The 288,358-nt window shown below is 42.9% G+C and overlaps 2 protein-coding genes and 2 long non-coding RNA genes across 4 annotated transcripts in view; 3 read left to right on the forward strand and 1 right to left on the reverse strand.

Annotated features, from left to right (window-relative positions):
* Window positions 1-6,148: 6,148 nt before the first annotated feature.
* On the forward strand, window positions 6,149-150,889 carry LOC115469873 (inactive phospholipase C-like protein 2). Its single transcript, XM_030202623.1, is given in 8 exon segments — window positions 6,149-6,377; window positions 7,357-7,865; window positions 26,812-26,821; window positions 26,824-29,294; window positions 110,398-110,601; window positions 120,210-120,285; window positions 127,070-127,179; window positions 149,965-150,889. Coding segments are annotated over 7 exon segments (3,315 nt in total). The 5' UTR covers window positions 6,149-6,377; window positions 7,357-7,595; the 3' UTR covers window positions 150,139-150,889.
* Window positions 103,452-104,736, forward strand: LOC115469881. The gene is made up of 2 exons (XR_003942081.1): window positions 103,452-104,332; window positions 104,407-104,736. It is a non-coding gene; the product is annotated as an uncharacterized LOC115469881 (long non-coding RNA).
* Window positions 107,423-108,707, forward strand: LOC115469888. The gene is made up of 2 exons (XR_003942082.1): window positions 107,423-108,303; window positions 108,378-108,707. It is a non-coding gene; the product is annotated as an uncharacterized LOC115469888 (long non-coding RNA).
* Window positions 150,890-270,334: 119,445 nt separating the features above from the next.
* The window catches only part of TBC1D5 (TBC1 domain family member 5), a 1,081,936-nt gene continuing 1,063,912 nt past the window's right edge, over window positions 270,335-288,358 (reverse strand). Inside the window, 1 exon segment of the mRNA XM_030202651.1 lies at window positions 270,335-272,148. Coding sequence (XP_030058511.1) covers window positions 271,867-272,148 — 282 coding nt within the window. The 3' untranslated portion in view covers window positions 270,335-271,866.

Consider the following 288,358-nt stretch of genomic DNA (forward strand, 5'->3'; position numbering starts at 1 on the left):
AACCACCTTCTCAGCTGTGTCTCATTTGAGTTGGAGCTCGTTCTCCCAACCCAGTTTAATGCCTAAGGTTCAGCTCAGTTGGGGTACCTTTAAGGCATCTGTTCTATGGAGCTGAGGTATATCTCACAGGTCTCTGAGATCCCTACCACCCCTCCCCCCAACCAGACAATTGGACCACCAACATGTCCTATGGAAGTCAGCTTGTTCTGATTTATTTCAGTGCTCTGGTGTTTGTTCCTTATTAACTTCTCACTGATAACTGGCTTGGCTTTTTCTCATAGCAGGAATCACTGACAGGAGCCTTTGTTCTTCCAGTTTCTATAAGCAGTGAAATGTTCTATGTGACTATCAATAAGCAGCAAATATTTCTTTGACTCTTATGTGGAGGATTAACTACTCTTGTTTCTTTGTGACATTAAAATTTTCTCTGTCTTCCAGATTGAGGAAAATTTCTGTCCACTGGTGTTTGTTTATTTCAAATGTTTCCTGGCTGTTTGCTTCACAGTAAGCAGATCCAGACATTTATTAGTTCTCAAGTAAAACAATAATAATAATATTAATAATTTACCCCTTACTAGACATGTGCTCCTACTCTCTGGTTCATTGCTGTATGTTGCAATTTGATTTAATTTTGTAATTTCTGGTGCAGTCACCTTAATGTTTACAATAGCTGCCTGAATAGTAGATAGATTCTACTACTTTTTCTCTCTGTTTAATTTAAATACCAATTAGGCTAAGTCTGTTCTTATGTGCAGTAGTCAATCATTAATTGCAGTTAACTGTATTTAGTTTTTCCTGTATGGAGTTCCAAAGATGTAACTGTTCTTTTCTTCAGCCATCTGGCTATATTTTGGTATAAATAGGCAAACTTGCTTTTTTTTTTCTCCTATCACCTGTATTATTAAAAAAAAAAAAAAAAATCCTATCTGGTCAAAGCTGTACAATGCAACTCTTGGCTGTGTTCTACCAAACTGAATGGGTGCGCTCTGTTTCAACATGAGTTACTCATTTGGCTTGCCGGATTCAGGATAGTTGAATTAGTTTTTTCACTTACAGAAATAGTGCAGTCAAAGAAGTTTGGGGCCCTTCAGAGCTGGCCCAGTTTCACAGTTTTTCCATTCAACTGTGGTTCACCTCCACATATAGTGCACAGTTCTTTCTATATCTTCCTGGGCTTCTCAGCCCCTGTTTGTGTGGTTGTCCACCTGGGTTGCAGATTGCACCAAGTACCTGGGTTGCACAGTTGTTCAGTGGCACTGGTATTGAACAGTGGTGACATCCAGCTGGGTTGCATGATGGCAGCAACCACCTGGGTTGCACACTTGCACTGGTATTGCATAGTAACTGCACCCACTGATATTGCACAGTGGTGACATCCAACTGTGTTGCATAATGGCAGCAACCATCTTGGTTGCACAGTGGCAGCAGCCACCTGTATTATACAATGAGAGCACTCTTCTGTGTTGCTCCACTGTAGCACCAACCACCTGTACTGCACAATGGCAGCACTCCTCTGGGTTCCTCCCCGCAGCACCAACCACTTGTATTCAGGGCTGCTTTTACTAATGGGCAAAGGGGGCAGCTGCCCCGGGCCCCCTGCATATAGGGGGCTCAGCTGCCCTGTTGCACATTGGTAAATTTGTCCTTGAGTCCGAGTATGTTTCTCTTCCTTCTCTGTTCTGTCCAAGTCCTGCATCTCTCTTCTTCCACCTGCTCTCTCCCATCCTGCGGTTGGCATACTTCTCTGGCACCGGCAATTAAGAAAGTCAACCTTCTACTGGCATCGGGGCTTCTCAGATGTTTCCTGCCTACTCTGCTGCAACTTCCTGTTTTCCACGTAGGCGGGACATATCTGAGAAGAGGCCCTGATGCCGGTAGAAGATTTACTTTTTTAATCGCCGGTGTCAGAGAAATATGATGACCGGAGGTTGGGAGAGAAGGGTGGAAGGAAGAGAGAGATGCAGGGCGGGAGAAACTGAACAAGTAAGGCCATAAAAAATAAATGCAGGAAGTTCAGGGACATACAGGGTCGATGGTGGAGAGGGAGAGCAGGGAGGTTTGATTAATTAAATCTCCTTGAGCGAGAGGGTAGGGACAGTGCAATGCAGAGCAGAGACAGTGCTGGAAAGGAGGGAGTACACTACTGGAAAAGGGGGAGATGGGGACAATACTGAAAAAGAGGGGGAAGATAGGGACAATAATTGAAAGGAGGGGGAGATGGGGACACTACAGAAAAGAAGGGAGGAGATGGGGACACTACTGAAAAGGAAGGGGAGATGGGGATACTACTGGAAAGGAGGAAGGAAATGGAGAGACTACTGGAAAGAAGGGGGGGAGATGGGGCCACTACTGGAAAGGAAGGGGGAGATCGGGAATTAGGAACACTACTGGAAAGGAGCAGGAGATGGGGACACTACTGGAAAGGTGGGGGGTGCATTGTCAGTGTCAATGCGCTCAGGGGCTCTGGTCGGTGGCTGAGTCTCAATGGACGATCAATCATTTGGATCTTTGGACGGTGCGCCTGGCTCTTCAGGCGTCCACCTACCTTGTGGAGGAGGCACCGGTTCAGGTTTTCTCGGACAACATGACAGCAATGGCTTATGTCAACTGCTAGGGGGGCACTCACAACACTGCTCTGGCTCAGGAGGCGGACTTACTTCTGCAGTGGGCAGAGTGTCATCTGTCTCAGCTCTCATCAGCCCCACATAGCGGGAGCGGAGAATGTGACAGCCAACTTCCTAAGTCAGCACAATGTGGACCTGGGGGAATGGGAGCTCTTGGAGGAGGCCGTTTACTTGCTCACATGGAAGTGGGAGGTTCCAGTGATGGACCTTATGGTGACCCACTGCAATGCGAAGGCCCCCAGGTTTTTCAGCAGGAGAAGGGACTTTGGATCAGAAGGCATCGACACCCTGCTTCATCCATGGCCAGAGTCCATCCTCCTCTACATCTTTCCCCCATGGCCGCTGATCAGGTGAGTTCTTCGCTGTGTTCGTTACTATTAGGGCAGGGTGCTGTTGATTTCACCAGACTGGCCTTGGCAGCCAAGGTACACTCTGGGGATACTGTGTCAGAATCCTGTGATCATGGAGGATCCTTCCCCCTTTGGTCTTATGGCCTGACTCTTGAGTGATCTCTGCAACACAACAAAACTAAAGAACATAATGGACATAACACAACTCTTCCGTTGCACGATTCCCTAGTGTGGCTGTGCCACCTGAACTTTATCTTACAACAACATTTGTATTTGTTTACACCGGAGTCTGTAACGCCTCTCCGGTACTATGTAAGCCACATTGAGCCTACAAATAGGTGGGAAAATGTGGGATATAAATGTAACAAATAAAAAGAATGAGCCAGGGTGGATAAACAATATAATTAAATCATCATTCTTCAGTCAGGTGAAGTTCTACAGTGATTTCCAAGTGTTTAAGCAAACGTCAGATTTTGCTTTGAAGCTTTCAGAAACCAGGAGATGTGGCTATAGCCCAGTCAAGATTCTCACAACAAATCTGGGTTAGCAATGACATCCAATCCAGGCTCAGTCATTAGGAATCCAGGTGTGAGATGTTATTACTGAGATAAGGCATTTATTTGCACATAACCTTGCAGAAATGTCTCCTTCCTCCTTTCTCATTGCTAACCTTGTGGTCTCTGTTCATTACAGCTGTTGGTTTGGACTCTGACCTTATTTTTTCTCAAAACACTTTGCTCTTGTTTATCTGATTGTTAACAATCAGAGAAAACATTTAAACTTATAGAAACTATAGAAAGTGAATGTATCAGGCTGCAAAATTTTGGAATCCTTACGATTAGATGTAAAATTAGAATATTCTTATCTCAGATTTCAGAATCTTCCTAAAATATAAATGTGAATTTTATTTTTAATCTTAAACTTACATTTTATTATTATTTTTATAGGGATTTATTAATCGCCTTTATGAAGAGACTCATCCAAAGCAGTGTACAGCATGTTTTTTCTTTTAAATTTATTTTTATTGTAATCCACACTAAACTTTCTGGTAAGATGAGGACTATAGGTCCCTTATATTGTATTGTAAAGTCTTCTGAATTTGATAAAATACAGAATGTCTAAAAGAGTAAAGAAATGAGAATAACAAAAGAAGAAAGAATTCCAAAGATTAGGATCATTGGCTTTTTAGGAGTGTATCCATGGGATTTGCACACATTGGGGGAAATTCAGTAAAAGTTAGGTGCTGGGAAGATCTGCACTAAACTAGTATTTTGGAAAGAGTGCTCTGCACAGAGTGTCCTTTGAAGAATAATAGCTTGGGGTCCTTTTACTAAGCGGTATGTTTTAGGGAGACAACTGAGCCCATTTACACAGCTTCCTCTGCTGTCCTCGTTTTCTATGTAAACTGTTACTAATCCAAAATCAGATTTTTTTTTGTCCAGAAGACCATATCCTACACATGCTAGCAAACAAGATCCTTCATCACAGTATTTCAACATTGTTTACTTTTTTTTTTCTCTGACTATAGAACTTTGAGATACTTAGGATACAATCATTGCATTGTATCTGAAGTTTCATTACCAGTTCTCATCTTTTTGGGCCATAAAAATGGAAGAGTGCATCTTTAAAAGCTCTACAGCTGCTTATTCGGTTGGAAACATGTCTGCAAATTTTTAGGGGCCCTTGTACCAAACAGCACAAAAATCTGGCCTTTGTATGCCCTTATGCGGGTCATTCCTGCACTAAGGTCATTTTTACTGCTGGGGTAAAATTTCCAATTTTCCTATTTTTCCTAGTAATAGACACAATCCCCTACTGCCACCTATTTTGTAGGCAGTAAGGACTCCACGCTAAACCTGCACTAATTGGTTAGTGCGTGGCAATGCATACACGCAATCTGATTAGTGCAGAACATGCCCACTCTCTTCCCCCAGTTCTAAAAATATTTTTTAGCGCATGAGCAGCGTACACACATCCCGAAATTTCCAAGAGACACCTCAGAGCACCCTGCAGTAAGCCATTTTATCGCTAAGGTAAGGACGCATTAGTGCTTACTGCAGCTTTGCAAAAGTGGCTCCCAAAAGTATGTCAGGATTGCAAGAATCTATCCTAAGTTTAGAAAAAGGACTTAACAGAAATCAGTCTTAGTCACATCATTATTCCATAACTTGTAACACATTCCTCTTTTTTATTCACACTCCCTGGCAACATATTGATTCTGTACACCACTTCCATAGCTTGTAGGCCAGTGGTTTCCAAACCTGATCCTGGAGGCACCCCAGGTTTTCAGGACACCCAACAATGAATATTCATGAGAGACATTTGCAAAAAGTGGAGGCAGTGCATGCAAATCTTTCTCATGAATATTCATTATGGATATCCTGGAAACCAGACTGGCTGGGGTGGCTTGACGAAGAAGGGCAACCTTCGAAAGCTAATCAAGAAATGTATTAAAGTTATGTCCAATAAAAAAGGTATCATCTTATTTTCTTTTCCATGTTTTATTTTGTTTGATTTCTATTGATAGACCAGGTCTGGGAACCTCTGTTGTGGGCGATATAGTACATTAGATAGCTATACCGAGTCAGACCAAAAGTCCATCTAGCCCTGTGTCCTGCTTCCAACAGTGACCAATCCAGGTCACAAAAAGCTGAGCCTCTTAACTTGCTTCTGCCCCACAAACCAAAACTAACTAACCCATCTCTCTACCTTAGTTCTAGCAGCGTGGTTTTCACTGAAATCTGGATCCACCCAGAATAAGGAGGGAATAAAGTGCCCCATTCACCAATCACACTATACATGACGGTTCTAACATTCTAACCTCCTCCTGAAGTGTTCCTCTACCCCGTAGAGCCGTAGTTTATGAGCGTGAAGAAACGCTGGCTACGTATCTTTTAGACCGTGTGCTATGCGTAGCGGGGGTAGGTTAAATCAAGGAGGTTTGATTGAGAACCTAATCTCCTTGGGTTAAATGAGGCGAGAGAAAGGATAATGAAAAGGAAGGCGGGTAACTGTTGCCTGGCGCGAGCGATCCGGCAGGCACAGCCAATGAGCGTGGGGCTACGGGATGTGATTGACGTTGACGGTCGCACTTTGCTTTTGGGCCGGCGCCTGGTTGGTATAGTTTTCTGCCCCTCCCCCGGTCTCCCTTTGGTGTTCGCACTTCTTTCTTGATTCGGGGCCCCGCCTAGGAAAGGGGGCGGAAGCGGTGTGTTGCTACATGTCTGACTGACTAACTAATCTCAAAGAGGAAAGTGATCAAGTGGCACTGGCTAGTGGTAATCTTTGCAGTGATCCTGTTCCGTGAATTGGGTGAGAGGATTCAGCAACACGATCAAGCAGCGGTAGGCGGAGGCTATGAGGCTGGACTCGAGTAGTGAAACAGAAAGAGTGTGAGAAGAAGGTAAACATTTCAGATGCAGCTTCGCTAGAGACAGGGAAGGTTACACACGACTCCCCCTTCCTCTCCTTTAGCGCCAGGTCAGTACCATGATTCGCGCGGGTGCGCTACTCCCCACCAGTGGAAGGGGGCGCTCTGCTGTGGTTGCAGCTGTGTCGCCAGTTCTTTTTGTTATTGTTGCTGTTGTTGGAACAGCGCTGCAGTATTTTGCGGGCATGTGTGTGTGTACTGTAACTGTACCTTTGTGAGTGTGAGAGAGCGAGCTTGCTACTAATAGGGATACGTGATAATTTGGGAGCTCTGTGATTATATGTATGTATTCAGGTTTCCTATTATTTATTCAGGTTTACTAACCCCCCCCCCCTGCCCCCAAGAACGCTGAATGGTGTGCAAAAAAAAAATATCACACAATAGAAGCAACCACTAACGTGTCAGACTTAAGTAATGCTGAACGACTTGCTTGTTGAATTGTGCGTGCGAGATGTTGCAACAGGAAGAAATATTGTATACATTTCTGTTTTAGTTTCATGTCAATATAGGTAGGAAATTTGTATTAGAGCTTCCTAAATGTATTTAGGGTTTTTAATGTTAAATTTTGTTCTTTTAGCTGGTGCGCGAGAAGGCAGAATAACGGTTTCTAATATTGCAAACGGGGTAAAGAATGCAAATCTGATTGCATGCTGCAGTTGTATTTGGCGAATTCAGCAGCTGGTAGTGCTTTTTGGTGTTTGCCCAATGTTTTTATCTCTTGTGCACCTTGACGTTCTTAGAAATATTTGAAACTTCAAAATAAAACAAGTTATATTGCATTTTTTCTTTTGACACAGGCAAGGTCAAGTATTGGCCGGTCACAGGGAGAACTGTCGGTAACCATTTAAAGATACCCTAGCTGTCCATGTGCTAGTTAATGATGTTGCGGTGCTTTCTTTTCAAGGGAGTCATCAGTGTGTCTGTTTCTCTTTTTTTTTTTTTTTGTCTCCAGGTCTTTCAAGCCAGGACTTAAATCGGCGACGCTCTGGTAACGCTGCCTTTCACCTTTGGAAGCCTTTGAACCGGTTGGGTACATCAGAACGGTCTAAGGGGCAAGCTTGCACGGTTTTATTTTCTATTTCTCAATCTTGCAATCCAAGCAGCAGAAACGGTAAAAAAGGAGGAAGAAGTGGAGGAGGAGGAAGAGGAAGAGGCGGTCGGTGACGGCTCTAATTTGTTGATCCGAGACGGATGGCTCAGTTTGGCAAAGGGGAAAACGGCAGTGGCGTGCCCATTTCCCCGTCCCTTGCCCAGGGGAAGGTGGCATTCAAAGCAGGAGACGGAGAAGGCGGAGGCGGTGGATTGAGAAGCATGTGTGACAGAGGGGTGTCCAACGGAGACTGCGCGGGCCTAGGAGCCGGGGAGGAAATGGTGTTGGTGGCACCCTGCAGCCCGGGAGCGGAGAAGGCATCCGTGGGGGAAATCAAGCCCAGCATCCCCCGAAGGAGCAGCATCATAAAGGTAGCGTTTTTACTGTTTTTTTTTCTCTCCTTCTAATAAGGGTTGCCTCGGGTTTAATCTTTGAAGGGAGATATGGGGCAGGGGTCCCATACGTTCCTGATTTAGGCTGTTTAAGAGTTGGTTATAATTTGCATGGATTTGGGCAGCCGGGAGAACATAAATGAGAAATAAATTTGTTTTCAGACATTGCCTATACAATTTGTTCTACTTTATGTAATCACTCTATGCTAAAATAACCTTCAGCAACAAAATTAAATTATAGAGCCCTAACCCCATATAAAATATGCTGCCCTGTAAGCATACAAAATGTCACCTCTTACCAAACCTTTGACTCAAAAGCTTTGTTATTGGTCTACCTCCTTTGATGAGCTTCTAAAAAAAGTCAGTTCCTTTGAACAAGAGCACACTGCAGTAAAGAACCAAGAACCAGCCCTGCTACCTTCTGTGCAAAAAAGACGAAATAACCAAACATCTATCTGTCAGCTACAGTTTTCAGGTCACGTCTGTGCACCAACTAAGCCAGGGCAAAGAACAACAATAAACAATACTCAAAAGGTCAATTCTGAGTTGAAGGCAAAGTGTTAAATACATATTATGAAGCACTGGCAGATCTTAAATTCTGCATAGACTTTTTTTCTACAATGGTTTTACAAAAATTATATAACAAAACTGTTGAAAGAAAAATTCATAAATTAATTTACATGCTAGTAAATGTAAGTAGTTTAAATATTATTTTCTTTTTTATTGTGTTTAATCAGTAGGTTTTTTTTTTTTTCTTGTAGTTGGCTGATCAGCCAATATTAAACATATTTGGAAGAATTACATTAGTTCATTGACAGTACTTAATGCAGGGCATTGGTATAGGTATAGAAACAAACAACAACATGAAGCAAATCAGTATGTACTAAGAGGTCCTTTTACTAAGGCACACTAACAGATTTAGAGCACGGTAAATTCTAAGATGCCCATTATATTCCTATGGTTGTCTTTATCATTTAGCGTGCGCTGAATCAGTTTAGCGTGCCTTTAGTAAAAGGACTCCTCCTATGAGCTAGGCCGTATCTCATTTCATTTAAAGGAATCTGGTAAAACCTATTAAATAGGTCATAATAGTGAAAATAAATAACTGGTAAAGAGAATTTTTAGTCTAAGTGATATTCACTGCTAGAACTGCAGAGCAAATCATTGTTCATATCTCACTGTAATAAGATAGTATTGTCTGTTGTGTGTGTGAGGCAATTGTGAAATTGTTTTTCACTATTTTATTTGGCTCAGCAGCAGGTTTTTTTTCACTGTAGTAATAGCGTATTCTTCAAACTGTTGAATATTCTGTTTCCTCATGATTAAAAAAATATTTTTTATGACATAATTTGTTTTTGTAGTAGAATGGCTAGAAGGAAACAAGTTTTCCTTACATTGGTGTTCTAGTCAGGTTTTCAGCAGGTAGTTAGGTTGCTTATGACTCCATCTGTGTCTTTTTCAGTAGGATTGGGGAACTAATCATGTTTACTGGCTACTTAATACTTGGAGGCATTTATCTAGGAAGATAACTTCTTTTACATTTGATTTCAACGTTTCTTTTTCTCCACCATGGGAGAGAAGCAGTCCAGCAGCTTCAAATTTTGTCCCAAAGGTCATAGGAGCCAGCTCTGTGGGTGTTTAAGCACCCCCAATATTGAGCAAAGTCTTTGACTGTGTTCAGGGAGAGGTGATTTCTGTTGTGTTTAGCACCCCCAATAATTTTGAAAAGTTGGCTCCTATGCCAAAGGTACACCAAAGATGCTCATTAACAACCTTCTTAAAGTGTGCTCTGCGTGGTGAGGGTAGTTAAGAATGACGGTTAATGGTACTAGGATATCAACACCTTTCCTGATTGAGGGGAGAAAAAGGAGTGGGAAAGAAATACAAGAACTTTAAAATAATGGGGGTGGGGAGGAGGTTTGATAAAATGTTTTGGTTTTCTTTTTACGTTCCTACTACGGTACAGGTGAAATTTGCTGGGCCAGCTCAACCATTAGGCAAGACTAGACATTAAGTAGCTTCTGAGGGGCTTGCTTCAAAGAGAAGTTGACGTCAAAGTAAAACAATAGATCCTGACAGCCAAACAAACTCAAAGAACCAACAGCACACACTTTCCACCGCAGGGAGAGTTGGCACAGGTATACACACAAAGTAAAGTTCAAAAGTATAAGTGGCAATTCTATAAATTGGTGCCTCAGTTTAGGCGCCCCAGTGCTGTATGCTTAGTGTCCATTCCATAATGGCATCTTGGCACCAAGATTCTGTTATTGAATACTGGTGTAAGTTGGCATTGGCATACCCATGTTTAGGCATGCTTTCTTATGCCATGTCAGTGGTAGGCATAAGCTGATGTGCCAAGTTTTATAGTATTTTATAAATATAAACTACTCGCATTCCTAGGGAGACATGCCTGTGGTCCACCCATACTCTGCCTACATGTACGACGTCACCTTGCAGTTAAGCACTATGACACTTTAGGCATTATCTTAGAATAGGTGGTTATGTGTCAATTAATGGATGGTGTTGGGATGATCATGATTGAGTTTAATTATCAGTGTTATGCAGGGGGGCAGGCCTAAGGCTGATGATTTGCTTAGGGTGACCAATACCTCTGCAATAGCCACGGTAATCTAAACATTCTTTAACTCCCTTTTTTTTTCTTGGTTCACACGTTGTAGTGCTCAAACCTACATACAGCATGTTTTTCAATATGTGGAACTAGGCACATTTCCTGAAGAAAACTTTTTTCATTACATGCAAATAAAATATGACAAAACATGCATATCCTTGACACTGCTGAGTACCATTAAACTTATGCATGTGCTTCTACCTGCTTATAGTCTAGGTAATTTTAAAAGAAGCCATTTCTCAGCATAAACCTGTGTGTAAATGACTTTTAAAATTACCAGTGCCATTCCAAGGGCTGTGTGAGCAGTGCAGTTACACAGGGTGAAAGAGAGAGAAGAACACAAAAATCACTCCCCGTCCATTATCTCCCCTGCAGTGGTTGCAGTGCAGTGGGTAGGAAGAGGGCTCGATTCCAGCTTGGAACTCTCCTGAAAATTACTTTCTCCTTGAACTGGTAAAGGCATTGATGACATAACATTATTCTTAACTTCACTATAACCTCCTTGAGAGCTTTTCTCCTAATAGTGCTTGTGTACTAAAATACGAACATGCAGTTGGTATATATTGTGATAAGAGGAATAAATAGAAAAAATGTTGCTTTAGTTTACCTAAGGGGAGAAGAGAAGTTTTCTTATGTGGCATCACTGGTTGATCAAAATGCCTTTTTTTTTTTTTTTTTTTTTTTTGCACCAGAAAGCTAGTGCTTCTTTTACTTTTTCTTTATTCATTAATCATATTTGGTATTCTCAGACTGGGTGACGTCCACAGCAGCCCCCTCCAACCGGAAAAAACTTCTCGCGGGAGGCCCCGCGCATGCGTGGTCATCTTCCCGCCCTTGCGCTCCCACTCAGTTTTTTTGTTTTCCGCGCTTGGAGAGAGACTGCTTTGCGTCCCTCTCCGTTGTCAGCCTCGGAAACCGGTTGCGGCCTAATCCGCTTTTTCTTTGTTTAGTAGCGCCGTTCGTGCCTTTTTTCTTCTTCTCGTTATTAAAAAAAAAAAAAAAAAAGAGGTCCCCCCTTTTCTTCTTTTTCGTTCCTTTCCTGTCGCGGCCTTGTGGCTGCGCGTTCGTGTTTTTCCCTCATGGCCCTTTTTGCCACCACCATTGACGATTTTGACCTCGCCGCCGTGATTTTTCTGTCGATGACATCGAGGATACCCAGCGGTTTCAAAAAGTGTGGTCGGTGGTGCGGCCAGCAGATCTCGCTCTCCGATACCCACACTTGGTGCCTTCAGTGCCTCGGGCCTGAACATAATCCCAAAGCATGTAACTTGTGTCTCGGCTTGAAAAAGCGGACACAAGTAGTGCGGAAAGCTCAACAGGACCGAATTTTTTGAGCTTGCACTGGCCCTTCGGCGTCGACATCGACAGCATCGGCACCGGATGCGTCGACTTCGGCTCCAGACATGGCATCGACCTTAGGAGCTTAGGTACCACTGGCCCGACGACCATCTTTCGCTGGGAGCAGCGAGCAGCCGAGTGGGCCTCCACCTGCCTCGGCGGTTCCTGCTGGGCAGGGCCATCGGGACCGACCCCTTTCAGACCCGACCCCGAGGAGGCGTGGGGATTCCACGTCCTCCTCGTTGGTACCGCGGAGCGCTGAGGACGTGCATGAAAGGAAGTTGGCTAAGAAGCATTGTCATCGGTCGCCCCCTTCGCACGGTACCGGGAGCTCCGGGGCGTCGAGAGACGGCACCCGATAAGTGTCGACGCCGGGAGGACTGCTCCCCTTCTGGCCCCGTGCAGATTCTAGCACCAACTCCTACACCGCCCCCTCAGTCTTCCCCGACAGAGACTTTGGACGAGCGCCTCCGAGTCCTCCTTCCAGGTATCCTGGAAGGGCTGCTGCGCCAATCTCTTCCCCCCGGCACCGTTGATGGAAGCGCCGGCTGGCTCTGGCCCTGTGATGCGGTCGTCGACACCGGTACCGCTTGCGGCACTGGTCTCGGCCGCCACTCGGGTAGAATCCCCGTCGACGTCGATTGAGGGAGCTTCGTCCCCGCTGACGCAGGAGTCCACTTCTCGACACCATCATCGAGGACGTGGCTCCTCTGAGTCGAGACGGGCCCGGTTTAGGACAGAAGTCAGAGAGCTCATGTCCGACACCAAGGAGGAGGCCTCGTGGGGGGAGGAGGAGGAGGACCCCAGGTATTTCTCGTCTGAGGAGTTTTGTGGTCTCCCCTCTGACCCCACTCCTTCACCGGAGAAGAAGCTCTCGCCACCTGAGAGCCTCTCCTTTGCCTCTTTTGTTAGGGACATGTCTGTGAGCATTCCCTTTCCCGTGGTTACAGTGGACGAGCGAGGGCTGAGATGCTCGAGGTCCTCAACTATCCATCTCTACCTAGAGAGTCTTCCACAGTACCGTTGCACAATGTCCTGAAGGAGACGCTGCTTCGGAACTGGGTGAAGCCTTTATCTAATCTCACCATCCCGAAGAAGGCGGAGTCCCAGTATAGAGTCCACACTGACCCGGAGTTGATGAGGACTCAGTTGTCTCATGACTAGGTGGTCGTGGATTCTGCTCTCAAGAGAGCCAAGAGTTTGAGGGATACCGCCTCGGCGCCCCCGGGGTGTGAGTCTCGCACTCTGGACTCTTTTGGGAGGAAGGCCTATCATTCCTCCATGCTCGTGACCAAGATCCAGTCTTACCAGCTCTACACGAGCATCCACATGCAGAATAATGTGCGGCAACTGGCGGAGCTGGTTGACAAGCTCCCGCCGGAGCAGGCCAGGCCTTTTCAGGAGGTGGTCAGGCAGCTGAAAGCGTGTCGCCAATTCCTGTCCAGGGGTATTTATGACACTTGTGATGTTGCATCCAGAGCCGCTGTCCAAGGTATAGTGATGCGCAGACTCTCATGGCTGCGCACCTCTGACCTGGACAATCAGACCCAGCAGTGGCTGGCGGATGTCCCTTGCCGGGGGGATAATATTTTTGGTGAGAAGGTCGAGCAGTTGGTCGAACAGCTTCACCAGCGGGAAACCGCCCTCGACAACCTTTCCCCCACCGGGCGCCTTCAGCACCTACCTCTTCAGGTAGGCGATTTTTCAGGGGAAAGAAGACTGCTTCTTACACTTACGTCAAGCGTAGGTACAATCCTCCTTCCCGACAGCCTTCCCAGGCTCAGCCCCAGCGCGCTCGTTCGCATCAACAGCGTGCGACCAAGCAGGCCCCTGCGGCTCCCCAGCAAAAGCAAGGGACAGGTTTTTGACTGGATCCAGGGGAGCATAGTCGCCATACAAGTGCCTGTGCCGGACGATCTGCCAGCCGGGGGGGAGGTTAAAATTTTTTCACCAAAGGTGGCCTCTCATGACCTCTGACCAGTGGGTTCTCCAAATAGTGCGGTGCGGGTACGCCCTCAATTTGACCTCCATTCAACAAATTGCCCGCCGGGAGCTCAGTCCTTCAGCTCCCACCACAGGCAGGTACTTGCAGAGGAACTCTCCGCCCTTCTCAGCGCCAATGCGGTTGAGCCCGTGCCACCCGGGCAGGAGTGGCAGGGATTTTATTCCAGGTACTTCCTTGTGGAAAAGAAAACAGGGGGGATGCGCCCCATCCTAGAGCTGAGAGGCCTGAACAAATATCTGGTCCGAGAAAAGTTCAGGATGCTTTCCTTGGGCACCCTTCTCCCCATGATTCAGAAAGACGATTGGCTATGCTCCCTGGATTTAAAGGATGCTTATACCCACATCACGATACTGCCAGCTCACAGGCAGTATCTGCGAGTCCGTCTGGGGACACAGTATTTCCAGTATTGTGTGCTGCCCTTTGGGCTCGCCTCCGCGCCACGGGTGTTCACGAAGTGCCTAGTGGTGGTGGTGGTGGTGGCGGTGTTACGCAAGCTGGGGGTGCATATGTTCCCTTATCTCGACGATTGGCTGGTGAAGAGCACCTCGGAGGCAGGAGCTCTACAGTCTATGCAGAGGACTGTCTGACTTCTAGAGCTAATGGGGTTTGTGATAAATTACCCAAAGTCCCACCTACGCCCAGACCAGTCACTCGAATTCATTGGAGCCCTGCTGAATTCACAGATGGCTCATGCCTATCTTCCCAAGGCGAGGGCGCAGACACTTCTATCCCTCGCCTCCCGGGCCAGAACATCCCAGCAGATCACAGCTCGGCAGATGTTGAGACTCCTGGGCCATATGGCCTCTACAGTCCATGTGACTCCCATGGCACGTCTTCACATGAGACCAGCTCAATGGACCCTAGCTTCCCAGTGGTACCAGGCTACGGAGAATCTAGAGGATGCAATCCGCCTGCCCGCCAGCTTTCGCACTTCACTCTGCTGGTGGACGATTGGCTCCAATTTGATCTTGGGATGCCCATTCCAAATTCCTCAGCCGCAAAAGGTGCTGACGACGGATGCATCCCTCCTGGGGTGGGGAGCCCATGTCGATGGGCTTCACACTCAAGGACTGTGGTCCCTCCAGGAATCTGGTCTGCAGATCAACCTCCTGGAGTTGAGAGCGGTGTGGAACGCGCTCAAGGCTATCAGAGATCGGCTGTCCTTCCAAGTTATCCAAATTCGGACAGGCAACCAGGTTGCGATGTACTACATCAACAAGCAGGGGGGCACCGGATCTCGCCCCCTGTGTCAGGAAGCCGTCGGGATTTGGTGCTGGGCTTGCCAGCATGGCATGCTTCTCCAAGCCACATACCTGGCAGGCGTAAACAACTGTCTGGCCGACAGACTGAGCAGACTCATGCAACAGTGATAGAGAATGGGGGAAGAGGAGAGGTGGAGGTGACTTGGTTGAGAACTCAAGGTTAATCTTGTGAACTTTATCATGGAAGTACTCAGCCAGAGTCTGGGGAGAAAGTGAAGGGGGGGGGGGGTCGGAGGTGAAGGCACTTTTGAGGAGAGAGTTCAGTGTTGCAAAGAGACGTCAAGGGTTTGAGCCAAGAGAATTTGTCAGCTGAATGTAGTAGTCCTGTCAAAGAGCTGACTGGAAGGAGGTCAGCAAGAATTTGAAATGTATGAAGTTAATATGTGCATGGGATTACAGCCAAAGGCGTTTGGCAGATCGGGCACAGGAACTTAGATAGTGGATTCTAGAGGTCAGCCAAGGCTGGGGTTTGATACGCTTTACAGAGTGGGGAATGGGTGGAATGAGAGTATCCAGAGCAGAGGAGAGAATAGTATTATAGGAAGAGACAGCCTTATTGACTTACTTGGTTAACATAGTGGTTGAGAACAGATTTGAAACACTGGAGGAGAGAGTAGAAAAGTCAACAGCCTGAAGATTCTTAAATGTATTGGTGGAAATTGGATGGGACTGGGGGGGGGGGGGGGGAAGGGTGTTTAAGTGTGAAAGTTATCAGATAATGGTCAGAGAGGGGAAGAGCGGAGGCATAGAAACTGGAGAGTGGACAGATTGAGAAGAAAATAAGATCAAGACAGTGGCCATTCTGGTGAGTTAGGGGTAGTGTATCACAATTGAAGATTGAAAGAGAATGTTAAAGTGAGAAACTGAGAAGAATAAGAGGCAGAGAGGGATCATTAGCATGAATGTTAAAATCCCCATGAATGAGGGAAGTAGATGAAGGTTCAAGAAAGAAGACAAGCCAGGAGTCAACATCAGTGAAAAAGGAAGAAAAGGGACTCATCAGGGGGTCGATAAATGACTGCTAAGGGAGGCAGAGGAGTGAATAGACAGATGGCATGGACTTCAAAGGAAGAAAATTAGTGAGACTGAGGTGGAAGAAGAGGTTGAAATTGGCCATGGAGGCTACTCCCCCTCTTGTCAATCTGGCAAAGGAGTATGGGAGAAAAGGTAATCTCCATGATAAAGGGCTTCAGCTGAAGCAGAGTCTTCAGGGCAAAGCCAAGTCTCAGGGCAAGCAGATGGAGAGTATGAGAGAGAAAGAGGTCGTGGATGTAGGAAAGCTTGTTGCAGACAGAGCAGGCATTCCACAGAGCACATGAAAATGGCAGAGAAGAAGGGGAGAGCAGAGGAACAGAAACTAGATTGGAGACATTGTGGTGTAACCTGCACGAATAGGATGAGAGCTGATGTGGAGGACCAGGATTTGGATTGATATCCCCAACGGAGAGCAGGAGAAAGAGAGTACATAGAAGAGTAGGAGAGACATGATGATGCGACGAAGACGAGATGTACTCAGACAGAATGGAGATAGTTGAATGAAAGGGAGGAAATGTTAAAGGTTGAGGACTGAGAAGAAGGGAGATCACAAAAAGTGTGGTGAGATGATGAAAGCAGAAGGTGGGCAATGTGTTCCTGAGGTATACAGTTGTTTCAGATAGAGAAAGAGATTGGTTAGGGACAGTACCAAGAAGAGAAATTGTACTGGAGCCATTGGGAATAGCAGAGAGAAAATACAAACTGTAGAGAAAATATTTAGGTATGCAGCACCTGAAGCAGAGACCCTGGGTGGTTCGGGATGGACCTGGGAGTCACCCCGGAGAAGGCTGGGAGAATATGCAGATGGCTGCAAGTCTTCCACAGCACCTGGAAGGCAGCTGGTGGAAGCGCTAGGCACTTGGAGCAGAGGTCCAGGGTGGATTGGGGTGGACCTGAGAGTCACCCCTTAGAAAGCTGGGAGGATATGCAGATGGGCTGTAATCATACAAGCTGAGTTGTCCCTTAACTTTTGAAGTGTCTGCCCACAATGAGTGGAATTGGATTAAAAGCATAAAGGTATAAGTGCATCCACTTTGATACACAAGTGACTTGGCCTATGGGAGCAATATATTTATTTATTTATTTGTGGTACATTTATACCCCACATTTTCCCACTAGAGCGGGCACAATGTGGCTTACAGTGTTACAGAAGGTTACAAAGCAATGAGGGCAATGACCTGGCAAGTCAGAAAGATGGGAAAGAACAGGAGGATTATACAAAGATGCATGAATAGATTGAAGTAGTAAATGAGTATAGACAATTAGTGATAGTCGGGGATTAAGCGTTAATTGGTAGGATAAGCTTTCTCGAATAAAAATGTTTTCAATGATTTCTTGAATAGCTGGTGATCTTCAATCTTCTTTAGATGCCTTGGTAGAATATTCCAGGACTTTGGGCTGACGTAGGAGAAAGATGAAGAAAAAAGCAGTTTGTATTTAACTGATTTGCAGCTTGGATAGTGTAGATTAAGGTAGGATCGAGCAGTTACCGAAGAATTTCTGGATGGCAGATCAATTAAATGTAGCATGTAAGCAGGGGCTTCTCCATAAATTATCTTGTGAGTCAATGAGCAGATTATGAAGGTCACACGGTCTAAAATGGGGAGCCAGTGTAGGTTAAAACGAAGAGGCCGTGCATAATCAAAGCGTGATTTGCCTAATATTAGCCTTGCAGCTGTGTTTTGAGCAGTCTGGAGCTTTTTCAGAATGAAATTTCTGCAGCCTGCATAAATTCCACTGCAGTAGTCAATATGTGATAGAACCAACCAGTGAGTAAGGGTTCGGAAGAGCTCCCTTGTGAGGAATTGCCTGAGACGCCTCAATCTCCACATGGAATGGAACATTCTTTTTGTGATGAGTTTAGCTTAGCTGTCCAGTAGCAAGTGATTATCCAACAAGACACCAAGGATTTTCAGACTTTGTGAGATTGGAAGAGTGAAATCCTTGGTGAGGAGTGAAGTCGGGATAACCTTATTGTGCTGGGACAAAAGGATTAGACATTGCATTTTCTCTTTATTGAGTTTGAACTGAAACGCTGTAGCCCAAGAATCCACGACGGAAAAACTAGCAGCTATTGTGTCGGAAATTTCAAGTAGTGTGGATTTGAAAGGGATATAGATGGTCACGTCGTCCGCATAGATGAATGGGTTGAGACCAAGAGCAGATAAGGTTTTTGCAAGAGGTATCAGCATGATGTTGAAAAGAGTAGGGGAAAGGGAAGAGCTTTGAGGTACTCCATAAGAAGCTTTCCACGGTGTAGAGATGATAGATTTGGATTTGACACTGTATGTTCTCATTGACAGCCCTTAATCCAATTAAACAGGTTACCAACTATACCAAATGTATCCCAACGGGTGAAGGAGGAGATTATGATCCACCATGTCAAACGCACTGGACATATCAAATTGAAGAAGTAACACTTTGTTCCCAGTTGATATTAATTGTTTAAAGTTCGCCAGGAGGGTAACTAATACTGTTTCCGTACTGTACTGTGAACGGAAGCCCATTTGTGAGCTAGGCAACACTTAGTATTTTTCTCTGTAGTTCCATCTCTGAAATAATTCTAGTTTAGTGAGTACTCTTTGAGATCCAACTGATGGCTGAGTTAGTCACTAACTGATTTTGATTTTCTGACAAATAGAAAGCTATTATAAAAGTGTTCATTTGAGTGTTATTTCATAAATACACAGAGGCATATTTTCAAAGCACTTAGATTTCCATAGGTTACTATGGGGCTCATTTTCAGAGCACTTAGAGCTAGATGCACAAAGGTCCCGTTAAGAATCCATCTGCATTTCCAAATCAGTAAAAATTTACCGATTTAGAAACACAGAGGGATTCACAAAGAGAATCACATGCAAATGAGCTGCTCCTTCCTTTTGCGACCCAGCTCATTTGCATGCGATATGGGGGAAGCTAGTCAGTGAGTTGAGCATGTGCAGAACAGTCGCTATGCGTGGCTGCTCTGCGCATGCTACAGACGGCTTTCATACACGCAGTTAAGCTGCGTATATGAAAGCAGTAGATGGAGCCTTTTTTTTGTGTGTGTGTGCAAGCAAGCACAAAAGCGCTTTTTTTTTTTTTTTGATGGACAGACTTGTGTTAGGGCTCCCTGCCTTCCTGCTGCTGGGAAAAAGTGGAAAAAGCCTAGAATATGCTCGTTGCTGCTCTTGGTTCTGGGCTCTGAGGAATCAGCATCAAGGCTTGGTTCCACCCCCAGCTGTTCCTGCTGCTTCTATTGGCCGGCTGACATCCTGGAACGCCCATCTCCCTGAAGATGGACTCTCATTGGCTGGCTGCTGTCCCAACTCCTCCTCCCTGCAGGGCTTCCCTGATGACATCACTCTAGAGCTGTGAGCTGATTGGATCCGAACTTCCTGGTGTCCCCCTGCAGTATTGAGTGGGCGGGACATCCCAGGCTGACACTGTCCAATTGGTTTTGCCCCTCTTTGTTGTGCTACTATGCATGGGGGATGCAGTTTCCAGCCGAGGCTGTTTGACCCTTGTCTTCCTTGCATTTTTGGTGTCACTATTACTTTTATGCTTTACATTTACTGCCCCCCTCCTCCATTTCTTGCCAGTAAAATGTCATTTGAGAAAAGAATCATGGCACGGCTTTCATACACACAAAGAAGCTGCTTGTAAGCCGGTGTACTTTTTTTTTTTTTTTGTGCTCCATCTTCCTGCCTTGTTTCTCCCCTTCTCCTACTTGCGATAATGAAGAACTGGCAGGTCCAGACCTCCCGTTAAAATTTCCACCTGTAAAGGTACAGACTGCTTTAGTGCATGGGGTCGAAAACAGTAGTGCATCGCATTGCATGTACGTTATATTAGTAATTAGCTCATTATAATAGCTTTGCATTCTGTTTTCGTTACCTGCTACCGTGACAAGAAAATAGCTCAGAGAACCCTTTTGTGCATGTCCTGGTTTACTATTTGCGTGCTAAACCGGTTAGAACTAGTTTAAAAACCACGTTGCTGGCTCGTTAAGTTTAGTGCATCTGGCCCTTAGACTTACAAAGTTACTATGGAACTTTGTAAGTCTAAGTGCTTTGAAAACGAGCCCCATAGTAACTCAATAAGTCTAATTGCTTTGAAAATGAGCCTCAATTCTTCTTTGTATAACTTGCAAGATCCCAAACATCATAAAATACTGCAACCTGGTTGCTCGTTTGAACCTGTAAAATTGAGTTGGACAGAATGAATCACTTTCAACTTGAGATAGTTGATGTGAAAACTTAATTCTGTTGCAGACATTGTACCTTGAGTTTGCAGTTGATTGAGATGGACTTCCCATCCTAGACTGGATGCATCTGTTGTTAAGACTGAAGTTGAAGTATGATGGTCATTTTTCTCTGAGTAAATTCTGAGGAGTCACCCACCACTACATTGCACTTACAATTTGCTCTGTAATAGATACCAGAGATTTGAGTGTCTGTGAAATTCTGAAACCATTGCTTCTTTGAAATTGCCATTGTAACTTCTACATGTGTGAATGAGCTATGAGTACTTACATATTAGGCCACTTGGCTGCAATTATATAGCAGCAAGGAATTTTATGAAGTTTTTTGAGATCTCTTTGAGATGTTTTGAACTAAAGTTATTTAATGTTTCTGCTGTTTGTTTTTTGTTAAGACATATATGTATCATCCCTCTGAATAGGAAGGAAGACTGATTTCTCCTTGTTTATTAGGACCCCTAGTGCTGTAAGAAGTTGGACTGGTCTGTGTAATGAAATTAGCCAATCATCCAGGTGTGGTAAAACTGCTATCCATTCTCTGTGTAGTTGGTCTGCGTCTACTGCTACTGCTACACACTTTAAGAAAACCCTTGGAGCTGATGAGAGACCAAAGGTTAGGCCTTTCAATTGGAATTGTAGCTATAACAAGTATTTTCCCCAGATGTGCCAGCTTACATACACTGTTTAATCGAAAGCAACCTCAGTAGCTCCTGAGTATGATCAAATCGGAAGAAACAGCCTTAGAACCCACCTTTACTCTAGTTCAGTTTTCTCAGTGATAGGTTTCACAGGGTGATCACTGGTATAAAAAAACCTCCGCAAAGGATCATCAAAACTCTGTGCTTTGCTGTGTTGTGCTCGTAACCCCCCCCCCCCCCCCCCAAAGTGTGACTTATATATTTAAACCTTAGCTTTCAATCAAAAGTGCTTGGCTATAGACTTCACCATCGAATTGTGGCCAAACATTCGCCCATTGACTTTCAAGGTATGTTAGTCCATTCAGCTCTTCTTCACTCCTAATATTTCAACGTCACAGGGTTCATGAAGTGATATAGAGGCTCATTTTCAAAACACACCTCCTTACAAAATTGCATGTGCTTTGAAAATGAGCACCATTGTCTGTAGCCATGTTTGATGATGATCAGTACTTGTTTGTCTTTTTTTTTTCCCCCCAGTTCCACAAAAAGAGGGTCAGGTAACCACCTACTAGAATACTAGCATGGTCAAAAACAAAAATAGGTCCTGCTTTGGCCTGATGAAACGTAGGCTTTTGTGGTTTCCCATCTCTTGACTTTAGAAATTGGTGATATTGTTGAGGTCTATGAGGTGTTGTATATTGATAGAAAGATATCTGGTTACACCTGTATTGGTGAAAGGGGTTTTGTAAGTCTGATACTCTTGCTTACAGGAAAAATATCTACCCTGGTCAAAATTGTCAGCAGTTAAAGGCTTAATTGTTTATTCAAGGACCATTGCAACACTATCTCTTGAACTTTTTCTCTGAAGGGGTTTTCAATTGTACAGGGTTCATTAGCTATACGCTTGTGGCCAAGCCAGTCGCCTTGTTGATATGGCCATAAATGCCCCATTTTTCTCAGTATTGTATGCATCATAGCCGGAGCAAATTAAGTATTTGGCATATTTCTCCAAATCATCCAGTGAAAAATTATGTTGGTGAATTTCTGCTTTAGAAGTTGAATGAATATATGCCTGCATTTTTTTTTCTCTGAGGTTTTAGAGATACTGAGTCAACATGAACCGATGTGCAGCAATTCTAGCATTTCGCATTGAGTTCTAATAAACTCTCATACCAATGTAATTAGTAATTTTCCTTCTTTCCCTGGGGGAGTATTGGAATAATTCTTTAAATTTCTAAATATTCTTAGTGCCAGTTCTGCTGTAACAGCTTGATGGGGCAGCTGAATATTTCCATGCAGGTTGCACTTAATTCTGTTCCAGGCTCTTTGTAGCTGGTTTAGAAGTGAGTTAGCCATGGTATTTGTATTTGTCCATGCGTATCAAGTAAAACTTCACATAAAGGCAATGTTCTCAGTGCTCCCCAAAAATGTAATTCTTGGGTATGGCTTATCCTGTGTTTGCAAAGTTAACTTCCCAGAGATCTTTTGAAATAATTTGGGATATGCTGTATCTTTTGATGGCTTTGGAGGTGAAGGGTCAGAAGGAATTCCTGGAAAGCCTGCAATATCTGGAATTGGTGAAGGAGATATTTGTGATTCTCTGAAATTATACTTGAAGAACTGGAATCCAAATCCAAATATTGAGTAGGGTAAAGTTGATCTTGTGCCTCTAAATGATTGGACTCCACTGATCCATAATGCTCTTCAAGGAACTTCTTCCAAAGTTCAGCAAGTACAGGATAAGGCTGAGAAGGAAGACATGTGACAAAGCTGGAGCTGAATAAAGGTGCAGAGGAGATGGGCTGATCTTTTCCAAAATGTCTTGAGGAAATGAATGTTTTGACATTAGGCCAACCTTCCCTCTTGACACTGTTGGTGCCAAGCAGTTGAACTCATTTCATTGCCATTTCAAAGAGGATTGAAGGAAGAACCAGCTCTTCCTCCTCCTCAAAGCTGGTAAATCACCTTCAGAGCTAGGGGTATTCCCCATGCTTTGTTTCTGTGCTAGGGAATTGCTCCCTCTTAGTCTGCTTCAGTTTGTGTCAGAGTGATGGAGTCAATTGTTATACTGATGCAACTTGCCTTTTTAGTGGCTTCAGATTTATTTAAGCAGTAGAGGTGCTTTTAAGATGTAAGTATGTGTACTTCTTTAACTTGAACTCACGGGTTTTGGTGATCAGACGACATACAGTGGACATAAAAATCATGTGTGTCCATTGTAGACATTTCATTGTCACAGGATGGGCAAAGTGTGAATCCAAGTTTCAGTTACAGCATTGCAAAGCTAATTAAAAGTAATGAGATCACAGAAAATAAGTATTAATGACAGAGAAACAGTACACGACTGAGGTTTATAGTAACAAGGGGGAAAGATTTTAAGGGAAGGTTTTTTTCTGTTTGTTTTTTGTACCTGGGGGCATCTTCCGGGGCTCCTGGGGCACCTTGGGCTGGCGGCGTAAGGAGGAGGAGGTCCGGGGTTGCTCAGGCCTGAATTTGGGCCAGCTCTTATGGCCGGGGCGGGTCGTCTGTTCTGGGGCGGCGGATTTGGCTGCTCCTGGGTGTTGCGGCTGCATTGGGGCCGTTCTGGTGCTGTTGGCAGGCCGCTCAGGTGAGGATGCCGGTCTTCCGCGGATCCGGGGGTGTCCAGGGTGTTTGGGGGGGGGGGACCTAGAGGGAGAGCGGCAATGTCTGAACCGAGGCTTGCCACCCGGGCGAAACAGCAGGTCAGCAAGGAGAGGTGCTGCAGGAGGCAGTGTCAGCGGTTCTGGGCGCCCGGGGACGGTTGGGCACGTCCCTGTGCGGGGGCGCGGTGAACTGGGGTCCATTCTCGGGGCCGGTTTGGTGCCGGTTAGCAGGCGTTGCCGGGGTTTTCGGTCCTGTCTTAATGCCGGTTGTGGCCGGCGGTGGGGCTTTGGGGAGGCTGGGGAAGTTCGGGGCCGCCCTGATCGGCGGGCATTTTGGGCACTCTCGCGGGTGTCCTTGGGCCAGTGCAGGCTGTGGTGGTTCAGTAGGTTTTTGGGCGTCCAGATGGGCGGAGCAGAGCCGGAGTGTTTTGGTGGCTGGAGGCGTTGCGTGTGCATTCATGTGCGAATTGGTTTTCAACCTGGGAACTCCTGTAGGCCTCACAGAGGCCTGGAGCTCAATTTTTGAACCGGAGTTCCAGTAATTTGATGGTTTTTGGGGCCGTTTTTGTTTGGGCTCCGTTTAAAAAAACAGAATTCCGGGACCGGATCCAGTGGTGGTCATCGCGAAAGGGGAAAATTAGGAACAAGGTAAGGTGTCTTTTGGCCCCAAATTTTAATTGGTTTGTTTTTAAATTGTGAAAGTTGGGTTTTTGATTTTTAAAAATTAAGGGGTTAATGGAATTTGAATTTGGTGTGTGGATTTGGGTTCGGGGGATTTTTTGGAATTTTTATGGCAGGTTAGATTTAGAATTTAAATATTTTTAATGGGTGTTGTGGAAGGGGGGCTTAAAAAAGGGGTTCTTTAAGGGTTAAATGTTTAAATTCGACGGGGTAGGTTCAGAAGAGGTTGATTGAATTTTTGATATTGGTTCTAATTTAATTTGGGATTTTTAAAGGGGTTTTGTGGAAGGAAATGGTAGGGCGGACATTAAAAGTCCAGATTGACACTGACACTGTTGGGGAAACTGTGGGGTACAAATGAGATAATAAATGAAATAAAAGTAGTGATTTTTGAAACCTAAAATCATAATTCGGTAGTGGGTAAGGGATTTAATTGGTGGGAAAAATTTGGGGTAATTAGGGATAAGTTTGAATGGGGTTTTTTGAGTAATTTAGTTTCCCCATAATTTCCTATGGAAAAAATAAAAGAAAAATGGAGATTTCAGTTGGGCTGTGCAGAATTCTGTGGGACAGAAAAAAATGGAATTCTAAAAGTGACTTTTCATTGGCTGGGATGCTTCAGGTGAGCAAGCCAAGGTTCCGTTACCTGGGCAACGGCGCTGTGGGCAGTTGCCAGATGGAGCTGCAGCTGGGAAAGAGAGAGGATGCGAGAAGCTGGATGTCAGTGTCTGTGTGATTGAGAAATTAGGATTTCTTTCTCCTTGAGGGGTGGGAAAGAGTTTAAAATAGCAGGGAATAATTTAAAGTAGGACCATAGTGGGTGTCCCTGCGCGGTTGGTAATTATTTTATGTCTGAAAACAAAAAGGAGGGGGGGGGGTAGCCTGCTGGGTAATTGTGATTGAAGTGTGGTAGGGGCGAAAGGAAAGAACGTGGTGTAAGTGAACCAGATAAAAATTAACTACTTTGATGGTAAAAGTGTGACACTGAGGTGGATAAAAAGAAGATCAGTGTCCAATCTATAGCAGTAAAAAGGGTCACAGGTTCAAATGGTACAATGTTTAGTAAACAGGTATGCTGAGAGAGTGGCTGCAAATGGAACTGAGTGAAAGAGTTGCAGGACCACTCCTTAGAGTAGGGTCACAATAGAATAGCATAGGTTTTGCAAGAGAGAGGAATTTACTTATATTTTGTTTTAGCTAATACCTAACCACAGTTTTGATATCATAAAATGTAATGTCACCAGATTGAGAGCATTTCACTAAGATAGGGAGAAAGGGTTTTGCCTCCCATTTTAGTTGATTTAGAAAGGTTTAGGTGGAAGAAGAAGAATACAGAAGACAGCGCATCTCGAAGGCTGGGCCCCCATGCAAGCAAGCAAGCAAGCCAGGAGTCACGCTTCCTCAGCTAAGTGGCATTTGCCCCACAATAGTCAATAGAGACTGAAGCGGGTAGTGAATCACATACTGAAAATAAAAGTGGTTTCACAGAGAGAAAGAGAGAAAAGAAAATATACTTACCGGGTTGTTGATCCGAGCTGGGAATTGCCTGAGAAAAGCTGAGGTTCTTTAAAACAAAAAGTTGTTGACAAAGAATCAAAATCCTTTATAGGGTCAAAATAAACAAAGTTGCAGAGGTTTTAAATTTGTGAAAGTAAATGAAAATACACGAGATAGGGACAGTTACTTATCTGATGGAGATGAAGGGTTGAGTTGAATCCTGTGGAGAAGAGTAGGAGGTTAAATGAGAGTCGCAACATGTTAAACCTTGCATTATTATACTCTTGAGTATTGTTAGTTAAAGTTTAGAAACGTTGTTCATTCACTGTTCAGTTATACATGCTGATAAAATGCAGAGGTTAGTACTGGATATATGTATAGGGTAAAGTATTAAAACATTAAATGTTCTCTAACTAACTGAAGAGTGAACTGGTGTGCTTCATCAAAATCTGAGAAAAATCCTTACATTTAGATTATTTTCCTCTCTTGTCCTTCGAAGGCACGAGACGAGGTTAGTGTATTTTGTCCCCTCTCCACACCGGGGTGCTGGTTCCTGGGAGCCATGACTACTAACAACGGGCGGACCAGAACCCAGTGCTTAGCAGACATTATACCCCGAGTGGGGAAGGGGTACATTATCACGGATAAATGACTGCAGTTCACAGTTAATGCCAGTAGCTAGCATGGGACCTCGTTTACAAGTGTAGACTTTCTTTAACTTTGTTGTACTTTGGTTACCATCATGTGATGCCAACACCATCTATATAGCTGCATAGATCTTAGCTGTCCATGGAAAAATGCTGTAACTAAAATGCAATCCCAAGTTTAGGGAGAACTGTGTTAATTGCTGGGTCTTATCATTATTACTCTGGTCATGTTAGCATAATGATCTATGTTTTAAAATTTTTATTCTAAAAGACTTTTCTCAGTTTATATAAACAAGACTTAGCTAAATTGTTTTTCCTTTTGTTTTCAGGATGGCACCAAACAAAACGAGAACGAAAGAAAACTGTATCTTTTAGTAGCATGCCAACAGAAAAGAAGATCAGCAGTGCAAGTGACTGTATTAATTCAATGGTTGAAGGTTCTGAACTGAAAAAAGTGCGATCTAATTCCAGAGTTTATCATAGATACTTCCTTTTAGATGCTGATATGCAGTCACTTCGATGGGAACCTTCAAAAAAGGATTCTGAAAAAGCAAAAATTGATATTAAATCAGTTAAAGAAGTACGAACTGGAAAAAACACAGATATTTTTCGCAGCAATGGAATTTTTGATCAGATATCTGAAGACTGTGCTTTTTCTATTATATATGGCGAGAACTATGAATCACTAGATCTTGTTGCTCATTCTGCAGATGTGGCCAATGTTTGGGTTACAGGTTTACGATACCTGATTTCTTATGGAAAGCATACTCTGGATATGATAGAAAGTTGCCAGGACAACATGAGGACTTCATGGATTTCGCAAATGTTCAGTGTGACTGATGAAAATAATTTGGGACACATAGCCTTATATAGAGCTGTACAGTTAATGAAAGGCTTGAATCCTGGTTTAAAACATAATAAAGTTGAGCTAAAATTCAAAGAATTGCATAAATCTAAAGATAAAGTTGGCAGTGCAGTTACAGAAGAGGAGTTTAATGAAGTTTTTCATGAGCTCTGTACTAGACCAGAGATATATTTCTTGTTGGTCCAATTTTCAAGCAATAAGGAATTTTTAGATGCTAAGGATCTTATGATGTTTTTAGAAGCAGAACAGGGTATGGCACATGTCACTGAAGAGATAAGTCTTGATATTATCCACAAATATGAGCCATCAAAAGAAGGCCAAGAAAAGGGCTGTCTTTCCCTAGATGGTTTTACTAATTACTTAATTTCATCAGATTGTTCCATATTTGATCCAGAACATAAAATGGTTTGTCAGGACATGAAACAGCCTTTATCACACTATTATATAAATGCATCTCACAATACTTACCTGATAGAAGACCAGTTCCGAGGCCCATCTGATATCACAGGATATATCCGTGCACTTAAAATGGGTTGCCGGAGTGTTGAGTTGGATGTATGGGATGGTCCAGACAATGAACCTGTAATTTACACTGGCCATACTATGACATCACAAATAGTCTTCCGCAGTGTGATTGATATTATTAACAAATATGCATTTTTTGCTTCAGAGTTTCCATTGATTTTATGTTTAGAAAATCACTGTTCAGTTAAACAACAGAAAGTTATGGTTCAGCATATGAAGAAAATTTTAGGAGATAAGCTATATACAACGCCTCCAAACATTGAAGACACCTATCTGCCTTCTCCTGAATTTCTAAAAAGGAAAATATTACTTAAAGCAAAAAAACTTCCTGCAACTTGCGGACTAGAGGGGGATGTTACAGATGAAGATGAAGGGCTAGAAATGTCACAAAAAATGGGGAAAGATAGCGGTGACCAACCAAATGTAATTGTAGTGAAACAAATTCAACTTTGCAAAGAGCTTTCAGACTTGGTAGGCATTTGTAAATCAGTTCAGTTCACAGAATTTCAAGTTTCATTTCAGAATCAGAAATACTGGGAAATGTGTTCATTTAATGAAGTGGTTGCTAGTAAATATGCCAATGAAAACCCAGGGGACTTTGTAAATTATAACAAACGTTATCTTGCCAGGGTTTTTCCCAGTCCTATGAGGATTGACTCGAGTAACATGAATCCTCAGGATTTTTGGAAATGTGGCTGCCAGATAGTGGCAATGAACTTTCAGACACCTGGATTAATGATGGACCTTAATATTGGTTGGTTTCGACAGAATGGTAATTGTGGCTATGTTCTTCGACCTGCCATCATGCGAGAAGAAGTGTCATTCTTTAGTGCAAATACAAAAGATTCTGTCCCTGGTGTTTCACCTCAGCTTCTCCACATTAAGATCATTAGTGGGCAAAACTTTCCTAAACCCAAGGGCTCTGGAGCCAAAGGTGATGTTGTGGACCCTTATGTGTATGTAGAGATTCATGGAATACCTGCAGATTGTGCAGAACAAAGGACAAAAACAGTACATCAAAATGGAGAGAATCCTATGTTTGATGAAAGTTTTGAATTTCAAATAAACTTACCTGAGTTAGCCATGGTACGATTTGTGGTGCTAGATGATGATTACATTGGGGATGAATTTATTGGGCAATACACAATTCCTTTTGAGTGTTTACAGACAGGTTATCGCCATGTTCCATTGCAGTCTTTAACAGGAGACATTTTAGCACATGCTTTTTTGTTTGTACATGTGGCTATTACTAACAGAAAAGGTGGAGGCAAGCCTCATAAGCGTGGCCTTTCAGTGAGAAAAGGAAAGAAGTCCAGGGATTATGCCTCTTTGAGAACATTGTGGATTAAAACTATAGACGAAGTGTTTAAGAATGCCATCCAGCCTATAAGGGAAGCTACAGATGTACGAGAAAATATGCAGGTATGTGTTTTAAAAGATAAAATGCCAAGTTTAATTTTCTGCTGTATTGATTGCAGTTGGTATACATTTGGAGAGTTCTATTCCTAATTTTAGCTGATAAATACAGATTGGGGGTTTTAATAGTATGGAGGGGAGGGGCTTTTTTTTTTTTGTTCTTTCTTTAGAGCAATATTTGGAATATGTCTGCATTAATGTACTATCTGATCACTTGCACTGAGTAACTTACAATACTTTGTGTGTGTTTGTTTTGCACTACATTAATATAAGGTATTTTAAGGGCATAGGGTGATTAAGCAGATTTGGAACTGCAATAATATTGTGTAAGCAAAAGATACTTTGTGTATGTTTGTTTTGCACTACATTAATATAAGGTATTTTAAGGGCATAGGGTGATTAAGCAGATTTGGAACTGCAATAATATTGTGTAAGCAAAAGATAAGTGTAAGTCATAGTTGTACTTGTTGTAGGAGTTGGAGTACAGTAAAGGTCTTGCTGTATTTACCTGTAGCTGTGAGTGTTCTTTTTGAATGTATTTGATTTGCAGCTTAAGATATGTTTGATTAACACACATTGAATACACTAAGTTCTACTTTTATGCAATATCCTCAGAGATCAAAATCACTATATTTGCTTTTTACAGAATCATGGCTATTAGATACAAATATTGTTTTACATCATTGATGGCTAATTATGACTCTTTTGTCTGAAGGGCAGGAGAAGGGGTCCGGTTATATCTAGCAAAAAAAAAAAAAAAATATCTAAGAAAAAAGATTTCTTGCTCTTCAGTTAAAAGAACATGGAGATGTTTTATACTGTGGAGGCATTGTTGGTAGGTAATACATATGCTGATTTTTGTTTGATTTATTGTTCAACTTGTGTAAATGAGGGTTTAATCTCAAAACTTGTAAGTGGCTTAATGAGTACAAGGAATAGTTCAGGTACAGGCCTTGACAAATTCCTTTTTCAATCACTCCTCCAGTCACTCATTACCCCAACCAAAGTCAAGAACAAAGGAGGGAAGGGCCTTCTCCCTTTGGGGGCCTAATTTACAACTGTTTTTCCCAGTCTCTTTCCATCAGAAAAGCAAGCCTAGTAAACTAGGCTCCTAATGCACCACTGCACAGCGCTGCCAGAGCCGTTTCACCAGGCATGCTGTCAGCAGCAAGCCAGTGCCCCTTGATAACTAAACCAAAGAAATAATTTTTGGTTAAGCTGTTAAGAGTAGCATAGGATCTCCAGCAGTCTCTCTCCTTCTCTTTCTCTTTCATCACTACTGTCCTGCCCCTCTTTGTCACCCCTTTTTCTCTCATCCCCATCCCTTCTCCTTTCTCATATTTCAGCCTTCCTATCCTGTCCGCCTTCATTGTCCTCCTCTTATCTCTTCAACCTTCCTTCTCAAGCCTTCTGTTTCATTTCTCTCATTCCCTCTGTCGTCTTCCACAATCTCACGCTTCCTAGTCCTCCGTAACTCATTGGGCAGGTTCTAGGAGGGGCAGGACTTTCTTCCTTCATTTCTTATAGCTACCTTGTGCGATTAGTTTTGTTTTTCTTTTCCCCCTTTTTTCCCTTTTATTTATTCTTTTCTTCCATTTCTCTCCTTTTTATGCTTGACATTTCAGTTTCTCCTTCTAGTCTTTGCTTTTTCTGTTCATTTTTCCTCTTTCTCCACTTACTGTTTTTTTTTTTTCTTCCCTTCTTTGTCTTTCCTTTTCCCTTTTCTTTCATACTCCTTTTTTCTCTTTTAAAGAATACTCCCTCCTTTTGCTGTCGTAATCATTGGTGGATTGACCCAAAGTACTGGGTGGGGTCGGGGTGATTTTTTTTTCCTGGTTTCCTTGTGCTTCAACCCAGCCTGCAGGAAAAAAAAAGAAACTAAAAACAAACAAAATAAAAGGGGGGGGGGGGGGGGAGTTTAGTGCTTGTGAACTGCTCCAGCAGGACTGAAGTCTTTGTTCTCCTCCTGCCACCTTTTCAGCACAAACTTCCTGTACTGATAACAGGGAATCAGAGCCCATGCATTTTATTAGCATTTTATTTGCATTTTTTTGCTACCTCTGGTGGCATTGTGGCCAGTTTTCAGTTTTTGAGACTTCCGGCAACATTCGGTCCACCGGGGTATTCTTCAGTTCCTGATAGGGCAGTCTGCCTCTGGGCCTAATGTTCTCCTGTTCTTGTTTAGCTGCTGCCAAAACAGGTCTTCCTGTTCACGGTGTGACACAGCTGAAGATTGTCATGTGGTGCAGCAGCTCTGGAGCTGGTCATATAATCTCAAGTCTTCTGAGACTTGAAACCACAAGAGTAGCAGAGAGTTTTGCATCATGTGGCTAAAACTTGAGCTGAGGTATGCTGTGCAAAGGACTATCTGTTTGATGGTGCAATTAAAGAACATATAAAATAAACTATAAGAAGAACACAAAATCCTAGGCTCCAGGATACAGTTTCTAGGCACCATAGTGATCTGGTGCCCAGGATTTGTCAAACCCTGTATTAGTGGTATTTAGGAATTTTCATTTGCATTTATTGAACACTCCGTTGAATATTGCTACTGATGGCTATAACAGCATGGCAGCTTTGGATTTTCATTAGATTTGATGAGTAGGTGAATTTACAAAGAGGCAGATTTTGGATTTTTCTTCCCTCAAAATAGAATTTGTCTGGTGTAATTTCTTCTTTATCTATATCTCTAGTCCCACGGACTGCCCATTTTATGTTAAGTTTTAATTATTTATTCATCTTTAAAAAAGGATTTATGTTACATGTGGAATTTTAGTAAATTTGCAAGAGATTTTGGTTCAAAGTTAACAAAAAAACAACCAACCGTAACTTGATTTTTCTGAGCCAGAAAATAACATTCATCTATAGTCATCCACTACACAGAAAGTGGTTGATTCCTCAGTTGCAGTTCACATTAATCAGAAAGTACATGATTCTTCTTGATTTAATGAAATTTCAAAAAGTGTGATTTTTGTTAGGCTGAAAGGCATTGGTGGTTGTTTACAGTGTGGGCTTGAGAAAATGGCCTTTGACTTGATTATAGCTGAGTAACATTAGCTTATTGATTCAGTGCTTTTACATGTAAGATGCAAACAACTGTATATTGGCCTTTTGAGCTGTTTGCTTTGGTTCAGTGTCTAACCTGGTGTTCTGTTGTCCCTAATGACTATTGTGGACCCTGTGTCAATTGGTTCTTCATTTGTTCAAAAAGTTGAAGGTTTGCAGCTACAATGGAGGAATGAAGTATGTATTCCTGGGACATCTAGTGTGATGGCACCATTTCTGTTATCTGTATTTCATACTATGGGTGTTGACTCAATGTGTAAATTAATTAAAGGTTTCTTTATCATCTGGGGTGTACCAACCTGGATAAGTGGGTGTTATACCTTCTTACCAGCAGATGGACTTAGAGAAAAACTAGTCTCTTCCAGTGAACTCACCAGTTTTAAGGGTTGGCGCTTGATAGAAAACTGCAGCAGATGGAAGGTTGTTTAGGCTGGTGCTCCTGCTCACTGGGCTAGCTTTCAGCTCTGCAGGAAGAAGTTGGTGAAGGACATGGTTGAGGCTTGGCCTCTCCATCTCTTGGATCTCAAGAACAGGGTTCCCAGTGCACACCTTTGTCTTGCTGTCATCTAATAGGCATAGGCTGTTGTAGAGCAGTCTGCTGCTGTGAGTGCTGACAGACCCTTAAGCAGAGTTCCTTTCAGGGCCCTTGGTGGTGCTGGAGGTCCCAGGCCTGTCCTAGATGGTTCCAGTAGGGGGCAGACTGGCTCTCTTCTGCCATGAGTGGGCCTGCTTCACCTCAGATCAGTGGGTGCTAGTGGTGGTCAAGCGGGGTTATTTCCTGGAATTGGATCGATCTGACCCTGACACCCTTCATGGTGTCTCGCTATAGCTCATAGTAAAAGTGCTAGGATGTTACTCATATGCTACAAAGCATCTCATCAACCTGGGGGTGGTGGAGCCCATTTAGGCGGTGGAGCAGGCTTGGAATGTATATTTTGTGGTACCAAAGAAAGGAGGTTCCTTTCATTCCATCCTGGACTTCAAAGGGGTGAATGCTTGACCTGGGTGCAGCATTTCCAGATGGAGATACTCCACTCTGTGATCGTCTCTGTTCAGGGCGAGTTCTTGCCCTCCTTAGACATCACAGAGGCATACCTGCACATTCCCATTGGGGACCGTCACAAGAGGTATCTCCACTTTTGTATACTGGGGTATCATCATCAGTTTCATGCCCTTCAATTTGGGCTGGCTATTGCACCCTGCACTTTTTCCAAGATGGTGGTGGTGTACTTAAAGTACCAGGAATTCAGGTCCATCTTTATCTGGAAGATTGGTGAGTCGAGCCAGCTCGATGTTAGAGGCCACCTTGGTGACCTCTCAGGTCATTTTCCCTATTCAAGACTGTGGGCTGGGTTGTATTACCTTAATTGTGCCATTATTCCTTCCCAAAGTCAGGAGATGGGAGTCTGGTTTGACATGGCCTGAGGGATGATTGGGCGGCCAAGCTTATAATAAGCTTATTTAGTGCTTTGAGAACAAAGATGATATGATTGCATTTAAGAGGACCAAGAACTTAAGACATATTAGCACCATCTGCCTTTCAGATTTCACGTAAAATAGATACAGTCTGGAGTAATTTTCCATGTCTAAATTGCTCAGTTTGTCACATTAATCAAAAACCAAAATGTTTTGTTCATCCCCTGACTAGAGACAGATACGAACTCCGACAGTATTCAAACTGTAAAACCACACATGTCATCTGCGTAGTTGTTTGCCCATGTAAGCTACTTTATATTGGAAAAACAAAAAGGTTACTAAAGTGTATAATTGAACATCGTAGCGCCATAAAAAGAAATATATCTGAGAAACCATTGGTAGAACACATGGAATATAAAGGGCATATATTTGATGAACTGAGATTCACAGTATTGTGCAAGATAGTGCCCCATTGGAGAGGAGATATAGATAGGATTTTATTGCAAGAGGAGCAGAAAATTAAATCATTTTTAACTACGTCACTGTAACACCTAAAGGGTTTAACCAGGAATCAGATTTTTATGTATCCTTTGTGAACACTGAAAAGGAGTTCTTTTCAATAAATGATTATGTATCTCTGTCATTCTTATATTTTGGTTATTTCATATGGTTTGGATTATTTTAACTTAAATTTATTGCATTCAGTTTTAATTATTTATTGACTTGTTTATTTATATGTTCTTATTTCCATTCATATTGTATCAATGTTAGTCTTTATATATTTTTATACAAATTAGATGAAGGTATTGAATGTTTATATGATCATTTAAAGCAAAGCCAACCCTTTGCAACATCAATTGAGCCTATCATGAAACAATTATTTCTTTCACTGCATGATGATTTTTGTATCACTGAAATGCATAAAAATGGCTGCTAGAGAGCATTGGTATTTTTGAGAATCAAATCGCGATTAGAAGTGCAAAACACAGCGTTTTCGGAGAAAAATGAGCATTTCCAGGTAGGCACACAGTGCTTCATTGATTTTCATCCTTAATTTGCCATTTTAAAGCGATTGTTTTTCCTGTGTTTTTCGCTGGTTTTAGGTATTTTGAATGTGTGGTATTGAGTGCTCCTTAGTTTAGGATTTTATTATTTAAGCAGTTTTTATTTGGTTTGGGTTTTTTTTATAACACATCTTGGATTGATGAAGTGTATTTTAAGTAATTTTGCTGTTAGGTTGACTTTTGACCCAACAGGAAATAAAAGCAATTGTAGTAAAAGAGAAACAGATTCCCTGTGTCATTCTGTATGATGAAATTGCTGTTTCTCACTAAGAAGAGGTGCTACGCTGTAAGTATTACACAATTTCTTTTAAAACTGATTTAAGGTAATTTGAGAATAATCTGATACACTTATTGTATCCCTTAGGCAGTTGGATTTGTTTTTAACTATTTGGGGAAAGTTGTTCCTATTCCCCAGTAGGTATGTGCTCCCTTTCAGTGTCAATCTCTCTGTTTGTTAAGAATGTACACTCTAATTGCTATGGTTTATAAAGATACTGTATATCACATAGACACTGCACCATAGTGATAGAGTGAATATGATATGACTATAAAGTGCTCACATATGTATTAACTAAGTTTGTTTTACACTATCACTGTAATAATGTCTGTCCCATTATACATGTTTTTTTTTTTCAATTGAGCTAGTTGGATGTTTTTATTAAGATTAATTGTGTTGTTTAATATAATTTTTGATATTTATATTATATGGTTCAAGTATTGGTTTTTATGATTTCTGTGATTTTAAGGAGACTGTTTGAATATTAGTTTCTACTACTCTAGTACTAAGTACTATTCATGGTATCCAAGTATGATCTTCTTGGTGCTGTCTGGTGCTCCCCTTGAGTCATTGAGGGCAGCTACAATTAAGGACCTTACTTTGAATGCTGTGTTTCTCATGACGATTACTTTGGCCAGAAGAGTTTCTGAGCTTCAGACTCTGTCTTGTTGGGACCCGTATCTTTCCTTCTTGGAGGATTTGATATCCATTTGCATGGTTCTCTCCTTTCTTCCTAAAGTCATTTCATTTTTCCATGTACACCAGGAGGTGTGTTTGCCTTCCTTTGTGGATGAGGGTTCCAGTGCCTTAGCTTGGAGTCTGCATAAGCTGGATGCTCGCAGTACGTTGCTATGCTATTTGAAGGAGACAAATGAGTGTTGTGTTTCTGATCATCTTTTTGTACTGGCCCACAGACCTTGGAAGGGTCAGGCAGCTTCCAAGGCCTCTATTTCTAGTTGGGTCAAGGAGGCTGTTGAGGCCACTTAAATTTGTAGGAACCAGGGGAATCCACCCACATTGAAGGCACACTTGACAGAGGCTCAGGTGACCTCCCGGGCGGAAGCTTGGGTTGTCTCTCCAGAAGAAACTTGCTGGGTGGCAACGTGGTCTTCGCTTCATTCCTTTGCAAAATATCACAGGCTAGACATGGTGGCCAGAACCTCCTTGGACTGTGGCAGAGCTGCCATTTGGGGAGCCTTGTCTTCCCCCTCTCTGTAATTCTGCTTGGGTACACCCCATTCAGCCAGGATGGTATGGCCCCAAATGTAAAGGAAGTGTCACTTAGTCAAGGTACTATTCTGGGACCTGCCCTCAGAAGACTAAGGCCCGAGCTCTCAGGGTGCTCTGCTCTTTCCCATTCAGTAAAAGAAATTAAAAAAAAATAGAGTGAGAATGAATCAAATCTGCAAATGCAGGGTAGTGAGGTCCACAGATGTGGCGATGCTCGCTAATCTTTACAGCTGCAGTGGTTATAGGGCATGGGTGTACTTTATAAGGGATTTTCTGCTGCTTTGGCAGTTGCTTACTGGAGTTTTCCACAGAGCACTACCCTTATATTGCTGAGTTTGCAGGACAAGATTAGTTTTTCTCTATCTCCATCTGCTGATAGGATTGGGTAACACATTCTTGTTCAGAACAGTGTAGCCTGATTAAAGGAGTGAAAATGAACGCATAATTTCATTTTCATAGATATAAATCCCACATAATAGAAGCTAGGAAAGTTCATCATACAACACTGATAAACATATTTCTGATTATAATGTTTAAAACTGTGAGAACATTTGTCAGACTAAAAATTTAGTTGATCCTTCCATTTCATCAGCTGTACATACAACACTGGTACGTGCTATATTTTTTCTTTCAGAACTTCTGTTAGGATAAAGGGTAATTCTGAGGCCGAGATATAATGTACGCAGACAGTTTCTGGTATATCTGCAGATAATCTTTGGGAGGATTTTCTTCCCTTGGATATAACAGTGGTTCAGAAGCTACTAAAGAGATTTTTAAAATCTTATTGTGATCTAGATGAATGTCCTTCTTACATATTGGACACTGCTCCTCCATTCTTCATAGTGGCGCTACTTATTATTCTGAAATAAATGTTTGTGGTGAATTTTTGGACTTAATGGGTTGCATATTGTTAATCACAGTTTTCAGGAGTTCTCCCCCCCCCCCCCCCCCCGTGTACTCACAAATTACAGATTAATAGCCAATATTCCCATTTTTACAAAAATTGCAGAGAAAATTGTAACCCAACAGTTGGAAGACTATTTGGAGTTTCATAATATTCTTTCTGAAACATAGGTTTTCACTCAGGATTTAGCACAGAAACACTGCTTGGCTTACTGAGATAAAAAAGTTTATTGTCAAAACGTCTTCAGACTTTGCTTCTTCAGTTAGATTTGTCATTGGCATTTTGCCTTGTTGATCATTTGGTGATTTGCAGTATATCAAATGTAATAAAATAAACGATAGAGTGAAAATGGTATTACCCGGGGGAGGGAGGTGGTGGTATCGAGTTAGTTTGAAGGGTTTCTGTGAAACAGGTCCTAAGGGTAAAATTGGGTAGTAGGATTTCTGACCCCTGGAAGATAGTATGGAGTGCCACAGGGGTTACCTCTGTCTCCTATACTTTTTAATGTCTTAGGGCTTATTTTACAAAGCCGCGCTAGCGATTCCCGTGTGGCAAATTAGAGGAAGCCCATAGGAACTGAATGTGCTTCCGCTTATTTGCCACAATGAGAATCGGTAGCACGGCTTTGTAAAAGAGGCCCTTAATTTCTACTCTTGAAAAGCAAATTCACTCTTTAGGAATAAGTGTCTATACCTATACCTAAGCTGATATTACTCTGCTTATTCAGTTTCTTTTGTGCTTAGATAAGGTCATGACTTCAACTCTGTTTTGAAAGGGTAAAACAGTCGGCTAACCAATATTGTCTTCCTTTGGATACACTTATGATTCAAAATAAGAAATTTATTGTGGAGATTTAGGAGTGGTTCAAGATTCTAATTTATCTGTGGTATCTCAACTAATGTGGTTTGAAAAGTGCTTCTTAAGGCAATTGAAAACATATAAAAAAATGTTGTAATTATTTTAAAATCCATCATTCAAAAGATACTATCACCGTTAGATTATTGCAACTTAATTTTGCTTGGTTGCTCACTTTAAAAAATTGATTACAGATTCTCAGAATACAGTGGTAAGGTTGATATGTACTGCGTATCAGTTTGATAGAGCAACTTCTGCAGGGCTGGCTTAAGAATTGGACTAAAGGTGAGGCAGTGGCTCAGAGCGCCAGCAATAAAAGTATCAAAATCTCTACCCTCTGATTTCACCTGGTCTAATGGTTAGACCTTCTTTTCCTTTCCTCCTTGTTGACTTAATCTACAAGCCCATTTTTTTCAAAATGCTCACTATGATATTTAAAATCTGTAGTTTAGCTCCAGGCTATTCAAGATGTTTTGTGTTGCTGCCCTCCTCAAATAGGTCTAAATGTACAAAAATTCCTCTGTCATCTTTTTTCCATCTGTGAAATCTTTGAGATTTAAGAGAATTTACATGTTCACATTTTCTTATCGAACAGTAATGTGCTGGAATGCTTTCCTTCTTGATATTGGATCAGAAATACATTAATAAGTTTTAGGAAGAAATTGAAAACGTTTTTGTTTAAGAAATGTATGAAATGATGGGCACTATGATCTAATCTACTATTATTGTATTACTAGTAAAAAAGGCCCGTTTCTGACCCAAATGAAACGGGCGCTAGCAAGGTTTTCTTCATTGAGCAGTTGCCTGTGAGGTGCGATGCCCCCCCTCCCGGCACCTTCCCACCCACGGCGATGCATCTGGCCGCAGCCATCCGACCCACCGTGCCCATCGCACCCACCTTCGCGTTGGTTTGGCGGCGGGGGACCCGGAACCCTGCCACCACAAGTCCTGTGTGCTGAGTACGGCGTCATCGTCGGCATTGGTAGCTGTGCAGGGCGGAGTTCTGTGCGTCTGACGTCCTGCAAGTGCAGGACGTCAGACGCACAGAAGCCCTGCCTCCACAGGCTAGGAACGCCGAAGATGACGCCGTAGTGAGCAGACAGGGCTTGTGCTGGCAGGGTTTCGGGTCCTCCACCGGCAAAGCAACGCAAAGGTGGGTGTCTCAGGAGGGGGTTGTTGCGGGGGGGGGGGGGGTGCTGGAGGTCCTTGTGTTGAGCTGCAGCTTTAGGGGGGGGGTCAACCGTTTGTTTAGGTGATTTTTTTTTCCTGCCCTCGACGTCATGACGTTTGACACGAGGGCGGGGCACGGGTCTGTGGGGTGGCTTCACCACCATGAATCCACGAACCGTTCTGGGAGACTGACTGACTTCAGTGACGTCAGTGTCCTCAGAACGTTGAGGTTGCTTTTTATTATAGTAGATGACCATAAAAGTACTGTAAGATCTGCTAGGGTTGCCTAGTTATCTGCACAGAACTGTTTGGCTTGTAGTAGAATATGAGCTGAATAATGTAGTCCGCTTTGTTGAACCCACAGAAAGGTGGTATATCAAATCCATGACCCTTTATTGTATGTTACAGTGAATCAATGTAGGTATACTGTACCTGTTGGAGCTGCTTCTCCCATAGAAATGTATTGGGGCATTTTTGGAGGGAGTTCATTTCTCTTCTGTCCCACACCGCCACACTTTCTCTACATATAATCTTTGTCCTAGTAAATATAAGGTATATTTACTCTGTTTATATTTACCAGTACTTTAGATCCAGGACAAAAAATGATAAATTTGATTTCAACTCCACAGCCCTGGTGGTGAGGGGCAGAAGAGAAATGAACGCCAAAATGCCCCAGTACATTTCTATGGGAGAAGCAGCTCCAACAGGTACAGTATACCTACATTGATTCACTGTAACATACAATAAAGGGTAAAGGGTCATGGATTTGATATACCACCTTTCTGTGGGTACAACCAAAGCGGATTTCATTATTCAATGGAGTGGAGGAGTGGCCTAGTGGTTAGGGTGGTGGACTTTGGTCCTGAGGAACTGAGTTCAATTCCCACTTCAGGCACAGGCAGCTCCTTGTGACTCTGGACAAGTCACTTAACCCTCCATTGCCCCATGTAAGCCGCATTGAGCCTGCCATGAGTGGGAAAGCACAGGGTACAAATGTAACAAAAACAAGCCAAACAGTTATGTGCAGATTTATTAAGGTATATTTTATATTTACCAGCACTTCAGCTCCAGAACAAAAAATTTAAAATCTAATATCCAGTAGGAGTTGGACAGTAGAAAAATAGGTGAGTCTGAGTTGGAGTCAAATGTTTGATGTACTGACTCCACATCCACAGTTTGACATATTGGCAGTGTACTGTAGATTGTTCTGTTCTTCTTTTTAAGTTAAGTGACTTAGGTATCTCTGGAACAGTATATAGATGGTTTGATCAAGTCTTAAAAAATAGGATTTATAGTGTTAAGGGAAGGACGATCCCTGGATGTGGAGTTTCACAGGGCTGTCTGCTTTCTTTATCTGTTATATGTGTTTGAACTTTCTGGGTGGTTATTTTTTGTGTACTGTTCTGCGCAGATGATATATTTGTTTTGGGCTCTGCTTTACCTAGCTGGGACAGTACTTTACATTCTATTAAATATTACATCTCTCTGATAAGTGGGCTACGAGTCACCTTTTGAAATTAAACAGAAGACAAAGCTACTTTGGTTTGGAGCTATAGCTAAAATACCAAACACAATTATTACTTTATCTTCAGGAGAGGTGCTGAAAATTGATGATCATTCCAGGGTGTTGGGTGTGATTTTGGATTCGACTTTAGCTTTTGAGAAACAGATAAAAGTCCTCAGTAGGAGGTTTTTCTTTAAGCTTCATCAATGAAAGATGACTTTATGACAATAGCTCAAGGCAGTTTTGTTATCACAGTTGGTTTATTGTAATTCACTTTATTCTTGAGTTTCAGTGAAGCAAAGTGCAGTTGATGCAGAACACAGCTATCAGATTGATTAGTGGGATTAGTTGCTTTGATAGTGTTTATCAAGATTTTCATTGGCTTATGATTAGTAAACAGATCGACTTTAAGATTCTTGGGTTCGAACTCTGAGGGTTTAATTGAGCTTATAACCTTTCCATCTGTAGAGAAAACCTTGGGCTTCCTACGAACACTGAAGCTGGGTTTTCCCTCAAAGAATTTTAGGTTTAAATCCATCTTAGAAGCGTCTTTTCCATTCTTTGGTGTCAGATTTTGGAATTGACTTCCCTTAGAATTGAGATCTGTGCCTTCTTATCTGTCTTTTCGGAAATTGTTGAAAATTTATTTGTTTGAACAATAAATTTATTATTATTTACTAGTGGAACCCAGCCCGTTTCCTCAACAATGAAACAGGCCCTAGGAAGGCTCTCTTGTAAGCAATTTTTTTTCTCTCTCTCCCCTGCCCTCCCCTCCATGTCCAGCGATTCTTCCCTGCCCTCCCCTCCAACGATTCTCCTCTTCCCTGCCCTCCCATCCGTGTCCTGCAATTCTCTTCTCTCCTGTCCTCTCCTCCCATCCCATCCATGTCCATCGATTCTGCTCTGCCCTTCCCTCGATGTGCCGCGATTCTCTCTTCCTTTGTACCTCATCGTTTTCTGGCTGGCCTGGCTGGCTTCCCTTCCGTTGTCCTGACGTCAGCTTGTTTCCAACGTTCCCTTCCCTCTCACTGTTCTGCCCTCTGACGTCATTACGTTTTGACGTGAGGGCGAGGCAGTGAGGGGGAATGGAACGCTGGAGGCTGGCTGACGTCATGAGATGTTACGAACCCAGGCAGCCAGACAGCAATGGAACGTTGGATGTGCAAATATCTTATGTGTTTTAAATTTGTTCCTGTTTTTTTAATTGCTCTGTCATCATGTAATTCTCTCCTTAATTATTGGAATTGTCTTGAAAATGTAAACTGCTTTGAATCCTTTGGGAATGATGGCAGTATAGAAAACTCTGATAGCATAGCATAGTAGTATAGCCTTGCTCACCACATGTATAAATTTCACTTCTACAGCACATAAACTATTTCTAGATAACCTCTTCCCTTCTTGTAACCATAGCCGCCTTCTCATTGGCTGGATCCCATCTATAGTTGCAGTGGAAGCAGGCAGAGCAGCTTACTCAGATGGGGGGGAACTAGAGAGATGTAGATAGAGGTTTTAAACAGAAAAATGTCCAGACATATTACCCTTCCTTCTGTTTTCTTGACATAAATGTAAAATTCTTCTTGCTTCTGAAAAAAGCTAGACAGTTGGAAATCCTAATCGTTTGAGTCCTGAACTGAGTTAACGTGTAGATGCAAAGTATGTGCAGAGTTCACCAGTGGCTTAATCTGGCACTGTCTGTGGCATATAGGGATAGTTTGGGGGTGGGGCAATTTATGGGGTGGTGGGATGATGTCAGTTATAGGTAGGGAACTTTTTGAGAATGGGTCAGATGTGGGGGATTAGATTTAGGGATGGGGCAGTTTACAAGATAGTAAGGCAATTTAGGGAGTAGTTTGTAAGGGGTAGTTAGGGGATGTGAACAGTTTGGTGGTGGTGTAATTTGCAGAGGATGAGTACTGCTGCCATTACCCAGGTGAAGACTCCAGCAGAGTGGATTTTAAGTTATGGGCGGGGGCCTGGTCTGATGGGGGATGTGTGCGCAACATATGCACCTAGTATAAATGCATCGCTGACATAACATTTCACAGGTATTGCTTCCACCTGGTTGTACTCTGAGAATTATTGTTCTTCCTCTCATATGTAAATTCACATCATGCTGCTAATAGGCAACTATGTATAGGTCTCCTTGTATCTTTATCCAGCTGTTTGAGCCCACTATTTAATAAACACAAACTTGACAATAAATATGAGCATCTTCCAAATAGTCCCTGAAGTTGTATATCAATTTGTTTCCAGTAATCCTTACAATCAGGCATGCCAGTCACATATGTATGTTCCCTCTAAGCCATATACCATTCTACATAGAGTAAACTGATGAGATCTTATGAGTACCATTGTATTGGTACTTTAATTTCTCTCCTTTAGTTAACAGATGTTGACTAGTTAACTGTCCCCACTGTTTTATCATTTAAATCCATATTCAAATCAGCTTCTCATTCTAGCATATATTTAAGTTTAAAACCCTTATTCTGTTTAATTTCCTGGCAAGTTGCTGTAATTAGGCTTCTAGTTCCTTTTTTCTTTATTCATAGAAGCTCCAGTGGATTAAGCTTTCTCTGTTGTAGCTCCTTATAAGGCCCCATGCTTAAACAGTGCCTCCTCACCTGCAGATACTGGAAAAATTCTGAGGAACATAAATTATAACTTGTGCCATATGCTCAAAGTTGTAGATCTGCCCTTCCTGTAGAGACTGAATTAAGCTATATAGGCCTGCCTTGATAAACTTACCAAATCTATTATCCTGTCTCCTTTGAGAGTGCTCTAGTGCTTGGGTAATAGGAACGAGCAATGGTAGTCAGTTCTTACCCCACATCCTAGTTGCCACTTTTTGCCATGACCTCAATGAATGTTTTGTCTATTTGTTTTCTCTTAGCTACCCAGATCCCTCCTCTGGTGATCCATGGAGCATTTCCCAAAAGGTGATGTAGAAGATAGTGTTGTTCTAAAAAAAACTGAAGACTTCCCCTGAAAACCCTCTCTCCAGTCCCAGATCTGTTTTGTGCCGCTTCATTATAAACCTTCAAATCCAGTAAGCCCAGAACCCCAACATTCTATACATCATCATAACTGATCTAGCTATCTTAAGTTGCCATCCACACAAATCAGAAATCATATGCTGCCAAGGCCTTAAAATCCCCAAACTCAACCAGATTGTTTGGGCCTGGAATAGATACAGCAAACAGGCAAATATTCATTTTTATAGTGGCCACCCTTCCCAGCCATGGCCATGACAGTTCCCCTTTGTCCTATATTCTGTGAGGAGGCAGGGAACTACAAGGGCCAGAATGCACTGCAGCAGCAAGGGAATCAGAGTCAGGGGGAGGACTCTAAGCAGGAGAGTGAGAAGCCAGCAGTTGATTGGGAAATTGAACCAGGTGTGAGAGGGTTGCAGGCAGCTTTATTAAGAGAGTGGTGGAAAGCTGTAGGAGGTAGATGGAAACACTGGGGAAGCTCTCCCTGGAAAAGGTGACAGCTGGAGAAGGAAAGTAGATGCTCGTGTTTGACTGTTTCAGTTTGAGGAACTGTCTTAAGTTTGAGAAGGGTTTAAGTAGCAGGCTCTGAGTAAAGTGCCTTTTGTTATGTTGGACTTGAAGAAATGTTTATGTTAAAGAAGAAGAAATGTTGATGTTAAGGAAGAAATAAGCCATGAGGAGTATGTTAAATGGCCATTAATAAAACCCTTAATTATAAGAAGCCTGGTGTTGATGAGCGTTTTGTGAAGGGAGAAGAGGAGGCAGAAAGCTCCCCAGTGTTTGAGCCAGAATCCTGTGTGTTACCGAGAAGGCTAGAGCCCAGCAGTGAGAGAAGCTAAGCAGGGTCAGTCCTGGCCGGAGTCTGGAAGGGTGACCAGCTCACAATTCTTACATTCAAAATGGGTTCCTTAAGTGCCTTAATCAAAAGGATATAATTTGCCTGATACAAGTGGAATGGGTTCTTTGTTATTTTTACCTGTAAGTATTTTTAAATGTTCCTTTTAGCCCTCTTTAATTTATTGTCCCCTAGGTTTAAGTTAAGGGCCTCTTGTCTTATCTATATTAAATTTATTTATTTATTTATCATTTTACTTAATTACATTCACATCTCTATATATAAAAGGCACCTCCAACGTTCTAAATTTGTAGTTGCAAGATCGCATGAGTGTCTGCCCCGTCCCCGCGTCACAACGTGATGACGTTGAGAGCGGAGCAATGACACGCAACAAATCGGATTGTCATTGGGTAATCTCTGTTTCCACTCCCCAATGCAGCTGTCATTCCCATACACTCAAAAGCAAACAAAATCGGTGCAGGAACCCGCCCCCCCCCCCCCCACGCCCCCAGTCCCCCTCAACCACCCTCCTGCAGCCGCTCCCTCACCGTTCCACCGCCCTCCCTCTCCTCTCCGACTCCGGCCATGGTGCACGACGATTACTACACACGAGCAAGGAAGCCCATTGGTTTATCGATGTTTCCACTCCCCAACACAGCCGTCATTCCCATACACTCAAAACCAAGAACACGGACGTTTTTTTTTTTTCCCTTCCAAGGAGACTCAGCAGCACAACAAGTCACTTTCTGTGCAGCACAGAGAAACGAGGAATGTCGCTGGAAGGACAAAACTATTTGGATGCCCATGCTCCTGCTCCTGGTATGTGCAGCCACCCTAAGAAATGACCACCCACACAAAACTAACCACTGACTCAACGTCTGCACCCCCTGCCCCCCCCCAACCCACACAAAATCTAAACGCACACTTCCACACAACCAGAAAACCAGACAAATACAAACAGAGATAAAAACAGCAAGCAGGGAGGTTCCCAAGTGCTTACAGGAGCTTCAAAAGACACACTCCCCCCAACCACAAGCAAACACAGCTATCCACAACACACATTAACAACTGCACAGGCAGGTACCCAAGTGCTTAAAGGAACATCCCCCCCCACTCCCCCCCAAAAAAACACATCAAAACGCAGCCTTCCACAGAACAAGGAATACTGACAAATACAGATGCAGTTCAAATTTGCAAACACAGCTCACCAGAACACAGGCATATTAACTACTTGACAGGCAGGTTCACAAGTGCTTACAGGAGCTACACCCCACCCACACACACACACAAAAAAAAGGAAAAACCAACCTTCCACACAAGAAACAAACACAAAAAAAAACACACACACATTCACTCTCTCTCTCACACACACAGTCAATCTCACACATACTCACCCAAACATACACACTCCAAGGAAAACCTTGCTAGCGCCCATTTCATTTGTGTCAGAAACGGGCCTTTTTTTACTAGTTTATCATATAAATGTAAGGAAAAACAGAAATTAATATAAAGGAAAAAGAAAACATTTTCTCTCATCAATATATATTATATAATTGTCCACAATTAGGAGATCCAAGATCAGGAAAACAATCTCAAAGAAAATAAGAAAAACTCAAAATGGTTAATCTTACAATTCACGTTTTCTGAGGGAAGAAGGGTAATTGGTAATTGCAGCCGGTACAGTGGTAACTGAAGGAAGTTGCTGCAGAGGGTTCTTCATCTTTTCTTTCAACTCTACAAACTCTTGTAATTTCTTAGGTTCAACAAATAAGTAATAAGGAAATAAAACACAAGGGAATCGCACTAGGAAGGTCCCACCTAGGGCAATGATTCCTGGCTTAAAAGCCAAGAATTCACACCTCCAAGTCTGCGATTCCCTTGATAATGTCAGGAAATATATTCATCTTTGAACCCAAGAAACTATCAGCCATGTGTCGGAAATACAATTTCAAAACATTGTTCCTTTCTAAATCAAAGGTGAAAGTCACTAATAATATAACTCTTATCTGTAATTTCTGAATTTTCCAAAATGTCAGTTAAGTTCACATCTATTTTCTCTGATAAAGAAAATTTTAAGGGAAATATAAATCACTTTAGACACCAGAGGGTGGCTTTCAGAAGGTATTTGCAAAATATCAGAGAAATATTTCTTCAACAGTTCAGTAGCTGATATATAGGATGTTATAGGAAAATGTATAATTCTCAAGTTATTTTTCCTTAATTGGTTCTCCAGAAATTCCAGTTTTTACAAGAAACATGGCTGTCCTTCATTACCAAATTAACTGATTTTCGTAGAGAAACCATTTCCATAGTCGAAAGTCTCTATTTTTATATCTTGGACTTCCACTTTGTTAGATAAGTATTAATATAAATTCTTTAACTCACATGTTTATTCCTGAAAAAATTTAAACATCTGAAGAAGAGAGTTATTCACACTCTGCAGCACTTCCCATAGTACTTCCATTGTGACATTATTGGCTTCACCAGATCCAATTTCTCCACAGAAACCGCTCCAGATATCTTCGGGGGGAAGAGCTCACTCTCCAGTCCCCCAGTTGGTTTATTATCCAACCTTGGCTGACTTCTAATATCCGCTACCTATGTTCCTGTACCCGCTCCGCCGAACGCCTTTGGCGGAAATCTCGGGCCCTTGCTGATTTCTTACACTTTAAGTTCATGCTGACCTCCTTCCAATCTGCTCTTTTACGTGCCAAACAGGATTATTATATCCAACTGACCAACTCTCTTGGCTCTAATCCTCGACTTCTCTTCACCACATTGAACTCTCTCCTCAAGGTGCCCCCTCCCCCAACTCCCCCTTCATTATCTCCTCAGACCCTTGCTGAATTCTTTCACAACAAGGTTCAAAAGATAAACCTTGCTTTCTCTACTTCATCACCTCTCCCTCCACTAGTCTGTTCCCCTCTCTCTCCTTCCCCTCATTCCCTTTCCTCCTTTCCTGAAGTTACTATTGAGGAAACTACACTTCTCCTTTCTTCCTCAAAATGTACCACCTGTTCCTCTGATCCCATTCCCACCCACCTTCTTAATGCCATCTCTCCTGCTCTTATTCCTTTTATCTGTCACATTCTCAACCTCTCACTTTCCACTGCGACTGTCCCTGCTGCCTTTATACATGCTGTGGTCACACCTCTCCTTAAGAAGCCTTCACTCGACCCTACTTGTCCCTCTAATTACCGACCCATCTCCCTCCTTCCTTTTCTCTCCAAATTACTTGAGCGTGCTGTTCACCGCCGCTGCCTTGATTTTCTCTCCTCACAAGCTATTCTTGACCCACTACAATCTGGTTTTCGCCCTCTCCACTCAACCGAAACTGCGCTTACTAAAGTCTCCAATGACCTATTACTGGCAAAATCCAGAGGTCAATATTCCATCCTCATTCTTCTTGATCTTTCCGCTGCTTTTGACACTGTCGATCACAGCATACTTCTCGATACCCTGTCCTCACTTGGATTCCAGGGCTCTGTCCTTTCCTGGTTCTCTTCCTACCTCTCCCTCCGCACCTTTAGTGTTCACTCTGGTGGATCCTCTTCTACTTCTATCCCTCTGCCTGTCGGCGTACCTCAGGGTTCTGTTCTTGGTCCCCTCCTCTTTTCTATCTACACTTCTTCCCTTGGTTCATTAATCTCATCCCATGGCTTTTCCTACCATCTCTATGCTGATGACTCCCAAATCTACCTTTCTACCCCGATATCTCACCTTGCATCCAAACCAAAGTTTCAGCGTGCTTGTCTGACATTGCTGTCTGGATGTCTCAACGCCACCTGAAATTAAATAGGACCAAAACAGAGCTTCTCATTTTCCCCCCCAAACCCACCTCCCTGCTCCCCCCGTTTCCTATTTCTGTTGATGGCTCTCTCATTCTCCCTGTCTCCTCAGCTCAAAACCTTGGGGTCATCTTTGACTCTTCTCTCTCCTTCTCTGCTCATATCCAGCAGATTGCCAAGACCTGTCGTTTCTTTCTTTACAACATCCGTAAAATCCGCCCCTTTCTTTCCAAGCACTCTACCAAAACCCTCATCCACACCCTTGTCACCTCTCGTTTAGACTACTGCAATCTGCTTCTTGCTGGCCTCCCACTTAGTCCCCTCTCCAGTCGGTTCAAAACTCTGCTGCCCGTCTCATCTTACGCTAGGGTCGCTTTACTCATACTACCCCTCTCCTCAAGACCCTTCACTGGCTCCCTATCCATTTTCGCATCCTGTTCAAACTTCTTCTACTAACCTATAAATGTACTCACTCTGCTGCTCCCCAGTATCTCTCCACACTCGTCCTTCCCTACACCCCTTCCTGTGCACTCCGCTCCATGGATAAATCCTTCTTATCTGTTCCCTTCTCCACTACTGCCAACCTCAGACTTCGTGCCTTCTTTCTCGCTGCACCCTACGCCTGGAATAAACTTCCTGAGCCCCTATGTCTTGCCCCATCCTTGGCCACCTTTAAATCTAGACTGAAAGCCCACCTCTTTAACATTGCTTTTGACTCGTAACCACTTGTAACCACTCGCCTCCACCTACCCTCCTCTCTTCCTTCCCGTTCACATTAATTGATTTGATTTGCTTACTTTATTTATTTTTTGTCTATTAGATTGTAAGCTCTTTGAGCAGGGACTGTCTTTCTTCTATGTTTGTGCAGCGCTGCGTATGCCTTGTAGCGCTATAGAAATGCTAAATAGTAGTAGTAGTAGTAGAGTCGATGCTGCGCCAGGACCACCTCGGGTCGCATGCAAATCCTAACCCACTTTGGGCATTTCCACTGTCGACCACTTCGGGCGTTTCCACTGTCGACCTCCATAGCGAAGCATTACTGTTTCTGGGTCTTGGAGGGGTCGTGCCAGCAGGGGGACTCAAAGTCACTCCCTTTCCACTGAGATTCGGCGATAAAGCCTTGCTGTTCCCCGAAGCAGGAACCGATATCCCCGACGTTATGACCCTGAATCTCTCCAAAGTAGGCTGAGAAGAGGTGGGAACCCCAGCCGTGTTCAAGGAGGACAACACCACAGCTTTGCCTTTTCTCTTCCCCATTCTCTGGGGAGTGTGCCTACTTCTTCAGGTATTCTGGTGTAAAACGGGAACTCAACTAACGTACATCCTCCCTCGACGCCATCTTGGATCCTCCAGTTTGGGACACACTTTGTTTGGTTTCTCCTCAGAGGCCTGTCTGATATGGGTAACCCGTCAGCATAGCCCTCTGAGTCATTGAAACACGGAAGCCCCTCCACTCCTACAAGGTGGTGTCCCTTCGGAGGGGACTATATTAATTTTTTAAATCCAGAGACTGCCCCATATTCTTTCCTTTTTTTTTAAATCTTTATTTTTATACTTTTAAATCACAGTTTACAAAAACAGATAATCCAACAACATACGAGTTTCCACATTCAGATGTTTACTATCTATATTCAACAGTAACATATGTTGTCTGTCTGTAACTTAGTGGAAACTACTCATTTTAAAACTAACCAAATGAAACAACCAATTATAACATCTTAGTTAACTCTCAAAAGTTAAGCTATGAACTTACAATGTCGTGGATGAATGGGAAAAAAACCCAACCCTTGGTGACAAGTAGTACAGTCCAATTTACTATTCGAATCGATTTGCCAATTCGTTTCTGGTAAATTCATTTTTTTAAATGCATATTTTGATTCCTCCTCTATTCCTCCACCCCCCCCCCCCCCCCCATGGCACATACCTTTGTAAAACTCTTGTTCTTCACTATCAGCGAGCACAAGCAGCACAGCTTTCTACGACTTGACTCCTTGTTTCCGCAGAGGCGGGAATAAGCCACAGGGAAGACGGGCGGGGCGGTGTGGGGGCGCCAGAGCAGTGTACTTGTTGGTTGCTCCTTTTTGTTGCCAGAGAAGATCAAGAGTTTAAAAAGGTACAGGTTTCTGACTGCTTAGAAAATAAATGCAAAATCTATGTTGTAACTGTTACAAATCTGGAGAATAATGTGCATTGTCTTCATAACCCACCTTAAAAATTACCCCCCTAAGTCTGTAAATACATATCCAAATGACACTGAGAAGAATACAGCTGGGTGAATATGGCATACAGTATCTGAGTTAATTCAGAGCCTGTGCAGTGTGCCTGTGCGGTGTCCAGTCTGATTATCCATTTCTCCTTCCCCACCCCTTCCCTCCCTGCAGTTGAGATAGGTTTGGATTTAACCAGATATCTGTCACCTTTATTTCTATGAATCCAGGAAGAAGTTTAGAAAATAAAGTAGAAACTTGAAAACAGAGGCAGTACAGACATGTTACCAAATAAACTGCTGGGAAATAAATCACTTTTGTAATACAGAAATCAAAAAGACTTTAGTGCCTCCATTCAAAAACTGCTGCAATGTGTTTTAAATGTAAGGGGGGAGGGGGTTAGTTCAGACAAGCAGTTTTCCTGGAAACTGCATCTTCAGGCATTTCCCAATCAAGGGATGTGCAATACAAGATTGTTGGGGCAGAGAGAAAGTCAAATAATATAAGCTGAAACTTAAATCAGCAGAGCCTAAATTAAAAACAACAAATACTGAATCAGTCCAGTTCATGTCCAGGGTGTGATAACTGATTATTTTAGAAATTAATCTTGTGGGTCTTACTGACACCGTGATTCTAACTAGTTGTCAAATAAGCAAAGCGAATTCTGGACATATTTTTTATTTGTTTTTATGTTCCGGATTTGTCCAAAATAACCGGCAACCTCAGTTCAGCACCCATGGAATTGATAGAGAGAGGGAGAAGAAATCAAGCACAACATGCCTGGTTGGCCAGTGTTTGCTTATATGGTCTGCATTTGAACAGTTGGATGGTGATACTGAACAGAGCGGAGAAACTGTTCAGTGTACGCTGTGGCACCTTTAATCAGTGGCAGCAGTTGAAAGACATCATAAAGCAAAATTTTTGAATCTGCTAGAGCAAGATACTTGTAAGAAATATGTTAAGTCTAGGAAGGAAGTGACATCAGAGCTCTCAATGGCTGCCTAGATTATTAGCTCCCTCACCTCCTTGTTCAAAATAAGCATCCCTTGACATCATCCATACTTTTAGTACTACTAACCAGCGTATATTACTGTGTGACTCTTCAGTAATCATGAGTAAAGTACCTTTGTCTGGGCGTAGAGACGCGGAATGCCAATCGCTTCACCAGACTGGCAAGGCCTTTCAGTGCCATGTGTCTCCGGCCTGTCTGTCTCCCTCGGATTTGGACTCTGCAGTCTCAGTTGCAGACGCTTGTATGTCGCTGTGTAAGCGTCTCTCTTCTAAATCTTTCTAGCAGTGCTTGGTTAACTTTCAGGCTGAGATAAAAATTTCTATAGAGGAAATTTTGGAAAAGATGAATGTTCTGAGTGTCGATCTTAAGGAACTGGGGGGGGGGGGCGGGTGGAGAAGCTGGAGGCTTGTTCCCTGGATCACTCTGAGCAAATAACTCATGTAGACTCGTGTCTGGTGCGTTTGGAGGACCGGGTGGAGGATTTACAGTATAAAATTGATGACCTGGAAAATTGTGGGCACAGGAAGAATTTGCGATTTCGGGGAGTCCCTGAATCAGGGGACTCAGAGGATATCCCTATTATTGTTCGACTCCTGTGCGAGCAGATGCTGGGAGAAGGCGGAGGTGATGCTTCCATTCTGTTATAGAGAGTGCATCGGGCTCTCGGGAAACCGCTTGGGAATCAGCCCAGAGACATTGTGGTTCGCTTTGTACATTTTTCTGATAAAGAAAATCTTCAGAGAGCTCGGCAGGTTCCTGATTTAAAGTTTAATGATGCTAAGGTGACTGTGTTTCAAGATTTGTCTCAATTTGCACTTTTGAAACACAATCTCAAAGGTGAGCAATGAGACCAGTTCTGGACATTCTATCTAAAGGGAAAATCAACTAGCATTGGGCTTTCCCATTCGCCTTATGTTTCTCCATTCAGGGGAAAGCATATAGACCACGTCGGCTGGAAGAAGCTTGGAAGATCCTCTTGGACTCCTGGGTGATGGCTTCCCCAATGCCTAAACAGTCTGTAGCCCCAGTTACCAGGGCGAAACTTCAGCAGTGGCAGAGGGTGTCTCCGTAGCACAAGAAAGCTCCTCAGCAGGGTTAATTGTTCCCTCTGGCCTTAATGAACATTTAGCGGAGTTACAAGGGCACGCTTCCTAAGGCTGTTCTGGATTAGTAATTGAGCCATTCCTCTTTTTTTTTCTCTTGAGTGTTATTAATGCTGTGGATGTATGTGTGAAGGGAGGTAAGGTACATGTGTGTGTGGTTTAGTGGGTGGGAGCAGGGTGAGTGGGGGGGTGGTTTGGGTGGCACGTTTGGGGCTTGGCTTCTTTCCTTATATTCCCATTCAGGAATCCCTTTTTGGATGTCTGTTGGTTGGTATCGGTAATGGGGGTCGGGGGGGGGGGGGGGTTGGCATAGGGGGGAAGGGGTTGGGAGATGAAGGGTTTGAATCAAGTGGTGGGATGGTTGGGAGAGGCATGTAGGGGAGCAGGGGTTTTTGATACACACACATAAGGCAGTCCCAGATCTGCTCCCTCCTTTTCCTGGGAGTTCTACAGCAGCTTAAATTTTCTAACGTTAGTTAACTGACATCATTAAAAGTCCTATCATATAATGTAAAGGGGTTGAACTCTCCTCAGAAGCATCAAAAGTTGTTTAAGGAAATTTTGCAATATGGCCCCCACGTTGTGTTCTTGCAGGAGAGACCATGAGCAATTTCTGGCTCATCCTCGCTACCCTCAGGTGTATTGTGCCTCAGCTGGCGATGGTTCAAAGAAAAGGGGAGTCTTAATTTTGCTGCATTCCTCTCTGCAGGTACAAGTGGAACATATAAAGGTCAATACCGCAGGTTGATTTTTTATTTTTGAATTTGCACATTGATGGCAAACCAGTAATTTTAGCTTCGATATATGCACCAAATGACTCTCAGGACACTTTTTTCAAACTATATGCTCCAGAATTCCCGTTATGCAGGATGCTCACCTTATTGTAGGAGGAGACTTTAATTCGCCCAGCAACGACAGTCTAATTTCTTTAACGTTTTTATTTATCCACCTAAACCTTTTCTTCTTTCCCTATGTAACACTTTTACATCACTAATCATATCTAATATCCTTGAATGGCAAAACCATAACAAGACTATGTAAGCCACATTGAGCTTGCAAATGGGTGGGAAAATGTGGGATACAAATGCAATAAATAAATAAATAAATAATTCTACTCTTTCCATTACTCTTTACCCAGCTATGGATAGATCCAGACCTCCTGTGGCAAACTATCACAAAATTTCTGGTGCTGTTGTTGATTTAGTTAGAGACCTGGGGATGTGTGACCCTTGGCGTTTGGGCCATCCTGGAGCTCGAGAATATACCTTTTATTCGCATTCTCACAACTCCTAGTCTCGGATTGATTATCTTTTAGTGGACACTCGTTTAGCACTAGGGGGTCTTGAGGTAGGAATGGGGCCCATCACAATTTCGGGCCATGCCCCTATTTGGGTGGTTTTTCCTTCTATTTGTGATGCTGGCAGGGATGCAAGATGGGCTCTGAATGTTTCTCTGTTGCAGGAATCTGAGATAGTAGCAGGGTATCGAAATACTGTGAAAGAGTATTTGCAAAATAATTTACATTTGGTTTCCTCCTTGGGGGTAGTATGGAATACACTAAAAGCGATAACTCTGGGTTACTTCCTCCAAAAAGCCAGACACAAAGCGAGCTCTCGAAGAGCAGAAATAGCTGACTGCCTGTCTCGACTTAAGAGCCTAGAAGAGCAACATAAAACCACTGGATCCTTGGTAGTGTTCCGGGAACTACAGGCTATGTGATTATGGTTAGATGGCATTTATTCAGAGCAACTTCAGTTTATTACTCGCCGGGTCTGTCAGATCCATTATAAAGATCCTTTTCGCTGTCTATGATGGAGGCTTGGATAGCAGTAATCCCGAAACCAGGTATGGATAAATTGTGCATCCTATCGTCCTATTTCTGTTCTCAACTCTGATGTTAAAATCTTGGCGAAAGTGCTGGCCAATAGATTGGCTTTGGTGCTGTCAGTATTGATTCACTCGGATCAGGTTGGATTTGTCCCAGGTAGACAATCTATGGACAATATCCATCGGGTGCTTAATTTACTACTACTACTAACATTTCTAAAGCGCTACTAGGGTTACGCAGCGCTGTACAATTTAAACATAGAAGGACAGTCCCTGCTCAAAGAGCTTACAATCTAAAAGACAAGAGAACAATCTAAAGACAAGTGTACAATCTAGAGGACAAGTGAACAGTTAATCTGATAGGGTGGATAGATTGGGGCATTCTATATTTCTCAAGTGGTTAGGCGCCGAAGGCAGCATTGAAGAGGTGAGTTTTAAGCAGAGATTTGAAGATGGGTAGGGAGGGGGCATGGCGTATGGGTAAAGGAAGATTGTTCCAGGCATAGGGTGAGGCAAGGCAGAATGAGCAGAGCCTGGAGTTGGCAGTGGTGGAGAAGGGTACTGAGAGAAGGGCTTTGTCCTGTGAGCAGAGGTTACGGGCGGGAACATAGGGGGAGATGAGGGTGGAGAAGTAATGAGGAGCCGCAGACTGAGTGCATTTGTAGGTAAGGAGGAGGAGCTTGAATTGTATGCGATATCTGATCGGAAGCCAATGAAGTGATTTGAGGAGAGGGGTGATATGAGTATATCGGTTCTGGCGGAATATAAGACGTGCGGCAGCGTTCTGAACGGATTGAAGGGGGGATAGATGGCTGAGTGGGAGGCCGGTGAGGAGTAAGTTGCAGTAATCAAGGCGGAGAGGTAATGAGAGCGTGGACGAGAGTTCTGGTGTTGTGCTCAGAGAGGAAAGGGCGAATTTTGCTGATGTTGAAGAGGAAGAAGTGAAGGCAAAGAAGGAGGTAAAAAGGTAAAAAAGGAGGTAAAAAATCCTCACGACGCCGTGAAGATGAAACAAAAAAGTGAGGAGAATGGATGAGGATACCAACTGTTTTATATTTATTCACTTAAAAAATTCACTTAAAAAATTACATGTGCATAACAGCGACCCGACACGGCCGTGTTTCGGCACAATGGCCTGCTTCAGGGGTCTTTATAACCTTGAATGATGTAGTTTAGAATGTTTGTTCCAAGGGAAATAACAGGAAACAAATCTCTCTGGTCTCCTCTCTTCAAAAATAATATATATGAGATATATATATATTTTTTTAAAAACGAGCATCTGAATACCCCTCTCCTAAGAGTTATCGGCAAATTGTGAAAAAGCTTTTTCACAATTTGCCGATAACTCTTAGGAGAGGGGTATTTAGATGCTCGTTTTTTAAAAAAAAAATATATATCTCATATATATTATTTTTGAAGAGAGGAGACCAGAGAGATTTGTTTCCTGTTATTTCCCTTGGAACAAACATTCTAAACTACATCATTCAAGGTTATAAAGACCCCTGAAGCAGGCCATTGTGCCGAAACACGGCCGTGTCGGGTCGCTGTTATGCACATGTACTTTTTAAGTGAATTTTTTAAGTGAATAAATATAAAACAGTTGGTATCCTCATCCATTCTCCTCACTTTTTTGTTTTATCAACGAAGAGGAAGAAGTGAAAGGTCTTGGCAGTCTGTTGGATATGCGCAGAGAAGGAGAGGGAGGAGTCGAAGATGACTCCGAGGTTGCGGGCAGATGGGACGGGGAGGATGAGGGTGTTATCAACTGAGATAGAGAGTGGAGGAAGAGGAGAAGTGGGTTTAGGAGGAAAGACGAGGAGCTCGGTCTTGGACATGTTCAGTTTAAGGTGACGGTTGGACATCCATGCCGCAATGTCGGATAAACAGGCCGATACCTACACCTACTTGTCCCGTCAGGGTGATTTTTCTTTTTGTCTTCTTGGACTCGATGCCGAGAAGGCCTTTAATAGAGTCCATTGGCCCTTTTTGGATAGAGTTTTGGAGCGATTGGGTTCGGCTCTCACTTCAGGGGTTGGGTTCAAGCGCTTTATGCTTCTCCAAAGGCATGTGTCCGTATCAATGGGGGTAACTCTCCTCTGTTTCCTCTTGGAAGGGGAATGCGTCAGGGATGTTCTTTCACCGATGCTTTTTGCTCTGGTAATGGAGCCTGTAGTCGAGGTGCTATGTTCCAATCCCAGTGTTTCGGGTACCGTGGTGGGGGCATTTGAGTACACAATATCTCTGTTTGCTGACAATATTCTGCTTTCTCTAACTAAACCATTGATTTCATTTCCTAATCTTCTCCAAGCCCTCAATGAATACTCTAGGGTGTCTGGGTTTGAGTTTAATATGCGTAAATCGGTGGCATCTCCCCTAACTTGTTAGCATCTCTTCAAGGTAAATTTCCGTTTCGATGGGTTTCCAAGGGGCTAAAATATCTTGGTGGTGGTATCACCACTCTTTTTGCTGACTTGTTTTCTGCAAACTATCCCTATCTCCTGAAGGATATTTATAGGGATTTGGACCGTTGGGATAGTTCAGATTTATCTTGGGTTGGGCGCATTACTACTTTGAAAATGAATATTCTTCCGAGGCTGATGTGTCTTTTCCAGGTCCTTCCCCTGAAGTTGTCTTGACATTTTTTCTCTGGTTTGCAAAGGCGGTTGAACCATTTTGTTTGGCATAATAAGCGTCCTCGTCTTCCCCGTTCTCTTCTTTATCGAGACCTGAAGAAAGGGGGGCTTGGTGTGCCCAATGTAGTTTGGTATTACCATGCAGCTCAGGCTCGTTCGGCCTTGGAGTACCAGAATTTCTCTCAGAAACTTTGGGTTAAATTAGAGCATATGGTCTTGGGATCCTCCCCTCTTTGGGCACTGATGTGGACCCCTAGAAAATATCGCAGACTATCGCCGGACATCTGCCCCTCAGTCTTAAACACATTTTACTACTGGGATGCCATGTTTTCTAAACCTGAACTGATAGTGTCACGTTTATCATCTATTGTGTCAAACCTGTTGTTCCCTCCAGGCCTGGGACCTGGGCCCATTGCCCGTTGGGCCTCGGTGGGTCTCAAAACATGGGTTCAGTTATATGAGGATGATACACTTAAATCTTTTGATACTCTGGTGGAGGAGTTCTCAGTTTTGCCACAGGAGTTCTATGCTTATACCCAACTGAAATATTTTTTCTCCTACTATCAAAACTCAGGTACTTAGAGAGAACTAATTTTTGGAAGATTTTTGTGAGGACTCAAGGGGTACAAAAGGCCTGATTTCTTGCCTGTATAAAATTTTGAGATCTCTGGTCAGGCCTTCCTGTGCACATCGCCTTAGGTGGCAGGATGAGCTTGGGATTGATGTTAGCGAGGATGACTGGGCTCTTCTGGAGCGGGCCTGTTTAAAGGTCTCTCTTTCTGTCCTCCTAAAAGAAAACGGTGTCAAGGTTTTATATAGATGGTATTTGACCCTGGCCCTTCTTAACCAAATTTATCCCAAGTGTCATCATTTTGCTGGAGGGGTTGTGGGGAAAGGGGGACAATGGGTCATTTATGGTGGTCTTGTGGTAAAGCTAAGGCATACTGGAAGGCAATACAATACAGGCTACAGAGATGGCTAGCCAGGCCAATTCAGTGGTCTCCTCTTTATTTTTTTGTTTTGCAAAAAGCCACTGGGTTTGACCAAGTCTCAATCCTTGCTAGTTCGACATGCGATGTCTGCTGCACGTCTAACTCTAGCAGCACACTGGAAACAATCTACTGTTCTCCCCGCCCCCCTTTGACCAAATGGTCTAATAAACTTTGGTATTTCTGTGAAATGGAAAAACTTTGTGCAATCAAATGTCATACTCTTGCTAAGTGGGAAGCTATTTGGGAGCCTTTTCTGAAGTACTGTTCTTACTGATTTGACATGCAGTGTACTTATGATTTGCATAGTTATTTACTGGGGTGGGTAGTTCTGGGGGGGGGGGAGACTGTTGCTTAAGGGGATGTTGAGGGGGATAGGGAGGAGTTGGGGGTTTAAATATGAAAATGCTTTAAACTCTTGAAGTTATGGATGCTTCTTTGTTTATTAGGAAGTACTATTATCTACTCTTGTTGCTTTACTGTACAGTAGGTTGCTCTGGCACTGTTTGCCAGCATTCTTGTTGTTTGCTCTTTTTGTTCTGATGTACTTTGAGCTATTGCTTCAAAATTTTAATAAAGACCATGAAAAAAAAAAAAGACCTCTGTAGCTACAAAGCCTAAAGCAATAGCGTTTCCTAAAGTCAGGGTTTCATCATTTTTCCACAAGCCATTCCCACCAGGAGATTAAAAAAAAATAACACTGCCCCTATGTATTTTATTATTAAAGATATAAAGCCATTTAGCATTCAGGATGAAGGCTTTTTGGCCTATTCTTAGGCTCTCAATGGAAGTTAAGCCATGCTACCACGTAGAGAATGACACGGGGAGAAAGTTTATCCCCATCATCTGTGGGTTCTGTCTCCATCCCTGCAGGTTCTGTCTCTGTCCCCTTGGGCCCTGTCCCCTGACCTGTCCTTGCAGGTTCTGCCCCACCCCATCCTGGCGGGTTCTGTCCTCATTTGCAGAAGCCTCGAACACTTATGATTTTATATTTAAATCTTTTTATTAAAGTATAAAAAGGAACAATATGCTGTGCAACTGTTGTTGATGAATCACAAAGAGAAAACAGTAGTAACAACGAGTAACTATAATAACCCCATCATCACCACCATCCTCTTCCCTTCCAACCCCAACAATAGCTGACTTCTAGTACCCCAAGGAATCCAAATCCACCCTTTTAAAATGTCCAGGGGTACAAAATACAACCCATTCTATTTGCCCTAGTGGGAGAGAAATATACCCTATAAAGTACTGTTATGATTTTTAAATCTGTGGATGAATAAGTCATCAACAATCTCAGGATTGAGTCTAGCTCTCTTATCTTCCACAGTCCTTCCTGCAATAGAAGATGTCTTCTCAGAAGATGTGCTGGTAACAGGAATGTACAGGATCCCCCATGCAAATTTTGCCACTTGTGGCCAGCATGTTTGCTTGATTCAAAAAAAAAAATCAAAATATAGTTGTCTGCATCACTCAAGCATAACAGTCCAGTTCATTAACAGGTTTCAAATTAGAGAATGACATGAGGACAAAGTTCGTCCCTGTCCCCACGGGCTCTGTCCATGTCCCCGCCCCATCCTCTCGGGTTCTGTCCCTGCGGTTACCACAGGTCCCTATTCCCGTGTCATTCTCTCACGTCAGACTTCAGGTGGAATGATCAAATCTAAATAAGATGAAGTGTCCATCTACGTTTTGTGTCTGCTTAAAATTCTGAGCTACGGATGCATTATTGCTGACCTCTGGACCAGCAGAACCATGGAGGTTTATATCATAGTCACAGCACATGGCACAGATGATGACTTTCATTCAGTAAATGTGCTGAATACACTATATGCCAGAGAGAGACACAGGTGACAATACAGCAGATGCCATGGAAAGTGCAGTGAAGAAATGGAAGTTAGAAGGCAAACTTTTTGTAGATGTTACTGATACTGCTGCATTGATGAAAAAAAGCCGTTGGGAAACGTATTCAAAAAGTAATCTGTACTGCTTACCATTGCTTCTTTGGCATGTACCACTACAGTTATGTGTGAAAGATGGGCAGTGTTCTCATCCAGCAATTCATGGTAATGTTAATAAATTCTGTGGTATCAGCACTTTCTATCACATTACTATACTCACTGAAAGTTTGAAACTGCTCAAGAAAAGCTGGGAATGCCAGTGAAGAAACCGATTGCTGGCATGAAAACACGTTGGAACAGTACTTGAATTATGTTGCAAAGTGCAGTTGAATTGCAGCAACCCATTGGTTTAGCTTTAAGCAGCAGCAGTAAAAACAAAGAAAGCTGTGCCTGAAGAATGTGACTGTGATCTGGCCCACAAACTCATTGATGTCTTTGTAGATCTTTGAGGAAGCCACAACAATTGCGTTTGGAGAACAGTATGCTGTTGTGACTGTTGCTCATTCACTGGTTGATCATCTGATTAATTCGATCGATACAAGATATGGTTAAGAGACGGGAGGAAGTTGATGATGATATTGAAACAGATTCTGTAACTGAAGACACAGAATCAGCAAATTTAAGTTATTGCATGCTTGAAAAAAGGAGCTGAAGAAAAGTTTACTTCATAGATTTCAAGATATGTTATTTGATAATTTATATAGATTAAGCAGCTTTATGGATTCAAGATTCAAGTTAACCTATGGTGAAGATGTCGATGCAGTCGCAACTCAAGAGATCATAAAATTGCAAACCACTGATGTACTGTTCCCAGCCTCGGTGGAGAATGAGATAATTAACACATCGTCAGCCGTTCCAGATCTTGGAACACAGGATGTGGATAAGCCTCGATAACACAAACGCAGTTCTTGAGAATCAGTGGAAGAGACCAGTGTTGCAGCTAAGAAAGCCAGACTTCTATCACAATCAGACTATAACAGCGATATTCAAATCAATCAGATGTAGTGCAGAACTTGCCTGCTATTTATTTATTTGTTACATTTGTATCCCACATTGTCCCACCTATTTGTAGGCTCAGTGTAGCTTACATAGTTCCAGAGAGGTGGTTTACAGACTGTGGTGTGAACAGATACAAAGTGGATAGTACAATTTATAGATTTGTTGCGGATTGTCCTGTCCGGGTTGCAAGGGTGGGATAGTTCGGCAAGGGATTGAGTATAGTCCGTTACTTAGTTTAGTTGTTGTGTTACATTTTTCGGCGTTTATGTTGGTTCTGTGGGATATGCCTTTATGAAAAGGTGAATCTTCAGGATTTTGCAGAAGTTTAGGTGATTGCTTGTAGTTTTCAGGTCTTTTGGCAGTGTGTTCCAGAGCTGTGTGCATATGTAGGAAAAACTGGACGCATATGTTGATTTATACTTCAGTCCCTTGCATCTTGGAAAGTGAAGGTTTAGGTATGTTCTTGCTGATTTAATTGTGTTTCTAATTGGTAAGTCAATTAGTCCAGTCATGTAGCTCAGTGCTAGACCATGGATTATTTTGTGAGCTAAAGTATAAATCTTAAAGGCGATACATTCTTTGATTGGTAGCCAGTTCAGTTTTTTGCGAAGGGGTTTCGTGCTTTCAGATCATGTTTTTCTGAAGATAAACCTGGCTGCCGTGTTCTGGGCGGTCTGGAGTTTTTAAGATTTGTTCTTTACATCCTGCGTATATTCCATTGCAGTAATCGATGTGGGTTAGTACCATTGTTTGAGTTTCCACATTGTGTGAAACATTTTCTTTGTGGTGACAGAGGCATGGTTCTCCAAAGTTAAGTTGTTGTCTATGGTAATGCGAGGATTTTCAGAGTGTCTCAGATTGGGAGAGTATATTCCAGGGTATTTATGGTTGTGAGGTGGTTTGTGCTGTGTTGGAATGAGAGAATGAAACAGTGTATTTTTTTCTTTGTTGAGTTTCAATTTGAATGCCGTTGCCCAGGAATCCATTATATTCACGCTGTTTGTTATTGCCTTGGTGATTTCTGATGGGTTCGACTTGAAAGGTGTGTGTGTGTGTGTATATATGTGTGTATATGTATATATATGTATATGTATATATATATATATATATATATATATATATATATATATATATATAATGTGACATCGTCTGCATAGAGGTAAAGGTTAAGGCTTTGATTGAAAAGGGACTTGGCTAATGGGGTCATCATTAGGTTGAATAGAATGGGTGAGAGGCGATCCCTGCGGAACTCCGCAGTCAGCTTTCCAGGATAGTGAAATGATTGAATTTGCCTTAACTTGATATGACCTTGTGGTTAGAAACCCCTTGATCCAACTGAGTGTATTCTCTCCGATTCCTATCTTGTTGAGTATTCTCAGTAGTATATTGTGGTCTACCATATCGAATGCGCTCGACATGTCGAATTGGAGTAGGAGAATGTTTTTACCTAGTGCAATTTCCTTTAAACAATTTATTTATAGCAATTTGCTGTAGACACAAAGATCCATTTGAAACTGGTGGTGATGTTTTTAGTTTCTGGCAGCAAAGGAAACTGCTGCTGCTGAACTGGCTTAAACAGAAATATCTGTGTATGCCACTGACTTCTGTGCCATCTGAAAGAATTTTTTTTGCTGCTGGACAAATTATAGCTGCAAGATGCAGTTGTCTGAAGCCAGCCAAAGTGGACAAATTGATTTTTCTCAATAAAAACTGAAAGATGTAGGACCCAACCTAACTTTGCTTTTGACAATTATGTAAGATTGCATGCTCACAATAAGAATTGTTTATTTTAAAGTTAGTCCTTGTTCAATTGTTGCAGTGCTATAAGGTAAAATTTGTTAATAAATATAACACACGTAATCTACTTGTTTCCATAGTAACCTTAAAGAACTGAATCAAATCGAAAAATATATGAGTGAATTGAATCAAATCAAAAACCTTTTGACTGAATTGGACAGCACTAGTGATAAGAGACTCAGGTGATTATAAGTCTGCTTTAAAATAAAATATTCTCCAATGGTTTCCACATAGATCTGAACTGTGTGGCTCATCCAAGCCAGTGCATTGTGGCTGCTTCCATTTCCTTCAACCAAAGCACCTTGGATCTCCAATGCTCCATCAAAGGAGGGGTTTAATGTTTCTACCTGATTGCAATAACCAATCTCGCTGCAATCAAAAGATAGCTGACCAGGTCTCTGCCACTGCCATGTCTGAAAAGCTGTCCAGGCAGAAATGCATGCGGAAGATGGGAAGTAATATGCTGGGTTGGAGCCCAAGAAGGCTAGCGAGAAGAGGTAGCAAATAAAAACCTCTGTTCAAACTGAGCGAAGAGCCTCCTAGATAAGGAGGAAGTTGGAGATGGCGGCTGAGGAGGTCTTGATGAGGTTCCATGAAAAGGTTATCTCTCTGGTACTTGGAAGCCACCAGCCTTCGCCGAACACACAAAATCAGAGAGACAGTCACAAGGGACTACGCAGCCACACTGGAGGAAGAAATGTCGGAAGCCGCAGCAAGAAATGGCACACGACCCAGAACTGGTGACATTGGGGCTCATTTTCAAAGCGCTTAGACTTACAAAGTTCCAATAGTTACTATAGAACTTTGTAAGTCTAAGTGCTTTGAAAATATGCCTCATTGTCTATTGCTCGGCCAACTAGTGAAATGACTTGACTAGCTGCAATGAGAGAGAAGCTGCCAAAGCAAGCATGTAGCAAAGATCCATAGAATATGCTTGTGTAAAGGTAGCAGGATTGAAATCAAGAGAAGGGCAGTGAAAACCACGTACCTGAGACTCCAAGTGAATTTATGGGATTAGCATTCCTGCTTGTGGGCACCGAAGCACAGCTTGTAGAACTCCATAGTCTCGTGAGTGTGTATCCAACAACTATGGAGGGAGGAGGAAGTAGAGCCCATGAAAACCGGGAGAGTTCTAAAACTGGTGCACGGAGGCTATGTCTGTGGGAAGGAGCAGAGCCACAGAAGACATCCCAACTGTGCACGAGAACATCAGGAAAGGGCTGATAGACCAGGACCAGTACAGATCTCTTAGTCAAAAAAGAAAAAAGTAATCCTCCACCTCTGAAAGCAGTGAAACGACAGCCTCCATGTCCTCTACAAAAGAAGGGAAGGACAGGCTCGTCAATGGGGAGGATGTCTGTGCCCTTGGAGGGAGGGTGGTGCAGATGGTATTCAAAAGGACTCCTCAGAGAAGTGCCAGGGATCAGCATATGCTCCTCACTGGTGTTAGCCAGGATCCCCCCCCCCCCCCCCCCCCCCAGTAGGCTGAGACTGAGTCCTCCTCGACCGAGAAGAAGCAGGACCCTGAGAGGGGCATAGAGGATATGACTCCAGCTTCACCAGAGCTCAGGCCTAAATGTGGCCTACAGAGCTGTGGTAAGAGGAAAAAAATAAAAGGAAAGAGAAAAAATGGAACGGGAAGAAAAATAACCTGAACGAGGTACATAAGTAAAGAAAAGAAACCAAAAAGGCACAAAAGAAACTCTGGTAAGAACCGAACTGGGAGCTGTGAGGAGAGAGGAAAAAGTGTCCTCTCCTCATTGCGGAAAAACAATAAGACTGTTGGTCCTGTGTTTGTATGGCGGGAAGGAAGGCAGTTGCACATGTGCACTGGAGTATGTCTCGCGCTCCAAAGAGCCCTGTGAAAAGCATGATAGAAGCTCCGGACCGGGCAATGCGGGATTGTGTTACCCAATTGTGAGAATATTAGCCCGCTTTTCCTCAGAAAATAGTGCTAGACATGCTAATTGTCCAGATACAGAAACCGTGCACTCCCAGTTTGTGTAGCAACACTGCGACCACTGCAAGACATTTTGTGAAGTCCTTGGCAGCCGATGCCAGGCCAGAAGGCAGACACAGGTAATGGTGTTTCCTTATTCGAAACCTGAGGTACCTCCGGATGGTATATATCTGGATGTGGGTATAAGCATCCTTTAAATTCAGAGAGCATAGCTTATCTTTTACCTGAAACATGGGGATTAAGGTGCCTAGGGAATCCATCTTGAAATGTTGACAAATATTTATTCAGGCCCTTAGGTCTAGGATAGGATGAAATCCTCCTGTTTTGAACCAGAAATACATTGGTTTTACTAGTGTAACCTTTCCTGTACAGTTTGCTTTATATGTTGGGGTGGGGGGGGGGGATGGGGGATTTATTATGTTTTCCTTTTAGCTACATACTGAAGAACCTTGGTATGTCACCAGCGGGGATTCTGTATTCTAAACTGTGTTATAATCATTACAGTTGTTGTAATTGAAAACTTTAAAGGGAAAGGGGGAAAGGGAAATGGGACTTGATATACCGCCTTTCTGAAGTTTTTGCAACTACATTCAAAGTGGTTTACATATATTCAGGTACTTATTTTGTACCAGGAGCAATGGAGGGTTAAGTGACTTGCCCAGAGTCACAAGGAGCTGCAGTGGGAATCGAACTCAGTTCCCCAGGGTCAACGTCCACTGCACTAACCACTAGGCTACTCCTCCACTCATAAAACTTAAAAAAAAAAAAAATACTTAGTAAAACAAGATTTTGATCGTGCTTCACCTTTCGTAAGAAAACTTCACTGCCTTCTTGTGGCAGCACATATATTTATGTTTCCTAGATAAAGCGAACCACCGTACCCTGAAGCAGGTCTTTCGAAACGACGGCCATCGTAGGTCGGGGTTCGATAAACTTAACAGTAATCACGAACGATCGACTCTGCTTAAAGCTAAGTAGTTAATTAGAAAAATATTGGTGCTAGTTCTTGTAACTATATAAAACGGAAAAAGAATAAAAAAAGAATACAACGAATTAAAAGAGGTTTTTTGTAAGCCAATGATGACGAAGCCCAGCTCTCCGTAGTAAAATACAAAATTGAAAGTATTTACTGGAGGCTTCTAGAGGCTTTTTCCTCTGAATAAGCACTTTATCTATATAAATGTTAAGAGTGAAGAATAGTGCTGTTTTGTGACGCCATATATAATAATCTCCCTACTTTGTTTTGTTAGTGGATATTTATTATCGATTTTGGGAGATTACTTCTTTTCACAGATTTAGTTTGATAGCACATATATAAGAACATAAGTGTTGCCATACAGGGACAGACTAAAGGCAACACTTCCAACAGTGGCCATTCCAGGTCATAAGTACCTGGCAAGATCCCAGAACAGTAAAGCAAATTGTATGCTGCTTATCCTAGAAATAAGCAGTGGATTTTCCCAAGTCCATCTTAATGACTTATGGACTTTTCTTTTAGAAATTTATCTAAATCTTTTTTAAAACCTTACTAAGCTGTTTTTACCACATTCTTTGGCAACAAATTCCAGAGTTTAATTACATGTTGAGTGAAGAAATGTTTTCACTGGTTTGTTTTTAAATTTACTACTTGGCTTCATTGCGCTACCCCCTTGTGTTTTTAGAAAGAGTAAACAGATGATTAACTACTCGTTCCACTCCACTCAATATGTTTATAGACCTCTATTATATCTTCCTTCAGCCATCTCTTCTCCAAGCTGATGAGTCTTATCCGCTTTAGCTTTTTCTTATAGGGAAGTCGTCCCATCCCCTTTATTGTTTTTGTCGCCCGTTTCTATAGCATTTGTTGTCTGGTTTATAAAACTTTGTATAGATAGGCTCCTGAGAACTTTGTTTCTTTGATTAGGTTATTGGGAGTCCTCTCCTACATGTTGCAGTTTTTCTTGTTTGCTTTTGGCATTTTGTTTTGTAAAAGGTTTAAAGCTAGTCAGTCTATGAAAAAATATTTTCCGTTTTATTCAGTAAGGGGGCTTTTACAAAGCCTAGCATTTTTAGCTTGTGGTAAAACTCAGCTGGCGGTAAACCCTAAGACGCCCATAGGAACAAAATGATTTTTATCATGAGCTAAAAACACTAGTGCAGCTGTGTAAAAGCCCCCCCCCCCTCCCCCCCAAAGATTGGCTTCTATTTATGTTTATTTTTGAAAATTATTGAAATCTTATTTCTTTAGGAAATACAAGATTGATGATGAACTATGAAACTTTTTTTTCTAGTTTGTTATTTTTTTGTTGGTCTCTTTGTATTTTTATTGGTTGTTACCTTGAACCTGGCAGGCTTATAAGTATTGCAGCATAGCATAGTATGATATCTAGCATACAGTTCAGTATCAAGAAGGTTTGAAAGCAGAAGTTGGGATTTTGTCAGAGTAATGTGTAACAAGGTGAATTGTGGCGTCACTTCATGTTTTCCTGAATATAATCCTCCAGCTTCAATAAGCTGGCATGATAACATTTTTTTAATTGTTTTTTGTTTTAAGGCTTTAATTTATTTTAAAATGACATCATGAAAAGTGTAAATGATCAGATCGGAAGCCTTAAGGGAAATCTATCTTGAATTGGTTTGAACTAGGGCAATGTCCACATGCTTAAAATGGTAAACTTCATAGTAAAGTTGAAGTCAACCTTCATATGAAAAGTGTTTTATCTTCTTGTGGAAACTGAGAGGCTCTTTTGTAATGCTCTCTTCTGCTTTACTAAGGGAGTACATAGAGAGCTTGGCGACTGGTAATCCTGTTTGACCAATGGTTTCTAATACCACCCTATTCCTCTTAATGGATGACTGTACTTTCCTGCTGTATTCCCCCTTCTCCTTTGGGGATTCCAATCTGGGTGTTTGGTCCAGGTTTGATAGGATACAAAAATATGTTTGGAGAAGGGGGTGAGAGGACAAGGGAAGAGATCCTGAATTAGAGCTTACCTAAATCTCTTGCAGCTAATTTCTCCATCTTGGTCCTTCTCTTTACCATCATTAAAGTGAAGTTTGATTTAAGATTTTGGTCTAGGTTCCTTGTTTAGGCAATTCCATCTAATGCCATTGTGGTTCTTCTTGGTTTGATCCCTGGGTAAATAGAGCATTTCTTCTAACAATTCTCATCCTTTTTGAACTTTTAAACTTGATTGTTTCTAATCTTTTAAAAACTTTCCAGCCTCTTATTAAAATCTTCAGTCACATGGCCCATGTATATAAAGGCAAAAATAAACAATAGAAAAAGTCTAGCCCAGGGGTGTCCTACCTTGGCCCTCCCCCAGTTGGATTTTTAGGATTTCCACAATGAGTATGCATGAGATCTGTTTGTATACATAGTGGAGGCATTGCATGCAAATAAATCTCATGCAAATTCATTGGGGAAATCCTGAAAACCTGACTGGGTTGTGACTCTTGAGGACTGAGGTTGGACACCCCTGGGTTAGTCTCTCTGAATGGATAAATCCATGGAAACAGAGTAGAATATGCACAGAGGAACCACAACTGTGATGTCCACAAAATATTTAATAGTACAAAGTTAACACTGATATTTCATTAACAAGAAATAGCTTACAAGATCCAGATAAAAGTCATATATAATAATAAAGCCAAATATGTAAATTAGAAAGCTTATATTATTTAAAGCCTGATATGGACTTTCTTTAAAAAAAATCATGTTCTTGTTAATCGGTCAAAATCAAGTAGTCTCGATCTTGATAAGTGGGGCTCCCAGTGCAATTAACTTCTCATCCTAGCCCTCATGCTTCCACATATATCCCTCAGGTACGCAGTACTCTTTCCAGAACCTTTTTATTTTAATTTTGTGCAAAACTGATCATAGTATCAGGACCTGCGTCAGCATGACCACGTTTTGCTATAGCTGCGTCAGGACAACGGCCCTGAAAATCAACATATGGTACAAATTTTATATACAAATCCTACTCAAAACAGTTAAAACAACCTATAAATACTTTTACACATACCTGCTACCAAAACGCTGTTATCTTCCAGCACTCGCTCATTTATCTAGGATGGTGACCTAACGCCATCTCTTACACTTAAAGCCCAACGCAGTCAGAAGTAAAATCATAGGCCAATCAAGGAGAGTCACAGAAGAGATGTCCAATCTAATTCCAGGTTTTTGGAAAAGAGTACTGCGTACCTGAAAGATATATTTGGAAGTGTTTGAGCGCTAAGATGAGAAGTTAATTGCATTGTTAATGGGTCAAGCTTTCTACAAGCCTATCATTTTAAGTATGTTTTGCTTTTATTTGCCTGGTGTTTTTTTTTTAAAGCACAAATGGCAACAAGCTGGAATATAAACAAGTCCTCTTGAAACCAGTACAGCTTCATTAACAGACGTGCTTTGGATCGTGGGGTATCCTGATACAGCTTGAAAGGGGATTTTTAAAAAAAAGTAAGAGTGTGTTTACCTTTAATTTTCAACTTATTTTTAGTTTGAACAATTATATTTTAATGAGTTTTTATAATTTTAGTGCTTTGACTTCCACTTTACATTACTGCACGTCTTTATCCTGACGTTGCAAGGCTTTGCATATCTGCTATCTGGCCCTTACAGGTACCCAATCTTTTTAAATTTGTTTTTTAAAAATACATTTTGGTAATAACACTGTGTAACAAAGTTTATTTTTAATTTTTAAAATTTTTTTCTTCATTATGTTCGTTTATTATTTTCTTTTGACCTGCCATTCTTAACGTTCCCTTTGGTTTCAAGTCCCCCAAGTTAATTCACATTTTTTCATCCTAGGCATCCTCTGTACGCCTTGAACTCAAGGATTCCTGCCTTGCATTGGGTGCTGCAGTATAGTGTGGGTAGGTGTATTACATATATTTTGAAACAGCATTCAGGGTATTGGTAGCACAATTTTTTTTCTCTTCTTTTTCCCCCTTTTTTTCTTCTCTAGCTCCCTAATAGGTCTCTGACCCTGGATATGTGCACTTCCAAATGTCTGAATATTTATAAAGAATTATATGTGAACATTATACTCTTTACTCTGTCTTTGCACTTTTGTAATCTTGATGCAGGCGTGATGGATTTTTAATTACTTTAATGACTTATTTTCTTATGTATTTGGCTGTAGTATGTGTGGTTTTAACTTGCTCTTATAAGTTATTTATTTGTCATTTATAACCTGCCTGTTAATGAGGCAAGGAACAAAAACACACACATAATAAAATACGTAAATGTTATGTCATGTTAAAATATTAATTACGCTGTATTAAATGTTGTTTTAGCTGTTTTTGTGTATGCTACAATTGTGATTCCTCTATGCACATTCTGGTCCATTCCTTTGGGTTTATCCATTCACAGAGGTTAGCCCTTTTATTTATTGATAATATAGTACTTATTTTAAAACAGGAGCATTATCTAACAAGAGTGCCCAGTGTGATGGCGATTTTTAAAAGAGCTCCAGAGTGATACAGAAAACCATAGACCAGTGAGCCCAATGTTGTTGCTGGGCAAAGTAGAAGAAGTTATTGTGAAAACAAACAAACAACATTTATGATCACGTAGATAGATATTGTTTAATGGGAATGAGTGCATGGGCTTATCAAAAGCATGGCTTGCCTTACTTATTCATTTTTTTTGGAAGGCGTAAAACATGGATAAAGATGAGCCATTTGATAGAGGAGGTCATTTTAGGACACCGGTTCCCAGCATGTGGTCTGCGGATCTTTGGGGTCCATGAGACCATTACAGGAGAGTTCATAGGTCACAAAGAAGAGAAAAATAGCTGTTTTGCTGCTATAATCAGTGTATTTTCTAAGATGGAGTTTTTGAGAAAAAATAAACAACCTATAGAGGGCCACCCGCCATGTGAAAGGTTCATATGGTACAATAGGGACAAACCCCAGTCCCAAATTCAATACCTCAGTCTGGGTTCTTCACAACTGTTGATTGCACTGAAACCACACTCTTTTCTTGGGTCCCCTGTATGGGACTTGCTGCTGTTGTTCCCTACTGTCTTGTTGTCTGCCTTCTCGATTCCAACCCCTTTGTCTGCGATTTGATTAAAAAAAACCTCTCTGCACATGGAGGGTTTTGCTCAATCTCATCCTCAATTGAATCTGTTTCAGCTGCCATCTGATTAAACACTATGTCTTGACTCATGGTGACTTTGGCTTCCTTAGACATCCAGGAACATACAGAGTTTGTTGTGTAATCACGCTCATCTCTTTTATACTCCTTTATTTTGATTTGGTGAAACATATCTTTAAAAGCTTGAATGTTCACTAGTAAATCTACATGTTTGTTTATCATACTCCGCCTGAGTAGTAGACTTCTTCAACTGCGTCCTCATGTCATCAATTTTAACTTTTAATTCTGTTTCCACTTTAGATGTCATCTCAACTATTAGTAACATTAAGCCTCTACTCCATTTGTTTAAAATACTATTCCATTTATCACAAAGTCCTGATAATATGTGAATAATTTTGGAGGTTTAAACAACCATAGACCCCTAGGAATGCGGTGAGCTTTGATATACTGATCCAAAGTATCAGCATGTAGCTCAGCTCTTATTAATCCTTTACTCTAATTTTTCAACTCACCCTATGTAGGTGATAAATTCATAGTCCCTTGGTCACCCTGAATAGTAGACTGCTGCATTATAGCAGCTTCTTGATCTGGAGTATAACTGAATTTTTCTCTGTCTGTCTGGGCCATATAATGGCCAATAACTCAATAAATTAAACTTTCAATGGCCTAATCTAACAGCCGGAGCTACTTATAAATACATGAACAATGTTCAACATTGATGTTGCTCTAATAGTTAGACCCTACCTTAGTGGTGATGTTTTGCACATGAGCCACTCTACTCATGACTCACCAAATTCTTCATCAGTTGCTGTTTTGCAACGGTCTAATTTTAATTTTTAATATTTTGACATTTAAATTGTGATACTTATCTTAAGTACCTTTTCTTCGTATCCATGACCATTGGCTGACATCAAGAACCATGTGAGACAGAAGAAGCAGCAGCTTGAGGGGGTAATCAGAGGCAACTATGCAGACTGGAAACAGAAGCAGTTGTGTGGATGAGGCCAGCAGTGGTAGCAATAGGGATATGATCAGTAGCAGCTACGGATACTGGAATCTGGAGCACTGGGACCGATATTAGCCTGTAGGGCCTGTGAAGAACAGTACAGCGTCAAGAGGTAAGGAGAGGGAGAGATTCTAATGGTAGGAACTAACTGGAGGGAAATAAGGCAACTGAGTCCTAGGGATTGGGGAGAGAGATAAGGAAGGTTGGTGGTAAAAGGCTTGGTTCTAAGGGAGGGGAGAAGTTTAGGAAGAGTGATGGGGATGAACTTGGGGGAATGGGGTCTGAACTTTATGGAAGTTAATAGAGGGTCCAATCATCCAAAAAGGTTTTAGGAGGTTTGCACAACATCTGTACATGTAGATTGCATACACTTTTAAATACAAATTTTAGAATGTTCTTCTATTTCCATGTAGAAGCTAACAAGTGATGCCACTCTTTTTCTGAGCCAGTAGTTTTATGGAATGGATTGTTCCATTTCATGTATAGGAAAATACATATATATATCCTTACATCGTTTTATAAAATACAGGGGGAACTGTGATTGTCTTCAGCTGAACATCCCAACTCTTTCATAGATGTTCAATATAAGAAGCCACTTCTTGGTGCCTCTGGGAAGAAATGCTTGTACATTGGATTTCCATGGGGGAATTGATTTTTAAATACTATGGTTTTTTTTTAATCATACCAGCTCTTCATACACCAGTATGTATATTTATTTATTGGGATTTATTGACCGCCTTTATGAAGAGATTCACCCAATGCAGTGTACAGCAGGTACAGTTTAACATAAAACTTACAATTTTACTAACAGCATAACAATAGCTATGTATGACATTCTGTACAAGATTTTATTTATTATAAAAGCTTGATATACCACTGAGCCAATCAAGATTGTGACGGTTTACATTGCAATATGATCATAAAATCAAATGGAAAAGAACACCATTAAAATTGACAGAAAAGACCTAACCACAGGCTTGACAATAGCAGCTATGGCTCGAGATACTCCCAACCAGTAGAAGTCAATCTAGTGTGTGTCAATCTAGTGTGTGTTTGTGTCACCCCCTGTTGTCTTAATAGTGGAATATGATGCGCAATCTGTAAGAGTTGTTGTCTGTATGCCCTGGGCACTATAAGCTGCTTGCCTGCTGTCCAGGACCTATTAGGATCAACAGGATCAATCTCTCTGTACAACAAGCCCCCTTTCCATAGGATACGATCTTTACCAGTCTCATTGGTTGGTTGGCTGACCAGCCCTCCGCCTCAGGGCTTTCTAGGTCAGTGTCAGAGCACTGTGCTTCCTGAAAAGCATATCTTTGTTCTATATCAATATTCATATCTTGAATGGTCTCTGCTGGTGACTGACAAATCAAGGTCATCAGTGTGATCAGTAGGTGTGTCAGTTAAGTCAGGCTGTTCCATACTAATGACCCAGGTCACCTCAGGAACTGATGCTGCTGGAAGCAGTGGAGCGCCTCCTCCTGTTGCTTGGTCAGCAGGTTCCACCTGGTCTGGCTCAGGATCTGGAATTGGCGAAGTGATTTCTGCTGCTGCTTCTTGTTGGTCCACCCTGTCCTGACTACGGGTCACCTTAGAGGAAATGCTGACTCCTCTATCAAGGGTAATGTTCGTTGGACCCAGTCGGTTCCACACAGCATGTGTTTCATTATGCCTACTTCTCTGTATCCAGGCTTGGTACCCCAATCCAGGAATACTCAAGCAAAGGGTACAGTCTCTTTGGATCCATTGCTAGCACTACTTTTGCAGTGCACCCTGGTACAATAGCATCTTCTGGTACTAGCTCTGGTCGTAACAAAGTCATGCTAGAGCCATTGTCCACAAGCCCAGCCACCTGGCTCTGGTTCACAGTTACTGGAGTGCTGTAGGGTGTTGTGGAAATCCATCTGCTTTCATGATGAGTGGCCAGTAATTTTTTGTGCTGCAGCAACTGTGTGGGTCTCCTTCGTATTTTTGCAAAGAATTCTGGCAGGAATAATTTTACAGGCTTGAAACTGTTTCTTCACAAGCTACTTCTACCTCAGTGTTATGTGCTCTCTATTGTGGTTTGTTCCCTATGTCTATTTCTGGGGCTTGGAGGTTTTCTTCTCTAGCAGGATACCTTTATTTTGCAAATTATTCCCTGATTTTTTTTTTTAGTGGGCCAGGTTTCTTTTAGGTGCATGGTTACTGCTTTCCATTCTGGCGCGTCATCTAGTGTTGTGGCAGTAGATTCCTGGCACTACTAACAGTTGGCCATTTTTTTCCCACCTACCAGTTTTTTTTTCTCTTCTTGTCACTCTATTTGGAAACGATTTCCAAAAACAAAACAAAGAAACCTCTGCAATTTGTTTGGTTGTGGGCAGTTCCTCATGGCGCTGGTTCTAGTATTTGGATATAGCGGCTTGCCGACCCCCATTCTTGCACTTTCCTGATTTTGTTTTTTTTTTTCTTCTTCCAGACGGCTCTTCTCAGCTGGCTTCCTTCTTTTGGGCTTTCCGATGGAGCGGGGCTGCTTAGCAGTTCTTCTGGCAGGGTGTCGACAGCTTTCTGTCTGCTGCCAGTTGCGGATGTCTACGACATCGTCTGCTTCCTTGTCATCAAGCAGATGAAGCCATTACATATGGGTTGTGTCCATCAACCAGCAGGGGGAGATAGAGAGCACTCAACTTTTCACAGTGCCTCATGGCCAGCTAGCTCCACTGCCTCTTCAGTATTCTCTATCTCCCCAAGCAGGGTGGCTGCAGCTTCTTCGAGCTCCATCAAAAATCTGCCTGGGGGTGGCTCCTGGCTTGCCAGTTGTTAGCCGGGGTGTTAGAGGCTATAGCAGCTTCACTTTGAAGGCACATAGGTCAGCCCTTTCCCTGCCTTACCCATGCCCCCGTGGATGTGGACATATTAGCTTGCTTTTCCCTGTCCTTTCCCACTCAGTGGATGCAGGCACATTGGTTCGCCTTTCCCTGCCTTTCCCACTTATCTGAGCCTCCGGAGTGTTTTTATTTACCTCTTTTGCCTCTGCTTTCCTCACAGCGTTAAAAAAAAAAAAAAAAAAAAGTTTTTTTTCTTGAGATTCTTCTGCAGGACCGGAGCTGTGATACTCGGTCTAGTGCGGTAAGAGTGTTTTCTGACTCCTCCGGGGTGGGCCTGCGATCGGGATGTTTTTGGCACGAACCGCCATTTTTGAATTTTACCGCGTTTTCGGCGATGGCTGCGGAGACTGTAAAGCGCTGTTCTAAATGTGGCAAGCGCAAATCAGCAGCGGGTCTCTGTAATTCGTGCTGTACAGATGGTAGAGCCGGCCCGAGCATGGCGAGCGGCGATCTGTTGCGCTCTGAGCTGGCAGCGGACGCCATTTTGGATTTTCCACATGGTGCAGCCTCCATTGCGACGGAGAGCCCTGAATCCGGGGGGGGGGGGGCCTCTGAGTGAGGCTAATAATAGAGCTGATAGCCCTGGGCAGGAACCGGGCGGTCAGGGAGCAGTTTTCTCCCCTGATTTTGTTTTAATGCTGCATAGGGAGTATATGCTTAAAAGAGCTCTTCCACAGGGATCTTCGGACCCTCTGCCTGCCCTCCCGGTGGATCCTGGCCTTTTGGAGTTGGCTTTGCCTGTTTCTTATCCTCCTGATAAACACAGAAGGGCTATGAGGATTCTGAGGGGTCTGGCAGAACTTCTTGGGCTGAGGAGCCAGAGTCAGGTGCAGAATTGCCACAGCAGCTTGATGATCCGTCTGCGGTGAGGATTTTCCACCATGAGGAGCTGCTAGCGCTTATTTCAGATGCCTTACAAGCCCTCTCGATTGAAGATCCTGGGAGTGGCAAAGCCTCCTCTGTTAATCCAAGGATGGCTGGTACCAGAAAGCCTGCTCAAGCCTTTCCTTTGTATGACTCCATCCAAGAGCTTATTTTGGCTCAATGGGCTGACCCCGAGGGACCTTTGAAGGTTGCCAGGGCTATGGGGCAATTATACCCTCTGAGTGAGGAACATTTGGCTCGCTTTGCAATGCCTAAAGTGGATGCCCTGGTCACGGCTGTGACAAAGAGAACTACCCTCCCTGTTGAAGGAGGTGTTGCCCTGAAGGATATTCAAGACCGCAGGCTTGATTAAGCTCTGAAACGGTCCTTTGATTTGGCAGGTCTCACTGTTCGGGCATCTGCATGCAGTTGTTATGCTGCTAGAGCCTGCCTGGCTTGGTTACAGCAGGCAGTGGAACAGCCCGGTGATGGAGCGGAGACCTTATCTGAAGTGGCTCCGCGGATGGAGTCGGCCTTGTCCTTTTTGGCTGACGCCCTTTATGATATGGTCAGAGCTTCAGCTAAACAAATGGCTGTAGCAGTGGTGGCTTGCCGCACTCTTTGGCTACGACATTGGGCGGCGGACATGGCCTCTAAGCAAAGGTTGGTGAAGTTGCCCTTTCAAGGCCTTCTGTTTGGTGAGGAGCTGGAAAACATTGTTAAAGGCCTGGGGGATTCCAAACCTCAGCGCTTGCCCGAAGATAGGCCGAAGCCTTCCTCTAAGGGTCAGGTGGTCCGCTCCTCTTACAGACCTCGCTTCCGTGAAGCTAGAAGGTACCACCCGGGGCGTGCTGCTGGGTTCACTTCACTTGCCCGCTCTCAGCAGAGAAACTCCTTTCGCTTGGACAAACGTTCCGCAGCTGCCGGTTCAGGGGCGACCCTCTCAATGATGGTGCGCCGGCCCCCTCCTCGTTTCCTGTCATCGGAGGAAGACTTTCCCTGTTTTTCGAGGAGTGGGCCAAAATCTCCACAGATCAGTGGGTCTTGGACCTGATCAGAGACGGATACCGAATAGAATTCGATGCCCTGGTGAGAAACGTGTTTGTGGAGTCCCGATGCGGTTCTGTCGCCAAACGGGCGGCGGTAGAGGAGACTTTGCACGGTCTGTGCCAGATAGGGGCTGTGACCCCGGTGCCTCCCACCGAAGAAGGTCTAGGCCGCTTCTCCATTTACTTTGTGGTGCCACGAAAAGGCGGGTCTTTTCACCCGATCCTGGATTTAAAAGACCTAAACAAGTCATTAAGAGTGCGGCACTTTCACATGGAAACCCTGCTCTCCGTCATTGCGGTGGTACAGCCAGGAGAGTTTCTCACGTCTCTGGACCTGAAAGAAGCTTACTTGCACATACCAATTTGGCCCCTGCACCAGAAGTTTCTGCGGTTTGCGGTGTTGGGAAAACATTTCCAGTTTCGGGCCTTGCCTTTTGGCCTCGCCACAGCTCCCCGAACCTTCTCCAAGGTAATGGTGGTAGTAGCTGCCTTTCTGAGGCAAGTGGGTATCCGGGTTCACCCGTACCTAGTCTTCAGGATTCATGTTACAGTTATAGGAGGATGAGTTCATTCCCTCCAGTTCATGTTTTGGGAGGATGAGTTTATTCCCTCCAGGAGGATGCAAGTATTCCCTCCATTTATACAAAGTGGAGGACAAGTTTATTCCCTCCAGGAGGATGAGTTCATTCCCTCCTTTTTTTTTTTTTTTTTTGAGTTTATGCCCTTGTTAAGGGGCCATAGTTCGCTGTGAGGAAAGTTCATGTTATTCCCATTGCGGTTTGCCATACTGCTTTGGAAGCTTCAAATACTGAAGAGGCAGTGGAGCTAGCTGGCCTTGAGGCACTGTGAAAAGTTGAGTGCTCTCTATCTCCCCCTGCTGGTTGATGGACACAACCCATACGTAATGACTTCATCTGCTATGACTAAAGGAAAGAGAATTATCATGGTAAGAACCTAATTTTCCCTTCTGGTAGATGTTTTTCATGGTGGTTCCTCAGGTTACAGCCTTGTTTCCACATGGCGCCCGGCTTCTCAATCTTGGGTGATGACGGCTGCCTTTGCGCAGAGTCAGGCGTATGTCTGCTGTTTGCTTCTGCCTTTCTGACTTTGTATGCATCTTTTAAAAAATTACTCCCCCTATGTTCTAACGCCTGTTTCTCTATCTTATCTATATATATGTTTTATCTTTGCTTACACCCTGGGCTGCCTATTAAAATGTTTTATTGTGTATTATGGTGACATTGTAATGCAGCATACTATACCATACTTTGTATTGTTTGAATATTTTTACTGCTGTAATTGTCTATTGCTTATGTTTGACTTATTCTTGCTGTATACTACCTTAATTGAATTCCTTCAAAAAGGTGGTAACTAAAGCCTAATAATTAGATATACATACCACAGCCATACAGAGACCAAATTTTGAATCCCCTGTCCCTCCTAACACACTCTGAAAACAAGCCACCTCTCTTTTCTACACATATCTTCTAATATTCCACAAACAGTTCACACCTCAATTGCTGAAAATAGGCAAGCTCTCATCCCCCCTTCCCTTATTCTGAATCACAATTAATGCAATATTCACATGATTTTTTTCTAGTTGTTGCCTCACTAGCCTGACCAAACAGACCCAGCTGATCAGTTATAGTCCTCTGTACACTATTGGATCTGTGAGTTCCATAGACTACGTTTTCCACACAGTAAAAACTGTCATAGCACTGACATCCAGTGGCCTCCAGATAGGCCCGCACGGTGTTGAGACTCTCCAGCGCTCTTGCAAAAGTGACAGGATGAGGTTTTTGAATTTCGTCAGCATGTGCCTCGCTGCTCATTTCATCATCTGTTCCATCATCAGCCGTTGTTGCCTGTGTGCTGTCTTCAGCTGTTTGTAGATCGTAATCAACAGCTATGTAGCGATGGAACTCCTCTTCAGTAACACCGGCTGGGATGTCAATAACCTGTTCATCTGACGCGTTTGCAACAGCTGCATCTGTTTTGTCCCTCTTCACATCCTTAACAAAGCTTGCCCGCTTGTAGCAGTTCACAATGGTTGCCTGTGTAACATGATTCCAGGCTTCTTTCTGCATATGTAGGGAATACATACATATAGATTATGAACCAGTTCAACAGCATATTTATCCTTGCCAGTCTGGTCATCCATAATGCTCATCTAACGACATAGCACAAGAGCCCGATAATGTTGTTTGAAATTGGCTATTATGCCCTGATCCATAGGTTGGATCAGAAAGGTAGTGTTTGGTGGCAGGAAGACCAACTTGACGTTAGACAGCCTGACATCATCCCTGTGTGCAGCACAATTATCACAAAGCAACAAAATCTGATGCTTTTGTGCCCGCATTCTGGTGTCTAACTTCTTTAGCAACTGCTTCCAAATTTCCCCAGTCATCCATGAATTTGCGTTAGCCTCGTATGACACAGGAAGTCACTTAACTTTCTTGAAGCAACGGGGCTCCAGTAGTTTCAGCATGTTTGAATGCAAGTGTTCCATCAGGAATTGCTTGCCAGTAGAGACCGTTTTCGTCAGCATTGAAAATGTCACGAGGTGCAAACTTGTTCAAGATGGAAGGAAGAACTGAAACAACCCAATGTTGCTCATAACCCAGATTCAGAGACTGATGTTTCATATGAGTGATAATGCTAGAAACAAGGAGTGGTAACTGGATCAGGCTCTTCAAAAGAGACTCAGGACTCTCAATGTGAAATTAAAGATGTTTATTTAAGATGACACGATACCATGTTTGGTTTACACGTGCCTGCCTCAGGAGTCTTGTGATAACCACAACAGAAGACATTCTGCAGATTGTACTAAAGTTCGGGGGGGGGGGGGGGGGTGTAATTTGTCAAGGCAGCAGCCATGTCATATATCACTAGGACATGAGCAGATGTATCTGTCCTGTGAGTTCGTGCCATGTAGCCCATGTAAGAACTGATCATTGCACCATTGTCACCCTAGCACTCAACACAACCTCTGAGGTCCCATCTTGCAGTTTCATAAAGGAGATAATTGGCAAAGACAGGAGAATGAAACCATTGCATGGAGGTTTACAAAGATTGCAAATAATGTAAGGTGCTGCTGAGAGCATGCACATGAGCATGAGTCTATCCCCACAGCATCCCATGTCCATAGAAATTAAATATCCTGTCTAGATTTCTTGAATTAATTGGACCCTATTTGCTGTGTATTATATGTGAGCAACCCCAGATCAACATTCTTATTCACCTCGCACATACGCCCTGTGATGTGGTGTTCCCAGTGCCACAGCATAAATATGGCCACAGCTGTCAGGGCCAGTAACTACATGCAACACCAAATTTCTGTGGGTATGCATGCCATCCCTGAGAAGACATCCAGATAATGCCATTAGGTCATATGCCTGACATTTAACTCACATGTCCTTGGGATCCTGACCACATGATTAGTAACCAAATCCTTGCCTACAGGGCAGAACTGGCCACCTTATGTATGCTAGGGGTCAAGCTTGTGGCCTTGTATCATGTCATGGCATCATTCCATCAAGTTCAAGCTCATTTTATATAATATATTGATAATCTAATAAAAAATTTAAGTGGTTTACAAGTTCAATTAGTTTTAACAGTTTTATTGATGACTGAGCAAATAAAAACCGAACACACTATAAAATTATGTATAAAGTGTTCAAGATCCAAACATCCGTATGTAAAAACAGCAGGCTGACACGTCATCAATCTTTTCACATATTTATCTCCTCAACACCTTCTCCCGAGGTCGCCCAAGTCGGCATAATCGAAAGCCGATTTTTTGCGTCCTCAACTGCTTTCTGTCGCGGGGACAACCAAAGTTCACGGGGGTGTGTCGGCAGTGTGCCAAAGGCGGGACGGGGGCATGGTTAAGAGATGGGCGTCCCTCATGAGCATTTGGTCGACTTTACTTGGTCCCTTTTTTTTTCTTTTACGACCAAGCCTCAAAAAGATGCCCGAACTGACCAGATGACCTCCCCTTACTCCCCCAGTGGTCACCAACCCCCCTCCCACCCTAAAAAAGAAAATTAAAAAACATTTTTCCAGCCTCTATGCCAGCCTCAAATGTCATACCCAGCTCCATCACAGCAGTATGCAGGTCCCTGGAGCAGTTTTTAGTGGGTGCAGTGCACTTCAGGCAGGCGGACCCAGGCCCCCCCACCTGTTATACTTCTGGTGGTAAATGTGAGCCCACCTGAAACTCACTATACCCGCATGTATGTGCCCCCCTTCATCCCTAAGGGCTATGGTAGTGGTGTACAGTTGTGGGTAGTGGGTTTTAGTGGGGGGTTTGGGGGGGCTCAGCACCCAAGGTAAGGGAGCTATGCACCTGGGAGCAATTTGTGAAGTCCACTGCAGTGCCCCCTGGGGTGCCCAGTTGGTGTACTGACATGTGAGGAGTACCAGTGCACTACGAGTGCTGGCTCCTCCCACGATCTAAGGGCTTGGATTTGGTCGTTTTTGAGATGGGCGTCCTCGGTTTCCATTATGGCTGAAAACCGGGGGCGACCATCTCTAAGGTCGACCTAAATGTTGAGATTTGGGCGTCCCCGACCGTATTATCGAAACGAAAGATGGACGCCCATCTTGTTTCTATAATACGGGTTTCCCCGCTCCTTCGCCGGAATGTCCTTAGAGATGGACGTCCCCGTTTGATTATGCCCCCTCCACGCATAGGATACAGAAATGCACTGGGTTCGATAAAACACAATTACCCCATTATTCCTTAGTTGTGGAATCCGCCTTGAAGTGCAGAGATCTCATGCTTCTGCTTCTCCAGGCAAAGAAGCTAGAATCTTTGATGCTTTTGGCAGGTGAACATTCGAAGCTTCAATGCTAACCAACCACATATTGGATTAGCAACTTTATTCCATAGTTTAATTGAAATCTCTGTTCAGGAAGAAGGAAGTCTGCAAAGGAGAGAGCATTCTGTAATAGACTTCTGAGTTTCTTAAACTTCAAAGGAAATTACTGGATTGTTGCAAATATCTGGCAAGACAAAACTTTGATGTCTCTTTCTGCATCTCTGTGGTGTCTTTCGTGGCTCAGAGTTTCTGACCTAGAATCTGCAGTTCTTGTCATAGTGACAAGGTCAAGGAAGGGGCCGACCTGATAAACATATAGATACCATTTAAATTCTCTCCAGATCGCTTCTTCTACTTTTAGAAGATATTGGAAGGATTTGGATGCTCTAATTACTACACCTCTAGGTGTAGTTATAATCCTACTGCTCCTTTTCAAAGGACTACATCTCAGCGCTCATTTGTTTTATTTATTTATTTACAATATTTATATCCTACCTTTATCCAAGGCAGGTAACAGTAGCCACATACATAGTCTTAAACACATAACAATCGACAAGCATATTAGCAATATTCACATACATAGTCTTGAACATGTAACAGTCACTAGGTATATTAAGCTAAATCATGATCATTGACCTGGTCCTTGCATACATACAAACAAAAAGCAAAGAAAAAAATCCTGTAAGAATTGCTCAGATGTATGAGTTCAGGGTGTTTCGAAAATAGACTGGAACACTCCCAAATATATGGTGATGAGTCAAAACAAGGGTCTTGAATTGAACTCTGTATGTCACAGGAAGCCAGTGTAATTTTTTTAATGTTGGAGTAATGTGTTCAGACCTTGAGGAGCTTAACCGAGATTGGATAGCAGAGCCGGTAGTGGGAGGCGGGGCTGGAGGCGGGGGTAGTGCGGGGCAGACTTATACGGTCTGTGCCAGAGCCAGTGGTGGGAGGCGGGACTGGAGGTTGGGAGGCAGGGATAGTGCTGGGCAGACTTATACGGTCTGTGCCAGAGCCGGTGGTGGGAGGCAGGGATAGTGCTGGGCAGACTTATACGGTCTGTGCCAGAGCCGGTGGTGGGAGGCGGGGATAGCACTGGGCAGACTTATACGGTCTGTGCCAGAGGCGGGGATAGTGCTGGGCAGACTTATACGGTCTGTGCCCTGAAGAGCATAGGTACAAATCAAAGTAGGGTATACACAAAAAGTAGCACACATGAGTTGTCTTGTTGGGCAGACTGGATGGACCGTACTATGTTACTATGTTCTAAACTTTAATTCATCCAGCATTGATAGCAGCAAACATTCCACACTATGGTTTGGTCTAAAACCATATTGAAAGTCTTTTAACTCCATTAATTGGTGTGATACAGTCTTCTGAATGAATTTTGCTAGGAATGGTATAACTGAAATTAGTCTGTAGTTATTCATTATACTTATGTCAAGTGATGATATTTTTTTAGTAATGGTTTAACAGTTGCTTCTTTAAGCGAATCCACCACGTTCCTGCAGTGATTTATTCGCTAGATTTTTTTTTAAAGGAGCAATTATCTCTAGTATTGATCTAAATTATTATTGAAGAGCAGGGGTCTGCCTGGTGGTAGATAAGCTTTTTACCAGTTTCTCTATCATGTTGTCATCTACCATATGGCATGAATTCCAAGCATTATCTACTACTTTTTTCCCTTGATGTGGGCAGAACTAGAGCATCAGATTCTGAGTTTGAAATTTTTGTGTTAGGTTTCTGATATAGCCAGATTGCATAATCCTGAGGATCAACATATTATGCTAACTCATCCTTCCTTCCCTTGATGAAATAGTTCACTGTGTGAGATAGTTCTATGGGTTTATTTAGGGAAGCTTTAATCTTAGCCTTGAAGTATGTATTCCTTTCTTCTTCCCATGATCCGTTTATATTCAGCCATTTTAATCTTATGTATCTTCAAGTTATCCAATCACTTGCTTCAGAACCAAATATATCACAAGAGAACTGCACTAGCTGGGGTGTAGTAAGTTTGTAATCAAGCAATGCAGAAGAACTTAAAAACACAACTGAGATTTTTTAAAACTATTCAAAATGTAGTTAAACTACTTAATAATTACTTAACATGTTATTTAATTACTGGGCGTCTACCAACTATTTTTGAGTAGTTAAACATTTTGGATTAACTACTGAAAAGTAGGTAACTATGTAGTTAACTAGTGCCTAGCATTGAATCTGGGTACTTGCAAGTTAGACTCCTGGCACTGAGGACTTTTGTCCCAACCTGAAGTATAGATGAAAATCTCCCTGGAGTGGGAGTAGAATTCATGTACTGTTTTTGGAATCAGGTACTGAGGGACCAGAGTGCAGATGCTTACTGGCGAAGGAACCAAAAGCAGAGGTAGTGGGTGAAAGGAATGTTGGTACTGACTGCAAGATCACAGAATACTGGAGGAAGGGCCAGTGCAGCAGCAAAACAAGCTGTGAAAGACCTTAAAACACAGAAATAGAGCCAACACAACAGGTAGGTAGGCTGAAAGGCCTACCTCTGAATAGGAACACCTGAAAGCACTGACAAGTTGGCATCAGTCATTGAGAAAAGCTAGATACCTGTTCCCGAGCACTTTTAGAGGACTGTGAAACTGATGTTCTCGAAAACTTCGAGAACATCAGTTTCACAGTCCTCTAAAAGTACCCTAATGACCCAACTTAACTTTTTAAGCCTACCCACATGATTCCTGCCCCGACAATTATTATACCTTTGACCATGTCTCACAATCTCCTTATGCTCATTCCTCAATCTCTTCCTCTCCATCCTTCCTACTCCTTACCCCTCCCGATCTCTTCTCATTTTGCTCATCCTATCTTTTACTTCTCCGTGCTGAATTTACATATCCTCAAAACCCCACTACTACTATGTTTACTACAACTTGTAACATTCTCCTTCAAGACTTTGTAATTCTATTTACTATGTAAGCCGCATTGAACCTGCTATGTGTGGGGAAAGCGCGGGGTACAAATGTAATTAATAATAATAATATGTTCCTTGTCATCAAGCAGATGAAGCCATTACGTATGGGTTATGTCCATCAACCAGCAGGGGAGATAGAGAGCACTCAAACTTTCACAGTGCCCTCTTGGCTAGCTAGCTCCACTGCCTCTTCAGTATTCTCTATCTCCCTTAGCAGGGTGGCTGCAGCTTGTTCGAGCTCCAGAAAAATCTGCCGGGAGGTGGTTCCTGGCTTGCCAGTTGTTAACCGGGGTGTTGGAGGCTATAGCAGCTTCACTTTAAAGGCACATAGGTTCGCCCTTTCCCTGCCTTTCCCACTCATCTGAGCCTCCGGAGTCTTCAATACCTCTGCTTTCCTCACAGCTTAAAAAAAAAAAAAAAGTCGCGTCGCGTTTTTAAACGCAGAGACGCTGGAACAGAGGTTTTTGACCTGATTTTCAGCAGGATCGTAGTTGTACACTAGATCCTTTGAGGTAAGAGTGTTTTCCAACTCCTCCGGGGTGGGCCCGCGATTGGGGCGATTTTGGCGCGAAACCGCCATGTTGGATTTTACCGCCGTTTTTCGGCGATGGCTGCGGACAATGTAAAACGCTGTTCCACTTGTGGCAAGCGCAAATCAGCAGCAGGGCTCTGTAAATCGTGCTGTATTGGCGTAGGAGCCGGCCCGAGCATGGCGAGCGATGTTTCTTCCCGCTCTGAGCTGGCAGCGGGCGCCATTTTGCTTACACCGCATGGCGCGGCCTCCGTGGACACGGAGAGACCTGAGCCGGGTGGGCCACCTCTAGATGAGGTTATTTCAGGAGTGGCTAGCACCGGACAGGATTTGGGTGCCCAGGGTGAGATTTTCTCCCCGGATTTTGTGCTTTTGCTGCTTAAAGCATACATGATGAAAAAGAGCCCTTCCTCAAGGGTCGCCTGAGGCTCCTCTGATTGCCCCCCCCCCCCCCCGATGGATTCTGGCCTGGGACTGCCCAGTGAGGCTTTTTTCCCGGATGCTTGGCCTAAAGATAAGCGCAGAAGGGTTAATTCCCCTTCAGATTGTGGTGCACCTTCCCCCCCCCTCCCCCCCCCGTGGTCGGGGTGTGAGGATTCGGAGAACTCTGACAGACGTTCTTGGTCTGAGGAACCAGAGTCAGGTGCGGATTTACCACAGGATCTGGATGATCCCTCCGCGTTGAGGATTTTCCACCGTGATGAGCTGCCAGCGCTTATTTCAGATACCCTGCAGGCCCTCTCGATTGAAGATCCTGACAGTGGCATGGCCTCCTCGGGTAATCCCAGGATGGCTAGTACCAAGAAAGCTGCTCGGGCCTTCCCTTTGCATGACTCCATCCTAGAGCTTGTTTCGGCTCAGTGGGCTGACCCCGAGGGACCTTTGAGAGTTTCCAGGGCTATGGGGCAGTTATACCCTCTGCGTGAGGGACATATGGCTCGTTTTCAAATGCCTACAGTGGATGCCCTAGTCACTGCGGTGACAAAGAGAACTACCCTCCCTGTTGAAGGAGGTGTTGCCCTGAAGGATGTTCAAGACCGTAGGCTGGAAACAGCGTTGAAACGGTCCTTTGAAATTGCAGGTCTCACTGTTCGGGCGTCTGCATGCAGCTGTTATGCTGTGAGAGCCTGCCTAGCTTGGCTGCAACAGGCAGTGGCTCAGCCCGGAGATGGAGCGGAGCCCTTCTTGGATGTGGCTCCGCGGATGGAGGTGGCCTTGTCCTTTCTGGCTGATGCCCTTTATGACCTTGTCAGAGCTTCGGCTAAACAAATGGCAGTAGCAGTGGCGGCTCGCCGTCGTCTGTGGCTACGACACTGGGCAGCGGACATGGCCTCTAAGCAAAGGTTGGTGAAGTTGCCTTTTCAAGGACTTCTCCTATTTGGTGAGGAGTTGGAGAAAATTGTGAAAGGCCTGGGTGATCCAAAACCCCAGCGCTTGCCCGAAGATAGGCAGAGGCCTTCCTCTAAGGGCCAGGCGGTCCACTCCTCGTACAGACCTCGCTTCCGTGAAGCTAGAAGGTACCGCCCGGGGCGTTCTGCTGGGTTCACTTCTCGTGCCCGTGGTCAGCAGAGGAACTCCTTTCGCTTGGACAAGCGTTCCGCAGCTGGTGGCTCAAGACCAGGAGTTCAGGGGTGACCCTCTCAATGATGGTGCGCCGGCCCTCTCCTCGATGCCTGTCATCGGAGGACGGCTTTCCCTCTTTGTCGAGGAGTGGGCCAAGATTTCCTCAGATCAGTGGGTTCTGGACCTGATCAGAGATGGATACAGAATAGAATTCAACGCCCCAGTAAGAGACGTGTTTGTGGAGTCCCGATGCGGTTCTGCCGTCAAACGGGCGGCGGTGGAGGAGACTTTACAAGGTCTGATTCAGTTAGGGGCAGTGACCCCGGTGCCTCCCGCCGAGCAAGGCTGCGGCCGATACTCCATCTACTTTGTGGTGCCGCGAAAAGGTGGGTCCTTTCGCCCTATTCTGGACTTAAAAGAAGTGAACAAGTCCTTGAGAGTGCGGCATTTCCACATGGAATCCCTGCGCTCCGTCATTGCGGCGGTTCAGCCAGGAGAGTTTCTCACGTCTCTAGACCTGAAAGAAGCTTACTTGCACATTCCGATTTGGCCCCCGCACCAGAAGTTTTTGAGGTTTGCGGTGTTGGGAAAACATTTCCAGTTCAGGGCCTTGCCTTTTGGCCTCACCACAGCTCCCTGAACCTTTTCGAAGGTAATGGTGGTAGTAGCTGCTTTTCTCAGGCGAGAAGGTATCAGGGTTCACCCGTACCTAGACGACTGGCTCATCAGAGCAGACTCTGCAACAGAGAGCTTACAAGCTACAGCCAGAGTGGTCTCAGTACTGCAATCTCTAGGCTGGGTCATCAATATGGCCAAAAGTCACCTGTCCCCTTCACAATCTCTAGAGTTTTTGGGGGCCAGGTTCGACACAGTCTCGGGCTATGTGTTCCTACCCGATCTAAGGCGGTGCAAGCTTCAGAATCAGGTCCGTCTGCTCCTGAGGATGCCCCGCCCGCGAGCTTGGGACATTGTCCAGCTGCTGGGATCGATGACAGCCACGATGGAAGTGGTACCCTGGGCGAGTGCGCACCTGAGACCTCTACAGTATTCCCTACTCCGGAGATGGTCTCCTATTTCTCAGGATTACCAATGCAGACTTACTTGGCTCCCTGCGGCCTGTCTCAGCATGGAGTGGTGGCTCTCGGACAGCATGCTGCGGCGAGGAATGCCGCTGACGCTCCCCGTTTGGTGCCTAGTGGTAACAGATGCCAGCCTGAAGGGCTGGGGCGCACACTGCAAGGGGAAGCATGCCCAGGGTCTATGGACACCCGAGGAGTCGGAGTGGTCCATCAACCGCCTAGAGTTGAAAGCAGTGTTTCAGGCGCTTCTGGCCTTTCAAGTGACCCTGGAAGGATTGGCTGTCAGAGTGATGTCGGACAACACGACAACGGTGGCCTATATAAATCGACAAGGCGGAACAAGGTGCAGAGCACTAGCCGCGCAGGCCGAACTGATTTGCCACTGGGCCGAGCTGCATCTTCAGTGTCTGTCGGCAGCTCATATTGCAGGTCAGAGCAATGTGCAGGCCGGTTATCTGAGCAGGCATCAGATCGATCCAGCAGAATAGAATCTGGCAGACGAAGTATTCCTGCAGATCTGTGCCAAATGGGGCAAGCCCGTGATGGATCTAATGGCGACAAGTGCCAATACCAAAGTCCCGTGCTTCTTCAGCAGACGGAGAGATCCTCGCTCGGCGGGGTTGGATGCCTTGGCTCAACCCTGGCCTCCGGGTCTACTTTATGTGTTTCCCCCATGGCCCTTGATAGGGCGCCTGCTCTTGCGGATTCGGCTGCACTCAGGAGAAGTGGTCCTCATCCCCCCGGATTGGCCAAGGAGACCTTGGTATGCAGACCTCCGACAGATGCTCCTGGAGGCTCCTCTGCCGTTACCTCTGGTACTGAACCTCTTGACTCAGGGACCGGTAGCCCTGGAGGACGCCGGCCGCTTTGGTCTTACGGCATGGCTATTGAGAGGGCGCAATTGAGGGATAAAGGTTATTCCAATAAAGTTATTTCCACTCTCCTGCAAGCCCGCAAGCGGTCCACTTCCATGGCTTATGCCAGGATTTGGTGCCTGTTTGAGTCTTGGTGTGCTTCCAGAGCCATTGTTCCAATGCGGGCTCCTGTCTCGCCGATTCTGGACTTTTTGCAGGAAGGTGTACAAAAAGGCTTGGCCTATAATTCCCTGCGGGTGCAGGTGGCAGCGTTGGCCTCCCTTCGTGGTAAGGTGGAAGGCGTGTCTTTGGCTGCTCACCCAGATGTGGCACGGTTTCTTAGAGGGGTGCTTCGGCTCCGACCTCCAGTGCGAGCACCCTGTCCAGCTTGGAACCTGGGGCTAGTTTTGAAAACCCTGCAGGCATCTCCTTTTGAGCCGCTTCGGCGAGCATCGGAGAAAGACTTGACACTGAAGGCCGTTTTTCTGGTGGCCATTACCTTGGCGAGACGGGTGTCAGAGCTCCAGGCGCTGTCCTGTAGAGACCCATTTCTGCAATTTTCAGAGTCCGGAGTCACGGTTCGGACCGTGCCTTCCTTTATGCCTAAGGTGGTTTCAGCCTTTCACTTAAACCAGCCTATTTTCTTGCCCTCTTTTTCAGAGGAAGAGTTTCCAGAATCTTTTGGGCAGCTGCACCTTTTGGATGTGCGCAGGACTCTGCTGCAGTATCTGCGAGTTACTAACTCTTTCAGGAGTTCTGATCATCTGTTTGTTTTGCTATCCGGTTCTCGCAGAGGGTCTCCAGCGTCTAAAGCCACTATTGCCCGCTGGCTCAAAGAAACTATCTTTTCAGCTTATCTGCTGGCCGGCAGGGTTCCGCCTGTAGCCTTTAAGGCACATTCTACTACAGCGATTTCTTCCTCTTGGGCTGAAACTGGAGCACTCTCTGTTCAAGAGATATGCAGTGCAGCAACATGGGCTTCTAAGCTCTCCTTTGCCCGACATTACAGGCTGGATGTGGCTGCCAGGAGGGATGCGCGTTTTGGTGCACAAGTGCTAGCGCGTGGTGTGGCTTGTTCCCACCCTATCTAGGGATTGCTTTGTTACATCCCATACGTAATGGCTTCATCTGCTTGATGACAAGGAAGGGAAAATTAGGTTCTTACCTTGGTAATTTTCTTTCCTTTAGTCATAGCAGATGAAGCCATGAGCCCTCCCTGTATGATTGTCTCTATGCTGTGAATCTGTTTTTCAGGTTCTGTTCTAATTTCTTGAAGTTCCTTCCTTGGGAGAAAGTTGGAAAACAATCTTCAGGATTCATGTTCGGTTTAAATTTAGGAGGATGTGTTCATTCCCTCCAGCATGTTTTGGAGAATGTGTTGATTCTCTCCAGGAGGCGCGTGTGTTCCCCTCCAGTTCTATAAATAGGAGGATGAGTTCATTCCCTCCAGTGTGTTGGGAAGATGTGTGATTCCCTCCAGGAGGCGCGTGTGTTCCCCTCCACTTATACAATAAGGAGGATGAGTTTATTCCTTCCAGGAGGATGTGCATTCCCTCCTTTATGAGTTCATGCCCTTGTGATGGGCCATCGTTCGCTGTGAGGAAAGCTCTTGTGATTCCCATTGCGGTTTGCCATACTGCTTTGGAAGCTTCAAATACTGAAGAGGCAGTGAAGCTAGCTGGCCAAGAGGGCACTGTGAAAGTTTGAGTGCTCTCTATCTCCCCTGCTGGTTGATGGACATAACCCATACGTAATGGCTTCATCTGCTATGACTAAAGGAAAGAAAATTACCAAGATAAGAACCTAATTTTCCCATATTTCCCATATCCCGCATCTCCTCTAGGGTATACATATTCAGGTCTTCCAGCACAACTATAGCTATTCCTAATAAAACAAACAGTAACCCAAAGTAACTATACACCAAAGGTCCTGAATCACACTTGAAAACTTAGAAATAACTTTGTCTAACCCTGGGCGATAGGAAGGAAGCCACAGTACTCACCTGAATTGTGGGATTCACATGGAAGGGTCCTTTGCTCCTTCAGGGTGGCAGGTCTCTCACCCCTTCTGGACTTCAAACTGATGCTTCACAGCTGGCTCCTGGATCAGCCTTCGTTGGAAGCACAAAGTCATGTAGATAGGATGCCCTAGCTCTGCACCATGTCTCAGTTTCTGTCATCTTAGGAGGAGGCTGACTCAGCAATAGAAACATAATGGCAGATAAGAGCCAAATGGCCCATCCAGTCTGTCCATCCACAGCAACTATTATCTCCTCCTTTCCCTAAGAGATCCTATGTGCCCGTCCCAAGTTTTCTTAACTTCAGACACAGTCCTCGTCTCCACCACCTCCACCTGTAGATGATTCCACACATCCACCACCCTTTCTTTGAAAAAGTGTTTCCTTAGATTACTCCTGAGCCTATAGACTCTTAATTTCATACTATGCCCCCTCAATCCAGAGTTTTCTTCAAAGGTTCACCTCTTTTACATTAATGCTACAGAGGTATTTAAATGTCTCTGTCGTATCCAAAGTATACATTTTGAGAGACTTAAGTTTATCCCCATGTGCTTTATGAAAGAGACCACTGACCAATTTTGTAGCTGCCTTCTGGACCGACTCCATCCTGTTTGTCTTTATGTAGGTGCAGTCTCCAGAATTGCACACAGTATTCTAAATGGGGCCTCCCCAGAGAATTATACAAGGGCACTATCACCTCTTTATTTTTTCCTGCTGGCTATTCCTCTCCCCCTACACCTGAACATCCTTCTGACTTTGACTGTCACCTTTTCTACCGGTTTGGCCACCTTGCGATCATCATACACAATTACCTCCAAGTCTCACTCCTCTTTCATACACAGAAGTACTTCACTCCCTATACTGTACCTTTCCCTTGGATTTTTGCAACCTAAGTGTATGACCCTGCATTAAATCTGAGCTGTCAATTGTTGGACCATTCTTCAAGCTTCGCCAGATCCCTCTGCATGTTATTCACGCCCTCTGGGGTGTCTAACCAATTATAGAGTTTGGTATCATCCACAAAGAGACAAACCTTACCAGACAATCCTTCCACAATATCACTCACAGAGATGTTAAAAAGAGCCGGCCCAAAGATCGATCCCTGCGGTACACCATTGATAACATTCTTTTCCTTGGAGTAAACTCCATTTATCACTACCCTCTGCCTTCTTCCATTTAACCAGTTTTTAGCCCAGTTACTTTAGTGCTCACACCGAGGGCACTCAGTTTATTTGTCAGTCGCCTATGTGGAACCATGTCAAAGGCTTTGCTAAAATCCAAGTACACCACATCTAGCACCCCTCCCACGTCCAACTGTTTGTTCACCCAGTCAAAGAAATCAGTTGGATTTGTCTGACAAGACCTGCCTCTAGTGAAACTGTGCTGCCTCTGGTCCTGCAGTCCATTCAGTTGTAGAAATCTCACAGTCCTCTGCTTTAGAAGCGTTTCCATTAGTTTACTCACCAGTGAGGTCAGACTAACAAGTCTGTAATTCCGAATCTCCTCCTTACTTTCCACTCTTGTGCAAGGGAACCACATCCGTCTTTCTCCAGTCCTCTGGGACCACTCCAGACTCTAAAGAAGCATTGAAGAGGTCAGACAATGGAGCTACCAGAACTTCTCTGAGATCTTAAGTACCCTCGGATGTATCCCATCAGGCCCTGTCGCTTTGTCTATTTTTAGTTTAGCTAGGTCCTTACAAACAGTCTTCTGAGAATCGGTCCTGGTCTACCATACGTCCATCCCCATTAGCATTTGTTTTCTGCCGTCCATCCCCGGCCTTTCTTCTGAATTTTTGTCAGTCTCGGGTCATTTTTAAATAGTTCTATTTAAAGGTTACCTAAGTTCATTTCAATTCTTACATTTTTATTATATTTTCTTTACCTTACTGTATCTAAGTTTTGAAAATGTTTTTAAAAACGGATTCATTCCATTTGCAGTTTATAGAGTGAAATCTTTTTTTAATGTTTGAATTGGATCAGTGTTTCCAGGGAAAAATGTGGAGGATATAACAGAGTATTTGGTTTTTAGCATAAATATAGAAGAGATTTTTACCTTTTATTGTACATCTGAGAAATGGATTCATGAATATTTGAAGTTACATATTTTGTGTTTTTCTTATTACAGCTTGAGAGTATCCTGTGAACCATAAAGTGTATAGTATCTGGCATTTCACGGGTTGTATTATCACATATGCTTTTATATGTGCCCTACGAATGATTTCATGTGACACATTGATTTGTAATTCTTAGTTTTGTATTTGTTTATGGTCAGTTTGTCACCATAATGTAAGTATTTTGTTTATTATTTAATTATTGCCATTTTCATTGTTTATGTGTCTTATGCAGTGTGTGGACCCCTAATTCAAGTGGTGTATGCAGTGTCAGGTCATCATCAATTTCTATTGGACATTACAATAAATATTTGAATCAAGGTGGTCCCCTGAGAAGTTTGTTGTTTCCTCCTCTTGGTTGTCACCACTATTTTAATTCATTTGTGTTTCTGCAGGGACTTTACCTTCTTTTCCTTTAGTCCAGGAGAATATAGCCAGCACTCCTGTGTCTGAGAGAACCTTCTTAAGGCTAAAACTTTATAGAAACCTTTGGTCCAATATGACTTCAGGCACTCACTGAAGTCAAAAGGGACACAAACTACAGTACATCTATTGCATACCCCACCAGATAACCGACTGAGAATTATGTGGTCAGACTCATAGCATCAAGATATTCTTTCAACATAAGATCTACTACAAAGGTCATTGTGATCCCTAACAAAATTAAATTCTTTACCTTTAATTTGGGTGAATAATTTTGTGCATCTGTGACACTTCATGCTCATTAGTGTTTTACATAGCATGTAAGTTTCAGGGGGCTAACTTTGTACTTTCCAAGATGTAAGTGTTCAAACCTAGAAAAATTGAAGAAGTCAAATTGACCCTTGTGATGTTTCAGGCAGCTTACTGTGGCTTTCTTCATGGTGAAGTAGTGATATCTTTGTGTGGGTCTTTTTTTTTTTTTTTTAAGCGTACTTCTCAGTTTGTATTGTTTGATGTGGGAAAAGTCCTTTATCTCTGTCTAATACAGTTAGCATCTCCAGAAGAAAAGGAGGGGTATGAAACTTTTGTTCAGTTTGAAAAAACGGTGGTGAATGAAAATGTTTATCGTTGAATAATTTGAGCTTTGATATGTGAATGAGGTCTTTGGTCCTGGCATTGATTCTAAATTGTACTTTTGGATGAGTAGTTGCCAGGCTTTATGTTGAGACCTTTGCCACTTCAAAGCTTTCTGCTTGCACTAAAAGTAGACCCCAGTAATTTCTAGTTTCTTCTAGAAAATGTCTGTTATGGACTTTTATCCTATTAGTTGACTGGAGTTTTTTTTTCTTTTTAGAACTTTATGTACTCTATATTGTATGACAAATATTATTCATGACATTTTTTGGTAAACATTCCTCATGCACAAGGTTATATGGTTGACTTTAACAACTTCATGATTCGGATAAAGGAAAATTGGACAAAGAAAGCATGAATAGCACTGGATCAGATTCCAAGAGCAATAAGGAATATCCCCTGGATTCTATATATCACCCCCAGCATTCCATTCCGAAATCCAAGCTATAACAACGTGCATAACTTAATTTGCTTAACAAACCAATCAGCGTTGGTAACAGTGTTTAACAAGCAGTTATGAGCATTTATGGGCAATAATTAGAATTTATGCGCATAATTCTTTATGCGTATTCTATAATGCACTGAACTTAAATTCTTATGCACGCATCCAAAAAGGAGCATGGCTATGGGCAGGGAAATGGGCATGTTGTGGGCATTCTGAAAAACTATATGCACATTTATAGAATATGCCTGCTCCATGCATAATTGGTACTGGTATTTACACCAAGTTTTACTTCACGTAAATGGCCATGACTACATTTGGTCGCGTGGAGAGGCAGTCAGCGTTATTCTATATATACTGTGTGGAAATTTAAGCCTATAATATAAAATGTAGACGTACTTTATGGAATACACATAGGCATATTTTTTTTCCATACAGATTTTTCAGGTGCCATATATAGAATCTTCCCCTATATGCCTAACTCAGGCATTCTATATAGTGACAATCTGACAGTCTTCTGGGAAGCTAGGGATATGATTCAAGGCCCTCATAATGAAAATAGCACATGAGTGGATGTGGCCAGCAATCCCACTTGTTTCCTTCAATTTAATTGGAATTCACTGAAGCTCTGCTAGACATGGATTAGGTAAAAGCCTTTCTCTCTCTGATAGGATCATCACTTTGGTGACTCTTGTGGGAAAAATTCACAAGAGTCAATAAATATCAGTACAGGATGTGTTAATATTTGGGAGTTTGCTCAACAATTTGCTGCTCCCTTGCCACGTCCTGGTATGAGACCAGACCATTAAACATTATGCTCTCAGTTGATTCAGGCCACTAATCTTATAAAACATCATCCAGGTCAACCAGTAGCTCAAGAATGCTATCCTTTTGGCTGGATTTATCCAGAATCATCTCCTTCCAAATTCATTGGACTTAACACAGATGTGTTCTAGGTTGTGCTGAGAAGCCCATGTAGAGTACACTCTGTATCCAGAGCCCATGTCTGCTCAGGAAACGTTTTATCAGATAAATTTCCTAGAATTCTGAATTATTTGAGTGCTCTAAAGGCTTTTAGAAGTTTGCTGTCTAATAAAACCATCCTAATCTTGATAGACAATCAGATTACTTTTTTATTTCTTTTTGTGCGTGAACAAGTAGGAAGGAACTGAACTGGGTCCGTACCTCTTGTGTTTGGGAAAATTGACAGGTTGTGGCATTGGACTATCCCCTATGGAGTAAGTCTCATGGCTGTCTTCCTAGAAGGCAAGGACAATATCTTAGCAATCAATCTGAGTCAGGTCCCACATGAATAGATCCTGGATGAAGGAGTAGCAAATGAGATTAGTTTGCAAGTGGGAGGCATCTTCAGTAATTTGTGTGTGTGCGTGTGTTTGTGTGTATGTGCTCTCTGAATAAGAAAGTTACTGAGTTCTGTTAGAGGGTAAGGTCACTGTTAACTTTGCCTCGGATGCCTTCTTCATTGATTTTTTTTTTTTTGGGGGGGGGGGGGGGATTCTCTACATGTATCTACCAATACATTTGGTTGCATGGAGTCTTCTAAAATTCGTAGGGCAATGAGGAACAATATCCTTATTAGCTGAGGCAGGTATGGTTTCCCTTCTCTGGGAGTTATCCATCAAGGAATTAATCTGGTTATGGTTTCCCCTAATTCTAATCATGCAGAATTGAGAACTCTGTTTTATCCCAGCATCAAGTTTCTGGCCCTCACGGCTTAGATTTTGAAAAGATAACATTGAGTTTACTGATTCTACCCGAGAATATCTCTGATGAAATACCTTGGGCTTCCAGGACAGACTCTACAAGAAGGTCCTATAATTTTAGATGGAAGATTTTTTTTTTTGCCGTATGATACAACTGTTAGGACTGGGTAGTGAGCCCTTGTGCCACGACTGAGCACGATGGATGAAGAGCAGTGCCACACTCGGTCAGGCAGCCGGACAACCCCTAGCTTCACCTGGGAAGCGACCACCGTTCCCCAGGAGTTGAGCCCCCAGGTGCAGGTGGCTACCAGGACTTCGGGATCTGGACGTGGTTGGGCAGCCACTGATCTGGCTAGTGGTAAGAGCGGGTGTAACTTGGTGGGTAAGCAGGTACAGTCCAGAGATGAAGGCAGGCAGCACTACAGTGGGTAATCAGGTACGGTCCAAGGGTCAAGGCAGGCAGCAACACAGCGGGTAATCAGGTCCAGTCCAAAGGTCAAGGCAGGCAGCGATACAGCGGGTAGTCAGGTTCGGTCCAAAGGTCAAGGCAGGCAGCAAAACAGCGGGTAGTCAGGAGCGGTCCAAAGGTCAAGGCAGGTAAAGCAGACGAGTAGTAGTGAAGCACACGATACAAGCACCAAACCTCTAACAAGATAGAAGCTGAAGCAAAGTTGGTGTCCCAGGCCAGCTCTTAAATAGGCCTCCAATCAGAGGATCCTGGTCTCAGCTGAGAGGCGAGAGATCTCATAGGGCACACCCAAAAGACATTCAAAATGGCTGCCTCCTTGATGAGCTACCTAAGATGGCTGCTCCTCAAATGATCCTTCCAAGATGGCTGCCCCTCAGATGATCGTCCCAAAATGGTTGCTGCTCAGATGATCCTGCCAATATGGCCGCTGCCAGAAGAACAAGGTAGGGATGCAACAGTAACTGAAAGCCCCATCCCATTTTTTTCTATCCCACTCAAAAACTGCTTTCTACATTTCAGGTTAAATACCAATTTAATGAGCTCCATCTTGGTGCAACTGGTGCTTACCATCACCAGCTGGAAGGTAAACCCACTTCTCTAGAGCCTAAATTCAATTTATGCAAGGCTTGCTTCTGTACTCGCATCATGCCTTCTGCTGTGTTTTGAGACCTCAGCATGATGTGGCCAAGCTGATCAAAGCTCCCATTCAGCCATTGGATCTTTCTGAGTTGAACTATTTAACCTGAAAGGTCTTATTTCTGGTTCCCATCACTTTGCAGAGACCCCTGAATTCTATAGTTGCCCAGATTTGGGCACAGATTCCATATCGGTGCACAAACTAGTCATTAATTATTGACATTAACTGGCACTAATTAGGACTTATGTGTTATTCTATAACACTCTGCCCTTAAATTGTCTTGTTTGCATGTCCAGGGGAGGGGCCAGCATTTTATACCAGGTTTCGGGAGGCATAAGTCCTCACATCAAAGATGGATGCTGTTCTCTAAAGATTGTTTAGTGTGAAGTGGCCTTTATAGATTTAGTGCTTGGCATGGATCTTAACAGCGGTTGTCTTTGGGTGCCATTTAAAGAATTCCCCCCCCCCCCCCCCCCCCGAGTGATCTCTAGGCCTAGATATAAAAGAAAAAATTGCCATACTGGGTTGGACCAAAGGTCTTATAGCAGTGGCCAAGCCAAGTCACAGGTATCTAGCAGAATCCCAAAAAGTAGCAAGATTACATGCTACCTGCCCCCAGGGGTAAACAGTGGCTTTCCCCGGGTCTACCTTGATTTGTACCTGCCTTTTTCAGGGCACAGACCGTACAAGTCTGCCCAGCAGTATTTCCCGCCTCCCAGCCACCAGTCCTGCCTCCCATCATCGGCACTGGCACAGACCGTATAAGTCTGCCTTCCACTATCCTCGCCTCCCAACCACCAACCCCTCTTCCCCCACCTGCTCCGCCATCCAATTTCTGCTAAGCTTCTGAGGATCCATTCCTACTGCACAGGATTCCTTTATGCATATCCCACGCATGTTTGAATTCCGTTACCATTTTCATCTCCACCACCTCCCGCGGGAGGGCATTCCAAGCATCCACCACCCTCTCTGTGAAAAAATACTTCCTGACATCTTTCCTGAGTCTGTCCCCCTTCAATCTCGTTTCATGTCCTCTCGTTCTACCGCCTTCCCATCTCCGGAAAAGATTTGTTTGCAGATTAATACCTTTCAAGTATTTGAACGTCTGTATCATATCACCCCTGTTCCTCCTTTCCTCCAGGGTATACATGTTCAGGTCAGCAAGTCTCTGCTCATATGTCTTGGAACGCAAATCCCATACCATTCCCAATATCGCTACAGAGCCTTCCTCTTCGGCTGTCCAAGTGGCTCTTGGGACCTCCACAGGTGTTGTGAACCCTGGGGAGGGGTTTTCCCCAGAGTTTATTTTACTGCTGCATCAGGGTTATTTGTTAAAGAGGGCTCTGCCTTAGTCCCAGTGGTCGGATCCTGAGGGGACCCTCAAGGTATCCAAGGCGATGGCTCGCCTTTATCCGGTGGTCGTAGACCAGGCAGACAAGTTTGTCCTTCCTACTGTCAATGCTCTGCTCATGGCAGTTACCAAGAAGACCACACTAGCAGTGGAAGGGAGAATAGCACTTAAGGATATGCATGACCAATGCCTGGAGGCTTCTATTAAGTATACCTTTGAGGTATCTGTGCTGGCTCCCCAGGCTTCGATCTGTAGTTCATATGTGGTCAGGGCATGCCTTAGTTGGCTTCCGCAGCTTCTGGAGCAGGATCCTGATCTGTTGTACCCCACATGGAGGCCAGTTTGGCTTATTTAGATGACTCTCTTTATGACCTGGTTCAGACTTCAGCCAAACAGATAGCATTGGATGTTTCTGCTCGTCGGTTATTGTGACTGTGCCATTGGGTGGTGGATTTGGCATCCAAGCAGTGGCTCACTTGGTTGCCGTTTGGGGTATGCTCCCTTTCGGTGAAGATTTGGATAAGATTGTGAAAGATTTGGGAGACACCAAGGGTCAACGTCTTCCAGAAGACAAATTGAGATCTACACCAAGGGCCGAGTCTGCGACCTCTTCTGCGGGAGGTGTGCTGTTAACATCCAGGTTTTGCTGGTATCTCCTTTCAGCACTCCCTGCTTTCAGCAGCATTCTTTCTTTCGAGGGAATAAACACCCCGTACCTTCTTCTACACGTCCATAAGGTGCAGAGTGCTCTTCCCAATGATGGGGGGTTTGGTCCACTCTTCAGTGCACACAGGATCAGGGGTCGGCTGACTCTCTTCTACGAGGAGTGGGCCGAAGTCACTTCAGACCAATGGTTTCTGGATATTATCGAGACAGCTAGAAGCTAGAGTTTGCTTTGCCCGTAGGCAATGTATTTTTGGAATTCTGCTGTGCTACTGCCTCAAAAATGGTGGCAGTCGAAGCGACACTACATTCCTTGTTGGACCTTGAGGGCAGTGGTCCCACTTCCACTTCTCGAGGCACGTGTGGGGCGGTATTACATTTATTTCATAATGCCCTTGAAAGGGGAAGCCTTTCGCCCTATCCTCGACCTTTGCAAAGTCAACCAGTTCTTGAGGGTTAGGCATTTTTGCATGGAAACCCTGTGGTCCGTCGCTGTGGCTGTGCAGTTGGGGGAGTTTTTCACAGCATTGGATCTCAAGGAGGATTCCTATTTGGCCTCCATATCATCGATTCATGTGTTTTGGGGCGACACTTCCAGTTTTGAGAGCTCCCCTTTGGCCTGTCTACTGCCCCCTGCACTTTTTCCAAGGTTATGATGGTAGTAGTACCTTTCTATGGAAGGAAGGAATCGGAGTTCAGCCCTACCTGGATGACTGTTGATTCGAGTGGATTTGATTCAGGAACGTCACAGGGCCACCAACCAGGTAACTGCTCTACTGCAGTCTTTGGGATGGGTCATCAACCTTGCAAAGAGCCACCTGGTTCCTTCTCAATCTTTGGATTACCTGGGAGCTTGCTTTGACACTGCTCTGGACCGGGTATTCTTGCCGGAGGAGTGGAGGGTCAAGCTTCACTCTGATTTCCAACCTTCTGCGGTTGTGGAGTCCCCGGGCCTGGGACTACATTCAAGTGTTGGGCTCCATGGCTGCGACCCTGGAGGTAGTATTGTGGGCGAGGTCGCACATGCGACCTGTACAGTCCTCGCTGCTGAGCTTGTGGTCACCGGTCTCCCTGGATTATCGGTTCCGTCTTCCGTGGTTGCCTCAGGCCTGGCACAGTATAACCTGGTGGCTTCGTGAACACAGCTTGTTGAAGGGATGCCTCTTGCTCCACTGCAGTGGGTGGTTGTAGTGACGGATGCCAGCCTGACAGGTTGGGGTCTCATTGCCTCAACCGCTATGCTCAGGGGACTTTGGACCGCGATGGAAACAGCTTAGCCAATCAATCAGTTGGAGCTGCGTGTGGTCCTGAACCCCTTAAGGGCATTTCAAGATCTGCTGACAGACAAGGTGGTCTGAGTGTTTTCAGACAACATGATGGTGGTGGCTTACATCAGTGGTCAAGGCAGCACCCAGAGTTGAGCTCCTGCTGCCGAGACAAGTCACCTTCTGGTGTGGGCAGAAGCCCTCCTTCACGGTCTGTCAGCAGCACACATTGCGGGACACAGCAATGTGCAAGCAGATATTCTCAGCTGTCACTCACTGGAGCCTGCGGAATTGGAGCTGTCCACAGAGGCATTTCGTCAGATCTGCCGGAGATGGGACACTCCAACGATGGATTTGATGGTGACCTGGGCAAATGCCAAGGTGTTTGCCTTCTTCAGCAGAAGGAAGGAGTCCGGCTCCTCCGACCTGAACGTGCTTCTCCAGCCCTAGCCTGAGTTGGCTGTTCTGTATGTCTTTTTCTCCGTGGCCATTGATCGTCCGGGTACTGCTCAGGATTGGGCAGCACCCAGGACAGATCATTCTAGTGGCTCCTGATTGGCTGCGACACCCTTGGTATACAGACCTAGTTCGACTTCGCGTGGAGCTGCCTTTTCAACGTCCGGTCCACCCCGGTCTTCTTCATCAGGGACCGGTTCAGATAGAGGCTCTCTACCGCTTTGGTCTTATGGCCTGGCTGTTGAGCAGGCGCATTTGAAGAAGAAAGGCTATTTGGATGTGGAGATAGCTACCTTGTTGCAGGCTTGCAAACATTCTACCTCTATGGCATACGCCTGAGTTTGGCGTACTTTTGTTGTGTGGTGTGAAGCTCGTGCTTGCTCTCCTTTGCAGGTGTCTGTTTCCCAGCTGTTGGCTTTCTTGCAAGACTAGTTACAGACAGGATTGGCCTATAATTCTCTTTGGGTGCAGGTTGTGGCTCTGGCCCGTTTTCGGTGCCGGGTATCGGGTTCGTCCCTGGCTGTTCATCTGGATGTGGTTCGGTTTTTGTGGGAGGTGCTTCATCTGCATCCTCCATTGCATAGGCCATGTCCGGCCTGGAACCTCTCCTTAGTGCTTGGGGCATTACAAGGAGCCCCCTTTGAGCCCTTGCAGAGGCCTTCTGAAAGAAATTGTGCCCCTGGAGAGGAGGTCAAGGGTAAATAAGAGAGACTGAAAGAAATGGTGCCCCTGGAGAGGAGAGCAAGGGGAAAGAAGAGAGACTGAAAGAAATGGTGCCCCTGGAGAGGAGAGCAAGGGGAAAGAAGAGAGACTGGAGGAGATGGTACCCCTGGAAAGGAGGGCAAGGGGAGAGAAGAGATAGAAACTAGATAGATTTAAGAAGGAGGAAAAAAATGGAAGAAAGTTGAATTTGAAAGATGGATATAGGGCAGAAAGTGAATGAGGAGAAAAAAAGGAATAGTGAATAGACAGAAGGCCCTAGAAATGGGGTTCAGAGCACAGAACTGTGCTGGTAGCACAGGGAATGAGATGATTACGTAGTAACATAGTAAATGATGGCAGATAAAGACCCAAACAATCCATCCAGTCTGCCCAAGGCACACATTATCAATTTATGATTAGATATTTTAACAGGACAACAAACAGCAGAAATGAATACACAGCCCACAGTACGTCCCAAACGACAGGGCAGAAAGATTCATTGATAGTGTTTAACCTATCATCGAAGTGTTTGAGCCCTATTCAATATCAAATTTTAAGTTTGGGGCTTACATTTGTTCCTACTCAGTTTCATAATGCGTTTGATATTCGCATTAATTTACATAAGTTTTTTAGAAAACTACGTTTGAAATTATTTTTTGGAGAGAATGATACCATCGAATCTGATAGTTCACTTAGTCAATCTAAATCCTTTTTGCAAACACACCGGTTGCCCTCTACATGGCTTCCTCATGGTCCTATAGATTCAGCCATTGCTACGTTTCAGCAATGGGTATTACATGATCTTGAGAAATTAGAAGCAACCTTGGGGAAACAGTATGGTAATCTGACAGTTTTGCAGCGTCAAGCAGTTGAAGATTTACAGAGGGACGAAAATATTATAATCTTGAGGGCTGATAAAGGGGGTGGAGTTGTGGTACAAGATAGATCGAAGTATGAACAAGAAGCATTCACTCAGTTAAATGATCTAACATTTTACAGCCCGTTACAGGAAGATCCTACCACCCAGTATCAATCGAGGGTGTATGAGCTGTTAAAGGAAGCTTGTGAAAAAGGTGTTATTTCTATTCAAATATTTCGATACTTGTTCAGACAATTTCCAAAAATACCTATAATTTACTTCACCCCAAAAATACATAAGAGTTTGGAAAAACCTCCTGGCCGTCCCATTGTTTCTGGATGTGAATCACTGTTTGAACCGCTCTCTCAATTTTTGGATTTTCATTTGCAACCTTGTTTAAAGTCCATAACTTCTTTTGTGAGAGACTCAGATCACCTGCTTAATATTTTGCAAGATGTAAAAATTGATGCTAATGCAGAGGTATGCTTGGTAACACTAGATGTTACTGCATTATATACAAATATCCCGCAAAGGGAAGCTGTGATTATGATTAAGGGATTATTGGAAACTTTGGAGTTATCCAATCAATTAATAACTTTACTTGGCAATATAGCTGAGTTAGTCATTTATCACAATTTTTTCAAGTTCAAAGAAAACGTTTTTCATCAAATAAAAGGAGTTGCGATGGGTGCCACAGTAGCCCCCACTATTGCATGCTTGTATATGGACCAGTTAGAGAAGCAGTATATATATACCAATCAACATTTTGAGGGTGTTGTTAAATGGCTACGATATATAGATGACATTCTGGTAATATGGCAAGGGACAGAAGATAATTTATTGAAACTGTTGGAAATTTTGAATACAGTGAGCCCTCATATAAAATTTGTACATTGTATCGGTCGTCGAGAGGTGAATTTTTTGGATGTAAATATCCAATGGTATGACGGTAGATTTATTACTAAGATTTACCGTAAGGAAACTGATCGTAATACAATACTACATTATCGTAGCCATCACCCTTCTGGGTTAAAAAACAGTATACCATCGAGTCAACTGCTTCGAGTCCGTAGGTTGTGCAGTTCTCGTGAAGAATACACTTATCAAGCTTTTCAAATGATTTCACGTTTTCAACATAGAGGATATCCTGACAGAATTTTAAAAAAAGCGGCTAAGAGAGCATTCAACAATCACAATGAATGGCATCCATCATATGATAACCAGAAATATAGATCTATAAAAAAAGATCCGTTGACTTGTGTGTTACCTTACACTAAGTCATCTAGTCAAATTATACAAATTATGAAACGTCATTGGTCTATATTAGGTATACATAAAGTTTTTCAGCAATTTCCTCGGTTTGCATTCTCTCGAGGTAGAAATTTAGGTGAACAACTGGCAAGGCATAACACTGCATGTAATGTAAGACATGAGGAATTTGGCCATGGGAGGTGCGATCGGTGTGTATATTGCAGGTATGCCATGCAAGTTAATGAAGTGAATGTTCCTCATTCAGAGAAAATATATCGTTTGCAGGCTCACACTGACTGCAATACTACAAATTGTGTGTATGGCATAAAATGTCCTTGTGAACTATGGTACATTGGATTGACTACTAAAAAGATTAAAGTTAGGATAGCACAGCACCTTAGTAATCTCCGTACTAAACGAATGGAAGCCCCTTTGGTTTCACATTGGGTGGATGTCAAACATGAAGTTCAGGATCTTCGCTTTGTAGTTTTGAGTCAAATTAGTTTTGAAAGAGGAGGTAATGTGCCTCGCATGCTATTGCGTAAAGAACAAAGGCTAATTTACCTCTGGAACACTGTAAGCCCTTATGGGTTAAATAAAGAAGTAGAGTGGTTAAACTTGTGAGAGGGTATTTAAAGTTAGTTCCTTTGAAGCTTTGGTATGCGCATGTGTCAGCGTCTTTTGAGGCGTTGTTTTTGACACATCCAGGATTGTTAAATTGGAGAGAGGGTATTTAAACTCAGTCTCCTTGAAGCCTTGGTATGCGCATGTGTGGGCGTCTTTTGAGGCGTTACCACCAGCACATCCAGGATTGTGAATGCTTGGCCACCTGTAGAGCCGGTAAGAGTTTATAATATTGGATTGTAATATTGTTTGTGAAATACAAATGTATGTTATTATTGTTGTTTACATAGATTATTGACCCCTGAAGACGCAAAATTTGCGAAACACGATCGTGTAGGGTCTGTGTACAACTGTTTTAGCACACAAATGAGAGGACTGCTGCAGTGAAGCAGTTTGAAATTCAAGGAAAAGTCCCGTGAAGTATGGAGTCACGGTGAATGGAACTACTGTCATTCAATACCACAGCACAGAGTTATCAGTTGTGGGTTACGATGGAATGTAACCTTTTGTTTTAACCTGCTGTGATGGACAATTGACTTAATCAATGGACTAATTGCCACAGGGCAACAGAAAGTTTACAGCAGGTTACCAATAGATTAAGAGAGGATCGTAATGAAGAAGAAATGTTTTTGAATGTCAGTATAATTTACAAGTTTTACACCAATATTGCTATTGAAAGCAACATTTTTGTTATAAGATCATAAGTGATTCTATTATTCCGGGTGTTCTATTGTTATATTGTTATAGAGTTTGATATTTTGATATTAGTTTTATAAATGTGAATTAGAGTGAATGGATGACTGAATGAATGATAGATATATGGGGATTTTAGACAATAATTGTTAGGTTTATGAGATTAATTGATGTAATAAAGATAAAAATAAATGCAATAGTTGTTGAGTATATTGTATGAATTTAGTACAACTATTTATTGAATGATACCTTAGACAACATTGTGAGATACATATTGTGGGTAAAATGGCTACGGGTGGTTGGGATTCGCAGTCGGGGTTTTCAGAGGAGACTATTTCCAATTTATTGGGTGGAATGCGGTTATTTGATTCAGCAAATGGCCCCATTCATTTAGATTGGGTAGATATTTTGAGACTACATAAATACATAGTTAGATCAGAATTTCATGCTATGACATTAATAGAATATTGTCGGGCTTTACGTATTCCTAGGGGTCTACAGCTATATAAAGAGCCGAGATTCCTAGAAGATTCTGACTATGTGAAAAGGTGGAACGATATAATTTCAAGATGTTCTTTAGATTTAATGCTCATTACAATTGACAAATTAAACAAGTTAGTAGATGATAATACTTGTGAATTAAACAGTAAATTGAATGAGCTAAAGAATATGTCATCAGTAGAAAATTATGAAGTTAAATATAAGGAGCATATGCAAGTGATTGAGAAATATCGAATAGAAATTAGATCTCAAAAAATATCCAAATACAAGAGAGATGAGTTAGATTACACAAAGGGTTTCATCTATCCATGGATGAATCAAAGTAGAAAATCTAGACGAAATAAAAAAGGTAAGCGAGTCACATTTATTAACTCTTCTAGTGACTCATCAGGAGAAGAACATGGGAATGAGAGTAGTACAATGGGCAATTTTGGTAGTCACACTGATACATCTTTAAAAACGACTATTTTAACAGGACAACAAACAGCAGAAATGAATACACAGCCCACAGTACGTCCCAAACGACAGGGCAGAAAGATTCATTGATAGTGTTTAACCTATCATCGAAGTGTTTGAGCCCTATTCAATATCAAATTTTAAGTTTGGGGCTTACATTTGTTCCTACTCAGTTTCATAATGCGTTTGATATTCGCATTAATTTACATAAGTTTTTTAGAAAACTACGTTTGAAATTATTTTTTGGAGAGAATGATACCATCGAATCTGATAGTTCACTTAGTCAATCTAAATCCTTTTTGCAAACACACCGGTTGCCCTCTACATGGCTTCCTCATGGTCCTATAGATTCAGCCATTGCTACGTTTCAGCAATGGGTATTACATGATCTTGAGAAATTAGAAGCAACCTTGGGGAAACAGTATGGTAATCTGACAGTTTTGCAGCGTCAAGCAGTTGAAGATTTACAGAGGGACGAAAATATTATAATCTTGAGGGCTGATAAAGGGGGTGGAGTTGTGGTACAAGATAGATCGAAGTATGAACAAGAAGCATTCACTCAGTTAAATGATCTAACATTTTACAGCCCGTTACAGGAAGATCCTACCACCCAGTATCAATCGAGGGTGTATGAGCTGTTAAAGGAAGCTTGTGAAAAAGGTGTTATTTCTATTCAAATATTTCGATACTTGTTCAGACAATTTCCAAAAATACCTATAATTTACTTCACCCCAAAAATACATAAGAGTTTGGAAAAACCTCCTGGCCGTCCCATTGTTTCTGGATGTGAATCACTGTTTGAACCGCTCTCTCAATTTTTGGATTTTCATTTGCAACCTTGTTTAAAGTCCATAACTTCTTTTGTGAGAGACTCAGATCACCTGCTTAATATTTTGCAAGATGTAAAAATTGATGCTAATGCAGAGGTATGCTTGGTAACACTAGATGTTACTGCATTATATACAAATATCCCGCAAAGGGAAGCTGTGATTATGATTAAGGGATTATTGGAAACTTTGGAGTTATCCAATCAATTAATAACTTTACTTGGCAATATAGCTGAGTTAGTCATTTATCACAATTTTTTCAAGTTCAAAGAAAACGTTTTTCATCAAATAAAAGGAGTTGCGATGGGTGCCACAGTAGCCCCCACTATTGCATGCTTGTATATGGACCAGTTAGAGAAGCAGTATATATATACCAATCAACATTTTGAGGGTGTTGTTAAATGGCTACGATATATAGATGACATTCTGGTAATATGGCAAGGGACAGAAGATAATTTATTGAAACTGTTGGAAATTTTGAATACAGTGAGCCCTCATATAAAATTTGTACATTGTATCGGTCGTCGAGAGGTGAATTTTTTGGATGTAAATATCCAATGGTATGACGGTAGATTTATTACTAAGATTTACCGTAAGGAAACTGATCGTAATACAATACTACATTATCGTAGCCATCACCCTTCTGGGTTAAAAAACAGTATACCATCGAGTCAACTGCTTCGAGTCCGTAGGTTGTGCAGTTCTCGTGAAGAATACACTTATCAAGCTTTTCAAATGATTTCACGTTTTCAACATAGAGGATATCCTGACAGAATTTTAAAAAAAGCGGCTAAGAGAGCATTCAACAATCACAATGAATGGCATCCATCATATGATAACCAGAAATATAGATCTATAAAAAAAGATCCGTTGACTTGTGTGTTACCTTACACTAAGTCATCTAGTCAAATTATACAAATTATGAAACGTCATTGGTCTATATTAGGTATACATAAAGTTTTTCAGCAATTTCCTCGGTTTGCATTCTCTCGAGGTAGAAATTTAGGTGAACAACTGGCAAGGCATAACACTGCATGTAATGTAAGACATGAGGAATTTGGCCATGGGAGGTGCGATCGGTGTGTATATTGCAGGTATGCCATGCAAGTTAATGAAGTGAATGTTCCTCATTCAGAGAAAATATATCGTTTGCAGGCTCACACTGACTGCAATACTACAAATTGTGTGTATGGCATAAAATGTCCTTGTGAACTATGGTACATTGGATTGACTACTAAAAAGATTAAAGTTAGGATAGCACAGCACCTTAGTAATCTCCGTACTAAACGAATGGAAGCCCCTTTGGTTTCACATTGGGTGGATGTCAAACATGAAGTTCAGGATCTTCGCTTTGTAGTTTTGAGTCAAATTAGTTTTGAAAGAGGAGGTAATGTGCCTCGCATGCTATTGCGTAAAGAACAAAGGCTAATTTACCTCTGGAACACTGTAAGCCCTTATGGGTTAAATAAAGAAGTAGAGTGGTTAAACTTGTGAGAGGGTATTTAAAGTTAGTTCCTTTGAAGCTTTGGTATGCGCATGTGTCAGCGTCTTTTGAGGCGTTGTTTTTGACACATCCAGGATTGTTAAATTGGAGAGAGGGTATTTAAACTCAGTCTCCTTGAAGCCTTGGTATGCGCATGTGTGGGCGTCTTTTGAGGCGTTACCACCAGCACATCCAGGATTGTGAATGCTTGGCCACCTGTAGAGCCGGTAAGAGTTTATAATATTGGATTGTAATATTGTTTGTGAAATACAAATGTATGTTATTATTGTTGTTTACATAGATTATTGACCCCTGAAGACGCAAAATTTGCGAAACACGATCGTGTAGGGTCTGTGTACAACTGTTTTAGCACACAAATGAGAGGACTGCTGCAGTGAAGCAGTTTGAAATTCAAGGAAAAGTCCCGTGAAGTATGGAGTCACGGTGAATGGAACTACTGTCATTCAATACCACAGCACAGAGTTATCAGTTGTGGGTTACGATGGAATGTAACCTTTTGTTTTAACCTGCTGTGATGGACAATTGACTTAATCAATGGACTAATTGCCACAGGGCAACAGAAAGTTTACAGCAGGTTACCAATAGATTAAGAGAGGATCGTAATGAAGAAGAAATGTTTTTGAATGTCAGTATAATTTACAAGTTTTACACCAATATTGCTATTGAAAGCAACATTTTTGTTATAAGATCATAAGTGATTCTATTATTCCGGGTGTTCTATTGTTATATTGTTATAGAGTTTGATATTTTGATATTAGTTTTATAAATGTGAATTAGAGTGAATGGATGACTGAATGAATGATAGATATATGGGGATTTTAGACAATAATTGTTAGGTTTATGAGATTAATTGATGTAATAAAGATAAAAATAAATGCAATAGTTGTTGAGTATATTGTATGATTAGATCAGAAAGATAAAATCACCAGACAACAAAGGAAAGAAAATTATTTTATTTTTAGTTTAGTAATTGAAATATGTCAGTGTTGAAAATTTACTTCTGCTGTTTTTATTTTGCACTGTACAGGAGGAAATGTGAGGCGGCACTTTATACGAATAATTATGCAATTAAAAATTTTAATTGATGTACAGCTCTAATTTTGGATCATTGTTTTGCTGCATTACACAATTATGTTTTAGCTTCAGCTCATGACTGGGTATGCTCCTTAAGAAGTTTCTGGTATAGTTTAGTCAGTATTCATGGTTCGTTCAGTAATGGCAGTTTTTCCAAGTCTTGAAGCAGCAAAGCATCCCCATACCATCACACTATCACCACCATATTTAACTGTTGGTATGACATTCTTACTGTGGAATGCTGTACTTGCTCTATGCCAGACATAATAGGAACTGTTATCCAAACACTTCCACTTTTGACTCATCTGCCCAAAAAATATTATCCTAAAAGACTTAGAGCTCATCCAGGTATGCTTTTGCAAATGTGAGATGAGCATTGATTTTACTGTTGGATAGCAGTGGTGTCTGTCTTGCTACTCTTTCTTATTGTGGTGTCATGAACCCTGATCCTGGTTAAGGCTAGGAGGCCTGCAGTCCTTTGGATGTTCCAGGATGTTTTGTGACTTTCTGGATGAGCTGTCACTGTGCCCTTGGAGTAATTTTGGCAGGCAAGTCTCCAGAGTATCCTGCCTAGAGAGTTGGTTTTTACCAACTTCAAAGCTATGAAAAGAACTGAGTTGGCCTCCTATAACGATACCAGCATAGGAAGTCCAGTTTACCTGATTAGAAACCTCTACCCAATTAAGGAGTTTGTTAAACATTTTACCATGTCAGGCTCCATTTGGGTGATGTCATATGTGAGGGCTTGTACCCTGCTGTCCTTGGAGAACCCCTGCTACAAGTAAAGAGTCCTACTTTAACAAATTGATAGCTTTCGTAAATTCATGCCAGTAGATCAGAATAGGTTATGCAAAATGATCACATCTGATTTCTATCATAAGCAAGCCAAATGTAGGTATCTCAGTAACAGAAAGGGAGATAAAGTAGTGTGAATCCAGTATACTTCATTCTAAGCCAGTAAAGATATTCAGACTTTATTGTGTTAATTGTTTCATAAAACTAAAGACATGATACATGTGGTGGTCTGTCATTTGCAGAGTCTTTCAAAGAACTTGCATCTGCACTTGCAGACAAACATATTAGTCAACATAAACATAAATTGTTGTGCATTAGATTAGTTTGTTCTCAGAAACTACAGAACTATTTGTATGCAAATTGAGTAAAAAAAAATCTCAAATGTAAAGTTGAATATTAAATGGCAACATAACTTTGTTTTTCTTCAACAGAATGCATTAGTTTCATTTAAGGAGTTGTGTGGCCTCTCTCCTGTTGCAAATATTATGCAGTGTATTTTAGCACTGTCAACTCGCTTGGTTGGTCCTGACAATTCACCCTTGTTGGTAATGAACCTCGATGATCAGTATCCTGTAATGGAATGTCAAGGGACAGTTCCAGAAGTTTTGAAAAAGATTATAACAGCATATGATTTGGTGAGTAGCTCTCATTATACATATGTTTCCAGAAACTCTTTTTGTAACAAATGTATGAGTTCTGTTTGTAAGAGACCTTAAATATCATGCCTTTTCTCTTGTCCCTCCAGTCTGCCCAACAGTCACATTCATTATCAATCCAACAGTGTTAAGTAACCACATTTTACCTGCTAAATTCAACTTTAAGATGTCCTCCCCTCCCCAACTGTGTTGCACAGTACCCGCACTTGTACCATATGAAATGAGTGTTGTATAATATACCTATACTTGATTCTGATCTGTCTTTGCCAATTTTGTGACACACACCATAGGCGTCTGCCTGGCACTGTTCTTATTTCCATCTACTGGAGTTGGTGTTGAAGCCCATTCCAGCCCATGCTAATCTGTCTTGCCATATAGGGGACACAGACTAGATGTCAGCCTTACTTCCCAACTATTGGAGCCCAGCAAGTAGTTTCTTAATATATAGGGATTTTTTTTATAACAGGGCACTTATATTTGGAGGTGGAAAAGGTACCTACTTTTAGTCTAACTTGTAAAAACAAATATTAATTATAACTGTCTTTATAAAACACTATCATTAATCCATCAAAAAAATACATTATATATTGAAGGTGTGGACTAGAAGATATGAATTACATTATATTCAAGGTATGAATGATAGATACAAATCAAGGTCAGGTGTACATATAAAGTAGCACATATAAGTTTATCTTGTTGGGCATACTGGATAGACCGTACAGGTCTTTTTCTGCTGTCACCTACTATGTTATGTATGTATATATGAACTAGAGCAATGTTTCCCAAGTCCAATCCTAGAGTACCCCCTTGCCAATCAGGTTTTCAGGATATCCACAATGAATATGCATGAACTTGATTTGTATACACTACTTCTATTATATGCAGATCTATTTCATGCATATTCATTGTGGATATCCTGAAAACCTGATTGGCAAGGGGGTACTCCAGGACTGAAGTTGGGAAGCCCTGAACTAGAGGACATGAATTTAGGTTGCCGGGGAGGGGGGGGGGGGGGAGAGAGACTCAGGAATAACATCTGGAAATACTTTTCCATGGAGAGGGTGGTAGATGCCTGGAATACGCTCCACAGGAGGTAGTGGAGATGAAAACAGTAAAGGAATTAAAATATGCATGGGATAAACACAAAGGAATCCTGTTTGGAAGGCATAGAACCAAACAAGCCTAATGGTGATTAGATGGCAATACTGATAATTGAGATGCAAAGCCTGTGCCAGGCTGACTTCTACGGTCTGTGCCCTGAAAATGGCAAGGACAAATCAAGATCAGGTATGCATATGTAGGATCATATCATACCTTATGCTATGAGTTTATCTTGTTGGGCAGACTGTATGGACCTTACAGGTCGTTATCTGCCATCATCTACTGTAGATATTATACCTTCTCAAGAACAGAATATTAGTATACATTTTAGCAGCATCCTATATAATAAAACTCACCCTCAACGTTCTGAAGACACTGACATCAGTGAAGCCAAGCCACTGACGTCACTTCCTTCAAGACGGGTTCGAAGGGTTTGTGGTGGTGAAGCCACCGAAATCGCCAAGTCTCGGGGCCCCGCCCTCATGTCAAACGTGATGAAAACCTTGCTAGCGCCCATTTCATTTGCTCCAGAAACGGGCCTCTTTTACTAGTATTTTATAATATGTGTAAACTGTGACCCTGACAGTGTTCTTCTCAAACTCCTCCCCTGAGTATGCATACTGTATAAGAATGTGCTGGCTTGCATCATATGTACTTTTAGGTGTGACCTAATTGTTTGAGAACATTTATTCATAAAAATTAGTTATAAAATTATCCTCATAAGGTCTTAATCAGCTTAAAAAAAATCACAATCACAGAATGGAAAAATGCTATCTCACTCACACACACAAGGAGTACTCACTCAGGCTGCATATAGTGCAGCAGGACATGTTTATCCACTTCTACCCTAGCTGAGATAATATTTAACCATTTCTTTCACCGCATGTGCAACTTTCTTTAAATCAATCATCTTACTTTCTAACTGTTCCTACTTTCTTACCCTTCTATATGTTACATTTTTGTTTTACCCTTCGCTATCAATTATAATGTTCTAATACATATTGTGTTGACATTGTAAGTATACCATGCCATACTTTGAATTGTTTTTGAATATTTTTACTGCTGAAATTGTCTGTTGCTCATGCTTGATCTATTCTTACTGTACACTGCCTTCAGTGAATTTGTTCAAAAAGACGGTAAATAAATCCTAATAATAAATAATACATTCACCTTCAATCTTTTAACTTTTGATGGATTGTTAAAATAGAAAATGACCCAAGAATTGTTTCTTGCATGTAACTTTCATGATGGATTTAGGTTTATATTCATGTAACTTAAAAAAGTTGCTTAACTCCTAAGGCCCTGTTTACTAAGCCGTGCTAGTGTTTAGCGTGCGCTAACCGTGTAGATGCCCATCATATTCCTATGGGTGTCTACACCGTTAACGTGTGCCAATTTTTAGCATGTGCTAAAAACGCTATTACACATTAATAAACAAGGCCCTTAATATGTTTAAATTGAGAGCGGTAAGAGCCTCTTTGAGACTTCAGTTATTTCAAAACATATCTGCAAGATTAATCTTTAATTTAGGAAAATTTAATGAGGCTGCTCCACTTTTAAATAACCTATATTGGTTAAAATTAGAGTCTTGTATCTATTTTAAAGTCACTTGTCTAGTTTTTAAAAGCTTTTATGGCTTGAACTCAAAATTAGTAGGTGGGCTTTTTTCATTTACGAACAATAGAAGCCATTTGAGAAGCTGGAAAAATTTATCGTTGGATTTTCCCTCTGTAAAGAAGATGAATTCAAAGTTGATTTAAGAACACTCATTTACATTCCAGGGAGCTAAAATATGAAATAATATTCCTGTTGAAGTTTGCCTTATTACACCTTATACTTCCTTCCTTAAAGCGGTCAAGGCATAGATGTTCTTGTATCAGCAATCTTGATCTTTTAGCATTCAGAGTTGGTTATTTTAAAAATGAGGATTTTAAAGTCTGTATGTTTTTGTAAATTCCTTCCAACTGAGATTCTCTTTTAAAGTTTTGTAATCTACTTTGCACTGTCAGATTAAAAACGGAATAGTAAGCATATGATACATACAGTACAATATAGTACAATACAATATATCACAGCAGATGGTAATTAATATAGCCCACCCTTGAAGATCTCTATCTCTGCCTTGGTTAAGGGAATTTTTATTTATGTATTACAAATTCTTGAAGTACTGCCATTTAATGCAATGAAGTAGGGAGTTGGAGAAAGGGAGAGAATGTGGGGGGGGGGGGGGGGGGGGGAGCAGGAGAGGGGCAGAGGGATGAGAAGGGTAGGCAAGAAAGGAGAAGTCTAGGATTTGCACCAGGGTGATATCCTTTGTTGGCCAAGCTGAAGAACCCTGACTTCATACCTTTTTTTTTTTGGTTTTGAAATTTTGGAAGAGAAGGTTCAAGATGCACATAAAATAGAAGTAAGTTCCAGAGAGATGGATCTAAGTAAGAAAAGGCAGAATCTCTGAAAATATCCAGATGAAGATGCAATGGGGTGGAAGGGTCAGCAGTGCCACTTGGGAAGAATGAAGCAAGCAGCCAAGTTCATAAGGAGATAAAAGGGTAGCAAAATCTTGATACTATGGTCGGTGTAATCGTAGGTCTTTTTGTAACCAATGTTCTTTGAAGCAACAGAATCTGGACAATGTTGTGGACTACATTACTGATTTCCCATCAGCACTTTGATTGACATAGGCTAATAATAGGTCTCTGAAGACTGGCCCTTACTAGGCTTGATCGGAGTTGGATTTAACATTTGGCACTGTTCAGTACCAAGATGCCTTTGAAGAGTTTGTGGTAGTGCCTTTTTAATCTCTCTTCTAGGGTTCCCCAGCTATGTCGTATACACTGTGCTGCTTGTGCTAATTAGGCAGACATGAAGACACTCTGGAAGCTTAATCCAAACTGAGTGAGAATATTGGACCTAGGCTTCATCCTTCTGTGTTGGAAAACTGTTAAGATGTGTGTAGCTAGGCCATCTTTCACAGGATGACCCTAAGAACAGAGACAACATATTGGCAGTTCAGCTAATATTTTCATCCTCCTAAGTGGTCTCTGTAGGAAGATCTGGTAAACTAAATCTTCCTTGAGCAAGGCCTCACTGAGCTGATGTTTTTGAGACTGCCCATAATAGGAAAATACCAGTCTTTTTCGCCAGGAAGTCAGAAGGCAGGCTAGCAAAATATACCACTTCTCTTCTTAGGCGGGTAGGTCTTCTCTGTGCAAATCCTCTTATGCTTCTAGTTACTAAAACCTGGATAGTTTAGATCCTTATACCTCCTCCTTGGACAAGACAGATTTGATTCCAAAATTTATTATACGTAATTCCTTTGGAAACCATCAATTTGGGACCTTCTCCAACTCTGATGGCTCAGAAAAGAGTTCCAACACTCTGTGATCTATCAGAGCTTGAATGTTGAAGATGCTATAACATCAAATTTTAGTATCTCCAAAATGGTATCTAAAATGCTATCTTCTAGAAAAGAGTCCACTAGCAGAATTGGCATCTGCTAAGAGTGCAGAGTCCTAGATCCACTATTTGGGTCACATATAAACTGCTCAAATACCTACATCTTTCTGAGGATGACCCAAACAAATATTGTTTGGAGTGACTTCTGTGCAGTTGGTACTTATCACCAGTGTGTGAAAAAAGTCTTGCTTTTGTAGAGCCTCTTGTCAAATTTATGCAGGATTTCTGTTGAGGACTTGAGACATCATGATTCTGGCCCATCTGATGAATTCTCCCTTCAAGTATCTAAATTCATGTGTGCTCAAGTACTTGATGTTGAATTTTGTATATTTTGCTGGCAAATCATGTCATATCAGATTTTATCGCAAGAAGGTAATGCTACAAACACATTCAAATTTCCTGCTGCAGTTAGTATTGGATTTCCATCTTATTGTCCTTTATACATTTATCTTTCCTATAAAAATAATGAACCTTTACACTCTTTGGATTATAGGTAGAGTTTCTTTTTTATTTTTAAGGGGTTTATAAATTGTAAATGCAGGACCCGAAGATCAAAGGATGTAGGCTCCTAACTTTTAGAGTTATGCTGCTAAAGTGGCCTCTCCGAAGATTTTATAGGACTGAGTGCTTAAATTTATACTATATTTTACTAAATTCATGAATTAAAAGCAAGTGGCAACAAGGGCAAATTTAGGGCAGGGAAATGATATCAACTGCACTGATTATCAGCACTAAGCTCAGAAATTAGGATCATAATTCTAGGCCACTAAACGGCAGTCCTAAATTTGTAAGTTGAACTTTCAAACTCCTAAATTAAGACGAATTTTCAGCTGAAAACATAGAGGTGCTCCATTTTCAGTTTCGTGAATGTTCCTGCCTACTGAGGGTGTAGGCCGAATTTTCAAAAGCCCATCATTGCCTACCCAGAGTTATAGGCTGAGTCCACCACAGCCAGTCATCAACTACCTGAAGGTGTATGCCAAATCCACAACATCCAGTCATTGCCTGCCCAAAAGTGTAGACTGAATCCTTCTCAATAGTCAATCGCCACCTACTCAAAGGTGTAGGCTAAATCCTCTCCACCATCCATCTACCACTGATAACCCAACTAGAAAAGGGTTAGTCCATGCACATCCTTAGCTAAAAGGTCCAGACCTCTTAACTCCCAAAAATGGAGAGCAGTTTTCTCTTCCCTGGGCTCCTTTCCAGTCATGTCCTACTCAGGGCCCCTCTCTTGCCTCAGAATGAGCCCAAGGTCCTCGGAGCTTACCCCTCCATGGGTTCTATATCATCTAGAGGATCCAATATTTCTCTACTAGCTCCCTCTGGGGCCATCGAGGGCCCTGTGCTGCCCCTCTGGATCGTGCGGACAATCCCAGAGTCCCCTGTTTGGCCACCTATGTAAATCATACGCTAATGAGTAAAGAGTTTCAGCTCTAGGTGCTCTCTCGTTCCACTTAGGAAACAGTCCAAATAAATCCAGGACAGGTTAGTCCTCCTCAGCCACATCCCACATAGCCTTCCCTGGTTGGCTACAGCCACCCAAGCAGGGTTCCTGATGTTCACCTTAACTGTATTAGTGATAACTATACCCAAGTTGTCTTCTTCTATGAGCGGTTTGGGATATCATCTGGGGTCGTGAGCTCCCCTTTCTTGGTGACTGGATGTACAACCCGTCACAGGCAGAAATGAACATATAAAACAACACATGTACAGTACACATATAGTTTTGTGTGTGTAGAAAAATGTGACGTTCTGTGGATAGGCCCTGCTTTATGTATACTCTGTAAATCAACCAAAGCCTCCAAATCATGCACTCCTGGGCGGATGCATTCCAGCTAAAACTCAACACAGAAAAAACACAATGTCTTGTACTCACTTCTCAACACAACACAAACAATTACTCCACCATAACTACACCATACTGTTCTCTCCCCATCTCACAAAATCTGAAAATTCTTGGAGTTACCATTGATCGAAACCTCACACTCGATACCCATGTGAAGAATACAACGAAAAAGATGTTCCACTCCATGTGGAAACTCAAAAGAGTAAAACCTTTCTTCCCGAGATACATCTTCCGTTCCCTGGTACAGTCAATGGTAATAAGTCATCTGGACTACTGCAACGCACTGTACGCAGGCTGCAAAGAACAAACTATTAAAAAACTCCAAACAGCCCAGAATACCACAGCCAGACTCATATTTGGAAAAGCTAAATATGAAAGTGCAAAACCCCTAAGAGAAACTTCACTGGCTCCCACTCAAGGAACGCATTGCATTCAAGATCTGCACGATTATACACAAGATCATTCATGCAGACGGTCCAATCTACATGCTAAACCTCGTGGACCTGCCTCCCAGAAACGCCATAAGATCAGCCCGCAAATTTCATAATCTGCACTTCCCCCAGCTGTAAAGGACTAAAATACAAGCTGACACACGCCACCACCTTCTCTTACGTGAGCACGCAGTTGTGGATTGCACTACCTACAGCCCTGAAAACCATTGACGAAATAACCAACTTTCGCAAATCTCTGAAGACACATCTCTTCAACAAGGCCTACAAAGAGAACCCATAACTTTACAAACTACCTCTCCAACCCACCCAGTTATTAAAGTCCACCTTCTACATGATCCTGCCCAACACCTTCCTTCTCTCTTCCCTTACCTAATCTTTGCACATTACTAATCGTATCTAATATCCTGGTATGACTATGTCATAACAAAACTCTGTAAGCCACATTGAGCCTGCAAATAGGTGGGAAAATGTGGGATACAAATGCAATAAATAAAAATGTGGGCACGGATATTGGTGATCAGCGCTGATCAAGCACTTCCACTGCTCAACGCTGAAACATACGTGAAACAAGGCGTTTCAGTCGAATGACCTGCTTCTGGGGATAGTGGGATGTTGCATTCACTACAATAACCATAAAGGTAGGAAATCAACAAAACAATATATATAACTGTCAACATCATAAAATAAAATATAACAAGATTTACAAAAATATCTTACCTAGAGTGTACACAGCAAAAGACGCCGACAGAGAGGTGGGCTCAGGAGGGCGTCTTTTGCTGTGTACACTTTAGGTAAGATATTTTTGTAAATCTTATTGTATTTTGTGATTTTGAGAGTTATATATATATTGTTTTGTTGATTTGCTACCTTTATGGTTATTGTAGTGAATGCGACATCCCACTATCCCCGGAAGCAGGTTGTTCGACCAAAATGCCTTGTTTCACATATGTTTCAATGTCAGGCATTGGAAGTGTTTGATCAGTGCTGAATCTGCAAATGCAGGATAAGCAGTCAGCATTTATATTTATATGTATTTTTTTGATATATTCAAAGCTTGTAGTGTAAGACATGTTCACATTTAATATGTTTTTTCAATTTCTTCAGTAAAGTAGGCTTGGAGGTTTTGGTTCTGGTTGGCAGATGATTGATGTTATGCAGTAGGTTCAAGGGTTTGGAATAGCTGAGCACTATAGGAGACCTAATAGCCTGGCCACTGATACAAGGCTGATGCCCCTGGTTCCTTTTTTCCTTTTTTTTTTTTCTTCTTTATTTTCTTTTCTCAACATCACAAGTTCTTTTGTTCTCTTTTGATTCATGATTGTCTGTGAGGAACATTAGTTTGCATTCTAAATGGAAAATTGTTTCCCCTTTCTTGTTATTGATAGAAACCCAAATAGTGGCAACATTCCATTCTACAAATCCCAGGGCAAACAGTAGGTTCCCCATGTCTGTCTCAGTAGCTGACTATGGACTTTTTCCTCCAGCAACTTGTCCAAACCTTTTTTTAAACCCAGATGTGCTATCCGCTATTACTACATAAAAAAATGTACAGAAGCAGGATTCTAGGCCGATCAGGGGAGGAGTGACGAAGTATTATGGGAAGTGACGGTGTTCTGGTGTTTATTCAGTTTTAGGTAGTAAGCGTTTTGGGGTTGTTTTTTTTTACTGGGGTGTTTATTGGTTAAAACCTAAAATCAGAAGCCCTAATTAAAAGGCAAAAGACAACTGTCGCCACCTTGTTGAAGTAGTCTGAAGCTCGTAGAGGGTTTACCTTGGTAGAGTTGGGAGTGTTAAGATTAAGCATGCCGTTTCTAATTGGATAATGAGTTGTATCATCCTCATAGCAGGATATCTCAAGACCCATAGTGTTAGGACCATGGCAGTGTTAGTCAGCTACCTAACGTGTACCTTTGTTGAGAAGAAAGGGAAGACTTCAGTCTATACAATCATATGGGTCAGCATTTCCATCAGACAGTGTCAATGCCAAGGATCTCCATGGGAATTGAAAGATTGTATCAGCAGACTGAATTTTGTGTTCTGTTTATAACCCACCTAACCAAATTTGAAGGGTTGTCCCTAAATGGCTTACAATGTATAGAATATGTTTCCTAGCTATATGTAAGCCTACGTTTAAAATATGCAGTTAATAAAATTACTTTATGGAAGAAAGAATTGATATTCCCAGATGTTTTTCATACTGGGCAGACCAAAGAAGTGGTTTCTTGAATTGCGTTAAGATGTCTTGGCTATTGAAGCAGAATTTTTTTTTCTGCATTTTCTATATAAATGCCTTATGAAATTAGAGAATACCTATTATATTTTCTATGAACCAGGACAATTATACAGCTTCTGAGAAAAAAGGCTTCTGTTAAAATCTTTTTGGAGGCAGTGGGTGGTTCAAGTAGTGAGCCACTATCAGGCAGTTGAGTATTTTTGTATGGGATATCTATACTTGCTTCATGCTTAATTCATTGATGGGCCCCTGTCTCCAGATAAGAGTTTTTCGACCAATGGAGAGTTATACATTTTTCTTTGTTGTGATATCTGGTTTCCATTGTATTATCTTTCCAACTTTGGTGGAGTATAATGTAAATAACTAAAAGAGAGAGAACTGTACTTTTTACTGATAGAAATTATTTTCTGTAGGCCATATATTGTGTGTGTGTCTGTTTGAGAAATTATTTTTAAAAAGTCAAAATTTAGTAATTCATTTCACATTTAACCCACAGATACTTCAGACCAGCAAAGCACTAATTGAAAATGCTGATAGCATTTATGAGAAGATAGTACAATGTCAGAAAACAGGTAACATTGAACTATTTTAAACATTGAACTAGTTAAAATGGAACAAATATTTATTCTTTGTCACTTCTAGCAAAGGTTAGAGTTTGAGAATTAGGAGTGCCATCTGTATCTTTATTTCACCTCAGAAGGTGCATTATAGTTGTGAAGACATATAGTATTAGTTTGTCTTGTCTTTCACTTATTTGTATTGTCAGTATTGTGACTGTCTCTGGGAAAAGATGACTGAGGGCCCCTTTTACCAAGCTGCGGTAAAGTGGCTTTGCAGTAGCATCAGCATATGGATTTGCCACGTGCCAAGGGCCCTTTTACCACAGTGGGTAAAAAGCCCAAAAAAGGAAATGGTCATGCAGTAAGTAAACTCTTGCCACGTGGCCATTTCCAGAGGAACCCTTACAACCACCCATTGAGGTAGTGGTAAAAGCTCCTGTGCTAACCCAGTGGTAACCGGGCAACGCACAGCCTGCAATAAATATGTACAGCTAATTTCCAGGAGCGCTGAAAATGGTTCGCTCTGGGGGCATCACTACTGCCAGTGCCCACGTAAGGCTAGCAGTAGTGCCAGATTGCCGTGGCAACCCTTTAGTAAAATGGCCCCTAAAGTAGCAGATCCAAGATATTGAAAGTGGCTGATTTTTTTATTTTTTTCTCATGGGTTCATAAGCAGTTGGTATCTCTTGTCTGTGCCCTGTCCCTCCCCTCCCTTCCTCCCACACCTGTGGTCCATCATCTCTCCCTCCCCCTCCTTCCTGGCATAACCCTGTCTTTCCATCTGTGGGTCCAGCATCTTTCTCCTCCTCTGTTCCATCCTGAGCCCAGTCTCTGCCCTCCCACAATCTGAGCTCTCATTCCCCTTCCTGGTAAGTCCAGCGCATCTCCATGTCCCTCCAGCCCACCTCCTCCCCCAAGTCCAGCACATCTCTCTGGCTTTCCCAGGTCCACTATCGGGCTCATTTTCGAAAGAGAAGGACGTCCATCTTTCGACACGAATGGGAAGATGGACATCCTTCTCACAGAAACGTCCAAATCGGTATAATTGAAAGCCGATTTTGGACGTCCTCAACTGCACTCCGTTGCAGGGATGGCCAAAATTCAAGGCGGCGTGTTAGAGGTGTGCCTAATACTTGAATATCCTTGACCCATAATTGAAAAAAAGAAGGACATCCCTGATGAGCACTTGGACGTTTTCACCTGGACCTGTTTTTCTTATGACTAAGGCACAAAAAAGGTGCCCGAACTGACCAGATGACCACCGGAGAGAAGCTGGGATGACCTCCCGTTACTCCCCCAGTGGTAACTAACCCCCTCCCACCCTCAAAAAACATCTTTCAAAATATTTTGTGCCAGCCTCAGATGTCATACTCAGGTCCGTGACAGCAGTATGCAGATCCCTGAAACAGTTTTAGTGGGTGCAGTGCACTTCAAACAGGTGGACCCAGCTCCATCCCCCCCTACCTGTTACATTTGTGGAGGAAACAGCGAGCCCTCCAAAATCCACCAGAAACCCACTATACCCACATCTAGGTGCCCCCCTTCACCAGTAAGGGCTATAGTAGTGGTGTACAGTTGTGGGTAGTGGGTTCTGGGGAGGGGGGGTTCAGGGGGCTCAGCACACAAGCTAAGGGAGCTATGTATCTGGGAGCAATTTCTGAAGTCCACTGCAGTGGCCCCTAGGGTGCCTGGTTGTTGTCCTGACATGTCAGGGGGACCAGTGCACTAGACATGTTGGCTCCTCCCACAACCAAATGGCTTGCATTTGGTCTTTTCTGAGATGGACGTCCTTGGTTTTGATTATCGCCGAAAATCAGAAACGTCCGTGGCTAGGAACGACCAAATTTAAGGATTTGGATGTCCCTGACAGTATTTTCGAAACGAAAGATAGATGTCCATCTTGTTTCGAAAATACGGGTTTCCCCGTCCCTGGATTGGGACGTTTTGCGAGGACGTCCAAATCAAAACTTGGGCGTCCCTTTCAAAAATGCCCCTCTATATCTCCCTCCAACCCCCACCCCAGGGGTCCAGCACCTTTCCAGCCCCCCTCCCCCCCAAGGTCCAGCACATCTCAATTTCCCTCTGGCTTTCCCAGGTCATAAGTACATAAGTAGTGCCATACTGGGAAAGACCAAAGGTCCATCTAGCCCAGCATCCTGTCACCGACAGTGGCCAATCCAGGTCAAGGGCACCTGGCACGCTCCCCAAACGTAAAAACATTCCAGACAAGTTATACCTAAAAATGCGGAATTTTTCCAAGTCCATTTAATAGCGGTCTATGGACTTGTCCTTTAGGAATCTATCTAACCCCTTTTTAAACTCCGTCAAGCTAACCGCCCGTACCACATTCTCCGGCAACGAATTCCAGAGTCTAATTACACGTTGGGTGAAGAAAAATTTTCTCCGATTCGTTTTAAATTTACCACACTGTAGCTTCAACTCATGCCCTCTAGTCCTAGTATTTTTGGATAGAGTGAACAGTCGCTTCACATCCACCCGATCCATTCCACTCATTATTTTATACACTTCTATCATATCTCCCCTCAGCCGTCTCTTCTCCAAGCTAAAAAGCCCTAGCCTTCTCAGCCTCTCTTCATAGGAAAGTCGTCCCATCCCCACTATCATTTTCGTCGCCCTTCGCTGTACCTTTTCCAATTCTACTATATCTTTTTTGAGATACGGAGACCAGTACTGAACACAATACTCCAGGTGCGGTCGCACCATGGAGCGATACAACGGCATTATAACATCCGCACACCTGGACTCCATACCCTTCCTAATAACACCCAACATTCTATTCGCTTTCCTAGCCGCAGCAGCACACTGAGCAGAAGGTTTCAGCGTATCATCGACGACGACACCCAGATCCCTTTCTTGATCCGTAACTCCTAACGCGGAACCTTGCAAGACGTAGCTATAATTCGGGTTCCTCTTACCCACATGCATCACTTTGCACTTGTCAACATTGAACTTCATCTGCCACTTGCACGCCCAATCTCCCAGTCTCGCAAGGTCCTCCTGTAATCGTTCACATTCCTCCTGCGACTTGACGACCCTGAATAATTTTGTGTCATCGGCGAATTTAATTACCTCACTAGTTATTCCCATCTCTAGGTCATTTATAAATACATTAAAAAGCAACGGACCCAGCACAGACCCCTGCGGGACCCCACTAACTACCCTCCTCCACTGAGAATACTGGCCACGCAATCCTACTCTCTGCTTCCTATCTTTCAACCAGTTCTTAATCCATAATAATACCCTACCTACGATTCCATGACTCTGCAATTTCTTCAGGAGTCTTTCGTGCGGCACTTTGTCAAACGCCTTCTGAAAATCCAGATATACAATATCAACCGGCTCCCCATTGTCCAAATGTTTGCTTACCCCCTCAAAAAAATGCATTAGATTGGTGAGGCAAGACTTCCCTTCACTAAATCCAGCACTTCTTCCAGCCTCCCACCCCAGGGTCCAGCACTTTTCCATCTCCCTTCAGCCGCCCCACAGTCCAGCATATCTCTATATCCCTCTAGGCCATCCAGCCACCCCACCCCAAGGTCCAGCATATCTCCATATCCTTCCAGTCTTCCATGTCTTTCTCCCCCTTCAAAGCTTACCTCGATCTCCAGCAGTGACAGCCATGAAGGCATGCTGATGTCAGGGCCTTCCTTCTGCTATCCTGCCTGTGAGGAAATAGGAAGTTACCTCACAGAAAGCGGGGCTCAGCAGAGAGAAGGCCCTGATGCTGGTCAGAGAAGGCCCTGATGCTGGTCAGAGCAGCATGACTTGATGGCTGACGATGCTGGGGATCAAGGTAAGCTTTGAGGGGGAGAGGAGAAAAGGTGAGAGAGAGAGACACTGGATTCAGGAGGTGGTAGTGAGAGGGAGAGTGCCCTCTTGTCTGTGGTATGAACCCAGTGGAGAAGAGAGAGGGACTGCGGGCAAGGACGAAAACATTATCTTCAGGGAGGAAAACCTAGGCACCAGATCTGATTTCTTTTTTTTTTTTAGGCACCATGCTGACCTGGCACCTGCAATTTGTTGAGCCCTGGGTTACAGTAAGAATTAATAAAGCAGGAATTGATTAAGGCAGTGGTTCCCAAACATAGTCCTGGAGTTACTCCAGCCAGTAAGGTTTTCAGGATATCCACAATGAATATTCATGAGAGAGATTTGCATGCAGTGGAGGCAGTGCATGCAAATCTCTCTCATGAATATTCATTGTGGATATCCTGAAAACCTTACTGGCTGGGTGCCTCTTGGATCAGGTTTGGGGAACCACTAGACTAAGGTAAAATGTTCCAGTTTATATTTTAGTGGTGTGTTCAGTAATTTCCCAAATTATTTTTAAAAGGTTCTCTTTGAGAAAGTATTTGCCTTAATCTAGCAAAGACAAAAGAGAGGCCAGGCTCTAACAAATGGAAAACACCCCAAAGAGTTGGACACCAGAAACACATGAAGAAGACTTTATTGATGTACTGGTTAACACTGCCATATTTTGGTGTACACCTGCATCAAGGGCATGCTCTCATATCCTAGATGCACACTCAGCGTGTATAGTGCAATAGATGTGTTCTTTAACCAGTGGTGTGCTGGAGCGGGCTCTCATGGGCTCGCGAGAGCCGTTTGTTAAGGTTTTAAGAATTTTGGGAGCCGGTTGTTAAAGTAGGCCTCCCCATGGCTACTTTAACAACTGACTCCCAAAATGTGGGCTTGGGCCCCCTCCTGAATTCTCTTTTACTTTGCTGGCAGTGATGCTGGCCCCACCAGCCAAGTAAATAGACTGCTGCTGCTCCCTGCTCCTTGTTTCTGACTCTGAGCATCAGGCTGGGACTTTTCATGCAAGCGCAAGAAGGTTCCATCATGCTGCTCAGAACCAGAAACAAGCAGCAGAGAATGGTGGCAGTCCATTTATTGGCTGGTGGGGCTCGGCAAAGGTATGCCTCGCGTGCCTGTACAAGGGAGGAGAGAGAGAGGCATGTATTCCCTCCCCCCCCCCCAAATTTCAGGGCCGGCTATGCCCGGAGAGAGAGCCCGTTGTTAAAATTTTACCAGCACACCCCTGTCGTTAACCTTAAACTAGGTCATTGAATGGACTGAAGTAAAATGCTTCAGTGCTTCTAAAACCTCAACATAGTTCAGAGGTGGGTAACCTTTTATACAAAGAGGGTCGCATGAATGTCAGTACCAGGGGCGTAGCCAGACAGCAGATTTTGGGTGGGCCTAGGCAAGAAGTAGGTGGGCACCAAATGTTCTCTCCCCCACCCCCACATCAAAAAATATCTCAGCTGGTGGGAAAATGCTTCTCTCCAGTCTCCACCTTGGTAGTCTGCAGCACGCATGCGCTGAAAACTGAGCATGCAAAGGTGCCAGTATTGTGGACAGCAGCATTTTCATTACCATGTGCTACTGTTGGATGGGCCTGAGCCCTAAGTGGGTGGGCCACAGCCTACCCAGGCCCGCCTGTGGCTACGCCACTGGTCAGTACTACCCGTAGGGGGCCACAACGTTACATAATGTCGGAACCGGAAATGGACAGAGCTCTATAAAAATTTCCTGTGATAAGTTTAAAAAAAACCTGCTAGAGTGGCTATTCTGAAAATATTTCTAAAATGCAGTATTTAAAATTGCCAAAACTGGTTAATTACATTTTCTGTGTATACTTCCCGTGGTTCTAGGGGTGGGGGGGGGGGTTACATAAAATTCAGTGGCGGCCCGCATTCAGGTCGCAGGTTGCCCACCCCTGGCTTAGTCACAAAGCCAAACAAAATAGTCACAACATGGCTGCATCGAGCAATATATCAATGAAGTTCTTAGGGTTACCATGTGTCCGGTTTTTACCCAGACATGTCCTCTTTTTGAGGACACTGGGAGGCATCCGGGCGGGTTTTGCCAGCCTGCCCTTTTGTCTGGGTTTGTGGATGATCGGGCAGACTGGCGGGTGAACGGGCAGGCGGCCCTCAGGGTTTTCTATCCTCCACTCCTTTACCTTATTATCATGCCCTGGTGGTCTAGTGGCGTCTTTAAGGCTGGCACAGCTGCAGACCTGTCTTGCTTCCAGTGCTGGTTTCAAATGGCAGCCTCACGAGACTTCTGCAGAAGTCTTGCAAGGTCACTGCTTGAACTCTTGGCAGCCATTTTGAAGCAGCACTGGGAGCAAGACAGGTCTGCAGCCACGCCAGGCAGGAAAGAGGAGGCTCTTTCCTGCCCCAAAGAGGTCACTAGACTACCAGGGCACTACAATAAGGTACAAAAGGGGAGGGGTAGTGAATAGTCAAGTGGGTGGAGGGAGGCTGGAAAAAAGATTGGGGAGGGGATATACATAGGAGAAAGAGGGAATCTGGCTTTCTTGGGGAGGGGGTCAAGGTGACAAAGGGTGGGGTGTGACAGGGCGGAATGTGATAGGGCAGGACAGGGTGGAGTGATATTTTTTGGCCTCTTTTTTTTTTTTTTTTTTCTCACAGCAAATATGGTAACCCCAAGTGTTCTTCACTGTACTGCTATGTGTTTCTGGTGTCCATCTCCCTCTGTTTTGCCTTAATCTAGTACATATTCATCCCTACTTAGGGGGTCTTTTACTAAAGATTTGCTCAAGATATCTGCAGCAGGGCCCATTTTATTCCTAATGGGCCCTGCTGCAGATAACTCAAGCTAATCTTTAGTAAAAGACCCCCTTAAGCAAGGCTCCAGGGAAGATTACTAATAGTGAATAATTAAAAACATAAAAAAAAAGTCTGCTAGCCTGAGAAATTGGATCTAATATTGTAATTTTGGTCATTTCCCTTTCCCCCTATAGCAATGGAATTCCATGAAAACCTTTCTACTATAGGAGCAAAAGAAGGATTAAAAGAAAGAAAGTTGCATACAGCTGTGGAAAGCTTTACTTGGAATATCACAATTTTGAAGGTACTGATTAACTTTTTATGCTACTGTGTTACAGTTTTATTTCAGGTGTGTATCTGTCACAAAATAATGTGGTCATTCACTGTTGGCTATTTCTTGTATTGCACTTTAGTTTAAACAAATCAAGTTGCAGAGGCGGGTTGATATAATGAAAAAGATATAATTGGCTAATTTGCTCTAAGAAATCTTGATACCCTTGTTTCTTAGCATTTTAGAGATGCCATGAATTTAGCTTTTCTTTCTTTTGACGAGTGTGTTAATAAAAATGTGAAAGGTTGAGTGTCTTGATATGGCAAACAACGATAGATATTTTGTATTAGAGAACCTCAGCTGGATGGATAGATCAATTGTATAACACCACTATATATCATTAGAAGATGTACACAAAGCAAAAGGATGAACCCATTCTGTTGAGTTAACCGTTGAGTTAAGTAGCATGAAATCTTTCTGATTTACCAGGTACAGTGATGTGAAAATGTTTTTGTTTCCCTCCTGATTTTCCCTATTATTAAATATATTTATTTATTTATTTATTGCACTTGTATCCCACATTTTCCCACCTATTTGCAGGCTCAATGTGGCTATATAACATTAGAAGATGTATTTTTATTTATTTATTTGTTACATTTGTATCCCACATTTTCCCACCTATTTGTAGGCTCAATGTGGATTACATAGTACCGGAGAGGCCTTTGCAGGCTCCGGTGTGAACAAATACAGGGTGATGTTGTGGTAAGATCAAGTTCATGTGGCACAGCCACATTAGGGAATCGGAGAACGGAAGAGTTGTGTTATGTTCATTACGTTCTTTAGTTTGGTTGTGTTGCAGAGATTAGGCATTTAAGTTGGATTGGTAGGGTATGCCAGGTTGGTTTTTAGTGATTTCCGGAAGTTTAGGTGGTCGTACATCGTTTTCAAGGCTTTTGGTAATGCGTTCCACAGTTGTGTGCTTATGTAGGAAAAACTAGATGCGTAAGTTGTTTTGTATTTAAGTCCTTTGCAGCTTGGGTAGTGCAGATTTAGATAAGATTGTGTTGATTCGGATGTATTTCTAATTGGTAAGTCGATCAAGTCTGTCATGTAACTCGGGGCTTTTCGGTAGATGATTTTGTGAACCAGGGTGCAGATTTTGAAGGCAATGCGTTCTTTGATTGGGAGCTAGTGTAGTTTTTCTCGGAGGGGTTTTGCGCTTTCAAATCGCGTTTTACCAAATATAAGCCTAGCTGCCGTGTTTTGAGCGGTCTGAAGTTTCTTTAAGGTTTGTTGTTTACATCCCGCATAAATTCCATTGCAGTAATCTAAGTGGTTTAGTACCATTGGTTGTATCAGGTTGCGAAATGTTTCCCTCGGGAAGGATTGCTTCACGCGTTTGAGTTTTCACGTTGAGTGGAATATTTTCTTTGTTGTGGATGCCACTTGGCTGTCTAGTGTTAAGTTACGGTCCATTGTAACACCGAGGATTTTCAAGCTGTCTGAGATAGGAAGGGTGTGATCTGGGGTGTTGATACTTGTGGGGATGTCCGCGCTGTGTTGGGATGAGAGGATGAGACAATGAGTTTTTTCTTTGTTGAGTTTTAGTTGAAATGCATTTGCCCATAAATCCATGATGTTCAGGCCGAGCTTGATTTCGTTGATGATTTCTGTAAGTTTGGTTTTGTAAGGAATGTATTTTGTGACATCGTCTGCATATATGAAAGAGTTAAGGCCATGGTTGGATAAGGACTTGGCAAGTGGGGTCATCATTAAGTTGAATAGGATTGGTGATAGTGGTGATCTTTGTGGTACTCCACAGTCTGCTTTCCACGGTGATGATATGTTTGAATTTGATTTTACTTGATATGTTCTTATGGTTAGGAAGCCTTTGATCCAGTTAAGTATGTTTCCACCAATCCCAACCTTATCTAGTAATCTTATTAATATATTATGGTTTACCATGTGGAATGCACTAGACATGTCGAATTGGAGGAGAAGGAAGTTTTTGCCTGTTGCTATTTCCTGCTTGAATTTGGCTAGAAGAGTGAGTAATACTGTTTCCGTGCTGTGGAGGGGGCGAAAGCCTGACTGTGATTCATGTAATATTGAGAATTTGTTTATGTAATCTGTAAGTTGTTTGGTTACCATGCTTTCCATCAGTTTGACCACCAATGGGATAGATGCTACTGGACGGTAGTTAGTGATTTCGTTTGTTTTTTTCTTGGTATCTTTTGGTATTGGGGTGAGTAGGATATTGCCATTTTCCTTAGGGAAGAGGCCTTGCTGAAGCATGTAATTTATATGGGATGTGAGGTCTGCTATGAAGCAGTCAGGGGCGGATTTCATTAGGTAGCTGGGACAGGTATCTAGTTTACAGTGAGTGTTGGAAAACTTACTAATCGCCTGGGTAACTGGTTATGCAAGACAGTTACCAAGTAACTGGGTAAGATGTGCACTTAAAGCAAAAGGATGAACCCATTCTGTTGAGTTATCCGTTGAGTTAAGCAGCATGAAATCTTTCAAATTTACCAGGTACAGTGATGTGAAAAAATGTTTGTTCCCCTCCTGATTTCCTTTATTATTAAATATATAACATTAGAAGATGTGCACTTAAAGCAAAAGGGTGGACCCATCCTGTTGAGTTATCCATTGAGTTGAGTAGTATGAAATCTTTCTAATTTTTAGAACTCTACCAAGTACAGTGATGTGAGCACGTTTTTGTTCCCCTCCTGATTTCCCCTATTATGGTATATATGTTTCTCCGAGGACAAGCAGGCTGCTTGTTCTCACGACTGGGTGACATCCGCGGCAGCCCCCACCAACCGGAAAAAAGCTTCGCGGGACGGTCGGCACGCAGGGCACGCCCACCGCGCATGCGCGGCCGTCTTCCCGCCCGTGCGCGACCGCTCCCGCCAGTTCCTTTTTTTCCGCGTCTGGAGAGAGTCGTGCCTCGCCGCTCTCTCTGATTCAGCCGCCGGATTTCGATCGCGTTTACGCGGATCGTGCTTTTTCTTTGTTTAACTTTGTTTAGTTACCGTCCGGTTTCTTTTTAAAAAAAAAAAAAAAGAAACCCTGCGCGTGTGGAGCACGCGCTCCCTTTTTCCCTCGCTTCCAGCGGGGACGCCGCATTGCGGCCTAGTGGCCGCACGGTCGTTTTCCTTTTCGTGGTGTGATTTCAGCCACCATTGACGACTTTGACTTCGCCGACGCGATTTTTCCGTCGATGTCCTCAAGGGTCCCGAGTGGATTTAAAAAGTGTGGTCGCTGCGGCCGGCCGATCTCGCAGACCGACACCCACGCTTGGTGCCTCCAGTGCCTCGGGCCGGAGCACAATATCAAGTCGTGTTCCCTGTGTCTCGGTCTCCGGAAACGGACTCAGGTTGCGAGGCAAGTTCTGCGGGACCGTCTTTTTGGAACTTGCGCCGGCCCCTCGACGTCGACCTCGACGGCATCGGTATCGACGCCCGGTCCTTCGGTACCGGTATCGATGCCCGAGACATCGGCACCGATGGCATCGACCCCAAGAGAACAGGTCCCGTCGGCCCGCCGGTCCGCTGGCGAGGGTAGAGGTGAGCGGCCGCGTGGGCAGTCGGCCCCGGTCACTCCCTCAGCCCGTGGCCCTCGGGACCGAACCCTGTCTGACCCGGCTCCCCGGGACCGAGGGGGATCGTCCTCCTCCTCCTCCATACCTCCCGGCACCGGTGACGCGCATCGGAAGAAAGACAAGAAGCGTCGTCACCGGTCGCCCTCGGTGCATCCGGACATCGGAGAGGAGGCGGCGCCGAAGCGTCATCGTCGAGAGGAGAGGTCCCCGTCGGTCGTGGAGGTACCGACGCGTCAGGGTTCCGGCACCTCGGTGCCGTCTCCTGGCCCCCATCAGCTTCTGGCACCGACACCCCTACCGGCCCCACCGCCTTTCCCGGCAGCGGGCCTGGACGAGTGCCTCAGAGCCATCCTTCCGGGGATCCTGGAAGGGCTGATGCGCCAGGCTGTGCCGGCGCCGGGGGTGCTTGCGCCCTCGGCGCCGATGTCTGTGGCGCCGGTTAGCTCTAGCCTGGCGCCGGGGCCGTTGACACCGCCGCCGCTTGCGGCGCCGGTCTCGACCGCCACGCAGGTGGAGTCCCCGTCGACGTCGATGGAGGGAGCTCCGTCCCCGCCGGCGCGGGAGTCCACCGCTCGACGACACCGAGACCTCGGTGCCTCGACGTCGAGCCGGGCCCGGTTCAGGACTCAGCTACATGAGCTTATGTCCGATACCGAGGATGAGGACTCGTGGGGGGAAGAGGAGGACCCTAGATATTTCTCCTCAGAGGAGTCTACGGGCCTTCCCTCGGACCCCACGCCTTCACCGGAGAGGAAGCTCTCACCCCCCGAGAGCCTCTCCTTTGCCTCCTTTGTGCGGGATATGTCTATCAGCATTCCCTTCCCCGTGGTCTCTGTGGAAGAGCCGAGGGCCGAGATGCTCGAGGTCCTCGACTATCCATCGCCACCTAGAGAGTCCTCCACGGTGCTGCTGCACAATGTCCTCAAGGAGACACTGCTTCGGAACTGGGTGCGACCGTTAACTAACCCCACCATTCCCAAGAAAGCAGAGTCCCAGTAGAGGATCCACTCCGACCCAGAGTTAATGCGGCCCCAATTGCCCCATGACTCGGCGGTCGTGGATTCTGCTCTCAAGAGGGCACGGAGTTCGAGGGATACCGCCTCGGCGCCCCCAGGGCGGGAGTCTCGCACTCTGGACTCGTTTGGGAGGAAGGCCTACCAATCCTCCATGCTCGTGACCCGCATCCAGTCATACCTGCTCTATATGAGCATTCACATGCGGACCTATGTGCAACAACTGGCGGACCTGGTCGAGAAGCTCCCGCCGGAGCAGTCCAGGCCTTATCAGGAGGTGGTCAGGCAGCTGAAGGCGTGCAGAAAGTTCCTGTCCAGGGGTATCTATGACACCTGTGACGTGGCATCTCGTGCTGCGGCCCAAGGTATAGTGATGCGCAGGCTCTCATGGCTGCGTGCCTCTGACCTGGACAACCGCACCCAGCAGAGACTGGCCGACGTCCCTTGCCGGGGGGATAACATTTTTGGTGAGAAGGTCGAGCAGATGGTGGACCAACTGCATCAGCGGGAAACCGCTCTCGACAAGCTCTCCCACCGGGCGCCTTCAGCATCCACCTCAGCAGGTGGACGTTTTTCCCGGGCCCGGCAGGCTGCACCCTATTCTTTTGCAATGCGTAGGTACAACCAGCTGGCCCGAAGGCCTCGTCAGGCACAGGGACAGCCCCAGCGCGCTCGTTCCCGTCAACAGCGTGCGCCTAAGCAGCCCCCTGCGCCTCCACAGCAAAAGCCAGGGACGGGCTTTTGACTGGATCCACGGGAACATAGCCGCCCTCAAAGTGTCCGTACCGGACGGTCTGCCGGTCGGGGGAGGTTAAAATTTTTTCACCAAAGGTGGCCTCTCATAACCTCCGACCAGTGGGTTCTCCAAATAGTGCGGTGCGGATACGCCCTGAATTTGGCCTCCCTGCCTCCAAATTGTCCTCCGGGAGCTCAGTCCTTCAGCTCCCATCACAAGCAGGTACTTGCAGAGGAACTCTCCGCCCTTCTCAGCGCCAATGCGGTCGAGCCCGTACCACCTGGGCAGGAAGGGCAGGGATTCTATTCCAGGTACTTCCTTGTGGAAAAGAAAACAGGGGGGATGCGTCCCATCCTAGACCTGAGAGGCCTGAACAAATTCCTGGTCAAAGAAAAGTTCAGGATGCTTTCCTTGGGCACCCTTCTGCCAATGATTCAGAAAAAACGATTGGCTATGTTCCCTGGATTTAAAGGATGCATATACTCACATCCCGATACTGCCAGCTCACAGACAGTATCTCAGATTCCGCCTGGGCGCACGGCACTTTCAGTATTGTGTGCTGCCCTTTGGGCTCGCCTCCGCCCCACGAGTGTTTACAAAGTGCCTCGTGGTGGTGGTGGCGTACCTACGCAGGCTGGGAGTGCACGTGTTCCCATATCTCGACGATTGGCTGGTCAAGAACACCTCGGAGGCAGGAGCCCTCCGGTCCATGCAGTGCACTATTCAACTCCTGGAGCTGCTGGGGTTTGTGATAAATTACCCAAAGTCCCATCTCCAGCCAACCCAGTCTCTGGAATTCATAGGAGCTCTGCTGAATACCCAGACGGCTCAGGCCTTCCTTCCCGAAGCGAGGGCCAACAACCTCCTGTCCCTCGCTTCGCAGACCAGAGCGTCTCAGCAGGTCACAGCTCGGCAGATGTTGAGACTTCTGGGTCATATGGCCTCCACAGTTCATGTGACTCCCATGGCTCGTCTTCACATGAGATCTGCTCAATGGACCCTAGCTTCCCAGTGGTTCCAAGCCACCGGGAATCTAGAAGATGTCATCTGCCTCTCCACCAGTTGCCGCACTTCACTGCTCTGGTGGACCATCCGGACCAATTTGACCCTGGGACGTCCATTCCAAATTCCGCAGCCCACGAAGGTGCTGACGACGGATGCATCTCGCCTGGGTTGGGGAGCTCATGTCGATGGGCTTCACACCCAGGGTCTGTGGTCTCTCCAGGAAAAGGATCTGCAGATCAACCTCCTGGAGCTCCGAGCGATCTGGAACGCGCTGAAGGCTTTCAGAGATCGGCTGTCCTGCCAAATTATCCAAATTCGAACAGACAATCAGGTTGCAATGTATTACGTCAACAAGCAGGGGGGCACCGGATCTCGCCCCCTGTGTCAGGAAGCCGTCGGGCTGTGGCGCTGGGCGTGCCAGTTCGGCATGCTCCTCCAAGCCACATACCTGGCAGGCGTAAACAGCAGTCTGGCCGACAGACTGAGCAGAGTCATGCAACCGCACGAGTGGTCGCTCCATTCCAGAGTGGTACGCAAGATCTTCCGAGAGTGGGGCACCCCCTCGGTGGACCTTTTCGCCTCTCAGACCAACCACAAGCTGCCTCTGTTCTGTTCCAGACTTCAGACACACGGCAGGCTAGCGTCGGACGCCTTTCTCCTCCATTGGGGGACCGGCCTCCTGTATGCTTATCCTCCCATACCTTTGGTGGGGAAGACCTTACTGAAGCTCAAGCACGACCGCGGCACCATGATTCTGATAGCGCCCTTTTGGCCCCGTCAGATCTGGTTCCCTCTTCTTCTGGAGTTGTCCTCAGAAGAACCGTGGAGATTGGAGTGTTTTCCGACTCTCATTTCGCAGAACGACGGAGCGTTACTGCACCCCAACCTTCAGTCTCTGGCTCTCACGGCCTGGATGTTGAGGGCGTAGACTTCGCTGCGTTGGGTCTGTCGGAGGGTGTCTCCCGGGTCCTGCTTGCCTCCAGGAAGGATTCCACTAAAAAGAGTTACTTTTTCAAGTGGAGGAGGTTTGTCGTTTGGTGTGAGAGCAAGGCCCTAGAACCTCGTTCTTGCCCTGCACAGAACCTGCTTGAATACCTTCTACACTTATCAGAGTCTGGCCTCAAGACCAACTCAGTAAGGAATCACCTTAGTGCGATTAGTGCTTACCATTATCGTGTGGAAGGTAAAGCCATCTCTGGAGAGCCTTTAGTCGTTCGATTCATGAGAGGCTTGCTTTTGTCAAAGCCCCCTATCAAGCCTCCTACAGTGTCATGGGATCTCAACGTCGTCCTCACCCAGCTGATGAAACCTCCTTTTGAGCCACTGAATACCTGCCACCTGAAGTACTTGACCTGGAAGGTCATTTTCTTGGTGGCAGTTACTTCAGCTCGTAGGGTCAGTGAGCTTCAAGCCCTAGTAGCTCATGCTCCATATACCAAATTTCATCACAACAGAGTAGTGCTCCGCACCCACCCAAAGTTCCTGCCGAAGGTGGTGTCGGAGTTCCATCTTAACCAGTCAATTGTCTTGCCAACATTCTTCCCCAGGCCGCATACCCGCCCTGCTGAACGTCAGTTGCACACATTGGACTGCAAGAGAGCATTGGCCTTCTACTTGGAGCGGACACAGCCCCACAGACAGTCCGCCCAATTGTTTGTTTCTTTCGACCCTAACAGGCTAGGGGTCGCTGTCGGGAAACGCACCATCTCCAATTGGCTAGCAGATTGCATTTCCTTCACTTACGCCCAGGCTGGGCTGGCTCTTGAGGGTCATGTCACGGCTCATAGTGTTAGAGCCGTGGCAGCGTCAGTGGCCCACTTGAAGTCAGCCACTATTGAAGAGATTTGCAAGGCTGCGACGTGGTCATCTGTCCACACATTCACATCACATTACTGCCTCCAGCAGGATACCCGACGCGACAGTCGGTTCGGGCAGTCGGTGCTGCAGAATCTGTTTGGGGTGTAAATCCAACTCCACCCTCCAGGACCCGAATTTATTCTGGTCAGGCTGCACTCTCAGTTAGTTGTTCTTCGTAGGTCAATTTCTGTTGTACCCTCGCCGTTGCGAGGTTCAATTGACCTGGGTTCTTGTTTTGAGTGAGCCTGAAAGCTAGGGATACCCCAGTCGTGAGAACAAGCAGCCTGCTTGTCCTCGGAGAAAGTGAATGATACATACCTGTAGCAGGTGTTCTCCGAGGACAGCAGGCTGATTGTTCTCACCTACCCTCCCTCCTCCCCTTTGGAGTTGTGTGTTTCATCTTTTGCTAGTCATTCAACTGGCGGGAGCGGTCGCGCACGGGCGGGAAGACGGCCGCGCATGCGCGGTGGGCGTGCCCTGCGTGCCGACCGTCCCGCGAAGCTTTTTTCCGGTTGGTGGGGGCTGCCGCGGACGTCACCCAGTCGTGAGAACAATCAGCCTGCTGTCCTCGGAGAACACCTGCTACAGGTATGTATCATTCACTTGCACTGAATGGTTTCTGATCTTTAAATAAAATGTAATACTAGATAAAATTGCATCATTTATTTAAGGTACAAAGTTATCCAACTCCTGTATTAACCAAATGCAAAAGCAACCACCCCCTAAATTTATTTCACCACCCTTAGCAGCAATAATTGCAACCAAACACTTCCTAAAATTTGGTATCAGTTGTAGAATATTAGCCCACTTTATTTGCAGAACTGCTTTAACTCAGATACATTCATATGTTTTCATGCATGAACTGCTCATTTCAGGTTTTACCACAGTATCTCTATTTGATTATTCAGTTATAAACTTGCTTTTGTGTTTTGGATCACTATGAGTTATCACTATTGTGTTGTTTGATATGGTGATCTTTCTGTGTAATGCTGTATTTGCTTTACACCAGATATAATTGGATCTGTGTTATTCAAAGAGTTCCACTTTTGACTCATCTGTCATAGAACTTTATCCCAAAAAAGGCTTGGGGATCAGTCAAATGTTCTCTTTCCTTCCCCTTCTCCTCCCTCTCTTCTCCTAATCTAAGCTTCTTCTTGCTTCTTTCTGCTTCTTTTATGTTTGTAAACTGCCTTGAGCACCTATGAGCCTTTATAAAATAGGCTAAAAATAGGTTCTGACATAGCCTTCAGATATAGGTGATCTATGTTAAAATTTTCCTTATTGTGTAACAGTTTGGTTTATTCAGCGTTTACTCTGAAAGTAATGAATGAATCAGACATGAACGGTTAAACAAGAAAACAATCTCCATGAGGTTTAATAAGCTCTAAGTGAAAGTTTGAAAAGCTGAAATTATGACTTGGTGGGGTTCATAAAATGTTCTTTGAACTGTACTTCAGTTGATTTTGAATAATAAAGTATTTTCCATGGATTCATACCAATCCGTCACAGTTATAAAACTATAACTCTACCTAGCAATTGTTTGTTAGTTGTTCTCCCAAATTGTCAGTCATTTCCTTTTGCTACTCAGTAAGAATCCCTTAGCTTTAAAAGGATGGCTGTACACATCTTCTCACTGCATGTCAATTTAGTCAAACATTTATTTATTTATTTATTATAGTTTGATATACTGCCTCAACTGACACACAGATCAAAGCGGTTTACAAGTGAAGTAAAAAGTAAAGAAAAGAACTACAATATTCAATAGAAAAGTAGAACCTACACACAAGAATGCTGTACAATTAAAATAGCATCCAACAAAAACTGGTATTCATACATACTCTCTCCCAAATACCGGCGTCCAAGAGAGCTGCCTCACTCACTGGAGTATGCCTGCTTGAACAGCCATGCCTTCAAAAGCGCCTTAAATTTCTTTAGATTAGATTCACTACGTATAGACATTCACTTAGCTGTATCTATTTTATACTACTTTTGTTCTCTGTAAAAATTTCAGTCCTCTGCCTCATGTGCCATTGAAAGTTCAAACTAGGAAAGATGTTGCCTGAAAGGATCTGTGGCCATTGGTGAAGCATTGCTTTTCACATTTGACATACCTACAGGTTTGTGTTTTTGGAGTGTTTCAACTTTCTGATACTGCTTCACTGTCTGGGTTTCCCTATCACCATATCACTGGTGCTCTGTTACCTCGAAACAGCTTTTTGTTTTATTTATGTGTGTTTTACATTTGAACCCTTCCCTGCAACATCAAGAAACTTCAACACAATTGTAATGAAATAATTAAAAAGGCTCATTCCCTCTGCTAGCTAGAGTTACTTCCAGCAGATCTTTCTTTTCTTGTCTTCATCAAGTTGATGTTGCTTTCAGTTTACAAGTAGAAGGTGAATTTAAAGGTCCAGTACTCAGACTGTTAAAGTACCTTAGTCACTACAGATGCATTAATTGGTCCAGTCAACAATACAATAAATTAAGAATTCCAAAAGAATATCTGGGAAACTCTGCTTACTGCTCTACCAATGGGGAAGAAGCAGGACCAAGTGTTGCATACAAACCCGTGGTTTAGATGCCTCAATTACCTCATCATCCTGTAATGGTAGGAGCAGTATTAAAAAGAAATCAGTAAAGGCAAGAACTTATTCCTCCACTCTTCTGGGTAAGGCTGCAAACATTAAATCTATTGTATTTTAAAGAAAGCTATTTCAAAATAACTGTACTTTGTTCAAGTATATTTTCTCATCAACTATTTCATGTAGAAAATAATGCATTCTTATAGAGAAGAGGTATTCAGTCCTCTGGAAACTAAAAAAACGCCCAGCTCAAAAACGTCCTAATCTGAGCCATTTGGTTGTGGGAGGGGCCATGATTCGTTGTACATTCGCCCCCCTGACATGCCAGGACACCAACTGGGCACCTTAGAGGTCTGTGCGGTGGACTTCAGACAACGCTGCCACATACATAGCTTTCTTACCACGGGTGCTAAGCACCCAACCCCCCTCTCCCAAAACCCACTACCCACAAATGTACAACACTACCATAGCTCTTAGGGGTGAAGGGGGCACCTACATGTGGGTACAGTGGGTTTTGGAGACCTTCCATTTACCAGCACAAGTGTTACAGGTAGGGGGGGATGGGCCTGGGTCCACCTGGCTGAAGTGCACTGCGGTACCCACTAAAAGTGCTCCAGGGACCTGCATACACGCAGGCCTCTAGGACTTGTTGCTGCTATATAACATTGGCACACCAGTTGACACCTGAAGACTAATCTCTCCGAAAACATCCTTTATTGGAATAAGCACGCTTACTCACAGTTAACTGCAGATCAGAGGTTGTGCCCCACTGGCAACGAGTCTCCCTGGTACTGAGATGAGCAGTAGGTCAGAGCTGGCAGAACAATGCCCTCTTTCAGCCACATTCAAGGTAAGAACTAAGTTCTGTAACGTGGCTAACACGTGAAAGGGATCTAAAACTGGCTTACAAAAATGGTCACTACCTCATGGACTACCGGAAACAAAACAGGGCACACTCTGACCCAGTAAGCAGGGGGAAAAGCACCATGGGAGTAGAGCCTACCAACTACCAACATCGTGAGCATTTGCCACAAGCTAGTGGAATCACGGAGCCCAATACCCTACACCCACCACAATGCATTGCTGATGTGACTCTGCAGTGCGCATAACAGAAAAGGTGTCACACTCACCCGAGAGCCATATCAGAACCAGGGAAAGGCTGTCACAGGATAGAACACATTCTGCTGTCATGGAGGTGGGTACGGCATTTGAGGCTGGCATAGAGGCTGGAAAAAAAGTTTTTAAAGTGGGGTTTTTTTGGTGGGAGGGGGTTAGTGACCACTGGGGGAGTCCGGGGAGGTCATCCCCAATTCCCTCCAGTTGTCATCTGGTCAGTTGGGGCACTTTTTTTTTCGATTATCAACTAAAGACGCCCATCTCTCGGCCAATAACCACGCCCCAGTTCCGCCTTCACCACGCCTCCGACATGCCCCCTTCAACTTTACCCGTTTCCGCGACCGATTGCAGTTGGAAACAGCCAAAATCGGCTTTCAATTATACTGATTTGGGCGCCCACGGGAGAAAGACGCCCAACTCCCGATTTGGGTCGCAATATAGGTGTTTTTTTCTTTCGATTATAAGCAGGATTATCTTCCACAGTCTCATGTGAGTCTCACTGGGAATTGAATCCATCATCCTTGGGACCATGGAAACTGCACAGCCAGGGCCAAAGCCAACTGAAATAATGTCTCCCAGTTTTTCCCATTTGACCGGCATAGGATGTTGTTGTGGCCTTAATTAGATGTCAGGAAGTATTTTTTCACGGAGAGGGTGGTGGACGCTTGGAATGCCCTCCCACGGGAGGTGGTGGAGATGAAAACGGTAACAGAGTTCAAACATGCGTGGGATATGCATAGAGGAATCCTGTGCAGAAGGAATGGATCCTCAGAAGCTTAGCTGAAATTGGGTGGCGGAGCAGGTGGTTGGGAGGCGAGGATAGGGGAGGGCAGACTTATACGGTCTGTACCAGAGCCGGTGATGGGAGGCGGGACTGGTGGTTGGGAGGCGGGAAATACTGCTGGGCAGACTTATATGGTCTATGCCCTGAAAAGGACAGGTACAAATTCAAGGTAAGGTATACACATATGAGTTTGTCTTGGGCAGACTGGATGGACCATGCAGGTCTTTTTCTGCCGTCATCTACTATGTTACCCTTTCTGTGAAAGCTTCCTTCAGTTTATTTTCTGCCTCTGTCCAGGTTTAATTCATTCTTACTATACAGTCGTCATTTCCCTACATTTCCTATCCTCTTCCCTCTTCCATCCAGCATATCTCTTCTTTCTCTTTCTCCCCCCTTCTCTCCCACACTTTCCATCTGGCAGCTTGCCTTTTTCTCTCTTCCCCCTTCCATCAAGTATCTCCTCCCCCCCCCCCCCCAATCTATTTGGCAGCTCCTCTTCTCCTGCTTATCTTCTCTCCTTCCTTCCTTTCAGAATTTCCCCTCTTTTTCTCTCCCCCCCCCCCCCCGCCAGCATCTCTCCTCTTTTTCTTTCTTTCTTTCTTCCTCCTCCCCTTTCCATTCTCTGCATCTGCTGTTTCCCCACCCTCTGACACAGTATCTGCTGCTGATTCCTCTTAAAGAAATACACTTCTTTTGTCTTTTGTAAAATATGGTCTACAATACTGAACATAATACTCAAAGTGAGGGTTCACCAGCTCGCTGTATAGGAGCATTATGACCTCCTCCTTTCTGCTTGTTATGCCTTTTGCTATGCAGCCTAGCATCCTTCTGGCTTTAGCCACTGCTTTGTCACACTGTTTCACCACTTTTAAATTCTGAGACCAAGTTTCTAAGTTTATTCAGGGCTTGCTATCCTGCATATCTAACATATCTATGCCGCTTACAATTCTAGGAAGAGAGGGAAGAGAGAGATAAAGGCAAGAGGACAGTGTGTGTGTGGGGGGGGGAGTGGAACTACAATAAATGATAGGAAAGAAGGGGTAGCAGTAGGAGGCAGAGAGGGGTAAAAGGGAAATCTGAGTTGGCTGGCAGGCCCAATCCAAATGACAGTTTTAAGAGAGCATATAAGCATCCTCAAAGTGGAATGTTTTAAGATCCTGATTTGAACTTTGATGAAGAGGTCTGTGATCTGAGATGAAGGAGTAAGGCATTCCATAGGGTAAGACTAATGACAGAAATGATGGAGTGGCATGTGGTTCCATACCTGATGTGCCAAAATGAATGTATGGCCAGGAGGTGGTGTTGGGACGAGCAAAGAGCACGAGACGGGGAGTAAGGAGAGATGTGCCAGGAAGAAAAGAGCCAGAATTCTTAACTTTAAAAACTAAAAGAAGACACTATCATCTAAGGACTCTCACCTGGTCTGTGTTCATCAGCCTCTCCCCTGCTGTTGAATACAGTTCCTCTGGGCATTTGCACTCCAAAAGAATCACTCTGCAGTTCTATGGATTAAAGGTTAACTGCCGAACATCTGACCAGACCTCAAGTTTTTGTAGATCACTTCTCATTTCGCCTACTCTCTCTGGAGTGTCCATCCTGTAACACATCTTCATGCCATCTAAACAAAAGCAAACTTTCCCTTCCAGTTCTTCAGAGATACTGCGTACAAAGATGTTAAACAGAATCTGCCCCAGGGCTGATACATGAAACACTCTACTACTCACCTTTCTTTGTTTCAGATGAATTCCGTTTACTACTACCCTTTGTCTATCTGTTAGTCAACCAAACCTTTTCCAGTTGATCTCCTTGGGACCCAGTTTGTTTACAAGTCTCCTTATGAGGAACCGTATCAAAGCCTTTGCTGAAAATCAAGTACACCACATCCAGTGCATTCCCCTTATCTAGTTCTCTGGTCATCCAGTCAAAGAAGTCAACCAGTTTTGCTTACCACAGTATATCTCTGGTAAAACCATGTTGCTCTGGATCTTGCAACCACCTTCTTTCACACCACCATGTTGATGTTTATTGGCTTGTAGTTTTTCACATTGGTGTAGCCATGCATCCTTGCCATAGGCTTGTGGTATAAGAGGCTTGGGGAGGTTAAACTTCACCAGCCTCTACTTCTCTAAAATGTCTACACTAGCTCCACAATTATTGTTCAGTATTAAAATTAAGTTCAAAACATACCCCATCACCACCACATAAAAGGGCCCTGCATGAATAAGTGGGACATGATATCAAATTCAAATGTATATTTTATAAAACACTGATCCTAAAGCTTTCATATTGCCAGAGGAGACCAAGAACTAAAAACACCATTCAATCCAGCTTAGTTCCTTGAACCTGTGGGACAAAGGGCCAGAAAGTCACTGATCTTAGGGCAGAGAGGAAATTTAAAAATATTCCTGCCACGAAGCTGCTTCCTTCACCCAAAAAGCAGAAAAAGAGCTGCTTGACATTTTTTTTTAAATATTTAACACAGAACAATAACAACAAAAAGAAAGCATGTAAGGACTGGATAAAGGGCAGAACTTCTGCATGCAAGAAGCCCATCCCTCATTATGCAATAGCTCTCTGTGAAATAGTACTAATAAAAAAAATGTAAGTGCATTTTTATAATATACCACTACATTCTATGAAACAAAAGGAGCAAGTTCCCACATGCCATCTTTTTCTTTTAATGCAGTCCATTGGTTTCATGACTTATACTGTGCCAAAACTGAAAATACAATAATAGAATTCAGTAACATCCGAAACTTATTAATTAGCATTATAATTGTGTTTGCATTTGGGTAATAACTGAGAAAATGCTGTTATCAAATATTAGGAAGCACACGTCGACTTGGTTAATTTCATCTATATACAAACACACAGCCAAGAGACAAAGATTAACCCCCCCCCCCCCCCCCCCCCCCCCCCCCCCCCCCCCGGATGCTGCACAAGCTGGCTTGTTTGAAAATATAAGTGAGATGAAAATGCTACCAACAATAAAGAATGACAATGTGGATGCAGCAGCTCATAGGTTGGTTTGCTCTGTTTTGAGTGTACAGGGATGACTTACGCAGGGGAGGAGAAACAGAGATTATAAGGACTCTCCATTGGCAACTTGACTTGGCTACCGGTCCTGCCCCCCTATTGTCACTTCCTCCTGTTCTGGGGCAGAGCCTTCAGCCTGCACCAATAGAGAGACCAGCTCTGAGTAAGTTAGTTTATCTTCTTGTCGCTGCTGCCGCTAAGGAAAGCAGCTGCAGTGGCTGGGTGACAGCAGGATTGAGGGAGGGCAGCAGCTGTAGCAGCTTGGGCGACAGCAAGTGAGCCGGAGGGAGGGAGGGAAGCCGCAGCAGCGGATTGGTGACAGTGGGAGGGAGGTGGGGAAGTCCTGAATCGGGACTCCTGATTTTTTTTTTTTCTGAATCAAATTGTTTCACCCAAAACGAATCGACAAATCGATTCAAATCGTGAATTGGACAGCACTAGTCCTGGCTGATATTTGGCTACGGTCTGCATTACTCTTATGTGGGTCCCAGTGGCCAAGCCATTCAAAATGAGCCCCCAACATTTATTGCTGGTGCCTGAATATCGGGAGCTAATCTAGCCGACAATGGTCGGTGTTTAAAAAAAAACCCCCACTGACCACCTCTGGCTGAATATCTGGAAGATTACTCCCACTAGGCCACCCACACCATAAATACAAAGTATGCAGGCAATTTTAGCATGCATAATTTGTGGTCTGCTAACTTTCCAACGTGAAAAACAATGTGGGTAGTTTTCCTTTGAAAATTAACTGCATTATATCAAAGCCAAAATAGCTTACTTTTCAGAATCTCTAGCTGCCTTCTTTCAAACCTAAATATTCTGTGGGATAACAGAAATATTCTAAGAAGCAACTTTCATGTTTGATCTGAATGACCTCATCTCTTCACCAATTATACATAATTATCAACCAGTAAGACTAATATTGGAGCCCTTTATTCCAGCAGTTGAATGGAGCTGCTTATTGTTTCCACTTTTTTGCATTTTTGTATGCCAGAAAGCAAGAATGCCTTATGTTGAAACTGTTGCTGCCTATGATCTAGTACAGTGGCATACCAAGGGCAGGGCAAAAGGGGCGGAGCGCCCCGGCTTCAGATCAAAGGAGAGTGTTCCTCTCCTGCTGCTCCATCAGTCCCAAGTCCCTTCTCCTGAAACTTTACTGCAACCTCCACCACCTCCGGGCTGCTGCTGCATTTCCTCTGGCCGACTCCTCTCCTCTTTTTCCTCTAGCCTGCACCTCCACCCCCACTGGGCTGCAGATGCTGCTAGTTTGCCAGAGAAGAAATGGCGGTGGCAAGCAGTAAATAATGAATTGCGGGGTCTCTGCACTACCCTGGCTACTGATCCCGCCCCTTTGAGGTCAATTCCAGTTCCGGAGCAAAGCCAGCAGCCATAGGTAATTAGACCCTGTAATCTTAATAGTTTTATTTTATCCTGCCTTGGTTTTTTTTTTTTCAAAGCTTTTATGCTGCTGTTGGCTGCTACTAGTTTTCAGCAGGAGCAGTAGATGACGGTGGGGGCATGAAATGTGAAAAGAAGAGAGGAGAGCCAGGAGCACTGGATGGAAGGGAGCAAAAAAGGGGCAGATGCTGATGGAAGGGAGAGGAAGGGCAGATGCTGGATGGTTGGGGCAGATGCTAGATGTAGGGGGTAGAGAGAGGGGGCAGAAACTGGATGGAAAGGGGCAAATAGGAGGCAGGTGCTGGATGGAAGGGAGTGAAAGGGCAGACTCTGGATGGAAAGGGGAAAGTGAAGAGCAGATGAGAAAAGCAGAAGCCAGAGACAACAAAGGTAGATAAAAATGTATTTTTCTTCTTTTGCTTTAGGATAAAGTATCATTGTAGTTTATAAACATTTATAAATAGAAAAAACGACACTATCTTATCTTTTTATTGGACTAATTTTAATACATTTTCACTAACATTTGGAGACCAAAATCCCATTCCTCATGTTGGGACAGGATACCGTAACAGCAGTATACTGTACTGACCTAAGGAAAAAGGTTTTGGTCTCTGAAAGCTAAATGTATTAGTCCAATAAAATGGTATTATCTTATTTTCCATATTTGTTTTATTTCTATTTGTTAATTTGTAAAGTGGTGATTGGTATTTGTTAGTTTCTTTTCAAATTTACATCTGCTATCTTTGGGCCCTGTTTACTAAGTTGCGCTAGCGTTTTTAGCGCATGCTAAATGCTAGAGTCGCCCATATGTTCCTATGGGCAACTTTAGCATTTAGTGCGTGCTAATCATTAGCGTGCACTAAAAATGCTAGCGCACCCTTAGCACAGTACTAGAGGACGGACATACATACATCATCACTATCACTGATGAGGGGGTATTAAAAATAAAAATCGGCTCTGGGTGTCAAATCCACTAGGTATGCCACTGACCTAGTATCAGAGGCAAAACCACAGAGACCTTGTGGAATCGAGACTTGAAGCCCTGTGGTGTCTGTGCCACATCCTGATTTTGATATATTGGTCCTCAAGAAGCTAGGAAGATACACAATGCAATCAAAGGGTTCAGTGCTAGAACTGTATGGGAAGATAGGTCACAGCAATGTCATCACAGTGGCAGGCATTCTACAGCCCTAAGACAGAGACTGGATGCTAGAGGAGAGACACTGCTGGGGCTACACTACAAAAGGAACTAGAAGGGCATTGGCTGCATGCATAGAGAGACATGTTGGAATCAGCACAGAGATCAACTGCTACAAAAGAAAGATGGTGGACTTCTTAACTTGGGCAGAAGAGAATATTAAAGTACAAGAATGCTACTCCCACACTTGCATACTTAGTGGGGGTAAATGTCTATACTTGAATTATATAAAGAAGGTAGTGGTAATTAAAAAAAATTCCATTTGTTACGTTTTGTCTTAATGTAACCAGAAGAAGGAAAAAAAATGTTTTTTTTTCAAAAATTACCTGGCTCCCGAGGTTTGGAGAACTCCTGAGAGCTTTGGGGAGTTGGTCCCTCGTTGGGGGTAGACCCAGTGTGGGAGTCGCTTTCCTGATGTGATCCACAGGGTTCCGGGCCACCCCAAGGATACAAGAAGGCAGGCAGATGTTGCCAGAGTAATCCCTGGCTTTGCTGGGGCCCAGTTTACTCCGAAGACGCTGCTATGTGCTCATGTGGTGTTGCAGTGCACAGTGATGTCATCACTGATATCATACATGCATGCGCATTAAAGGGGAGAGTCTTGATGGCTCTGGAGAGCTCACAGAGCCTAGGAGAACACTGTGCCACCACTGATTTTAATAAAAAATGTGGAAAATGGTTGTTTCAGACACGGGAAGGGCCTTTGAACAATTTAGACTATTTATTTAAAAATAGCGCTGCACTAGTGTGTTTTTTATTTATATATATAACAGCTCAATGGCTGCTGGGAATTGAGGGGGGCTTTTCTGACCTCACCAATGGCCCAGATTTTAGCACAGAGACCTGCACAGACAGCTATAATTTAAAATAAATAATGATTCAAAACGTTGTGGCAGAAGTATGCCTTGACCTTTTCTGTGGCCTATTTAGATGCAAAATGTTACAAATATTTAGTCATTTGTTGAGGTAATTTAGGTTTTTAAAAATGCAGATTTTTACATAATTCAGGTAAGGGTAAGAGTTGTGACCAGATCTATGGTATGTGGAAGCAAAAATGAGGGTTTAAAATGATTATTGTAATATAAAATAGAGTAATGGAATGTTAATGAGGTTTGAGTGTATGAAAGCTGAGCTCTGATTGGCTGCACTGCTTGGTAAAGGAACCTTGTAAGAAACAATTAGTGGGAGAGCAAAGGACACCGTTGAAGACGGCAGAAGCACTGCTTGAGAGAGTAATTGATGTATGTGAGAAATTTGAGTGTGTGAAAGTTGAAGTGTATTAACAAATAAATACAAGAGTGTCTAGAGGTGTGTGTGAAGGTGAATAGTAGCATGTTTAAAATAGTTTATGAAGACATTTTAGACTTGGTGAAAGAAATTAAACTACTCCATCACATTAAATGAAAAATATTTTTAATATTGAGACAAAGAATACTGTCTGAGAAGTCTGGAGTATTTTTGTACAATATTGCCGCAAAGAAAACAATTCTGTCATAGGAGCTTTTAAAGTCTGCTCTCTGTTGTAAAGCCAAGAGGTTTTCATTCTAAACGTTAATATTGAAGTGAAAAAAATTCATATTCTGAAGTAAAAAAAAAAAATCATAAGACTTCTTAAGAGAAAGAGGAATCCTTTGATTTCAAATACAAAAGATAATGGGCCTCTTTTTTATCAAGCCATGCTAGAGGCTTCCGTTACGGTAATGCCAACAAAGCCCATTCACTTTGAATGGGCTTCGTTGGCATTGCCGCGCAGGAACTGCTATCACTGCTTGATAAGAGGCCCTGTAATGTTTCCTCATTTGGAAGTATTTATTTATTCAGAATTTTCCCAGTTTTATACAAGAATGAATGTGGTTTGAATCTTTGTGTGACTTCACTGAAGAAGAACATCCAAAAGCCAGAACTGAAGAAACTTGATTACTCTCCTTGTAGTTAAAAATAAGGAAAGTAAATTAATTAGTATAGTAAGGACACTAAGACAGAATTTTTCTGCAAAAAGACATTTTATTTTCTTAGTAAGCCAATTTCAGTGAAGGTATCCTGTATCAGGCAGGCACATTTTCTACTCACATTTAGCGAGAAAGATTCTTTCCCTTTATTTTATTTTAAAGTCAGATTACAGGAAGAAGATAAAGACAACCAAGACAGATAAGGCGCAGAACTAAAGAGATCTTGAACAGATAAATAAAGAAGATGACAGACATTAAAGACTCTGAGGGGCCCTTTTACTAAAGGGTTGGCACACGGTAACACTCTTGCTGTGTGCCAATCTGGAACTACCACTGTGGTGTAATAGAGAGTGGTATGATAATCATTATCACAGTAATACTGCGGTTACCGCACTAATGGGGAATTTTAAAAAAATTATGTGGAACTACCGCGGTAATTGTAAACCGCGGTAATTGTAAGAGGTTATGCAGTAGTTCCACAGGAGCATAGACTGCCGTTACTTTATCCCCATGGTAATACCCTGATACAGGCCGCATCTAAAAGGCTGCCGAGACGAGACTTCAAATAGAAGTTTCGGCACCCATTTAAGGTAGCAGCGTTATAATGCAGGCATGAAAGAGGGAATTTTTTTCCTGCCCCAAAGAGGTTTTTAGAGCACCTGAGTGAGAAAGCTGGAGTCTTGTAACATCAATTGATTCTTTGAACATCACACATGTGCATTCTAAAAATAACTCATATTAGTTTTCATCCAGTTTTACTTATATAAGTGAAATAATTTCTTTCATAACACATCCCTCCTGAGGTATGGTTCAGTCTGAGGTATCTCAGCTACCCACAACTGCAAAAATGGGTAAGAGAGTAAGTCTGACTTCATCTCTCAGCAGAGGGTGGCTACATTAATTTGCCAATACTGAACAGGCACATTAGGAAATGATGGCAGTCATAAGGAAAACTGGAAATAGTTATAATGTAAATTAAATTGATGACACATCAGAGCCTAAGGAGTTTTTTTGTTTTGTTGTTTTGGTTGGTGAGTGGTTTAAGAAGATAAATTCAAATACAATAAAATAAACATTTATATTCTGCTGTAGACCCAAAACAGTTCAGCGTGGATTACAATAATAGAAAACTAGCTATGTCTAGCAAATTGCATATCGCAGAACAGCAACTAATATAATCACATAACATTTTTTTGAAAGAGAAAAGCTTTCACTAACTTTCTAAGCTTTAAATAACAAGTCTCAGATGTAATATGCAAAGGGAGAGCATTCCAACACCTTGCTGCTTTGTAAGTAAATGTAGCAACATGGAACTATTTATATTCTAACAGTTTTGTTGATGGATAATGAAGGATCAATGTAAAGGCTTTTTGAATGAAGATAGTGCAGTCAACTAGATCAAATACCCTGATATTTGGCCCCATAACAATCTTAAAAACCAGAATGGGTCACTTGATTGATTATGCAGCTTATACAGATATTGGGTGGGGTTTTTTTCTTATTCCCTCCCCCTCACCTCCACCTTAATGTGGACTTTATGTAGAGTAAGATGTTTTCCTTTAATTAAGATGTCTGTGGATTATTTTGTCCTTTTGTTTTTTTGTTTCTGTATACAATTTCAGATTCCTTTAAATATGGCCGTCCCTGGTGTTAGCGTGTAGTTTTTCACGTACTGTGGACACTTTTAGGGACCCTTTTACAAAGTGGCAGTAAGCCCAATGTGGGCTTACCGCCAGACTACCGCAGCAGCCCAGCGGTAGTCCCACCCCTCAGCGAGTCATCATATCCGGTGCTACAAAAATATAGATTTGTAGCGTCATTGTGTACCCGGCAGTAATCACTGCCCGGTTACCACCAGGTTAGCACGGAAGCCCTTACTTGCATCTCAATGGGTGGCGGTAAGGGCTCCCACCCTTGAAATGACTGCACTTGCTGCGCGATTTCTTTTTAAAAAAAGAAAGACCTACCTTTGCCGTGCGTTTTCTTTAAAAAAGGAAAGACCTACCTTTTACCCGCTGCAGTAAAAGGGGACCTCAGCGTGCATCAAAAGCAAGCACTGATGCCAGCCCAGGCCCTCTTTTGCCATAGTTTGGTAAAAGGGGCCCTAAATGCAGTGGTGAAATGACTGCCTTTCCATATTTTTCTGTAACACCACATGCTAATTTCCCCATTAGCGCGTGGCCATGACCATGGGAGCCCTTACTGCCACCTATTTAGGAGGTGGTAAGGGTTCCCGTGCTAATCGGGTAGCGCAGACATGCCTAGTCTCAGCCCATGGGCTCCTGCGTTGGAAAATACAAAAATATTTTTTACTGTGGGATTAGCACGTTCTGAACGGGAATTTACCATGAGTTGCCTCAGTGCATCCCATGATAATGCCCTTTTATCGCGCAGTAGGCCCGCATTGTGCCTACTTCGCCGTAGTAAAAGGGCCCCCTATATTTGTTATTGTTTAAAAAAAAAATCTATTAAAAAAAAGAGAAAAAAATCATGACACACGTTACTATTACTATTCTAAATCATATTTGTTCTTACAGGGGCAAGCTGATCTTCTCAAATATGCTAAAACAGAGACTATGGACAACCTAAAGCAAGCTCATTATGCTGCTCTTTCATGTGGTTTGAATAAGCCAGGTACCGGAAGCGCGGAAGCACCAAAGCCTCAACGAAGTCTGGAAGTCATTCCTGAAAAAGCAGGAGATGAAACCTGAGACTAAAAAATAAACATAAAGCTTTTTATATTTTGTGCTCATAATAGAGTTTATAACTCTAGAACCATTTGTACCTGCACAGGGCATTTTCTTTGCACTTGAAAATTTTAAAGCACAATAATAGAAGCTGCATACCATCCTCAAAAACTGTGAATGTATACAATGGAACTGCATGGGAAGAAATATATATATGGGCCCCATTTACTAGGCATTTCTCCTGTTGACACAAAATGGGAGAAAACATTTAGTAAATTGGCATCATATAGTTTCTGGCCAAGATGTAAGTCTATACAGTGTGATAATTCAGTCACAATGTGCAAAAATGTTGCATAGAGAGTAAGGGGCAAATTTTCATGTTAAGAAGAAAACCTTCTCATACTAGATTATGATTGTTGACTTGACATTAAAAAAAATATCCTCACCGGTTTGGCAGAATGTTATTCTGTTATGAAGGATCTGAATTGCAACTTGGAGTTTGTGTGCTTGTTTGAGCCATAATGTAAATAAAAAAAAAAAAGTGTAACTGGGCAATAGCAACTGAAACCTCAGTGCTCTATAAGAGAAATGTGCAGAAGAAAAATGTACAATGAATCTGAAATATTCTGTTTAAAGAAACTTAACTAATCCTGCCCTAAAAACTTTTGCAAATATGTATAGCTAATGTACATTGACCACATTGCAAACACACTGTAAATAGTTTTTTCCATTTTGTGAAGTGGTGGTCACATTAAAATGTTTGCTATTATACTCATGCAAGAAGAGTTTTTGACTCTGTTTTAACCTTTTGTTTTCTAATTTAAAAACACTGATCCTAAAGAAAAGAAAGTACTTGAATTCCAAGTTCATTAGAACTAAAATTTCAACTGTACATTGAATTTAATACGATACAAACTTGCAAGCTTCCTTTAAGTATTTATAAGCTGATAATGTTACAGTCAAATGTTCTAATGTATCTTAAACTGTTGAGAGTCTCACTCATGAATCCTTACAGCAGCAGTGATTTTTTTTTTTTTTACACTAGTGATCATTATTTTCTCCGAGGACAAGCAGGCTCTGTTATTCTCATCAGTGGCTAGATGCCGTCCTGTGTCGCCTGGCCCAGCAGTATTGCCATAGAAAAAAAAAAGTATAGCTTTTAGGAGCAGGAGCCGTGTTCCCGTGCGCATACGCAAGTGTCTTCCAGCCCGCAGCGCGAACACACCGCTTCAGTTTTGCTTTTTCCACGTAAGGAGCAGCTGCTTTTTGTGGTGGCTCCTCACGTGCCCAGTTAGAGTGTTTCTTTGTTTTTTTGAGTGCCTTTGGTGGTTTTTCTACCCTTTCGTCTTTAAAAAACAATTCCTTTAATTTTTTTTTTGCCCCACATATAGGTTTCCTTTATTTTTCGTCGCAGGCCGTTTTCAGGTCTGCCTGGTCGGTCTTCTTTCTTTTTTGCCTTTTCCCCTTTTTTCAGGTACCATAGAGTCTTTTGATTTGGCTGGTGCGGTTTTTCCTTCCATGTCCATGAAGACTCCCAGTGGCTTTAAGTGTTGTGCTCAGTACAAATGGACCATCTCAGGGAAAGACACCCATTCTTGGTGTTTTCAGTGCCTTGGGCCCGACCCTAGCCCTGCCAACTGTGTCCTCTGCCTTCGTATGAAAAAGAGGACACGGGTTTAACAAGAGGCTCAATGTTCACAGATTTTTAGAGCCAGGTCAGGTTCCTCGGCATCAACGTCAAGCTTCCCACTGACATCAGGAGCCCAGGTAGGCATGGCTGCTTTGAGACCCCGTGACACTGGGAGCAGTGAGGCATCGAGTGGGTCTCCACCTATCTCGAGGCCTTCTGCTATACAGGACCCCAGAACTGTCCATTGTTGGACCCAACCCAAGGCGATGGGAGGATTCAACTTCATCCTCGGCACCGGGGAGCATGGGTGATGTGCATCGGGCGAAGGCCAAGAAGCATCAACACTGATCTCCTTCGATGCATGGTGCTGGGAGCTCCAGGGCACCGAGGGATTCAGTGCCAAAGAAGCATTGATGCCGGGAGGACCTCTCCCCCTCTATCCAGGAGGTGCTGATGTGTGTCTCCAAGCAGCCAAGATCCTACTCCTGCAGTGGCCCTGGCAATTCTGCAGCCTGCACCTCAGCCAATGCCACAGTCTTTCCCGATGGTGGCCCTCGATGAGCGCATCCGGACCTTGCTTCCTGAGCTTCTGGATAGCCTAATGCAGTGATGTGCATCGGTATCGGGGGTGCTTTCTCCTACCATACCTCCTGCTGTGGCCCTGTCTGGCCCTCAGCTTGCGGTGCGGCTGCCGGCGCCGGTGTCAACAGCCACCCAGGCCAGCACCCCCTCAATGTCGGTGGAGGAAGCTTTGCCAGAGTTGAGATGGAGCCAGTTTCTTGATGCTACTCTCGAGGACATGGGTCCTTGGCATTGAGGCGGCCTGGTCTTGGACATCCCTTAGGGAAGTGGTATCCGACACCAAGGAGGAGTGCTAATGGGAGTCAGAAGAGGATCCCAGGTACTTTTCCTCCGACGAGTCCTGTGGGATTCCTTCTTAGCCCTTCCCTCCACCTGAGAGGAGACTATCTCCACTTGAGAGCCTCTCTTTCACCCTTTTGTATGGGAAATGGCTGAGTTCATTCCATTTGGTCTCCAAGAAAATAGACACCCAGTATAGGATCCACGGTGAACCTGGGTTTGTGAGGTCCTAGTTACCTCATGATTCCATGGTGATGGACTCCGCTTTCAAGAGAGCCAGGAGTACTAGGGACTGTGCCTCGGCTCCCCCAGGCAGAGAAGCTAGAACCCTGGACTCTGTTGGGAGAAAGATGTATCAGACCTCTATGCTCATTGCCTGTATCCAGTCATACCAGCTCTTCACGAGCGTGTACTTGCCAGTGAGGCAGCTGTCAGACTTGGTCGATGTGCTCCCTCTGGAGCAGGCCGAGCCGTTTCGCCAGTTGGTCAAGCAGCAGAAGGCTTGTTGTAAGTTCTTGGCCCAGAGGCACTTATGACACTTTTGATGTGGCATTCAGAATTGCAGCCCAAGGTATAGCGATGCGCAGACTCTCTCATGGCTATGTGCCTCTGACCTGGAACATGCTGTTCATCAGAGGTTGGTGGATGTCCCTTGCTAGGGGGATAACCTTTTTGGAGAGAAGGTTGAGGAGGTCGCTGACCAAGTCAAGAAGCATACAGATACTATATCTTCTGTCTCCCGCCGAGCATCTTCTGCATCTGCCTCCTCATCCTGGAGGTATTTTGGCAAGTCGCGGAGTGCTCCCTCTTACTATTCTAAGCATAGGTACACTCCTATGGCTCGCCAGCCTGCTGAAGCTCAGCCCCAGCTCGCTCATTCTCGTCAACAGCGTGCACCTAAGGCCCCTGCTGTTCCCCAACAAATGCAAGGGAAGAGCTTTTGACTGGCTCCAGAAGAGCATAGCCGCAGTCAAAAGTGTCTGTCCTGGATGACTTGCGTCTACCCACTTGTGAGAATAAGAAGCCTGCTGGCCTCAGAGAATACCTGCTACAAGTAAGTATCTTCGCTTTATGTGCAGTCCTTCACAAACTACTACCCTGATAGATTCATACTTGTATTTACAATTATTTATCAAACATAGGGCTCCTTTTACAAAGCCACGCTAGCAATTCCCGCATGGTGTATGCAACGAACCCCATAGGAATTGAATGATATTTGTCACATTCGCTGCATGGAAATTGCTAGATCAGCTTTGTTAAAGGAGCCCATAATGTATACTGTACTGTACTGCACTTGAAACAACATATCTGTATCAAGCAATACAAAAACAGGTATAGAGAGCCAAAGGTCTCTACCATAATGAGCTAACATTTATATAGCACATAGCAAGAAGAGAATGCTTAAAACAGTCAGTGAGATTTTTGGTGATATACAGGAGAAATGGTTAACTAAAAATTCAGTTTTTAGTATCACAAGCCTGAAATAGAGCAGTCTGGGATTTTGTTCACATTGAAACACTTTGGAAGCAATGTTTAATAGACATTTTGATAGGACTTTAAGGGGTGAAGTTATCAAGATGTGCTAAAAGATCACCTTGAACTTCACCTTGATTTACTATAAGAACATAAATGTTGCCATACAGGGATAGACCAAAGGTCCATCAAGCCCAGTATCCTGTTTCCAACAGTGGCCAATCCAGGTCACAAGTACCTGACAGATCCCAAAAGAATAAAACAGATTTTATGTTTCTTATCCTAGAATAAGCAGTGGATTTTCTCAAGTCAGTCTTAACAGTGGCTCATGGATTTTTCTTTTAGGAAATTATATAACCTTTTTCTAAATCCTGCTAAGCTAACTGCTTCTACCACATTCTCTGGCAACAAATTACAGAGGTTAATTACACATTGAAGAAAGAAATATTTTATCATATTTGTTTTAAATTTACTTAGTGGCTTTATTGTGTGCTCCCTAGTTCCTATATTTTTGGAAAGAGTAAACAAGCGTCTATCCATTCCACTCCACTCAGTATTTTTTATGCTGAATTTCTTACTCTATTAATAGTGATGTCTTTGCAACATAATGTAAACCACATTGAGCCTGCAAATAGGTGGGAAAATGTGGTGTACTAATGCAGCAAATAAATAAATCTCCCCTCAGCCGTCTCTTTACCAAGCTGAAGAGCCTTAGCCTCTTTAGCCTTTCTTCGTAGGGAAGTCATCCCATCCCTTTTATCATTTTTGTTACGCTTCTCTGTACCTTTTCTAATTCCGCTATAATTTTTTTGAGATGTAGTGACCAGAATTGCACATGGTTTTTGAGGTGTGCTCACATCATGGAGCGATACAAAGGCATTATAGTAATCTCATTTTTGTTTCCATTATTTCTTAATAATTCCTAATATTCTATTTGCTTTCTTAGCCTCTGCACCACACTGAGCAGAGGGTTTCAATGTATCATCGATAACACTTAGATCTTTTTTCTGGATGGTGACTTTCAGTCTGGAACCTTGCTTTCATGTAGCTGTAGTTTTGGTTTCTCTTTCCCAAATGCAGTAGTTTGCACTTACATTAAATGTCATCTTCCATTTTGATGTCCAGTCTTGTTAAGGTCCTTTTCTAATTTTTCACAATCCGCTTGAGATTTAACAACTTTGAATAACTTCATGTCATTGGCAAATTTAATTACCTCACTAGGTGGTCCTTTTAGAAAGGCACACTGAAAAATGGCCTGCAGTAGTGTAGGCGTGGGTTTTGGGTGTGCGCAGAATAATTTTTCAGCACACCTGTAAAAAGGCCCCTTTTTTGCTGAAAATGGACATGCGGCAAAATCAAAATTGCCGCGTGTCCATTTTGGGTTTCAGACCTTACAACCAGCCATAGAATTTGGGCGGTAAGGATGTACGTGCGTCAGATGCTAGTTGGCACGCATCCAATATGCACGCCAGAAAATAAAAAATAATTTTCAGACACGCGTATTGGACGCACGCCAAAAAAATGAAATTACAGCAAGAGCCACACAGTAGTTGGGTGATAAGTCCATTTTGGCGCGCGTAGATGCCTACGTGGCTTAGTAAAAGAGGCTGTTAAAAAGCAGCACTCCCAACACAAACACCTTGGGGAACCCCACTATCTAACCTCCATTGAAATACTGACCATTTAACACTACTCTGTTTTCTATCTTTTAACCAGTTCTTAATCCACAATAGGACACTTCCTCCTATCCTGTGACTTTCTGATTTCCTCAGGAGTCGTTTATTTATTTATTTATTGCATTTGTATCCCACATTTTCCCACCTCTGCAGGCTCAATGTGGCTTACAATACATCATGAATAGTGGAGATAGGACAGTATAGACATTTGGTTTTACAGAAAGATTTTGGGTTACATGCTAATGATAAAGCATAGTAGCGAAATAACAAGATAAACATTATAAAACAGTTCTAGATGCATGTGGGGAATTTCACATGTCTTGATCTTTGTTATATGTCTTGTTGAAGAGATGGGTCTTCAATAGTTTGCGGAAGCTGGCTAGTTCATAGATCGTTTTTAGGTTGCGCGGCAGTGCGTTCCAGAATTGTGTGCCCATATAGGAAAAGGTTGATGTGTGTATTAGTTTGTATTTTAAGCCTTTGCAGTTGGGGAAATGAAAATTAAGGAATGTGCGAGATGATTTTTTGGCATTTCTGGGTGGTAAGTCTATCAGGTTTGACATGTAGACTGGAGCATCGCCATGGATGATTTTATGAACTAGGGTGCATACCTTGAACGCGATGCGTTCTTTGAGTGGGAGCCAGTGTAGCTTCTCTCCTAGGGGTTTAGCACTTTCATATTTTGGTTTTCCGAATATGAGTCTAGCTGCAGTGTTCTGGGCAGTCTGGAGTTTTTTGAGTATTTGCTCTTTGCAGCCGGCGTAAAGTGCATTGCAGTAGTCTAGATGACTACCAATGATTGTACCAGATTACGGAAGACTCTGTCAAATGCCTCTTGAAAATTCAGATAAACAATATCATTTGGCTCACCTTTATCCCATATGTTTATTCACCCCGTCAAGAAATGTAATAGATTGGTGATGCAAGATTTCCCTTGACTAAATCCACGTTGGCTATCAGGCTCATTTTCGAAAGAGATGGACGTCCAAAAAGTGACATAAATCGGCACTTGGATGCCCTTCTCAAAGAGATGTCCAAATCGGTATAATCGAAACCTGATTTGGGGTGCCTTTCTCAGAAGTCTGTCGCAAGAACGTCCAAATTTCAAGGGGGCGTATCGGAGGCGGGACTTAGATGTTCCTAAGACTTGTACGTCTTTGAGTCATAATGGAACAAAGCAAAGACGTCCAGGACTAAAACTTGGATGTTTTCACCCGGACCTGTTTTTACAAATAAGGCACAAAAAGGTGCCCGAAATAACCAGATGCCCACTGGAGAGAATCGGGGGGTGACCTCACATTATTCCCCAGTGGTCACTAATCCCCTCCCAGCCTCAAAAAAAACATGATGAAAAATATTACTTGCCAGCCTCAGATGTCATACTCAGGTCCATGACAGCACATGCAGGTCCCTGGAGTAATTTAGTAGTAGGTGCAGTGCACTTCACTTCAGACAGGTGGACCCAGGCCCATACCCCCTTACCTGTTACATTAGTGGAGGAAACAGCGAGCCTTCCAAAACCCACCAGAAACTCTCTGTACCCACATAAAGGTGCCCCCCTTCACCCGTAAGGGCTATGGTAGTGGTGTACAGTTGGGGGTAGTGGGTTTGGGTGGGGGGGCTCAACACACAAGGTAAGGGAGCTGTGTACCTAGGAGCATTTTATGAAGTCCACTGCAGTGCCCTGTTGGGTGCCCGATTGCTGTCCTGGCATGTCAGGGGGATTAGTGTACTAAAAATGCTGGCTCCTCCCACATCCAAATGGCTTGAATTTGGACGTTTTAGACTTGGACGTTTTTTGTTTTGAAAATGGCCGAAAATCAAAGACGTCCAAATCCAAGGATGTCCATGGTATTTTTGAACACAAAGATGAATGTCCATCTTTTTTCGAAAATGACCTCCCTGCCTTCGATTTGGATGTTTTACAAAGACGCCCAAATTCCAACTTAGACATTTCTTTCGAAAATGCCCCTTTTTGTCTCATTAATCCATGCCTGTGTATATGCTCTGTAATTTGGTTCTTTATAATAGATTCTACCATTTTGCGTGGCATCAATATCAGGCTCACCGGTCTACAATTTTCTGGATTACCTCTGAAACTCTTTAAAAATTGGCCACCATCCACTCTCCTGGTACCAGGCTTCATTTTAAGGATAAATTACTTATTACTAACAACAGCTCTGCAAGTTAATTTTTCAGTTCTGTCAGTACTCTGGGCTGTATACCATCCAGGCAAGGCAATGTGCTACTCTTTAATTTTCCAAATTGCCCAATTACATCTAGGTTTACAGAGATTTGTTGGTTTCTGTGACTCATCAGCATTGAATACCATTCCTAGCACTGGGGTGTTCCCCACATCTTCCTCAGTGAAGACCGAAGCAAAGAATTCATTTAGTCTATCCTCTATAGTCTTGTCTTCCCTGAATGCCCCTTTTACCTCTGTCATCTAATGGTCCAACCAGTTCTTTTAGCATCTTCTTGCTTCTAATATACCTTTAAAAAGTTTTTACTATGTGTTTTTACTCCAATGCAATCTTTTTTTCAAAGTCTTTTTGCCTTACTTATCAGTGCTTTGCATTTGCCATTCTTTATGCTGTTTTCTATTATCTTCAGTTGGCTCCTTCTTCCATTTTCTGAAGGCTATTCTTTTAGCTCTAGTGGCTTCCTTCACTTCAGTTTTTAACCATGCCGGCTGTTGTTTGGCCTTCATTCCACCTTTTTTAATATGTGGAATATTTGTAGCCTGAGCTTCCAGGAATGTGTTTTTCAACAATATCCAAGTCTGTTGTAAATCTTTGATCGCTACAGCTGCTCTTCTAAGTTTTGTTTTGTTTTTTTGGACCATTTTTCTCGTATCATAGTTTCCTTTTTGAAACGTAAATGCTAATGTATTAGATTTCCTGTGTGTATTTAAAATAAAGAACAATAAGTGGAAATTATCTGCAACTAAGCGTAACATTAAACCAACAAGCAGACCAGTAGTTCTGAAGCGCTGTATCGTTTATTACAACAGTCGCCCAACGTGGCCACATTTTGCCCACAGTCTGCATCGGGGTAAAACTAGTACACAAATACACACAAAAATTAAAATTATACAAATCATAAAAAAGTACAGATAAAAAATGCAAATAAATATGCATAAAACCAAGCAATAATAAAACATGTATACTGAGGTCTAACATGTTAACATACAGTGGGGGAAATAAGTATTTGATCCCTTGCTGATTTTGTAAGTTTGCCCACTGACAAAGACATGAGCAGCCCATAATTGAAGGGTAGGTTATTGGTAACAGTGAGAGATAGCACATCACAAATTAAATCCGGAAAATCACATTTTGGAAAGTATATGAATTTATTTGCATTCTGCAGAGGGAAATAAGTATTTGATCCCTCTGGCAAACAAGACCTAATACTTGGTGGCAAAACCCTTGTTGGCAAGCACAGCGGTCAGACGTCTTCTGTAGTTGATGATGAGGTTTGCACACGTCAGGAGGAATTTTGGTCCACTCCTCTTTGCAGATCATCTCTAAATCATTAAGAGTTCTGGGCTGTCGCTTGGCAACTCGCAGCTTCAGCTCCCTCCATAAGTTTTCAATGGGATTAAGGTCTGGTGACTGGCTAGGCCACTCCATGACCCTAATGTGCTTCTTCCTGAGCCACTCCTTTGTTGCCTTGGCTGTATGTTTTGGGTCATTGTCGTGCTGGAAGACCCAGCCACGACCCATTTTTAAGGCCCTGGCGGAGGGAAGGAGGTTGTCACTCAGAATTGTACGGTACATGGCCCCATCCATTCTCCCATTGATGCGGTGAAGTAGTCCTGTGCCCTTAGCAGAGAAACACCCCCAAAACATAACATTTCCACCTCCATGCTTGACAGTGGGGACGGTGTTCTTTGGGTCATAGGCAGCATTTCTCTTCCTCCAAACACGGCGAGTTGAGTTCATGCCAAAGAGCTCAATTTTTGTCTCATCTGACCACAGCACCTTCTCCCAATCACTCTCGGCATCATCCAGGTGTTCACTGGCAAACTTCAGACGGGCCGTCACATGTGCCTTCCGGAGCAGGGGGACCTTGCGGGCACTGCAGGATTGCAATCCGTTATGTCGTAATGTGTTACCAATGGTTTTCGTGGTGACAGTGGTCCCAGCTGCCTTGAGATCATTGACAAGTTCCCCCCTTGTAGTTGTAGGCTGATTTCTAACCTTCCTCATGATCAAGGATACCCCACGAGGTGAGATTTTGCGTGGAGCCCCAGATCTTTGTCGATTGACAGTCATTTTGTACTTCTTCCATTTTCTTACTATGGCACCAACAGTTGTCTCCTTCTCGCCCAGCGTCTTACTGATGGTTTTGTAGCCCATTCCAGCCTTGTGCAGGTGTATGATCTTGTCCCTGACATCCTTAGACAGCTCCTTGCTCTTGGCCATTTTGTAGAGGTTAGAGTCTGACTGATTCACTGAGTCTGTGGACAGGTGTCTTTCATACAGGTGACCATTGCCGACAGCTGTCTGTCATGCAGGTAACGAGTTGATTTGGAGCATCTACCTGGTCTGTAGGGGCCAGATCTCTTACTGGTTGGTGGGGGATCAAATACTTATTTCCCTCTGCAGAATGCAAATAAATTCATATACTTTCCACAATGTGATTTTCCGGATTTAATTTGTGATGTGCTATCTCTCACTGTTACCAATAACCTACCCTTCAATTATGGGCTGCTCATGTCTTTGTCAGTGGGCAAACTTACAAAATCAGCAAGGGATCAAATACTTATTTCCCCCACTGTATACGTGCTTAGCCAAAAATTATAACAAATATCCTGACTTGTGAATGTGGAAAGTGTCTGCCAGCATGCATGAAATACATATATAAAAACCAATAAAATGGATATGAATGTGAGTTTAAATCAATTTCAATGAAAACAACCACCATATGTAGAGGGGCATTTTCGAAATGATGTCAAAGTCTGAGTTTGGATGTTTGTAAAACGTCCAAAATCTAAACAAGAAATGAGCCCATTTTTGAAAAAAGTCAAAACATCTCTTCTTTTTTTATTTTTTAAATACTGTTTTGAACAAGGGTTTGTACTTTGGATGGGAGTTTTGTCCATGTTAAAAAAAAACAAATGAATAAGTGTAAACCCAGAGAAAATCAAGTCATTGGGATGTAGGAGGGGGCAACATTTTCAGTAGATTGGTCCCTTAGACATTCCAGGAGAGCAATGGGACACCCTAAGGGGCACAGCTGTACGCTTGATAAAAATGCTCCCAGGTACACACCTCACCTTTGCTCCCTTATCTTGTTCCCTGAGCCCTCCCAAGCCTATGAGTCATTCCCCTCCCCCCCAGTACATCACTGCAATAGCACTTAAGGATGAAAGAGGCATCTCTATGTGGGTACAGTAGGGTTTTGATGACTTTGGGAGAGGATCACAGTTTCCACCATGTGTGACAGAGAGAGATAGGGACCTGAGTCCCACACTCCAAAATGCACTGGACCAACCACTACATTACTCCAGGGACCTACATGCTGCTCTAATAGACCTGGCTATAACATCTGAGGCTGTCATAGAGGCTGGTAAGTCATATTTTTACTCACATTTTGGGGGATGGGAGGGGGGTCAGTGACCACTGGGGGGGGGTGTATTTGGGTGGTCACTCCTGAATCCCTTCAGCAGTAATTTAGGGCACCTTTTTGTGCCTTATTCATTCTGAAAACGGGTCTAGACCAAAACATACAAGTTTCAGCCCCAAACATTTTGGTTTTGTTCTGTTATAGCTGTATAATGTCCAAGTGCTAGCGACACCCTAAGCCCGCCCGCAAAACACCCCCAACATGCCCTCTTGTGATTTGGATGCTTAGAATTGCTCAGATAAATGTCTGTAAAAAAGTTTTTGATATACCAATTTGGATGTTTTGAGAAGAAAAATGTCCAAATGCAGCTTTATAACACTTATTGGGTGATTTTCTCTGTATAAAATGAGCCTCATAGTAAACTGTGTTGTGTAAACATGTATAATCTTAAGCATTAAAGGCTATACAAAATAACTTTTCACATGCAAAAGCACAGGGAAGGGTGAACCAACAGGTTGCAAAATGAAGCAAACAAATGTTGATTCAGTGACAGATATGAAAATGTATACATGCATAACAGTGTGTGTAGTTGATCATTAACTACAAAACCAAAAAAGACACACACCTATAGAGGAATGAAACAAAACCTTCCCCAAATAGTCAAATTTAATCCAAACAGCCTGAAAAATGTGAAAATTGACCTAGTCCTTAGTGGAACGCATGATCTGGTGCGGGAGGTACTGGTGATGGGGCTGCTTGATAACAGTGATCATAATATGATCAGATGTGATATTAGCTTTAGAGTAAGTATAATCAGGAAATCCAATACGTTAGTGTTTAACTTTCAAAAAGGAGACTATGATAAAATGAGAAGAAGTGAAAAAAAAAAACTTAGAGGAGCAGCTGCAATGGTCAAAAATTTACTTCAGGTGTGGATGCTGTTCAAACATACCATCCTGGAAGCCCAGGCCAAATACAGTCTGTGTATTCAAAAAGGAGGGAGGAAGACCAAATGACAGCTGGCATGGTTAAAAAGTGAGGTGAAGGAAGCTATTAGAGCTAAAAGAAAATCCTTCAGAAAATGGAAGAAGGAACCGACTGAAATTAATAAGGAACAGCATAAGGAATGTCAAGTCAAGTGCAAAGCACTAATAATAAGGGAGGCAAAGAGGGACTTTGAAAAAAAAGATTGCGTTGGAGGCAAAAACACATAGTAAAAAAATTTTTAGGTACATATAAAGCAAGAAGCCAGCAAAAGAATCGGTTGGACCGCTAGATGACTGAGGGGTAAAAGGGGCGATCAGGGAAGACAAAGCCATAGTGGAGAGATTAAATTAATTCTTTGCTTCTGTCATCACTGAGGAAGATTTGGGAGAGATACCGGTGCCAGAAATGGTATTTGAAGCTGAGTCAAACAAACTGAATGGAATCTCTATAAACCTAGAGGATGTAATGGGGCAAATTGACAAATTGAAGAGTAGCAAATCTCCTGGACTGGATGGTATTCATCCCAGCATACTGATAGAATTGAAAAATGAACAGGTGGAACTATTGTTAGTAATATGTAATTTATCTTTAAAATCAAGCATGGTACCGGAAGATTGGAGGGTAGCCCATGTAATGCTGATATTTTTAAAAGGTGCCAGAGGGGATCTGGGAAATTATAGACCAGTGAGCCTGATGTTAGTGCTGGGCAAAATGGTAGAGACTATTATAAAGAACAAAATGACAGAGCATATTCAATAGCATGGATTAATGAGACAAAGCCAATATGGATTTAGTGAAGGGAAATCTTGCCTCACCAATCTATTACATTTCTTTGAAGGGGTGAACAAACGTGGATAAAGGCAAGTCGGTTGATATTGTGTATCTGGATTTTCAAAAGGCATTTGTTTGACAAAGTCCCTCATGAAAGACTCCAGAGGAAATTAGAGAGTCATGGGATAGGCGGTAGTATCCTGTTGTGGATTAAAAACTGGTTAAAGGATAGAGAACAGAGAGGAATTATGTTCAAGTGAATTTTTGTACAAAGGGGTTCAAGGTTGGAAGTCTTTGTAAAATTTTGAATATGGTGGGTGGTGGTGGGTGGGCACTAGAAAGTGGGTTTTAAGGGATCAGTATGGAGATCGGGTTCCTGTGGTACAGGGTGACTTGCAAGTTCTGGGGGGAAGGATGGGCTCTCCAGATCACTTGGGAAATATCATAATGGGCAGCTGATTTGGGAACCAACAAGAGGGGAAACAATTCTAGACCTAATCCTTAGTGGAGCACATGACCTGGTGCAGGAGGTAATGGTGCTGGGGCCACTTAATAAGTGATCATAACATGATCAAATTTGATATAATCTCTGGAGTAAGTACACATAGGAAATCCCAATACGTTAGCATTTAACTTTCAAAAAGGAGACTATGATAAATAATTAGAATGGTAACAAAAAAAAAAAAAAGAGCAGCTGCAAAGGTCAAAAATTTGCATCAGCCATCGATACTATTCAAAAATACCGTCCTAGAAGCCCAGACCAGATGTTTTTAGTGTATTAAAAAAAAAAGTAGGATGGAAGGCCAAATGGCAGCTGGTTAAAAAGAAGCTGGTAAAAGAATCAGTTGGACTGCTAGATGACCAAAGGGTAAAAGGGCACTTAAAGAATACAAGGCCATAGTTAAGAGATTAAATTAATTCTTTGCTTCAGTTTTCACTGAGGAAGATGTATGAGATACTAGCATCAGAAAAGGTATTCAGTACTGATGAGTCAGAGAAACAAATCTTTGTACATCTGAAAGATTTAATGAGGCATTTTGACAAATTGAAGAGTAACAAATCACCTAGACTGGATGGTATACATCCCAAAGTACTGATAGAATTGAATAATGAACTTGCAGAGCTATTGTGATAAATTACATATTATTAACATTACTAGTAAAACAGGCCCGTTTCTGACACAAAGGTTTTTCTCGGAGCGTGTATGTTTGAGAGAGTATGTGTGAGATTGGCTATGTGTGAGAGAGAGTGAATGTGCGAGTGTGTGTGTATGACAGAGAGAGTGAGACTACTGGGTGAGAGTGTGTCTCCTCTGTCCCCCATCCAGCCACCCAGCGATTCTCCTCTCTCCCCTGCTCCCCCTCCAGCCACCCAGCGATTCTACTTTTTCCCTTGCCCCCCTCCAGCCACCCAGCGATTGTCCTATCTTCCCTGCCCCCTCCAGCCACCCAATGAGTCTCCTATCTCCCCTGCCCCCTCCAGCCACCCAGCGATTGTCCTATCTCCCCTGTCCCCCCTCCAGCCACTCCTCCACTTTAATCAATGTATATTAAATTCCCCCCATGTGCTACAGAAAAGCACCGAGCACATCCTATATAATAAAAAGCACCTCCAACGTTCTGAAGCTGACTGCGTGGCACTAACCTTGAGGCATTCGTGCTATACATCCCATGAACTGACGTCAGTACTTCCTGGTACGTCACAAGCAGCTGTGACCAACCAGAACAAAGCACCACGAAACACAACAACGGAATCAAAGAATATCTTACGCCGCACCCACCAGCATCAGTACGCGCCCAACGTCGCCACCCGGTATCAAGAAGACTGAAACAGTAATGGCACCTACAGACCTGCCCAAGTCTCCAGCGTCACAAGCGGCGCCAGCTCCGATTTCTGGCCACTGCTGCTTCTCCTATTCAGCAGCAGCGGCCGCTACAAAAACACCAACAGCTGATTTTAGGAAGCAAGCATGTTGCCTCTGCAGCTGCTCCTCTCGCCTCTCACGTCACTGCCCCTGGAGGACGACCCCGGAGGAGTGCAGCGATGTGAGAGGCGAGAGGAGCAGCTGCAGAGCCAACACCCAATGTCTGCTGGCTGCCTGCGGTGCCATCTTGCTTCCTAAAATCAGCTGTTGGTGTTTTTGTAGCGGCTTCCTGGTGGTGGGCTCGTCTTCAGTGCTTGTGCTCCACTCCTCCTCCTCGTCCTCACTTGTCTAAATCAGATCCGATTTTGGCGCGAACTGCAGCGAGAGGCGCAACGCGAGGTGGGTGAGCAGCCAGTAGGGCAGCAGTGAGGCACGAGGCGTGCATGCGTCTCCATCTGATCATGCTGCTGTGGGGCTCAGGGCTCTTCACGCCGTGGAATCGGATCACTCGAGGAAAACGCTCTTGCTGTGACGTTCTGAGTCACATGAGGGCAGGATCCGGTGTGTGGGGGCCACAAGGATAGCTGCTAGCATTGCTGAAGCTGCCTGGAACACACAAGACGTCGTTTAAAGCAGCAGCAGCAGCAAGTTGAATTTTTTCAATTTGCAAATGAATTTTTTCAATCAGGCAGAGTAGAGGGGGCCTGAGAGAGGAATGTGGGGGCCTTGACCCCCCAGGCCCCACGCAGATACGCCCCTAGCACCCAGTCTCAATCTCTCTCTGTCACACACACACACTCGCACATTCACTCTCTCTCTCTCACACAGTCACTCTCACACACACTCTCTCAAACATACACACTTCAAGGAAAACCTTGCTAGTGCCCGTTTCATTGTGCTCAGAAACGGGCCTTTTTTTTACTAGTCCTATCCTATATAATAAAATGCACCTCCAAAGTTCTGAAGCCGTAGTTCCGGAATGCTGCAGGAATGCTTCAAGGCTTGAAGGCTTCACTTTCTCGGCTTCAGAATGTTGGAGGTGCGTTTTATTTTATAGGATTAGCAATACATAATTTATCTTTAAAATCAACCATGATTCCAGAAGAATGGAGGGTGGCCAATGTAATGCTAACTTTTAAAAAGGGTTCCAGAGGATCTGGAAAATTATAGACTTGAGCCTTACCTAGGTGCCAGGCAAAATGGTGGAGACTATTATAAAGGACAAATTATAGAGCATATACATAAGCATGGATTAATGAGACAAAGCCAACATGGATTTAGTCAAGGGAAATCTTACCTCACCAGACTACTACATTTCTTTTGAAGGGGTGAAGGATCATATGGATAAAGGCGAGCCAGACAATATTGTGTAACTGAATTTTCAAAAGGCATTTGACAAAGTACCTCATGAAAGACTCCTGAGGAAATTAGAAAGTCATGGGATAGGAGGTAGTGTCTTATTGTGCATTAAAAACTGGTTAAAAGAAAACAGAGAATATGGTTAAATGGTCAGTATTCTGAATGAACTACTACTACTTATCATTTCTATAGCGCTACCAGACATACGCAGCGCTTAACACTTGAACATGGAGAGACAGTCCCTGCTCAATAGAGCTTACAATCTAATTATGACAGACAGGACAAGTAAGGGATAAGGGTTAGGACAGACAGGACATATCAGGGATAGGGCTAGAGGGATTTCCCAAGGGTCTGCGCTGGGGCCACTGCTTTTTACATATTTATAAATGATCTAGAGATGCGAATAACGTGATACAACATTATTCAAAGTTGTTAAATCACAAGAGGATTCTGAAAGTTGCAAGAAGACCTTATGAGACTTGGCATAACAAATGGCTGATGATGTTTAATGTAAGCGCAAAGTGATGCATGTGGGAAAGAGGAACCCAAACTATAGCTACGCGATGTAAGTTTCCACATTAGGAGTCACCACCCAGGAAAAGGATCTATGTATCATTGTTGATAATACATTGAAACACTCTGCTGAGTGTGCAGTGGCAGTTAAGACAGCAAATAGAATGTTAGGAATTATTTGGAAAGGAATAGAAAACAAAAGTAAGAATGATATAATACCTTCATATCGCTTCATGGTGTGACTGCACCTTGAATACTGTGCAGTTCTGGTCATCACATCTCAAAAAAACTATAGCAGAATTAGAAACAATACTGAGAAGGACAACCAAAATGATAATTGGGATGGGGGCGACTTCCCTATGCAGAAAGGCTAAAACGGCTAGGGCTCTTCAGCTTGGAGAAGAGAAGACTCATGGGAGATATGATAGAGGTCTGTAAAATACTGAGTAGAATGGAACGGGTAGACATGAATCGCTTGTTTACTCTTTCCAAAAATACTAGGACTAGGAGGCATGCAATGAAGCTACTAAGTAGTAAATTTAAAACAAACCAGAGAAAATATTTCATTGAGCCTGCCATGAGTGGGAAAGCTCGGGGTACAAATGTAACAAAAATAAAAAATAAAATAAATAATTAAATTTTGGAATTCATTGCCAGAGAATATGATAAAAGCAGTTAGCTTATCAGGGTTTAAAAATGTTTGGGTATTTTCCAAAAAGAAAAGGCCATAAGTTATTATTAAGATGGACTTGGGAAAATCCACTGCTTTTTTCACAGATAAGGACATAAGTATTGCCACACTGGGACAGACCAAAGGTCCATCAAGTCCAGCATCCTGTTTCCAACAGTGGCCAATCCAGGTCGCAAATACCTGGCAAGATCCCAAAAAAGTTCAATACGTTTTATGCTGCTTGCCCCAGAAATAAGAAGTGGATTTTCCCCAAGTCATTTTAATAATGGTCTATGGACTTTTCCTATAGGAAGCCGTCCAAACCTTTTTAAAACCCCGCTAAGCTAACCGCCTTTACCACATTCTGTTGCACCAAATTCCAGAGTTTACATGTTGAGTGAAGAAAAAATTTCTCAGATTCGTATTAAATTTACTACTTTGTAGCTTCATCACATGCCCCCTAGTCCTAATATTTTTGGAAAAAGTAATCAAACGATTCATGTCTACCTGTTCAACTCTACTCATTATTTTATAGACCTCTATCATATCTCTCCTCAGCCATCTTTTCTCCAAGCTGAAGAGCCCTAGTCGCTTCAGCCTTTCCTCATAGGGAAGTCATCTCATGCCCTTTACCATTTTCATCGCCTTTCTCGGTACCTTTTCTAATTCTGCTATATCTTTTTTGAGATGCGGTGACCAGAATTGAACACAATATTCGAGGTGTGGTCGCACCATGGACCGATACAAAGGTATTATAACATTTTCATTTTTGTTTTCCATTCCTTTCCTAATAATACCTAACATTCTATTTGCTTTCTTAGCCGTCACAGCACACTGAGCAGAGGGTTTCAACGTATGATCAGTGACGACACCTAGATCCCTTTCTTGGTCGGTGACTCCTAACGTGGAACCTTGCATTACATAGCTATAATTCGGGTTCCTCTTTCCCACATTCATCACTTTGCACTTGCTCACATTAAACATCATCTGTCATTTAGACGCCCAGTCTCATAAGGTCCTCTTGTAATTTTTCACAATCCTCTTGTGATTTAACAACTTTGAATAACTTTGTGTTGTCAGCAAATTTAATTACCTTACTAGTTACTCCCATCTCTAGATCATTTATAAATATGTTAAAAAGCAGTGGTCCTAGCACAGCCCACTATCTACCCTTCTCCATTGAGAATACCTCCATGCTAAGGCCATTTTTGCTGCAGCTGTAAAATGGCTGATTTTCCTTTTTTTTGTATTAATGGCTGTGCGCTAATGTTGGCATTTGCATGTGGCCATTAAAACAAAATTACCATTTTATAGGTGGTAAGGGCTGACAAGGTAATCCTGCGACAACCATGGATGAGCAGACTGGATAGGCCATATCCTGTTTATCTATCTTCATTTTTCTACGGCAATATAGCTGCGCTAACTGATTAGCATAGGAATGCCTCTCTGACACGTTCCTTCCCCCCAAAAAACAACATTTTTTAGTGCTTGGGTTAGCCTGAGCGCATCCAGCGGTATGTTTAAGTTGCCTTACGCATGTGTTAGTGCACAAAACAGCTTAGTAAAAGAGCCCTTAATAAGCAGCAATTGGGTTTGAGGAAGCCAGTAGAAAACACCTCCCAACTAATTTGCATAAATCTAACTGCTTTAATTAGCCTCTTTTTGAGTTCTAACAGGAGAGGAGGACATGAACTGGCTTTGCTTTAAGGATTGGAAGCCTAGTAAGCAACTAGTGAACTATGATTCTGTTTTTAACTTCACCAAGCATGGGGATCCCCACAGGACATTTACATCAACTGATTTGAGCAGTGTTGGCTCCGGAACAAGCTAAGTAGTAACATCTATTATAAATGCGTTGGATGTCCTTGCTATACTGATTATATGTTGCACGTTAAAAACAGTGAGATTAGGGTAGGAAGGAGGTGTGCAATGATGTTCAACAAGGGGTCTAAGCAATGAAGACTGCACGTGAGTCCTGTGGACGATACCCCCTCCACTGAGCACAGCATATTTAAAAATAAAAAAATTAGTTATACACAGTGCACTGGGATAAGGTATAGTTAGGTTTTAATGCAAATAGGTTTCTTGATATAGGTTTTAGAAACCGGACAGTACCTAGTTACCCCAGAAGAGTGTGTTTGATCTTAAATTAATTACTGCCAAGAAGCTCTTTTTTTTTTAAGATCTCACTCCTAGTTTTTTTTTTTTAGTTACATTTGTACCCCGTGCTTTCCCACTCATGGCAGGCTCAATGCGGCAGGCAATGGAGGGTTAAGTGACTTGCCCAGAGTCACAAGGAGCTGCCTGTGCCAGGAATCGAACTCAGTTCCTCAGTTCCCCAGGACCAAAGTCCACCACCCTAACCACTAGGCCATTCCTCCACTTCATTATCCTGAGCCAGTTCTAGTGGCTCGGGATAATGACCTCTGCAAGTTCAGTAATGTGCTTGATGAATTTCCTTGCTTGCTTGTTGGAGTTATGTCCTTAATTCCTCAGCCCAGGTGGGCTGGTGATGGTCCTTGTCTTATGAGAAAGGACTTGGATCTCTCATGAAGCTGAACATGTTAAACGTAGACAGATGCAACTGCCACAACTAATTCTCTCAATGGTATGGCATCAAGTGATTGCCCAGAGAAACCTCATTCTTAAAAAAAATAAAATAAAAATCTAGCATGGGCAACCTAGTAACATGGTACATGACAGCATCCACATTCATCCAGCCTGCCCAACAGTCACATTATCAATTCATGAATAAATCAACAATGAATGTGATATTATATATTCGATCATGGTCTTTCTTTGGTATTTCTGGGACATAGACCTTAGAAGTCTGCCCGGCTCTGTCCTTATGTTCCAACTACTGGAGTTGCTGTTAAATTCCACTCCAGCCTATCTGATTCTGTCTTGTCATTTGCAAGACACAGACCGTAAAAGTTTGCCCGACACTTTCAAAATTACTGGAGTTTCCGTTGAAGCCTTCTCCAGTCCATCCTAAACAAGATTGCCATATGCGGGACCCAGACCATACAAGCCTGCCCAACACTGGTTTTAATTTTTACAGTCAGAGTCGTCATCCTAAGCACCACTTGACATGCAAACACATATGCAACCATTTAAGTTTTCTTTTTTATGCCATTCATTTCTAAATTAGAGATTCTCTGTGTTCATCCCACGCCTTTTTGAATTCTGACACTGTTTTTTTCTCCACCATCTCCCTTGGGAGGGCATCTCTGTGAAAAAAATTTCCTGACATTACTCCTGAGTCTACCACCCAGCAACCTAAGTTCATGTCCTCTAGTTTTACCGTTTTCTCTTCTCTGGAAAATATTTGATTCTATATTAATACCTTTCAAGTATTTGAACATCTGTATCATATCTCCCCTGTCCCTTCTCTCCTCCAGGGTATACATATTCAGATCTTTCAGTCTCTTCTCATGCACCTTTTGGTGCAAGCCCCACCAGGGAAAGCAGAGTGTGTGTTTTTTTTGAACGCATGGCTTTTGGCAGTATTGACTGCACTACAGTCCCTTGAGCTGAAACCTTTGACCGGTTTTAGTATATAGCACAATAAGAGGAATACTAATAAGACCCCTGATGTAGGAAATTTGTAACGTCGAAACACGGATCGTGTCAGCTCCCTTTGTATCAGCTACAATAAAGATTTTCCCCACACTGTCTCCAGTGTTGGATTCGTCTTTTGGTCAGCCTACTTGCTTGGATTTCTTAATGTAGAGGTTCTCTCTCTTGTGTTTCAGATAACTGACAGTAGTCAGGAATGAAACCATTAGATACATGTATATATTATCACAATTGCAAAACAATAAGGTACTGAACAGCAGAAGAGATTCCCCATAGGAATAATTAGCCTCAATCTGGGAGCATCAGGGCACAGGCTAGAGGAATTATGTAGGTACCAGGCTGGGGATTTAGAGAAGGAACTGTAACTAGATGCCCTCCTCCTCACCATGACTTATGGGCTTGAGCTTGTGAGCAGCACCAACCTGTGGCCAGAAAGAAAACAAATTGCAGAACTGGATGTAAAAATGTTGAATTTCCCTAACTATGGAGGATTGTAGGAGTGTGTGCAGTGCTCTGGAAAAGACATTCAGTACATATACGCTCCCCCCCCCCCCCCCCCCCACCCCGATTCCTGAGAATGGGTGGGCAGGCACTTAAGAAAAGGGGACTGGGGTTCACTACAAAAATAAGGATGGAGCCTTCTGGGGAGACACATGAGATGCAAAGTGGGAGCACAGCCACTAGATGTGGATACCTGTGAACCTGGTGAAAATAGAGGTGAGATCTGAATCTTGAGAAAAGGCACGGAATGGGGAGCCTTGACCTGAGAGAAGAGGGTACACACGTTCATTCTCAGGGCCTCTCCCATCCCCCCCCACCCCGCAGGCAGTCACAACTGAGTATGTCCAATTGAGAACAAGACATCTCTACATAGGGTAGAAACAATTATCACTATCATAGCCCACTGTATCATGAGTCCACTGCTGTCTCTTGCAATCCTGCTGACTGCAGTGCTCTATCCTGTACTGCAGGAAGTGTTTGGTTAGTACCTACATAGTACAGAGTATGTGTCAGATCAGCTGCCTAGCAAAAAGGGAAGGGGTGGCTGAGGGGTTTGTGCTTACTCGCAAAAGATATGAAAAAGGAAGAGCCCATCTGGCTGAAAGCTTCCTAGGTGAGTCAGAGTCAAGTTTGGAAAATACAGAGTATATGATAAGCCAACGCCCAGTCTGAAACATTTTCAAAGGAAGGGTAGACTGCCCCCAAACCAATTCTCCCTCAATATAGTGCAAGAATCCTTAAATGTGTACACATGTGGAGCATAATCAAAAGAAAGAGTGTCCAAGTTTGGGCCATAATCTTAGCAGTGTCCAGATTGCTAGCTCAACTTAAGACATTTAGAAATATCACCCATAATCTAAAGAAAAACGTCCAAATCATTAGCCCTGCTGGAGTCGTTTAGAAAGCACACCCATAATGGAAATTAAGACGTTCAAATCGTCAGTACAGCTGTAGACATTTATCATTTTTACCCATAATCGAAACTAAGACGTTCATTTGTGAAATGTCTAGTGGAGCCTCCTTTGGATGTCCTTGGGGTAGTATATAAACATCCTTCTCTGTATTTTCAAATGTTCTGACACAACCTTCAGAATGGCACCTAAGTAGGCACCTACCCACAAGGGCAATTTCACAGAGGCTGAGATTGAACTTCTGGTGCAGGAAATAGCCAGATGCCACACTAATCTGTTTGCCCCCAGGGGCCAGAGGATGGCTGCTTCTACTAAGTGGAGAGAATGGGAGGCAGTGAGGGACCGTGACCGTGACATTGAAGACTGCAAGCGGAAGTGGTGGCAGCTCAAACATGATGGCAGGTACAAGGCTGGTGCCAACCCGCCAGAGGACGACACTACCAACCTAACTTTCCTAGAGCGGATAAGTCATGGGCTCCTGCCTGGATCTATGGTATTGGGTCCCAGGACACCTCAGCACAGCATGAGGGCTCAGGTAGGTTTTGGACTAGGAAGCTGTGGTGTCTGTTGTGCTGCACTCTCTTTTCCAGAAGTGAAAACAGTGTGGTGTAGGTAGGGGAGAGGGTGAGAAGGCACACCACACATAATACAAATAATTATTCATCAGAGACCATGACCCATACGCTCAACAGTCGGTGGCCAGGTGGGGGGAGGGTTTCCAGCTCTGTGGGTGTAGGTTACCGCTGTTTGACACATTTGGGTGCCTTCCTCCCCCCTCCCCCCATCTTTTACCATCACCAAACAGTGCATATCTGCTTTCCACACCTCAGTGCTGCAGCCACTGTGTCCTTTGCACCCCTTCCACAGTCCTATGTCTACCCACCTGCCTGTGTGGCTCTCTTGCACATCTGTCTCTGAAGTACACAGTGCTCCTTGTCTCCAGCAGTGTTGCATGTAGAACAACATCTGTGGGTTGCCTGCCAATGCTATTCCTCACCATCTGTTTGCTGGATGTTCACATGTAGGGTTATGTATATGAATGCTGCAAAACAGTGGCAGGTTGGTTATTGTTACAAGCACACTTCCTCCCCTTTTGCTTTGAAGGTGATGACACAGATTCAGAGGCCAAAGCTGGCCCTAGTGGCCACCAGCCCCAGCACACTGAAGGGCAGGTTGAAGAGCCTGCATCAATACAGGAAACTAGTGGGCCTGGAGGTCTGGCTGTATAGGACACCATCCATGGCAGTCACATATGGAGGAAAAACAGGATGCAGCAGGAGAGGACCTCCCTCCCCCAGCCTTTGCTGATATTGGTACTGAGGATGAAGAGGCAGAAGGGGAGGCACACCATCACCACAGGCCATCCAGCTAGAGGAGGCAGCTGCTGCGCCTTGCTACACATCTGCTTGGCCTTAATGTGCAGCTAGAAGAATATCGGCGGCAGAAATTGGAGCTGCTATGGGAAGGGGTAAAGAGGCGTAAAGAGAAGTTGTCCAGCAGCTCAGATGGCTGGAGCATAGCATTGAGGGGCTATGTGAAGGCATTCAAGCTCACGCTAGTGCCCTAATGCACCAAGAGGTGTCTCAGCAGCCACAGCTACTACCACTGTGGCCACCAGGCACCTGTCTCCTTCCACCAGTGGGGGTAGTACACAGCAACCAGCTGCAAAGCACAGGAGGATGGGATCCACTACTACCACTGTGGCCACCAGGCACCTGTCTCCTTCCACCAGTGGGGGTAGTACACAGCAACCAGCTGCAAAGCACAGGAGGATGGGATCCTCAGCCCTCCCAGCCACTGGTCCACCAGCTTGCAGGCCTCCATCAGCCACCACACTAGCTCCCATTCTGGGTCCTGTGCCCAGATTGCAGGGCAACACCCAGCCAACAAGGTGGCCAGACTTCCAGAGGGCAGCTAAGGCTGCAGGCTGCCTTGTCAAGACTGAGGAGAGTGGGAGCTCATCAGGGGAAGACTCTGAACAGAGTTCCCCAGCAGCACCAATAACAACTGGACTGCCACCAGCTGCTGAGGAAGAGAGTAGGAGGGGTAGGAGGCAATGGGGCTGGGGGAGGGGATAGTAGGCAATAGTTTCTCTGAGGGGACATGGTGAGGGAGTGTGGAGTGGTAGGGGTGGGGTGTGCTGGGAGGTGGGAGGAAGGAGTGTGAGGGTTGGAGGGAGAGGAATATGCACGAGCCAGGTGATGGTGGTAGGAGGGTGTGGTGGTGGTGTGTAACTGGTGTGTCATTGAAATAAATGTTTATCACTTACTGTCACTAGAAATTTGTCTGAGTCTTTGCCTGGCTCGGACCCACAGCTGGTGGGCACTCTGCTATGTGGACGGGTGGTGGAGGGGGTTCCTTATCTTCTTGATCTGGGGCCTGCTGCTCTCGTTGCTATGGATCTTCTGGGAGGGCCTGTCCTCTGCGCAGGGCCAGATTATGTAGCATGCAGCAGGCCATAAAGATCTTGGCAACCTTTTAGGGGTTGTAAAGGAGCTCCTCTCCAGAATGATCTAGACATTGGAACCTGTTTTTCAGCTGTCCAAAGGTGCACTCTATGATGCCACATGTGGTTCGATGTCTACTATTGTAGTCCTCCTTCTTCTCCTGTTTGTGGGTGCACTATAGGAGTCATAAGCTAGGTCTGCCGTGGGTAGCCTCTGTCACCTTTGGGAAGAAACAGAATGAGAAACATGGGTGTGTATTGTCTGGAGTGGGTACCTTGTGGAGGTGGGGTGGGAATTGTGGGTTGTGGAGTGACCTGGAGGAAGATAGTGCTGAGGGTTGCTGAGTGGAGGAGGTATAGTTTTGGCTAATCCACTGGTGATCTCCCCTCAGTGAAAGCTATGGAAGATTCCAGAGTGCTGTAATATGTAGGCATCATGGGTTGAACCTGGGTATCAAGCACACACGTCTACAATCTCCCCCTGGACATCACACACAACTTGCATTATTCATGGAGTGGAATGCTTTCCTATTCCTATAGGTGGCCTCTCGTGCCCGGGTAGGGGGGGGAGTCTGAATGCAATATGTGTGCAGTCAATGACACCTATGACCGAGGGGAAGCAAGCTATGGCATAGAAGTGAGCCATGTTATTATGGCAGGCAGGGTGAGGCCTGCGTTGACAGCTAGCACAGACTGGAAGCTACCAGTGGCTAAAAAGAGAGAGGGAGAGGCAGTGATCTTGAGGTGGACAGGGATGGGATTTTGTTCCTACAGGTCCTGGCCTGCAGGAGGGGTTGAAGCTGGTCACAAAGGTGCTGAATTGCAGCCCTGTCAAAACGGTACCTATTGAGACCCTATTGGTCAGTAAGGTCTAGGAAACGGGTACAGGGCCTGAAAACTCTGGGATGTGAGTAACTCCTGCAGCGCCTCCCCTCCAAACTCTCCTCCTCCTCCATAGGCGGTCGGTGGCCCAACTGTTTGGGGAGGCTAAAGGGGGCGGGGTTAGGGGTGGAGCCAGGGGCAGAGCTTATAGCCACAATTAACACAGAAAAAAATAAGTAAAAATAAAATAGTCACAATTAATACCTTTTATTAAATTTAGATATTAGATATGTATCATATGTCAAAGAATAAAGTGGTTGCTCAAAGCATATATTTATTTTATTTATTTTATTGCATTTGTATCCCACATTTTCCCACCTATTTGCGGGCTCAGTGTGGCTTACAATACATTGTAAATAATGGAAATACGATTTGTTACAAATCAGTTATGGATTACATTGTGAGAAGTTAAGCGAAGACAAAGTCAAAGTATCGTTAGGGAATAGGACAAGGAAAAGAACAATGGAACAGTGGAAAAAGACAACGGGAAATTGATAGGGTAATAAAACATTAGCAAAAGAACATTCGGTATAACATTTTCTGTGAGTAAAGGTATAAATACTAACCACAATCGCTCAACTGTAAAACACTATACACAAACTTGTGCAAAACACACTCATAACCTTAGCAAACCATAACAGCACTAATTCCAAGGACAGGACGAGCTACAACCTTATGCATGGAAAGGCAGCACTGTATTTACACCAGGCTCTAAAACACCAGTACACAACCTAGTGAAACAAAAAAAACAAACCAAAAAGGGATGTAAATACTACACACTAGTAGAATACTGCACCTTGATTACACATGAAAAACACATGACACAACAGATATGAAGGCAAAACTGGAAAATTACCTCAAGAAGTCAGACTCAACATGCAGCAATATTAGAAAAGTTGAAACTTACATGCAAAATATCACAGATGCACATTTCCAAAAGCTGACATATTCCAGTTAATAAATTCTGAATAAAATACTTTTGTCTACCTTTGTTGTCTGATCAGTTAGTTTTTTTATTTGCTTTGGTCCCAGTGTCTTCTTTCCATTTGATATTTTTTCTCACAACATGTCCACCATCCTCCGGTGTCCTTATGCGTCCTGTCCCTATCCTTTCTCCAGTTTCAGCATCTGCCCTCAAAGTGTTCCAATCCAGCCCTTAAATTCAGCAATTTTCCCTCCATCCATATCCAGCATTTCTCCCCTCCCCTCCATCCATGTGCATGTACTTCCTCTGTCTTCCCTCCTCTCCATCCATGTCCAGCATTTCTCCTCTCTCCTTTCCACTCCATCCGTGTGCATCTCCTCCCTTTGTCTTTCCTTCCCTCCATCCTTGTCCAACATTTCTCCTCTCTTCCCTGCCCTCCACTCCATCCATGTCCAGATTTCTCCTCTCTTCCCTCCCCTCCATCCATCCATGTCCAGCACCTTCCCTCTTTCCCTTCTACCCTTCCATCCAGTGTCATCCCTTTTCTACCCATTACTCTCTCCCAAACCTTCCGTCTATTGTCTCCCTCTCCTTACATCCATTGTCTCCCTCTATTTCCCCTTCCTTCTAAACAGTTCTCTCTCTCGACCCTTTTCCATTCAGCATGTCCTCTCTATTCCCATCCTTCCAGTGTCTTTCCTCTTTCCCTCCCTACCCTTACATCCAGTGTCTTCCCTCTTTCTGCCCCCTCCTTCCAGCATTTTCCCTCTTTCTCCCTCCTTTCATTCAGCATTTCTCCGTCTGACAGCTAGGGTCTCCCCCAGTTTCTCCCCAGCAGCTTCTCTCTCTCTCTTCTGCCCATGTCCTCTCTTTCTCTCCCCATCTTTCCACTAATCTCTCTCTCTCTCTGTACCCCTCTTCCATGCAGCATCTTCTCTCTGGCTCTCCCCTGCTCTCTTCCATGTCCCCTCTTTCTCTCCCCATCTCTCTCTGGCTCTCCCCTGCTCTTTTGCATGTCCCTGGCTCTCCCCTGCACTTTTCCACTTTCTCTCTCTCTGTCCTCCAGCGTCCTCATGCATCTCTCCTCTCCCTCATGCATCCCACCTTTCTCTTCCCTCCCCTTCTTGCTTCCATCACTCTCACTCCTTTCTCCACCCCCCCTTTTCCCATTCCCATGCCCTGCCATTGCTTTCCTTCCTCCCTCTTTCCCCTTAGATGTGGCATCTCACATCCCCCTCCTCTCTCCACCCCCCTTTCCCTTTGGTCTGGCAGCTGGCTGGCATCGCTTCCCCCCCCCCCCGGACTTGTGCGATATCGCTTATCCCCCTCCTCTCCTGTCACGTTGTCTTTCAACTTTGAGGCTTCCTTCCAGTAGCAGCAGCAGCATCAGCAGCAATGATGTAAGCGCTGCTTTCAGCCTGCCCCAGAAGCACTCTCTGTACAGCTTCCCGCGTAGGAGGGACACTGTCCAGAGAAGGCTTCCGGGGCAGGCTGAAAGCAGCGCTTACATCATTGCTGATGCTGCTGCTGCTACCGGAAGGAAGCCTTGAAGTTGAAAGATGACATGACAGGAGCGGAGGGGGATAAGCGATACCGCACTAGTCGGGGGGGGGGGGGGGGGTAAAGATCGCACGGTCCGCACTCCGCGGAGGGAGGGAGATGTTCAAGGCAGCACCCCCTCATGAGCTGCACCCGGGGCAGTCTGCCCCCACCGCCCCGCCCTTGCTGCACTTCTGGCTGGGGAGGCTTAGCCTCCCCAAGCCTCTTATACCGGGCGCCTATGTCCTCCTCCAACATGTGAGCCACCTGTACATTCAGTGCATCCATTTCCCAACACCACAGGTGCAACCCAATGAGCCCAGTTCTCATCTCTCCCTACCAAACTAGTGAAACCCACCACCAAGAAACACAACGTGACACTCGCTCTCCCACCATCAACAAACAATGTAGTCACACACAGCTCACAGCACAGCCACATAGCAATCACTCGTGCCACACCCTCTACCCACTCACTCTCCAAGCAGCAAACAGTCCTCACAAACACACACACAGCAGCAGCAGCAGCACACAGGACAAAGACAGCAACACAGACTGACTACAATCTGGTGTAATGAAAGGAGTGTGGGCTTGGGGACAGTGAGTGGAAGGGGAGGGGATGGGGATGGGGGAGATACAGAGGAAGGAGTAGTTGTGGCTAGGAAGGGCTAGCAGCGGTGGACAAGCTGAGAAGGTGAGATGCAGAGGAGGCAAGTTAGGGAATATAGGGGTGAAAAGTTTGACTAGGGCAGACAGAGAAAAGATAACACAGCACTGAACAACTCTCAACTTTCTCTCAAACCAACTATTCCTCCACTCTCCAACACCACAAAATTGCTATTGGGTTTAAAGAGAACTTTGCTTTTACCCTATACGCTTTTGTATCAGGTCTAAGTCTGTATGTTTGAACTACTGCCAATGTGAAATGATTTTTACTATCCATTATGCGAGGAGACATTCATTCTGCAAGACCGCCCAAGACATGCCTTCAACACGCCCCCTCTGAAGGTGTTCTAAACTGGACACACTAGTGATTTAGACCAGGTTTCTTTAGTTTGATTATTCCATTTGGATGTTTCCCAGTAAGAAAAATGTCTATCTCTGTTTTGGATCACTTTTTAGATGTTTTTCTCTTTCAAAAATGAGCCCATCTGTGCCTTAACTCAGGAGGCTCTAAAAGTCAGAAATCCTTTAAACCATGAAAAACCTCTGCTGGTTACACCAGAATCAAGGATTTCAAGTACATAAGTACATAAGTACATAAGTAGTGCCATACTGGGAAAGACCAAAGGTCCATCTAGCCCAGCATCCTGTCACCGACAGTGGCCAATCCAGGTCAAGGGCACCTGGCACGCTCCCCAAACGTAAAAACATTCCAGACAAGTTATACCTAAAAATGCGGAATTTTTCCAAGTCCATTTAATAGCGGTCTATGGACTTGTCCTTTAGGAATCTATCTAACCCCTTTTTAAACTCCGTCAAGCTAACCGCCCGTACCACGTTCTCCGGCAATGAATTCCAGAGTCTAATTACACGTTGGGTGAAGAAAAATTTTCTCCGATTCGTTTTAAATTTACCACACTGTAGCTTCAACTCATGCCCTCTAGTCCTAGTATTTTTGGATAGCGTGAACAGTCGCTTCACATCCACCCGATCCATTCCACTCATTATTTTATACACTTCTATCATATCTCCCCTCAGCCGTCTCTTCTCCAAGCTGAAAAGTAAACCTTCATGATCGTCTAGAATATATATATATATATATATATATATATATATATATAAAATTCTACCCAGTTAGAAGCATTTACCCAGAAAAAGGAGAAACCTGATGCAACCTAAATAGGGACAGTTCCTTGCAACTGGTTGACAGATGGTTATAAGGGGGTATGATCGTAAGGGGCTGCTTCTCTTATGACTGGAAGGAGTTTTTTGTTTTCCTGGGTTTTATTCCTCTATGATTGTACCTTTCACTCACTTGGGGTCCCTTTTATAGAGCGGAGGTAAGCCCAACATGGGCTTACTGCTTGCTTTTCCGGGACTACCACCGGCCCAACGCAAAGGGCAAGCACGTGCCATTTCTGGAGGAAAAAGGAAACCTCTGGAAATGGCTTGCGCGGTAATAACCCGGCAGTAATCGGGCATTGCTGCGCTGCCCAGTTACTGCCGGGTTAGTGTGGTAGCTCTTATCACAACCTGAATGGGTGGTGGTAAGGGCTGCCCGCTGCATGACCTTGCTGTAGGGGTTATCTCACTGTGTGGCCATTTTTGGGGAGGTGGCTTTTACCGGCTGCAGAAATAAATGGCCCTGGCACGTGGGAAAAATGGCCCCTGCCGCTAGCACAAACGACCCCAAGGTGACTTTTGGAATTTATTAAATACTAGTAAAAAAGGCCCGTTTCTGGATCAAATGAAATGGGCGCTAGCAAGGTTTTCCTCCCCAACACCCCTTCCCTCCCTACCCACCGGTTCGTCGTTCTGAAGCCACTGACGCCATACCTCGTGAGCGCACCTTCATCAGCTTCTTGGTTGTGAAGCCACTGACGCCATTGCCCTGCCCTTGATGCGTGACGCCATTGCTCCGCCCTCGACATCATCACGTTTCACGTGAGGGCGGGGCCCAGTGACATGGTGCTTTCAGTGGCTTCACCACCACGAACCCTTCATTACGGAAGTGACGTCAGTGTCCTCAGAACGTTGAGGGTGAGTTTTATTATATTAGATTTTTTTTTCTTTTGAGTTTTATGTGATAATGGTTCCTTCTTGTTCGCACTGTAAATCCATTAACTCTTATTTTTTAAGTTGTCTATTGAAGAACTTTATCTCTTTGCTGCTTTTTTTTTAGGAGCCAGGACTAGTGGGATAAGATTAATTTGTGACCATGCATTTACTATAACAGAAGAAAATTATTACCTAATAGAGGTAAAAAGAAACAGTATCAATTGCACATTCCCCTTAGTCGGCCACCTTGGGTCCCTAAGCAATGAACGTTCATAGAAAAACCAGGGATTAACAGAATGATGTACCATTATATATTTTATCCCAAATAAATACTTTTCAACGTTATTTCAAAGCTAGTGAGCTGATAGTTTGGTTGGCAGAGATTGCACGTTGAGCCTGGTGCTAAGCCAACTGAATAAACTGCATAATTTTCCTAAACATCTAAAGTTGGACAGGGCCAAAAAAAAAAAAAAAAAAAGCTAAAAGCACTCTCTGATACGTAATACATTTCCCAGGATATTTTAGAAAAAAATCAGCCCCCAGATAAATAACCCTATAAAGCAGTCTAGAGAAATTTCTTCTCTTATCCTCAGTAATTTTACAAAACCATGACCTTCTGATTAAGGAATAATATATTTTTAGCCTGAAAAAAAATGGAATTCAGAGTTCATTTCCTATCTGGCTCTAATACAAATTTTACCAATAAGAGTCCTGGCTACTGTTTCTTTCTGAGTCTTTTCCAGATTTCTGGCTATGTTTAGTTTATTGTCCTGCACAGAATTATGCTGACTTCTTCCAACCAAATCTTCCCTGACGACAAGCAAATTGTAGACACACAAAGTAGAAGGGAGAGCCCTAGATGGACACTTTAATACTTCAATCAGATATTATTTCAGCAAATCCACAGGTGTAAAAATAAAAGTCATGAGAAAATCGTGGCATAGCTTTTAAGGCCTTGTGAAGATTTTCTACAGTGCTGGAAAGGTCCGATCCTTGGCTGTCAACTGTTTGTATATCACTAGCTGGTGAAGAAAAAGTGTGCTGGAGAAATAAACTGTTAACTCGGTGCCAGTTCATGTTGGATTAGTAGGGAAAGGGTAAATTATCTGTTTGTAACAGCAATAATTAAAGCATTGCTCCATAAATAGAACAAGAAGGAGAAATATGGCCATTTCAACAAGATGATTTAAAAGATAAAATCCAAGGGATGCTCTGTATCAAACAGCTATAAGCATTGATTGGCCCTCTAAGTTTCTTGCAGGGCTGTATACTCTCATATCTGAGGCTAGCTTCAGACTTGATGTAGTGTTTATGAAAGCACATTGCTTGCACGTGACAGCCTGGTATGGAAAGATCATGTCAGAGCTCTGAAAAAAAAACATAAACACCTCAGCTTGGCACAGCTCACCATTTTCCACCAGAGCAGTGGACCATTTCAAGAATCTCTTAGACTAAGTAGCAACAGCCCTCGAGTGCCATTCCTAAAGGCATCCAGTGACCTCTAAAAAGGGAACTTCCAAGGCATGTTTACTTCCAGCTCCATATAGGATCATGCTATCATTAATTAAACCATCACAAAATATGGTGCAGAGTCTAAATTTACAAGGAAATCACAGCACTATCTCTCTATATAAAACGCACCTCCAACATTCTAATGAAGCTTCAAGTTTCCCAACATTCTAAATGTGTCATGGGGTAGATCGCTTTTTCTCCATGAGTGTCTGCCCTGCCCTCGCGTCATAACGTGACCCCTTGGGATCTCCTGCTTCTTTTCCAAAACACCTTGACGGAGGGGGGAGGGGCCCTGCCGCATACTCTCATTCTTTCTCACACACACACACTCTCACACAGAGAGCCTAAAACTATGTCACACGCACCCACACTCGCACATTCACTCCGTCTCTCTCTCTCACACAGTCACTCCCACACACACTCTCTCAAACATACACACTCCGCTGAAAACCTTGCTAGCGCCAGTTTCATTGGTCTCAGAAAGGGCCTTTTTTACTAGTCAGTATATAAACATTAAAAAAAAAACATTATTTTCCTTTGTTACTCTGCTACAGGAGAATGAAGAGAACCAAAAGGAGCACATGTAGACGTAGGGTTGCCAGCTGGGATCCAGATTTGCCCAACAGAGTTGATCCAGTCCTGGGTTCACCCCACTGCATTCAGGGACTTGTATCTTGCTTTTCTTAGGGAATGCAATGGGGAAATGAAACTAGAAGTCCCTACATTCAATGGAATAAACCCAGGACTAGATCAATCCTGTCAGGAGAATCTGGATCTGGTTGGCAACCCTAAGAGAAATCAGTCTTTTCAGAAAAACCCAGCACTTCTTGAATTAGGTATCTAGCAACTGCTGTATTATTTGGCATTCTCAAAGCCCTGAGGCCAAAGGCAGGAGCAACCCTGACTGGTAGGAGGGGGGAGGGGGAGGAAGGTTACCTTTTTTTCTGCACAATAAGGGCTAGGCAAATCAGCATATTGGCAAAGCATAGCCAGGATTTTGTTTTCATGTTGCTTTCTCTCTCTTTAAATAAACTTTTCCCACACAGCTTATCAGCCCCTGCAAGCTGTGTTTTAAATGTGCCACCCTCTTATCGCTGCCAGTCAGAGCCCAGAGCCAAGAGTAACAACCCTCCACAGCCACAAATCCAAATAATTATAGAAGAATTGGTGTCATCAGCAGTTTTAGCAAACTGTTTTATATTCCTGGCAAAACAATACTGCGATTTCTAATGAACAGCAAAAGCCTGCACAAAAGTCAGATTGTGTTTCTCTCCAAACACTAAATCACTGACCATAACTTTAACTTTACAGCTGCTGACTGAGAAGTGGGGGAAATATTAACATTTTATTAAGTTAAAAAAAAAGTGCCATTTGACTCTACTTAGCATCCTGGCTTCAGTTTCAAATAACAACAAACTGATATCAGGGGAAAACTGTATAATATTCTGAAATCTATGGATTAATTGATTGAACATGCAGGTAGACAGTCGCAGGCAGGAGTAAGGAGTATAATCTGGATGCCGTTTGCAATTCTACCCCTCCCCACACTAACAGAGGGATCTATAACAAAGAACTGAAGCTAAATAATTCAGACAAGAAATGTTCTCCATAAAGAGGTAAATGAACCAGAAGCGGAGCCAGGTTGAGGGTGCGGGGGGAGCGAAAGCGGCGCAAGAGAGGACTTCCAGCGGCACTGGTGCACATTTTCAATGCAACACGTTGAGAAAAAAATAGGCACCGGTACCGGCAGAACTCCATTTGGAGGAGCGGCCACTCCCCTGGCACCCACCCCCCCAGCTACGCCACTGAAATGAACTTAAGTCTGCTAGAGACTTACAGCAAATCATGCAGCCTGCAAGGGAATCTGAAGCTCACAAAAATTATATCACACGATGAACAGCAGAACATGGTGGTATGGGTTCCTGCTGAAGTAAAAAAAAATTTTTACTGAAATTTTTGTACTGAAATATTAATCCTAACATTGTGACTTATCCTATTACCACTGGCTGAGAGTAAATCCTTATGACTAGACCCAAAGAAGCAGTCCAAAACTTCAGCTCAAGTCAATGAAAAGGACAAGTCCTCGTGGCAGCAGACCATATAGGAAAATCTGCCGCATCAGGATGGTGCACCATCTAACATAGGCACAGCCTCACCGGGCTCAGAATACGGTCGATTGTGAACCAAAGTATAAGTTGTAGCAGCTTTGGAGACGGACATCATCTTGAAAACAATAAGGACGCGCAATATGGAGGTGAGCAAACAACTAAATAAAGGGTCCTTTTACTAAGGTGTGCTGAAAAATGGACTGCGCTAGTGTAAGCGTGTGTTTTGGGCGCACAGTGATCCATTTTTCAGCACACCTGTAAAAAAAGGTCTTTTTAAAATTTGTGATGAAAATGGACATGTGGCAAAATAAAAATTGGTGCGCGTCCATTTTGGGTCTGAAACCTTACCGCTAGCCATTGACTTAGCAGTAAGGTCTCTTGCGTTTAACAGTGCAGTAATTGTCTATGTGCGTCAAGTCGGAGTTGCCGCCTGATTTTTGCTGTGTGCCAGAAAATAAAAGATATTTTCTGGCACGCGTAGCAGACATGCATCAAAAATGAAATTACAGCATGGGCCATGTGGTAGCCGAGCTATGGAACTATGAGACCAGTTTCACATGCCAGCACTCCCAGATGATCTCATGGTAGAAAGGGATCATAGAGCTCAAAGTCAACCTCTCCCACTGGGTGGTAGACCATGACTTATTTCTTGGCAAAATTCTGAATTTTAGGCACAAGGAATTGATTCTTGCAATGGCCAGGATGGTGAGCACCCTTCAGTATAAAGAGAATAAGACTTTAATCTTTCCAGACTTTAGTACTATGCTGGATTGGAAAAGGCAGCAAGTTAGGAAGTAAAAAGGTGGCTCTGCTCATGTGGGGTGCAGCAAGTGATGATGTATCCTGCAAAGCTAAGGGTTCAGTAGAAAAGTAAGATTCTATATTTTGTGGAGTTACTGGAGGCAAAGACATTTCTACTACTCCATTTCCCTGAGGATCTGCTTTTTTTTTAGACAGCTCTTCAACTAAGATTGGATCTGATCAACATATGGGAAAGGCCTAAAAACAACCATCAGAACAGACACTGGTAAGAAAAACTTTGATAACTTTATATATTGCCTGTGTCTGTTCTGATGGTTGTTTTTAGGCCTTTCCCATATGTTGATCAGATCCAATCTTAGTTGAAGATATATGATATAGAGGAGGCCACTTTAAGAGGTGGAGCAGAATTGAGAGATTCTCATATGCTTGACAATGACTGAAACCTTAGCATAAATGGTGGGAATTTTTCTTTTTCTTGCCTTTATCACTCCATTACCATAAGCCTTTCTTAATTTCCTCCTGACTACTATTGATACAAACGGAGTAGATCATTGGGAGGAGTTCAAACAGGAGGCCTGAGTTGACTGTACTCCAAGACAGATGATTTTACGAGTAGTTGCGACAAAGTAATAAGGCTGCTTGTATAGAGATTGATAGCATTAATTGCAGCGATGGGACAGGGAGCCTTTTTCTATCCTGTTTTCCTCATGAGGCAGAAAGGTCCCCAGTGGAGTGGAAGACTGACCCTTCAGGTCTATCCAGAGTTAATTCTGTATATTTCAGTTACTATTGCTTCTTATTTGAGTCACTTCAAATTATGTTTGGTTGCGTGCCCTCATTAACTGTACTAAAAAGAGTAAATCAGTACTTCCCAATGACAGTCTTCCGTAACTTGGTACAATCAATGGTGCTCAGCCACCTGGACTACTGTAATGCACTATATGCTGTCTGTAAAGAACAAACAATCAAGAAACTCCAAACAGCCCAGAACACAGCAGCCAGACTTATATTCGGAAAAGCAAAATATGAAAGTGCTAAACCATTGCGAGCAAGGCTACACTGGCTCCCACTCAAAGAATGCATTACGTTTAAGATTTGTACACTAGTTCACAAAATCATCCATGGAGACGCCCCAGCGTATATGTCAGACCTGATAGACTTACCGACAAGGAACGCCAAAAGATCAGCCCGCACGTTCCTTAATCTTCATCTCCCAAGCTGCAAAGGTTTAAAATACAAATTTACACATGCAGCAAACTTCACCTATTTGAGTGCCAAGCTATGGAACGCACTGCCGCAAAACCTAAGAGGGATCTACGAATTAACAAACTTTCGAACATCACTGAAGACCCATCTTTTTAAAAAGGCATACCATACAGAATAACAATTACAAATGTATACATCTCCCACATCTTTACTCAGATCTATTCTTATAATATCTGCTTGCTTTAAACTCTAATACTGTTACGCTCTGCTAAACTTCTCCAGGATGGGTTGGTTTCTGTTTCCTAACCTAGCAACCGTCATCCGGGTTGGATCATGGACAGCAGCCATCTTGGCTAGCTCAGGAGGGGGCAGCCATCTTGGAGTAAAGAGGTCAGGAAGGAAGCCCATATTTGGATGTAGGCACCTCTGCTGATGGGGGCAGCCATCTTGGAACAGCTGCTCATGGTTGAGCCTAATTCCTGCTCTATTTAAAGCCCTGTTTCCAGTCCTTCCATGCTTCGCCTTCTATTCGCTAAGAGGTTGTGGTCTTCATCTGTTCCAGTGTTTTCCTGTGTTCCTGACCTTGGATTGTTTACTGACCTTGCGTTGTGTTGCTGCCTGCCCAGACTTTTGGATTGCTCTCTGTTTTGCTGCTTCACTGACTCTTTGCTCCTGGACTGTGTCTGTCTGCCTGCCAGCCTGGTCAGCGGTTGTGCAACCCCGCCGGTTCCAGAAGTCCTGGTGGCCGCCTGCACCTGGGGGCTCAACTCCCAGGGAATGGTGGTCGCTTCCCAGGTGAAGCTAGGGGTTGTCTGGCTGCCTGATCGAGTGCGGTGCCTTCATCTTCGCCGTGCTCAGTCAGGGCACAAGGGCTCACATTCACCAGGTCATAACAAATACGTTATTCAACATCTTTATGTAACAATAAGTGATTACATTCTAATCTATCACCACCAAGATCGATTTATTGTAAGCCACATTGAGCCTGCAAAGAGGTGGGATAATGTGGGATACAAATGCAATAAATAAATAAATAAAAATAAAAGTTTTCCTTAGTTGCTGTAGGAAGGGGTAGCATGGGAGCCACTATTCTACATTACATTAATGCCTATAGCAGAGAGTGAGAAAATTCTTAAAGAGGTAACTTGGTGAGAAAAACAAATTCCCATGTGCAAATCACACACAGTTTTCATGCTCATATGATAAAGGGCTCTCTTCTCACACATTTTGAACTGAGATCTCATTCTACAGTGCCACATCTCCTTTCAAAGCTAGTTCCCTCCCTGTGGTGACTCCTTTATCTAGCCAGATGTCACACCGCCACCCACCTGAAGCTGTGGGCCAAGTATCCATGTTACACTGCCCATCCAAGGGTGGTAAATCTGGGATCTTTTTAGTAATAGCCTAAAACAAATGTAATAATCCAAAGACAAGGTGAGTCCACGATTCCTTGGCAAAAATCCAAAGCAAAGGTTAATCCATGTTCTTCCACTAAAATCACACAAAAGGTGTGCTGTCCACAGGGTCAACCATGTAGTTTTCAATAAAGACCTTGTTCAGGAAGACACTCATTGTGAGAGGACTTTTATTGGATCCACTGTTTGTTTTGCTTCCACTAAAATCCATCAACAGGCAGTCCGTGATCCTTCACCAGAAAGACCTCACACCTTCCAGAAGAGGGCAAGAACCATTCAAAGTTGTCAAAATGCATGTGGACTGTGAAAAATTGCAGGAAGACCTTAAGAAACTGGAAGACTGGGCATCCAAATGGCAAATGAAATTTAATGTGGACAAATACAAAGTGATGCACATTGGGAAGAATAATCCGAATCATAGTTACATTATTCTAGGGTCCACCTTTGGAGTCAGCACTCAAGAAAAATATCTAGGTGTTATTTTAGACAATACGCTGAAATCTTCTGCCCAGTGTGTGGCAGCAGCCAAAAATGCAAACAGGATGCTAGGAATTATTAGGAAAGGGATGCAAGATAAAACCAAGAATAATATAATGCCTCTGTATCGCTCCATGGTGTGACCTCACCTTAAGAACTGTGTTCAATTCTGGTTGCTGTAACTCAAAAAAGATATAGCAGAATTACAAAAGGTTCAAAGAAGAGCAACCAAAATGATAAAGGGGATGGAATTCTTCCCATATGAGGAAAGGCTAAAGAGGTTAGGGCTCTTCAGCTTGGAAAAGAGACAGCTGACGGAGAATATGATTGATGTCTATAAAATTCTGAGTGGTGTAGAAGGGAATCGATTTATCACTCTTTCAAAAAGTACAAAGAGCAGGGGACACTCAATTAAATTACACGGAAATACTTTTAAAACAAATAGGAGGAATTTTTTTTTGCTCAAAGAATAGTTAAGCTCTGGAACTTTCTGCCAGAGGATACAGTAACAGCAGATAGCACACCTGGGTTTAAAAAAGGTTTGGACAAGCTCCTGGAGGAAAAGTCCATAGTTTATTATTGAGATGTATATGGGCAGGGCCAGCCCAAGGCAAGATGCCTTCTGAGGCGGAGTTTACATGGTGCTTCCCTCTGGGCCGAGATGCCATCCCCCCTGGGTGTTTTACCTTGTCACGTTGACGTTCCAAACCTGACAGTGGCAGCAATTCCCATATGCTACCCTGCTGCCGCCGGCACCCCTCTCTTCCCTTTACTGCAGCTGCCTGAGTGAAACAGAAAGTTACTTCAGGCAGCCGCAGTAAAGGGAAGAGGCGGGTGCCAGCGGCGGTAGGGCAGCATATAGGAATCGCTGTCACTGTTGGGTTGGAAAGTCACCATGATGAGGTAAAACGTCGTAAAACTGCCCCCCGAGATGCTGCTCCTAAGGAGTGCCACCGGAGGCCCCCGCCTCAGGTGACCTAATTGTTGGGCCACCCCTGGACATGGGGGAAGGCACCTCTTGCCCCAAGATTGGTAGCATAAAATGTTTTATTTATTTACTACATTTATATCCCACTTTTATCCAAGGCGGGTAACAATATTCACATAGATAGTTTTGAACACATAACAATTGACAAGCATATTAGCAATATCCACATACACAGTCTTGAATATGTAATAGGCACTAGGTATATTAAGCTAAAACATGATCATTAACCTGATCCTAGCACACAAACAAGCAAAAAGCAAAGAGTAAGAGTCAATCAGATAAGTTTTTATGCAGCCAAAAAGTCTTTGACAAACAGATGCATTTGTTGCTACTAACTGGGTTTCTGTCAGGTACTGGTGACCTGGATTTGCCACTGTTGGAAGCTGGATAAACCATTGGCCTGACCCAGTATCACTATTCTTATCTCCAACTCTTTAGGTTCGGCAGCTTTCAGGTCTTGCAATGGATTCCCCTTTCTGGTCAAGATGAGTTGGGGACTACCTAGCAACTCACTCCTTATGGATTCCATAAGGTCCTCCAGGAGGGAATACCCCCCTTGGGCCCAACAGGGGTCTTACCTCCTTTCTATAACCTTATTTAAAAGGAATATCTGTAGTCTTATTTGCCTATTCAATTCTTATGCTAATAAATATCATACCTTAGTTACTAGATGCTTGCCTCTCACTTCCAGTACTCATGGAATTATCCAAACCAATCCCATAAGGGTTAGTTCCCCCACCCCCCCAGTAATATCCTACATAGCCTCCCATGCAGGGGTCCCAGGTCATCATCCTAACTGTATGGGTGGGCCTAACTTCAAACCCACGTGGCTGACCAACACAGTTCCTGGGTTGGGGTTCCTTAGCTCCTTGTGATGGGACATACACCATATTATACACCTCCCCTTCCCCTCCTTTTTACAGACCTTTAGTTCTTCTTTAGTTCTCACTCTTAGTAACCAGCCTTCTATCTTCCTGCTTCTTCTCTGCTTGGTGTTTGACAGTAAAGTTATAGACTTGAAGGGTTAGGTACCACCATATCAACCTGGCATTACTATTCCTCATCAGGCCTAACCACTTCAGCAGGGCACGATCGATTATTAAAGTGAAATATCTGCCTAACAAGTATTCTAATCACCAACTACAAATATTACTTTCCCTAAAGAAGTCAAACAGCATATAATACAACAATTCTTGAGGTGGGACAAAAAGCCTTGTGAAATCTCTTTAAATATGTTCTGGGTTCTGATTGGTGCTCTACATGGGAAGAACATCTGTCACTCTATTAATAGGCGGGCAGCCATTTCTAAAGTGTAACAATACTAACTCTTTGCTGCTAAGTTTTGCTTACTACATTTGAAAGTAAGTTTGTATTTTTATGAGTTTTTTAATAATAAAATTGCAGTGTTTTAGGATGAAGTTTTGACTGTTATATTTTACAGAAATTATCCTGACCTTGAAACAGCAGAAGCGAAATGCTGGCCAATGTCAGTCTGGGAAAAATCTAACAGCAAAAAGAGAATGAGATAAGTGCATTATAATTGATTCTTGAGTGCATTGTTTGTTTAATTACAGGACAGTTTATTTAAAAGCACTGCTGATGTGAAGAACTTTTGATATAATATTGATATAAAAGAGTTGGAGAGGGGTTACTGACTTCACGGTAAACCTGGAGGACGTAATGGGGCAGTTCAGCAAACTGAAGAGTAGCAAATCTCCTGGACCAGATGGTATTCATCCTAGAGTACTGATAGAACTGAAAAATGAGCTTGCGGACCTACTGCTAGTGATATGCAACTTATCCTTAAAATCGAGCGTGGTACCGGAAGATTGGAGGGTGGCCAATGTAACGCCGATTTTCAAAAAAGGCTCCAGGGGAGATCCGGGAAATTATAGACCGGTGAATCTGATGTCAGTGCCGGGGAAAATGGTAGAGACTATTATTAAAAACAAAATTACAGAGCACATCCGAGGACATGGATTACTGAGACCAAGTCAGCACGGCTTTTGTGTGGGGAAATCTTGCCTGACCAATTTACTTCAATTCTTTGAAGGAGTAAACAAACATGTGGACAAAGGGGAACCGGTTGATATTGTGTATCTGGATTTTCAAAAGGCGTTTGACAAGGTACTTCATGAAAGGCTACAGAGGAAATTGGAGGGTCATGGGATAGGAAGAAATGTCCTATTGTGGATTAAAAACTGGTTGAAGGATAGGAAACAGAGAGTGGGTTTAAATGGGCAGTATTCACAATGGAGAAGGGTAGGTAGTGGGGTTCCTCAGGGGTCTGTGCTAGGACCGCTGCTTTTTAATATATTTATAAATGATTTAGAGATGGGAGTAACTAGCGAGGTAATTAAATTTGCTGATGACACAAAGTTATTCAAAGTTGTTAATTTGCGACAGGATTGTGAAAAATTACAAGAGGACCTTACGAGACTGGGAGACTGGGCGGCTAAATGGCAGATGACGTTTAATGTGAGCAAGTGCAAGGTGATGCATGTGGGAAAAAAGAACCCGAATTATAGCTATGTCATGCAAGGTTCCACGTTAGGAGTTACGGACCAAGAAAGGGATCTGGGTGTCGTCGTCAATAATACACTGAAACCTTCTGCTCAGTGTGCTGCTGCGGCTAGGAAAGCGAATAGAATGTTGGGTATTATTAGGAAAGGTATGGAAAACAGGTGTGAGGATGTTATAATGCCGTTGTATCGCTCCATGGTGCGACTGCACCTTGAGTATTGTGTTCAATTCTGGTTGCCGCATCTCAAGAAAGATATAGTGGAACTGGAAAAGGTGCAGCGAAGGGCGACTAAAATGATAGCGGGGATGGGACGACTTCCCTATGAAGAAAGATTAAGGAGGCTAGGGCTATTCAGCTTGGAGAAGAGACAGCTGAGGGGAGACATGATAGAGGTATATAAAATAATGAGTGGAGTGGAACAGGTGGATGTGAAGCATTTGTTCACACTTTCCAAAAATACTAGGACTAGGGGGCATGCGATGAAACTACAGTGTAGTAAATTTAAAACAAATTGGAAAAAATATTTCTTCACCCAACGTATAATTAAACTCTGGAATTCGTTGCCGGAGAAAGTGGTGAAGGTGGTTAGCTTAGCAGAGTTTAAAAAGGGGTTGGACGGTTTCCTAAAGGACAAGTCCATAAACCGCTACTAAATGGACTTGGGAAAAATCCACAATTCCAGGAATAACATGTACAGAATGTTTGTACGTTTGGGAAGCTTGCCAGGTGCCCTTGGCCTGGATTGGCCGCTGTCGTGGACAGGATGCTGGGCTCGATGGACCCTTGGTCTTTTCCCAGTATGATATTACTTATGTACTTATGTACTTATTTTTGCCGATGATGAAGAGTTTTCTATCTCAGAGGGCATTTTTGACTGGAGCTCTTTGAGGCTTTTCCTCCTACCTCAAGAATTGTTCTATTATATGCTGTTTGACTTCTATGGGGAAAGTAATATGTGTAGTTGGTGATTAGAGTACGTCTTCCTCAACCCATTGCTTTGATTTAGTTAATCCTAGTTTGAAACTGGGACAATAATGGCTTTGTAGTCATGGAAAACAGCGCATAGTTTTACTACAGAATATATAATTGATATTTTCAGTTGTCCCTCTTTATTGTAATTGGATCCTTCAGCTGCCTCTTTGGTCTTCTGATTGGCATTAATTTTACTACTAAGAGATTAGTGAAAGCAGAATTACATGGAGCAACATTGGTCGAGTATTGGAAAAAAGAGTTAATACCTAGATGTTTGAGAATCATCAAAGAATGAAAGTTATTTCTAGATGATCAAGTTTTCTTACAAAAATTGGGTGGCATTTTGAATAAATGTGCCCTGGACTTAATGGTATCATTTATTGTTTATTAGTTTGATATACCACCTGTCCTGCAAGCAAAGTGAGGCAGTTTACAAATACAATAAAGTTTATAAAACAGAAAGGAACACCATTTGCATATAAGAAAGAGCAAACACACAGGACATGCATCCCAGTACTACAGTGTTCTAGTCTGTCATCATTCAAATAGAGCATTGAATCACATCAGGCAATCCATAAGGATAAAATTAAAGACCGCCTTTCACCGCAGGAGCAGACCATCTTCAGGTCCTGAAGGCAATTAAAAAAAATAATAAGTTTTTAGAGTTTTGTGGAAGGACAGATAAGAGGTATCTAACCAAAGATGCTATGGAAGAGAGTTCTATAGTGCAGGTACCTGGAAGAAGAAAAAACTTGTGTCCTTGTAAACTCCCAGCGGGCTCTTGCAGGACTAGGGATGATCAGCCTATTGTTATTAAGAGAATGTAGAGTACACGTAGGGGTATACAGAATGATGAGAGATGAAAGGTAAGCTAGAATATTAGTATTCAATACTTTATGGGTTATAATAAGAATTTTGAATTTGATATGGTATTCGATGGGATGCCATTGTAATTGATATAAGAGAGGAGAGACATGATTAGAGTGCTTTGACTGGTAGATGAGTTGTGCTGCTGTATTCTGTAAAGTTTGGAGTCTTTGTAGGTTTAATTTAGAAATTCCAGTATATATGATATTACAGTAGTCATATCATGAATATACAAAGGCAAACATGAGAGTGCAAAGTGAATCGAAGTTCAATAAAGGTCTGATTGATCTTAACTTGTGAAGGAAAAATCCTGTCTTGACAACATGTGAAATCTGAGCAGAAAATGCCAGAGTAGTATCAATAATGATACCAAGGTATCTAAAAGATGGGACTGGAGTAATTGGCCTATTAAACAGTGTAAGATTACCTGAGGGAGGGGACATAGAGCCAGTGATCCAGCATGCTACCATTTTCTTGGGATTTAGAATAAGATGCTGTTCAGAAAGCCATTGAGCCACCTGATTCAGACAGTGTTGGAGAGACTGAAGATCAAGAGTTAGTGCACTTATATAATATACAATTAGAAAATCATCAACGTAGGAGTAGGGGCTGATTCCAAGCAACTGGATCAGTGAGGCCAGTGGGCTGACAGAGGTTGAAGAGTAATGGAGAAAGAACAGAGCCCTGTGGTACACCACACATCAATGGAAAGGAATCTGAACTGGAGGCTGACTGAGGTATTAAAGCAGAAGTGGATGAAACTCTGAAATGGTTGCGGTAACAAGAATCAAGGAAGTTGTTTGAGAGGCAGCACGAAGAATTCTAGAAAAAGCTTGACCAGTTTCGTTTTGATCTACAGAAATCGAAAATTAAAAAGTTGCAACTTGATGAGAAGGATTATGAAAACAACTTTATCCATGGTTGGAGCAAAAGAGTGTTGAGACACGGTTGCTATTTGATGAGGAGGAGTGTTCAGAAGAGAGTTCTTTGGGCTTAGAAAGAGCAGAGAAGCCTTTTTTAGTCAGAGGAAGGGGTCAGTGGACCCAGGAGAGAAGCAGAGATTCCTGGTGTACATAGAAGGGAGTAACTCAGAGAGAATGGAACCAGAATCCTCCCCCTCCTTCTCCATCAGTAGTAACTCATCAGGGTTGACCCTGCATTCGATCACAAGAATAGATGATTCGGTGGTGGTTAATTTATCTTCTTACCATCCGTTTTTGAGGGAATATGAGGTTCTTTCGAGGGTATTATCATTTGTCCCTATATAGTTTCATAATTCTTTTTACAATAAAGTGGCATTAGAAAAATTTATAAGACTTTTGCAAATTAAGTTGGGTTTTTTTTGGACAAAGAAGAGGACACCATAGATATATCTATGGTAAAAATAACAAGTCAACATGGTTACCACCTGGTCCACTTGATCTGATTATTGCTACTTTTTGAAAATTAGTTTTGAAAGAATTTGATTATCTGGAAAAGGGGCAGATTATAAAGAAAAAAAGGATTCTTTATCTAAGAAGAGAGAGCTTTATTGGTTAAACTGAGGGCTAACACGAATCAGGTGATTCGGAGAGCAGATGAGGGGGTCACAATTGTTTTGCAGGATCAAGAGATGTATGATGAAGAGATAATGAAACAAATATTTAACCCTTTGGATTATCAAGAATTGAGTGCTGATTCCACTCAAGAATTACAGAAGCAGATATTTGAAATTACAAATAGAGGTTATGCGGATGGGGTTCTTATTCAGAAGGAGTTTCATCTTTTCAATGTTCAATGTCCAAAAATACCTATATTCATATATTACCAACAATTCATAAGCCACTTGATAGACCTCTGGGAAGACCTATAGTGGCAAGTAGGGGATCACTGTTAGAACCACTGTCTCTATATGTGGATTGTCATCTGCAACCTTTGATAAAAATGGGGAGGTCATATATTCAACATTCTACTGATTTTATGTAAAAATTGGAAGAAGTTAAGAATGAAAAGCAATCATGGTTAATTTTGATGTAGCCTCTCTATATACCTCAATACCTCAAGAAGAGGCATTGGAGATCTTGCAATAGTTTTGGAACATAGGACACAGCCTCATGTTCCAACTTCTTTCATTATTTAGTTGGCTACTTTAGCTATGAGAAAAAAAAATTTCAGTATGGATGCTGATTCTTTCAACAAGTTTTGGGAGTCGTAATGTGGGCTATGGTAGCCCTTTCAGTGGCTAATTTATTTATGACTGTCTTTGAGCAAAAACGTGCTTATTCCAGTGATTTGTTTGGTAATGTGCAACTATGGTTGAGCTTTATAGATGTTGTGTTCATCCTTTGGAAGGGGGATGAACATACCTTATTGGCTTTTTCTAATGTTTTGAATGGATGTCATCAGATGATCAAATATATCTTACAGTATGATTGCATGTCTGTATCTTTTTTGGACGTCCTGTTGGAAAAGATCGAACAAAGTATATCTACAACTGTGTATAGAAAAAGACTAATATAAACACACTGTTAGACTACACTAGTTGTCATTCACCAGCTTTAAAAAACAGTTTTTCATTCTCCCAATTTGTGAAATATCGAAGAATATGTTCTAAAGATGAGGATTTTAGGAAACAAGCACAGTCTCTGTCATAAAAATGACAGAAAATAGGTTATCCAGAGCATGTAATTAAGACTGCTTACAGAAGAGCTAAATTTAATAATAAAGATTTATTATTGTTACAGCATCAAGATCAGTCTCTTGAAGAGGATCATGATGTGTTTACATATGTTATGCATCAAGTTTAATAAGAACGGTGCGGAAACACTGGGAAGTGATTACGACTCTCTTAGCTTATTCTACAGCCTCATTGAGGTTTGCATTTAGCCATGGGAAAATTTTAAGGAGTTGTTGTGCCCATAGGCTCTGCCATCAAAAATTGCAATGTAGAATCTGGAGTCTACAGAGATTGGTCATAAGAAATATGGATGTTGTAGGTTCTGTGATCAGATGATGAAGAAAGATGAGTTTTTGGATCCATCTACGAACAGAGTTTATAAGTTAAGGTCCAAAACAATTAGTAATACTGATTTTGTAATTTACTGCTTGATGTGCCTGTGTAAAAATTTGTACATTGGACAAACCAGCAGAGTACAATTGTGACACAGAAAATTACAATTCCACTTGTGAAACATTGTGTTTAATTTAAACATTCTTTTGAATCTTTACAATGTGTGGTGTTGTCTCATATCACCCCTCTGGAGGGGGGGGGGGGGGGGGGTGATTGAAGGAAAATTCTGGTCCAACAGGAACAGCAATGGATCTACCGGCTGAAGTCACTGGAACCTCAGAGCTTAAGTGCGAAAATTCAGTGGTGGCTATTTTTTCTAATACTTGGTTGTGAACTGCTGAAAATGTTATCCTTGTGAAATCTCTCTAAACATGTTCTGGGTTCTGATTGGTGCTCTCCGTGGGAAGAGCCTCTGATGTCACTCTATTAGTAGGTGGGCAGCCATTTCTAAAGTGTAACAATTCTAACTCTTTGCTGCTAAGTTTTGCTTACTACATTTAAAAGTAAGTTTTTATTTTTGTAATGAAGCTTTGGAGTAAGTTTTGCCTGTTATATTTTACAGAAAATACCCCGATCTTGAAATAGCAGAAGCGAAACACTGGCCAACGTTGGTCTGGGGAAAAATCTAACAGCAAAAAGAGAATGAGGTAAGTGCACTACAATTGATTCTTGAACCCATTAAGTTTGTTTAATTGCACTACAGTTTATCTAAAAGGCCTGCTGATGTGAAGAATTTTTGATATAATATTGATAAAAAAGAGGTGGCGAGGTTTTTGTGCCAATAATGAAGAGTTTGCTAGCTCCGAGGGTATTTTTGGCTGGAGCTCTCTGAGGCTTTTCTTCCCACCTTAAGAATTGTTCCATTACTTGCTGTTTGACTTCTATGGGGAAAGTAATATTTGTAGTTTGTGGTTAGAGTACTTCTTTCTCAACCCATTGCTTTGAATTGCCTAACAAGTAATAACATAAGGATTCAACTGCCCACTTGACAGCCTGCTCTGTGATGGAATATTTCTGCTCAACGTCTGATAGTTTTCAGCTGAAATACATAGAACTGGATGTTCATCTTCCCCAGTCCCCTAAGACTTGCCCCCAGTCCTAGCCCTGAAGTATCTGTTTACAAGATGAATTCTCACCTGAAATCAATGTTTTAAAGCACAGGTTCATTACATAGGGCCTCTTCAAGATTCTGGAAAGCTGCATTTGCCCATCTATCCCTGACTAACCTATTTATTGGGGATGGAATTTTTCAATAAATCTGTAAGATCAGCAGCTATCTCTGAAAACATACAATAATAAACCACTAACCCTAGAAATGCTCTTAACTATTTCTTGGTCTGTGGGATTGAATTTTTCTTAATTGCTTCCACTTTTTTTTTTGTTACATTTGTACCCCATGCTTTCCCACTCATGGCAGGCTCAAGGTGGCTTACATGGGGCAATGGAGGGTTGAGTGACTTGCCCAGAGTCACAAGGAGCTGCCTGTGCCTGAAGTGGGAATTGAACTCAGTTCCTCAGGACCAAAGTCCACCACCCTGACCAGTAGGCCACTCCTCCGCTCACAGGGATCAGGGATCTCATCCAACCATTTCCCACCTAGTGCCCCAAGTACTGGACCTCCCATTGGCCAAGAGAGTACTTCTTTGGGTTGGTTGTTAATCTAGCCTCCCTCAGGACTCACATACAGCAGTTAAGTGTCTAAGATGGCTCTCCCATGAGTGGGAAAATATCACCACATTGTCCAAATACACATTGGCGTACCCCCGGGGTGACCTGAACATCTAGTTTGACACTTTCAAAAGTTGCCGGAGCCCCATGTAGTACAAGCGGAGGACTGTAAACTGATACAGAACACCTGAGATGACAAAATCCATTTTCTTTCTACTTTGAACTTGACAAAAGGATACTGGCAAATCCCAATAGACCCAGCATCCTTTTCTCAAGTTCAAAGTAGAAATATATTGAACCCCTCCCCCAATTGCTCTATAAGGGAAAGGGAATGGGACTTGATATATCGCCTTTCTGTGGTTTTTGCAACTACATTAAAAGTGATTTACATAGTATATACAGATACTTATTTGTACCTAGGGCAATGGAGGGTTAAGTGACTTGCCTAGAGTCACAAGGAGCTGCAGTGGGAATCAAACCCAGTTCCCTAGGATCAAAGTCCACTGCACTAACCACTAGGCTACTCCTCCATCACAAGGTCTTGTACTCTAGGCATTAGGTAGGTGTCAAAGCAGGAGACCACAGTGACTTGTCTAAAGTCAATACAAAAGCACATAGAGCCATCATGCTTTGATACTAACACTGTCAGGCTAGACCATTCACTTATAGATTCCTCAGTGATCCCTAAGCATAGCATCCTGTCACCTCCTTCACTACCTCTTATTGCTTTCCCTCTGGAAGATGGTACAGTTTCTATCTTTACCACCTTCCTGGGTTGGGTTACAATTTTATGCACCCCCAGGTGGGTACGACCTGGGAGAGGTGATAATACATCTTGAAAGCTATATAAGAGTTGCTCCAACTGGGCTTTCTGCTTTGGGGTTAGGTCCTCTCCAATCTTTATTTGGGATTCAACCTTCAGATGCCTTAGTTCAGGCCTTAAATGTTCCTCTTCCTCCTCTATGTGATCTGTTCCTAGGGCTCCCTGATCTATCCAAGGCTTTAGTAAATTAACATGGAACACTTGACTACTGTCACCCCCTTGGCTAACCTCATAGTCCACTGGACCTACTCAATGTTTTATCAGAAACTGTCCTTTCCACTTAGCCAGTAATTTATTCAAAGCCGTGAATAATAGCACTAACATCTTGTCTTGGGGTTGAAATTCCCATCATAATAAGCTTTCTGCCTTCTCTAAATTTTCCCAAGCATCTTTAAATGTTCTCCCTAATGTATCATGCAGCTGGTGTACATAGTCCAGTATCAAGTTGACTGGTCTGTCCTCTCCAACCCAGGCTTCCTGGATCTCCTCCATTAGGTTTCAGGGTTGTCTCCCAAACATCAACTCAAATGAGGAAAACCCCAATGACACCCTGTGGTACCTCTCTAAAAGCAAACAAAATATTTGGAAGCATAGAGGCCCAATCCTTAATATTTTCCCCTAAGCATTTATTTACCATCTGTATTAAGCTCTGGTTAAACTGCTTAACTAATCCGTTTGGGAATGATAAGCTGTGGTTTTTATATGTCTTACCCCAAACATTCACTATACCTCTTGTAGCAGACCAGGAGTAAAATTAGTTCTCCTATCGGTTAATAGCTCCTTCAGGAACCCTAATCCACTATAATCAGTATATACAGGTAGCCCCCAGTACTATGGTCCGGGGGTCCAATGATATCCACTCCAACCCAATCCATGGGTCATTCTACCACAGGCAGGGGAATTAAAGGACTTTTCTCAGGGAGGTGCTGAGACACTTTCTGGCACTCTGGACATGACCTACAATACTCCCTCACCTCCTGGTAAATTTGGGGTCAAAAGAATTGCTGAGTAATGCAACTGGTGGTACTGTGTTCTCCTAGATGTCCTGCCATGCAATTGTATGATTTACATAAAATTGTCCAAGTATAAATCTGGGTGGGAGCTGGGGTTAAAACTGGCCTGTCTGAGTGTTCCCCCCTCAGCTTTCTTTTAAGGCCACTGCAGTTATCAGATATAGTTTTTCTCTTACTGGACTGCAGCTTCACTGTTGGACCCCTGCAGTTATCACCACCAGCTAGCTGTATCTCTCTCCATAGGCGCCGACTCCGTGGGTGCTGTGGGTGCTTGAGCACCCCCAATATTTTAACCCACTGTCGGTTCTGGTTCCAACCCCAGCCAGCCCGACCTCTTCTCCCTCAACAGTCCTCTGTCCTCGCCTTCCTGATGCCAAGAATTTAAAACTCACCTTACCTCAGGTCCCAGCAGCAGTGAAAAGCAAGCAGGCTTGACTTCAGCCTTCCTTTCTCTCTCAGCTCTGGTCCCACCCTCGCGTAAACAGGAAATGAGGGCAGGACCAGAGCTGAGAGAGAAGGGAAGGCTGAAGCTGAGACTGCTCACCTTTCACTGCTGCCGGGACCGAGGTAAGATGAGTTTTAAATTCTGGGCAGCAGGAAGGCAAGGATGGAGGACTCTTGTGGGAGAAGAGGTATGGCTGGGGTTGGGACTGGAACTCGGAAGAGAGGGGGGACTGAAAAAGGGCAGGTGGGGTTTGGGACGAGTTATTGGACATGGAGGGGAGGGGAGAGAGGAGAAATCACTGGACATGGAGGGGAGGGGAGGAGAGAGAGGATAAATCGCTGGACATGGAAGAGAGGGCAGGGGAGAGATGAGACTTGTTGGACATAGATGGAGGGAGGGGAGGGCAGGGGAGAGAGGAGAATTCGCTGGACATGGATGAGAGGGGAGGGTAGGGGAGAGAGGAGAATTGCTGGATATGAATGGAGGGGGAGGAGGAGGGGAAATGCACCTCCTGTAAAAAAAAAATAAATTTCAGCACCTCCAATCATTTTGAAAAGTTGTCTCCTATGTCTCTCTCCCCCTTCTCCCCCAGAGTTCATTGCTGACCTTTGGCAACAGAAGCTGGTGTCCAGTGAGAGAGGAGCCAATTTCTGGCTGCTGCATCTCCTCCTTGTCTTGTTCTGTAGGCCACACTTCAAAGGCACCTGCCCTTTCTTCCATGGTGATTACCTGTGCTTTTTATTTCTCTGATGCAACTTCCTATTTCCGCAAGGGTGGGACAGACAGAGCGAGAGAAGGTCCGATGAGACGGTCCACATTTCTTTTACGTGCAGGCGCGAGGCGCTGCGCCTCACCTCAGATTCCGATATTTTTTTTAAAGGTAGGGAGCTGGTTGCATGGAGGAGGGTAGGCACTGGGTCGGGAGGGGAGGTGTCGATGTGGCTAGGGGGGTTGTCATCGTGCTGCACCCGTGGGGGGGGGGTGCAACAGCAAACCGCCCCGCCCCGGGTGGCAGCCCCCCTTGCTACGCCACTGGGTGTATGAGACACCTTCCTGGTCTCCCTGTTGTCTCGTCATATTTTATTGCCATGTGTAAACACTATAAGAAGAGAGAGGAATTTTACTTGGGTAGCTGGCTCTGCATCACTGGAAGGCTTGCAGCAGGAGAGGGGCAAGTATAATCCCAGAGAGGGCAGATTTCCCCAGGTTCTAAACCCTTCCCAGTAGTGCTTATGGAGGTCTGTCTTAGGACAGACACAGAACCCTGAGAGGCAGAAAACCTGGTGTGGTCTCAGGAAGGGAGGTGCTCCACACCTGTAGTGCTTTCCTGGAGAGAAAAGAAGTCCGTCCTAAGGGACATGCCAGGAATTAGATCCAGCCTTTGCTCCTGACTCAGTAAGCAGTATAGCAGGAGCCAATGTAAGGCTTGGAAACAGGTGGGCCTTTTCTCTCAGGGAAGACAAAAAGCCTGCTGTGACCAAGACAGGAGAAAAAGGAGAGAGAAGGAGATGAACAGTAACCTGCATGAGGGCAGGAGGAACCTTCCTCACACAGAACTGGCTGCAGGGAGTAAATGGGCTACCTAACCCAGGGCAGGAGGACCCTAAAGTTAATACAGTGCCTGGTTAGTGAGAGAAGGGGAAATGTTACTGACCTGCCTGAAGAGAGAGAGAGAGAGAGAGGGGTCAGGGTCAGCCATATGAAGGGTGTAGAGACGTTTTAAACAGTCTAAAGAAATAATTGGTGTCCAGTTCTTACTGGGGAAATGTTACTGACCTGCCTGAAGAGAGAGAGGGGTTCAGGGTCAAACATGTGAAGGGTGCAGACTATTAAGCAGTCCAAGCCTATGGCTGGTATCAGGTGGGGAATTAACCTGGCCAGAGAGTTCATTAAGGGGCACAGCTCTAGGCTGTGTCCTAGAAAAGCTGGCTCAAACTTGTGAGAAACTTAGGAACTATTATGGACTTATATGCAAGCTGGGTTAGGGAAGCAACCGCTAGAAAGAAAAAACAAGCCTAAGAAAGCCCCTGGGGGGGAGGGGGATGTTGGTTGAGAGAGTAGATAAGAGTTGCTGCTTGCCTTCAATTTGAAATAAGAGCTGCTTATTTGGGGGGGGGGGGGGAGGGGAATGCCCCCTTGTTTTCGTCCCCCCAAACTATGCATGTGTATGTAATTACTGAAGGCTTGCTGAACATGAGGTCTTTTCTAAAATACCAATAAGTCTTGGGAAAAACACATGTATTTGTGGCGTGCACTGCAAAGGAACAGAACCTGCAGGAAAAAGCAAAATTCCTTTAGGAGCAGTGTAACAAGGTTCTGCAACTTTACGATAGTTCTTGAAACCTGAATAGGTACAAATGTCAAAATCTGTGGATCAATCTCTGGGGCCAATGTACTAAGATTCTTTAGTACTTTCCCAACACATTTTAAAAGCATTGTTAATCTGCACAGTCTATTTACATGGCCTGACAGTGCTTTTAACATGTGTTAATTAGCTTGTGAGTTTTAACACAAAAACCTAAGAAAAGTATGTATGTTAAAATTTGCAAAAGTTAACATAGATATGTTAATGCAAAAATATAACTACACATTGTGGAGGTGTAGTTAAAGTTTTGGAATAATGTTCACATTAATACGCTAACTTTCGTACTTTTATTACTGTAATACAATATTCATTTGCATGTCTTTGAAATGTCTATTAATGTAAGCTAATTAATGCATGTTAATGACCTCAGCACTTGTATGTGTGTGTGGTTCATTGTAAAACACAGCTTATCATCAGTCTTGTGGAGGGTAATTCTATAACAAGGTGCCCACTACAGGTGCTGGTGATTGACACGAAATGCCTAGCCACCTGTCTGGGGTTACCCCACAGCCAATTAGAGGGTCTATCCTCAGCACAGTTCAGGTCTGCCTGTACCTGCCGCTTGTAGTCTACACTAGCACCCTCCTCCCACCGACTGGGTCACAACTGCCTCTGAGCGAGTTTTCCACTCTCAAATTATCCCCAGTGATTTCTAGGTTACTGGACCCACACTCCCAGTGGTCCCACAGGTCCCAGAAAGCACTTACAGACCTAACACACAAACCACCAGGATTCTTTTATCAGTCCAGACAGGCAGAACTAACAAATTGTGTTAATTCTCATAAAAATATTGAACAGTGGACAAAAATGTGCAAATAGCAAGTAACAAGTAAATGAAAAATGGATCAATTATAACAGTAACTAAACATTTGCATCCTGGCTAAACAGTACCTGGGAAGATCAGGACATACAATTCACCGAGCCTCAGGAAAGAGATCTGTCTCTCTCTTCTTCCTGGTCTGAGACTGAAGCAACAGCCAGCCACTGCTGGGTAATTTCAAAACTCCAGGCCAATCAGAGCCCAGAACAATCAAGTTTCAAATAAAAACTGGTTACATCACTACAGGCACTTCCTATTATCTGTGTGCCAAATGAAAGAGAAGTCAGTCCCCTGTAACAGCTTTAAGAATAAACATGCACCATCTGCTGGCCAAATAGGAGAAATACTCTTGAGACATATCTAAGACAGGAAAATATCCAATACATTTTCAGGATTAAAATACACTTAGCTTGAGTTATCTGCAGCAGGGCCCATTTTATTTCTATGGGCCCTGTTGCAGATAACTCGAGCTAAGCTTTAGTAAACGACCCCCACTATTTCTTCACAGTGAGGTTTGCCTATTTTAAGTCTATTCTATAAAGAAACATAGACACCTATTTTCTTTATAGAATGCTAGCAGCAAATGCCTGAAAACATGCTTACATTTAAGGCATAATCACTTATATCAGCCTTATAGCTGGTGTAAATGATTGTGCCTAGATGTTAGCATGATAGAATTCTCCAATGTATGCATTTACCTGTGTGCTCTCTGCTTACGTTTCACCCAAGCTCAGCCCAACTATATGTACACCGACAAAGTAAGGGCCATCAAATCATGGTACTTGCTTTTATGCTCGTCGGTATTCTAGAAAACCTTTATTTACACACATTCCTGCCACTTAAAACTAAGTGGCTCCTTATAGAATTACCTCTTTCTTGCCAGTTATTAAAAAAATGAAACAAATACCATTAATACGGAATACGTTTTGCCCCCCACATAAGCCACATATTAGGAAAATAGAAATTTCATGTTAAGCCCCACTGGAACCTCAATTCATGTGCTCTAGTTCTACTGCTTTCCCATCTCTGGAAAAGGTTTGTTTGTAGATTAATACCTTTCAAATATTTGAATGTCTGTATCATATCACCCCTGTTTCTCCTTTCCCCCATGCTGATGTCCTCAATTTTCTAAAGTCAAGAACCAGGTTAAAAGAGTACCACAGAACATCTATGTAATCTATTACCTTCAGAAGACTGCTCCTGGCTTTCAGTGATCCTGTACTTAACTAAAAATATCAATCTTAGGTAGAAGTAAGCTGTAATTAAAAGCTATCTTCAGCTGAAATTAATAACCAGCTACTGATTTCTACAAGAAATGTAAAAAATCAAACTGCTACGGTACAGCATGTGCTGGACAGAGTTGGATAACTCAATGAGATTAGTTTATATGGATTTCAAAACATCAGCTTCCTTCCTTCACCCCATAAATATTATTGACTTAATTGAAGCATTCCCTCCGGGCTCCATTAGAAAAGGTTGAGCTCTGTGAAGGCACAATTATTTTCAGCAATCGTGAGCTAATGATGGCAATCACAAGAAACTCATTTTATCACACAGCATTGTCTAAGTCACTTAATTATATTAATTGGTAAAATGACATTGTTTTAAGAGTGTAGCTCTTTAATAATAATACAAAATATATATAACACATCCTTGGCTTCTGCTTGTCAGCCTATTTAATTGCCAGTGAAGATTTGTACTGAATGTTCACCCTCTTGCTTGGATGCTCATGATTGGTTCCCTGTGATTATTTCTCTGCAGTAGCTTTAGATCACGTTTTACATTCTAATTGATATTATTTAATTTGAAAGATGAATAGTTGAGCAGTAATAGAATAGAAGGAAGGCTTGTTTATTCTGTAAATGACAGTCAGTTTCTTGCAAGACATGTTATGGAAGCCATTTTTGGTTTTTTAACAGTTGTTGAGGGCTCAGCCGTATCTTTTTGATGTGAGGATGACAGGAGAACATGAATAGGGCAGGTCTTCCAATCTTACTAAAGAGAATCCACGTGCGTGGAGAACTCAAGAGGTCCCACGGAGAAACTCAAACAGAGAGGAAAGTGGGAATGAGAACCAGGATTTCCAAAGACAGGACCAGAGAAGTAGTGAAGTGAAGCAAGGTTTATTGAAAAGCAAAATGACCCGACACAACGTTGTGTTTTGGCCAAAAGGCCTACATCAGGAGTCTGTATGTTTGATTTAAAAATGAAAAGCCCAGAAGTAGTAACGATTGGTTGTAATGGTCTTTAAAAAGACCCTTGAAGTATGACTGGATCGTGAGTAAGGCAATGTAGTAAGCAATGTTGGCCGAAACACAACGTTGTGTCGAGTCATTTTGTTTTTCAATAATCCTTGCTTCACTTCACTACTTCTGCGGTCCTGTCTTTGGAAATCCTGGTTCTCATTCTCACGTTCTTCCAATATTACTGACATCTCAAAAAACAGTAACTTTAATCAGTGGCATAGCTAGGTGGGGTGCAGGGGGAGCGGTCGCTCCCCCAAATGAATTTCTCAATAAACAGTGCCTATATGCGCATGCGCGCTGCTGCCTTCCCGCGCAGAGTCCTGGACCGTGACACCTAGAGGGGCATAATTAAACTGGGCACCCATCTTTAAGGGCGCCCATCTCTAAGGACGCCCCGGCGAAGGGACGGGGCATCCCGTATTATCGAAACAAGATGGGTGTCCATCTTTCGTTTCGATAATACGGTTGGGGACGCCCAAATCTTGATATTTAGGTTGACCATCTTGACATTTAGGTTGGCTTTAGAGATGGGCGACCTCGGTTTTCGCCAATAATGAAAACTAAGGATGCCCATCTCAAAAACGACCAAATCCAAGGCATTTGGTCGAGGGAGGAGCCAGCATTCATAGTGCACTGGTCCCCCTGACATGCCAGGACACCAACCAGGCACCCTAGGGGGCACTGCAGTGGACTTCATAAATTGCTCCCAGGTACATTGCTCCCTTACCTTGTGTGCTGAACCCCCCCCCCCAAAAAAATACCCCCCAAAACCCCCAACTGTACACCACTACCTTAGGGATGAAGGGGGGCACCTACATGTGGGTACAGTGGGTTTCAGGTGGGTTTTGGAGCAGGGGCGTATCTGAGGTTGAGCGGTAGAGGGGGCAGGGGCTAGAGTGAGGGGGCACATTATAATCCCCCCGGCCGCCGCCGACCCCCCCCACCGTCAACCCTCCCCCGCCGTCGCCATCACCTACCCCCGCTGAGGTCCACTTCCTCCTGCTTGCCGGTGCCTTTTACTTCAGCTGGCGAGGGACCCAACCCCCGCCAGCCCAGCCGGGATCTTGTTTAAGTTTTCTTCCTCGTGCTGTGCTGTCTGCATCCCTTCCCTTCCAGTTTCGGATGGAGTCTGACATCGCAGCACGTTGTACATGCAGTCAACATGCTGCGATGACAGACTCCGTCCAAAACTGGAAGGGAAGGGATGCAGACAGCACAGCACGAGGAAGAAAACTTAAACAAGACCTCGGCTGGGCTGGCGGGGGTTGGGTCCCCCGCCAGCTGAGGTAAAGGGCACCGGCAGGCAGGAGGAAGCAGACCTCGGCGGGGGTAGGTGATGGCAGGGGAGGGTTGACGGCGGTAGAGGGGTCCAGGGCAAAATCTGCGAGGGCCCAGGCCCCTGTGGCCCCACGCAGATACGCCCCTGTTTTGGAGGGCTGGGGGGATGGGCCTGGGTCCGCCTGTCTGAAGTGCACTGCACCCACTAAAAACTGATCCAGGGACCTGCATACTGCTGTGATGGAACTGGGTATGACATTTGAGGCTGGCATAGAGGCTGGAAAAAAATGTGTTTTAATTTTTTGGGTGGGAGGGGGTTGCTGACCACTGGCGGAGTAAGGGGAGGTCATACCCGATTCCCTCCGGTGGTCATCTGGTCAGTTCGGGCACCTTTTCGAAGGCTTGGTCGTGAAAACAAAGGGACCAAGTAAAGTCGGCCAAATGCTCATCAGGGACGCCCTTCTTCTTTCCATTATCGGCCGAGGATGCCCATCTGTTAACCACGCCCCCATCCCGCCTTCGGTACACTGCCGACACACACCCTTGAACTTTGGTCATCCCTGTGACAGAAAGCAGTTGAGAATGCCCAAAATCGGCTTTTGATTATGCCGATTTGGGCGACCTTAGAAGAAGGACGCCCATCTCCCGATTTGTGTCGGAAGATGGGCGCCCTTCTCCTTTGAAAATAAACAGGCTAGAGTGCCTGCTGCTGCTCTGCACCGCGAAGGGAACAGACTGTGCTGAGCTGCTGCTGCTAAGCCGAGTTACCCGCTCTCATCAGCGCTCTCGACTCGTCTCAATGACGTTCCTCCTGAGTCCTATGACCCCTGTCCTCCTTTTTTTCTCCGTGACTCCAAATAAGCAGCACAGCAGCACTGTGGGGCAGGCAGAGCAGAGGCAGAGCCGCCAGAGCCAGACCCGCCCCAGGGGTCCTCCTCAAGCCCTCCTCAGGCACAGTGCTGCACTCGGCGCGGTGTGTTGTTAGGCACCACCAGTTCAGATCATGCTGGCCACCCACACCCAGCTATTCGGCACTCGGGCACAGAGCCTCTCGGTCTTGGCTTCAGCTGAGCTCTTCTCTGAGGTAAGGCCAAGGGACCGCGCACGCTGTGCTGGCAGTCTGCAGGCTGACTGTGTGTGTGCCTTGGGATGAAAATTGGAAGGGTTCCTCGGGCACTAATTTCATTCTCAGGGCCGGCCATGGGGGGGGGGGGGGGGGGGATGGGTTGGGTTACAGAAGGCGATCAATGGATGGGAGGGGGAGGGTACACACACAGCCTTTTATTTTTTTTTAGCCCATAAAATAAAATAAAAAAAAGGGAGGGGTGGTGATAGTCAAAACAAGAGGGGTCATCAAGGGAAGCAAGAGGGAGATTTCAGAGGGGGGGGGGGAGCAAGGGAGACCCAGAGAGGAGGGGGGCCAGGGAAGCAAGGAGTGATGTCCAAAGAGATTGAAGAAAACAGGAGATGGGATGTTCCTATCTAGTCCATTATACGGACTTTAGTTCACTCAAAACAATAGCAAATGCTAAAGCAATAGCAAAAGATTATTTAAAGCCGTTCCAGTTGGATAGGCAGTGCCTTAAAAGGTAGAGGACAAACAATTTTGTTTTCTTTTTTACTTATTTGATAGCTTTTTAATTTATTTGAAAGCTTCCCATATCTAGATATAAATATCATGAAATAAAAATTGAACATCACTAAAATAGCTTAAAAATTATTATAGCTGGGAGAAACCGCAGTTATAATCTCTGTATTTTATGCTCATGTTTCTACACTGTTCTATATATACAAATGGCAAAATTTCCGTGAGAATATCCTGTTTCTTGTAACTGGTGCTGTATTCTGCCTTTGGGAAGCCTGGTGTTATAATGATGGAATATGCTGAAATTAAATGGAAGTAAAATTAAACTCTTCTTTCATTGGGGCACATGGAATCACATCTACATCTGATGTTTGTTTTGGTGACCCTTTACTAGGTGAAAACATCTCTGCACAAATACAGGGGGTGAGGGGGAGTCCCTATAGCCAGAGTATTTTGTAGAGTACAGGAGAAAATGTTTTTTGTGGTCTCCCTATTTTGTACCGGGTGTGTTTCTGCACGTGCCTAGACCAATTGTTCTTAACCAAGGAAGTGGGTTGTGGACCAGCAGCATGCATTGCTCTCTGCGCCTTGCTTTGTATTTATTAACCTGTATTTCTGTAAATTCAGATTCAGTACTTTACCAGTACTGTCACTAAATCCACCTCAGCATTTTTCTAACTGCAGCCTATTGTATGAAATTCCACTTCACAGTACACAAATTCCGACGTCTTGCCATGCTAATATAGACTGCAAGTGTAAAAAATATTTCTTCAGTCTATGTTTGTATTTGTGTTTGCACTTGGCTGCCACTTGGCAGTACAGTGTAAAAGGTCAGAGAAGTTCCTGTTTGGTTGTTACCTTTGTAGGAGAGTCAGAGCCTAGGTACATTCCCCTTGGAAAATGTGCTAATCCCAATAAGACTCTAAAGCAGCCACCAGTGTCCCCTAGGCTTGGGGTGCATTAGCAGTGCCTTGACTTTTCTATGAATGTCTAGTTGCACCTTCTCTGCTGTGGGATGCTATGGCCAGCCTACCCTTCTGGCACCTATTTTACAAAAGTCTGCTGCCCCAGACATCAAAACCTAGCTACGCCTCTGACTTTAATGCTTAAATGGTATGAATCAAGGATATTTTGAGCGAGGGCTTTGCAGGAGTTGTCGCCAGTGAAAGGTCAAAAGGTACTGTGGCCACCTTGAAACTGGATTTCCTGGTATGAAGGCTGTTATGTTCTGAGTCACAGAATGACTCAAAGCTTACAGCCAAGCACCCCTATGGCCCCATCCCTATGTATTCAGCTTGGCCTTTTGCGATTCAAAAGAAATGTTGAGATGGGATGCTAGGAAAATATTTCTATTTGCCATGCTCGGAGACCATGATGCAGTGTTGGATTCCACTGGAAGACTTGTGAATTCTTAATTCTTTGTACCTTGTCATCATATACTATGAAGACGATGAAGACATGAATAACCATGTAGCTGGAAGTCTTCTCTGTGTGCTGTATTTGTCCGAGGTAGGACTTCCCAAACCTCTCCTGGGTACTTCAGAGCTAGTCAGGTTTTCAGGATATCCACAATGAGATACAATTGCATATCTCTGTCACCTATATTTATTGTGGATATCCTAAAAACTTGACTGGCTTTGGGGTCCCTAAGAGAGGTTTGGGAAGTCCTGATCCAAGGAGAAGGATTACTCTGTGACTCGGGGGTGGAGGCGCTGGTTGACCCTAATGCAGCAGTTCCCAATTTGTGGGTCATAGAAACATAGAAACATGAAGGAAGATAAAGTCCAAGTGGCCCATCCAGTCTGCCCATCCTCCGTAACCACTAACTCTTCCGTTTCCTAACGGATCCCACATGCTTCTCCCACACTTTCTTAAATTCCAACACAGTCTTCGTCTCCACAACCTCAGGTACAAAAAAAAACTTAGATTGTGAGCCCTTTAGGGACAGAGAAAAAGTACTTGCATTTAATGTGTACAACACTGCGTATGTCTAGTAGTGCTTTAGAAATGATTAGTAGTAGTATTAGTACTAGAAGACCTCTACAGGGAGGCCATTCCACGCTTCCACCACCCTCTCCGTGAACGAATACTTTCTTAGATTACTCCTAAGCCTGTTTCCTCTTAACTTCATCGTATGCCCCCTCATTCCAGAATTTTCCTTGATTTGAAAAAGGCTCACTTCCTGTACATTAATGCCCCTGAGATATTTAAACATCTCTATCATATCTCCTCTCTCCTTCCTGTCTTCCAGCGTATATATTTTGAGTCTCCTGAGCTTGTCCCTATATGTTTTATGTCCAAGACTGCTTACCAGTTTTGTAGTCACCCTCTGGTTACTCCAAATGGTGTCACAAAAGCATCTGCTGGGGGTCACAAATGTGTCACATGAGGCAGAACATAGGCATAAATGATACCCTGTGGCAACTGATATGAATAGAAAATCCTACGTTTTCTAGAACAGCTACAAGTGCCTGAACAGCTACAAGTGCCTGTGGCTAAGAAGAGTGCAGAACTGTGGTCAGGTACTTACAAATGATCACCGCCACAGACACTAACACTGCTGCTGCCACTGTGCAGGAAATGTGGGTCTGCTGCCTTCCTTGCAGCCATTGACTGGAAATGCAAATCTGCTGTAGGCCTGCTCTTTGCTTTCCCTGCCACAAGGTCACCATCTGGGGTCATGGGAATTTTTATGTGCTATAATGCAGCATAGGCGCCAACTCCGTGGGTGCTGTGGGTGCTCGAGCACCCCCAATATTTCACCCACCCAAAGTTCCCTTCACCAGCCCAGAATTTTAAAAGTCCCTCCCTCCCTCCAAGTTCCAGGGTCCTCCCCGTCCCCTCCCCTCCCTCCGAGTTCCAGGAAACAGGAAATGAGGGCGGGACCAGAGTTGAGAGAGGGGAGGGATGAAGCGCCAAGCCTGCACACTTTTCACTGCTGCTGCTGGCGTAACCCCAACGAGGTAAGATGACTTTTAAAATTCGGAGGGGGGGAAGGACCCTGGAACTCGGAGGGAGGGGACGACCCTGGAAGTCGGAGGGAGGACCCTGGAACTCGGAGGGAGGATCCTGGAAGTTGGAGGGAGGGGGGAGGACCCTGGAACTCGGAGGGGGGAGGGGGGAATGCATCACCTGTAAAAAAAAAAAACATTTCAGCATCCCCAATCATTTTGAAAAGTTGGCTCCTATGTAATGTAGTAATGCTGGCTAAAACTTTGGGAAGTCCTGTCTTAATGAATATACACGACACAGATTTCCATATACTGCCCCCAATATATATTAATCTATCTCATGCATATTCATTAGCATTATCTAGAAAACCTACCAGTTAGTAGCCTTCACCTGCTGTAGCTTGACCCAGACTGGATGTATGGACTGAATTTAAGCTTCACCCCCAACTGTGAATGTAATCTTGATTTAAGTTACCTGATTCTTTATACCGCCAACATATTGCAAGTCAGGAAATGTTATATTACATCTTATTTGTTAATACATCAGCACGAAAACACTATTCCAACTGCATTCTGCATTATCTGCTATGTTGAAAACTTTGTTCTGCATTAATGGCACAGCAGCCCTTTAAAGCAGTGTTTTTCAACCAGCATGCCACAGCTAGTCCACAGGTGTGCCACGGGAGTTGAGGGTCATTATTAGTAGAGCCAGCTTAATTTGTGCTAGAAAAGAGGTGTTGATGCCCCTGTATAAGTCGTTGGTGAGGCCCCACCTGGAGTATTGTGTTCAGTTCTGGAGGCCGTACCTTGCTAAGGATGTAAAAAAAATGGAAGCGGTGCAAAGAAAAGCTATGAGAATGGTATGGGATTTGCGTTACAAGACGTATGAGGAGAGACTTGCAGACCTGAACATGTATACCCTGGAGGGAAGGAGAAACAGGGGTGATATGATACAGACGTTCAAATATTTGAAAGGTATTAATCCGCAAACGAACCTTTTCCGGAGATGGGAGGGCGGTAGAACGAGAGGACATGATATGAGAGTGAAGGGGGTAGACTCAAGAAAAAATGTCGAAGTATTTTTTCACGGAGAGAGTGGTAGATACTTGGAATGCCCTCCCGCGGGAGGTGGTGGAGATGAAAACGGTAACAGAATTCAAGCATGCGTGGGATAAACATAAAGGAATCCCGTGCAGAAGGAATGGATCCTCAGAAGCTTAGCCGAGATTGGGAGGCGGGGCTGGTGTTTGGGTGGTGGGGCTAGTTCTGGACAAGACTTCTACGGTCTGTGTCCTGAAAATGGCAGATACAAATCAAGGTAAGGTATACACAAGAAGTAGCACATATGAGTTTATCTTGTTGGGCAGACTAGATGGACCGTGCAGGTCTTTTTCTGCCGTCATCTACTATGTTACTATGTTAACGGAGTGTACCTTTTAAAAGTTTTCTTGTCTCTAGCAGTCTGTGGCAGTAATTCATACAGCCTGCTGCATCAACCCTGGAGCTTTCTCTATGATGTAACTTCCTGCTTTTACATAGGAGGAAAGCGTCACAGAGAAGGCTCCAGGGTTGGCACAAGCAGAATATATGAATCGCTGCTTGCTGCTGCTGACCTTTAGAGACAAGAAAACTTTTAAAAGGTACATGGGGGGGGGGGGGGGGGGGGGGGTCAACAGAGGCAAGGAGAGATGCCCTCAGAAAAAAAGATTACTTTGGATGTCGATGCATCTCGGAAAGTTTCTACCTGGATTTTCTTAAATATGTTCACCCATTAGAGAACTGCTGAAACAGGAAAACAAATTCATTTGGTGACTTGAGAGACGTGGTATAGCACTCGATAAGCTGAAGGGCTTATTGAGGGAGGCCCCAGTGTTGGAATTCTATGATGCCAGCGTTGATGATATGGTGTAATGCGATGCTAGCCAGCACGGTCTAGGGGCCTGCCTTTTGCAAAATGGGAAACCTCTTGCATGTGCATCCTCAGCTTTTACAAAGATGGTACAAACTATGCCCAAATTGAATGAGAGCTTCTAGCCATAATTTATGCACTGCTGCATCTTCATACTTGTATCTATGCATAAGTGACTGTTTAAAGTTCAAACCAATCACAAGCCACTGGTCTGCATCTTCAAGATATCCCTTGCCACTGTGCCTAAATGAGAAAAGAAAATTATACTTCACCTTCAAACATATAACTTTGAATTATTGTAGCATATAGAAATGATAGGTAGTAGTAGTAACTACAGTTCATTCCTGACATGCTAAACTGGGCTTTTCCACTGACAGCCAAACACAGATCTATGGTGCCACCATACCTCGAATATTATGTGCAATTCTGGTCATCGCATCTCAAAAAAATATAGTGGAATTAGAAAAGGTACAGAGAAGGGTGACGAAAATGATAAAGGGGATGGGATGACATCCCTATGAGGAAAGGCTAAAGTGGCTAGGTCTCTTCATCTTGGAGAAGAGATAGCTGAGGGGAGATATGATCAAGGTCTATAAAATAATGAGTGGAATGGAACAGATAGACATGAATCTCTTGTTTACTCTTTCCAAAAATACTAGGACTAGGGGGCACGCAATGAAGTTACAAAGTAGTAAATTTAAAACAAATCAGAGAAAGTATTTCTTCACTCAATGTGTAATTACACTCTGGAATTTGTTGCCAGAGAATGTAGTAAAAGCAGTTAGCTTAGATAGGTTTTAAAAAGGTTTGGATAGTTTCCCAAAAGAAGAGTCCATAAGCCATTATTATTGGACTTGGGGAAAATCCATTGCTTATTTTTAGGATAAGCAGCATAAAATGTATTGTACTGCTTTGGGATCTTACCAGATACTTGTGACCTGTATTGGCCACGGAACTAGGATGCAGCGCTTGATGGACCTTCAGTCTGTACCACTATGGCAATACTTATGTACTTATGAAATATGATCATATTTCAACAAACCAAAAACAAGGCGTACCATTGAGTTCTGCACAATTATACAAGTTGCTGTCAATCCCAAATAAACAAACACGAGGTTTTGAGATATGGGGATAAACAGAAATAAATCAAAACAGAGAAAAGAAAATAAGATGATACCTTTTTATTGGACTAATTTAATACATCTTGATTAGTTTTTGTAGGTAACCCTTCTTCTTCAGATCGGAAATAAGCAAATGTTGACAATTTCTGATCTGAAGAAGGGTCACCTTTAAAAGCTAATCAAAAGATGTATTAAGTTAGTCCAATAGAAAAGGTATCATCTTATTTTCTTTTCTCTGTTTTCATTTATTTCTATTTATTACCTTTTTTTAAAATATTTAAATCTCTTTATTGAATTCAAATTTAAACAAAGATACACCTCTTTGAATAGATACATCCATTTCAAACATCAAAAAGAAACATATAAAGAACCTTATTACAAAGATAGTAGCCTTGAGAAATGGAATTATAGTCCACTAATAAAAATGGTAGATTCAAGATGGTATATAAGCCAAAGGAAGTTAGCATAACAACAAGTAGGTTAAAGAAATACAAGCAGCGGTTCCTAAGTTTTTTCGGGACTCGGCGTTTGGATTAAAGCCTGGTTCCTCTTCTTATCAAGGAAGGACCGCAATTGTTCAGGTTCAAAGAATATATATTTTTTCTCCTTGAATATCAACATGCATTTACACGGAAATCGTAACTGGAAGACCGCCCCATATCCAGGAATTTTTTTCGCCTCTGCTGTGTCCATCTTGCAATATCTGGAAATATAGAGACCTTGCTTCCTTTAAAATCCGGGTGAATATTTTTAAAATAGAGTCTCATTAAAGATTCTTTATCTTGTAAGAAAACAAATGTTACAATTAAGGTTGCTCTAGTCTCTGTATTATCCATTGATTGCTCCAGTAAATTAGTTAAGTCCAGCTTCTCAGGTGAATTAGATTTAGAAATATCCTGTTGTGGGGTAGTTTTCATTTCCAGATAATGAATTTTTTGTAGTGGGGGTAAGGATTGCTCAGGGTATTTAAATACCTCCTCATGAATTTTGCAAACATATCCTTGGGAGTGACAAATTTAGACTTTGGAAAATTTAGCAATCTTACATTCAGGTTTCTTGATTGATTTTCAAGATTCTCTAGTTTCCTATGAATAAATATTCGATCCCCTGAAGTTAATGCTTGAGAAATTTTTCCTATTTGTCCTTCCAAGTCAGTTTGCTTTCTCAACAGCCCTTCAGTTTGACTTTTTAAAGAGTTTATCTGCGTTGCATTATTCAGGGAGACAGTAATAAATGAGGTACAGACCTTGTGAAGAGATTCCAGAGCCGTCCAAATCATCTCCAGTGAAACCTCTTGGGGTTTAACCAGAGGCTGCATCGCCAAAACACAAGAAGTAATTTCCTCTTGTGTAGTTGTTAATGGCGGTTCCTCCACGGTTTCCCCCACTGTTATTCCGGGCGTTCGCTGGGTTCCCTGAGCCAGCCCTAAGATTGTATCTGGCGTCACGATTACCTCCGGAGCGCACCTCTCCTTTGATTCCGCTCTGTCTTCGGCGGTCAGTACAGTGCTTCTGGGTGCACGCGGTGGCGTCGGGATCAACGGTCCCTCTATTTTTTACCTTTAAAAGTGGACTAACACGGTCACCACACCTCTTTACTCGAGATATGATAACAAAGACATGACTGAATAAATAGGTAGTTACAGGCAAGAATTAAATTATGGATTATCAAGTATGATTTTGAGACTGAATATTTAAAGATTTTAGGTTATTTATATGGTTTATGATTAATCTATTCTTAATTAGTAGAAATGAGTATAGACTATGTCTGAAACGTTGCACTCCCCAGTTCCAGAATTAAGACTAACAAAATCTTTTTACATGAGCAGGATATTTTAACGTTGAAGTGGAAAAAGTGCCTTCAAAGGGATGAATTTTCAGGCTGGCTTTGAATCTGGCCAGAGAGGGAACCCAGCAAACATGTTTAACAAGGGTATGTTAGATAGTTTTGAGCAGAAAGTGTGAAGTCAAGATTTGGAGACTGGTGGAAAACATACAGATAGGAGTAATTTGCCTGAAGAAAGCCGTTTGAAAAAAGGATCTTAATGGAAAAGAAGACCAGAAAGATAATGAAGAGCTGCAGAGTGAATGCACTTGTAGGGAAGTATAAGAATTTTGAATTTTATATGGAAGCAGATGGGGAGCCAGTGTAGCGATTCAAGAAGGTTTACGTGATCATAACAGCGTGATCTATAAAAAAAACCATGCTGCTGAATTATGATCAGACTGTGCTGAAGAGAAATTATTCAGTGTTATACCCTTGGGGAGGAAGCAGCAGTGGTCTAAGCAAGCTGCTAAAAGATCAGATAATGATTTTGATGCTATGTTTAGAAAGGAAGAGATAGCTATATCTGGCCCTTGGAGCACTGTGTTCATCTTCTGTTTCAGCCGCTGTAATTCTTTGGACAAGTCACTTTCTCCCATTGCTTGTAGACAGAGATTTCATTAAATGCATAAGATAAATTAGAAGTATACCAATAATAGTTGCATAGAAAATACAGGAGTCCATTACATAACAGTTGTTAATAAAATTATTTCTTCTTGGAACATTATCATTGGAGTTTACAAAAAAACCTTAGAGAATTGCAGAATGTTTTTACCCTCTAAAATTCAGTCCATTAAGTATAAAGACTGACAGATAAGAGAACCAAAATCAAAGATCTTTGGGAAACCTCATGTTACCATCAAGTTAACCTTGAATGTTCAGGATCTTGAAAGAGATTCATTCTTCAAGGTGTTTATCAAATTAAACCTGTCAGTATTTGTTCATATTAAAACACTCAAACATTGCAAAATTTTCAAATGTTGTAAGAACAATGCAATTACTCTTTAAAAATTAAATTTAGTGCATGATATTATTCAGTAGTATCATTATGTGTAGGCATCTAGAATTAAAAAAAAAATATATATATACAGTGGGGGAAATAAGTATTTGATCCCTTGCTGATTTTGTAAGTTTGCCCACTGACAAAGACATGAGCAGCCCATAATTGAAGGGTAGGTTATTGGTAACAGTGAGAGATAGCACATCACAAATTAAATCCGGAAAATCACATTGTGGAAAGTATATGAATTTATTTGCATTCTGCAGAGGGAAATAAGTATTTAATCCCTCTGGCAAACAAGACCTAATACTTGGTGGCAAAACCCTTGTTGGCAAGCACAGCGGTCAGACGTCTTCTGTAGTTGATGATGAGGTTTGCACACATGTCAGGAGGAATTTTGGTCCACTCCTCTTTGCAGATCATCTCTAAATCATTAAGAGTTCTGGGCTGTCGCTTGGCAACTCGCAGCTTCAGCTCCCTCCATAAGTTTTCAATGGAATTAAGGTCTGGTGACTGGCTAGGCCACTCCATGACCCTAATGTGCTTCTTCCTGAGCCACTCCTTTGTTGCCTTGGCTGTATGTTTTGGGTCATTGTCGTGCTGGAAGACCCAGCCACGACCCATTTTTAAGGCCCTGGCGGAGGGAAGGAGGTTGTCACTCAGAATTGTACGGTACATGGCCCCATCCATTCTCCCATTGATGCGGTGAAGTAGTCCTGTGCCCTTAGCAGAGAAACACCCCCAAAACATAACATTTCCACCTCCATGCTTGACAGTGGGGACGGTGTTCTTTGGGTCATAGGCAGCATTTCTCTTCCTCCAAACACGGCGAGTTGAGTTCATGCCAAAGAGCTCAATTTTTGTCTCATCTGACCACAGCACCTTCTCCCAATCACTCTCGGCATCATCCAGGTGTTCACTGGCAAACTTCAGACGGGCCGTCACATGTGCCTTCCGGAGCAGGGGGACCTTGCGGGCACTGCAGGATTGCAATCCGTTATGTCATAATGTGTTACCAATGGTTTTCGTGGTGACAGTGGTCCCAGCTGCCTTGAGATCATTGACAAGTTCCCCCCTTGTAGTTGTAGGCTGATTTCTAACCTTCCTCATGATCAAGGATACCCCACGAGGTGAGATTTTGCGTGGAGCCCCAGATCTTTGTCGATTGACAGTCATTTTGTACTTCTTCCATTTTCTTACTATGGCACCAACAGTTGTCTCCTTCTCGCCCAGCGTCTTACTGATGGTTTTGTAGCCCATTCCAGCCTTGTGCAGGTGTATGATCTTGTCCCTGACATCCTTAGACAGCTCCTTGCTCTTGGCCATTTTGTAGAGGTTAGAGTCTGACTGATTCACTGAGTCTGTGGACAGGTGTCTTTCATACAGGTGACCATTGCCGACAGCTGTCTGTCATGCAGGTAACGAGTTGATTTGGAGCATCTACCTGGTCTGTAGGGGCCAGATCTCTTACTGGTTGGTGGGGGATCAAATACTTATTTCCCTCTGCAGAATGCAAATAAATTCATATACTTTCCACAATGTGATTTTCCGGATTTAATTTGTGATGTGCTATCTCTCACTGTTACCAATAACCTACCCTTCAATTATGGGCTGCTCATGTCTTTGTCAGTGGGCAAACTTACAAAATCAGCAAGGGATCAAATACTTATTTCCCCCACTGTATATATACATTAGATACTGGAAATCACCTGGCTTCTAAGTTAATGTATTATGCTCAGCTCTAGACTACTGGAAGTAGATATAAGTGAAATGGTCTCATTGTTCTGGAGGGTGAATAAACAAGAATAAACAAAAAAATGATGAAACGGAAAAATAGCATTGGTCATGGCTTCTTACACACTGCATTCTGTTGGCAAGTGGTGAAATGTGTATGTGTGCCTTATCAAGGAACTGCCCCTATGATGTGCCAAGATGAAAACTCATGGAGAAATCCACCAAACACTTGGGGCAGCGGCCCCAGCATGCATCATAGCCAGCTTTCCTCCAGCTGGTGCATTTTCCATCTCACTTGGGTTAGCAAATCCAGAAGACAGCTGGACATGCGTTGGAGGAGACACTAGGAGCAGCACAGCAGAGGGAGGAAGGGGACTACAGCACCAGTGTGTGAGAAGGCAGGGAGAGTACTAGTACCTCTGCAAGTCTTTTGTGGGTATTTGTTAGTACATGTGAAGCCCCATTTTGCATTGGCAATTAATTTAGGTCAAAAATGGATCATCCAAATTGTGATTTTCACAACAGGTCACTGAATGCAGAGCTTTTTGTAAAATACATATAGGCAGTGCGTTTTTTCTAGTGAAAAAGGTGCCGGTACTCAAATGACAGGCCACCCTTCAGGGGTGGGGTGATCACTGAGGGACCCACCCCACAATAGCCAGACACCCTGCAACTAGTCACAGAATCTATGACAAGGCAGAATTGGTGTGTAGAGCCTGAGCTCTTCAATTAAAACTTGGAGACCATGGGTCAATTTTAGCAGACATTGGAAAAGTTGCCGGTACTCAGTACCCCCAAGTACCCCCTCAAAAAAAGCCCTGCATATAGGGCCAAGGGATATACACATCTATTTTCCCTATAAAATAGTGGGGACAACTATTTTATAAGGATATATATACAAAAAGTGAGCATTAGATGGTGGCTTCTACATGAAAGCAGCAGTACTTACATGTGTTAGCGCCGATTATTACAACCTACATATGTACATATCAGTATTTACATATGCAAGTGCTAGATTTCACAACATTTAACAGTCACCAATTAAAGAGCCCAGCTCCTAAATTTCAATTTTCCCATTTTTAAAGTCATTTTAAATACCAGAAATTTAAGCACCATCACTCCTCTGAAAGCCTGATTGAAACAAGCAGTTTAGTTGACTGTTATGCATAACGCAGCAGAGATGCAAAAGCCAACGGGGAAATTGTCATATACGTTTGTTCCCCATTCAAAATCAGAATTGCATAGACATATTGTTTGTACCTTCCAAACCATGCCCAGAACACACCCTATTAGAATCTGTGCATTCCACAGCACTTACTAGTGTTGGGCACCTAGAAATTGTTTTTTGTGTTCATTTTTTTTCAGTTGGTTATCAATAGAAATCAAACAAAATAAAACATGGAAAAGAAAATAAGATGATACCTTTTTATTGGACATAACTTAATACATTTCTTGATTAGCTTTCGAAGGTTGCCCTTCTTCGTCAGATCGGAAATAAGCAAATGTGTTAGCAGATAGTATATATAAGAGAAACATCAAAGCATTACTTTGACAGTCTGACAGAGTGGGAGGGTGGGGGTATGCATGGGGACCTACAGGGGTGGGGGCTTGACTGGAACTGGCTATTTTCATGTGATGTCTGTGCAGATTGAATCTTGTCTTAAGCATCTGGCCTGTTTCTCCAATATAGCATCCTTCATTACATTTTTTACACTGAATGATATATACCACATTGGAAGATGAGCATGTAAAATAGTCCTTTATGTTGAATATTTTTCCTTTGTGAATGACTGTGGGGTCTTGTGAAATGTTTTGGCATAGTTTGCAGCTGGCTGTGTTACAGGGAAATGTGCCCTTTTCTTTTTCCGTCTGTGTTGGAAGTTTACTTCTGATCAGCTTGTGTTTTAAATTTGGTGGCTGTCGGAAGGCCAGCACTGGTGGGGATGGGAATATCTCTTTCAGTAATTCATCTTCCTGGAGTAGTGGCTGTAGGTCTCTTATGATTTTCCTCAGTTTCTCCAGCTCTGGGTTGTATGTCACTACAAGGGGAATTCTGTCTGTGGCTTTTTTTTCTTTGTACTGTAGCAGATTTTCCCTGGGTGTTTTGAGGGAGGAGGCAATATTCTTGGAGATTATTTTGGGGTTGTAGCCTTTCTGTTTGAAGGATGCAGTCAGGGTTTCAAGGTGTCTGTCTCTATCCTCTGGGTCCGAGCAGATACGGTGGTATCTTGTGGCTTGGCTGTAAATAATGGATCTTTTTGTATGTGAAGGGTGGAAGCTGGAGTTGTGGAGGTAGCTGCATCTGTCTATGGGTTTCTTGTATATAGATGTTTGTATACAGCCATCACTGATTGAGACTGTGGTGTTCAAAAAAATTGACTTTTTCTGTGGAGTAGTCAATTTTGAATCTGATTGTAGGATGGTATGGTAGCCGTGTTAGTCCACTCTTAAAGGTTATCAATAGAAATCAAACAAAATAAAACATGGAAAAGAAAATAAGATGATACCTTTTTTATTGGACATAACTTAATACATTTCTTGATTAGCTTTCGAAGGTTGCCCTTCTTCGTATTGAAGGAATAGTAAAATTGTGTCAGAGTTTCTTCCCCCTCCGTCCAAATCATAAAAATGTCATCGATGTACTGGTAGTATTTTAGAGGTTTGGTCTGGTATGTATTCAGAAATGTCTCTTCCAGCTCAGCCATAAAAAGGTTGGCATATTGGGGTGCTGTCCTGGTGCCCATTGCAGTGCCCATTATTTGAAGATAGATATCATTGTTAAAGTTAAAATTTGATTAATTTTGTAATAGTTTCTGGTGAGTATTGATGGTCCAGTGTGGATTTTTTTAGGAGTCTTCCACATGCAGCTATGCCATCCGCATGTGGAATGTTGCTGTATAGTGATTCTACATCCATCGTGACCAGAAGGGTGTTTGGTGGTAATTGTTTGATATTTTTCAATTTATTCAGAAAATCTGTGGTGTCTTGTATGAAGCTGTTAGTTTTGTGCACGAGAGGTTTCAGAATTCCCTCTATGAGTCCAGATATTTCCTCCGTGAGCGTGCCAATACCTGATATGATTGGTCTGCCCGGGTTTCCAGGTTTGTGGATTTTGGGTAACATGTAGAATGTGCCCACAGAAGGCTGGTTTGGTATGAGTTTCTTCAGATGTGGCTGTGCTTGTGTAGGAAATGTTCTGATAAGATCTTTTAGCTGCTTTGTATAATCCTGTGTGGGGTCCTCAGTTAGTTTCCTGTAGTATTTGTTGTCTGAGAGCTGTCTGTGTCCCTCTTCAATGTATTTTTGTGTGTCCATAATTACCACTGCGCCTCCTTTGTCTGCGGGTTTGATGATAATGCGTTCGTTAGTTTGTAGAGTTCTTATGGCCGCTCTTTCTGGTGGGATAAGATTGTACAGAATTCTTTTTTGTTTGTTGGAGAGTTGTGATTTAACCCTATGTCTGAAACTTTCTATGTAATTATCCAGCTTGTAGTTTTGTCCCTCCTGTGGGGTGAAATAAGTGTTCTTTTGTTTAAGACTGTATTCCGGTCTGTTTGGTGTTCCTCTATTGTGGAAATGTGCTCTAAGACGTATTTTTCTGAAGAATTCTTCTAGGTCTGAATATAGTTGGATTTCATCAAGTTTGCTAGATGGGCAAAAAGAAAGTCCTTTGGAGAGTACAGAGACTTCATGCTGTGTTAATTGATGGTTCAAGAGGTTTATTATACCCATATGATCTGCATCTCTGAAGGTGTGATCAGTATTCCTTGGTTTGTTTGGGCTCTGATTTTCACATGCCTCAGATGTATATCCAAGTGTCTCCAAGGTGTCTGGGGATGTTGTTTCTGTAGAGCTGTGGTTATCCAAGTATAGGCTGTTTTTCTCTCTGTGATCCTGCAGGAGAAAAGATAGCTTTATTTCTTTCTTGCGGATAGCCATGTGTTGTTTTTCTCTTTGAATGTTATGTAGGTCCTCTTTAAGTTGGTTCCTACGGTGTGGATGGAGTTCCTCCATGTTCCTCATGATTTCATCCCTTTGGGTTTGTATTATTCTCTTTTTCTTGTAGAGTTGATGTATGAGTTCATTTCTTAGTTTCTGACTAGTGCGTTTGCAGATTTTCTCTGCATAGTCAGAATTGAAAGTGGTAGCCAAAGGATTTTTGATCCTCAGTCATTTGGGAATGATGTCATTCTTCTTGCAGATTGTCAGAAAGTAAAGATGGCTGTTCACTTTTGTTTCTTTTTCCAAAAGTTTGTTCATTTGCTTTTTCATGCGGCTGTATGCGGTATCTTCTATCTTAAGTAGAGAGGTGTGGTAGCCGTATTAGTCCACTCTTAAAGGTTATCAATAGAAATCAAACAAAATAATACATGGAAAATAAAATAAAATGATACCTTTTTTATTGGACATAACTTAATACATTTCTTGATTAGCTTTCGAAGGTTGCCCTTCTTTGTCAGATCGGAAATAAGCAAATGTGTTAGCAGATAGTATATATAAGAGAAACATCAAAGCATTACTTTGACAGTCTGACAGAGTGGGAGGGTGGGGGTATGCATGGGGACATCAAAGCATTTCATTGATATTCTAACAGGATGGATGTTGGTAGGTGAGAGGAGGGTAATAAACAGAGAAATACAGATTTATGGTTTATAATGGGTTAGAAAACCTAGATCCTTATTAAGTCCTGTTTGTTGGGTGTTAAAATATTCAATCTTTCTTATTTCAAAGGTCTTACATTCCTGTATTGTTTTACAATTACCTTTCAGTATTCTTACTGTGAAATCACTGGTGCAGTGTTCTGGTCTTGTGAAGTGTTGGCCCACATACAAAAAGATCCATTATTTATAGCCAAGCCACAAGATACCACCGTATCTGCTCGGACCCAGAGGATAGAGACAGACACCTTGAAACCCTGACTGCATCTTTCAAACAGAAAGGCTACAACCCCAAAATAATCTCCAAGAATATTGCCTCCTCCCTCAAAACACCCAGGGAAAATCTGCTACAGTACAAAGAAAAAAAGCCACAGACAGAATTCCCCTTGTAGTGACATACAACCCAGAACTGGAGAAACTGAGGAAAATCATAAGAGACCTACAACCACTACTCCAGGAAGATGAATTACTGAAAGAGATATTCCCATCCCCACCAGTGCTGGCCTTCCGACAGCCACCAAATTTAAAACACAAGCTGATCAGAAGTAAACTTCCAACACAGACGGAAAAAGAAAAGGGCACGTTTCCCTGTAACACAGCCAGCTGCAAACTATGCCAAAACATTTCACAAGACCCCACAGTCATTCACAAAGGAAAAATATTCAACATAAAGGACTATTTTACATGCTCATCTTCCAATGTGGTATATATCATTCAGTGTAAAAAATGTAACGAAGGATGCTATATTGGAGAAACAGGCCAGATGCTTAAGACAAGATTCAATCTGCACAGACATCACATGAAAATAGCCGGTGCCAGTCAAGCCTCCACCTCTGTGGGCCAACACTTCACAAGACCAGAACACTGCACCAGTGATTTCACAGTAAGAATACTGAAAGGTAATTTTAAAACAATACAGGAATGTAAGACCTTTGAAATAAGAATGATTGAATATTTTGACACCCAACAAACAGGACTTAATAAAGATCTGGGTTTTCTAACCCATTATAAACCATAAAGCTGTATTTCTCTGTTTATTTCTCTGTTTATTACCCTCCTCTCACCTACCAACACCCACCCTGTTAGAATATCAATGAAATGCTTTGATGTCCCCATGCATACCCCCACCCTCCCACTCTGTCAGACTGTCAAAGTAATGCTTTGATGTTTCTCTTATATATATACTATCTGCTAACACATTTGCTTATTTCCGATCTGACAAAGAAGGGCAACCTTCGAAAGCTAATCAAGAAATGTATTAAGTTATGTCCAACAAAAAAGGTATCATCTTATTTTCTTTTCCATGTTTTATTTTGTTTGATTTCTATTGATAACCTTTAAGAGTGGACTAACATGGCTATCACACCTCTCTACTTTTTTCAGTTGGAAATAAATGCCATCAAGAATGCACACTGTTCCTACATAGTGCATACTTTTTACCAATATTATGCACACGCCCAAATCAGTATGCATGTGCAAACCGTCGTGCATGCACACATTATGGGCTACATTCTATATATCATGCCTAAAAAATCGGCGCTGAATAAATATACACCTAGGCATAGTCTATAAAGTACACCTAAATTTAGGCATACTTTATAGAGTATGCCTAAATTTCCGCGTGGCTTATAGAATATGCTGAGCACCTGTCCGTGCATCTAAATTTAGTCGTGGGCAGTTACATCAAGTAAACCTTGGTGTAAACGCCGATGCCTAAATTAGGCGCGGACCTGGTGTATCCTATAACAACGTGCATAGATTTTAGACATGCTCACAACCCGCCTATTCCACGCCCATTCCATGACTCCTTTTCAGCTATACAACTTAGAATTTATGCACGTCACGTTACATAATACGCTTAGACAACTGTGCATGTAAATTCTAATTAATGCCAATTAGTGTCAATAATTGTTAATTGGCAATTATCAGCACTGATTGGCTTGTTAATTAATTAAGTTGCATGTGCAAATCATTAATATAAATATGAAAGTGCAAAACCACTAAGAGAGAAACTTCACTGGCTCCCACTGAAGGAACGTATTGCGTTCAAGATCTGCATGATTGTACACAAAATCATTCATGCAGACGCCCCAATCTACAAGCTAAACCTAGTGGACCTACCTCCCAGAAACACCACAAGATCATCTCACAAATTTCTCAACCTGCACTACCCCAGCTGCAAAGGACTGAAGTACAAATTGATGCATGCTACTACCTTCTCATACATGAGCACGCAGCTATGGAATGCATTACCCACGGACTTGAAAGCAATCAGCAAAACAACTATCTTTCGTAAATCTCTGAAAACATTCTTCTTCAACAAGGCCTACAAAGAACACCTATAACCTCACTAAGTCACCTCACTAACCCATTCAAACATGAAAGATCACCTTATACAACAATCTTAAGCACTACCCTCCTTCTTCCCTTCCCTTCCTTGATCACTACACATTACTAACTGTATCTGATATCCTGCTATGACAATATTAACAAATCTATGTAAGCCACATTGAGCCTGCAAATAGGTGGGGGAATGTGGGATACAAATGCAATAAATAATAATAATAATATGACTGGATTTGCATGCGCAACATAAATTGTGCTATATAGAATCCCAGAGTATGTGCAGATACCCAAGATTCTAAATATGGCACTCAAAATTGCATGCACACAATTAAGTAATGAGGTAATTAGCCCCAATAACTGAGTGGTAACAATCACTGGCGTTAATTGGCAACAATTTGGATTTGCGTGCACATCTTACCAAGTGCTATTCCATAAAGATGTATGTGCAAATTTTGTACAGAAAAGAGGGTGTGGCCATGGGAAGGGCATGTGCGGGTCAGGTGTGTTCACTAAAGATGTGCGCAGTATTATAGAGTTAGGGGGATCTGTGCCTAACTTATGTGCGAGGATTTACTCACACTCAAAGCTGGACTCGGATTCTGGTGCTACAGGCTATTCTATAAACAGTGCCCAATTTGGAGTTCCATTTATAGAATTCGGCACCATTTACTGAATCTAGTCCATAGGGTGCATCCTTTAAGAAAAGTGACATTATCTCCCTATCTTATAAAGTTGCATCTGCAAGTTATAGAATAATGTCAGTTTTGCACATAAATTAATTGTTAAATTAGCTGCTAATTGACATTAACAAACAATTGGCCATAATTGGTGTTAATTGGCACTAGTTTGCTGTTATGCACATACATGCCCTTAATCAGTATTCTTCAAAATCCATATTGAGCAACTGCAAAGGAACATGGACCTGGAAGGAACATGGGTGAACTTATACATGCAGATTGTAGAATGTGTGCCTACCCGACAGCAGTTATGTGTATGAGACAGGATATATAGGACATTGCCTGTCACCTTTAAGAAAGGTCTACCCACACTATGACTCAGGTCCTGTGAAGGAACAGACCCGGGAATTCCTGTAATAAATATTTACTTTGTGTGCCTCCCTGTTGTCTGGCTGCGATATTTCACTGGTCCACTCCCCACATTCGCTCGGGGGTCTCACAGTGTATTTACACCAGCCATCAAACTAGCGTAAGTGTTTGCATGTAAAACTAGGGGTGTAACTGCAGATTTACACTAGTAAGTGCCAAGCAGACTTCTACAGTCTGTGCCTTGAAAATGGCAAGGACAGATGAAGAACAAGTATGCATATGTTATACTGCATCATATCATATGCTATGAATTTATCTTGTTGGGCAGACTGGATGAACTAATCTGCCGTCATCTACTAAGTTACTATATAACAGCAATTATGCACACAATTACTGATATATAATTTGCCACTGTGCATTATCCCGGCACCTAACTTTAGGGGACCTATAGAGAATTACCCCCTATCCCCCTGATTCTATAAAGGTCACCAAAAATTGTGTGCACAAATTTAGGTGCGCTCCTAATTTGTGCACACAATTTAATAGAATAATGAGCCATTTAGTACCAATAATTAGTTTTTTAACAAGCAATTATTGGCACTAATTAGATTTAATTGGGACTAACGGATGTAAAGTTAGGCACGGGATCTGTAACAAAAATTTACACGTGATCCAGAAAAGGGGTGGGGAAATGGACCTATCGGACCGACCGTTCACTTGTCTATTAGATTGTAAGCTCTTTGAGCAGGGACTGTCTCTCTTTGTTAAATTGTACAGCGCTGCGTAACCCTAGTAGCGCTCTAGAAATGTTAAGTAGTAGTAGTAAATGGGAAGGTCATGGGCGTTTCGGGGTGGATCGGGAATGTGGTTTTGAGTTACAAGTGTAATTACAGAATAATGGCGCTCTGTGTGGAAACTTAGGCACGGACATTTGCACCACATTTTCATTGATGCAAATAGTGGTGCCTAAATTTACACGTGACCTGTCCACTTAGGTGTTAATTCTATAAACTGTGCCAAACTTTAGGCATAGCTTATAGAATACCATTTAAGCAGGTATTTCTTGGCGCAGATTTTTCAGATGTCATGTATAGAATCTAGCCTCATGTGTGTATCACACGTACTTTTATTGAACAACATTCATTTGAAACTACTGCTCATCCCTAGTAATCACACATGCAGCTGGCGTAATTGTAAAACCAACATTTTCATGTGTATGTTACCTACACATGTAAATGCCACACAAGGCATCATAAATTTGCTGCATCTAGAACAGTATCCTGTCCCATTCTTGGTTTAGGCTATTCCCTTTCCATATGCATAACATTTAGCAGAACTGAAAGCTAACATCAATCACAATTAAGCCAGAGAATCCCTCAAGCTTTGGATCTAGGTGTCACGGTGCAAAAATAATACGCTTTTAATGGTGCTATTTATTTTCCCTAATGGCCGCTCTTTAATAGATCAGTCTGTTGCTATGCAGTGCCTCTTTAAACCTGAATGAATTTGTAAATAATTACTTACTTTAACCTTTTAAAGTTAATATTAAAGTACATTAATAAATAATAGAATCATAAAGGAGAAAGAGAATGAATTAAACATCATAAATAATGACACAGTTCAATAATTCGTTTGTCAGAAGAAACAAAAATCAATTAAACGTGTTTGCTTTCTGAGTCCTGTTTTTTTTGTCCGAGATAAAAGCAATGTTTGACAAGGCGTTCTTCCTTGAGATTTTGAAGCTGCTGAATGAAAGGGGCCTACAGTCTCTGAAGGCAGATGATATTGGCTGAACTAATCTCTGTCTGAGACTTATTATTATTTATTTGGATTTTGCTCACACCTTTTAGAAGCACAAGGTGAGTTACATTCAGGTATACTGGGTATTTCTCTGCCCCTGGAGGACTCACAATTTAATTTTGTACCCGAGGGTTAAGTGACTTGCCCAAGATCACAAGGAGCAGCAGTGGGATTTGAATCAGCCACCTCTGGATGTCAAAACCAGTGCTCTAACCACTAGGCCACTCCTCCACAGTGATCAAAATGTGTTCATCACACTGGGTAACTAAATATAATTGTACCCAACGTGGCCGCTATTCAAAACTATTTAACCTGCCCGGAACAGCTCCTAGCCAGTTAAATAGCGTTTTAGTGCCTAACTGCGGATATTCAGCAGGAGATAACTAGTTATCTCCACTGAATATTCATAGTTAGTGGCTAGCTGCTGTCTATATTATGCAACGTAGCCAGTTAGGCGCAGTTATTTAGCGCCAAACCAGCTACGTTTAGCAGTTAAAATAGGCTGCATTATTAGCAGGCCTACTTTTAACCACTAAGCATTTAACCGGTTAGCTTAACTGGTTACGTTGCCATGGTCAAAAGTGAAACCGGATATTCAATGCCAGTCGCCAGATACAGGGCAGCACAGCCCTATGCCGGCTGAACATCAGCGTGTATATTTATAAAAAAGAGCCAAGAAGCCTTTTGCATCTTGGAGAAGCCAAATAAAACCCTAGTGATTAGAGAAGAGGGCTGGGTTCAAATCCCAGTTTTCCACTGTCACTTCTTCGGGCCTTGAGCAAGTCTCTTCACCCTGTATTGCTCAGTTACGAACTTAAGCCCCAGTTTACTAACCTATGCAAGAAAAGGGGATTTGTGTGCTAATTTACCTTGGGATTCATTAACTAGTGATATGTTAATATCAGGAGGTAGTGAATCCTGTGGTAAAGTTAGTTTTACTCTGCTGTAGCCAGGAAATCACATGTTCCTAGGCACAGCAATGCAAAGATTGTGGGCCCACTATAACTATCTATCTATCAGCCCTCACATCATGATCCATTAAAAAATAGGTTGAGTCCCTAAATGTACCCCAACCTCGCTGATTTATGATCCTTATAAAATCTGTATTACAACCTTTCCCTACTCTCCACACCACGACCCACTTGAGTACCTTTTGGGATATCTCTAGTAGGTAGCATGAGGCATGAATGATTCTTAGTTACATCTACCCTGGCGGTTCCAGTTTGAAAAAATGTTATTCATGGTATTCTTCTGGTATCTCCACTAGGCTTAAGCTGCCAAATAAGGGAATGCTTTCTTTTACTGATGCACAGTTAAACCATCTGGAGATACTGATTCCAATAACAAAGACCCCCACCTCTGGGATAGGGAGCAGCATGTGAGTTCTGACTTCTTAAGAATGACCCATTCCTTACAGTAACTGGGATATTGTTGAACTCCTAGGTTATGGGAAGGATGCAATGGATTCATAGATTAATGGTGTCATTATTCCCAGCAATTTAGAAAGTGGTAAAGCCTCTCTAATTTGATGGCCATCCATGTATGGTAAAGACCTATACCTTCCAAGAGGTACTCTTAGTCTAATACTGCAGACGCAGAAGACCTATATTCTGTTCTGAGTCAGCAATATGGCAATAGTCAAATCTGGCAGAAGAGCAGTGAGACAATGGCAGTTTGGGAAGTAGTAAATTCCAACAGGTGCAACAGTTGGCAAATGCATTTAGTCAGTGGAGGTTGCTAGATGTATTAGGTCTAGTGGTCTTATGCATCTATTAGTCTCCGAGTGCAAAAACATAATATCCAGTTCTTCATGAAAGAGAAGGTTACTGTGTAAGTTTAAACATGTGGACAGCAAGGGAGGCCTGATTGGATTTTGGTACCACTAATATAATTCTCTTTTTTTTTTCTTTGCAAAGAAACCCTGGCATCTAGAAGAACGTTTCTCTCAGCAATTTTCTCCTGTTATTTTGACCTTCCGGTTCAATTAGAACCAGCCTTGACTGTGTGATTTTATTCACAACTACCTAGAATCTTTCCTCCTATTTCACACTCAATCTCATGGCACCTTGTCATCGCTGTGATGGTCTTTGGGCAGGGGAATTTAGGCATACATCCTGAGTCTGGCCACTACTTGTTGCCATTGTGTGATAGTTGAGATTCCCTTTCCTCCTGGGATGGCAATGCTTCAGCGTCTTTTACAGCAGAAATCAAAAGCTGTGGGCTGTTGTGTTGCTGTCCTGGGAGGACAACTGTAGACCATTTTGCTACACCATTCCCATCTGGAATTGCTGCAATAGATCTTCCTAAATATATATGAGCCAATGACCCTCTAGGTGGCAGTGTGGTTTATATGTGGATTTTATTTTTAAAGCTTGCAATCAGGTTACCTTTATTGAATTGCCAACTTATAAATTGTTTTTCTCCTATATCTATAAATATTGATATAATCATTGGAAACAGACCATGTAAAGGTACCAAACAGATATATAAAAAACAATGGTTTTCAAGTAGGCTTACAAGGGATAATAGTACAATATTTTCTTCTGCTATTCCTATCCCATACCTTAGAACAAAAAGGCTCAAATAATGAGGGGCTGGATTGAGGACCCCCAACTAGGTTTTATCTTTTTAACAGAAATTTGGTTAAAAGTTTACTGTCACAATTCTGGCATCACAGGGCTCCCCACTCTCACCACTCCTCTTTAACATGTTTGTGTCATCTGTCAGAAATATCAGACTGTTGAAAGACGAACTCCTGCTATCATATGCAGATGACATCTTCATGCTGATTCCAGTTTGCAGCAACCTGTCAGACACCACCTCTACACTATCCAGCTGCTTGGAACGTATTCAGCATTGGGCCACCAAGACCAGACTGAAGTTGAACACAAATAAAAACAAACTACTATGGTTTCACACTCCAAATATCCCAATCCCAAGTACAATAACCTTACCTACAGGCTTAGCCCTACTGGTAGAGAAAAACGCTAGGAGTGATTCAGGTTTCCACACTATCCTTCGAACCACAAATCAATCACCTATGGCAAAAGCCATTTTACAAGCTCAAAACAGCTCAAACTGATCAGATTCTAATTTGACCAATCTGGTTTTGCCCTGCTAGTTCAGTCACTAGTTCTCTGTCACACAGATTACTGTAACGCTCTATACTTTGGCCTATCCAAAAAAACTGATTTCCAGGCTCCAACTTATACAGACCACTTTGGCCAGGCTGATCTTCAGACTACAAAAATTTGACTGAATCACACCTTACTTGAAACTAGTACACTGGCTTCCGACCCAAGAGAATGCTATTCAAAGCTACCTGTCTATTTTTTCAAATCACATATGGATCAACATCAACTTTGCTGACTGACATCTTTTAAAGACATTATATTCGGTCACTCCACTTGACTACAGTACCTCCTGAAATTCAGTTCTCCAAGCATAAAAAATGTTTGCTTCTTCAAATACTTCAATGCTTCATTTTCCTTCAAGATAATTCCTCTATGGAACTTTCTACCTACCTCAATTTGTCTAGAACACTCCTATCTTACCTTTAGAAAAAACTGAAATCCTATTTATTCGATGATACTGACTAATGAGTGCAATACGTAATATGTTTACAGAAAATATAAAACCAAGGGGAGGAAGTGACGTCACTGGAACAATGGCAGCTTAGCCGCTGAGCTCCTCCATACCCTATTTGATTTAGCTATCATTAGAGAAACAGCCTTTTAGCTGTGGACAGCTTGAATAGCCTTGCTAACCTGCAAGTGGTCCTGGCAGATGGCGGGAAGAAAAGGAAAACCAGAGCACATTGGCTATAAGCAAGATGGCACCTCCGCTTGTGGAAACTGAGAGAGAAGCAGACATTTCTGTAAGCATAGATTTTTAAATCGTGCCAAAAGACATAGATTATTGCTATCAGAGAAGCTTTGAAAGCAGATAATATCATTAACAGTTGAATCATATTTTGTTGTCATTGAAAGCAGTACTCATCAAGAATGCTTTCACTATTTTGCAGAAGGACATATTTTGCGGAAGCCCTTCAAAGCAGAACAAGTAGTTTTATTATTATTGCATAGTGTTCCTTTCATTTTTAGTTTTGTAGCCTGTCTCTGGTATGACTGTGTGTTGCAGCTCCAGGGACATCCAAAATACAGAAGAAACCTGTCTTCGCAAAAAACACCAGTGAACAAGAACAGATTGCCAGTGAACGCTAAGCTGTCAGGCAGCTATTTTAGTGAGACACATACATTCTTTGAGCCAGAGTCTTCTATAACGATTTTTATCAGATCATACACACAGCCTTTTTAAAGGTAGAGTGTTTTTGAATAAAAGTGCGGCTAATTGAATACTCCTCAAGTACTCATTTTACCAGCAAATACATACATGGTGTAACAGACTCCTGATGCAGGCCAGTTGGGCCGAAACACAGCTGTGTCGAGTCATATCACCTTAATAAATTTATTTAGTTTTTTCTATTTTGCTTGAGTCGTCCTTTTTTTTTATTTTAGCATTTCATTTATAGTTTTGCTTTTTTATAGTTTTCTTCTATTTGCGCATTTTGCATTTTTCACTTTTCATCATTTTTTTTATTTTTCCACTGTTCCCTTTTTTTTATCTTTTTTTCTTGTTCTCTATTTTTCTTTCCTTTTTTCCGTTTTTTGCGTCATCTTCGCTGTTCTTGTTCGCAGCTCCAGGGACATACAGATAGAGAGAATTTTTATAAAGTAATTTTCACACGTGTGGCCTTTTACAAAATTATGTTGATCAGTATAAAAACTACATATATTAGCATAATGTACATATTTTGGCATATACAGTGGCAGAGTTTGCAAGTATACAAATAGTTTGTAAAATACACCAATTATTTACATATGCAGTTACATATTTATATTTCAACAATTTTATTGACGACATTCCCAAACCAATACACTTCACATACTGAAAATACACAATCTCAAAGATGAAACATTCGTTAGAATGCCAAGTGGCTATAACTCGTCATCAATGCTTTAACCTTTTTGTCAACCCCCACACCACCACTCTTGTAATTACTGATTCCCCAAAGACTAACACAATGAATAATAGATTCAGCTTCTTCCCCCCCCCCCCCGTAATTAACAACCCCTCCCCCCAACCCTTTTATCCCATTGCAACGCTCAAAGTGCCAAAGAAGCACCATTACCTTTGCCAAGGGAGTTTATTCAAGATTTGACTGCGTGCTCGGGGTGAGATTACATTTAAATACGCCCCCATACTGCCAGGACAAGTCCATAAACCACTACTAAATGGAGTTGGGAAAAATCCACAATTCCAGGAGTAACATTTATAAAATGTTTGTACGTTTGGGAAGCTTGCCAGGTGCCCTTGGCCTGGATTGGCCGCTGTCGTGGACAGGATGCTGGGCTCGATGGACCCTTGGTCTTTTCCCAGTGTGGCATTACTTATGTACTTAAGTACTTATATAGAGAGGCATTTTCGATATGACGTCTAAGTCAACTTTGGACGTTTTGCTCAAAACATCCAAAATTCAAATGGGGAATATAGCCTTTTTTGAAACAGAAAAATGTCTATCTTTTTTTTTTTTTTTCAAAAAAGGCTATTTTCTAGATGTTTTGTGCTTAAAACGTTTATCTTTTTGGTCCATTAAAAAAAAAAAACCCACCCAAGTGAAAAACATGGAAACTCAAGCCATTGGGATATAGGAGGGGCCAACATTTTTAGTAGACTGGTCCCCCAGACATCCAAGGAGAACAATGGGGGCAACCTAGGGGGCACTGCAATGGACTTCATATAAATGCTTTCAGGTACACGTCTCACCGTTGCCCCCTTATCATGCCTGCTGAGCCCTCCAAAAGTCATCAAAAACTCACTGCCTCCAACTGTAGACTACTACAGTATTCCTTGTGGGTGAAGGGGGCATCTTACTGGGTATAGTATGTTTCTGGTGAGTTTGGAAAGGCTCATAGTTTTCACCACAAGTGTAACAGGTAGGGGGAGGTATGGGCCTCGGTCCACCTGTGTACAGTGCACTGCACTGGCCACTAGATTCCTCCAGAGACCTGCATGCTGCTCTAATAGACATGGCCATAACATCTGAAGCTATGATAGAGGCTGGTAAGTCATATTCTTATTTGCATTTTTGGGGGGTGAGAGGGGGTCAGTGACCACTGGGTGAGTAAAGAGGGTCATCACTGATTCCCTTCAGTGGTCATCTGGTCAATTAGGCCCCTTTATGTGCCTTATTTGTTCTAAAAATAGGTCTAGAACAAAATGTTGAAGTTTCAGCTCTAGACATTTCCGTTTTGTTCCATTATGGCTGTAAAATGTCCAATTGTTAGGGATGCCATAATCCTGCTCCCAAAACACCCCTCACATGCTCCCTTGTGATCTGGATGAACTTCAAGCGAATTGCATAGATAAAAGTCTGCAAAACAGGTTTTGAAAATACTGATTTGGACATTTTTATGAGAAAAACGTCTAAATGCTGCTTTATGTCACTTTTTACATGTTTTTCTCTTTTGAAAATGAGCCCCGTAGTCTACTAGGAATCTAAGATGTTCTTAGTGCTTTGATAAGAAAAGCCTGCAGTATGAATAGATTTGTAGATAATGTTCTTACAACAAGGATAGTGAAGATATAAGAAGTCTCCAGAAATGTTTAAAGTATTTCATTTAGGCAGTTCAATGAGGTTTTGCATGTATGAAGGAGACATACCATACAAGATCTGGTATACAAATACACACAGTTTAAAGGTAATTCTGGCCTGTAATGGAAACCAATGTCATTTTAGAAGTAAAGGGGAGACTTTAGAGTAAGATGGTACCCTGCAGACCAGGTGCTGTTTGAAGTTTTCTAATTTGATGGTTCTTGCATCCTGCATAAATGGAATTGCAGTAGTTGAGCTTGGAAAATATTAAGGATTGGGCCAGTTTGCGGAATATTGAACGCGGGAAAAAAGGCCTGATGCTTTTTAACTTTCATAGTGAGTTGAAGATAGAGGAGACTAGTTTTGAAATTTGGAAGTCAAATATCAGATGTTGATCGATGTATACTCCCAGGATTTTCATTGTTGTATCTAATGGGTATGTTATATTGTTAGTAATGAAATTACTATAAGATGTGGGATAAAAATGATTGGTTAATATAAAGAATTTAGTTTTATCTCTATTAAGTTTCAATTTGAAATTTGCTGTCCAGGATTCTATTAAGTTTAGGGCTGATTTAATGGTAGGTAAGATCTCTTGTAAGTTGTTCACAAAAGGAATATAAATTATGATGTCATCAACATACATGAAGGTGTTAAAACCATTTGCTTCAAGTACACTACCCAAAGGAGTCATCATGTCATTGAATAATATGGGTTAAAGTGGTGAACCCTAAGGAACACTAGAATTGGATTTATTTTTATTACATTTGTACCCTGTGCTTTCCCACTCATGGCAGGCTCAATGTGGCTTACATATTGTATACAGGTACTTATTTGTACCTGGGGCAATGGAGTGTTAAGTGATGGAGCTGCCTGTGCCTGAAGTGGGAATTGAACTCAGTTCCTCAGGACCAAAATCCACCACCCTAACCACTAGGCCACTCCTCTACGACAAAAATAAGTGACCAGATTGTTTTATTTGATAGCTTCTGGACTTTAAGAAACCACTGAACTGATGTAAGACCTTGCCACAGATCTTGAATAGGTCTAATAACAACTTTGTGTCATCAGCAAATTTGATAACCTTGCTAGTTACCCCCACCTCCAGGTCATTTATGAAAATGTTAAAAAGCAACTGTCTTTTCGCCTCCGAAATATCTTAATGTGAATCAGGGAGATAGCACTCAATAAAAAACTATCTCATTTAGGGGCCCTTTTAGTAAGCCACATGAGGCACCTACTCATGCCCAACGTGCGCCAAATTGGAGTTACCACCTGGTTACTGTGTGGCCCTTGCGGCAATTTCAATTTTGGCACGCATCCGCTATTGCATCCGAAAAATGTTTTTTATTTTCTGACGCAAAGTTTTGCTGAAAATAGACGTGCGGCAAAATATAAAATTGCCGCGTGTCCATTTTGGATCTGAGACCTTACTGCCAGCCATTGACCTAGCAGTAAAGACTCATGCAGTAACTGGGTGGTAATGACCTATGGGCGCCAAATGCCACTTGGTGCACATCCGTTATGCGTGCCTGAAAATAAAAAATATTTTTCAGATGCACGGATCGGATGCGCGCCAAAAATGAAATTACCGCAAAAGTCACGCAGTAGTCAGGCGGTAACTCCATTTTGACGCACGTTGGGCGTGTGTAGACGCTTACGCGGATTAGTAAAAGGACTCCTTAATTGGTGTTTTATCGTGTAAATGACTAGGATATTATGAAGTTCTTCATAGGCTTTAATTTGATAACTTATTAACCAGATTAGTAAACATATGTAAGGTAGCCACCATACTAATTTGAGTGTTATATTCATCCATGTTATGGGTGTAACGCAAATACAATAACTATGACTACAGCTTGAGAATTGTCAAACCTGAGATGACAAAGTTCTAATTAGGCAGTCTTATAAGCAATTATGAGGTTATTTGTTAAAAAGAACAGGGCAACTTAAGCTTATGAATTGAATACAATTGATGTTACAGCTTAAATAGCATATAATAAAAGTTTAAATAATACAGTTAATGATGTCGCCCACAGTCTCTGGTTTGAAAGGCCGCTTTCTCCCTCTTCTGCCTGCACATCTGAAACTGCTCTCCCAATGTTTTGTAAAAGAGGTCCTTAAAGCTTATTTATGTGAAACTTTTTTAGCTTGATAATTTAGTATTCAATTTTATTTTATTAATTATTTTGTTATTTTAAGCAGTATAATTGTATTTCCTAGTAATGAGTTTCTTTATTGTAATCCACATAGTGTATGGCAATTAGCGGAATATAATTATATATATTGTATTGCATTGTAAATCTTTTGGCTAAACTTGGACCAGTAGTTTATTTTATAAAAAATCTCCCTTGAGTGGATGAAATGCATGTGTGAAGACAGAGGTTTTACCCATCCCTCTCTGTTGACTTAAATGCCAGTTGGGAGCTAGGAAATTGAGGAAATTCTGACCTGATCTGCAAGCAGAGGAGTGAAGGAAATGAGAACCTCTAGCTGGAGCTAAACCTAAGAAACAATAGTTTATAGAAACTTCCTATTAGGAGTTTTGGACATTATTCAGCTCTATTGTGAACCAGGTAAAGAGGATCCCTGGTTGGAAGGGGGGACCTCAATATATATTGAAGTTGGAAGTTCAGTTCAACTAGTTTTACCTAGAAGTTGGAGAGAACCATAAATCCTAAAGAAGAGTGGAGAGTAAAATGGATTATAGACACCAACGAAAGAGCAGGAAGTGTCAATGTTTAATCAAAGCAGTACTTGTCACCTGGAATGACCATTGTTGGGGACAGGATGCTGAACTCAGTCTGACATAGCATGGCTTTTCTTACAGAAAGTTCTTATAATCTTATTCTTTCCTACTGGTAAGACTGGGAGAATAGATACCTTGGGACATCTTCCCTCACTGTCTAAAAGTCTACCTGTGGAGATGAGAGTGCATGCTACTGAGTGTAGTGGAACGAGGATTAGGGGAAAAAGAAACCCCTTTGACACAATATGGGGGCCTGAATCAAAGGGCCAAAAACATATCCCAAGTCTGAAAGTAACATAAAGTCTCATTAAAAAAAAAATAGAGATTGGCAGCTGAATGGGAATGATGCAAACCTATTGTGCATTCTGTCAAAATAAATAATTCTATAAGTGCAAGAATAGAAATGTGAAAAACGGGCTTAACTCATGCTATCATCAAATTCTGCAGTCTTAAGCAATGAGATGAAATGCAGTTTGTTTCTCAACAGCAAACTGTTTCTGGTGTAATAGCCAATTGCAAAAAAAAAAAAAAAAGCAGAAGCTCTTTAAGTAGATCAGGGTTTGTAGAAGAGTAGCTCTGTGCAGGGCCATAACAGCTCACTGTCTTTAGTGAGTGAACCCTACAGATCTCTCAAATCGTCACAAACTATATATTGACTGTAAAGCAACAGACCACAAACCGGTGACCACATCCGCTCAATGCATGTGAATTTTTCAGAGAGCTTTCAGTGAACTCCCATTTATTGAAGACGTGCTTACTTTTTGAAAGTGCATATCACATTGATCCAAAGTGATCAAATCCTGTCCTGTCTAAATTTAGCCTGTGTGGAGGTAAGCCAGAAATGAGCAAAAGATTGTGTTTATCAGTGTGCCTGTTAAAACAGAAGTTAAAGCTAAAGTCCCCTCTCTGTCTGTTCCTTTCATGTTTCTTTTACCAGACCATCAAATGACTTTTGGGACCTAGTTTAACAAGTAAAACCGGCTGCAGAAATTTTGCAACCTCACCTGCAAATATTGAAATCTTTAGAGGCTCACACATTGAGGGGCCCTTTTACTCAGGTGCGCTGAAAAATGATTTGCAGTAGTGTGGGCGCTCGCCGATTCAGTTTTCAGCGCACCTATAAAAAAGGGTTTTTTAAAAATTTTCCAAAAATGGACATGCGGCAAAACCAAAATCGCCGCGTGTCCATTTTGGGTCTGAGATCTTACCATCAGCCATTGACCTAGCAGTAAAGACTCACGCGGTAACCGGGCAGTAATGACCTACGTGTGTCAAGTGCCACTTGGCGCGCGTCCGATATGCACATCTGAAAATAAAAATTATTTTTCGGACATGCACCAAAAATAAAATTACTGCAAGAGCCATGCGGTAGCCATGTGGTAACTCCATTTTGGCGCGCATTGGGCATGCATAGACGCTTACGCGGCTTAGTAAAAAGGCCCTTCAATTTATGCAGGTTTTTAGTTCTTGGTACCAACAATTTCCAGAGGGGCTGGCCAAAGAATTTCTTGGTCTTGGGGCTATATGTTTACTCAAACACATTTAAACCTTTTATTGCCCTCTCATAACTTTCGGACATGAATATATGTACTCCTGTTTTAGGCTGGTCCACGGCCACCTGATGCAACTCCCATTACTTTTTATAGAAATCATTTTGACACTTATAAACAGTTTTTATGCTAGATGAAAAAATGAGATTAGTTGCAACAGATCCTCTTCTTTCATGTTATTTCATAAGAGCTGAGGTCCCTGCCTTTGCTTTAGCTGACTTTATTAGGCAGTGTAAGGATATTTTAATGCATAGAAATCAGCAGTTATAGACACTCAGTTGCACCTTGATGGTAATTCGAGAACAGAGCACCTCTCTAGGCTCTGGTTATGGCAACTGTTTTAAGCCCATTCAATAAAAAAAAATGAATTTTTTACAAAATACAGGGGCGTAGCCAGACCTCGCACTGGGAGGGGGCCAGAGCCCAAGGTGGGGGGGGGGCACATTTTGGTCAGTTTCACTAAAAGTAGCATGCTGGACGTGAGGGGAAGAGAAAGCAGGGCAGGCAATGCGGCGGCACCGGAGACCGGCGCTGGATGAAAGCTTCAACTGGTGGGGGTTGGGGACCCCTGCCAGCAAAACCAGGGGCCCAGAAGAAATTTGGGGGGGGGGGGCACTGGCCCCCGTGGCCCCACGTAGCTATGCCACTGCAAAATACTAGTGCAAGTGGCATAGAACATGCGTAATCTAGGCACGGCCACTTATACCAATTCTATTTTATGTAGTTATGTATTTATTGGGATTTATTAACTGCCTTTATGAAGAGATTCACCCAACAGTTTAACATGAAACTTACAATTAACAGCATAACAATAGTAAAAATTACCAAATATAAACATAAATACAATACAAGAGGTAAACTTGAGAACAACAAATTAAAACCTAATAATAGGACTACCATGAAACAGTATCAAAAATATACACATTTAATAGCACTGAAATTCAAATAACAGAGATATAATGCAATGTCACCATAATACTAATGAAACATCTAATATGCACAAATTAGAACATTCAAATAACAGAGTTATGATGATAAAACTTTTCTACAATACAACTTACCATATAGCTGAGGGGCAAGTGCTGATATATAGATGGGGACTAGGCCCTCCCTAGTCCCGTCCAAAACATGCTAACACGCCCGCTTGCTATTTGAATGAACTGTGGTGTGAAACGTCCAAATTCTGACATTCCAAAATTGGGAGTTTGATGTTTTTAGCATATGGACTTGTTTATTAGGCATTTTGAGGCATTCATTTGCTTTGAAAATGAGCACCTTATTCACACATTGCTATCGAGTATATATTACTCAATATATTGTAATTTACTTTTTAAAGGACTTTACATAGTTGACATCCGGTCACTAAAGATTTTTCAAAATGCCACCGTTAAAATCATTAAAGGGGCCAATAAATGAGATCATATCACACCTGTTAAAAGCTGAAAATTGGCCTTCCATTACCTTTGAAATAATTATGCTGGTTCATAAAGCTTTACACTATTCCTTTTTCACTGATTCCATATTCTCCTTCCAGAGCTTTAATACCCACTCAGCAGAATCTCCTGCCATCTCTCTGTCATTTTCTCTAGGTTACCATTTGTGATTCTATTTGTAGTGTAATTGGTCCTTCGCTCGGGAATAATTTACCCCTTCATCTGTGAGTTGGTACATCAGACCAAACATTTCAGAAAAACCTTAAAACTTGTATTTTTCAGGATGTGTTTGGAGACTGAACAGTAGGATGACAAAGATATCATTTTACACACACAAAGCAGTGGGGGAATGCCAGGGATGAACAAGGGCACAAAGCATGCAACCAGGGGCGTATCTGCGTGGGGCCACAGGGGCCTGGGCCCCCGCAGATTTCGCCCTGGCCCCCCTCCCCGCCGTCAACCCTCCCCCGCTGCTTACTTTTGCTGGCGGGGTCCGACCCGCAATCTTCATATTTCGGCTTCCTCCGTGGCCATGTGCTTCCAGGAAGTAACGCTGCAGCGCTGATTCGTTGAATCTAGTTCGGCGTCTGACATCCCAGCACGTCAGACGCCGAACTAGATTCAACGAATCAGCGCTGCAGCGTTACTTCCTGGAAGCACATGGCCACGGAGGAAGCCGAAATATGAAGATTGCGGGTCGGACCCCGCCAGCAAAAGTAAGCAGCGGGGGAGGGTTGACGGCGGGGAGGGGGTGGAGAGAGGCGGCGGCGGCGGCGGCGGCGGCGGGGGGGGGGGGGGGAGGCAAAAATGTGCCCCCCCTCTCTGGCTCTGGCCCCCCCTACCGCCGGATTCCAGATACGCCCCTGCATGCAACAGGCTCTTGACATCCTGACTTTTCATATCTATCTAGATAAATAGATATAGAGGGGCATTTTCAATATGACATCTAAATCCGATTTTGGACATTTTGCAAAAATCAGAAAAAGGCTCAACTTTTTGTTTTGAAAATGGTTATATGCTAGACATTTTTTGTGCTCAGTGCATCTATCTTTTAGGACCAATTTTGGAAAAGAAAATCCAAGGCACCCAAAAAACAAGCCAGTGGGACATCTGGGGGGGGGAGGGGCACAAAGACATCCTAGCAGAGCATTGGGGCACCCTAGGGTCCCAGGTACACATCTGACTGTTACCCTCTTATATTGTATGGTGAGCTCTCCAAAATCCACCAAAAACCTATTGTACCCACCTATACACCACTATAATTGCCCTTATGCCTGCGGGTGTCACCTATATGTATGTACAGTAGGTATTTAGGCCTCTTTTATCAAGCCACGGTAGTGGCTCCCGGTGTGGTAATGCTGACAAAGCCCATTCACTTTGAATGGGCTCCGTCAGCATTGCTGCACAGGAACCGCTAGCATGGCTTGATAAAAAAAATACCCTTAGTGTTTTTTGGAGGGTTCAAATATTCTACCACAAGTGTAGCAGTTAGAGTGGGATATGGGCCTGGGTCCCCTTCTCCACAGTCCTCTGCACTGACCACTAGGCTACTCCTGGGACCTGCTTGTTGCTCTAATAGGAATGGCCATCATATCTGAAGCTATCATAGAGCCTTTTATGTACTGTCTCTGTCACATCTTAGGGGGCTGGAAGGGGGTTAGCGACCATTTGGGGAGTAAGGGGTATTCAGTCCTTTCACTGGCTATGATATACTGCAGCTTAACCCAGAGCATAGAACCAGGGTGGATCCAGAAGAGGGGGGGTCACCGCTGGAGAAGGGTCAGGTTAAGTGAGGTCTGTGAGCCCACTGGAACTGAGTTTCTGTGGAGAGGAGGATAAACAGCCTGTACTTTGTGGTGGCCTCCCTCTCTTTCTGTCACGATGCATGTGTCACCTGCAAGGATATTCATTGGGTAAATGTTGAGTCAACACTACTTATTCGGAGGGATAGTATGTACCCATGATATCTACTGTATGAGTCACAATACCTGATTACTATTGCCTCTGGCCTTCCCATTACATATTCCCAGAAAATTATAGAGCATGCACAGAATAAGAGGTAATGAACCCTTTATTGGCCCTCCACAAAAACTTTGAACATTTAGATGCATTGAAACAAGACAAGAGAGTCTGTGAAGCTCAGTAAATGATAAGAGGGAAATAACAATATAGGGAAACTGGACCACTAACTCGGATTAGCATAAGAACAGAACAATGATCCTTGGCACACATTTGTCACCCACTGGCTCCAGCCAGAAGACAGCTCCCAAACGTTTACTGTTACCTCAAAACACACTCTCTATGGGATTGTACAAGGTACTGAAGCTTTACAGGCGTTCTTTTAGAAGGACTCCTTTTTTTTTAACCCTGCTGGGCTCTTTCCTAGTCTTACTAATGCTGGATAGGGTTGGGTGAGTAGGGTAGAGGTGGAAATTGATTCACTTCTGCCAGGGGCCTAGTCTGCTCCCTTAACTGTTAGGCCTCAGGGCTAAGCAACAGCCAAGCTTAAACACAAACCAGCCTGGTATGTCTCCATCACCATGATAGAGTTCAGCAGTATTCATTCCATAATGCATCACAATGAGTTTGTCAGAAATTCTTGGATTACCCGCATATCCCTCTCCTCCTCCTTGGCATTTGCTAGGCTCTGCATCTCTCCGACCCTCCTCACTCACAGGAAACCATTCTGGGCCTATTGGGATCACAGCTGTTACATACATTCCTCCTGCCCTAAATGTCACGTTTACTAAACAGGAGCTGGGTTTGTGAGCCCTTGGGCCACTGCCGAGGATTAGCAGTGGCAAGCAAAACCACCTCACACCAGAAGCAAGGCAGAACAGACGTACCTAGGGTTACCATATGGCTCCAGAAAAGGAGGACGGATTGAGCCAGCTGGGTTTTACTTCCATTGCTTTCAATGGAAAGCAATTGCTTTCAATGGAAGTAATTGAGCCAGCCGGGTTTTACTTCCATTGCTTTCAATGGAAAGCAATGGAAGTAAAACCTAGCTGTCTCAATCCGTCCTCCTTTTTCTGGAGCCATATGGTAACCCTAGCTCAATTACTTCCATTGAAAGCAATGGAAGTAAAACCCGGCTGGCTCAATCCGTCCTCCTTTTTCTGGAGCCATATGGTAACCCTAGATGTACCAGCAAATCCAGGCAAGGTTTCTAGGCAGTCAGCCAGCAAGCAGAAGACAGATCCAGGCAACGGTTCAAAAGGCAGGTGGCAAGCAAAGCAAAGTCCAGGTCCAGGCAAAGATTCAATAGGCAGGCGGCAAACAAAGCAAAGTCCCGGTCCAGGCAAAGGTTCAAAAGGCAGGCGGCAAGCAAAGCAAAGTCCAGGTCCAGGCAAAGGTTCAAAAGGCAGGAAACCAGCAAAAACAGAATCAGGTCCAGACAAAGTCTCTCAGGCAGAAGTGCACCAGCACCCACATACCAGGGCCTAAGACGCAATGCAAAGGCAACCGACTGCAGTCTCTAGGTGATTAATAAAGCCCATCCACACCTGAGGTGCAGCTGCAGCAAATCTGAGTAACTATGGAGGCTGTTCCCACAGGAGATCTCCTTCTCTCTCCTTCTCTGTTCATATCCAGCAGATTGCCAAGATCTGTCGTTTCTTTCTTTACAACATCCGTAAAATCCGCCCCTTTCTTTCCGAGCACTCTACCAAAACCCTCATCCACACCCTTGTCACCTCTCGTTTAGACTACTGCAATCTGCTTCTTGCTGGCCTCCCACTTAGTCACCTCTCCCCTCTCCAGTCGGTTCAAAACTCTGCTGCCCGTCTCATCTTCCGCCAGGGTCGCTTTACTCATACTACCCCTCTCCTCTAGACCCTTCACTGGCTCCCTATCCGTTTTCGCATCCTGTTCAAACTTCTTCTACTAACCTATAAATGTACTCACTCTGCTGCTCCCCAGTATCTCTCCACACTCGTCCTTCCCTACACCCCTTCCCGTGCACTCCGCTCCATGGATAAATCCTTCTTATCTGTTCCCTTCTCCACTACTGCCAACTCCAGACTTCGCACCTTCTGTCTCGCTGCACCCTACGCCTGGAATAAACTTCCTGAGCCCCTTTGTCTTGCCCCATCCTTGGCCACCTTTAAATCTAGACTGAAAGCTCACCTCTTTAACATTGCTTTTGACTCGTAACTACTTGTAACCACTCGCCTCCACCTACCCTCCTCTCTTCCTTCCCGTTCACATTAATTGATTTGATTTGCTTACTTTATTTATTTTTTGTCTATTAGATTGTAAGCTCTTTGAGCAGGGACTGTCTTTCTTCTATGTTTGTGCAGCGCTGCGTACGCCTTGTAGCGCTATAGAAATGCTAAATAGTAGTAGTAGTAGTAGATCTCTAAGGACCAAATATGGACTTCCTTCCTGTCCTCGTTACTCCAAGATGGCTTCCTATGATATGATCTATCCAAGATGGCTGTACCCCTTGAGCTATCCAAGATGGCTATGATTCTTGAGCCATCCAAGATGGCTGCCACCATTGATCCAACCCAGATGATGGCTGCCAGAGATAGGAAACCAAAACAGATCTTCCCAAAGACAGAACTACTCCAGAAAGGATAGGCAGAAGCCAACTCAGAAGCTGACCCCCAAAAATCAGGTAGAGGCTGTGAGGGGTCACGACCACAGACGTGACACTAAAACTGTAAGGTTGGGTGCTAATTCTAAACATCTGTGTCATAGCAAAAAAATAATTGCATTGTGGGAACCTCAGACAACCTTGCTTCCTAGCCTAGCTGCCGCTGAGCCAGAGTCAGAATAAAGTCACAGGGAAGTGAATGCAGGACTGAGCACCACACCCAGTACAGGTGGTAAGTAAAATAAGTACAGTAAGAAAACTAAGTATATTAAACAAGTACAATACGTAAAGTACAGTAAATATAGCACTATAATAAGCACATAAATTACTGTAAGTATAGAAAGTGCAGCAAGTAAGCAAGCACAGTATTACAGCAGTTATGTTAAGTACAGTATGTACAATAGGTATAGTAAATAAGCACAGTGGGTACGGCACATAAAGCAGGTACAGTAAGTAGTGCTAGTAGGTACTGTAAGTCAAGTAAGTTCAGGAAGTACAGCAAGACCGAAACAGTAAAAGGGCACATATAACCTGTACAGGAAGTTCAGGAAGAGAGTAAATAAAGTAAGACTGTAATAGTAGGTAACCACAGTAAATAAATATAGTGAAATATTCAGAAAGCAGGCACAGGAAGTATAATAAATACAGTAAGGAAGCACAGTAAGTAAAATAAGTGCAGTAAATTCAGTAAGCAAGTACAGTAGGTTTGTGAGATGTGTGATAAGATAGTAAGTACAGTGAATAAAGCAGTAAGTATAGTAAGTCCAGCAAGTAAGGGTAAGCATAGCAATACAGCAAGTGCTCTAAGCATAGTAAGTAAAAAGATAAACACAATAATAAGGTAACTGCAGTAATATAATATGTAAAGTAAATGCATTAAGTAACTTTATTAAAGTAAGTGCAGTAAGCAGTCACAGTAAGTGCAGTTAGTAGAGTAAGGTGGTAAGGAAAGAAGTACAGTAAGTACAATAAATAAGTATGTCAGGTATAGTAAGTAAAGTACAGTAAATGCTGTAAGTAAATTAAGTATAAGTACAGTAAGCACAGTAAGGTAGCAGGTACAGTAATACAGTAAGCATAGCAAGTAAAACAAGCACATTAAATACAGTAGTACAGTAAGCACAGTACAAGGTGGTAAATAAAATACAGTAAGTTATTTCTGCTACATTTGTACCCCGTGCTTTCCCACTCATGGCAGGCTCAATGCGGCTTACATATTATATACAGGTACTTATTTGTACCTGGGGCAATGGAGGGTTAAGTGACTTGCCCAGAGTCACACGGAGCTGCCTGTGCCTGAAGTGGGAATCGAACTTAGTTCCTCAGGACCAAAGTCCACCACCCTAACCACTAGGCCACTAGAGCAAATAAGTAATATACAGTAAATATAGCAAGTACAGTAAGATATTAAGTACAGGAAATATTAAGTATAGCACAGTATATACCTTACATTATATAAGCATAGCAAATACAGTAAATAAGTACAATACATACAGCAAGTAAACACTGGACAAATACAGTAAGTGCAGTAAATATAATATACAATAACTACAGTAAGTACACTATAGAATGTATAAATCCAGACTTGCTAATGATATTTCCTATCACCTCTCAAGATTGCAGAGAAAATTACATCTTTAATCCTTTCTCATATATCTTCTGTGGGTTGATCATTCTGAATCCCGGGATCTACAAGTGGAACTGCTCCTGCTCTAATGTAGCAACTTTCCAGGAGAAACCTTGAAAAGTTGACTCACACCAGCAACAATTTTCCCATTTCTTAGGACTATACAAAACAGGCTCCGGAGATGGGGTAATCATCATTTCTTCAATATTCCAATATTTTGCAAGGGGGTGTTCTCAGCTTATTATATACGGACATTCAGAGTTGCATGGTTTGCCTATCATTGCTTATCTATGAAGTCAGAATATTGGAGAAATGACAGCACCCTATATTATTCAGTTTCCAGAGCCAGTCTAGTATGGTCATAATTAATGTGGACCTTGTTCCTGATGTGAGTCAACTATTGAAGCTTTTTCCGGGAATCTTCCTTCTGTGAGTTACACAATTATTGCAAAACAAGATTCTATTTGTAATTCATTGTTTTGTTCTGTTTTTTAACCTATGCTATTATATGCCCCTTTTCCAAAGTTTATATTGGACATACAAAGAGACAGATGCAATGATGTTTGAATGAACGTAGAAGCCTCATCCACACTAGAGCGTTCGTTCCATGCTCCCTCTGCCCCGGAACAGGTTACTTCCTGTTCTGGGGCAGAGGGAGCATGGAACGAACGAAGGACAGGCGCGCGGCACCCCCCCAGCGGCGTGCACCCGGGGCGGATCGCACCCACTGCCCCCCCCTAGGAACGCCACTGGACCCCTCCCACTCTCCTAAGACATGAAAGTTACAGTGGATATCTATGGCAGCTTCAGGTATTATGGACATTCCTAAAAGAGCAGCAAGCAGGTGAGAGTAGTGGATGCTTGGAATGCCCTCCCGCTGGAGGTGGTGGAAATGAAAACGGTAACAGAATTCAAGCACGCATGGGATAAACATAAAGGAATCCTGTTCAGAAGGAATGGATCCTCAGGAGCTTAGCCGAGATTGGGTGGCAGAGCTGGTGGTGGGAGGCGGGGCTGGTGGTTGGGAGGCGGGGATAGTGCTGGGCAGACTTATATGGTCTGAGCCCTGAAAAGGACAGGTACAATTCAAGGTAAGGTATACACAAAACGTAGCACATATGAGTTTATCTTGTTGGGCAGACTGGATGGACCATGCAGGTCTTTTTCTGCCGTCATCTACTATGTTACTATGTTACTATGTAAGGAGTAGCCTAGTGGTCAGTGCAGTGGGCTTTGAACAATGGAACCCAGGCGTAACTCCCACTTTAACTCTTTTATTTCTGTACAAATATGTGAGTCCTCCTGGAGCAAAGAAATACCTTCTGTACCTGAATTTATAAGACAAGGCAAGCATGATGGCTATTGTAGTGTACTCTTAGATACAGTAGGTTTTTATCAGCTCCTGGAAGGCTTACAATAACATATAATGGAATTAGGGTGGAATTTGTATCTGGATCCCATTGTTTAAAGTCCACTGCACTGACCACTAGCCATTATTATACAAATGATGCCAGGCAGATGTTTTTGTGCCTGGTTTTTTGGGTGTCCATATTTTGAACATTTCATTTTGCAAAACAGCTGTTCATTTCGGATGTTTTCAGCGCAAGAACATCTTTCTCAGGTATTTTCAAACAGGAAATCTCAATGTTTTTCCTGTTCAAAAATGGCTGAGAGATGGACTTTTGTTTTTGAACGTCCTAGTTCTGACCTGGACTATCTTTTGAAAATGCCCCTTCACACGTCTGAAGCACTGTTAATGTGATCGATTAAGGACAAGAGTCTCCGTCACTTTAACTCAGAATATCGTTAGTTGCTGTTGGGGGGGGGGGGGAGGGAGTTTGTTCTAAACATTTCAGAAACATTTGGTACTTTTCACTACTGTGTCAATTGGATTTTTGTGACAATAATATAGAAGATGTGTCATTTTATAATGTTTTAAAGTTTTTATTTATACAATTTGTGATATCACATGGCTGTGTTATTTATTTGGTTTAATAAATACACTTTAACACTATGCTTGAAGCACTGTTCCATTTTCAAGTTGAAATTGCTTCTAGTATGATGGTCCATTTACATTTTTTTTAAATAAACAATAGTGAAGTATTTTGGGTGGATTTGGGTTTGAATTTGTTGCCAGAGAATGTGATAAAAGTAGTTAGCTTAGCAGGATATAAAAAAGGTTTGGACCACTTCCTAAAAGAGAAGTCCATAAACTATTGAGTGGAGAAGTGGCCTAATGGTTAGGGTGGTGGACTTTGGTCCTGAGGAACTGAGTTCAATTCCCACTTCAGGCACAGGCAGCTCCTTGTGACTCTGTGCAAGTCACTTAACCCTCCATTTTCACATTGAGCCTGCCATGAGTGGGAAAGCATGGGGTACAAATGTAATAAAAAAAAACTATTATTACATGGACTTGGGGAAAATCCATTGCTTATTTCTAGGATAAGCAGCATAAAATCTGTTTTACTGTTCTGGGATCTTGCCAGGTACTTGTGACCTAGATTGGCCACTGGTGGAAACAGGATGCTGGGCCTGATGGATCTTCAGTCTGTCCTAGTATGGCAACACTTACGTTCTTATATTTAAGATCATTTTTTAAATCTTAGTTTATAAAGGTAACGGGCATCTGCATGCCTTTATAAAATAGGCACCCAGAACCAACTCCAGTAGCTTACAAATTCTCAGGCACAAATTTAACCTGCTCAGGAGCACATAAGAGCGAGCATACTCTATCTATCTACATCTCTTTTTTAGGCAAATATCCCTACACACGGTTTTAAAAGAGCCCTTTACCACATGTAAATGTGCTTTACATGCAGAAAATGCTTGATAAAAGTATCCCCTTTCTGCTGTCATTTACATTGTCATCTTTTGCTGTCTCATGCTCTTTGATGTGCTTGCTAAAGTGCACAGCCGCTTACTGTGGTTTACTGATTTTCCATTCCCAGGCCTTTTCTAAAAGTTGCTCAGTCGTTTCTCAGAAATGGACATTGTCTCCTACCATGCATGTGCATTTGTTATTAAGTAGTTAGGCACCAACTTTTACTATGCACACATCACCCCAACATATGGAAAAAAGAGGGTTGTAGCAGTCTTCAACATCCAATGCAGACTTTGATCATAAATTCTACCACCTACTGTTGGTTTCTGATTCCACTGGTGGAAATAGTTCAGTGACTTATTATTTTTTTTGTTACATTTGTACCCTGTGCTTTCCCATGGGGCAATGGAGGGTTATGTGACTTGCCCAGAGTCACAAGGAGCTGCCTGTGCCTGAAGTGGGAATTGAACTCAGTTTCTCAGTTCCCCAAGACCAAAGTCCACCACCCTAACCACTAGGCCACTCCTCTCCTCCACTCCACTCCACTCCTCCACTTATGAAGAAACATAAGCCTGGCAGTTTTATAAAACCAATAATCCAGAATTTGTGTAGTCTGCTATAAAACCTTTTCTAAAAATAAGTGAGCAAGCGGAGCATGAAAGAAGTTATGATAAGCAGTAGTAAGTAAATAGTGGTCCGATATGAAAAAATTGCTGATCTATTGTTGGTGATCATTAACCTGTTGTTAAAATCATCCGTAATACCTGAAGGTTAGAGGATGTATAATGTAACGCCGATTTTTTAAAAGTGTTCCAGGGGTGATCCGGGAAATTACAGACCAGTAAGCCTAACTTCAATGCCAGGGAAAATACTGGAAACTATTATAAAGAATAAAATTACAGAACACATAGACAAACATGGTTTCATGGGACAGAGCCACTATGGGTTCGGCCAAGGGAAGTCTTGACTCACCAGTTTGCTTTATTGCTTTGAAGGCATAAATAAACATGGATAAAGGTGAGTTAGTTGATGTGGAGGGACATTTTCGATATGATGTCTGAGTCTGACTTTCACTACCGGTGTCATATGAGCAGGAGACGCCATGTTTAAAGACACCGTGATTTGCCATTCGTTACTTGGCCCCCTGATGAAGCATATAATATAATATATAGCGAAACGGAGAGCCCCGTAGGGCAGAGCAAAAGCTAAGTAACATTAAGTTGAATTTGTTGTTGAAAATAATCACGATTGAAACATTACAATTGAGTATTTTTATTATTAAACAAGTGGAGTTTTTTCAAGACCAAGGATTATAATGGAGTCTTAAGTAAGCAGATGACTAAATTGATTGATGCACTGAATAAGAATATCGTCATGCTAGGACTGATGAGGTCTTTTTTCTCCATTTTTTGATTAAAAAAGCAAAAAGAAAAAAGTAAAAATTGTGAGAAAAAGAAAGAAAGATTGATATCACATTGTATATGGATATATGTTCATATATTGTTTATGAGGGTTCAGCTTGCCACTTGACAATATAGTTTAGATTTGCTGAAATCAAGTCCAGATTTTTCTGCTTTCTGAGTCTGACTTTAGACATTTTGCAAAAATCATCCAAAATCTGAATAAGAAAGAAGTTCATTTAGAAAATACTGTTTCTAACAAGGTTTTGTGCTTTGGATGTTTTGTTTTTTGGTCCATTAAAAAAAAAAAAGTCCTAGTGAAAAACGTAGAAAATCAAGCCATTGGGATGTAGGAGGAGGAGCCAGCATTTTTAGTAGACTGGTCTCCCAGACATCCCAGGAGATAAATGGGGCACCCTAGGGGGCACTGCAGTGGACTTAAAAAACATGCTCCCAGGTACACATCTCACCTTTGCTCCCGTACCTTGTCTGCTGAGCCCCCCAAAACCCACTGCCCATAACTGTACACCACTACAATAGCCCTTAAGTTGTGAAGAGAGCACCTGTATGTGGGTACAGTGGGTTTCTGGTGAGTTTTGGAGGGCTCACAGTTTCCCCCACAAATGTGACAGGTAACATAGTAACATGGAGGGGCATTTTCGAACGGGGACGACCATCTCTAAGGGCGCCCAACTCTAAGGACGGTGCCACAAAGGGGCGGGGCAACGCGTATTATCAAAACAGGATGGACATCCATCTTTCGTTTCAATAATATGGTCGGGGACGCCCAAATCTTGACATTTAGGTCGACCTTAGAGATGGTCGTCCTTGGTTTTCGGTGATAATGGAAACCAAAGACGTCTATCTAAAAAACATCCAAATCCAAGCCCTTTGGTCATGGGAGGAGCCAACATTTGTAGTGCACTGGTCCCCCTCACATGCCAGGACACCAACCGGGCACCCTAGGGGGCCCTGCAGTGGACTTCAGAAATTGCTCCCAGGTGCATAGCTCCCTTACCTTGGGTGCTGAGCCCCCCAAACCTCGCCCCCCCCAGGTCCGCCTGCCTGAAGTACACTGCACCCACTACAACTGCTTCAGGGGCCTGTATACTGCTGCGATGAACCTGAGTATGGCATTTGAGGCTGGCAAAAAAGTATTTTTAAACTTGTTTTTTTATGGTGGGAGGGGGTTAGTGACCACTGGGGGAGTAAGGGGAGGTCATCTCCAATTCCCTCCGGTGGTCATCTAGTCAGTTGGGGCACCTTTTTGAGTCTTGGTCGTGAAAAAAAATGGACCAAGTAAAGTCGGCCAAGTGCTCGTCAGGGATGCCCTTCTTTTTTCTATTATTGGCCGAGGACGACCATCTCCTAATCACGCCCCAGTCCCGCCTTCGCTACCCTGCCAACATGCCCCCGCTTTGGTAGTCCCCGCAATGGAATCAAGGGTGTCAAAAAATCAGCTTTCGATTATGCCGATTTGGACGATCTTGCGAGAAGGATGCCCATCTCCCGATTTGTGTCGAAAGATGGGCGTCCTTCTCTTTCGAAAATAAGCATTATAGTAACATAGTAGATGACGGCAGATAAAGACCTGTATGGTCCATCCAGTCTGCCCAACAAGATAAACTCATATGTGCTACTTTATATATATACCTGACCTTGATTTGTATCTGTCATTTTCAGGGCACAGACTGTAGAAGTCTGCCCAGCACTAGCCTCGCCTCCCAACCACTGGTGCTGCCACCCAATCTCTACTAAGCTTCTGAGGATCCATTCCTTCTGAACAGGATTCCTTTAAGTTTATCCCACACATTCTTGAATTCTGTTACCATTTTCATCTCCACCACCTCCCGCGGGAGGGCATTCCAAGTATCCACCACTCTCTCCGTGAAAAAATACTTCTTGACATTTTTCTTGAGTCTGTCCCACTTCAACCTCATTTCATGTCCTCTAGTTCTACCACCTTACTGTCTCCGGAAAAGGTTTGTTTGCGGATTAATACCTTTCAAATATTTGAATGTCTGTATCATATCACCCCTGTTTCTCCTTTCCTCCAGGGTATACATGTTCAGGCCAGCAAGTCTGTCCTCATACATCTTGTAATGCAAATCCCATACCATTTTTGTAGCTGTTCTTTGCACCGCTTCAATTCTTTTTACATCCTTAGCAAGATACGGCCTCCAAAACTGAACACAATACTCCAAGTGGGGCCTCACCAACGACTTATACAGGGGCATCAACACCTCCTTTCTTCTGCTGGTCACACCTCTCTCTAAACAGCCTAGCAACTTTCTGGCCACAGCCACTGCCTTGTCACACTGTTTTGTCGCCTTCAGATCCTCAGATACTATCACCCCAAGATCCCTCTCCCTGTCTGTACATATCAGACTCTCACCGCCTATCACATACGTCTCCTGTGGATTTCTACTCCCTAAGGTAGAGGGAGATAGGGACCAGAGTCCCCCACGCCATGGGGCACTGCACTGCATTGCACTGACCACTATATTACTCCAGGGACCTGCATGTTGCTCTAATAGACCTGGATCTAACATCTGAAGATGTCATAGCGGCTGCTAAATCATATTTGTATTCACCTTTGGAGGTGGGTGAGAGGGGGTCAGTGACCACTGGGGGGTATTGGGGGGGTCATCCCTGATTCCCTCAAGTGGTCATCTGGTCATTTAGGGCACCCTTTTGTGCCTTATTCGTTATAAAGTCCTGGACACTTTTGTTTTGTTTCATTATGGCTGAAAAATGTCCAAGTGTTAGGAATGCCCAGATCCTGCCCTTAACACACCCCTGACATGCCCCCTTGTGATTTGAACGCACTTCTGATGGACTTCATAGAAAAACATCTAAAAATTGGGTTTTAAAATACCAATTTGGAAGTTTTGGTGAGTAAACATCCAAAAGCAGATTTATGCCACTTTTTGGACGTTTTTCTCTTTTGAAAATGAGCTCTATAGTGTATCTAGATTTTCAGAAAGCTTTTGACAACGTTCCTCATGAGAGACTCCTGAGAATATTAAAAAGTCACAGGATAGGAGGAATGTCTTTCTGTGGATAGGGAATAACTTATTGCACAGAAAACAGAGTGTGGGGTTAAATGGCCATTTTTCTCAATGGAGGAGGGTGAATAGTGGAATGCCGCAGGGATCTGTACTAGGACCAGTGGTATTTAACATATTCACAAATAATCTGGAAAACAGAACCACAAGTGAGGTGATTAAATTTGCAGATGACACAAAACTATTCAGACCTGTCCAAGCACATGCAGATTGTGAAAAATTGCAGGAAGACCTTAGGAAACTGGAAGACTGCATATTCAAATGGCAGATGCACTTCAATGTGGACAAATGCAAAGTGATGCACATTGGGAAGAATAATGCGTATCATAGTTACCTGATGCTAGGGTACACTTTAGGAGTCAGCATTCAAGAAAAAAGATCTAGGTGTCATTCTAGACAAAATGCTGAAATATTCTGCCCAGTGTGCAGCAGCAGCCAAAAAAGCAAACAGGATGCTAGGAATTAATAGGAAAGGGATGCAAAATAAGACCAAGAATATTAACACACCTCAGTCATAAAGATAGGTGATCTAGAAGTCAGTCATACAGACAGACATTCTAGAACTCAGTCACACAGACAGGGATTCTAGAAGGCAATCAAACATAAACAGAGTTCTAGAAGTCAGTAAAAGAAACAGACATTCTAGAAGATGGCAGGGCCGCCGACAGACTGGGCTGGGCCTGGGGCAAGGCCGCCCCCGGGACCCCGCCACCGCTGCTCCCCCCTCCACCTGCCCCTGCCATCCGCCACGGGGCCGAGCCCCCAGCATTGAAATCAAAGCACCTCTCACCTCCGTGTGAAAGCGCTGCAGGCAGCAGGGGAGCAGATCTCCTCCCTTCGGCCCTCCTTCCCAGGGAGGGAAGGAGGGCCGAAGGGAGGCGATCTGCTGCCCTGCTGCCTGCAGCGCTTTCACACGGAGGTGAGAGGTGCTGTGATTTCAATGCAGGGGGCCTGGCCCGGTGACAGACGGTCGACAATGGAGGGCGGGTGGGACTGCGGCGCTGGGCCCCCCTTGCTGCCCCTCTCGGCGGCTATGGAAGATGGACAGATAGAACAGGTGATCTAGAATTCAGTCACAAAGATAGGTGTTCTAGAAGTCAGTCAAAAACAGGCATGCTAGTTACACACGCAGGCATTCTAGAAGTCAGATATAGACATTTTAGAACTCATACAGAGACACAAATAGAGGGGCTCTAGAAGTCAGTCTAACAGAAGGGCATTCTAGAAGACAGACAGATACAATGACAGTCATTATAGGCATTACAGAAAGTCATACAAAGACACAAATAGGTGTTTTAGAAATCAGTAACAGAACCAGGCATTCTAGAAGACAAACACACAGACTGGCTTCTAGAACTCAGATATAGACATTCAAGGATAGGTGATCTAGAATTCAGTGACAAAGATATGTGATCTGGAAGCCAGTCACACAGGCAGGAATTCTAGAAGTCAGACACACAGACTGGCTTCTAAAACTCAGATATAGACATTCTAGAAATCATACAGAGACGCAAATAGAGGGGTTCAGAAGTCAGTCAAAGAAATGGGCATTCTAGAAGACAGACAGGTACAATGACAGGTGTTTTAGAATTCAGGCACACAGTCATTCTACTATTAAGACTTAGGCATTATAGAAAGTCAGACAGAGGCACAAATAGGGATGTTCTAGAAGTAAGTCACAGAAAAAGGCATTCTAGAAAACAGGAGCACAAATAGAGGTATTCTAGAATTCACACACACAGACAGGCTTCTAAAACTCAGATATAGGCATTATTGAAGTCAGGCAGAGACACAAATAAAACTGTTCTAGAAGTCAAACACATACAGGCATACTAGAAGACAGGCAGGCAGACACAACTTGAGGTGTTCTAGAATTCAGTCACACAGACAGGCATTCTGGAAGACAGACAGATTCAAGGGTAGGTGTTCTAGATTTCAGTCACAAAGATATGTGATCTAGAAGTCAGTCACACAGACTGGCTTGAAGAACTTTTGCTGATCTAATTCTTTGCACAGTATGTTCTCTCTTTTTTTAATTAAATTTTTCATTTTTTTAGATTCTGTTGCTTCCTTTCCTGCACATATTGGTAGATTCTTACTCATTCCTTCTGCTTGTCAGAATGCTTGTCCAAGTTTAGTGACATTTATTTCATACTTCCACACTGTTTTTATGTTTGGGTATGTTGATGTTGTTATGTAGTCTTGTAGGCCTATGATGGTAGCTCTCTCTATATAACCTATTTCTATGAGGCCCAGTTCCCCTCCTACTCCAGAATGGTATAGTCTTGACACACACTGTTTCTTATAAGTGATCCCATGAGCATGAGGGAGTTTTCTTGTTTGTTTATCCAGTTTTTCAATATATTTAAGAGACCAGTCTAGAATTCCAAAGCTGTATGAGACTAAGAGGATTACTCTTTCTTCTACTCCTAGATATTCAAGTTCCTTTATGTGACAGTCATCAGTTACAGTGGAAGCACCCCAGCCACTCAGGGTTTCAGGACAGCCAAAATACATATTTATGAGATAGATTTCCATGCATTGCCTCCACTGCATACAATTCTCTCGCGCGAATATTCATTGTAGATATCCTGAAAATGTGATTGGCTGGGCTGCCTCCAGGACCAGGTTTGGGAACCACCGAGTTAGAGAGCTGTTTCAGTTTGGTCAAGTTTCCTCTAAGGAAGGTTGCCTTAGCACATCTGTCCAATCTCTCATATATTTATTTATTAGTCACATTTGTATCCCATATTTTCCCACCTATTTGCAGGCTCAATGTGGCTTACATAGTACCGTACAGGCGATCGCCAATATCGGTATGAACAAATACAGAGTGATGTTGTAGTAGAGTATGGTTCATGTGTTGCAGATACGTTAGGGAATCATAAGGGGGAAGAGTTATGTCCAGTACAAGCTTTGGTTTTGTTGTGTTGCAGGGTTAAGGCATTTAAGTTGGATCGTTAGGGTATGCCTTTTTGAACAGGTAAGTTTTTAGTAATTTCTGGAAATTTAGGTGGTTGTTTGTTGTTTTCACAGTGCTTGGTAATGCATTCCACAATTGTGTGCTTATATAGGAAAAGCTGGATGAATAGGTTGATTTGTATTTGAGTCCTTTGCAGCTTGGGTAGTGGAGATTTAGGTATGTTCGTGTAGATCTTGATGTGTTTCTGGTTATGTTTGTTTATGTTTATTTAAAATTTGCTCTACCACCCTTTCTCAAGAATATCAGAGAGGTTTACATAAAAATTATAATCATAAAAATAATGATAGATATTAAAGGAAATAAAAGTTCTAACTACAGCATCTCTCCTAAGGTGAGTGATCCTCCCACCCTTTCCCATATTTACATGTAGGTGAAAAAAAATATGTTTTAAGACTCATTTTAAAATTTAGGAAAATTAGTTTCAGCTCCAAGATTTTGTGGCAAAGAATTCTACAAAACAGGTAATAAAAAACAGTAAAACGTAGATTGGTATATGCAATACAGACGTGTGTTAGATGTTGCAAGAAGCACTAACTGATTTTGCTCTTGTAAAAGAAGGGCTTAACTTGGGATTATATGGAATTGGTAAATGAAATAAGTAAAATGGAAAACCAGAATAAAATACTCATTAAGAATAATATTAAAGTGATAGAACTGCAGGACGTATGGGGTAAGGGAGAAGCACTTTGGGTTAAACTGGAAAGAGGAAAAGAAAAAATATATTTACTTTGGAATAATATACAGGTCACCTTCACAGTCAGAAGAATTGGACAGAGACTTAATTGAAGACATCCACAAGATAGCTAGGAAAGGGGAAGTACCACCGATAGGTGATTTTAATATGCCGGACATTGATTGGGGCGTCCCTGCTGCAGGATTATCTAGAAGCAGAGGGATCTTGGATTCTCTATAGGAAGAATTGTTTCAGCAGTGGGTGACGGAACCGACGCAGGATAGAGCTGGTAAGGTTTGTCTCTTTGCGGATGATATTGAACTCTGCAACAGGGTGGACACCCTGGAGGGTGTGAATGACATAAGGAAGGACCTAGTGAAGCTGGAGGAATAGACCGATATTTATCAACTAAGATTTTGTGCTAAAAAATACAGGGTCATGCACTTGGGTTGCAAGAATCCGAGGGAATGGTACAGTATAGGGAGTGAAGTGCTTCGATGGAGGTGATTGTGTCTGATGACCTTAAAGCTTCCAAACAGGTAGAAAAAGCGACGGTCAAAGCCAGAAGGATGCCCGGCAGGAAAAAGGAGGTGATAGTACTATAGTATAAGTCTCTGGTGAGGCCCCATTTAAAGTACTGCATGCAGTTCTGGAGACCACACTTATAGAAAGATGTAAACAGGATGGAGTTGGTCCAGAGGGTGGCTACCAAATTGGAAGTGGTCATAAAACATATAATGATAGCTTATGAACCTTATCATGTATATGCTGGAAGAGAGGCGGGAGAGAGGAGATATGATAGAAACGTTTAAATACTTCAGTGGCATTAATGTACAGGAATTGAGCCTTTTTCAAATGAAGGAAAACTCTAGAATGTGAGGGCTTAGGATGAAGTTAAGAGGAAATAGGCTTAGGAGGAATCTAAGAAAATATTCTTTCACGGAAAGGGTGGTGGATGCATGGCATGGCCTCCTGGTGGAGTTCGTGGAGACAAAGACTGTGTCAGAATTTAAGAAAGCTTGGGACAGGCACATGGGATCCCTTAGGATAAGGAGGAGTTAGTGGTTACTGTGGAAGGGCAGACTGGATGGGCCATTTGGCCCTTAACCTGCCATCATGTTTCTATGTGCAAGTATGAGAATTTTAAACTTACTGCAACAAATCACTGGTAATCAATGATGTTTTTAAACAAATAGGGTAACATGGTCAATTTCCGGTGAATAAGTAATTAGTTTAACTGCAGTGCTCCAAATAGTTTGAAAGTGTCTAAGAGAGGACAGGTTGAGATCATTATATATGAAATGAAATAATCAATTCTACTGATTAGTGCATGAATAAAGATCAGCAATGCTGCCTTATCCAAATAACGTCTGATAGCACCAATGCATCTTAAATCCATAAAGCTAGATTTGTCAACTGCTGTGTAAGTAAATGCTGTACTGTGGACAACTAGGCCAGTGTAAGCTAAACATTTCCACTCCCCCTACAGCAGTCCATCCTCACCAATCTTTCTCTAATTCAGCCCATTAGTTTTTTTTTTCTCTTTCCTTCAATCTTTTACTCCCAGTCCACCCCACCAGTCTCCTATTCTCCCACTTCATGCCCACTATTCTCTCTTCCTCCTTAGCTTATTCTCAGTAGCTTCCCTCTCTCTCCATTTCCTTAGTCCATTCCCACTAGTTCTCTCCCTAATCCACCCCATCCCTCTCCCACTGCCAGTCTGTCCTTATGAGACTCTCTCTTTCTTTCTATTTCCCCTGTTCATCTCCAGCAATTGCTCTTTCTTTTCTTCCAGTTCATCACTGTTAGTTTCTCTCTCTTTCTGCAGTTCCTAGTTCATTCCCAATTTCACACGCATAAGCACATCTAACACAAAACTCCACAATAATTCAAACAGCCACCAACAAACAGCTCGGCTGTAGCCTGTCGCCTATCAGGCCTCCTAGCTTCCTATATGGTACCCTGTTACTACTAATTTATGGCAATAACCCAGTCAACATGAGTGCATAGCCTGCCAGACAGATAGCTTTATTAGTTACCTAAAATATCCTGGACATGGGCCATTAGGATCCTCTCTTATCTTCCCCCCCCCCCCCCCACCGGTTTTGATATGTTTAGAATAAAAAAAATATCACAGTTTCCTCCTGCTTGCAAGTAGAAGTTTGGAAAAACATAGAGATAACATTTTAAATTCATTTAATTCTTGTCTTTCACTGATAATGGCAACCATACAGATCTGGAGTTGACTTTGATGTCAGCTCCGCAGCGCCAATAGTTGGGGAACAAGGCCAGTGCCGAGCAGACTTCTATGGCTGTACTTTGAAACTGGCAAGGACAAATCAATATCAAATATGCATATGTAATATCACTTCACAAGCTATGAATTTATCTTGATGGGCAGACCAGAAGGACCGTACAGGTCTTTATCTGTCATCATCTACTATGTTATTGTGTACAAAAAAGGAAACATGACAACAGGGAGGAAAAAAAATTCCCATTATGTTTAGTCCCTTCTCCTTCCACTTGTTGCCATCTCTCTCTCTCTCTGGGACCCTTTAGTGGCAATAAGCTCCATGGCAGCAGCAATAGCATCGAGGAAGGGGCAAGAAGGAGTTTGATTGTGGTTGCAGAAGTTTTGGCAGGCTCAGTGGTGCCTGCGGCTGTGCAGTGAGCTCTCAAGTTCAAGTCAGAAGCATGGTGGAAACTCTTCAACTACATAGCCGCCAAGAGGGGGGGGCAGGGGGGGACAAAATTCACCGGGCCCGGGCCTCCAAGGGGGACCCGGTGCCGCAGTCCCACCCGCCCTCCGTTGTCAACCGTCTGCCACCAGGCCGTGCCCCCTGCATTGAAATCACAGCTCCTCTCACCTCCGTTTTAAAACACAGCAGGGCAGCAGATCGTTTCCCTTTAGGCCTCCTTCCCTCCCTGTGTCCCGCCCTCATCTGATGTAACTTCCGCGAGGGCGGGACACAAGGAGGGAAGGAGGGCCGAAGGGAGGCAATCTGCTGCCCTGCTGCCTGTAGCGCTTTCACACGGAGGTGAGAGGCGCTGTGATTTCAATGCAGGGGGCCTGGCCCGGTGGCGGATGGAGGGGGGGAGCAGCAGCAGTGACCTCCGGCGGAGGGGGCAGCAGGGGCAGGGCCCCTGGGGGTGGCCTTGCCCTGGGCTTGGCCCAGTCTCTCGGCGGCCATGTTCAACTTCACACTTTTGAGGGCAAATCTATAACTGGATGCCTCTATTTAGGTATCTCAATGGTGTGCAGTAGGAGCCTATTCTATAAGAGAGCCTAGGTGCCTAAGTTTCATTATAGAACACTAGTGTAATGCAGTATCAACATGCCCAACATTTAAGAGCTCGCAGGTATGTCAGCCATAGAGCTGGTTCAACTGTGAGCACCTAAATGCAGCAGAGACACCCGTAACTTGCAATATTCTGTATGTCAGATGCAGGAGAGCTCACTTATATCCCCACCCATGCTCTGCCCCTGTGCAAATCCCTTTGCAAATATGCATTGCAGGAATAAAGCAGGTCATTGCAGAATAGCGCTTAGGTGGTATGCTAGTATTCTAACGAAGCAAACACCCACAGAAGGTGAGCTCTCCACAAAGAAACCGACGATAGGAAAAAACACACAGTGGATCCAAGAAAAAGTCCTCTCACAGTGGGTGTCTTCCTGAACAAGGTCTTTATTAGCAGTAATTCTGTTACTGCTAATAAAGACCTTGTTCAGGAAGACACCCACTGTGAGAGGACTTTTTCTTGGATCCACTGTGTGTTTTTTCCTATGCTAGTATTCTAAACATTTGCATGCATAAATGTTAGCATATAGATTATAGAATTGCCTCCTTCATGACTCCATGGCCTGGATATGTACGTCTTGCAGTTCTCATAAATGGGTGGCTATGTACATGAAGAAAGGATTCTGGGGTGGGTGTATTTTGGGGGCTCTCTAATAGCACTTTTCTTCATGTCACAGCAACTGCCAGCAAATAAATTTTTCATTAATGCATGAAAAGGCACAGATCCTACAGCTGTCAGTGAAAAAATGGTGCAGTCAGAAATGTCACATTGGATGAACCCTCGAATACCAGCACAGTAAAATTTTTCCTCGGAGTGTGTATGTTTGAGAGTGTATGTGTGTGAGAGAAAGTGTGTGTGAGAGATGGAGTGTGTGTGTAAGAGAGACAGAGTGTGTGTGTGTTTGTGTGAGTTTCCCTCCCCTGCATCCATGTCCAGCATTTCTCCTCTCTCCCCTCCATCCATGTGCATCTCTTTCCTGCCTTCCCTCTCCTCCATCCATGTCCAGCATTTCTTCTGGCCTCCCCTGCATCCATGTCCAGCAACTCTCCTCTCTCCCCTGCCCTCAGCTGCATCCATGTCCAGCAACTTTCCTCTGTCCCCTGCCCTAAGCTGCATCCATATGCAGCAACTGTCCTCTCTCCCCTCCATCCAGGGCCGTGCCTAGGGTCTCTGGCGCCCCCCTGTAGACTATCAGTTGGCGGCGCCCCCCCCCCCCCCCCCCCCGTGAAAATGATCGCTCACCACTTGCCACACTGACAGGAATTGTCAGCAATATTCTTAGAAACAAACTACTATACATTGCAAAATAAGATAGCAGATGTAAATTCTCAAAGTGGACATATTCCAAACACTAAAATGAAAATAAAATGATTTTTTCCTACCTTTGTTGTCTGGTGACTTTCTTTTTCTGATCATGCTGGCCCAGTATCTGATTCTGCTGCTATCTGTCCTCTAAACTCTGTTTCCAGGGCTTCCTTTCCATTTATTTCTTTCCTTTCCTTCTTTCTTCTTCATTTCTGGTCCTCAGGTTCTCCCTATTTTCTTCATCCATGTGCAGTTTTTCTCCTCTCTTCCTTTTCCCTCATTTCATCTCCTTCATCTCTCTTCTCTCCCCTCTATGTCCAGCAATTTCTCCTCTCTCCCTGAGCCCTGCCCTCCCATCCATGCCCATCCATGCTCCTCTGTGCCCTGCCCCCTCCATTCATCCCTATCCAGCAATTCCCCTCTCTCCGAGCCCTGCCCTCCCAATCCATGCCCATCCATGCTCCTCTGTCCCCTGCCCCCCAACATTCATCCCTATCCAGCAATTCCCCTCTCTCCCTGAGCCCTGCCCTCCCAATCCATGCCCATCCATGCTCCTCTGTCACCTGCCCCCTCCATTCATCCCTATCCAGCAATTCCCCTCTCCCTGAGCCCTGCCCTGCAATCCATATCCATCCATGCCCATCTGTCCCTCCATTCATCCCTATCCAGCAATTCCCCTCTCTCCCTGAGCCCTGCCCTCCCAATTCATGCCCATCCATGCTCCTCTGTCCCCTGCCCCCTCCATTCATCCCTTTCCAGCAATTCCCCTCTCTCCCTGAGCCCTGCCCTCCCATCCATGCTCCTCTGTGCCCTCCATTCATCCCTAATTCCCTATCCAGCAATTCCCCTCTCTCCCTGAGCCCTGCCCCTCCCATCCATGCTCCTCTGTCACCCTCCATTAATCCCTATCCAGCAATTCCCCTCTCTCCCTTCCATGACCCCCCCCACCTCGCATCCATGCTCCTCTCTCCTCTGTCCTCCCCTTGACGTCAGAAGAAGGCGGAACACAGCGAAGGGAAGGCTAGAGCCATCGGGAGCGCCGCCTCCTTCACTGACGCTGCGCTGCTGGACCGCCATGGAGGTAAATTTAAAAAGAAAAAAAAAGAAAAGGGATGTTGGGGGGGGGGGAGGAGAAGAGGGCGGGCAGTAGTTGAACAATGGGAGTGGGAGGGCGAGCGAGGTGAGCATGGTGCGGCGGCGCCCCCCAGAGGGAGGTGCCCCCCTGCCATGCTTACCTCACTTACCGTGTTGGCACGGCCCTGCCTCCATCCATATCCAGCAACTGTCCTCTCTCCCCTGCCCTCTCCTCTATCCATGTCCAGCAAGTGTTCTCTCTGTCCTGCCCTCCCCTGCATCCATTTCCAGCAACTGTCCTCTCTCCCCTGCATCAATATCCAGCAATTCTCCTCGCTTCCCTGGCCTCCCCTCCATGTCTAGCGATTTCTCCTCTCTTCCCTCCCTCCCATCCATGTCCAGCGATTGTCCTCTGCCCTCCCCTCCATGTCCAGCGATTTCTCCTCTCTCCCCTGCCCTCTTCTCCATGTCCAGCGATTTCTCCTCTCTCCCCTGCCCTCCCCTCCATGTCCAGTGATGCCCCCCCCCAAGTTCCAACGCGGCCTCTTCTCCCTCAACAGCCCTCCTTGTCTTCGTGCCAGCCAGCCAGCGCTTAAAACTTATTTTACTAATCTGACTGAAGTCGTGACTGCAAAAGAAGCAGAGAGCAAGCTCGCCTTCAGCCTTCCCCTTCTCTCTCAGCGTGCCGCCCTTGTGTAAACAGGAAATGAGAGCGGGAAACATTTTGTCTATTAGATTGTAAGCTCTTTGAGCAGGGACTGTCTTTCTTCTATGTTTGTGCAGCGCTGCGTACGCCTTGTAGCGCTATAGAAATGCTAAATAGTAGTAACTGCTTAAAAGATAGGACTGTTATTTATAGAGTTCTACTTATGTGGTTATCTCAATGCCCCCGAAATAGTGTTTCCGTTTGAGTGTTAACCAGGCATTTTCAGCAGCACTATCTGGTTAAGTGCCACTGAAAACGCCCTATTAGCCCTGGACAGGTGATTTAAATGGTCCAAGAAAACAACAGGGCAGTCTATCTGCAAGATCCATGATGGTGACACAAAAAGAACAGACGAAGAATTCTATATGAAGGTGAATTTATTGGACCAACAATGCTCGACTCAGGCTGTGTTTCGCCCATACATGGGCGGCCTCAGAGGCAAATTATGTTGAGAACTGGATACTCTTCACATATGTGTTGTAACTCATGACTGCGATCATATGGCAAGGGAATCCATACGATGGCTCCATGAATCCTCCAGCGTCAATGATTTACATAGCCATCGTGTGGATTCCCTTGTCATATGATTGCAGTCATATGAGTTACAACACATATATGAAGAGTATCCAGTTCTCAACATAATTTGCCTCTGAGGCTTTCTGTGTTGCCAGCTAGCTGATTTAAATGACCAGGATTTTGAATATCTCCTGGCCCAAGATTTTTACTGTTTTTACAGTATTTTCTTTTTTGCATACTTATGGAAACAAAACTAATATAAAAGTGAACCCGTGGAAAGGTAATTTCTTCGGCCTCTTGAATCAGTTTCACAGACCTGCATATTGCTATTCCTTTCGGGGGGCTAAGCTTATTAGGCCTTTTCAATTTGTATAATGTGGAAAACGTTGGTAATGGGTACATGTACAGTTAGGAGTGAAGCAATTGGCATGGTCCAAATGTCAAGTTATATAGGTGTTTTGAAGAATCACCGGGGAGGAGTTTTAGGAATGCGGATGGGAGAGGCAACATGTCTGTTGGCTTTTTCTTAGGGTCAGAGAAAGGGAGTTTCCCCCCCTGTTTCTTTAAATAGGGGTTCTCTTGGTGTATCAAACAAGTAGGGAAAGTTCAAAGAGAGGGCCTGCAACAATGGTCCAAGGAAGATACTATTCTAATTCAAGGGTGTAGGAGACTTGTCCAAGGAACTGCTGCCCCAGCAAAGGCATTGTGGGGTTCTTTTACTAAGCAGCAGAAGGGCTACGCTAAATTGGCACTGTCGCAGGCTACTGCAGGGGTAGTGTGGGCACCCTGAGATACTTTTGAAGTTGGCTCATACTGTTTCCCGCGGTAGAAAATATATTTCTATTTTCTACCAAGGGGGGAAGTCCCGGCAGTAATTGGCAGCGTGGCCACATTGGGGCGCGCTGCCTGACTACTGCACGAGTAGCGTATGAGCCCTTACCGCTAGGTGAATGGGTGGTGGTAAGGGCTCAGGCAGTAAATAGCCGAATGCTACATTTAGTTTTAGTGCATGGCTATTTACTGCCCTATTGAGAAATGCCTTTTTGCCCAGCCATGGTAAAAAATGGCCCAGCACGCGCCAAAAACATGCACCCACACATAGCAGGCCAGTTTTTACAGTGGCTTAGTGGAAAGACCCCTGCGTGACCAGATCTTGAGAAAAAATGATTCAGTGTATTCTGACAAGGCTTCTGAGGAGAAAAGAGTTCTATTGGGAAGCTGAGTTCTCAAATTTCCTGCGAATTTTACTGAAGCGTCTTGAAGTAGTAAAGTTTGAGAATCTTATCTTTGTATACTCTGGGAGCACTGTATTCAATTTTCTTCTGCAACTAACTGCCTGGGGTTTGGCTATTTATATCTTCAATAAATATATTTTTGTCTTGGAACAACTCACTGGTGTGGACTTCTACTGAGAAATTGCAAGTGACACCCTTGGTTGTCTGTTAAAAATATGAGGCCTCTGTTAGGGGCTTAATCAGTGCAAACAGCCAAAGAGGAGTAAGTTCAAATAGCTCTAAATATTCACATTTTCTTCATTCAGATGACATGATTAGGACAAAAAAAGAATGTTCAATCAAAGTCTTTAGTATTGCAACATCATTTATTTTTAAAATATCAAAACAGGAACCCTGCCAGAGGATAAGAAAACTGCAGTGTTGTGGAACAGTAAATTTTCCCAGTATTACTGTGAGATCATATCTGGCCAGTCATTTAATTCTTACCATTCAGTAATGGAAAACAAACACAAAATACAAAGGAAAGAAAACAAACACTGACCACATAAAGGGATCTCATCTGTTAGCAATTTGTTTAATGACGTTTTTAGTACATTCCTGTAGCAGAATATAAGCATTTACACCAAAATTTGAACCTCTAATTCAAAATATGGTTACTGTTTTTCTGCAGATTATGTAAAGCTAATGTTACATGCAAGAGATGAAAAACATTTCCCCATTCCAAAGGTGAGCAATGCAGCAGTCAATCTTCAGGTACGGTAAATAAGATTTCAAGCCCTGCATTCATACACATGAAATAAAAATGAGCAGTGCATATTAACATGTATGAGATACTGACAAGATATGAACATTATAAGCATTTGGCCTAAACTTCTAGTAATTTTCCAGTGGCCTCAGTATATATCCCAAGTTAAGGCAAGATGAACAGATCTAATTCCCATTCTTTCCAGCATTTTAGGTTAATGTGCATGCACACAGTGCAACTTCTGCACACTGCTAGTAAGTTTACTCACCAAAGGCTAATATTCTGGCGATATGCATACAGGGTGTATCTATAATAAAGTATTCTAAAGGGATTCAAATTTTGTATTAACGCCTTTCATTGCTAAGGATTATTTTCAAACTACATGGCATCACAGGCAATATGCCCATTGATATCAACATATCGTACCATTTGGATTAGTTTATTTGATTAAAATGTATGTATATATATTATCAAAAATGGGAAAGATCATCTGTAATCCCCCTTAGTTACATACACACATACATACTTTTATAGTGCTGCACTGAGAAATTCCCAAAGATACCAGAGGTAGAAATGCAATAAACCGAAAGAGTGATGGGATTACGTTTATTCCTCTGTTGGTGTTCTAAAGGGACAGAGTTAATGGAGCATTTTGCTCCCTTGTGCTTGTACCTTATCTAAAGCAAAGCCTACTTGTACCACAAGAAAGGTATAACAAAGGGCAAGACAATTCTCTTATGGCAACAGAAATGTCATTGTTGCTTTGATGGGATGCCTTTTGAAGCGTACATATATATAAGGTTTAGGATTCTTTTATCAAAAGCCTCTTGGTAATATTCATCTTCAGCTCAGGATGAAAGTTTAACCAGATGTGTGCATTCAAGTAAATGACTTTTTGGCATTTCTACAACATGAGGAGATAAACTGAAAACAGTAATGCAACCTTGCCCCATCCTATATTAATGATAGCAATTAAATGGGCCGCAAAATCCTAAATAAACAATGAGAGACTAGCTTTGAACCAACAGAAACAACCCACTGAAATCGTAAGCGTTTCATGTTTTCCATCTACAAATAAAGACTTCTTCCAGTTCAAAGATTAGTAATAAGCATACCTTAGTAAAGCTTTGTGGCCACTTAAAGGTGATAATATAACTAGAAATGTACTTTGAACAGTCCACAAAACAGAAAGGATTCCTTTGTGAACGACAACTAAAATACATTTTGTTCTTAATAAGGCTAGAATGCAAAAGATGAATAATTTTGTTCAAAAGTGGTTTGAAGGGTTATATATTTATATGTTAGAGGATCATGAATAATACAGAATTGAGAATCTCATTTAATTTGTCCTTTGTAACTGGTTAGCATTGCCTTTCTGGAGGGCTAGTTTTAGATGTATTACAATTTATACACATTCAAAATTTTCTTTTCAACTGCCGAAGATTTAACCCCCCCTCAAAACACAGCACTTATGCAATTAATGTTGCCGCCAACCACATAAGTGCACTTGAATATCAATCTCTATATGATCCAAAAAGTTATTTCTTATTATAAACAACAGTTTAACAAAAATGGTATTATTCAATATATTTAGGTATTATTTAACGTAGGACAGAGTAGAACTGTTTTACTTAGAAGAGGAAGTTCAAAATCTAAAACTCTAGATAGTTCAAAAATTTCTGCATGATATGTAGAGAAACAATGTAAACAGTTTTTCCAATAGTAATTATTTTCAGAACATAAACTTTTTAAGGATCTTTACTAATTATGGTGGTGAGGGATTTTGAAAAGAGTAAATCTGAAATATAATTAACCAGATAAATAAAACTCCCTTCCCATGACTTCTAAATTTGTGTGCTTCAAACCGCAAGGTGCAAAAATTCAGCTGGCCAAAAGGTCAGGATTTTTCTTGTGACGCCCATTTTACACAGAACGTAAACGTCCAGGTCAGAAGGTGTTCAATTCTGATCATATTTTAGAAAAGGATTTGTTGATGAGCAGCCTCTTCTAAAATACCTGCAGAAGTGCATATTTATTTGCCACCAAGTGCAGTGGGAGCAGCCAACATACAACATGAACACAGCAGCATCCTGGCATTTCTGCGGTTTCTGTCGATAATGGGCCTGGGTGTGAGACATTCATGGCCCTGGTAATTTCACACCTTTCATGTGTTAAGTGGTGCCAACTCCACATGTACCTGCTCTATTTTACAAACCTACCACATGTAAGTAAGCCAAGTGGCGAGGCCACAACATTCAGAGAAAGAACGGGGTTCACACTCTCCACAGCAAACGGACAAATCAAAAATGGGGTGGAGAGGGCCCAATGTCAAGACATCAGTCCCCACACGCAAGGGTAAGATGCTCCAAAAAAACTTTTATTTGGACCCAACACGGTCTGTGTTTCGGCTATATCAGCCTTCTTCAGGGGTCTTGACAAGCACTTCATACAACGTACTGCTGAAAAGTTATATGAAGTGCTTGTCAAGACCCCTGAAGAAGGCTGATATAGCTGAAACACGGACCGTGTTGGGTCCAAATAAAAGTTTTTTTGGAGCATCTTACCCTTGCGTGTGGTGACTGATCTCTTGACATTGGGCCCTCTCCACCCCATTTTTGTTGAGGCCACAACATTAACATAGTTTTGTTTTGAGGATGGGCATAAACTACAAGAGATTAAGGATTCCCGGGTAAAGGTGAAATGAGGAATGCACAAGTTGCGTTTAGTCCTATTTGAACCACGCCTCCTTGAAATCACTATGCAGTGTGGATCTCCATGTGTAAATAACAATTTTCTGAAATAGATTTTTACATGTGTAAGAGATATACATGTGTAAGTACTGGTATTTCCATATAGAAACTGCAAATAAGGCTTCTAAAATAAACCCTTCAGTCTGTTTCCTGGATTCCCATTCCAAGTAAAAATGCACCAATTAGCTAGATTTTTGTCCACACTCACTTTCAGTTGCCAGAATACAATTTCTTCTAGCCCTTGCTTCTTCTTCCTCCACTGCATATCCGTATCTGTTGCTAAGGAAGGTAAATGCAAGCAGCCTTATATTTGATTCTTCTGTGTAGATTGCACAATTTAATAAAACTGTGCAATAGTGGCATCCCTCATAATGCATCTGACAAATTCTAAAGGCAAGTTTCATGTGCCCAGGAGTTCCCTTCATGGCATTTTCAGCTATTACAAAAGATTTAATTTAAAAATTAAAAGTAAAAGCTATGCCTGTATTTAATAGATGTTCTGTGTGTTAAACTATTTTTGTGAAAAGAAAATGTTAGAACATAATCAATCTGTACCATTTACATAGTGTATTTTTCTGTACCTTTATGTTTGATATCTGTTTTGAATTCTTTTAAAAAATCTTGTATAAGTGTGGTTTCTGTTGAGTGTAGGAGTGAGTGACATTCATGGCGCTGTGGATTATGTGAATCCCTTCCATAGAATTCCAACAAATGAATGATTTTTTCCTCTCTCTCTAACCTTTTTGTTACAACTCTCTCTTTTTTTTTTTAAATAACACTTGAGAAAGAACTTTCTTGAATGTAGCAAGCAGATCTGTAAAGCACCATCTCCCCATGCTTTAAATATATGCTTGATCTTATTGAAGAGGAATGATGGACAGAAGGAAACAAAATAGAGATGGCTGAGGAGAAACTTATAGCTATCCGCAGCTGCATACGGAATTTGGGATGCACGTATTAAGAACACATTCATGTAGAGCTGTCATCACAGTTGTTTTCTCTCTCAAGGGCTACAAAGCACTAACTAGATTTGCGCTCATAAACTTACAATCTAGGCTTTAGGTGATTGAACTAGGTTAGTTTTGCAGATGTTTTGTCCCCTGGAATCAAAGTGCAGACATTACAAATTCTTGATGCAACAGCTGATCTCGTTGATTCTATCTAAACCATTCACTTAAATATCCAATGGGCTCACAATGGTAAAGTCAGAATCCTTGCTGTTGTTGCTGCTGTCATCATCAGGACTGGAACTAAGGTTGCTAGAAGATGATGAATTTGCACTCATTAGTGGATCAGAGAAGACCAACGAGGAGGCAGATGGAGCTTCATTCTTCTGTGCAATCTCCTCATGTGGTTGTGATAGCTTAGTTCCAGTACCTCCTTCCTCTTCTTTGGAAACCAAGATATAGTCATTAGAATTCCTGATGTCTGCATTGCTAGACATTTCAACTGTAGCCTGAAAGACAAGATAACACATAAAGCATAGAATTACATTAGACTTTACATGTGAAATAGTAAATACATGCTTTTGAGTACTACAACAATTGCCTCTGTTCTGGTTACTCCCACCTGTTCAGAGGCAGAAGTTTAAATCAAACAGTAAGCCTGAGCTCATTCATTCTTTTGTGCTGGCTAGTTAAGGTTGCAGTGCAAATGCAAGATGCAGGTTGGGCCTAGAGTGATATTTAAGATTTGATACAGTAATTTAATTTCATGTAGAAATCACTTTGATATAAACTGAAAGCCACTTGTAACCTGATCTGTACTGTTGTGAGCTAATTTCTGCCCTAATAATGTTCTAATGCTAATCAAAATAAACTTAAGAGCCTGTTTGATAACTCAAGCTGGCGATTTGTGCAGGCCTCTTAAGTAAGGTACATTAATATGAATAAAGTTTCAACAAATTATGTGAGGCTTAACCTAGATACCCTTTGGCTATCCAAGAAGCAGGCCAGGATGGTGAAGCCAAATCTACGATTACACCACCGGGTGGTTTGGCTCATTTATATTAGACAGAGGCTGTGCCTCGAGTCCTGGAGACCCTGGTGGAGCTTGGAGGTGCATCCTACCTCCATCCTCATCTGTGGCACACACAAGGGTGTGCAAAGAAAACCCTATTTTTGCTTATATTTTATAAGTGTGGTGGATGCTCTTTTGAAGTAAGCAATCTATGACCTTTCTCCTCTTGCCCCACTGAATGGTAATCTAGCCCTGATGGTCTGCACGTTTTTGCCTGAGACAGTGCAGTAAACATTTGACTTGCCGCAGGGTTCTCTACATTTTAACCTGCTGATCAGACAGTGTGAGTGCTGACTATGTGGGATTCGTTCTATGAGAGTTGACTGGGGTGGAGAGAATGCACTGTGTGGGGTCAAATTTGTCTAAGGCATTATATATAAAAGAACCAGGGACAGTCATTTTGTCAATTGACAGCTGAAGCAATACAAATGTGGAATTAGGACCTGGGCCTGACTTGGGCCCCAGGAACTGATGATGAATTATCCATTACAGGTTACGTCCTTGCTGGGTCTGCTGAGCCAATTCTAATTTGCTATGGCCATATAAATAATTCATTTCTCAGTGGTCTCAGCCTCCTGTTTAATGATTGTCCAGAGTGGGAAACATATGTCCCAGATATTTTATGGTGTGAGCAATCCAGAGAGGTACCCTGATTGAAAGATTATCAGCTATAGTTAAGAAGGACCTTGTGAAATTTGAGCTTATGGGGGATCGCTTTGAATCTTTTAAACTTCATTTTCAGTTCATTAATATTAAAATGGCACAACGCAAATCATGTGAAATCGTGTGATTTGCATTAAAAATATTAAAACACTGGCAGGTACATTCTCAGCAAAGACTCCTTCCTCCAAGATGTAAAGGACTTGTGAGCCCCTGACAGAGCATCAAACACCTCCCCTCCAGGGCTCCCTCTTTCCCCTATACAAGCAATACAAAGGAAGGCATTAGGTCAGGCATGCCAATTTTTTTAAAAACTGGAACCAACAGGGCTGGAGTGAGTGGTGTTTCCTTCTGCCTGAAAGACCTATAGGTGGCTAAGGTTGGCTGGGAATGTTAACACTCCTTTATAAATAAGATACTTTTGTTTACATGGACAATCAGGGCCTGATAGTCAGCCCATGGTGGTCAGTGTTTTTTTTTAAAGCGCTGACAGCCATGGGCTAAATTAAGCCTGAAGATTCAATGCCAAGTCTAGGCTCCAGAACTGAATGACCAGTGCCCAGTCAGGGATAAAGTCAGGGCAGCCTTTTTTTTGCTGTTCTAACTATGTGTTTAACTTACCTGGTAAGTGGACTGAATATTGCCCCTAACCAGTTAAGAGCTACTTCCGCTCATGGGCTGTTTTGGAACTAACAAGCACAGTAGTGGTTATAGCCGATATTCAGTTTCACTGCCCAGTTAAGTGCTTCTGCATATCAGCAGCTGGTCCGCAGAGTGGGGTTTAAGTGGGCAGGAGCCTCTCTTGCCTGCTTAAACCACACTAAATATCAACCGCTTAGGAAATAGATCTTAACTCTAAAATGGCCAGTTAATTATACAAAGATGATTATAAATATATGTATACTTAGAACATGGGTCAGGGATCCAATGAACATCTCAGTAACTTATTCAGCTTCAAAACTGACACAATTTCATAATGTTCTCTTTAATAATATCTTCAATCTTTATTTTCAGATTAAGTTCTTCATCCTGAATTTAGGCCAACCAATCAACTACAGTATCATCTCTGGTGTTCTCTAAGTGCAGGCTCTAAATCGGTCATTGACAGTACCAGAAATACATCAACAGTATATCAGATAACTGAACATGCAGCAGTCCTAAAGTATCAGACTACACTCACAGTTCTTTCACTGCTTTCTATGCTATACAAGTGGCAGGAATAAGGATATTTTATTCCTCAGAAATACACTAAGGCTTTTGTGATGATTATTCAATGCTCTGCTGAAAATTCACACCGACATGGACCAGATTTCATGTATCTGTGTCTGCTGATGATTAAATGAGAAATGACAGAACTATACTTCCAGTAGCTTTCAAAGTTAATGACCTTACATTCAGCACCATATGGCTTCTCATAACATTTTTCCTGATAAATATCAACCATCAAATCTCTTTCAAAAATGCAAATAGATCTAACTAATATGCACAAGCTATAGCAAAACAAAAACAATATAAAATACTTAACAGAAGCAAAGAACATGCCTGACAGCTTCTTTTAAGTTCTTAAACCAGTCAAAAAACAAATAGACAAGTGTTTTCAAAGCACTTAGACTTACTTTGTTAAGTGCTTTGAAAAAGAACCCCATAATGTACTTAATTATGCTAGACTCCACTACTACAAATAGCTACTAATCTATCATATTTTGTCCATGTTAGAAAATGATTTTCCTTGTGTTCCTGAAATAGTGGCTCTAGAAGAAATGTTCCTGTGGGTAACACACTGAGGCTCATTTTCAAAGCACTTAGCCTCCCAAAGTTTCATAGAAACCTATGGAACTTAGCCTCCCAAACTGCTTTGAAAATATGCCTCACTGAATACTACAATCTGTGGCAAAATAATAATAATAAGCTAAATATCATTTCATTGTTAAAAATTATGCAAGAGAAATGTAAAATATTCTTAACAGAATTTACTTCATTTTTAATAACCTGCTTAAAACTAAAGTTATTAAATTCTATTTTTATCACACTACAGCAGTGAGAAATCTGGCACAGATGTGCTACACAGTTTTTTTGATATGAAATGGAATGGTAGACAAAATCACACTAAACTACTGCTAACAATACACTCATTTCTCATTGTGGAGTACAGAGCAGAGCTAGGATGTTCCTCCTTATAGCTTGTGTTCCAAAAAATATTCAGATTCTGGTGTTACCTCTGTAACAGAAAAAAAATTCTTTCACTGCCAGGTACTTTGTGAAGTAAAACAAAACCCTACAATATAAGTAACTCAGAACCCACGTGGCAAGACTTGCATATATCATAACAGCACTAACGCTATGAGAGAACTGTACCTTTAATAAGGCAGTACTGTACAGCAGACAGAACACAATATACATCCTATTGGAAAATCTGAACAAGTGGGCCTGCTGTAGATCCCCACACAAAATCACTAGCAGAATCATTCATCTCAGTCACACATGCAGAACACGCACTGACTCTCACAGTCTCTGTGAACAGTACAACACATGAGAAATACAAATAGGAATATGCTTCCTCCTGTGCTGAGCAAAATAAGAACATTTCCTTCTGTGCTTGAAAACCCAAGAAGTAAAGGTCTCTCTGAGCTATACAAAACATGAAAAATATAAGCGAATACACTTCCTCCTGTACTACGCAAAATAAGACATGTACATTCCCAAAGCTGATATTTTTCCAATCACTAAAAACTGAAAAGAATATCTTCATTTTTTTTATTTAATGTTGCAATGAACAATTTATATTTCTAATCAGGGTGGTCTCAGTCTCTTTCCACTCTTTTATTGGTCTTCTCCTAAATTCTTCTCCAAAGTTTCCTATTTACCATTTTTCCCAACATCTGTTTCTTACAGCTTTATTCTCCATTTCATTTAAGTTCAATATTTTACCTGCACTTATAAAAATGCCCAGGGCAGGATACATACAAACATTCATTAAATCAACTCATATCAACTGACAAAACAGATAGACATTTCCAGCACCCACAATGAATACAGTGTAAAACAACAGACTAGTCTAAACACTCTCTTATAAACTTTTATGTGCTTCTCTCAACAATAGAAAATAAATATTTTCATATTTGCCTATAGCTTAACAGATCTTCAAAGAGGTGAATGGATATTGGCAATTTATTCCATAAAAAGGAGAGATTAGGCCTTTCCTCCTAATTTTCATTCCTGTAGTCCCTCCAGGCTGGTCCAGGTGTGTGTTCATTATCTCCTGCCAGCAGATGGAGTCTGAGAACTATTGAGTATATGACATCACTGTATAAGAATCCTGTGCAGGCAGTAGACCGTCAGTGTTTAAATAGCAAAGCAAAGGGTGAACACTGCTCCACAACTAGGAAACAAAAACTAGAAACCTCAGAACTAACAATGAACTATAAATTGCAGCCAGTGAAAACATCTCTCCTCAGAATGGGGAATCAAAAATGGTTCAGTTTCATTCTTCAGTCATACTCACGTTTGCAGAAAATAAGGGTGAGTTCTGGATATGTCTGGAAGAAAATTAGCAGGTAAGGCCTAATTACTCCTTCCTTATGGTCCCTCCAGACCAGTCCAGACACATGGGAAGCATCAAAGCCTGGATCAGACAAGCCTGCCTTCAACATGCTAGCACCAAAAACTGTTTCTTGATGGGCTTACACATCCAACCTAAAATGACGCATGAAAGCATGCAAAGATGACAAAGTGGTCTCCCTGCAAATATCTTGTTGTAGACAAGCCTATGCTCTGCTAAAGACGATGCCTGAGCTCTGGTCGAATGTACTTTCAAAATCAGAGGCACCAGCCAACCACAAATAATATACACCAAAGATATAGCTTCTTTAATCCAGCAACCCACTGTTGTCTTAGAAGCCATTTCTTCTTGCCTAGCTCTGCCATACAGTACAGCTATTTGGATTGGTGAAATTATTCTGTCCTCTTCAAATAACAATATAGCACACGAAGAATGTCCAACCAATGAAGCCGCCTCGCATCATGTGCTCCATCCGAATCTCTAAAAGCCCTAAGAAACACCAACTGATTAATATGAAAGTGAGATACCACCTTAGGGAGAAAAGAAGGTACCATCCTAATTCCCACTCTTTCCTTAGATATTATCAGAAAAGGCTCCCTATAAGACAGGGCCTGCAACTCTGAAACTTGTTGAGCCGAGCAAGCAGCCACCAGGAAAGCTGTCATGAGGGTGAACACCCTTTAAGGTAGCCTCTTTGAGTGGCTTAAAAGGCGCTTGAACCAATTCTGAGCGTACAAAATTCAAGTCCCATGGGGGCACCACTATATGCTAAGTCAGACACAAGAGTTTTATGTTTCATAGAAACCTCATCATTGCATCAGAATGAGATAGTAAAGATTGACCTTGAGCTAGACCATGAAAACAAATAATAGCGGATATTTGTACCCTAATGGAGGCCAAGGTTATGCCTTTCTCCAGTTCATCTTGTAAAAAATCCAAGATGTCTGACACTGCCAACCACAATAGCATAACACGACGTTCTTCACACCCAGGCTTGATTATTAGCTGCATTATAAAATACATCAAGGAAGAAGATATCTTCCTAGAATGCAAAAGAGTATCTATAACTTGAATAATCTTTCGTTCTAAGAATTCTAAGACTCGACCTCTTAACAACTGAGATGTATGTAAGATATAATGGAAATGGGTACTGAATTTATAAGAACATATGAAAAGCCATACTGGATCAGACCGGTGGTCTATCTAGTCCAGTATCCTGCTTCCAACAGTGGCCAATCCAGGTAACAAATACCTGGTAAAAACCCAATTAGCAGCAACATTCCATGCTACCAATCCTGGGACAAGAAGTGGCTTCCCCCATGTCCATCACAATAACAGACTATGGACTTTTCCTCCAGGAACTTGTCCAAACCATTTTAAGCCCAACTCAGGAAGAACTGTGCATATGTTGGAGACAATTCCATAACTTGGTGCCTCCATTTAGGTACCCTGAGGCCACACTGTAGGAACTCATTTTATAAGGGAACCTAGAGGTGTATTTTCAAAGCACTTAGACTTAATGAGCCCCATAGGCACCTAAGTTCTATTACAGAATGCTAGTGTATGCCTAAAATCCTGGTGCTTGCACTTATGATAGCCATAGAGTTGATGTAAGTGCAGGAGTCTAAATGTGGCAGGGAGGCATATAACTTACAGTACTCTGTAAGTTACACGTGTAAGCGGGAACCCTGCCTATGTCCCACTCATGCTGTGTTAAGTGGGAACCCTGCCCATGTTCCACTCGTGCTGTGTCCTGTGAATGCCCCCCCCCCTGCAAATACATGCTATGTGAATTAAGAGGGTATTTGTTGAATAGCACTTAGGCAGAATATTGGCATTTATGTGTAATGCTTATTCTAAACATTTATGCATGTAACACACACGTTTTCATTTACTTTATACAGAAATTATATCCCATAGCATCTACCATTCTGGGTGGATAACTTAAATCTGAGCGCCTAGTTTATAGAATTGTCCTTAATGTGTAAAGGTAGGCTTTATTATTCTGTCCACCTAATTTTTGCATGAGTATATCCATCCCCAATTTTATAATAGGCATTTTTCCACATGTAAAAATGTGTTTTTAAACATAGAAACAACAGTAAAAAAATTACTCTCTAACCCCCAGATTCTATACAGTGTGACTTAAGTTGCGCGAGCAAATCCGGTCGTATTCTGGATTTGCATGCACAACTTAATTAGTTAACAAGCCAATCAGTGCCGGTAATTGCCAATTAACAAGGAATTATTGACACTCATTCATTAGAATTTATGCGCACAACTGTCTAAGCGTATTCTGTAACGTGATGTGTGTAAATTCTAAGTCACATAGTTGAAAAGGGGAATGGGCGTGGAATGGGTGGGTTGTAGGCATTTCTAAAATCTATGCATGTTGTTTTAGAATACACCTGGACTACGCCTAATTTAGGCGTAGGAATTTATACCAAGTATTACTTGGCATAACTGCCTTTGACTAAATTTAGTCACATGGACAGGCACTCAGCGTATTCTATAAACTGTGCAGAAATTTAGGCATATTCTATAAAGTACGCTTAAATTTAGGCATACTTTATAGAATATGCCTAGGTGTATTTTTTTGGCCCCGATTTTTTAGGCATGTTATATAGAATCTAGTCCTAAATGGATTATATATTAGTGAGAACGCAAGATCAAAGCGTTTATATATGCAAAAAAATAAGTTAGGTGGTAGAATGTAATGTATAAAAAATTACCTTACATCTACACTGAATAGTACAATAATAACCATCATCTTTTTAATAATAGGCAATTTAAGCCATAGAACTATATCCATTCTTAGAATTATACCATCTTTTTTGTTTTTAAAGCACAACATGAACAGCTGTGTTCAAGAGCTGCCCCACTTAGGAATATAGCATAATAAAATAGACCTAATTGTAGCCCTTGTGTCATGAGTGAGACAAAGTATTTCAGTAATTCACAAATGGCAAAAATTACTGGAGAAACTTTTAAACACTGTGGCAAATTGCAAAATACAGGGTCATCTAGTGTCATGGGTACTTCAGTACTGTGAACTTCCCATTTGCTTTGCATCAAAGGTGCAATATGGCAAAGAGATTGTGGGGGTTTCTGTCAGATGGGACAGAGCAGGCTTGCTAAGGGAATGCAATAGCAAACTGGGAAACGGTAAGAATGCATTTATTATGTAGGAATGGGACTGCAAAAGTGCAGGAAACAAACTTTGAAACTGAGCCAAAGTTGGTACACAGTTTATAAGAATGGAAGCGAGGGAATGTCAGACGTGGAGGGGAATAATCGAACGTGAACGCCCATCTCCATGGGCGTCTATGTTATTATTATTATTTGTTGCATTTGTATCCCACATTTCCCCACCTCTTTGCAGGCTCAAAGTGGCTTACAATACATCATGGATAGTGGAAATAAGAAAAGAATTGGTGTTACAGAAGGATTTTGGTTTGTATGGTAGTGGAATACATGACAGTACTAAGACAGAAGGCATTATTAGACATTTCTGGATATCTATGGGGAATTTCATTTGTGTTGATCTTTGTGGTATATTTTGTCAAAGAGATGGGTCTTCAGCAGTTTGCGGAAGTTGGTCAGTTCATGGATCGCTCTTAGGTTGCGTGGCAGCGCGTTCCAGAATTACGTGCTCATGTAGGAAAAGGTTGATGCGTGCATCAATTTGTATTTTAGACCTTTACAGTTGGGGAAATGAAGATTAAAGAATGTGCGAGATGATTTTTTGGCATTCCTGGGTGGTAGGTCGATCAAGTCTAACATGTAGGCTGGGGCGTCGCCATGGATGATTTTATTAATTAGGGTACATACTTTGAATGTCCGAGAACGGGTATGTGAAGGGGCGGGACAGACCGTATTTTCGAAAAAAATGGGCGTCCATCTTTTTTTCGACAATACGGTTTGTGCTGGGCAAATGCATCGGATTTGTGCGGATTTGAGCTGGGCGGTATCGTTTTTCAGCGATAATGGAAACCAAACGCACCCAGCTCAAAAATGAACAAATCCAAGGCATTGGGTCGTGGGAGGGGCCAGGATTCGTAGTGCACTGGTCCCCCTCACATACCAGGACACCAACCGGGCACCCTAGGAGGCATTTGTAACAATTAAACAAAAAAAGTAAAATACCTCCCAAGTCCATAGCTCCCTTCCTTTGGGTGCTGAGCCCCTCAAATCCCCCCCACAACCCATTGCCCACAACTCTACACCATTACCATAGCCCTTATGGTTGAAGGGGGGCACCTAGATGTGGGTACAGTGGGTTTTGGGGGGGCGGTTTGGAGGGCTCCCATTTACTACCACAAATGTGACAGGTGGGGGGGGGATGGGCCTGGGTCCACCTGCCTGAAGTCCACTGCACCCACTAACAACTGCTCCAGGGACCTGCATACTGCTGTGTGATGGAGCTGGGTACGACATTTGAGGCTGGCATACAGGATGGCAAAAAAAGTTTTTAAAGTTCTTTTTTTTGGTGGGAGGGGGTTACTGACCACTGGGGGAGTCCGGGGAGGTCATCCCCGATTCCCTCCGGTGGTCATCTGCAGTTGGGGCACTTTTTGGGGACTTGTTCGTGAAAAAAAAGGGTAAAAAAAAAGTGACCCAAAATCGTGGTAAAAACGCCTTTTTTTTCGATTATAGGCCGAAGGCACCCATCTCTCCTTGGCCGATAAACACGCCCCAGTCCCGCCTTCATCACGCCTCCGACACGCCCCCATCAACTTTGTTCGTTCCCGCGATGGAGTGCAGTTGAAGACACCCAAAATCGGCTTTCAATTATACCGATTTGGGCGCCTTTGCGAGATGGGCGCCCATCTCCTGATTTGGGTCGAAATATGGGCGCCCATCAATTTCGAAAATAAGGCTGAAGGTATTCAAAGCAGAGGAACACAAATCTGTAACAAGAACAGGACAACAAGCTGTGAGCTAGAAGAGCTGGCAAAGTAGCTGGTGTAAATCAAATTTGAAGCACGATAGATTCGAGGCTTTGCTGCTTGACTGCAGATGAAATAATTCAGTTCAAAAACACTGCCCCTGAGGAAGCCACACAGTGAAACAGACGGCCACCATTAGGCACAGATAAGTGTTTTTGTACTTTTGAATCTGATGTTTGATACTGCAGCCAAAGTTTCAAATATTTTAACAAAATAAAACATGATAAAGATTAAGTTCAATAACAGTGCAGGTTTTTGACCAATGAAAGATATTGGGGAGCCGATCACCAGATACCACATATGAATAGGGTATCTGTAAGCATCTGAGTTTTTTTTTAATCTCCTGCTGATTATTTTCCAAAGGTAACTTGTCACTTTTCTTTTAAGTGATGTGTGTTACAATTTTGGAAGAGTTCAAATGTGTGTTCCCTGCATGGATTTTGGATTTCTAGTTTTTTTTTACACATACTATTTTGATACTTATACTTTTGTGGAAGAGAGCAAATTAATCCCTTATTTTGTATCTCTATCTAGGAAATACACTCTCTCTCTCAGTGAAGTAGAGGACCTGAAGAATGCTTATCTGTTTTCTAGAGTGATTATACATGGCTAGTGCCTAAATTAAGTGCCAAGCTACTTGAACATATACATTGTTGTCTCTTACATCAAGAAGACAAACTTTCAGGAGATTTGTGAGGCCTGAGGCACTCACCTGGAGACCTACAGGAAAAGGAAGGGAGGAGGAGATTAAGAAGCATGTTTTAAGAACGTTTTTGAACTATATATCCAAACATATTCTTATGTGCACATGCTGTCGTTTATCCTATTTAAAACTGTAAATACTGTATTTATGAGGATCACCAATATATCCTGTGCTGTCCACTGATATTTTTGTTTTATGACTTTAATACCATCTCAGCTTAGGCCTTGAGCTGTCTCCCCCCTTTGAACCAAGACCTTTCCATTAAATTTGGTGCACTGGTTTTAGTGTTTTTCCATTTCCTCCCAATTAATAGCACAGCCACTGCCATTTTCTTTTTTTTTTTTTTGCGTATGACCTCTGGGATTGTCCTAATTCCCTAGTGTGAGACCAGAAACAAATGTATTTTTATTATTTTGCATCTACCAGTCATTCTGGGATGGTGGTCTATCAAACCAATATCCTTTCTATGAAGAAAACAAACATCACAAAAAAAGACTTTGCTACTAACCTTTAGAGTTTCATATTATTATTAGCATTTGTATAGCGCTACCAGACGCACGCAGCGCTGAACACCTGAAAAGAGACAGTCCCTGCTCAAAAGAGCTTACAATCTAAATAATACAGATAGACCAGAAGCGTAGCTAGGTGGGGCGCAGGGGGAGCGGTCGCTCCCCCAAACAGATTTTTGAAAAAAATGGCGCCTATGCGCCAGTAACTTTGCCTGCCCTGGTCTTGCATCTTTCTTCCTGTTTCTTCTGCTGCCTGCTGTCTCCCGTCGTCATTTTTACTGCCCTGAAGAGTTCTCTCTCAGCACCGGCAATTCAGTCAGCCTTCTGCCAGCGTCGGGGCCTCCTGAAGAGAAAGCCCCCATGCTGGCAGTAGGCTGACTGTGAAATCGCTGGTGCCGAGGGAGAACTCTTCAGGGCAGTAAAAATGACGACGACGGGGAGACAGCAGGCAGCAGAAGAAACAGGAAGAAAGATACAAGACTCCGGAGGGAGAGCTGCCCAAGGAGGTTTAATAGACCAGTGGAAGTGAGCCTTTCTAGTCCAGCAAGGAAGCCAACTTGGTTAATGTGTTTATGAGCTGCTGCATCCACTTTGTCGTTCTTTATTGCTGATCTGTAACAAGGCTAAAGCGGTTTCTGTTAATAGGCAGTGCATTAAAAGCTGGAGGGGAAAAGAAAGAAAACGGCTTCAAAAATTATTGCAGCTGGTAGAAAAAACAATTATAAACTGTGTAGTGAGTGCTCATTTTTCTTCACTGTTCTTCTATACAATATATATGACCAAGATTTAAATGAGGATATCCTGTTTCTTGATGAGTTTATCTTAACTGTTGTTGTATTGTGCCTTGGGAAGCTGGTGTTATAAAGATGATAGAATATATTGAAAAATGGAAGTAGAATTAAACTCACCTTTCATTGGGGCACATGGAATCACATTTTAATGTCATCTCATTTGTAGAAATTTTACATTTTAGATACACAAATTGATTATTCTGTTTTTAGGCATGTTTCAGTGACAAGTGGTTTTATAGGTCAAAATAAAAATAAATATTTTTGTAATGCAGATCTCTTTTGTTTAAACATAACTAAATGGGCTATAAGCCCTTAATGTAGTCCATTGGCTTTCTTATATTTATTTATAACATTTGTATCCCACATTTTCCCACCTATTTGCAGGCTCAGTGTGGCTTACATATTCTGTTTTAGTGGCCTTTACCAGGAGAAAAAAAAATCTCTGCACGAATATAACACATGCTAGAGAGCCTCTATAACTAGCCCCTCCAAATGACACACTGATTACAATTTACAACAAATTACTACTCTACCTATATTCTGTTCCGTTATTATACTTTTTCTGTGTACATCTGTATACTGCACAAATTGGCATGTTTGAAAATATAAGTGAGATTAAATTCAAATGCTCCCAACAATAAAGAGTGACAACATGGATGCAGCAGCTCTTAGGTTTGCTTGCTTTGTTTTGAGATGACGGCTTCACTGGGAAGGGAAAACTGAGATTGGATATGGACATAAAGGGGCACTACTGGAAAGGGGGGGGAGGAGATAGGGACACAGAGGGCACTATTGGAAAGGGGAGGAGGAGATAGGGATGTGAAAAAGGGATGAGATGGGGGACAAAGAGGTAATTTTGGAAAAGGGGAAAGATGGTAACACAGATCTGTGCCAAATAGATGTAGAGAAGGAAAGGAAGAAGACAAGAGGAGAGAGAAGAAATGGAAAGGCCAGCCTGGAAAAGAATTTGTAAGGCTGACTCATGGAACATGGAAAAAAAGACTGGAACCAGCCAAATTCCCAAACAACAAAGGTAGAAAAAACATTATTTTTATTTAATACTTTGTAAGGATTGAGATGTACCTGCTTTGCAAAATGTATATTTTTCTATGTTTATTTTGCAAAGTACAGGAGAAAATGCTTTTCTGTTTCTTTTTACCAGTATTCCACTGTTTATAGAGTCTGGCTTCCTTGGGCAGGGGGTCTCTATTTCAATTTTTGTTGTTGTTGGGGTTTTTTTTGTGGCTCCCTATTCTGTATTAGATTGGTAGGATGGAATGTTGTCACAGTTTGGGTTTCTGCTTGTGACCTGGGTTGGCCACTGTTGGAAGCTGGATACTGGGCTAGATGGACCTTTGGTCTGACCCAGTATGGCTACTCATGTTATATAGATGAGGGTCTGTTCATGTTCTGCATGTGCGACTGAGGTGAAGAATTCTGCTAGCATGTAGTGTCTGTGTAGGAATGTGTAACAGTGCAGCTTGTTCCAGTTTCCCAATAGTAGGTATATTGGTGCTCGAGAACCCAGTGTAATATATATTGCATTGTCTTTTCGTAGGTGGGTTAGGGCTGTTATGGGGTGGTAAGTTTTGTGTTCTAGTGCAGCATTTCCCAAGTTGGTCCTGGAGTACCCCTTTGCCAGTCAGGATTTTCAGGATATCCACATTAAATATGCATGAAATTGATTTGCATATACTGCCTCCATTACATGCAAATCTTTTTCATGCAGATTCATTGTGGATAGCCTGAAAACCTGAATGGCAAAAGTGTCTAGCCCTATTTGAAAGTGGGCTCAGCCACTCCGGGGCAAGGGCCGCCTTTGGTGGTCATTGTCAACCAAAATAAAAATCCTGAAGACTAGTGGTCTCCACATCCTGTAGAGTCACCACGCAAACAAAAGCCCATCTGATTTAAACAAGGTGTCTAGCAGTGGAAGGAATGTGTGTGCTATTCCTGAGGTGATGGTCACGATTTGAATATTTTTATTTGAAGTTAAGAAGACAGGTTGCCTGCTCTGGCCAGTCCAGGGACCTCTTCTGCGTCCTGCCTCCTGATGTAACTTACTGTTTCCTTGTAGGCAGGACGCAACAGAGACAGCCTGTATTAATCAGTGCCCGCCACAGCCCTTGAGCAACAACACAGACACTGCTGTCTAGCTGACACCAACCGGCATCTATTTTATAAAAGTTTGCTCCCCCTGAGATCAAAACCTGGCTACGCCTCTGAGACAGACAAGACAGTTACGGGTGAGGGAAGTAATGGGTGAGAAGGGAGGAAGGGACAAGGGGAGGGCAATTGTGGCTAGGAGCTAAAAGCAGCAGTGAAAAGGTGGGTTTTCAGCATAGATTTGAAAATAGGTAGAGATGGAGCTAGACGTATAGGTCCAGGAAGTCTATTCCAGGCATAAGGTGTCGTGAGAGAAAAGGAGCGAAGCCTGGAGTTAGCAGTGCAGGAGAAGGAGGACGACAAGAGAGACTTGTCCAGTGAGCGGAGTTCACGGGGAGGAATGTAGGGAGAGATGAGAGCGGAGAGGTAATGGGGGGCTGCAGAGTGGATGCATTTAAAGGTCAGTACGAGAAATTTAAACTGAATGCGGAAGCGGACAGGTAGCCAGTGAAGTGACTTGAGGAGCGGGCTAGTGTGGGTATAACGATTCTGGCGGAAAACAAGTCGTGCCGCAGAATTTTGTACAGATTGGAGAGGAGAGAGATGGCTGAGCGGAAGACCAGTGAGAAGTAAATTGCAATAGTCCAAGCGAGAGGCGACAAGGGTGTGGCTAAGGGTTCTGGCAGCGTATTCAGAAAGGAAGGGGCAAATTTTGCTAATATTGTAGATAAACAAGCGACAGGTTTTGGCGATCTGTTGAATATGGGCAGAGAAGGAGAGAGAGGAATCAAAGATGACTCCAAGGTTACGAGCCGAGGAGACAGGGAGGATTGAGATCCATTAACAGAGATAGAGAAAGGGGGAAGAGGGGAGGTGGGTTTAGGGGGAAAAATGAGAAGTTCTGTTTTAGTCATGTTGAGCTTTAGATGGCGTTGAGACATCCAAGCAGCAATGTCAGACAAGCAGGCTGAGATTTTGTCCTGGATCGAGGTTGAGATTTCAGGGGTGGAGATGTAGATCTGAGAGTCATCAGCCTAAAGATGGTACTGGAAGCCATGGGATGAAATCAGGGTACCAAGGGAAGAGGTATAGATAGAGAAGAGGAGGAGTCCAAGGACAGAACCCTGAGGCACACCAACAGAAAGCGGGAAGGAAGTTGAAGAGGATCCATCAGAGTGAACACTGAAAGAATGAAGCGAGAGGTAAGAGGAGAACCAGGAAAGAACAGGGCCCTGGAATCCAAGCGAGGACAGCGTATCCAGAAGTACAGTGTGGTCAACAGTGTCGAAAGCAGCAGATAGGTCAAGAAGGATAAGGATAGAATAGAGACCTCTGGATTTAGCCAGTAGTAGGTCATTAGAGACTTTGGTAAGTGCAGTTTCAGTAGAATGAAGAGGGCGAAAACCAGATTTGAGTGGGTCAAGAATAGGTTGCAAAGAAAGTAAGTCAAGACAACGGCAGTGAACGACACGTTCCAGTAATTTGGAGAGGAAAAAGAGAAGGGAAATGGGGCGCTAGTTGGAGGGACAGGTAGGGTCAAGTGAGGTTTTTTTTTAAAGACTGGAGTGACCACAACATATTTGAAGGCCATAGGAACAGTTGCAGTGGAGAGTGAAAGATTAAGGATGTGACAGATGACTGGGATGATAGCAGGAGAGATAGTGTTAAGTAGATAAGTGGGGATGGGATCAGAGGAACATGTAGTACATTTAGAGGAGGAAAGAAGAAGGGTAGTTTCCTCAATAGACACTTCAGAGAAGGAGGAAAAAGAAGGAGAGGAAGGAAAGTAGGGGGTGAGGACTAAGGGAGAGAGAGGTGGGGAGGGTTTGGATGAAAATTCAAGGTTAATCTTAAGGATTTTATCGTGGAAGTGCTCAGCTAGGGTCTGAGGAGAAAGAGATGGGGGAATTGGGGGCGGAGGTACCTTGAGAAGAGAGTTCAGTGTGGCGAAGAGGAGTCAAGGGTTGGAGCCAAGGGAATTTGTCAATTGGGTTAAGTAATCCTGTTTGGCAAGTGAAAGGGCAGACTGGAAGAAGTTAAGCATGAATTTAAAATGAACGAAGTCGGCAAGGGTGCGGGATTTAAGCCAAGAGCGTTCAGCAGAGCGGGCACAGGAATGAAAGTAGTGGATTTTAGAGGTCAGCCAAGGCTGGGGTTTGGCACACCTAGTAGGATGGGGCATGGGAGGGGCAAGAGTGTCCAGTGCAGAGGAGAGAATAGTATCATAGGAGGAAACAGCTTCATTGACAGACTTAGATAGAGTGGCGGTAGAGAAAAGGTTAGAGACATAAGAGGACAGAGTAAGGGGGTCAATAGCCTGAAGATTTCTAGATGTGGGGATTGAGATTGGGTGGGATCGGAGAGGAGGGT

This window comes from Microcaecilia unicolor, chromosome 1 (assembly GCF_901765095.1).
Source record: "Microcaecilia unicolor chromosome 1, aMicUni1.1, whole genome shotgun sequence".
Taxonomy (NCBI): domain Eukaryota; kingdom Metazoa; phylum Chordata; class Amphibia; order Gymnophiona; family Siphonopidae; genus Microcaecilia; species Microcaecilia unicolor.